Source organism: Tubulanus polymorphus, chromosome 5 (assembly GCF_964204645.1).
Source record: "Tubulanus polymorphus chromosome 5, tnTubPoly1.2, whole genome shotgun sequence".
Classification (NCBI taxonomy): Eukaryota; Metazoa; Nemertea; class Palaeonemertea; order Tubulaniformes; family Tubulanidae; genus Tubulanus; species Tubulanus polymorphus.
In genome coordinates, this window is record NC_134029.1 from 21,761,273 (window position 1) to 21,993,995 (window position 232,723).

Genomic DNA, 232,723 nt, shown 5'->3' on the forward strand with positions numbered 1-232,723 from the left:
CCGGTTCGCGTCATTGTCTATCATTTATCAGTCCGTCAACTTTCGATCGATGTATGAAATTTAATCATGAAACTAATTTAATTAGATTTCTCATTTTACTGATGGATTGAGTAAAATAAGAAGAATATCTTCGTGTACTTCAGGATACTTGTAATAAGATGAACCATATATGAAATCGTGAATTTATCCTCGTAACTGACCTACGCGCTCTTGCGACTGGGAGCGACACGATTGTTTCAGGAATCTGGGATTGGAACTCACAATGGTAATACGATGCGTGTTGAAATAATTTTTTTCTGAAGCATTCGTAAAATTACTTATCGGAAATTTTATCTCGTCCATTCGTATTCATATTGCTTCGACCATTAAGACCAGAAGTCATGACTACTAATAGCCTATCAATAATGGAATGGAACCGGTCAGTGGGGGTAGAAATCACAGAAAAGCAAGAAGCGAGTTTTTATGCCCACTTCTACCTTGTAATCGCCAGGAATTCGAAAATTCTGCATCGCAAGGCCAACCTGCGCCCAAATTTAGATTTTTTACGATGAAGAAGAATTCAATCACTTAAGTGAGATCAGAAATTCCAATCGTAAGATCCGAAGAAATATTATGTAACTGACAATTCGCTACTAATCAACAGATTGCTAAGATATTCAAGAGATTGCTTAGTTCGTTCACCAAAAGAATTAAAACAAAAAATTTTGTACGTACGTTCTATGATTTTTCATTTATTCATATGATCCATAACAATAACCTTTATATTGTTGTCTTGCCGCAATTGATGACTAGAAACTATACAATAACAGATTATATCCAAACTATCTCTCGCTATGCACCTCAAACTACGACTCAGACACCCAGTTCCACAGCTGTGTGATCAATTTGATTACTGACAAAATTGATTGAAATAGATTCAGAAAATTGAAAATGCAAACTATTTATGGACTTTCTAACAGTGTATGGAACTGGCTCTGCAAATCAAAGAATTCTTAACGATCTGGCAATAAGACTTTGCAGTTCATTATATTGCGATTGTCAGTCTATAATAACGTTATTTAAGACATCAAGTATTTCATGGCACTGTATTTATAATCATAGTATCCATAGAGACAAAAGCTTACGCAGCTCGAGAAAGGTAACAATTACATAATAAACCTTATTAAACATAAGGAAGCATCATTAATAACATTTACTACTAAATTTAGTAAGCCTTAATTATTCAGTTTCTATACAATAACATCAAATATTTACATATTCCAGTTTTCTGTTGAGCTTATATATACTTTTATACACACATGTACAGAGAAAGAGATCACATGAAATTTCGTGAAATTAAACACCTCGATGTATCCTGTTCCATTTAGATTTCTTTTTCATATTGATTCTAAATTTCAGATATTAACCATACACAATAATTTAAAAGATTTATAATCTCACGTAAGTACAAATATTTTTGTTCTACTTATCCACAGTTTTCACAGTTATCAAATAGTTCCTGTGGATGATCATGGTAAATGGAATAATATTCCAATTCTAAGTTTTCCAATGAAAAATTTCTTTTTACAAAATATTTTTTTCAGTTCAGTTCGAACATGGTCTTTTTTTGTATTTCCAAACACATAAACTGAAGAGTGAGATGATGCATTACATCTGACCGGTGTACGTCTAGCCACATTTTGGCTTAAAAAACAACATTTATCTATAGTATATATTATAACGATAATGAATATTTCACATAGAGCCTCTATATCACAGTACCCTCCGCATAAAATGGTTTTTTCGCTGTATCCCATTTTCTACTGAGAAGACTCTTCGCGCATGAAGAGGAACCACTGGCAAAGAAATGCAGCTTTGCATTACTAGGAAATCTGTTGGAAGTCGCTATAAGATGGAGAATGTTTAGTGTCTTTATAACAAGCCTTACACACTGGAACTGGCCTCTGTGAATAGTGCCCTGGCAATGGTATATGTCGTGCGATACATCTTGTACAAAATACATTGCCACATCTCCAACAATGGTACTGAAATAGAGCGATCAGAATTAAAAATTAATTTTCAACAGTTCCAAGTACATTTACCAACATTAATGTGTACAAAAGATCCGAAGAAATGTAAAGATTTGTAGAGCAGCCGTGTGGAATCAGTAAAGCGTAAAGACAGTACTTAATAGGTTATTTACCCAACGAAGTTAAAAGCTTGTACCGGGTATCGCAAAGAAACTAGTTAACCTATAAAGTACTATCTGTCTCTAAGGTTTACTGATTCAACATAAGCGTAGCTCACCTTTACAGAACCATCAAAAATAAATTCAAAATTGACTTAAGCCACAAAAGTTCTCATTACCTTTTTACTGAAACTATCAAATGGAGACGTACAGCTACATTGTCGAACGTTTCTGAATGACTTCCAGTTGACGGCGACGGAATTGATCTCCGACATAATCTGCTCAACGGATGTATGATCGCTGCTGTTACTGCTGAAACTCGATATCAAACACGTCGAGTTCGAATCGTCGTTCGCCGATTTCGACATTTGCGAACCGTTCTCGTCGAATCCGGATTCGCAATCGCTCAGTCGTATCGCGTTCACATTGTCTATAATCCCGTCGATTATATTATGTCCGTTTTCTAACTTGTCATCGACGGTTTTATTGTCGACGATCGTAGCACCTTGAAAAGCACTGAGGGTATACAGCGACTCCGACGACACTAGTCCTTCTAACTTTCTTTCGATTGTTTCGTCGGATTTTCCTAACACCTTACACAATCCAGTAATTCTCTGAAAACAGTTCAAATAACCATTAGTTCCTTGAATTGAAGCATTACGTTCTTTAATTTTTCAATTTACCAAACCGAAAAGTGACAAACCTTTTCTAATAACTTGATGTGATCTTCCATTGAACTGGAATGATCTTTCAACGCGGAGACGACATCACTCACATTCTCTCTGGGATGAACCCCGCTCTCAAAACGATTGTACATTCCTCTCCAAAACCTGCAAAATTATATAAACATTTTCTTCGAAATCCAAGAAGAAGAATACATGTACAGAACGTGTTTCCCCAAAACTAACTTACTTGAATGTTTGTGGACTACTGTTTGGTTTAAGTACTGAGTGTGTGATTTCGCATTCTTTCTTGTACAGAGGGTTGATATAATCTCCGAGGTTTTTAGCCATGTAACCCCATAATGAGTACGTTCTTTCAGCGAGTCTACACGAATATCACACCGTTTATGTATAAAATCACTGAGATTCGAATTTGCACCGAAAGAGTCGAAGATGTTGACTTACCTGAGATCAAGCCTGTCCTTTTCACAATTACCAATGAAGGTGCCAAATTGGCAAGAGTACACATGGTCATGTATTGTAAGTAGATATCTGTCGTTGAATTGGAATGCACACGGAAACTGCTCTTTTAACTGCCAAACACATTCGAGGAACTGAGTAAAAACCGGTGATACTTCTTTCGGATCGACTGTCTCCAGCAGTCCACAACGATCGGTAAATTTGTGTCCGAACGAGAGCCATTCTTTTTCGATCAATATCTGAATCGAGATGGATGATATTTTTCAAGTATGGTATGGACCCTGTAATGCTATAACGATGTTATCATGTGTTCTTTAAAGTACTCGGCATACCTGAAAGCCCTGGATAGTCCGGTAATATGGATCTAAGATAAGGCTTGAAACGGAACAAGTCTGAGCTGTTCGATCCCATCCGTCCGAACAATGAACCAATACACTTATACCTCGTTCCACAGCCTGCGAATTATATAACATTTACATCGATGAATCTTAAAAATCTTTTTCACAAACCACTTTAAACTACTTAAACTTGTCAGTTACTCGTTAAAACACCAAACGCTTTAAGATTCAAGAAGCTTTCCAATACGCTCTCCCAATACGCTCTCCCAATACGCTCTCCCAATACGCTCTCAATACGATCTCAAGCGTATTTGACTTACATCGGCTATGAAAACCGACGTGTCCATTAGTGCCTTGATGTGTTTCAGCCAGCTACTGTTCTCTAAACCAGATAGGAATGCGCTGCTCGAGGGATTCTTTAATTCGCACACTGAAAAGTAAGTTAGCAAAAAGAGTAATGAATCGATCTCGATGGAGGGGCAATCTCTCCGGTTAAGTAGCCGGGTAGTTTCACTGCTTACCATCGACCACCTTTTGTAGACTACTCCTCATCACGTGTATATTCTCGATACCGAGAAACTGGAATTTTATGTCCGAATAAAAGCTTTCGTTTTCGTAGCCCTTTCCCGCCGCTTTATTAGCCATCGCGTTGATCTGATAGGAGAATAGAACATTCATCATTATTCAAACGACTAAACACGCATCGATTACCCGAAAACTACCATCGTAAATACAAGACTTATCGATCATAATTATGATAATTGATACCATCTTACCTTCGGTCGCGTATCCACAACAAACATATATCTCGACGCTTTGTTACTTTTACGAATGGCTTGTAACATTTGTTCATCTTCTACACAGCGAGCGCTGAAACCTGCTAGAGGTTGACTACATCGACATATAGCTGCCTGTAATTACAATTACATATTTCTCATTAAATCTTTCTCGTCAATTCATAATGTGAGGCGCTGAATGAACATGATTTTTGAAATACTTACACCATTACGACTATTCAGGTACGACAGTACCGGCAGTCGTCCACGGCTTCGGAATCTAGAACTACCGATCAGAACTGCTGTGTTTGCCAATGCTGGAACGTACAGGTGTCTCGGGTAAGTGTCACAAATCTGTAAGAACAAAATCAGAAACGAAAAACCATTAGCTATGTGCATGGGCGCCCAGCAAGCCTGTAGCGTGATGAATATGTGGGTGGGTTCATTCGTTGGAACTGAACAGGAGTCTCGGTCCACATCGGGAAAGATGTTGAAAACGTGATGCTGAACGATTCCCGACAATGAAGGTCTTAGTAAATGAACAAATCTAATATGCCAGGTTATATTGTTATAGTTGTAAGTGTAAAGCTAATCCTAATGGATTCATTTCAATTCAAAGTCAAAAACAAAAAAAAGCGATTACACAGAAAGTTTGTAAGCATCTGCCGACGGGGACAAGCGATCAGATGGCAACTGACATGGTTTTCTAAGCTGCGGATGTAGCCCAGACGGGTGTAACGCGGATTAGTCTGTCACTTGGGCTCAGACATTTTGTTGAATTCAATCCGCATCAACCGACTCATATCGACGCGTTCTACTTTGTAATCGTCTGTAAATACTTAACGAAAATCTGCGTTTTATTTCGTGTTCGATGAATCGAACATTCTTAATATCAGGTATTATGGTAAATGCCATCGCGCATAAATACCGTCATTGACATTTTACTTTTTCTCTTTTCCTTTCGCAGAAAACTATTAATCAAAAGCTGCAGCTAAGCCTGTCAAACGCGGGCGCTCGAATCTATATCGGCGTTAAAAAAGAATAATGGCAGGTATAAAGACACGGCGCTGCGGGTATGGATGAAATAAACCCAGGTGGAACGATTCTCACCGCTTGCGAGTGTTTATCAAATTTCATTTCTAATGAACCGGAGAAAGTCTAATGGGACTTGTATTGAATTATATCACAGTCGGGCTGCTGCGGTTTACGCAGTCGATCAATGTCAAATAAATCCCGAAACTGTGAAATTATATTCCATTCCTGCGTTTGGCATTTTTTAACGGGTGTTTCTAATTTCCGGTTAGTCCCACAAGGATCTCTTAAGAATGGTATTTCATCATCTTTAGACAATAAAGCTACATCATTCACAGAATCTACCAACAGGATGAAGGTTGAAGAAATTCAGATGGATAAGCGCTCAAAATATGGCTCTAGCAGGTTGCATGATTATTTGAGCTTTAGATTTTCATGATCTGAGTCCTACTGGTCTTAAGTTGTTAGAACCAAAGTTGAACTAAACTTGAACTAAACAAGTCATGAAGCCTGACCATACAAGTGGCCCTAGAAAATTCTCTCCTTCATATAGCAGAAGTCGTGCGCAAGAGGAAAACGCTCATCAGAACAGAAATAAAGTTATCCAGAAACACTTTTCTGCCCTCTCAGGTAATGCGCAAAAAAAACCATCTGCAATTGATGAGCCACAGAAACGTATTAGCGGTAGTGATTTATATAACGTACAAAGTGTCAATATTTCCTGGTGCATCGCTGATGAAAAGTAATCAGAAGAGCCGCGCCAAGTGTCTCGGGTCATTAACGTAAGTCCGTATTTCATGTCCTCAGGCGCAGATTTATTGACCTAGCATCGAATTCACATTGCGGAAAATGTTTCGATGTGAAAAAATCGAAATCATGAAATCATGAAAATGTATAGAATTTTTGCCTAAAAATGGCACAAAGGGGCTGTTCAAAAATTATATAATGCGTATGGGGATGTGCGGTGTCAAAAAGTTTGTCACAGATTGTCACAAGTGGAGGGTGTGTCTCAACATTTGTTACTTGGAATTTCTCAGCGGAAAAATCTTGAGCAACTTTTTTAAAAGTGAAACTAGGACAGGAGTGAAGTTTGAGCATTATCTAATAACAAATACTGCAAAACTGTAAAACATTAAACATGACATTAACATAACTCTTCAGGAATTGAAAGCTAGTTTCAAACTGGTACCGCGATAAAGATTTTAGAAAAAAATTCGGAAGGGGGATTCAAATTTGTTAATATTATACCTAACGTAATATTGTAGGGGGTGAGCCAAGGGGCATCAGAATTTCCCCAAAATGTGTTACATCATTTTTGAACAGCCCCAAAATGACCAGTATTTATGAATGGAAAAAAAGAGCGCAACAGCGAGCATCATCATACTGCGAGTAAAAACGCCTGATTAATGGAGCCAGCTTACTGCTTCGTGATGCAGCTCGTATATGAACGCTTTCCATAAATCCTGCACAGATTGTTCGTACACTTTTAATCAAAAATACAGTGTCCACTATCCAGGCCATCAACTTCATCTTCCTCTCTTACATCATCTACAGCTCTGGCCGACGACGTACACTTTACGTTGATCAGTTTTTTGTTATCGCAGTCACGCGCCCGAATACTAATCGAGGCTATTTTCGGCGGAATAAAGTTCACGACCCCGGTCGGCCGGGTATCATCGGTTATTTCTACAAATACACCTGCGACGGAAGATGAAATATAAGACTAGTAATGTAAAATCTTATCTCTCTAATACGGTAATCGCCGAGTTCATCGCGCTCAGGAAATGTTTCCATATCGACGACATCGATCCGACAAAACACCCGCAGCAAATAATTTTTCACTGAACAAAATTATCAACAGTTATTGCAGTTCGATTGATGATAATTCATTATCAGCCAAAGGCGTATTATAAGCAATCTTCGCGGAGTTTGAATTCATAAGCCCAGAGTTCATGGTATAACGATCTAGGTTTCTAGTGTTGCCAAAAGCTTTCATCCAAGATGTTTATCGAAATAGGCAGTGTTTGAAATCGATGTTAAATGTTACGCACGCCCTTTCAGAAACTAGTACATATATACCCACTGATTAAGTACTAAACGTAAAATTATGCCCACATAGACCTTAGTATTTCATTTCTATATTCAGTTATCTGGGGCCAGTTGCACAGTCGTGACTCAAGTCCAAAAGTGGTCTTAAATCTTAAGACTGGTCTTAAATTGTTAGATTGGCTGTAGGACTAAGTTGGTCTTTGACTGGTCTTAAGTCTCAGCCATGACTATGCAACCGGCCCCAGATACGTCAATGAAAAATTCAATAGTTTGAAAAGATGCTGAATTATTTAAAGGAGACGTGAAGATTATCATCAATAGTCGACTGGAACACATACACATTGGCCTACACAGCTAGTAGTATGACGGGATGCTTATTCGTATAATTACTGTAATTTCTTATCACAATTTATCAGGCTAGATTCGGTAACTAGAGATGTGCAGCCAGACCGACCGTAACTACGGCGTCAGCGGAAATGATTCAATTAGAAGCAATTATAGAAATGGTCATTCATTGAAGCATTACACATGAGATTAGAGCAGAAGGATATCGGGCGCGTTATCTGCGCGTTACGGGAAAAAAATGATGTGTTCCCGATAAATCGTAGGATTCAAGTCCCCTCGAGCAGCACGTATCGATAATCGATTAAAAATAAGAACCGACGTAGACAAAACTGATATAAATCTTCGTACGAATCGATCGGTGAAAGCTACGAAAACTTCGAAAAATGTTTGAAAGTCGCTGCGGGTAGATTTTATCGACGACCTGTATTCGAAACGACGCGCGCACGCCCGCAAACAGGAAATTTCCCGCGCGATGTTAAACAGCCAGATTTTTGTGTTCGTCCGAATAAATCAGCTACGTTGACATCGGATACGACCGAGGGATATGGTATGTTTAAGATGCTAGTCAGGTATGATAGAAACCGTTATTCAACGATCAGGAAATTGTTTAGACAGTCGTCCGATATGTGAGTGTGTAAAACCGCATCACACGCGACGCATAAATCAATATGCGAATAGAATGCGAAATAAAAAGAAAACCGATCACAAATTGATCAACATCCAAACGCATTCAACTACCAACTATATATATAGGCGCGCTCACACGACGAAATTTAGACCGGTCTAAATTTGGTCCAAGCGTTCACACGGGCAAAAATACCGTTCCAAATTAGACCGGTCTAGTTTAGAACGTAGTCAAAACGCCGTGTGAACGCTCACCAAAATTTGGTCCGGTCTAAATTTGGACCGGACCAGGTAGACCGGTCTAACTAGTTGTCGCGTGAACGCGGCTTACGTATACAGTGATCCTCTACGGACTTGAAGCTTAATTCTATCGAAGTCAACTTTCTACGGCTTCTAGAGTTCAGCTGTTTTTCTTGACATATCTCGTAAACCGGTCATTAATCGAAGGTTAGCGGTACACATCGTTGAACACAGGTCCGAGATTGCGGCGATGCTGGACACATATCGCTCGGGATGAAATATGGTCTTTTGATTGCGCCAATTTTCCGGGCTACTTCTTCGGCGATATATCGCGACGTTTATCGATTGTGAAAACTTTCCGTTGACGCTAACGACGACGACTTGATTAGGTTAACTGAATCTTGCAGGAGACGATAAAATAAAAATTCGAGCACCGTCAGAAAAAAATTCATAACAGGGACGGAGTTTACTAATTGACAGCGTAACAGACGGTAACATGTCACACAAATACACCGTCTGCCAATCAAACGTTTCGAGCGAGAAAACAATTCACAAATTCTTTCTCGAAGTGCGTTGTATAACACTCGATGGCTGCATATAGTTCCTTCATTATTTTCCACCAGAAAAGAGGCGTAGTTCAGATGTCAAAGCTAATATAAGGTGTAACATGTTCGTGCAGTCCGTTCAGGCTACCGAGGACTTGTAAAAATGCCGGTATTCAACTGTCTAACCAGGGAATAGTGTTAGTCACACAACACCAATGGAATTAACGTTGAAAGTATTTCACGAGGGAAATTCTATGCAATTGCGTTCGGCGAGTGTGGTTGGTCACCGAAGCCAGGCACGTCGGTAGAATTAGCTCTATTTCGGTACTTTGAGCTAATGGTCGTGTACTATCCTCTATTGAATATGAATGAGCGATGAGCGGGCAGTGAAAATCGAATCTGAACAGAACGATCCCGAGGGGGACTACGGGTGGATAGTGCGTATCATCATATCCTAGTAGAATACATTAACCCTGATTGCACATTCTATTTGATTCTATTCTATTCTATTCTATTCTATTTGACCAAAAATGTCGGTCCAGACCCGAGCAAAATTTTAGCACAGGTCAAATTATTCTGTGTGAATGATAATTGGTTCTGGAAGTGAATCACCTCACTTGCCACAGCATCATTTACGTGCGAAGACGCTCTCTAATAATGCACCGGCCAAATTTGACACGGGGGTCTGGTCAAGGCCAACGTGTTTCCACGCGATCACGGCTATTACCTCATAATCTTTATTGATTTGTGTTTGAACCCAGTTTCCGTCGGGTAAACCCATACGCAGGTATTCGGTCTGTAGATCGAAGAACGACCAGCCGCAATCTTTCGTCAACGACGGATCGGGGTGTGTGTAGTGATAGGCGTAAAGCTCTCCGAGACTCGCTGCAAATTAAAACAATAGAAGATACAGTAAATATGATCAATATCAGCGTGATGTTATCGATGATATATCGACTTGATAATGATCAAGCATACAGGTAAATGTACAGGAAATTCGGCCTAGTAGATTATAAGCATTATATGGCAGATTCAGGGTCAAAAGAAGGGTCCACTGAAGAAATTTAGGGTCTTTGTCCATCCACGCATGGCCATGATTTCATCGCTCACATACACAGTTATGTGTTTCGCGCTATTTTCTATTTGTTCAAGCTTAATCATGTTTTTCAGTCTGGAATTTTTGCAAATGGAATCTTTAGGGGACTCTGATGTCCAAGCATAGGGGTGTCCTGATCTTCATAGACACCCCCCCTGGATCCGCATCTGATAAGCATATATACCACCGCATATTGGACCTGGCGTTGAACATACACCAGTAATAATTTGATATACATTAAGATGCAGGTTGATTCAATACTCGTTGAACAAGAATTCAATAAAAGAGCTTCTTGTAAGAACAGTAATCTGGTAATCAGGAATTCTATATACTGTAATTGGAATAGTAGAAGGGTTACGACAAAGAACTACCCGGGGTGGCGTGGATACTATTCAATTCTACGAATAATAATTACATTTCCGATAATCCGAGGTAATTCAATACTTTTGCTTCTCGTACATACGACGTACCTGGTTGCGATAACTTCAGAAGTGACATATAGATGTCGTGGCAGTCGCGTTCGCGAGGTATAACGAACGACACCGATAGGAATGTCTTGCAGCGTATTTGAAGCGGTGATCCGGACGTCGTGATGGGAAGCTTCTCCACCGATGATATATGCATATGAAGAACCTGAAATTAGAGAAATGTGGAGAAATGAGTTTTCGGAGATTTACAAGACCGAGGTGTTCGATACAAACATGAAAAAAGTCAGTGAAATATACAGTGAAATAAAGAATGTACCCCATATGAAAAAAGATCGAACCATGTTCTAATTTGATTCACAGAAATGAAGATACATTTCATTTACAATTTTCGTAAAAAGACCTTCTCATTGTTCCCAGACTTGTAATGTTCGTTTCAAGATAAGTCACGTTTTTTGCAGGCTTTTTTGAAATGGCACTGGTGAGGCAACGACATCGCGCTGTGATGGCTCTCAATTCTGGCATCCTATGGGGTTCTTTATCAGTCCTATTTACCTGTAGTTCATATAGGACAAACCATAGGACAAATCACTTCCTAAAAGCGGACCTACTTCAGATTTTGGGTGGTTCGTCGTAACCCCTCCCACGCTACAGGCCACGGAATTGTGAGAAAACAATAATGTCTACTATGTGACAGAGCTAGCGCTAAACCATCGACTGAATTGACAGACATGTCCGATAATCATACACCAGTCACGTATAACAGTATCAACAATCATACAGAATTACTCAACGCAGATATGATACCTCTCTATTCGGCGTATTTCATGAAAATTGCCGCAAGGAAAATAATCGCGTATATCATTTCAGTCGCAGCTTTTATCTCTAAATACCGAGGAGAGAGGCTAGTACTAAATACTGAATACGTGACCCATGAAACAAAACCATGAACAGAAAACCTAATATAAGGGAGTGTGCAAGAAGTATGGATTTAGGTGACCGGATTAGCAAATTTTCCCATGATACTACCACTTGTGTTCAAGCCATAATCACATTTTACCCCCAAACACTCTCTTGTCACTATTAGTAACGTTCACCCGATCGCTAGGTTAGTCCGTTCAAATTTGACCGGTACTCGAAACAAACCAATTTCAAATGGACTAAATCAATGCTGTACACACATTTTAAAATCTGCAGTTATCGCTGGTTTAGTTAGAAAATTTGGCCTCCCTTCATGGAATCGACGCATTAACCGATTGATCTATCAATTACAGCAGGTCGAGTTGATCACAGATACTGACAGTAATCAGTATTAATAGAAAATAATGATGATGCAGTTTAGTCAAACTTTGCGTCATCAAGTTATCAATAATACTAGTAAACGCAGTCGGTGATGATAGTCGAGGGAAACGTATTTAGATTGATGAGGGTGACTCGCATTCAGCGAACCGGTCAATTAACCCAACTAGTGACAGTGCAGTAATACCCCTGAGAAGTCACACACAGACCAAAGATTACAGTTCTACATCGAAGCATCGCGTTCTACAGGATTCTTCATAAATGCAGTTACACGTAAACGATTTGGCCCGGGCCAAATTGGCACGGATCAGGCCCGCGTCAAATTTGGTCCGTGCCTAATCAGAGAGCGCTTTCACACGTAAACCACTCACTTGATGCTAAACAATGCTTAAGCAAACTGAAGACGTTATCAGAACCAGTTGCAATTCACACGTAATGATTAAACCCGTGCTTAACTTTGGCTATACTGTAGCCGCGATCACACAAGCATTTTCGGCCCGGGCCAAATTTGGCCCAGAACAACTGTTCACATGGGTGCCAAATGGGCCCGAGCCTGATCGGTGCCAAATGGGCCCGAGCCTGATCTTCTCCGTGTGATCGCGGCTTGTAAGACTGCCAGACCGGGCACCAAATCTTTAGTTTGTAGGTACCGGTAAGATTAGATTCTTCTGGCTGATAGCCGATGATCATAGAAACCAGGGAGGTAGATCTCCCTGTAGAAACGAACCATCGATTGACTACGCAGCCGACTCCTCCCCAACCCTATAACATTATTGCAATTAGTCTGATGAAAAAATTCCGGCATATGATATCAACTTTGCGTTCGGGAGCCGAAAATTCTTCACCACAGCAATAACTACAGTAGTATCGTATATCACTCATCGGGTGCTGCAATAATTTCCGAGCCTTCAGGGGCAACAAGAGACGAAGTTCAATACGCAATATCAAAAAGTCAGATAAGACGATGTATAATGTTAGCTTACATCTATACGCTCCGCTCCGGGACAAACCATCGATGATTAGGAAATCTGCTTATCTTCGCGGCAAAAGCAATCATAACTAACTTCAATGATACTCACTCGCCGCGAGTGCGATATATCGATTCGATATCCCGAATTTATACCCCGTTCCCCGTCGGCGGAAAAATTCGTTTCGATAGGGGCCGCCGAGGACGGTGTAATACGAACGAGAATGGTCACTTATAGCGAAGAGGCTCTCGGCCGAGTGGTTATTACCTCCGGTCGCGACGATATGTGAAATGCAAATGAACTACTTTAGCGAATAGAAGGATGAGGACGGAGGGTTCGCGAGTTGACCAGTCGAGGAACACTCGACCAAATGTATCGATAAAGAGCAATGATGATGAAGATGACGATGACGATGATGATGATCGCCTCGAGGAGACTGATAGCTGTCGACATAAAACAATATCAACAGCGAAGTTATTTCCTATAAGAATCAGATGCAGTCCAGTGAGTGTCTCGTAGGGATAAATTGCGTTCCATTTCAAGTGGTGGCAACGACACACCGATGTAATCGACATTCTGTGAAAGCAACAATGATAAATTATGTATTCGCGTCCGTACATTCGAGGAGAATGAGTCGAAAGAAACTTGATAGACCTTTATTTTTTTTGTCCGATAGACATTCAGGAATTCGGTGAGCGATTCAGCATTATTAAAGATGGCCGCTAGAATAACGTAGTTGTAAAAAGCATGATTGACTCTATTAGCTTTACTGCTCGTCTTGGTCATAGTTATGCTCATAGCTCTCCCATTATCAAAGTTTATCTGGATAACGCTATATCATTACCATCATTGCCACCACCGTAATTAACCCTTTCAGTGCTGACTAATCAATCCCCTATAGTGCTGGAGATAATTTGAAAATTTTAAAAAATTCCACTCTAGTGTGTTGAATAACGGGAATACCACTATAGTGCGTCTACACCGCGGCGCGGTGTATTGTTAGTTACTAGTATTTCACTATGTTTGACAGGTGCTGCCATCTTTCAATAGAGATAAAAACTAATTACTAATTACATCAATACACTGCAGTGCGGTGTACTAGCAAAATACATCACCGATTCATACACCGCACTGCGGTGTAGACGCACTGAAAGGGTTAAGCCACACTAAATAAGATATAACTGAATCTTAGTTGTCACAATATTTTGGTACGTAGAATAAACCATTGGTTCAAGTCCAAAACTTTCTGACTGTTTTTTTCAGTCCGAATGTTGCATTTTTCTACCGTCTGCCGAAATGTGTCATCATTCGCAGTAGCATTGACTATAAATCTAACTTCTTCGATCGAAATATTGTTGATTCATTCACGGATGAAAACGAAAATTGTCAGTACTCGTGAGGCGATAAATCAAAAGATTTCATTACCTCGCGAGTATCAGTAAGGCGCACACAGTGATGAGTGACAGACGGACGCCAGTCAAGCATAAAACACTAAAGTAGAATAGCGTTACATACCTGCTGCAAATTCTTACACGGAAAAACAATTACCATTTTGCGTAAGACCAGGTGATACCATCCCAAAAACATCATCAACCGTCGCTTAAAAAAGGTTCCGCTAATCTTGGGGGAAGCAGTCGAAAGAGATTTTTGGGAATAGTTTTTTCTCTCAAGCTTGTGGTCGCCGCCGTATTTTTAAGAAGCCTTATTGTGCTCTCGCGTGTACACGCTGAATTAGCAGAATCATCGCCGAAAGCGCTTTGCATAAAAACAATAGATCCATTAGTCCCTGAGCATGACATCAGCAAGAAATATATAAAAGGCTTCATAAACTTCAATAACCGCAAATATGACGAGCGCCATGTCGAAAAAGGTCAACTAAACAACAGGAAACCAAATAAGAGTCAGCCTCGGCTAAAAATGGACATGTTCAATTTCCACTCGGGTGAATACAAATTAGATAATGATGCAGGCCAACTAGATTACCTATAGAACCCACACAAAATTGCAGCTGGGATTGTCTCTCTCGTCTTCCAATGTCTCTACTAGAACCAACAACGATTTCGCGGGTAAGAGATTTCCCGCCGCTATATTTGCAGCGAGTCGTCTTTATCTGTACGAAATTTACATCATCAACGCCAGAGGACTTCAAACGGAAACATCAAAGACCGTCTTTATAGCTGGTCGACATTGTTTTCCGAGTTAGTTATCGGTTCCTCGCCCCGTTCAAACAATCTCGAGATGCCACCCGACGACAAACATGGAAAAAACCAATTAAGCAAATGCACTAATGAAATCATTAATCAACCGTAGATGACAAAACATGATAGAAAATTAGTAAGAAATTTGCTACGAAAACAACTGCATCAAAACTTCTATTCAGCGAGTAATCAGGTTTCTCCTGCGTTTCTCTCGACATCACAAACATCCGTTGCTGAAGATTTCAGAATTTGGCAGCCGGAAAAACTGTTTGATCGAAACCGATTGATAGAATTAAGAGGACGGCGACGAGAAATTGAATTTTCATTTATCGCTCGTATCGATTTCCTTTTTCGGGTTGTCGTTTAATATTAGATGAAACAATGCTTCGTCGTTTGAGAGAATTCCAGCGCGTCAATTTCTACGTTTCGTTTGCCGTTTCTACGACTGCGACGCGCGCAGCGTATCAATTCCGATTAGAGCGAGTTGTTTAATATTCCTTCTAAGACGTTGTTGGAATGATTAAATCTCGTGTAAACTGACGCGCGCTTCGAAGTGTAATACACGATTTAAACAACGCTGATGAAACACAAGTGAATAAAACCGTCGGGAAATGTATAGGCCTAAATGAGGGTTGAATACATAAGAATCATTCAATTGACTGCTGGGTGTGTCAGACTATAGGATAATCCTGAATTTCATTTCCATTCGAGATATGTTTAACGTCATTCAGATCTCGGTTTCCCGAGACTAACCCTATTGAGTTTGTACACTAAGCCCCACGCACACGATGCAGGGAGACAGGGAAACAAGGAATCAAACATGTTTGATCTCGGAAACATTGTTTCCCGAAACCGTGTTTCTCATTTCTCATAAATGAGATACTTCCCTGCTTGGACTTATGCAGCCAGCAGTACTTGAACCTCAGCACCGTCACTCAGCACTGATAGTAAATTCAACAGCACCACGCCTTATCCGACTGAGCTACAGGGGCTGCAAACATTCAATTATGTATCGAAATCTGAATGGAATCGGTTAAAACAATACTATAACTCACTCAACGTTGTCTCTATGCTCATCAAATATGTATCCCATATTCATCAGCCCGCATTGAACGTGCGACACATTCATGTGAAGCGAATCACTCTCAATGCCATCGTAGCTAAATCATTGAAATGACGATGATTCCCTCAGCGGTAAACGCTAACTTTCCACGCCAATCAGTAAAATGATTTTACTCAGCAAACCTGAACAGAACCGGATGATTGAAACTGGACTTTTTAGAAATTTCAAATACGTGACTGCGTATAATCGAAACAAGTCTCCCCCCGGGAAAAACAGCGACGTGACAATAATATTCTAAACATCGCCTGCTTTCATTATCGGAGCTCTCCGCCGATGACTGTCACTCAAACCAGCTGAAATACAAGTCAATGTGTCCTATCGACGAAAACCATGGAAAAAATCATCTCATCAATCAACGTTATTTCCAAAGTAGCTTTCAAAGATATCCTGGTAGAACATGGAGAAAAAAGCTTACATAGCTTAAGACATGCTAACCAATTCGGCAAGTATATAAAAAACTGAACATTGCTCAGGTTCTTCGTCGCCAGCAAAAATTCTCGCATGCTTTAATAACTGGACCTTTAACCTAGTTTTAATACATATAATATCAACCCTTGTGCATCTACACCGCAGTGCGATGTATAAATTGGTGATGGACTTTGCTAACACACCATACTGAAGTTTATGAATTTTATTTTCAATTAATTATAATCTCTTTTGAAATATAGCCCTGGTCAAACATTGTGTTATATCAGGAACTAACAATACACCGCACTACAGTGAAGATATGTCCATTACACAAAGCACTGGGAAGGAATTTTCAAATCATCTCCAACACTGGCTACTAACTGATCTGCAATGAAAGGGTTAAATGAAAATGGAATTCCATTCATAAATCTTTCAATGGATAAAACTACTGGGCCTATATATTTACCGATAGTTGTGACTACCGTGTTCAAAAACAGGTTGCCCGTTACCAATTCTGTGAAAAAGACAGCTAAAATAACATTTTGCCTGAAACGATGAAGTATGGATTTTCGGTAGTTCAAACAAGTCCCCTTGCCCCTGTGTACGCCTGTTACACGGACATCATCCGAGCTGAGCTTACAAAGCAATTTCATCATAACTTTTCATGCCATTCCTCGAATACTTCACAGCTGATTGGCGGAAAAGGATGAACACCCAACGAGCGATGACGATGAAATAATAGAAAACCAATAAATAACTGACACGAAAGAAACGAGACGATAATTGCTGGCATCATTTCTTACACGTTTTATCTATAACGAGCCAGGTAGAAAAGAACATATCGATGACGCGCGTGCATGTGTGGGATATTATTATTGTTCGATGCAATATGTTCAGAAAGAAATCAATCGGAACAGCAACAGTCGGACCTGAAATAACACATCGTGTGGCGCCGTGAATAAAAAAATAATCGAATAATTTTTGTCATAGATTCTCATACGTGCAACATTCATACAAGACCTCGACTGTGATCTTTAGAATATGATATGTTTGACCACGCCTTAAACTATAAATATGTAAGTATCAAGTAACGCCATCAGATCTGCCTACGAATTAAAATGGGCTGCCAAATTTTTGCGGATAAGATTTTCACAAAGCCGATGGTATCGATGTTCAGTTCACGCATTGATGATTTTGACATCATCTCTTCAGTAATGATCCGTAGCGTGTAACATAACCGCGCTGAACGGCTGAATGGCCACGACTGTCAAACTGTGGTAAAATTGATGGTATGTCGCGTATTATAATATTCCCACTACTGGCAAACCGGCAAACTTGGACTTTTTATAGAATTTGACCCGCTGATCTTTGCTACTACAGCGGAACCTCGTTATAACGACCTCAGATAAAACGATTTACCGATTATTACAAACATAGAATTTCATCCCAAGTAGGACAGTTTTGATAATTTCATACTGGATATTAAAGAAATATCAAAGATCATTAATGAACTATTGGTCACTACAAACATTTCCTGGTGTCCTGAAGTTCGTTGTAACAAGGTTCCGCTGTATATAGAACTATCAGTTACAACAAAAAATCATTAAGACTAGAATTTTTGGTTATATGAAACAGATTTTCTGGTGTCCTGAAGTTCGTTGTAACGAGGTTCCACTGTATATAGAACTATCAGTTATAACAAAAAATCATAAAGACTAGAATTTTTGGTTATAAGAAACAGATTTTCTGGTGTCCTGAAGTTCGTTGTAATGAGGTTCCACTGGCACTGTGTAATAACATTCCTCTTATCCCACTTATTCTGAAGGTTACACAGATCATGCAAACAACTCAACATTTCTCAGTGTTTAACAATTTTTCAATCAGACCCACAACCTTTCCGTTCTCAGACAGAGGCACGTTTGGAAATATTTGCCACGACAGCTTTAGCAAACTCATAATTTCAATGAGAATAGAACATAATCCACGTTGAGACAACAAAACATTTGAAACTTGTGCACACGAAACACTGACATTTTAAATCGATGGGAAAAATGATTAATCTGCGCGACTGCTAATTAAAGCAGCCGAAGGCTCTTAATTCAAATTAAAGAACGGAGAATTAATATAATAAGTTGAAATATGAGAATGAGGAATATGATACGTCCGCAAACGGCAATTTTGGTTCCATTCGCTAAAATTTCCAATCAGTTTTTTCTGAGAACGCTCATCCACGAAATCAACAAAACGTGATTGAAAATTGAAAACAGCGGAGACCTTCATTAACAACAGCTAATCGTATATCGTCGATGCATAATTTCTATTTAAATCTTGGTTCTCGGGATCGATTCACTCGACTGCATCTTACTGCTTATTAACACGACTATCAGCTATAAATTCTATCATCTACGTCGGTGTATAGGCCTACGTTCACTAACTAATATAAACTCCCGCCAACGAGAACTTGAATTTTAATTTCCTGCCGAATTTTGCCGTATTTCCGGATTAATAACGCGGCGCGGTGTCGACTGGAATATCGTCGGTTGAACAATCCCGACGCTCTTTTCATATACGCAAGAGATTTTGAGCAAACAATATCCGGTCGAAGGTTCGGATCCCGATGTCTTCATTCTTAAGAAGACTCGAAAAAGAGCAGTTAATGAAACTTTTTTAAACTGAACTGAAGAGTTCATTAACACTTATTCGAAGCGATGAATCTAGTTTCAATTCGAGTACATGTTATACTCTTCCTTCATTACATGTAAAAAATGAAGATATATATCGGAAAATAACAGTGAAAAGATTTAATAAATTCCAAATGTACTCGATATTTGTGTCAGGCTTGTTTAAACAACATTATTAGTTATCGGTATTAAGTATCAATATTCATACATAGGCCAATATATGCCGTAGCCTTAAGCGGCAGACGCATTCTAGACGAAGCCAGATTGAACCGAAAGAAAATCGATATTTAACTTTTTTCATTCGTTTACCGTTTTTTAAACAGTTCCGTCGTCGTCGTTGGGTGTGCCGGTGATTTGTTCGGAGCCGTTTCAGTTTTAACGGAGCTATTAAGTATTAATGAAGGCGGAAATAACACAATAGCCACGAGCGAGAGAGAGAGAGCGGTATCGACAACTTGCGTTGGAAGAAGTAGTGAAAATGAACCAAGGCGTCGTAGAGGGACTCGTGCAGATAAGAAAATGAGCAGAGAAAATGACAAATTGTTTCTGTTACGAATTCGGATAAGAACCATTTCGTACATAGATGAAATACTCGGAAGAAGCTTAATAAATGCCCAGAGGTATTCGTTATTACTTAATTTCCTCGAGAGAATGCTAACCAAGTACATAGCGATCTATCGAATTCACCTTACAGCCATTTTATCATCGGAGTTTACTGGAACTATTATACAAGGAGGGAATAAGCTGCACTGATCATCGTGAAACTCTATCACATTCATGTCCGTCATTAATGTTTGACCAGTTTTCCACTTACCTCCTGGTATCAAGTAACACAGCAACAGCGGCGTACGGAAAGATGAGATTATAAAGCTCGAAAAAGACCGCTCAAAGGGCCATTTCGAGCTAGTCTCTCGGGGATGTTAAAAATTCTCTTACGATAAATCTTTAGGCTTCGCAGACATGCATATGATAGAAACTTGCAGCATTTATACTAAACATAGAGATATAAGCTGTAGTTTATACATCGATGCACTGAATTTCCTTAATTTCCTTTTCGGCGACTTTCAATTCCTTCGTGAATTCCTCGATCAATCGAACTTCTATCACTTATATGTGACTGTGTATATTTACGAATCAATCGGTTCGATAACTTACGGTACACAAGTCTATTATCCAATTGACACGGTGTGTGTACATACAGGAGGCAGTTCGACCTGTTTTATGTTCAAATTTGACTCCAGGGCCCAGTTTCACAAAAAAGTGAAACTCAAATTTTTGGTGTAATTGCCATTGGTTACTTCATTTCTTCAATGAGGACAACAATTCAAACTTAACCGTTTAAGCCTTAAACTTGTTCGTGAAACTGCACCCAGGAATGAACTATTTTACTCTCAATTCATATCTATAAGAGGCCTAACTGTAGATTCGTATAGAATTGTTTGAGGCCTTTTTGTAATTACTTTGAGTACTGATTTTTTCAAGAAAAAAATGGAAGGGCGAAAAAATAATTATTTTGCAATAAGCATTTTAATATGGAAGGAACCAGGAAAGAAAGAAAAAGATTTTAAAAATATTTGAACATTTTCCCAGGACTCAGGACTGCAGAAAAAAATAAAAAAGAGTGAAAAATCAAGACACGCCTAAAAATTTGGGGGGGGGGGGGAAGATTGTGACGAAAACAAGGACTGAAAAACCAGTGTTTCTAATTTGATGGTTTTTGCAAATCCATTCTTCAAGTAATAAAAAAAGCTGTAGAGTGCGCCTCATGAGCGAGTTTAGTCATTGACTCGTTGATTAGAACAGCAACGACAACCTGCTAACTGAGAGCCACTAAATTGAATTCGTCCTGAAGCAAATTAAACCACATGCCAGCCAAATATAGCGAACTCTTGGTGCGAAAGATGACGCTAAGGTAATTTTAAACCAGATGGAATAAGGAACAGCCCGCAGCAGGTTGCCTGATGACTGCTATATTTAGAATATATAGACTATCACGCTAAGGGCAATAATATGGATAGTGTTATTGTATTTCTGATAAGTCGTTGAAAATGTGGTAAATTCTGTATTCATATCCTGGATATATCGAGGATTCTGCACACCGAATTAATCAATGACTCCATGGAATAACGCCAATAGAGAGTTTGAAATGAGAGAGAAGAAAATATAATCCAGCTTAACCAAACTCTTACAGCTCTAATTACCATTAACAAGATAGGAGTCGTCTACGTAAGTCTGTGACTGTGTCAGGTGCCCACCAAATCATCAATATGGGAACCTAAGCCTCTTATCACTAGCGTTGCCCACAAATAGCGCTAAAGCACCTTCGGCAAATTAGATCGGAGAGGTTTTTGGAATTAATAGTTAAGACGGTTATTGAATCTTTATAGACCTTTTTCTGATTGACTTTAAAGCCACGATCGCACGAGTGTTTTTGGCCACCCCTTCATGCAGATACCGAATGCGCCCGTGCCTGTTTGGCCCATGCCTAATTTTGGCCCGACCAAAACATCAGATCAGACTTGAGCTGAATATTAGCCTAGGCAAATTATTGCATATGAATTGCAACTAGTTCCAGATGTAACACTTCATTTTGTCACAGCATTGTTTAGTGGTGTACGTGAGTGGTTTACATGTAAATGCGCTAACTGTAATTGAGCACGGGCCAAATTTGACTCTGATCGGGACCAATTTGATCTGGGACAAATTGACTCTATGTGATCATCGCTTGAGACTCACATTTGAATGTTTTCTATAAACTACATATGTATTCAGCAGTGTAGATGACGTGATCGAACGGTCGGTAATTGAGTGTCAATCGATCGATCGCGCGATCAGAAATATTTCCGATTGCCGCGGCGGAATTTTCAGCTACATCGACCTCGCGGGATGCCTATCGCTAAAAAACGTCCCAAACGTCGTAAAATTATGATTTCGATCGACGTCAGAAACAAATCAAACGCGTAATTGAGGCGAATATCGAGGGACTGCGCGCGCAGGCAGGCAGCATCAGACTGTTTGTGTTAACCCCGATGGATTATTAAACTTCTATAAAAATCTGACGATTGATCTTATTTCGATGGTTAAAAGCTCGAAGATTCGAATAATGACTGATGATTGAACGGGGCCAGCCGGGGAGCAAGAATTATTGCTGATCTCTTGATTTCCCCAAGTATTTAGAACAGCGAAGAACAAGACAGAATTGATCATCGATATATCATCTGTTGAGAATACCAAGTGTTGTAAGTGTCTAAGTAGAAATGTATTCCAATACACAACTAGAATACCATTTTTTCGAAACACCAGTAAATATACATGACAATCTGCACTTCTATTCCAATGAATTGAACGCATTTAGTTTTAGTTGCCGTTGGAGAAATTACGCGCAATATACGGTCTGAATAAGGAAATATTTCTGAAAATCTCCATTATGGGATAAAATCTAATAATTCCCCACAACTGACTGAGACAACTTCACTGAGATAAATGGGAAAGTCGCAGAATACCACGGATGTTGCCCAGGTATGTTATAGGGTATGGCGGCCATTTTGAAAGAGAGACTACCTGTCATTTTAAGTGTGTAGAGCGCTAATGAGAAATTAACCTGGCACCTTGGCAGCCATTTTGGGAAAGCCAGAAACCAAATTTTCAATAGGTCTAATAATCCATGGACCTACCATATCAAACCTACTAACTTTTAAGAAAATCATACACATTTTGTAGTGTCTAGAGCATTAACAAAAAAATTCAAAATAGCCACAATGGCGGCAACATTGGAAGAGCGAGAAAACATTGGAAGAGCGAGAAACAGGTGTAGTAGTCACCTACCCCATTACACCTACCATGTTTAGAAGAAATCACACGTAATTTGAAGTGTTAATTTAGAGTGCTAACGAAAACTGCATGATGCACAATGCAACGTGAACGGCACAACACCGGAGTGACATAACTCATGCAACAATCCATATCAGGCTACGAAAATAAACCTGATCGATACCAATATACATAATACCATATATTCTCACAATCAGATCACAAATATCAATCTATACCGGTATAAACCGATATATACCGCATCCCGGGCTAGATTGACAGTCGTGAACCATGAATGGTAAGGAGCCCTAATGGTACCCTAATTTGAAATCAACACGAAAAAACTCCTTCAAAAGATCTTTATTCCTCGATCATTTTTTGGTGTTTTTTTTAAGTTGAAATGTTGATGTTATTTGTTGAAGAATGCTTCAAAGACGTTCAGTTTTGTCTGTTCAGTAAAATCTCTTAATGTATCGACGGGTGCCATTAGTAGCTATCACCATTTGATGAGATGATAGGACAACGACGGGAGTTCGTTTAATGTCAATGATTCACGGTAAATTTGCGATAATCACCTCGCGCGCACTCACGAGGCTCTAGAGAGTGAACTACAAACGAATTTCACCGATGTTTAATTGCGTCGGTTCAACGCGATTTTAACGCGAACTCCTTTTTTTTGCGAGAAGACGATTGATCAGGAAACCGATCCACTTAACAACAACACCTCCGTGGTGAATTGATTGAAAATCACTGAACTGAAATACTGGAAACGTGACCAGAAGTACTCTTATTCGCAGTTTCAAGGGTAACCCACACTGATTCTTTCCACAAATATATCGTTATGATTCAATCATGGCATCATTGAAATCATTGAACTGCAAGTCTAAAATGTTTTTCTCCTGCCCCGGGTCAGGAATCGATTTTGGCCGCATCCCAGTGTCCTGAGGGCACGAGCTTTTTGTTGGGATACAAAAACTATCCAGACAGGATACAACGAATTTCTGAGCTCAACATTCGAAGATGTTCTAGCAAAAATTCTGCCCTGTGTTTTCTCGATTAGAAACTAAATTCAAAGTCAAACTCACTCAGGCTCGTATATCAGAGTTGCAGGTAGGCCTACTGTAAAAACGATAATCTGTTAACCCAGTGTCTATGATATATATAAAATTACACAGACACTGAATTAACAGCATTATCGTTTTTACGGTACCTACAACTCTGATACGAGCCCCTGGGCAGAGGGGGGATAGGTACTAGATATTCTCTAAACTCTCTAGTGCATAAATCAAGCCTTACTAGTTCTAAATGCTCTATTTTTTCGCAAATTTTTTTCGCCAGAATTTCACCCGCCCGGAATAAAACGGAATACGTACCCATGTTTCTTTCTTGCCAGCGATATCGACGAATATAAGATGCGTTGCGGTAAGATATAACGTTCCGATCGACGGTTTCTTCGTATTAAAACGCTCCAACAGCCGAACATTCTCCACCTGAAAGTATCAAACAACGACGGACCATTAACTCAGTGAGAAAATCATACGCTACTAACTGAGAAACTGCATAACGCTTAGGTCACTATTTCACAGTATAGAAATTGAGTGTGGAGGGAAAAGGGGTGGAATAGATGGAATAGATTTGTCCTTCACTTCTTTGTTTATACACCAGGCCCTTCACTCCTTCAGTTAGACGGTAGGACACGTGCTTGTTGCCAGATTTACAAAAATGACACTTTTACTATAAATCTTATCATTATCGTAGACATTCCCCTTTTTTGCAGGACAGATAAACCATGTACACCCCTATTCATGGAATTATGTATAGAAGACTTGCACATCGATACTTCTTATAGCATATTCATAAGTGATTGTCCTCCTGGTCCTAAATGATTTCTAAGCTATGCCCTATGACACAGTTGAAACATTACCCTTTATAAAAAAAATCAGTCTATACTAAAATCCCTTTTTCTATGATTTCTAGGATCTCCAGTACATCTAATTTGCTGCCCCTTTTTTCTGCGATTTCGCAGATGTGCCCTGCTTGGTAAAGTGAGTGAAGAGCCCGGGGTTTATTCTTTTGAAATCGAGGGACCCCCAAAACTAGCCATTCCTTTAGAATGGCAAAAGATCAGCTTAGTCCATTTGAATATTTCTCTAAATCTCATTTCATTGTTTTATCACTAATCGTTTACAAATCCACAGCAAATCTGAATTTAAAAGTTGATTATATAGATTTTTCTGCATTTCTTTTATACCCGGAGTCACTAGTCTAGAGAAGAGCGCCGCAAGAAGAGCGTCGCGAGCATCGCCGTATAGTTTTTTGACATGGATATCTCATGACGCGCGGGCAACACGAGTGTCTTTAGTATCAAACATCATCATCAATTGATTGGTGTCTGAAAGATCCATTTGATCTTAAATCAATACATGTACACGTGGCGCGGCCCCTACTGATTACTGTTACTGGCTAAATCAAACCTATTCCGAATAAGAATAGGCAAGGTCAAACTCGGAGACTGTGTACTTGCGTCGCCGGATATCTTTCAATCGAAACTTCTGATCGGCGAATACGTAGGCCGACCTATGATAGATCAACTGGCGCTCTTCGATATACGCGGAATCGCGCTAGAAAATCAATTCGATATCACGCCTCATTTTTAATTCGATATCACGCCGAATATTTAAACTCGTCTTCAGCAAATACCGATATTCACAAGAATAAATCAATTCTAGTTCGCGCGCTCAAAGAAGTTTTTTGAAAGCTCATTTCGCCAAGATTCACCGCTAATGGGGTAGATGAAAAGCGGTGATTGGCAAATACGCGACGTTTTGAAACGCATCGATCCAGGAACGCACGAGCGGTTGATGAAATGTACACAACATCAACGTCGGCTCCAGTTAACACAAAAAAAGCACCTCCGAGGGGAAAATCAACGGTGAATACTCGAGCACAAGCCCTCGATCATATCTTCAATTATAAATTGAAGCGGATCTGATCAGTCATTCTCGCCGGTGATTCTTTCAATGATTGATCTCGACGAGATATTTCTTAAGGGTCGGCGCGGGTTAATGTTGGCGAATTCATCGACAAGACCTGCGCCAAACACATGCCCTTTAAACGTTTAAGCTCCGTTTCTAATTTCGAGCAGCAGAAAAAGGATCCATAATTCGACGCAGGAATTCAGTATTCCCAGAAATGGTACGAAATGTTCAGTTTTTCAAAAATTCTCCATAAATCTTTCCCAAGGATATTCACCTGAAAACAATTCATAGTTCTAGCCAGCCATGCTGCTGTAGTCTTGTTTACAAGAATAGCCTGTAAATCAATTATTCATCTAATAAAATGCAGCCGTATTCAGTTTCAAGAAAACAAATCTTCTGAAGAACTTCTCAAAAGTAACATTTACGCACTATTTGAATTTATCGTTTATTCACGCCAAGTTGTCAGTAATTGGTAAACTCTGATTTGTCCAGCCACGTGTGTCTGTATGTTTTTGTGCTTCATACTAGTTTTCTTGATTAGTTGGATTCGAAATGAAGTTCTCCGTTGATTTGCGACGCGAGGAGTTGATTAATTTCGGCTCGACCGTTCTCCCGAGAGAGATCAGGCAACTAATTTACCGCAATTCAACGCAGACGCTTATTATTCCGCCATTTTAGATTTCAATGAAATTAATTCGGGTTTCGCTAATTAACGGCTGGAAAGAAAGTTCAAACGGACCAGCTGAAAATTCATTTCGATAAGATGAAGGGAAACTTTAGCAGCGATATTGAAAAGACCTTAAAGCATCGAAGACGAATTCTGATATTTCACATGCAAGGAAATTTTCCCTCCAACGATTTCTTTGATTTCGGAGCAATAAAATCAAACCTATTACTCCAAGCTTTGATATTGCTCCGTTTAAATATGTTGTTAAAGCGCCATGCACATTCTTACCAGATAATTTTGCTTTACACGCGAAATTTTCTACAAATTCAAAAACAGAGATTACCATTAATCAAAATAAATCTTCAAGAATTATTGGCCATTTGAAAATAGCTAATTAGCTTCATCAGTTTCGGTTAACAAAAGCAAAAGGCTAAAACACACGGAGAATTTGATTTCTATGTTTGTAATGGGTTTACTTTGTTAGAAATAAGATGTAACAAAATTCATCGTGATTCTTATACTTAAATAAGAATTTGTTCGAGAAATCTTCTAATTGAAGGACGTATATAGTGGTGAATTGAAAGGCAATGACAATATATTAGTCATATGGACAACATTATATATTAATGGATGCAAGCAGTGCGTCAGCGATGAGTCGGTTATTAGATTATGCACTGCAAACAGTACCTCAGGCTGTTTCTCTACAACACTGGAACGTGTCCCAGAGAAATCTTGACGCGATAGTTTAGATATGACACATCACTGAGGATTAACTGGCACGATACCAGTTGAATTACAGGTTAAACAAATAGTAGTGGTACTTCTGTAACGTGTCTACGATCGAAAGGAAAAAATATGTTCCTTTAAAACACGGGTTTGACAAATAAAATATGTTCCTTTAAAACACGGGTTTGACAAATAAAATATGTTCCTTTAAAACACGGGTTTGACAAATACTTCTGTAAGGTATCTATGAGAGAAAAATTAATATTTTAGAAAATTAGATTTTGAGGCTTAAAAATGAAGCAGTTTCCCAGTGAAAGTAAAGTTTTCTGAAAGTGAAAATATCGAAATTTGAATAAAGAGTTTAAAGCAAGCACGAACAAAACAGCTATCGAGGTACATACCACTAGAGTTCCATCGGGTAAACTTTCTAAATCCTGTAAATTCCCCATATTCTAAATCCCTAAAACAATTCTAGGTCTTTCGCACTATAAATAACCATAACTACTACATCCACGCGTCGAAAGCGACCTTTTTCAATGCACATGCACAAATCATTCATGAACTACGGCTGGATATGTCACTTCGCAACAAAAGTATTACAGAAAATCGCCTAATCAATACGATAACACGAATACATAGATTTTCCATTCATAACGAATCAGTAACGATGGAACGCATCATAAACAGCCAGTGGTTATTATAACACAGCCGTCGTCTGCTGCTGTTAAACCCTCACTGAGCAGACAACGTACTAGCTCTACCCATAATCCTCTCTGCTCAGTCGTTAACCAATACAGACGCAGCTTTTGACGGATAGCGTGAAACTTCAGTCAGACAGTCACCAGTTACAGAGTTTACTAATCTCCCAAACGTCAAATGTTGATAGTTTATAACGGATTAAATCGGAAATTGCATCAATTGATTAGAGACCAGATGATAGCTTAAATATGTGAAATATCAATGGATTTAAATGTTGACAATTGGTAACTGATCAAATCGGAAATTGTGCTTGACAGCTTATATCTCAATTTTTAGCTAGTCTACGGTACTAGCATTGAGTAGGCTACAGTGTAGATAGGCCTACCTGAAATATCGAAGAATTTAAAGTGACAACTAATCAACTAATTTGAGTTTATATAGTTGAACATTCTTTATTGTAGATATCTATTTGAACTGGTTGATATGATACCAAATATCTTCAATTCTTATTTTGGACGATATGTTGAACTTAAGCAAGGAGGGGCTTTTTATACTGAATCAACATTGGAAGCTACAAAACATAATTTTCATTTTTCCATCATATTCAACCTTTATTCTCACCCTGCCTTTTTAGTCAATCCTTGATAAGACTATAATATCACCTTTCTATGTTCACTAGTATTATTAGATCTAGAGGAAGGTGGGCCAAACTGTGGTGACAGTGAGAAATTTTCATTTGAAAATTGACAAACAGGCAATCTTTATGTCGCCATAAAAAAACTATACCAGCGACAGTTACAACACTATTACGATAACATAAATAACATTAACATAATAATCAGGGATAGGGGCCTATTAAATTTTGGGTTAGGACAGGAGCGTCGGAGGATATAGAGGCTTGGGGTAAGTCAGATTTAGGGTCTGTATTAGTTAAGGCTAGGGTTAGGTTAAGGTTAAGGGCTATATATATAGTTGAAATAGTGACAGGATTAAAACGAGCCTCAGTCGATGGTGCCGGTGGTCCAGTTGGAAGACGCTGCACTAGAGGGTCAGGGATCGATATGCTGGCCCGAGTTTGAATACCACGCTATCCACTCTTAACCCTTTCCTTCATTACTCTATATCCATTTTTAGAAATGATTGTACAATTGTTCTGTTTTGGAAGGATAGCTGTCTGTTATGTCACAGTTTTTCAGTCAGACTTTTTTATAACAATTTAGTCTTCATTTTTTCATTTTCGATTCGTAGATGCGAAGAAGAAGCCGAAGATGGACACTTCTTGAGTCCTGACATATGCAATAACAACAAATAAACGATACTGAATACATACCTTTGGGGTCCTTATGTGCTCCATAGTGAATTGACAAATTATATCGTGCCAGGGAATGCGCTCAAGATCTCAAAATCTTTGATTTTCCAATTCTTTTTTTTCCGAAACGTCAAATATGTTTACTTCCGGGTTAATGGCGGCTATATTTGGTCGAATTTAATCAATATTTTATCACATATAACGACGTTTTTCTCTTGAAAAAAATTTTTAATGCAATTATCAACATTGATTTTTATTTATTAATAAAGTTGCAAAATAAAACTAAAAATATAATTTTTGTAGTTGAAATAGAAGGAGCAACAATAAATAAGTATTTTGACTAGCAAATATTATGCAGGATGTACTAAGTACCGAAACGGACCGTTAACAGTGTAATCCGGTTTTTCCTAGGAGATAAAAGGAATGATTTGCAGAACATTTAAGACCACTGGGCGTATCGACGTGTTGAATGAAAATCCATTTAAGCCGAAAAAGTAAAACAAACTTCAAACAGATTTAGTACAAATGGTTCCTTTATTCATCCAGTTCACATACATACAGAATGGCAACATAGATATACATGGGCATACAAGATAGATTTTCCGTCAATAAATGCTTCAACACCTTGTAACCCAGCTCTTAAGTGACAGCACAAACCAAGCAGAAAACTGAATACATATCTTATAGTATTACTTCAATTCACACAACACATCATCTAAAAGTTACTATTACAATTAAGCAATTTTGCATTCCAGTCGAATTGAGTTAGTGCTAACCAAATTATTCTCAGACGTATTCAGGATCTTTCAAATAAAATATTCTGCTCATTCAGACGAAAGACATACTATAAATTACAAAAATATATACATGAACATTGTCTTAGGTCATCAGAAGCGATGATGTTGTGATTTTGTTGATAGATGAGTACGCCAGATCTACTCGCGATTAATTTTGTTCAGAAACACGAACTGACGACCATCTATTTTTTCTTCTTTGGTCGACCTCGTAAATCTGGAGTTCCATCGGCTTTTCGCTTCTGTGGTCCCTGAAAACCAAAAAATGAGTTTAACTCAAATGGAAATGATCTCGCGTCTGATTCCAGTCACACTTGCTTAAATCGGATCAGTTTAATACAGATTTGTATCTAATCCAGATTTCATGTACAGTCCACCTATGCATAATTATAATGTTCAATATATGATGTTTTGTTCGGATTTCTCATAAACTGGATGAATTCCATTGGTCCCAAACATTCCGAATTAAACAGGTTCTACTGTGCAAAGACACATTTAAACCTTCTAATTATTTCCTAATTATTTGTCGCTACAGGAATCAAGGACTGTGCACTCACCTTTTGTGAATTGGCAGTGCCTTTAGCTTTTCCTCCCTTTCGCCTTTCAGCTTTTTCTTTCTCTTCAAGTTCCATGTTTTCTCTTTCAATCAACGTGATTAATGTATTACAGCGACGTTGTAACTCCTACAATCATCAAACACACATGCATTTTTTAAATCCTGCGCTAAAAATCGAAAACATTGTTCAAATAATGAATGAATATTTACCATGGCAGTTCTCGATTTGATGAACCAATCGAATCTGAATTGTGGAGCTTGTCTGACGGCGGATCTCAACTCGTCGTAGACGTTTTCCTTGTCGAAGCCGAGTTTATGTAGCATACAAACGAGAAAACGATCTTCTTCCTCCGTGTAGTTCTTACCCTTATTCGTACCGTACTGAATGCGTAGTTGATGGAATGGTGCTCGGTATCTGGCCATCTGCGAGCGAAAATTAACGAATCGAGAATAGAAAATTCATCCCAATTAAAAATCCAATATCACTTTATTACCACATCGTTTTCACAACCAACCGGAGGTAAATGGAAATGGGATGACAGTAAATCAGAACACCGACTAACCTTAGCGTCTAATGCTTTCTTGATTCCAGCTCGTCTTTGAATTTTAGCTTCTCCCCTTTCTATTTGAGCCATTATTCTCTCAATATCTTGTAACTCATTGCAGCGATCCCAGAACACACTGGCGTACTCCATTACCTACAGAAACACATAGAAACACATCGACATGTTTTGCGAATAGTGTTTTTATTCTATTAATTCTACACAGCTAAATCAATTCGTTTTACCTCTTCCGGTGTTTTGCCTTCGACATCGCGCGATATAGCGTCCAGATCATCTCGACCATATTTCTCATTCGCTTTGATAAACTGATTGAAATCTCGTTTGGACCAATTAGTAAATCCCTACACGACAAAATAAACACATGAGCTTTCATCACAACATTCTTCATTTCAAAATTCATGAACTTGACTTTCAGTTCAAGAAATCTAACATTTCTCTATGTATGATTAATAGATTTCCACATTCAATAATAAACCGGTACAAACCTCTTTCAGAAGTTCCTCCTTCTCATTTTGTTCTTCTTCACCTAGTACTTCAGAATCATCGATCCTTTTCTGTTCCTCTTTTCTCACTTTATCTGCCTCGGAACCAAGTTCAGGGTTACGCGGAACCTGCAAGTTTAGCACACAGATCAGATGAACAGAATCAAAAGTACTGAAGCTGATATAAAGTTAAGTGAAAGATTCTATCATCACTGGGTAATCTTCTTCATGCTACTCACCTTGTAACCGATCGTTTTCCTGTAGAAATAAATCTCTTTATCGAGGATTTCAAACAATCTCGGCGGATAGAATTGAAAATCTTGTACATTCGGCTGCTTCGGTGGACGTGGCGCCTAAGACAGAGAGAAACATTATACGAACTGCAATCGACAGATAAATGGTCAAAATATTCGCCAAATTTACCTTCGGAGCTTTAGGTTCGCTAACTCGCAACGCTTCTCGGAAATATGCGTCGACCGCGTAGTTAGCTTTACGTTCTCGTTTCGGCGGTTCGATCCAGTGTGTGACGCTTAGTTTCTGTTTATCTCTGTAATCCTGACCTTCAAATTTATAAACGCTGTCCGTAGGCGTGTCCAACGTGAATTTCTGCAACGAGCTTTCGCCGAGCTCCTCGAGCTTCTTTTTGTCTTCCTCAGTCTACACAAAACAACAAATACATATAAATTCAAAATTCTTTGTAATGCCGTCAGTATTTTCTCGATTGCGAAACGAATAAAGAACTTACGCGCATTTTTCCTCTGTTCAAAATCTCGTCGATACTCTCATCGGTGATCATGCTGTCTTTAGCGGCAAACACGTGATCGGCGCCGTGTCTGATCATCTGTAGAACGTCGTCTTTCCCGAGTCTTTGATTCTGGTCGACCAAACGACCTGAACAGCAGGAAAACAACGAAAAATACGTGAAAAGGAATCTACGATGACTGAAAACTTTTTTGTGCCACCGTTTGAGGACTTATTGAGATTCAATTTTTTTTTACCTTGTTGAATGACAATATTGTCTAATCGTAACTTCATCTCTGCACGTTCTACAATCCGTTCCTCCACGGTATGTTCAGTTATAAAACGGAAAACCCTGACGACTTTCTTTTGACCGATACGATGAGCTCGATCCTGAATGAATAAAGCCATAAATTGATAAGCAATCATTTTCACAAGTCTATCAAACAAATCTGATTTCACAGTGACTTCCAACCTAGGCGTATAACTGTTCTTCAATAGAACAGTTTTTTAAAAACGGCTCATAAAATCAAGTCAAATGCATGTGTTGGTTTTTCAATTCACACCGAACTTGAAAACAAATTTCCCAATATCTCCGAAGACCTACCTGAGCTTGAAGATCAACCTGCGGGTTCCAGTCAGAATCGAACAAGATAACGATGTCAGCGGTGGCGAGATTGATACCCAAACCACCGGCGCGCGTACTCAACATGAAAATGAACTTATTACTACCCGGACGATTATACTCATCGATCGACTTCTGTCGTTCCTCGTGCGGCGTTTGTCCGTCGAGTCGACAATAGTCGTACTCCTTCCAGAAACAATAATCTTCCAAAATATCGAGAACGCGAGTCATTTGACTGAATATCAACACACGAGATCCTAAAAAGCATATGGATGAAAAATAGGTGATGCACACATAACCCAGATTGCGGTAAGGTTTCTGAAAGCAGTTGTAACAAGTACATACCATCGGCTTGTAGTTTAGGCAATAATTTGTCTAACAAAACCATTTTACCGCAGTTATCAACCAGATGTTTATCAGTAGTGTACGGAGGACCGGGTTCTGCACCGTCGAACAGATACGGATGATTACAGCACTTTCTGAGCTGCATAAGAATGTTGAGTAGTCGCATTTTGTCCGAGCGTCCAGCACCGTTTACGACATCGATATCTTTCATCAAAATCTTGGTGTACCTATTGTAAATAAAAATTTTCAATTTTCATTAATATTTTGCTTTATTTCGCTTTGAAAATGCGACATCTCTGAATCAATTCTTACCATTCTCTCTGCATTTGACTCAAACCGACGTAAACCTTAAGTTCCTGCTTCGGTTTTAAAGCTTTCTCGACCTCGGATTTCAAACGTCGCAACAAGAAAGGACGCAACACTTCGTGAAGCCTCGATACGAGGTCTTTATCGCCGAGACACGTGCTCGTGTTGAACCACGAGTCGAAATCGTCGGAACTGTTGAAAACGTCGGGCAATAAGAAATTCAACAAAGCCCACAGTTCGTGTAAGTTGTTCTGCAGCGGAGTACCGGTTAGTAGCAATCGATGAGACGACTTGAATTCACGCACAATATCTGACAGCTGAAATAGTGAAGTAGTCAATTAAGTTCCTTATGCATTTGAACTTACAGGTTTAGGGGTTGTAGTATTATTTAGTAGATACCCACCTTTGATTTCTCGTTCTTGATACGATGGGCTTCATCAATGACCAAATATCTCCAATTAAATTTCTTGAAGACTGCCTTTTCACGAATACACATTTCGTAAGATGTAATTAATACGTCCCATTCTCCTGGCATGAGTGTATCTCGGATGAATTCAGCCTGAAATAAAAGACATATAGGTGAATCAAAATGAACGATTTTGAATCCTGGGTCCCTTCAGATCAGTCATTCATCAGTCAGAGTATAAGGGGAGTTATCAAGGCATTGCGAAGAACATTTAAATTAAAATAACTAAATATAACTAAAAGGGAACTAAATATAGAAATATGAATCTTAACGACATTTGTACTGACCCTTGTAGCAGCATCTCCGATGAGACAAACCGCTCTTAGCGATGGACACCATCTTTTGAATTCAGCGACCCAATTATACAACGTCGATTTAGGTACAATTACCAGATGAGGCGATGGTACATTACGATAGTGTTTCATGTAACCGAGCAGAGAAATCGTCTGCAACGTTTTACCTAAACCCTGCAAAATATTAAAACACAAACGTTTGACAAATAACCACATGAACTTTTACCAGAGGTCTGAAAAACAATTCAATTCAGCACAAAAAGTTTTAGAAGTTAGTAAGTAGGAAAACAAAACTTACCATTTCATCAGCCAAAATACCATTGATACCATGTTCGTAAAGTGAGATCATCCAATTTAGACCACGGACCTGATAATCTCTCATTTTACCAGATTTAATATCTGAAAATCAGACAAAAATGATTTGATGAAAATATTATTTCTAAATTCCCAAGTTTTTCCCAATTTCCCTGTTCAGTGGGAACCATGTCAAACAATAAACATGACAAAACAGTATCTTACAAGATGGCGATTCTTCAAATCTGATTTGAATTTGAGCCGCTTTCTTCGATTCGGATAAAAGTTCTTCGTCTTCTTCCTGTTCGGTGCGACGATGACGATGGCTGAATTAAGACCGAGACAATTTCATTGACCGGTGATAAGGAGTTCAGTCACGTGAGCTCATACGAGCTGCAACGGGTCTACTGTCCTACATAATTTTGAGCAACTTCAAACATTTATGTACAGTGTACACATGGAGAAGTGGCCGATTTTGGAACCCTGACCTTTGGATGCAATACAATGTTCTAAAGCAATAGAACGACATCGAAATAATCATTATTTGTAACTTACTCTCCCGCTGATAAAAGTTTTGCTTTGTCATTCATCTTCGGTGGTCCTTTCACCTTTGTTTTCATTTTAAGCGGGCTCGTAGGCGTCTTTTTATTCAGATTCGCTCCTGTGCTCATGAAATGAGCGAATAGCTCTGTTTGTTGCAATAAAAAGTCGAATCGTTTCGACCGATCTTCATTCTGAAAATCAAAGATAAAGTTTGTGAACTTTCAAATGTGTTCGTCACAAATACATACGAAATGACACAATCATCAAATTCAGAGAATTGATTCCATTTGTGAGATAACTTACGAGTTCAGCTTCATAAGACTCAGTATCCTGTTTGCCAGGAGATTTTCCGGGAGGGTGTTTGAGAATAAGTGTGGGAGCTTCAGATACCACTTCAGGTGCCGGCTATAACGAAGGAAAGAACATTTTCTTTTTTTAATTTGTATGGAATAATGTTCATCCTTATTACACGTCAGAGGGCTAACCAAATGTAGTAAGATGACCTAAATGAATACATTTTGTTCCATTCTTCTTGCCTGTTTTTATAAAAAACGATATGTCCGAGTTTTTTCACTTTTTTTTCAAAAACTTTGTTTTAATTTTTATATTAATCTAATTTTTCAGCAAAACTGATGTTCGACCCGAATTGTGCCTGCTTACTAGTCTTTTCAGTCCACTCCAATAGTCAAATATTCAGCAACGGATTATAAACAGACTAACCCGGCAAAAATCACAGATTTTAAACTGTTAAATATGATAAAATACGAACCGATTCTTCCTCCATAGGCTCCTCTTTATTCGATTCGTTATCTGAGTTCGACATACTGGTGGTTTAACGGTGATATCACTAATTATCAATCATTAAAATCACTTTAAACAAGAGAGAAAGAAAACAACAGCATTCGCGCAAATTTTATTTTCGGTTGCCACTAAACTTCGGAAGTGGTTTTAGTCCGCGACCGCGGCCGTATTTTAGATAATTCCCCGGAAATGGTTCAACCTATGGCAAGCGTTTATTATGGTTTTTGTTATAGTTACGTCAAACAATTTTGTTAAATTCCAAAATTTGTCACTTGCTCATTCGTTCGTCCTGCGCAAAAAGCTTAAAGATGGTGTGCGTTCCGTGTATTGTCGTGCCCTTCTTACTGTGGGTATTTCACAAGTTCATTAGACCATATCTACCAAGTTTCCTGACCCCATGGAAAAAAACTGACGCAGTAACGGCGGGCCAAAGTCAAGAAACAACAACAACGAATGAGCATAATAATTCCAAAAATGAAAAATCAGAGGTGTGTAATGTATATGTCGTTCGGTTCACTTTTGGATCATCCACCTATACCGGGTTTTTATGGCCTCCCGTCAACGCAAACCCTGCTCGCCCTTCCGTCCTCGGACTTTGTTAGGAGGCAACCATTCAAACCCTGGCAAGCGAGGATGCTATTTAGATAAAAATCGATTCAAGATCCTTTACCATTGTTGTTCTTTTATGTTTGTAACAGATGAATGGTCATATCTCAAATGGGACAACAAATAAAGAAGAGATAACAGTGTCAGATAAAAAGACCGATTAGTGGCTTTGTGACATGTGGGATGCAAAAGGCGGATGATGTGATACTAAACGTGCCGCAATGATGCACAGTATTGATATAATAAGAGCACCACAACTTCAGGATTTCAATTGGATGATTCATTGTGTAGTTCATGAAAGTGATTTAAGAGAAAGTGCAATAATGATAAATTTTGTAGTTTTGGCAGCTGTTACATTTGATAAAACTAAGGGGTTAATTATGATTGAATTATATCATCGACAAATTTTCAAGTACCGGTAATGCTAAAAGAAATTGATACCTTGTTTCTCATTAAGTTGACCCGGCCAGCTGCATATCTACCCTGTACATAGCTTATAAAATCTTGATCAAGCTAACCATAACAGATCCTGTAGCTATAGAAATGAACTGATAACAAATGACCTGGCCGATGAGGAGAAACAAGGTTCCATTATATTTTAGCCTGAACTTTCTGTTCAATGCACAGTTTGGTGAAAATATTTATTGCATGTTTTTATGATAAAAATTTTTTTCAATTGAAATTTTGTTTCTTTTAATTCGTTTATGTCTTGACCAACCTCGTTAAAAATTGCAATAACAAAGAGCAGAGCATGTCTTGAATTTTATGCAGAAATGAAAAAATCTTTATGTTGTAAATTTCAGTCAATACACTTGAAATATATTGTTATAACTTTCCAGTTCCGTTCAGTTTATTTAAAGGAAATTCCTGTAGCTCATCGTTGCAACTCTAGTTGATTAAGACTAATCAAATCTTTGTCAAAATTTTGATGGACTATGCATAAAAAACCGAAGTAAAAGGCAAAGAAAACTACATTTTCCAATGTGAAACCTATGATTTTATTGATCACCAATCACCAGAGGTCATCTGTTTAATATTATCCATATGATCGCGTCTATCTTTAGTAACGACCCCGGCTTCGCCTTGCTTACGAATACGCCGGGCTAGTTGACGGTGTTGCTGTTTTTTGCTTTGACTTTTCACGCGGGCTTTAATCACCTCGGGCGCTACGCTCGTTTTCGACGTGGCCGAACTAAAAGCGCCGGTTTGTTGCTGTTTCAACAGATACCAGTTCGTCTGATCGATCGCGTCCTCGTTCCTGAATGGACGATAGTTCTGATTTAAAGCGCTAAGATCGTCGATATCGTCCGCCTCGACTAATGCAGGAATTGTCTCTTCATCGTTATTATCGGTATATTTTAACAACGAGTCACTATCAACACCGGTTTCATTGTTCGTAATTAGTTCAAATTTCTGGTCTGAATCTTCCACATCGATATCTGCTTCATCGACCTGTTCCTCTTCTGATGCACCTCCTTCTGCCCCATCATCACTATCATCATCTTCATTTCCTTCGTCTGTATCATTTCCCGGACCGTGTAAATCATTCGTCATCTGAAAAATTAGTTTTTTTAATGTTACCCGCATCGTGTATCATTGAAGAAAAACTCCATGATACAAAGTTGAACTAAGCACAGCAGTTGTAATAATATGATATAACTGCTTTTAGGAAATAGATCTCTTGAAAACCGCTCATAGCATTTGGGTCAAAACATTGAAATCCTTAGGAAATAGGGATCATTCATCCATTATGTACGCATTAGGGGAGAGGGGAGGGGTAAGTGCAATTGCGTACTGTAATACTTAATCTATATGAAAAAATGGCCAATTTTGCGTACAGGGGGGAAGGGGGTGGTAGAAAAAATCATATTTCATGCATACGTAATAAATGACTGATCCTTCAGTATAACTTAATAGTACTCAGGGTTTTTTCTTCCATTGAATTGGACAGTCATTTTGTCTTAAGTACCATACTGGTATTTCACTCATTTATTATATGTGGCTGCATTCCTACAATTACTAAACTAACCTCATCAAAATCCTCCTGCTCTTTTTTAGTGAATCCGCTTGCGGAGATATCGACATCAAGACGACCTTCTCGACTAGATTTGAAAATGAAATGATCGAATTGTCAGTAGATGAGGATATTTACATTATGTTTTATGATTATCTAGTTTCCGTACTCACTGGACATCGCTGAACTTCGGAAATAGTTTGCTTTCATAATGAAACCGTCTGGCGAAAAACTCGACAATACAGTTCACATCACGTTCGAAATACCTGAAGATAAAGCATATCTGAGATTATCAACAGAGTCAACAAAGCAATTTCATATCATACGGCAGCATATTCCTACCATTGCGCATTTGGATGACTTATAGAAACCATTTGCGGAAAATCGATCATAGTCACACTTCCAGCATCGTCAACCATCAGATTGAATTCATTAAAATCACCATGTATAACTCCTACATTTCCTAATCTAATGATAATTTCCATCAATTCATTGTATGTTGCTCCTGGGTCTTTGATTTCTTGAACTTGGCACCTATGATTATTTACAACATTAATAGCACATCCCATTTCTACAAGTCGTATGAATTTATCAATGAACAAATTAATTCAAGTCGAATCAACTGAGATCTTCACTTACATTGGAAATGAATTCAGTAACTCCATAACTACCGCATGTCTGTTAAAGTCAATTGGTTTAGGCACCGGAAATCCGCTGTCATATAACGCCTGAAAATTGAGATATTAAACATTTCATTATTCTCCCATTTCATAACCTAGGAATATATTCTATAAAGAAACTAAACGCAACAATTTTTGTATAGATAACATACTTTCATGTAGGCAAATTCCTTTGTCGCTGACAATCGAGACAGATACAACCAAGACGTGGATTTACGGTTTTTGTGATAGTCTCTTTTCTCTTTCAGTTTGCGAAACGACGTTCTGCCTAATCTGTGTAACTTCAAAGCGAATTGTTCTCCATCTTCATTCGCCACGATGTATAAATCGGATTCTTTTCCGACTCCTATTTGGTTGCCGACAGAAGCGACAACATTTCTGACAGCTAGAGCTTTTAGCGCTAGATAATCGTATCCAGCATTCGTCAATCGATAGCCATCAGCTGTTAAAACAAGACAATAATTCAAAAGCCTTGTAAATAGAAAGAGAAAAGGAATTTAGAATCAATTTGAAATTGCTATACCTCTTCGTCCAGCTCTTTCATAGGCAACAAGTTTATGTTTTGTCAGTTCTTTCAAGATTTTATGACAACCACCATGCTTCAGTCCGGCAATAGCAGCTAAAAGAGGACCAGGCACCAATTCATGATTTTTCATGCCCATTTCCACCTAAAAGAATAAGATCAAAATAGAAATTCATGGTTACTATACATCGAAAAAATCTAGGGTTCGAACCTGGTTTAGTAATATGGGCCATTATCAGTCAACATTAACCACCGCGAAGCGCACGGTCGCAATCTTTGAACCCGATTTGATAAGAGATCGGATGTATAAATCAATCTATAATTACCGCTGTGAGAACGCGAAAGTCCTCCTTCGAGAGATATCGGAGCAGGGAAACGTTTAGCTTGCCCATTGTAGAGTAAATCCTTATGAACGCTACTGTATCAGAGATAAAACGGAAAGCATTTCCTGGTAGTAGAAAAAGGGAGATGTTGCTGAAACTAAATTCAAACAACGGATTTGGACTAATTTTGGCCCAAAATGACAATTAATTTAGATAATTCGTATCATTTTTTATTATCTTATACAATTTGGGTAATAAATTGAAATACTAACATCGCTATTTATTTCTTCGTTCCATATATCGAAAATGTTCGTTTCGTTTTTCCATTTTCCCGGAAGATGGCGCCTTAATCGATAGCAGACCGCAGCAATTTAGCCGAATGTTTTTGTTTATTTTTTGACACGCTTTTTTTCTTGATTATCCCAAAATAAGATCAGATGTGAAGACGGGGCTTTGGTGGTACATATAAGAAATCCGTGTATAGGAACGTGACTCGAACAGGCGATGAAATTCCCGATTTTTCGCGTTTGTCTCTCCAGGGGACGCGACACTGACGCCACCTGGGTTTGACCCCTTCAACAAAGGGCTTGTGAAATATTCAAGATGGCGTGTATCCCCCAGCAATTCCGAGGATCGCGGAGGCCATTTTAAGGACGTAGAATTATGGGGCACAAGGACTACTGCTGTGTGCCTGGTTGTGGAAATAGGAGGGATGAAAAAGCAGGGTTTTCATTCTACTCAATACCCCTGAAACCACATGAGAGACATAAATCCTGGCTGGGAGCTATTGGTAAAGGTTTTGATTGGGTACCCACTGCCCACACACGGATATGCAGTCTACATTTTGTGGGCGGTAAGAAAAATAACGATCCGGACAGTCCTTCGTACATTCCTACGCTACACCTGGATTTACCTGTAACCGAAGATGAAACCCGTCGTCGACGACGGCGACCACCTGTTTCCGCGAGTCTCATCGCTAACATTCGCCGCGACGTCGAGGGTAACATTTACACGTCGACGAGAACGATTCCTTCGACGCCGGACGTGATGAAAGCTAAAACCGTCAGATCTCTTCTGTACAACGACGTCGTTCACATGGAAAACGGATTTCAAAACCAACAACAACCGCAACCGGATCAGGTCGTCGCGGTAACGCCGAAACCGGCGGAATCCGGATCGTTTTCGTCGTTTATTCGTTCGTTGAGTAAAGAAAATACGTTGAATTTAATGAAACAAAGTTACGTGAAAATCGGAGCCGAAACGAACACAACGCCACCTAGCGCTACAGTATCCGTCAATCCGGAATCAAAACCTAATTTCCAAGATGTGAGTTAACTGTACCGAAAACCTGCAATCAGTTGCTCAAAAATTGGTTAAAGTTTGATTAAAGTACCATGGTAGTTAGTTACCTAATCGTTGGTGGTATTTATCTACTACATGTAGGCCTATTTAACTTTTGCCAACTTTTAAGTAACTGACCTCTGTTTGTTGTAAGTCGCCGAAATTGCCTGTCAATCTTTACAATTACCTGTTGTCATACGTTTTACAGAAGAGTGTATTTGGATCAGGTTCGATGTGGAAGGATAGTAACCATAGTAACAAATTACTGAAGAACCTAGCTCGCTTGTGGAATGACCAGACTTTTGCCGATGTTGTGATAAATGTTGGTTTTGAAACATTCCATGTAAGTTTTGAATTCTCAGTTTATTCCGTAATTAGGCCTATATTTCCCATAGAAAAATGGTTCTTGAAATGCAATTAGTAATGATATGATTTAAATATTATTTCAGGCACATCGCATTGTTGTCGCCGCAGCCAGTCCTTTCATGGCTAGTTTACTGTCAAATGTTCCGTTACAAGATAAGTGTAAGTACTTCATTTAACCCTTTCAGTGCGTCTACACCGTAGTGCGGTGTATGAATTGGTGATTTATTTTGCTAGTACACTGCACTGCGGTGTATCGATGTAATAACTAATTAGTAATTATCTCTATTGAAAGATGGCAACACCTGTCAAACATAGTGAAATATTGATAACTGATGATACACAGCACCGCAGTGTAGACGCACTATAGTGGTATTCCGGTTATTCAACATACTAGGGTGGAATTTTTTCAAAATTTTCTAATCTCCAACACTATGAGGTATTATTGAGTCAGCACTGAAAGGGTTAAAGCCATCATTGAAATGATTTCAGGCTAGCTGAAAATTTCAGACAGGTCTCATTTTGATGTCTAAGATTATGTTTTTGTTTTCAGGCGTGAGCATTGAACTTCCGTGCGACCCTCGAGCGATGAAAGAAATCCTCAATTTCATGTACACGGGAACTCTAACACTGAAAGACGAGACGGTGTATCCGATACTGTACTCGGCTCAGATGCTGAACGTCGAGAAAGTGCGATACATGTGCGAAAAATACGTCGATATTAACAAACTGCCGAATCCGGAAAAAGGCGAACACGAAAATGACACCGATATGGCGGAGGCGTACGAAAATGACAACAGCGTAAATAGCGACGAGAACGACGAGTGGAATAACGGACCAAAAATCGAATCGTGTTTCACATTGACGAACGGAGATTCAAAAACTGAAAACAATTTCGAATCCAGTTCGCAGACGAAACGTCGCAAACGAAAAGCCGAAGTGACGATGAAACTACAGCCGAAACTACGCGTAATCGCCGAGGATGGCCTAGACGAGGCGGTCACGGTGAAAGAGGAACCGGATTGGGAATGGGATGACGCGCCGGAAGAAGATCCTCCGATGGTGCCCCCAGATATCGATGTCAAAACCGAAAACGCGCAAATCGATACGATTGATGAGATTAGACGAGAAGTCGACGAGGAACTCGTCGCGGAATCGTCGTCGAAAAAGAGCCGCAAACGAAAGTCGAAACCGTTCCGAGCTGCGTGCGTCGAAACCGTCAAACTCGAAGAACCGAAACCCGAAGAGATGAAAGATTTATTAGGTTTGTTCGGAGGCGGTGATTCGGAGGTACAGAATACCGACGTCGGCGAGTTTATCAATAAATTACTGAACGTACACGACATAGTATCGCCTTCTGATCTCAATCTACCTGAAGATACTCACGACGGACTCGGGTTCATGGGCGAAGGAATCTTAGCTCCGTACAGTTCGAAAAGCGTCAAATCGAAGAAAAATCCCGACGAAGTGAAAAAACAACAACAGGGACCGTTTTCGCGTATTTGCGCCGTTTGTTTCTGGCGTTTTCCGTCGGACGAGACCGCCGAAAAGCATATACGCAAAAATCACCCGGAAGTGAGCGAGGCCGAAATTCTGAGCAAAATCAAAGAAATGCGAATGCTGAACGCTAAACAGGATAATAGGAACTCGTCGAAGAATCAAAACGCGAACGCGAAGTCATCCGACGCGAAACAGAAAACGTCTGAGATTCTGCCCGACGATATCATGATATCTCGACAGTTCATCTCGAGTAACGATCGCACGGTGAGTAGTGACGGAATCAAACAAAAGGCGGCTCTAGCGTACGTGTGTTGTCATTGCGATTCGAAGCACGAGTCACTACCCCTGTGTTTGGAGCACGTTCGCGATTGCCCGGTTCGTCAAACCGGGAAATCGCCGCGCGAACCGGCGCCGCCGGCGAAGATCGCGCAGCAGAGCGCCGCGAATCTGTACGGCGAATCGGCGAAGTTAGATTCGCTGGATCGCGTGGAACGCGACGAACGCGGTCGCATTCTGTATCACTGCGACGAGTGTCAGTACAAAACAACGCAGAAATATTACCTACCATTCCATCGTTATTATAAACATAGCATACCACTACCGGACGGTATCGACGTCTACGAGTGCGAAGTCTGTCATAAAAAACACCCGAGCGCCGGCGCGCTACGCGATCACATGCTTTATCACAGCACGTCGAAGGATCATCAGTTCGTTTGTAGTTTATGTAAAGAAGTATTCAAAACCGTAACGTCGCTTCGCGATCACACGCGTCGCAGTCATCACCTCACAAACTCGGATACGCCGAAAAAGGAGAAACAGTATTATCAGTGTGACTATCCGAATTGCATTTATCGCACGCGCTATAAGAATAAGCTGTACACGCATTCCGTGCGACATTCGGGGGCGCAGCCCGAGTGGTTGAAACCGAAACCAGAGCCCGACCAAGACGGCACGCTTTATATCGACGAACTCGACGATATGAACAGTAGCGCATTATCGAATCAGGACGAAGGGAATACTAGCGCGGCCGCCGCTGGCGCGTCGGTTCAAGATGATCCGAACTCGAGTGATTTATCTTCGCACGAGGTAGCAACCGGTACGTCGGATATCGTGTCCAAACAATCGGAAATTCCTGAATAGATTTAATAGATATGCAAGGTAGTAATTCATAGTGTGTTCTTTTCCTACATACCGGTATTTTAGCGGTCACAGGCGGTTTTTTGTACTTCAGAAATGATTTGTTTCGATGTTTTTGATGTACAATCAATTAGTAAAACCATGAATATTCAGTGATTATTGTAATACGTACATTCAGCTGGACTGAGGCATGTATTTCAGTTTTATTTCTAGGTAACCAATCATAAAATTTTCTAGAACCGTGGACTCAAAACCAAAGTTATATAGCCTTAAAGATAAAACCTAGCTACGTTGGAACCTTATTACAACGAACTTGAGGGGACCAGAAAACCTGTTCATTATAACCGATAGTTTGTTATATCCAGTATGGAGTTATTAAAATTGGCCTATTTGAAATGAAAATCTAGGTTTGTGATAACCGATGAATCAGTTATAACAAGGCTGCCCTGGATTATTACCCCCAAACCTGGATATGTGACAATCCAGAAAATGTTATTGTACTGCTGCCACCAAGGTTTTGTACTGGTGGCCTGCAAGATCAATAGCGAATGACGAATTCAATTTTAGTGAAAAAATGCCGTGAATTGCATTGTAAAAATATCGTAAATAATGTACATATTATTGTCTAAGTAAACAATAATACCATAATGATTTGAATGAACAAAATGATGCATTTTACAGCGTAGTGATCAGGATTTTACTAATTAATCATATACGCTTTATTTACAATATGACATACTTAAATGTGCTACATACCGTAATGTCATACTCTACTATATGATAGACTACGTTAATTGTTGTTTGTATTATCATTATCATCAATGGATTAATAATCAAACCATAAAACTGTAAATACGATGTAGACGTTTGATAATAATAATGATGAATATCTGCGCATGTTATTTGTTTAAAGTTGTATAAATTTCTACGTAGATCATGAATATTGATATTCCACTAAAGAAATTATGAATGAATATATACGTTATTGATTACTTCAAACTATTCCACATATCTACTAGCCCGATCAGTAGCTGGTGTATATTTCGAATCTATCTTTTTCACCCTCGCCCGATGTAAAATATGTTTTTATCAAATTTAGATGTTCTATGAAAAAGTTTATATGCATATCACATTATGCGTGTGTAAGTATGTGTATTAAAACGGCTACAAATCAGTGTCACAATTTCTTCACATATTAAGTTGCTGTGATCAGATAGAAAGATAGATAAATCGTGCACGTATTCTCACTATAGTTACTGATAGGTTTCGATGATATTTCAATGATATTTTCCTATGATATCTATGATATTTTACTGGCGTAAAATTAGCTGCACATTTAACTATTATCATTTCATCTTCTCATTCAATAAATCATGTATGTAAATAGAAACACGTATAATGGTTGTTGTATTCGTTATTGGATGATGGCTGGTTTTCTCTACTGGAGTCAAATTCACGGACGGAGGACTTTGAGTTTCTTGTCGTTGGTTCTGATGTGATCATTGGTTGCTAAGGTCATTGTTGCCTGGAGGCATTTCACTGAAAATTCTCGCGTACCAGAGGAAATAACTGTACAATACAATACGATACAGTACAATACAATACAGCAGTATATCACTCCCTAACCAAGTATTGGTATGTATAGGATACCATATTTCATATTCAAAAATTATTGCGAGTAAGGTGCTGCTATGATATTGCTGTGGCAGATGGATGAACTATGTCAGCTGAAAAATGGCTGGCTGTGTCAGCTGCAATAGCCAGCTGCACCAGTATGCTGTTATTACAGCATTGACTTGCATATATTGAACCTCGCTGTTAGGCTACTGCACAGTGTGACCCAGCGATGGGTTTGCGGTGACAGTCATGGAAACTAAGGACAATACAGATGTACGACAAAGAAAGAAGACTGATGCAACACCATCAACATCGGGTTAGTGAACTAAATACTGTGCAATACTGCTTTACATTCACTCACTACTGTTGCAGTCAGTAATAGCAGTAGATTATGCTAGTATTAGCTTCACATTCGCGAAGGATTTCAATGCCAGCATGTAGCATTGTTTTTTTTATGTTACAATTGTATAAAAATGCATGCAGAAGTTTATTTATCATGATTTGTGATACATAGGCGCAGAAGGTGAGCAACGAATTCAGGAATTGATGGCTACATAATCATTGCAGTCTTCATATTTCAGCCGAAGCCTTGGCCAATCAAATCAGTATTTCTATAAAATCTAGTATAAAAGATTCCCTGCAATGTAACCTGCAGAAATTTCGTGAATGGTCTTATTTTGTGAAAGATACGTTGAAGTCCAGTAAGTTGGATACCTTTAGAGGCTTACAACGGTGAACGTGTTATATCGAGCAATGACAGCTTTGCCCCATTTGTGGAGTTGTCATATAGACTAGAATTGTGTTTTTGTGAATGGTGGATTTGGGAACATCCCTAACTCTGCATAACCCTGGTAAAGATATCGGTAAACCATGGCGCAACATTTTTCCTTACCCATGCTTTTATCCTTCTATCAGTTTTGTGTGTTAAGTAACCTTATCCATCAGCGGAGGTTGGACAGTACCATGACATAATAGGAAGTAGTTTGATTCGAATGTTTTTCAATATTTCATTTCATAAACCTTGTGAGACATAGGGTACAAACTGAACTTTTGAAACCCCTGTTGGAATCGGCTGTTACGTAGGGCCTAGTTGAGGTTAATAAAGGCATTTTAATGCTCACTTTCTCTCAGGTAATGATTAGTATCGTAGACCTATTTACCTCTGTTCAGTGATTTATATCTGAAAATGAGTTAAACTGCAGTTTCTCTAACGGAGATTTCTATTAAATCATTGCCAGTACCCCAGTACTGGTAAGGTACCTCATTCTATTTAGATCAAGGTGTTGATAGGATGCTTGTACTCTTAGGGTAGGGTATCTACCATTAAACCATCAATTCTAAACTTAAATTGTGAGACAAACTACAAAACGAACAATTATATACTATACATGTAACTTAAATTTGCAAGTGTAAAGCAAATTGATATACATCCATACATTGTAACTTATGTATTGCAAGTGTATCAATATACATCCAAACAGTTAATATACATGTTAGTACTGTAACTTATTTGAATTTTTTAAGGATATTAGAATGTTGTTTTATCTAGTTCTGATTGGTGTTCTATGTTTGTTTGTGCATCATGCTGCTCCATGGACATTACTCCATCGGTCCTTAGAGTGTTCCAAGCCTAGAGATTCTCCCCCTGTTTTATCAAACTCTAAACATGTATTTCGTAAGAAAGGTAGGCAAAAAACCGCGTGGATTCAAATCTATTTCTCTGACTTAGTCGATATAAAACCCTTGTAATACTATCATATTTCAATCTGGATTTTTTGAATGATTTATAGATGGAATGTCAATTATCATTCTATCCACCGATCTCGGGCTGGAATTCGTAGTGTCGTTAATCATACACTTATTTGCACATTTCAGTTATTCCGTGTCAAGATATTATGTTTATTTAAGATATAGATACACCTTAGCATTTATTTATACCAACTAGTATATTACTTAGAATGTGTACATAAAGCAGGATACTTTTATTGTAACATTAGCAGCAACAACAGTAGTAGATTAGTAGAAACTAGGCTATGGAAGATGCCTAATTCTTTGCTTTCATCTTTATTTCATATTTACCTATCAAATGGTGAGGCTTTTTTCATGATATTTGTATGATTTCATGCGATATTTGCTCGTATATTTCTTGAACTATTTGGATTCAGAGATTTCGAAAATTGACGATCTGAACGCATTTAAACATCAGCCTTTCTGTATAAGCATATGGAGCGTAAATGCAGTTTTCACAAACCGTAAAGCACATTTTCTATATGAAACAGGGGCTACACAAATTTACAGATTATTAGTATATTGTCATTCATGTGAATAATAGATTTCGTTTTACCGAATAAAATGCCATCAATTGGGTTGAATTTCAAGTACAGTTTTTTGCGTACATATTGATTAAACTATGAATTTCGATTTTAGGAGGAGAATCCACCGGAATATTTGGGCGTAAATTCGCGAGTACCAGTCGATTTGTAGTATCCAGTAAAGTATGGATGAACACGATACCGACTCGAGACTGCGACGTACTCCTGACATTCCCGGCGAAAACCGACGACCAAACTCTGATGTGGGTCCTCGCGCGCTTGCGCAGTCGTACACCGGAACTAGAGGTACACGTACGTCACCATAGTAACACTGGAGTTTATGGATTTTATATGACGTCATCATACGAAAAGTAAGAAAAATTTCTATAAAACATCGTTTATTGAATTTAAAACTGTCGGTGAATTGAGTCAATGAGATCATTTATTTAGAATAGTTCGAACATGAATCAAATGTCAAATTACTTGATTAGAGATTTCTATTGCTTATTCAATATATAATTCTGTCTTGTACCTATTGACCTTTATCAGACTAATGAGAGTTGAATTCAGATATTTCTTCATGAACAGCAGCAGATCCAGGGGGACATATGAGACTCGTACAAGTCCATCAAATTATTTTGACAGTGCCCTTTTCTACTTTGTTGACAAAAATAATTGATACATTTCTGTGCAGTAGTGACCCTGATATTGCCTTTGTGCCCTTTTGGGATGTGACAAGCTTTGAACACTGACCCCTCAGTGCAGGAGTACACATGATATCAATTGCCTTTTTGGACATCAAAATGCCCTTTTGGGACTTGAAAAGTTCTTCAAAATTGACCCCTCTGTTTAGGAGTACACATGATATCAATTGCCTTTTTGGATATCGAAATGCCCTTTTGGGATGTGACTAGTCCTTCAAAATTGGCACCTGGATGCGCCTGATGAATCGGTTAATACTCAAAAAGTTTTAATTTGTCCTGCTTTTTGTGCAGTCTGCTGAAAGGTGCTGAGGAAATCAACTTGAAGAAAGAACTAAAAATGGAATACGGCGGCGGAATGAAAGATTTCGAATATGATGACAAAGAATATTATAAATATATCGAAGAGGAAAGATTATTCTTCACGAGTCAAGAACGTCAGAGTATCGTTAAACATATGATGCATAATCTCAGAGCTATACAAGGTGATGAATTGAATAAAGTGCATTTCATCGAAGGACAAGCCATCAGTAAGTTAGAAATATGATTTTTTTCAGATTCATTTCGACTAGTTTTTTAATCACTCTAGTTTAAAAATATGAATTTTATTTTGTGTAGAGACTATGTAATTCTAATTTATATGGAATTCATTATTTCAGTACAGTTGAAAATATAGTTTTCAAAATATCCAGGGTAGCTTTTTACCATAATCTGCACATTGTACCGGCAGATATTCATACGCATGAATATATTCATGTGAGCTTTTTTTTTTGGTGATAGTTAGGAGTCCCTCGAGCGCTACGTCGAATGAATACGAAATGAATCACAGATCCTTCTGTTGTTTATGGACAAATTTCACATCGCATGATTATATAGATGCATATAGCAGATTGTTTTGAAATACCGCTATACAATTAATGCTGCTGTTTTATTACACAGTACCGGCGGCAGGTTCCGCCCGCGCTATATGCGAGTGATCGTGTCACAGACGTTGAAACAATGGATGATCGTTCCAGTTGTTAATCAGCGCGCCGTTGCCAACAACAGCCCGCTGATAGTAATCCCACAAAAATTAATTCGCTTTTGCGATCTTGATGGGGAACTACCAACGCTCCTGCGGCAAGCAAGGATCCGCCAGGTTCGCTAGTAGTTGCTTGGTCTTTCGCGGTCTATTTCTATATTTCAATGAAAACTGTATAGACTTTTCTCTTAAATAGATCAAATATTATGAAAACTGCACCGATATCTAAGTAGAAAAATGAATTTAAAGTATATTTGTTGGGTCATATCATAATGTATGGATTCGGGAGCCTAAAAATTCAATTTGAAGTTCATTGGAAATGAACTGATTTTGACAACGAAAGGATTTAGGATTTAGGATTTTATTTACACTCCAACCATTTCTATGGTACATGGAGGGAGACTTATACAAAGTATACAATATTTACAATTAACAGAAAGGAAGACTGAGTATTCGTCACGCAATCTGGCGGGAAAACCTGGCGTTGCACCTCCTCATTGATACTGGAAATTTTATGTCCAAAAAACAATATCGGTATTAGATTTCCTCTTGAATTATGTGACAGTGACAGTTTACGAGCCTGACATTGATGGCTACAATTTCAACGCAGAATTATGCCCACAGTGAAGTGGCAAAACTGTCATTCCAAGTATGATGGTTGCTACTCGGATATTATGAAATTCATGTTTTGAGATTCGTGGGTTAAAGCTCCATATAAACGTTTGGCGTAGTGTGGAATTGTCGCAATAAATCCAATATTGTAGTTTCTACGATATTAAGTTCTGATATACTGACGGACGTAATATATTCCTATATATTAATTCATACTGCATATGATCGACTATATGTGATGGAGATTTAATCTCAATCGCATTACATACGCATACCAGTTAAATCAATTGAGTAAAGTGTTTATGTTAACCTGTTACTCCCTGAACCACGATTATGGCAGACGTTTCTAATTTAAATTTGTCGAGATCAGTTGAATTAACATACGTACATGCGGATATTAATTGCGATTTAATTAGAATCCAACGGCAATTCTAAAATGTTTTAGTCTAATGTCAAGTTCAATAATTATGTTTTTTTAGGGTTGCGCTATAATATGCAAATGAATCATAATTATTATTATTCAAAACGTTTGAAAATAATGAATTTCTGAAAATTCTATTATGATATATTTTCTAAATTACTTAATTGGATATTTCAGTTCCTTTTTTGGAATCACGTAAAATCATCTCACGAGTTCTTCCTCTTCACAACAGTGAAGACCTTACCAAGCTGAAGAGGACCTGGGTGCAAGCGTTTTTCAAAAGACAACCTCTAGGTACGTTTGCATCAATAGACTCTGCGTTTTCCATTCATTCATACTTTCTTATGGAAGCGCTTTATCAACCAACAAGTTGTAGCTGTTTCAAGTTTCATTTAGCTACTAATTCGTGTTGACTGATGTATTTTTATCTACACTGAACGATACACAGCTGAATAGTACTGAACTCCTTCGCGTAAAACCGAAGAACAAGATATTTTCTCAAATGTTTATATAGAAAATGTTCATTTTCCCGTATCTCCCTGAATTTCATCTTGTTTCATATAGTGATGGTTTTAGTTTCTTATGTTGTACATTTTTAGACAAAATCTGTGATTATTTCGGAGTAAAGATAGGCTTGTATTTCGCATACTTGGGACACTACACGAAAGCTTTAATTCTGCCGGCGTTTTTAGGAGTCATGATGTGGTTTTCCACTGGAAAAGATCAGGTAAAAAGAGAAGTACTTCTGCTTAAATTCTGGAGAAAATATTGCGACGGCTTATTTATACAGAAATTCAACCATCTCCATTCATTCAGGAAATAGACGACTTGTGTTTTATGTTGTTTGCGTTGTTCAATATTGGTTGGGCAACGTTGTATTTAGAGCACTGGAAAAGACAGAGTTCTGCCGTCGCCTATCGTTGGGGCACGTTAGACCGAGATCCAGACCTTCTCGTTGAACCAAGACCCTTATTCAAGGTTAGTTCTAACAAATGTTAGAAGATTTTCTTAAATCATATTTCTCGGTGCTAGTGAAATTATTAATTAGTAATTAGCAATTCTGTTAAAAATGGAAATTAATGTGTAAGTGTCATACGTTATATTTGCCAATAACCAGTTATCAACATTTTTCGTGCATTCGTATACCGTATGTGAACAGTGCCATGTGTTACGCTCACCAGACTTTCCTATCATTGTCGTAATGCTGCCGTCGTTCTGCTGAGAGTCCTATTTAGAGAGTCAAATGAAGACCAGACGACGGCGTAATGAATCATAATTGATTTTTGATAGACAGCAATGAATGATTTATCTGCATTGATTGCATGAGATGCTGATATTCGTTAATCTCTATGGTCACTCATGTCCGATATGATATATTGTTATATCGTTTAATGTCACCCAAGATGTCACCATTTCATAAGCTTACAACTATCAATACCCCGGTATATGTCAGCTGAGCTAACACAAATTCTTTGATTCAGCCAGTCTAATTTATATGATCATTTGTTTGCGTGATATGTTCACACTACTCTTACGTCGCCATTTTCAATGAATCAATCATCTTCACATCTTGTATTCCATTTTAGGGTCAGTTGAAGGTTAGTCCTGTATCCGGTCGCCAGGAGCCATATTACCCGCCGTGGAAACGAAATCTTTTCCGCTACCTAGTCAGCATGCCGATCATCATCATTTGTCTCATGATCGTGTTTGCTTCCATGTTACTTATCTTCCAAGTAGATGGATACGTCACGCAGAAGGTGAAAGCCGGTGAACTGTGGAAGATTGCGAAGTTTGGCCCGAAGATTCTGCTCGCAATTACAATCGGCATTTTAGATGATATTTACAAGAAGATCGCATTCTGGCTCAATGATAAGGGTGATTATTTGAAATGTTTGATTATTTCAAGAAGAATCAATTTGTATCGCATTTCGTGAAACTTTTTTGCTTTTTCCAGAGAATTACCGTGAAGATAGCTCTTACGAAAATCATCTTATCATCAAACTAGTCCTTGTAAGTGGAATCAAACGCAGTACTTATTTGGGCATCTATAATATACGTAATTGACAAATGTTGCGACATGTTTCTCATATTTTTAGTTTCAGTTTGTGAATTCATTCCTTTCGTTGTTCTACATTGCATTTTACCTCAAAGACATGAATCGCCTTAGAGAGGTAAAGTAGTAATTAAATTTGTAACAAAATTAATGCAACCTTTAGTTTAGAATTCGTTACATCGTTTTTCAAAGGCTCTTGTAAATTCAATCTTAGCCTCAATTACCTAATATCGACATATCGCGATATTGTATCATTACCTCTTTTCTAGCAATTAGCAGCTTTGCTGATTACGCGGCAAGTGATAGGAAATATTAAAGAGGCGCTAGTTCCGTATATAATCGAGAAAGTAAAACTCTTCCAAGTAGGTTATAAAATGACTGCAAATATGAGTCCAGACACGCTCGATCGAGAAGCTAAAGAGATCTTACTGAAGAAACAAGCCGAGCGAAAAGGTAAACCAGCCATTTTCAACATAACATTAAAGATATGTGAATGTTAAATCCCACACAATAATTAAAAGACTAAAAAGTTTATCAAAATATAGAAATATTTCGGGTGGTTCCTATCACCCTCCTTCAGTCTAAGATGATATGTCGAATAAATACACAGTATATAGATATGAAATCAGAAACAAATTTATTTATTTGACATATTTCTGTATTTTGATTAACTTTTTAGTCATTCAATTATTGCGGAATTTTACATTCATTGTTTCCATGGATATTGTAATCTACTAATTCATTCAAGGCATATGTATAGAGATTTTTTTGTTTGCAGTATTTGTAAAATAGTAGTAGCTATTCCCATGATTGAAAAATGCGATAATCTTTTATTTTGTGTACCGGTACATGTATTGGTGAAGGGTAATACCTCCTAGGATACACGGAATGTACTGAATTCTGAATTGGTTAATGTTTTAAGCTTTGTTTTATAAAGGTCTCATAAAGGAAGGCATACAAGAGACCTGCGATGCGGTCGTAGCTTCTGGACTTCAAGATGTCAATAAAGAAAAGGTACACCTGAATGCAGCACATAGTGGACCTACGCTAACCCAAGCTGAGGTTGAAGCTGCCATGAAACCTGTAAGTTTCAATACGTAAGATATATCCTTCTCATGAAATTAAACTGAAATACATAGTAATAATGATATTAGATAAGTCTTATATAGCGCAGGTATCCTATAAAAACAGTTCAGATGCGCTCCACTAGTTAATATTGTCTGAATAGAAGTGTCTTTAGATGAGTCTTGAACTGCTCCGGAGAAAACGATTCAAAATCGGTGAAACTATGCGAGTACATGTGATTAATAACCATATCGTTCTGTATCTATTTATAGTACGAAGATACATTTGAAGATTACCTCGAGATGTTTATTCAGTTTGGTTATGTGACACTTTTTTCGTGTGCTTTCCCGATGGCTGCTCTTTGCGCATTGACTAATAACATTATAGAAATACGTAGTGATGCATTTAAGCTTTGTATGACCTCACAGAGACCGTTTGGTCAGCGTGTTGCTGACATTGGGGTTTGGCAGGTAGGATGGTGTACTTAGTCGCAAGAACCGTTCTTCTTTATTTTTGTATACATACATCTTTTAAAGCCATATCTTTTATTTCTTCAGGATGCATTAGAGTTGATGGGTGTGATAGCTGTGATTGTAAACAGCGCTCTGATCGGTATGTCAGGGCCTGTCCACCGAATGTTCCCCAATATGGGACCAACAGAAACTGTTGTCTTCATAGTAGTCTTAGAGGTATGTGATACAACTTTAAAGGGTTCATTTCTTTTTGTGCATTACCCTGGTATTACGATAGCTAAGAAAGGTTCTGAATATTCTTCCGTATTTCAGCACTTGGTCTTGGCAATGAAGTGTGGAATAGCATACGCAATTCCAGACATTCCTCATTGGGTCGAACAAGAAATGGCTAAGTGGGAGTTTAGGAGAAGAGAAGCGTTTAAGGTATAGTATCCCAAAAAGTAGTCTCAGTTTTGTTGATTTTATTTTTATGTTGTATGATAGGTACATACTACGCTGCTTGTAATTTTTCTATTTTAGCGAATCCAGAAGAAAAACAGTGATCGCAGTCAATCACATTCCAGGAACAACCAGTCATCTAACCATTCCCGTACTAACACTGTTCCATTAGATGAATGTGCACGGCCAGTTGGAACTTCCTAGAGTTAAATAACATATTATATATAAAAAAATACATATAAATATCTTAATATATTTTTATTGATGCATCAAATATTCTGTGGCAGTGTGGGTCTGTGAAGGGGCTTAATCAAAATTTGTCATTACGCAAATGTATTTTGTTATGTATGTTAATTTTGCACTTATTTATGCTGATGTTAAATGTGTTTATTTTGGTGACTTTTTAAACCAACTCTGTGTTATTTCTCAAGTTATGTGTTGTATTTTGGAATCACCTGCCGTATATACTGGTGTATTGTTGGCTGTCGATACATTGAATATTTGGCCCAGGAATATCATGCCTTGTTGACATGCCATGCGACTCAAATGTATTTTCTAGGCAACTCTTAAGCAGTAATTGTTCACATTTATTTTAGTGCAGGGGGACTTGAACTATCTAAGTTGTCAAGTATTTCTTTCATAAGGAAGGATATTTCCTGATACACTTATCCCGGTATTCTACATAAGTTGAAATACATACCTAGAAATGATATTTTACATCATTGGAAATATGATAATACTTGTGGTGACATTAGCAATTTCATCTTCATGAATATTCGGCAGTCTTTTTACATGCCTGTACATCCCATGCTGTGCATCCCATCTTTATCCTACCCATTAGGCAAAATTGATGGACTAAGAATCTGAAACTGCTAACACCATTTCGGTGCAATGCTTCATTGATCTTGGTCTCTCACATGAATTATTTTTTGAAATGATTTTCTTGTGTGTTTTCTCCATACTGTTAGTCAAATGTGCTTTGCATTGGTGATAGCAATAATTACGGTAGCTGAGATTTTGTGTAGAATGGTTATTCTAACAAGGCTGTATACATATGTTTATATTGCTGATATTTCACCCATTTTATGTTATCTTTTTCTTTTGCTTTGTTGACCATCTGTACAATTTTTAGGTTATTTGCTACATTGATATGTTTGCCTTTATGTGATGATCCTAGATCTAAATAGTGATAATAATTTGTATACCGGTATGCATGGTTGAAATTTCATAAAATATATGTGTGTATGTTGTCTGTACATTGTACCCATCTCATGAAGTCTTTCAGTTTGATTCTAGATTATTTTTAAACATTGATGTATTCAATTCTTGCCTTTCGTACAATATGTATTGCACAGTGATGGCTCTGAATCTTTCACAGTGAGAGTATTTTTGATTGTGCCATTGTGATTGAAGCTTAGTTAGATTGTTGTGCCAACGACTGTAGTTTTGAACCATCAAAGTAGTTTGTTGCTCAGAATGTGTCCCTTAATTCACCAGACTAATTACATTTTGTATCATTGCTCATTTTTTCAAATCACATGGTGGATAAGATAAATGATGATATGTACTAGTGAATAGAATTTGAACCGATCAGATTGAAGTGATGTCAGTTAGGTAGTTGTCTGAAACCGATTGTATTTTTTTCTACTCTAAAGAGATTTCTATTTTTACATTTTTCTTGTGCTCATAAAATGTTGCTTGCACGGAGTTGTATCTGCATATAAGTGTTTCGCTCATGAAGGAAATGTAATTATACAGGCAAGTTTAGCTCCTTGTAGCGAAGTACATTGGTTTTGAGGTTCTCATTTACTTCTTTCATGAGTATTATTTTATCCAAGATTTACTGTTTGATGGATTATATGTATATACATATTATAATTGTTTACTAATAATCCATGTTATCTTTCCTAATAATCACGTATGGTAACTACTTTAATAGTGGAGTTTTATCCTATTGAGGTAAACTTCCATTTCATTGAACTATGATAATTTTCAGCTATTCTGTTGTATGTGAGACTCTGTGAAGGTCATTATATTTTACCTACATCTCTTTGAATGTCGAATGGTGACATCGTTTATCAAATCTCTTTGCAGAAAAAAGTCTTAGTGCAATAAAATGAAATCTCTATCAGACTGCGATCTCCTATAAAAATCTGCGTTATATATACTTCTCTAACTATACAATCTTGTTATTAGTATTTTCATCTTGTTGATTATTTTGGTGAAGCTTTTTCATTGTCCATTACTCTCCTCTACAAAACGAATAAATTATGAATCTTTTTAATTTACACACATAGCTTTTGGGATGTTTCTTTTTTGCTGTTCTTGGCAATTTTTTTCATTATGAGACTTGGCGACAGGTTATCAATTCGTCGTCGTTGCAGATACCAAAGCACTAACAATTCAATGCTCCTCAACAACAGAAGAATGACGATCCAATCTCGCCTTGGAATTCATGCTGTGGAACGATCGTTCTGACGAGCCTCTAGGGGGAAAAGAATAACGAGGTTGCTAGGTATCTTGTGTTTCGTTGATAGTTATTACTTCTACAAAGATCATTTTTGAAATTTCGACTTATAACCTCGAATTAATTAGACTTTATGTATCGAAATTTCAACTAAGAAAAACTAATACCATATGGCCACAATGCTCTTCCGTCGAGACAGTAAAAATTTAAAGAATAAAAACATAGCAAAATGTACATTGATTCGTATAATATACACTATTGGCCAGGCACTCAGTGCACTAAGCCGCGGGAGCTGCAACGATTCGCGCACGTTTTATTTTCTGCGTCTCTTCTCAGTCCCAAATCATTTCTAGCCACGATTCAAGACAAACAACAAAGAACGAGCTTTATTTTTTGGAACATAACTTCAGACTCAATGACACCAGTAAAACTGGTATTGTCATAAATAGAAGTTCAAATCATGCTAATACAAACAAACATCAATAGTAATAGCACTTTATATCATCTTTCAGAATCTCCAGACTCATTGAAACCGGTTTCATCACAAATAAGAGGTTTAAATCATGCTCAATACAAATGAACAACATTACCGAAAAACTAAGAATTGAACTAAGTTTTAGTTTGTTTGCACGAAATCGTTTTAACCCAAAAATTTATCATTTTACGCTTTACGCTAATATATATTGGATAACGTCCTAACTCCGCGTTATACTATAAGGTTCAAGTTCAAGTTCAAGTTCAAATTTATTTCACAGAAAGCATGACAGGCTATTTACACAGGTTGAGAGAAAAACAAACAATAAAATTTACAATTTTTAAAAAAGGGATTTGCGGTGAAACTGATTTCATCTACCGTAAGGTGCTGCTGCTATGCTCATCGTTAGCGGAATTTTCATACACTAAGATGAATCTAACCTTGGCACGTAGCTTGATATTAGTGTATGAAAAATCCGCTAGCGATAAGTATAGCGGCAGCACCTTACGGTAGGTGAAATCAGTGTCCCGCAATCCCTGTGTTCCGTTCACCCCAGTACTTTTGGTATTATTGTTGGTCTGAGCTCTGATACTTGACGGTTTATGCGATGTCTATCATTGTTTCTTAAGTTGGAAACTTAGCTGGTGAGTTCAACTAACTTTAAATCAGATAACGTTAATCTTTTGACTTCATGCTTAGAAATTCAAATCTTTTTTATTGACTGCTTTAAAAGTTAACAAAAATTTGAATAAAAGTATCAGCATATGCAGTGTCAATAGGACAACACAAAATGTAATTGCAATTAAAACAGTTTTCATTATAAAGTGAGTGAATACTGTCTAATATGATTATATTTTTCCTTTCTAGAATGAAAAGTCCAAAAAAAGGGCCGTGGCAACTACTGCATATGGTGTCCTGTCATCTACAATGGACATCGGGAATGGATATTATGATTGATGGGTCAACTTTAATTTGAACAGTAACAAATTGGATAATCAACCAAAAGTCACAGCAAAAAAAGAACAAAGGGAGAAGACATCCGTGTATAGTTACTAGCATTGATTTTAACGGATAAGATTTTATTGTTACTTACTATGGATAGTAGAAGAGAAGATGCTAGTAGTACGAGTAGTTCTGATGATCGATTTATAATCGATGGTATAGACTACATGCAACAAGGAAGAGTTAGTCCAAAAAATGGTGAAAATATTGAAAAAACTGACTGTACAAATGGTGTATATTATTTCGAGACTGATCACTGCGCTCTTCAAGGAAACAAGGATTATCAAAAACTCTTGAAAACTCTAGCGATTTTAGAATCGCAGCGGATCAAAGCGTTGACCGATTTGGAGAAATTGATGGACAGCGAGGAAGCCGCGTTGAAAGAGCCGTTGGTATTCGTACAAAGACTGCAAAACAAAGAGGATTTAGGTTTGCCGAAACCTCTTTTCATTCCAGAAATACCAAAAATTGCGTGGGATGAATACACGTATTGCGCTGCAGAGTTTAATATGAGTTTAAGCGGAGTGAAAACTCGCGGAAAACGCGTTAATCTTGACAATTTGAAACCGACAGCGTCAAATTCTATTTCAAATGATTCTTCTATCGCTGAGAAAGTTCGCGGTCGCGTGAAAGTTGGAGATAAATCGGATACTTTTAATAAGCTATGGACGGTTGATGAACAAAAACAATTGGAAGACTTATTAGTTCAGTATCCACCTGAAGCAGTCGAAGTGAACCGGTATAAGAAAATTGCTAACGCTCTGGGTAATAGGACCACTCAGCAGGTCGCAAGTCGAATTCAGAAATACTTCGTGAAACTTCATAATGCCGGTCTTCCAATACCCGGGCGACTTCCCAGTAAATTAACTATATTGCATAATACTGCGAAGACCACTCACAAACATCAAAAGCATAATCGTTTTTATTGGAAACCATCAACGTTCATGCAATCATACGATCCTCCTGTTTATATGTCCGATGATGATTGCGTTGGGGACGAGGATGATGATAACGATGATGATAGATTTGATGAATCATTTTCTCATATTAAGCCGGCAGTGGTTCTCGATTCGCGGCAAGAAAACGCATCAGTGTCGGACGATGAAAGCATACCCGTCGAACTGCGTGCATCCGACGAATATACAGAAATAATGCGACTGAAAAAATTGAAAAGAAAGAAAATACGCACGGAAACAAGTTCCAATTCACAGCAACTACAGCACATTGGTTACAAATGCGATCGTTGCGATTCTGAACCAATAATCGGTATACGGTGGACTTGCACGGATTGTCCTTCGGGTTCAACTGTTGACTTGTGTGAAGAATGTATCCACAGTTCATTTGAAACAGTCTCGCACCACGCAACTCATCGCTTCAAAGCTGTACATAGACCGACACCAGCACTCGCCATCGACATGGATTATACTAAACTGACTCCGAGTGGATACGATTATTTGGACCCGAACTATATGCCTGCTTGTGAGACTGAACATTGATCGCGCCGCATAATCTTGTGTTACGTCGAATCCTCAGTAGTTCAAGTCGCTCCGATTACTGTTTCAAATGGAGTAGATCAAACAACTTCAACAAATTGAAAGAAATTTTGATATACAAATGTTTTTGAATTTATTCTTTCAAGTAAACCAATTAATCCCATATAAATGGAACAACTAGGAATAAATAAAACGATTTAATTTTGACGAAAGGTTTAAAATATCTATTGCTATCAAAATAGTTTTTGTTCCTAAAAATGGTTTTTGGATAGAAAAAATTAAAAGCAAATACTCTAGAAGTGTTGGACTTTATTAAGTACATTGTATAGAGGACCGGTATACAGAAGCCTAGAAAAAGTAGGCTGGCCGCGACTTAGTCTTGTTCATCAAAATAAATAAATACACAAACATAAAGTAAAGTATTATAATACTATTTGGATAGATACACCAAGCCACAAAAATACACCTAAAATTGTACCTTATAAAATATACGAATCAAAATACAGTAGAACTCGCTTAATTCAGATGACTATGGACTTCACCCAGATTTCTCCGAAAATCACATGGTGAAAGTAAAATCAGAATTATGAATAATAAAGTTTACATAATTCCAGGTTAAATCGGACCAAATATTTCATCTGAAATTAATCGAAAATCTGGATAAAAAATCCAAATTGAGCGAGTTCTACTGTACGCATCATGGAAGACTAACAATTTCATACACATGGTAATAAGTACATAAACATGTAATGCGATATTTTTCCAGGCTTTTTGACTGAAACAAGTTGATAAACCACTTGATTTGTGTTGTAGTAATTGAAAAAATATACAATCTCCAGTCTAATCTTTTTTATTTTTTTTTTCACATGTGGAATCTAATAATTCATTGAATCGGGACTGATATTAAAAATGCAAATCACGCAAGTTTAGGGAGATTTCTAAGGTCTAAGAAAACAAGTAAATCATGATTTTCTAGCAAGAAATAGGATTGTGGATACTTAACATTACAAAGAAGAAAACACGATTGCCATGATATCACACATAATCAATATAAATAACACATCTTAAAATAATCAATTTTTCAACACTAAGAATTATACTATGAAAATAAGATCCCTTTTATCCAATTACAGTAATAATTGTAGAGCTTATAACAATTCTTTTATGCATCACGTCAAATAAACACTAGATATTTGGCTAGTGGATCGTAGTCAGTTGATCGAGCATCTAACTACGAAGATTTGTGCTTAGGGTTATAAAATCTAAAATGCGCTAACCCTGGTCTCAACTCTTGTCGAGTCACATCTTGGATTTCATCTGTTCCTCATACTGAGACGGAGAATAGCCAAATATAGAATTTTATTTAGCTGAATCAATAGATATGTCCCAAATATTGTACTTAAATGATATGACATTATTCTTGCATTAGAATATTAAATTAAAACAATATTAACTGTGTCTACTAATTTATCAATGAATTTTGAGGAAGACTGTTGACAATATTATAGAAATACGGACCACAAGGCAAAGAAAAATAATTTTGCTCTAAGGGCCTGAATAAGCATTCCCAGTATACTCCGATATCAGTGATTTATTATTTTGGTGGCAAAGAGAGTACGGCCCTATATCGGGGGGGGGGGGGGGTCTAATTTTGTTTAGTTCCAAGACAAAATACAGATGTACTGCTGTCTGTCAGAAAAAAACCTGGCATTAGACGGGGTGGCAGTATATCGGGGGTTGACTGTAACAGAATAGTTGTGTTGATCATGTTAAAACTTATAAAGAATCGTCTGCATTTGCATCGGTTATGTTTTGTGGTACATGGCGAGGGCGCCGATAACCAGCACGAACGATATACAGAAATAGGTGTTGAGCTGTAAGTTGAATATGATCATGGAGAGAATCGTCGTGACGACCATCGCCGTTGAAATCAAAAACAAGCGAGTGATATTGCTGGCGTGTTTCATTATTGCTGACATTATCAAACCGGCGAATGTCTGAAAATTAGAAATAAACATTTACACTAAGTTTCAAGATGACAGATCTTTTCATACTGCATATAATTGTGGTAGAGGAGCTGTGTTAACCTGGTGACAAGTCAGTTAACATGAAGACTGGTAGTACTTCAGTAAACTTGAAGAATACAAGCTATCGCTACTAGTGCATCATCTCAACTCATTTATCTAATAAAGCTACGAGGCACTATAGCGCAACCTCGTTATAACGAACTCGGATACTATGATTCATCGGATAAAACAAATATAGAATTTCGTCCCAAGTAAAACAATCTAATTAATTTCATACTGGATAGAACGAACTATCGGTTATAACGAACATATTTTCTAGTCCCGTGAAGTTTGTTGTAACGAGGTTCCACTGTAGAAGCAAAAACTTGTACTTTCAATAAAAAGCAAATTGAAGTTTTGCCATTATTACTACTTCGATGAGAGTGTTTACTTTATACACACTAACCTGACTTATCACAATCGCCCACGTATAAATAGAGAATCCTTTTATCAGATTAAACGAACCATCTGAAAAACATTGAATTAAATCATCAGACGTATGAAATTGATTCAATAAACAACAGTGACACGAACAGTGTGCGTTTACTTACCCTCGGATGATACTACACCAATAAACCACGACGACCCATTCAGCAGTATACCAAAACTATATAATAATGCATTCTGAATATGTATTGACATCTGAAAATGGGAGAACATAACATCAGGACAAGATGATAAAAATATATAAATACCTGTAATTTTTTCAAATCAAATTACACGTCATAGGTGACAATGGTTCTTTGGCTCAGGCTCGAATCTGTTGTCACTGATGTATGCATCAGATGCATGAGACAACTCTGAAATTCCCATTGCATTTTAGATATGATGTATCTAGGGCCAACGGCTAAATTTTGTCAGGACAACTTCACAACTAGTCCCTCATTCTAACATTGCACCAAAGTTTCATCAAGATCAATCCACTATTAACGAAGCTAAGTAGCTGAAAGACACACATGCAGACAGTACGAAAATAAGGGTCTCGTAACAGAAGCCGGAGAACCAAAAATACTGTTAGTCTAACTGAGAATCGTAACAGACTTACCTGATAATGACGCTTCAGGACATATTCACAATAAACTCCCGACATTCCAGATATAAAGCAGTAACCACTTATCATTATTAATCCCTGAAGTGTTATATGTACGACACCGGCTGATGAAGTTAGCGGTTTCGCTTGTAAACCACCATAACTGGAAAAGTACGAAACAAGTCAATAATCGTACATTCAGATGTTAAATAAAACAGACAGATAATACTGGTATGCAAGACAGTTACCTATTACAGATTCCAGCTACAGCCAAAATTCCTAACGATACCCATTGTATCGGTGAAATAGGTCTAAAATACACAAAATAATGGCTTACGTAAGCTACAAGTCTACAAAACTTTTTAAATCCATTGCAAATAACAATTTACATTTACCAGGTAGAATTTATTTCATGTTCAACTAACCTTTTTATGATTAATCTGTACAAAAAAGCAGTTGACAGGATCTTAAAATTACCGAGCACCTACAAAGTGGTAAAATGACATTTGATGATATCAACTGGAAAAGGTGAGCTATGACGATGAACGGGTCATTTTCCCCCATTTACATTCCCATGATATAAGACAAAATGTTACAATTTATTCATTTTAATTCAAATTATATATCCAAATTCCCTATCTTTCAGATTTTTGGCAAAATTTGAACGTAATTGTGGCACGGCCAAAGTTTGGTCTTTTCTTACATACGTGGCTCTAAATGAACGTATGCTTGCGTAAAGGGGGGGTGGATGGGGTAGTGTGTGCCGTTAGAAAATCAGAATTTCACGCGCACGTAATAAATGAATGGTGCCTTAGCAGGTTACCTGATACGTTGCGGGATCCATTTGAGTTTGCATGTGGATACCGAGGTTATTGTTGATCAGGTACAAAACAGCGGGAACAGAAAAAGGCAACGCGTAACGTAAGGTTGGCATCGTAAAGCCGTGTGCTTTAGCCTCTGGAATGAACATGCATATGGAGAGCATCAGCTGAAATAAGAAATAAACTTATATAAATTCTATTAACATGATTCGTATATTTCTGCATTCATAGACTGAATAAGAAACACGAGGATCGATTGTAATTGCACGATAAAAATCATTTGTCAGCGGCTGGCTATACTTGATCTAAATTGACACATGTTTGATATTTCAGGCTAGATACACTGCTTGTTACAGTACTACTTCATGAAATGTGAAAACGAAAATTTTTCAAACCGTAAAAATCTTGATACTAACCTTCGAAAATTCTGTTAATAAAACTTGTGACGCTGAACTGAAAGGTATTTTTCCATCGACTTCGCACAAATGTACAAGTATCGTATACGAGCCATATAGAATTACCCTGGAAATAAATTCAGCGAGTTTTTTGAAGCATTTTCTTTAGTAGTGGACAGAATCAGCGGGGAATTTCAGAATCGTATTTTCTATATCTTACCCGACAAGTAACAGTAGTTTCCATACTAATGGACTGAATGGTTTCACTGGTTCTTTGATGAGTTCATTTTGACCTTTCTCCACATCATCTGGCTGCAGAAAAATATATTTTCTAATGATCATCATATAACACGGGCACTATCAATCTACAGCCAATCTAACACTGACAAAAATCTCACAATCTACGATTTTCAGGGTTCAATATTTCTAAATCTACATGTATTTGTAAATCCAGTACCGGTACTGGTTTATCCAACACTGCCTGGGTTGAACTATCTGAGTGCCAATCTATATGATCGGCAAAATTATTAAGAACCAAAGCATCATTTAAAATCTGCTATCATGCTTGATTAGGCGCAGATTTTGCTGCGATTGTGTTATGAATCATTTTATTAAATATTGTGCACGATTAACAATGGAGTGGTCTAAAAGCAACTAAATCAATACTACAAGGTTCAATCAATACTCCTCGATAGACCAGCCTTGATAGAGAGCCAGGGCACGAGCCAACAGCTGGTATCTATTGACGACAGCTGCGCTGGGGGTTATTACAGCAACAGCTGGTGACAATGGTCAGTACACAAACATCCCGTTTAACTCTTGATGATCATGTCTGATTATCCCATCGCAAATTATCTTCGAAGATCAACTAATGTCGATTCGTTTTTCTTTTCATTAGAAATGATAGTAATCAACTGTTGTCCCTGGTTGCATGATAAAACAACCAGTAACTGTACATGCTGATGAGTATCTTGTGGTCCGATTACGATAATAATTGTGGATAAAATACCCCAATCAGTCGCTTGCCGCTTCGGGCTGTTTGGGCGATTGTTTGAATGAAGCGGAATTGAAATTTCCCAAAAAATTCTGTAAATTCGACCGCTGATCACGCAACTTAATCTGTACTTCAAAATCAAACCCCCTGTTTCGCTCCCGGCAGGTGTAATCGGTTTGTAAGGGAAGCCAAATCAAACGAAATCTACCAATCAAAAAAGCAAGAGGGTCAATCCCTAATCTAAGATATGAAAAAATATCACTATTAAGTAAAAGTGATTACAGATTACAGAACTATTATGATTTAAATAAAAATGATGTTGTTAATAAAATCAACAGGGTTATCATGATTAGGAAAGTAACATAAAATTCAATTTGTTCATGCACAGCAATAGAATGCAATATAAATACCGGGTATAGAGACAGATTTGAATGCTAACTCAGGCATCCAGTTGATATGGTTTTGATTACTTCGTTGTTGAGATCATGCAGATACAACATAACAGGAACAATTATCTTGCATCGAATACGGATTGAAAACTTATGAAACTCAGCGAAAGAATAGAAATCATAGCAAAGCGAAGCCTGAATGCGAAGATACACAAATTTACCTGTACTTTCGTTTCCATAATCCGCGAAAGACTGTAGCTGTAACCAGTAAACAGAGTTTAGACAACTTTTGATCGACGACACAAAAGCTGAACGTCTGCTCCTTACAGCACGGTTAGTATTAAAGCATCGATGTGGCATTTCAACGATCAATATAAGCCTACATATGCGACCGACTGGTCACATCAGATATATGCAACCGCACACCGCAGTTTAAACAATAACAGTTGCACATGTCACAAAAATATAAAATGCGTTGAATTTTATCTTACACTTCATAATTTAGTGTACGAGTACAATGACCTATTGTCAGTGTTCTAATGAATGACAATTACACTGATTGGGGGTAGGCAACAGGTTCTGATGACAAGGTATTAACATTAAAAGTAGAAAATCTACGGACAAAATTTGTTTAGTTGAACTCATTGTATGAGTTGTTTGTTCAGTTTTTTTTTAATCTGTGGTTATTTTTCAGCGGACGATACGAGATCGCTTGGATCTACGTATGAAATCATAAATGTATGTGCGCGATCACTGCTGGTAGAAAAAAATCTTACCATAAAAGAAATCTGAGATCTCTTTTGAATCATGGCGCACATGTGTTACAGCAACGGGTGACAGCTTTTCAGCTATGTAGTATAATGAATATACTGCCTGATGTAATATAGAATATCTGCCCGATTTTAATAAAATGCTATTAGGTTAGGTGCTTTCCAAATGAGCAGAAAAATATGTCAGTACATGGAGATATTTGCAAGGGAAATAAATCGGCTTATGCACTGGCTTTTGAAATTGGGTTAAGATCATAAACCTCCGGGCTTTTTAACCACAGTAACATGAACATACTAATGTAGAAATTACTACAAATGATCCCTAGGACCACGTACAATTCAGAGGCGGACCGAGGGGGTAAATGTGGGGGTCTAGATATTGCCCCTAGAATTTTGAGGTCCTTTATAAATTCCATCTTTGAGAATTCTGGACTGAATATCTTCTGAAGAAAAATCAAAATTCAGCTCGAACATTTGGAAAAATATGATATACATGATAGTGTAAGCTTGGAGTAATAAGGCACTCAATATCTTGATAACTCAATAAGTGGACACCCCTTTCCTTTGACCCAGGATCCATCCGCCAATGACAATTACTAAGTCTATTAGCTAGGCTACAAATTTGAGTCAAAAGCAGGAAATAGTAAAAGCCTTGCTTGGTAGAACTAGACAGATAATACTAACCTAAATTTTTCAGACATTTTGAATAAAGTTGTCTCGAGCTGCCTTTGTAGCCAGGAAAGTATCTTCTAAAATCACTAACTGAAAGAAATATTTGAGAATAAACATCAAAATTGAAATAGCAGATTTAGATTCTGTTAGACTAGGTGGCCTATAAAATTTTATCAATGGTATTTTGTGACCTTTTCAATAAAATTCTATAAAAAACTACACCGCAGGCCAGTTGAGTTACGTAAACGGACTAATTTCACAATCCGTAAACACAGTCTCTAGGGCCTTGTTTTATAGACTGGTTTTTAACTTTAACCCGGGGGCTAACTCATTCATTTTCAGTTGAGTTAACCCCTGGGTAGGGTTTTTGACACCAGAGTCTATAAAACTGTGCCCTTTTTTGCCTTGTGTTGTGGGGTGGCTTCACTAAACTTTAGCTAGTCTAGTACCTAGCCGTTGTTCCTGAAACAACGTTGTACGGAACCGTAACAACGACTGGTATTCAGACTAAACTTTAGCTCGAGTCTTCTCTGTCTCGTCTAGGCCTCTCCCCTCCCCCTCACTCTAGCCATTTTTGGTGTAAAACGCTGCTCGATATAACATGAGGAACGCATAACAACGACTGCTACAAAATATATATGGTGTTTATTTTACCTTTTTCTCCATCAAAATGTCAAAATGATCTGTGCACGAAGTTGTCAAGTTTTACAATCTTTGTTGCTCCGTAAGCGACTACTGTATCGTGGCGCCACCAACTAAGTACCGGTATGGCTGACATTATATCCATGACGGGAGAGACCTTTGGTTCCAATAGCGGGTTGCTCCGATTTGTTCTTATGCCGAGCTTGTCCGCAGCCTGAGCGAGATACATCGGATAACAAACAATGGGAATGCACCCAGTATTCCTGCAAGTAGATAGCATCCCCAGTACATTAATTTAATACTGAATTGAACACTGAATTTAAAATTTAAACTTGCTGGATGAGTGCAAACCACTGACACGGGTTGAGCTCATGGGCATGGACCGGGCACCAACTCCTAGAAATGATAAACCTTTTCTGTAGCCGTAAGAATTCTACATCTATCGTTCCTTTCGTGTGAATCCGGTTTGAATATATAGGTTGAATAAGTTGGCTCTGTGAAGAGCTAATCGAATCTAGCGTCCAGTCCAGGTTCACTCTCGATCAATTCATGACAATCTGTTTTCACATTTTACCATTTCCATTCATCAAATGCAATTCCGTCTCAAACTACTTTGAAGACTTTGCCAAACGACTTCAAATTTCGCTTTAGAAATGGGTAAGACATAATCAAATTCGACGATTTGTTGTAAAGTTTCATCGACCTATAGCAACAGCGGCCCTTTGGAGTCAAAAGAGCTAGAACCTTGTACGGTATCACATGCCAAACGGATGAATATTGAAAATTTTCAGAGGTGATTGCTATTCAAAAAAATATTCAATTAAGCGTCTGCTAAAATCCAAATGTCAAATTAAGACTGTAGGTATTGGCATAGATATACCACATGCCAAATTTCAGATAGGATCAGAATTGTAGGACATTTTTGCATATGGACATTGTTTGTGTGAGTTGTGATAAATCTAACAAAGTTACTTATGTAAATTCCTATTAGACCTTTTCATTAACAATCACTAATGCCATATGTAGAGAGAATCCCACAATGATAGGGAAAAAGTCCGAAAGTGTAACTTTGAGATAGTAGTTTATTCAACGTTTAGACTATATCCTTATAGTCATCTTCAGGAATAAAAATGCCATATGTAGCATTTTCAAATTTGATGGCCCATTGTTAGAAGAAAGTGCAAAAGAAACAACAGGCGTGGTGTTACTGGTGTTACTGGAACTGTGTGAATAACAAGCCTCACGTAGTCACAGTCTGTTCACTTTCCAGTTATAAAGGGCGGTTCATTAAACATTGATGGTATGTGTTACAAACAACGAGTAGAAATTACAGCTCAGAGCAGCATAGAACAACGGGAACCTTAAATAGTGAACAAGGTTCTAAAGACTGGGAATGTTATATACTTTAAAGTAGTTACAATTGGATTATTCAGAGAACATAATTTAAAGGTAAAAGGTTCTTAAAGGGAATGAAATAGTCTTGATGCATCAGAAATATTATTTTGAAAATCTATTTTGTTTTTCGATTAACTTTTATAGCATAGAATATAGATTTCCAAACTTTAATCAGTTTGGGTTCATAGTTTTGCACATTTTTGGACCCGGTTGAACAACAGGCCTTTAGCTGTGTTACACTTGTCTTAGCCATTACATCATTTCTTTGTAATGATGTCCTAGAATATAACTTCGGGGAGGGCAGAGAAACCCAAAAAGGACATGTCTAAAGGATATATGTAGCAATGATATTTGCAGAAAGGGCACTTTTCCAAATTTCTGGGGGGGGGGGGCAATGCTCCGTGTAAATGAAAATAAATTTCTTTCTCTATTTCTTATAAAAATGTTATAAAAATTATATTTTTGCAAAAATATCTAATCGGTAGAAATTCAACCTGTTAATTTCACCACTAAAATTATATAAACCTTTCATCTTTGATTCGGCTTTTTCAAACAATTCAATATTTTATTCTCAATAAGTTTCAAAACAACAAATACAACAAATTGAGGATTGATTATTCAATTATTTCAATTAATCAAATTCCATCTGAATGTTCACATTAAGTGAATTATTGAATAAAAAAAAATTTGGCACGTGTTATCTATCAACTTCTCTAGCACAGTCCCATATTCATTGAAAATAGAAAAGAGACCGGCGGCATAGCAGTAGCGGCGTCGGTAACTTGGCAACACCCATCAAAGTCAGGCTAATGATTAAATGATGAGGTATACGTATGGTTAGTATTGATTTCCTTGAGACACGGTGTAAGCCACTTTAGACCGAACACGGTGTCCCGGAATCATATACCGGTGAGTTTCATTAATGATTGATTTGACTCCACGATCCCGACGATTCACTGGGGTAATTATTCTATTAAGATTCATACGCATGATCGGTTATGGTTTTATTAGGCGTATGTAAGGGAATTTTTTGCGGCGATATATCGCGCGCGCTCTGCTACTTCACAGGTCTAAGTATTGTATGCAATATTGATAGTATGCATTGATTTATGATTGTGATCTGAAGATGTCTATAACACGATTCCTCAACTGGTTTTCTATAGGGCTACTAACCGTCTCTGAATTACTACATTACAAATACGATGTTCCGAATTTAACATCAAATTTTCATGTTTCAGAATATTTATTGTACGTACTGAAAGTCAAAGTGAAAATCATTTGATTTAGGCTATAGTTTTTTCTCTTTGCGTTTGCCTTTCTGTTTTCTATAAAAAATTGATAGGTATATTTCATTCTCTCTTGTATCTACTTCTTATTCTGTGATTTAATCATTTATGATTTTTTTTCAAAAAATAATTCCAATGGTATATAATTCTATAATTCGATATAATATATTTAATGCCATTTGTCTTACGGTTTGTAGGTTGCCATTATTCAAATAAAATGTGCTTTTGATATTGGTTGAAGTGAAAAACTATCAAGGTAGGATACTTCTTCCTTATTCAACTAATATTTAAGCATTTATTCATTCCTGGGTAGGCCTATTTATTAGTAATATTATGTGCCTTATTTCTTTATCACTTCCACTTGTTTTCATAACCCACCTTTCGAATTTTTGGAAAGTCAAGCGCCATTGGAATATTTAGGTTAAAGGATGTTTTATAAAAAGAAACATCAGAACGGTCTGTTTAACATCAAGTTGATCGGACTGATTGATTTTTGAGCCAATATGTATTGATTTCTATCGTTTCTATTGATGAATCAGATTTCTATCGATTCTATTGATGAATCAGAGTTGGGGGTAAAAAACATACAAATCAGCAATTATACTACTATAGGATGAATTCCAACTTGATTAAGAAACATTTCATACAGAAAAAATGAACTAATTTCTCTGCCTTGGAAATATTGTACCAGTAAACAGATATTTGGCAAGATTAGGATTAAGATTTTCAATTTGATTGAAATTCATGTTTAACATCAACAGTAGTCTGAATCTGCAGCCCTTACGCTGCCATCCATAACTCAGTGCAATTGGGGCAACCGAAAAGTGCGCCAAAACGGATATGCCAACATATATATTTTCAACAAGAGAAACTAATTTTATAGAAAGTTTCAGACAAAACCATGTACAGAAACATGAAATAAAATATTTTTATGGCACCCTCATAAAGAACAAAATATGGAAGGTACCCTTAAGCACCTTCTTCAGAAAGGAAACTAAATATCAAAACTATAAGAGGCTGTCTGTGATTAGACCTAAGGCTTTCTTTGATGGTAAATAATGATACGCATTATGTTGGTATCCTTTTCTCTGCAGCAAAGTATTGCATATTGCACAATTGCAGGATTATTTACCTAGTAAATGTTTGAATACAGTTTTGACTCACATGCAGAAAATTCAGAAAAACTTGGCTAAGTGAGTGTAGTGATATCTGTTTGTCGGTGTCGTCATGACAACCCGATAATTACCGGTACTTGTACTTGTCGACAAAAGTAAAAGTGGAGTTTTTAATCAATAGTTTGACATGAAAAACATGATTGGAGCTGTTTATATATATATAGAAATGATATTTCTACTTGCCTGAAGGATGAACCTTGCTGTTAGATATATGAAAAAGATCCCCCTAAAAAAATGAGAATATTTTGATCAAAACCTATTTATTAAAACTTTTGACTTTCTTTTAGTATTGACATACTAAAGGAATGTCAAGAATATCAAATAAGGAATATCAAGTTTTATGATTAATCTTGAAGATTTCAAGTGGAATGGTGATGTTTATGTGTATAGAGTTGTTCTATATACTGATAGTATTGTAAAAGTCAACCTGTCACCAACAAGATTTTCCGCGATAACAACAGCTTTTCATGTGTACTGAGAATTATACATCAAAAATAGAATTCGTTAGAAATCAATATCAGTAAAAAAATCTGTTCATTAAGAGATATCTAATTCTATCAGGCTAAATGGATATTCGATATAAGAAAAGTGTTTCATAGCAATGATTTTTTGGTTAAATGGATATGATATAAGAAAATTATTTCATAGCAATGATTTTGTTTTGTTGAGTATTTAAGAAAATCTAAAAAACAGGCCTGCTTTTGTTTTTGAAGACATTTACATATGAGTGGACGCCTATAAATCTGAGTTTAAGATAACAATGAATATTGGTTTCAGCGAACATGTCCCTGTTCAGTAAAGCAATCATCATGATATGATTTATTTCCCAATGGCGCGTGAATTTTATTGGTTGCTTGTATTCAATATTGATGTTTTCATTAATTGCGCATTCATTTCCCGATGAGAGAAGGAAATTGCTGTTAGACATACGGTTTCGTCTTGGAAATTGACTAAAAATGTCATCCATGACTTCTTCGCGCTGGAATCTCATAAAAAACTGACTTCTTTTGAATAATTTCAGGATGAAGATGAATCTATCGGTGCTATCGTATTGTCTCATTGCGGTAGTTTGCTCGTTAAGCGAAGCCGCTGTCATTGTTGATATGGTGGACTCCAGCATCACTGTCAAAGAAGGGGCACAATTTTCGATTAAGATAAGAAAAACTGGTATTCCCGCTGCAGATGTTTTCGTAGTTGTTGAGGTATGCTTAAAACTAATCAGTATACCAACAATTTTATTCATCGTGTGATTTATACTTACGGTATTGATTTTTTTTACGTGATATTTTTCTTCAGTTGACGGGCCCGCAAAATACGAGTGATTTCGTCAGTAATAGTCAGCCCCATGTTTTCAAGAAAGGCGACACGACTACGGAAGTGTCTTTGACGTTGACCACAACCGATGATACCGTGCCGGAAAAAGCAGAAACTTTCTTGTTTCAATTGCGCGTAACGTTAGGTCCAGCGATTGTCGGTAATGTACCGACCGTACCGGTCACCATACAGGCTAATGATGATGCATTTGGTGTATTTGGTTTTGATGTGGTCAGTGTTTCTTGTCCAGTTTCCTTAGATTCTACAATTTGAATGTTTCGGAAAAATCCAGTTATTAGAGTTAATATTTTTAGGTTTCACCTGTTGTGGTAACTGAACCACAAAATATGAACCAGGCACCAGTTTCATTGGCTATAAAACGATCTGGCGGACAGTTCGGGAAGGTCATCTTAAATTTCCAGGTAAATCCTTGTTTACGACCAAATAAACTATCTCTTCCAATTCTAAATCGTCATTTCGGAAAAGTATTTGAAAATCTGTTTATTGATTAGATGAATGCATTATCGTTTTGTAGGTTACACGGATATCTGGAGACACAGGGCCAGTGACTGATGATATCGCACCAGTATCCGGCACTATCATATTCACCGAACTAGAAAAACAGAAGAGTCTTGATCTCAATATTCAACCAGATTTAGTAAGTGAATTCATACTATAGCAACATTCACACGAGATCCTGGGCTTCTGAAGTACCATACTTGTGTGGTGCTGAATTTGCCAGAATACCGCACTTACAGAGCGAGTTGTGTTCACCATGATTTGGCCTGCTTTAGTTATGCCGATATTGAGGGTGATTTCAAGATGGCGTTTCCATCATCGTTTTCTTGTGTATATTTCAAATCCATTCTTAACCATTCTTAACCAAATGGCAATTTGAATTACCAATTTGATGTTACATTTGTACAACTGTAAATGTAGCTAATGTGAGTGAAATATATTGTTAAAATTGAGCGTCAAATCATGTGAATACAACCGCCCATATATCTTCATTCTTTTTAGTGGCTTCTCATGTTAAAAATGTTGGGTGCGGATTCAGTTTCCACACTTAGTAAGTCCGGTAATTCAGTACGGTACTGAATAAATAGGCGTTGAATAATGCAGCCGTATGATTGCTCAGTACCATACTGAAGTAGTCGTGGGGACGCCGCTTATGACAAACACCGCTAGTATATGGTCAATAGTGAACGTGACAATGTTTGGATATTTTTTTTCAGATACCCGAAGGAAATGAAACTTATTCGGTGAACCTTTCTCTAGCTACTCAAGGTGCAAGAATCGATAAGCCATCAGCGGAAATTATCATACTATTTAATGACGCTCCAATTCATCTGGGCAAGGTGTGTAGATTTGCATGAAAATATTAAAGAAATCGGTCTAAGGTGTTTGAAAACTTGTCAGGCCTTTATTATTTTACTATTCATTTTCAGGATGTGTACATCGTCAATGAAGCCCAGACCGGTACAGTGCCGGTGAATGTTTTAGTTTATCGAGGTCTGGCGGCGGACACAATTACTCCGATAGGACCGGCTAAAGATGTCGCCACCGTTAATTACTTCGTACTCTCGGGTTCGGCGGTGTATGGTCAAGATTTCGTCGCGTCGAACGGAACCGTGCGTTTCGATCCCGGAATCCGCGAACAAGTCATCCAAGTTTATATACAACCCGACGCGATACCCGAAAACACGGAAAAGTTCAGCGTCGTCTTAGCGAACACGATCGGCGACGTAGTTCTAGTTTCTCCGAACGAGACGACGATCATGATCAACCCGAACGACGATCATAACGGAGTGATCATGCTGAAGTCGTCTCAGAGAGCGCCACCTGTTGTTCGCGTGAATGAGGATATTACATCAGTCGTGAGACCATTTACGGTCGAACGGAAAGGCGGCGTATTCGGAAATGTTACCGTTAAATGGCAGCTTACTGCTGCGTCTACCGTCTCCATCACTGATTTTACCCCGCTTAACGGCGTCGTGACATTCCTACAAGGAGAGAGAGAGAAAGTTATAACGTTGAACGTCATGCAGGACGTGTTACCCGAGGCGGCCGAACTGTTTACATTCTCGTTGTTGAATATGAGCGTAACGGGCGGCGCTCGCGTTGAACATCCGTTTCACGGTAGTTTGATCATCGAGGATAGCGACGCTATGTACGGCGTCATTGAATTCGGACCTAACAATCAACAAAAACTCTCAACTGTAAGTACCGAGTAGCTGATATCTTAGTCGATTTATTAACTATTTCATTTGATGGAGTCTTTTCTTCTCTTGAAATTATCATCAAATTATTACCTATACGATCATGTAGCTTGAAATTCTTTCTATCTTATTTGTAGCAATCGAAATTAAGGAAAATAGAAGTTTCTTTCCAAAGAACTGGAGGACTCAACGGCGAAGTTGAAGCAAATATTTCGGTATCGTATACCTCGACATCGGCTAATAAGATTTCCATCCAAGGTCAGTGGCAACATTTCTAATTTGATAGCATGTATATGTATGTACCAGTTCAATTTCGTTGCTTAACTTCTACAAAATGATGAATTTGATTTTCAGATATTCTGTTAAATGGATATAACGACACTATCGTATTTGCGAATGGTATTTCACAGCGGACGGTTGTCATGCAGATTAAGTCATCTGCCTTCCTCAGTCTGAATTCCTATTTCACCATGAAGATCCTCTCAGTCCGACTCCTAACATGTATGTATTTTCTTCAAAATCCCTTGAATCGTCTATCTACGCGGTATTTTGTGTTAACACGTGAATATTTCTGCCCTTTCAGCTGTTTCCTTGGGTCCATATAATAGCCCTATGGTTGGCTCAGTTTCATCGGTTACGATCAATGTAACTGCTGCTGATGCAAATGGCGAAATTGGATTCGAAAGCACGAAAGATATCGTAGTTGATGAACCAACAACAGGACCTTTATCGGTAAGAAATTATTCTAATTATCAATCGTTATATTTAACTAGTAAATTTGAAAAGATTTCCTTGGAATTATAAAGCTAGCTTCGAGATTCAAGAAGCCCGGTTTATATTAAACATGTTGTCACTTATGTTGTCACTTCAAAGTATTTTGAATTTTAAAATGGAATCAATTTACAGTTGAAACTTAAGATAGTTAGAGCTGGTACTAATGGAGACTCGATTGTCTATTGGACAATGGTACCAACAGGATCAAATTCTCAATATGTGACTGCTCAAGATACGGGAGCCACATCTGGATCGGTAACATTAATTTCTAGTAAGTGAATGAAGATAACTTATCACCTTCGGATTCTCATAATGAGTTTATCTTATAAGTTCATCATAATTGCACTTTTGAACAGGTAATCATGAAGCATTCATCGATGTTGCCATTATGCCGGACAACGTTCCGGAAACGAATGAAGAGATTTACATTACTTTGACGTCTGCTGAACCATCGGCCGTGCAAAAACTGAGAGTCGGTGCGACGCAAGTTAAAATCATCATCCGCGAGAACGATAACCCAGGAGGAATCTTTCAATTCAGTCCAGCTATGCAAAACACGTACAGCGTTCAGGTTCGTAGTGATGTATTTCTTATTTCTCTGAGAAACCGTTTCCTGCTGACTCAAGGATGCCTTTAATGTGGCTGGACCCTTCACAACGTCTGGAAAAATTGCTTTTTCCTGAAGAAATTTTTAGAAACGAAAATTAAATCCACATAGGCACTGAAAAGGCCAGAAGAGTCCTTTGCCCTGAATTTTTGTACAATTTTAAAATTTGTAATGATTGTGCCAATGCCTTGCGCCTGCAGTGTGTTCACCTTTGCAAATCAAGTGCCTGTTCCAATTTTCAGGTCCAACCCTTTGAAAATTCCAAAATACGCCCTCGTGTCTTTTTTATCTATCATCAATCTACCCATCGTTATATTTCATAGGAGGGTCAGACGCCGATTTTTATAAGCGTCGTTCGAACCGGAGGTTCGCTGGTCACTCGTTCGGTCCTGTACGGAATGACACCGGATGGAAGTAAAGATTTCTACGGTGCGAAAGACGTGCTGGTTTTCAAACCGGGCGAAACTGAAAAGAACGGAACCATCTTATCGGTTGAAGACCAGATTCCAGAGGTCAGTCATTCGGTCATGTTTTGATATTGTGTGACATCATTATTACAGTGCATAAAACTTGGATTTATTTCTAATTACTTTTACCGTTGAATATTTCAGTTAGCGGAAAATTTCTCACTTATTCTCCAACCCTATGGAAGTACACCAGGCACTGTTGGAGCTCGTAACAAAATAAACATCACCATTCAACCGAGTAATGATCCTAATGGTATACTGGAGTTTGATCCTCAAGTTACTTCAATTTCAATAGGTATTTAATACATTTGAATCTTATGTGCCAATAACTGGTGACTAAAGGGTTAAGCGAACATGGTTTTCCTGGATTTAATTTTTCCAGCTGAAAGTAAAGGACAACAAATAGCTGTAGCTGAAGTTCCAGTGGTTCGCGGCGGCGGAACGTTCGGCCAAGTAACGGCGCAATGGGCCTTGTCCAATCAGAATACAAACGACCTAACTCCTGTTACTGGATCAGCCCTTTTTCAAGATAAACAAAAGACCGCTTTGATTACCATACAAAGTGTCCCAGATCAGGTAAAAATAATCAAACAAGAATGATTTTGTCTGACTTATATGTACCCGGTACTGTTTGTTAAAAGTTTTAAGCTTGTCTATGTTAAAGTTTATTTTGTTGTTTAGTCTTCAAAACTACGAGTTAAGGTTTGTAAAATACTTTTTGAAACTATGGTAAAGGTTTGATCATAGTAGGCTACTGGCAATAACTTTACGATAACATGACATTGATTCTGGATGTAGGCTACTTCAGTTTTGGGATTTTGTTTCTTTCTCCCTTGGGAAGTAGTGATAGCAAACAATCTTGATTGCATTTAGCATGATTCAATTAATAGATCATAGGTCTTACATTTCTCTTTCTATGTTATTTTAGATACCAGAACCTGATAAAGTACATGTATTAACACTAACTGCAGCGACTGGAGGTGCAAAAGTCGGAGTCAGGAAAACAATTCAAATAATCATTCGCCAAAACGATGACGCGATATCTTTCAAAGGTAAGTTTTATTCCCTAACAATTTAATTGTGCCGTGTCCATGAGAAATTCTTAATCGAATAGCTGTATTAAATTTGCAGAACCTTTTAACATCGATACTGCTGAACCCAGTATCGCGAGTTTGACAATCATGCGTAAAGGCAATGCTTCGACGACGGCCTCGGTTAGCTATCAAACGGTTGATGGATCGGCGAATTCCACGACTCTCGATTACACGCCGATTGTTAAAAGCACTGTCACGTTCGCTGCCGGTGAAACCGAGAAGGTAATCAACGTGACGATCCTCGACGATGGATTACCCGAAGCACGCGAATCGTTTTACGTCGATCTTTCGGAACCGACCGGCGACGTCGTATTGTTCGGAGTTCGACGCGCGACCGTCACGATTCTACCGAACGACGTATCGGCGGGAATATTCAAATTCGCTCCTCCGCTGTCGGTGACAACTCAAGAAGGAAAACCAGCAACTTTTAAGTAAGCATTCATTTCTCTTTCCTCTATAACATGGTCGTTTCATCTAAAGCATGTTGATTTTCATTTTCTTTCAGCATTCTACGCGAGGGTGGAAAGTTTGGCGCTGTCGCGATTGCTTATTCAATTTGTGACAACAACTCGATTCCACTAAAACCGGACAACGTGGACTTCGTATCGGTTTCTGGATCGGTCACGTTTCTGCAGGGCGAAGACTTGAAAACATTAAATCTGATTCCGGCTGCAGACGGCATACCGGAATTTCAAGAAAATTTTCGAATTAAGCTTGATAACATTACGGGTAAGAATATTCAAATTTAACGTTTTACATAATTTATGCAGAGAATGTTGAAATGATGTTTCGCTTCTGTAAATATTGCGTTTTAGTCGTTAATGAAACCGACCAAACATTAGCAGTGTTGAATACGAAAGATCTGATCGCTGAAATTATTGTCACGCAAAACGACGATCCAAATGGTGTGATCGGATTCCAAACGCAATCTCGCGAACTTTCAATCGCCGAAGATTACTACCCGGGCGAACAGACGAGTTCGGTTGCAAACTTCACTGTCGAGCGAGCTATGGGGCTGTATGGGTCCGTGCAAGCTGTATGGATGATATTCTCCGATAAAGGATCAAATCTTCCAAACATCTATGACCTTCTGTTCTTATGTTCGCCGGCGCCGGCTTTGCAACCTACTCCGGCTAAAGCACGTCCGAGTACGGGCACTGTTGTGTTGGATTTCAATGGATCACAAGGTAAGCAATCTTTAAAATCAAATGCTCGTCCATCAATGTACATGAACAATAATATTCCATGTGCATGTGCATCATATGCAATAGATTTGTCAATATGTAACTTTGGGAATGAAGTTCCTGAGTCTTTGAACGGTTCTCTTTGGTTTAGGTGCATTTTGTACACTAGCTGCTGAAGCTCAGCCTCCGTCTACTGATGTCATAAATGGGTTCTCTATCAGTGTTTGGATACAGCCAACTCTCACTACCAAAGGATACGTCGTCGCGAAAGTTGACGCTAATGACAGATTATACTTCGGCATCAAAGTTATGACAACAGCAACTCAGTTGATTGTTACGTATATGTACTCAGTTTCTGGGAATCAGGTATTTCAACATGTGACTTTTGATACAGATGAATTGGTATGCATAAGATAAGCATCTTGATCGAATTGTCATTTCAAATTTTGCAGAATATTCAGACAACAGCACTGACTGCTACTGAAAGTATTGTTGATGGGGCATGGCATAATATTATATTGACTGTTGGTGGTGGTGTCGGTACTATGTATCTAGATGGCCGGAAAATAAGCAGCAGGTAATATTGACAAAAGTTACCACACATGAACAATAAAAATGGATTAAATAGTGTTTTTATCATGGCAAATATTTCCATTTCAGCAATCTTGGTGTTTTCACCGTGCAGTATGGTAGTGGCAAGTTTTATGTGGGAGCTTCGTCGCCCAACGATACCGAGAAGTTTGTTGGTCTGATGCAAGATCTTCTGTTCTTCAGTCGAAAACTTGAAGCTGGGTCAGTCATGAGCAAAACAACAGATTATTCTCTTCTGTATCTTGACTTAATTTCTTAAAAATGTTGTTTTATTTGTTTGCAGGGAAATAGCTGAAGTTTACTCGATGCCCAGTCGTAAGGATCTAGTTGCGACATCGGGTTACGTTACCTTTGACAAACAAGTCAGCAAACGATACATCTCGACGTCGTCTGTGCAGGATACCGAGGAGGAGAATGACGAGGTTTTCTCGGTTCGACTGATATCCGCTAAAGGCGGGGCTAGGATCTCTAAGGTTAATTATGCCGGCATACTGAAAAGTGAGTACTTGATAATAACTTTAAACAATCTTTAAAGAAATTGTTTGAAAATGTAGAATTTTCTTGAAATCTAGTACTGAAAAGTGACAATGCGAATGGATTGTTCGGATTCAATGGTTTGTGTTCGCCGGCTGTATCAACTACGGAAGCGGATACTCTAATGTGTACTGTCGTTAGAACTCGAGGTAACCACGATACGGTGACAGTTACCTGGATGATTACTCTATCGAATCAGATAGATGTCGCTGCTGAGACTGACTTTGTTAATAATACGGGAACTATCACATTTTTACCCGGAGAAAGACAGAAGGTAAGTTTCTTTCTTAATTGATCGATTTTCATGGTTCCTCCTGTACCGGAAAATTGGGAAAAACTTTGAAATTTTGAAATAATTTTCCCAGTTTGGAAATACTTGGGAATTAGAAATTTTCCTTTAATGCAGGAAATATTTGGGAAATTGATTTAAATTTCAGGCATAGCATTTGCCAAGGCTAACTTTCTTCAGCAATTTCTCTTGAAAATCATTTCCATTTAGGAAAACTGAAAAATTAGCCATACTTGGGAAAAACTTGGGAAAAATTGTGATTTGTGTAACTGTAGGAACTACGGATTATGATAAAATAGTTTTGCGATATAAATCGACATTTGCCTGTACCTTTATGCATATATACATAAATTCTTGATAGCTAGAATTGTCCTCTTTGATTTCAGACATTCGACATAAAAGTTTTTAATGATAATATTCCTGAAGTCGTTGAGAAATTCGACGTTGTGTTGAAATCTGCGTTATCGGCTGACCAAAAAATCGGTTCTACAAACACCAGTGGTGCGAGCATCGATCCCGCAAAACAGATCACCCAAATTACGATTGCCGAAAATGATTTTCCATATGGATTGCTTCAGTTTAGTGAGAACACTACGGCCCCGGTACCAGGATCAGTTATTCAGCCTATCGATAAACAACCTCAGGTTCGTTGAATTAAAATTTGATTAAGTTGTCGGTAGTTGTTGTCAAAATGCTATTTTAGTGATAGATTTGAAGTGACAAGCATATTTCAGACCAGACTAGTAACTACTCTTTTAAGAGTAGTAACTACTCTTTTGAGAGGTCAAATACTCCCAAAAACATCAAAATACTCCGAATCCGAATGACTTCCAGTTCATTTTCAATTAAACTACTCATTTTGATGTTACAGTGCTCTCAATTTGATGGAAACTATAATTAAATATTTCAGGTAGCAGGTCTGATATTTGATTTGTACATGAATAATGTTGTACATATATTGCACATGTTTCTAGAACTGATTCTGACTACAGTAATTGAATGTTTCTGTTGTAGATAAGAGTAGCTGAAGAAACTGGTTTTGTAAAACTCATGATCGTTCGGTCGCAAGGTTTACGCAATATCGTCACTATTGAATGGAGAACTGTAGACGGCACGGCAAAAAGTTCCGGAAATAATCCTGATTTCAAGGTTAGTGGTAGATGCTCCAACTCGTACTTGCAAATGCAAAAGAGTATATATTCTGAATACTAATGGGATACATATGAGTTGCCTTTTGCTTCTATCAAAATTAAAATTTGGTTTGCTACTATTACATGCATGCCAACAATCACACCAATCATTACCTTTTGATCGATACAAATTGAAATAAAACATATTTTCTATGAAATCTGTATTATACAAGGTATGACGATTGACACTGGTCTCCTTTACATCGTGTTACAACATTTTGTTTGACGTTCCTTACGTAATCAAAGTATAGTCACAACACTGTATTTTACAATTTCAAACCTTGACACCCACGGTCTACGATAAACATTCTGTTCACTCTACATTTTCATATTCGGATTATTAGAGGCAGGTAAGACAATACATAACGCTTGTACGTAGGTAATTTCTAGCGCTCTAGACAGTTTTAACAGTTCTTTGTGTCCTAGCCTCGAAAAGGAGATTTTTTCTTATTCGGCGACATGAATTTTCTCCCGATTCTCCCCTATGTTTTAGATGATTGTTTTTTCGTCTTGTCTCAAGATGGCGACACTGCGATGAATAGTCGAAATTTACAGTATTTGACGTACGTCAAATGTTTGTAGTTTAACTCGTAATCGTATACTTACTCCTTGTAAAAATATTATTTTATGAAATAACACCTTTTCATATTGAATACCGTAGAATAGTTACACAACCATATAAACCTATAACTGTCCTTTAGAACTGAAACACAAATATCAGGCTCGGATACAAAATACCCACAGAGAAAAAAGATTATGTTGAATAACTTTTCTTCTAATCGATATGTTTGGTAATTTGGAGAATGCATTCCGGATTTGCAGCTAGCTTTTAGGAGAGAAGTGTTAGGCTTGTTATTACCGTCCGTAGATAATGCACATTTTCATCAATTCCAAGTGCTACTTTCTTAAAAGTAAAATTGATTTTGGAGGTTGGCCTAACCGTAATGCAGTTGGGATCAATTTTCCATAATGACGGACTGCTAAATATTGAATAACGCATACGTCTTAAGACTAGCTAGTATATAATTTCACATTCTGTGATGTGGTATGGGCATAGTTCAGAGCCTGTTATTTGTGACTTACTCGGTATGTGTGTTTCTCTGATTACTTTTTTCACAGGGAACTTTTTAGCTTTCTCGCGATCGATCAATACTAGGTTAATTAAAGACCATTCACCGTAGCCGAGAGGGGCTCTAACGTCGTGTACGCTTTCATCCGCACGCGCGAGCGTCCAAGAGAGAACTTTTAACACACGACGACCGTATATTGATCCATCTGAGATAAGCACACCTTCAATCAAAACACTTTCATAATTCACGACCCGTCGCGAAGAAACATTTCGTCGTGATTCAATCCTCTTACCGGTCTTGTCATTGCTTATCCGACCATCAATTTCTATAATTATTTTCCCACACGTACCGTACCGTAGGACATTATGTTGTACCTGTTTTTTATTAATTTGACTAAGGATGGGATATAGCTCTTATCATTGTCAATATATCTAATGAATTGGTGACTGTTCTTAACAATGTTTGATTTTCCATTAATTGAAGCATAGAAAAATGTTTCTATAAATCGTAATTCAAGCAAAGTATATACACAGCGAAATACATTGAGATTACGATAATTCATGCAATAGATTATTATTGATATCTTGAACTCATGCGATGGTTATAATCCTAATAAAAACATGAAAATTCTCGACGCGATTAAACTCTATTTTAGGCTTTGCTTTTTTCACATATGAAGTTATACTTCGACGTGCACAGGTCGTTGACCCAATCGAAACGTTGTTTTTCGCTGAGAAACATGCATTTCATGTTGGCGACGCCGACCGGTTCAAGTTCTTCCTCCCAGTGAGAATAACTCATCTGCTTCAGGTGTAACTGCGACGTCCACATCCATTGTTGCGATTGGCTGACGTAGTTACCGCTGCTCCACCAGCCAACTGCATCCTTTATTCCTGAAAATAGTATATTTCAAGCTTAATGTTGTTGGGGACTTGCTTTACCGAGATTAATCCGATTGGATTGTTCATTTAATCTTGGAGTGATTAGTAATTACTCCAATATTTAACCTTGTGATGGGCTTTGAAGTGAGACCCGCACACTGTCTGTCAGCAGCCAATAGGACTCAAACCCGCTTGTCAATCGGTACCAGATAGTTGTGAATGCCTTATCCCACTGAGATCTATAGGAGCTATTTGAATATGTTCTTATCTTACTTATTATTTTATTCAATTTATCACTATTGCATTCAGAATGCAGTTTAACAGTTCTAGGTTTTGCTCAAACTTTTAAAATAGTGAAAGAAATGAACGTTAAAGTAATTTTGATTCAAACATGTCAGACGGAGTCAAACACGCGGATCTAAGTTTATCAACTTATACTCTTCGCTTTAAGGAATTTTTAAGTAAACGCCTATCATTAAATCTGAATTTTCAGTTAACGGGCTTAATCTGTAATTGAGAATTAAGAATGGGCTGATATCCGATTCGACGGAAATGTCGATTTTCAATCCGTTAAAGGGATTTATCCGATATTGAATCAGTTGTCAATCACGCGGCGACGAGATTTCCAGCCTTGACGGGATTTATGACGGCCGCGGCGTAAAATCCTCGTTTTTCTCGTATCTAAATCCGACTGGTTCGACGATTACTCGGTGCAAAACGTTCCGCTAGAGATTACTCACCGCCGGTCCGTAACGATCGGAACGCTTTGTTCCGACAAACAATTTACGATCAATTCGTACTGCGCGTAGGAGAGAATTTCTCTAAACGTTTATCTCCTTCGGGAATCTGGGCGTATCGATTGTCGATCAGGTCGCGTTTAACGATGAATTAATTCTCGGGACGGTTGAGATCACGGTGTGAGGAGTCGGAATCAGAAATATTCAATCGATATGATTTAACTTTTCGCAGTAAAACATCAATAACATTCATGTTTTAGATGAGCTCTTTGCTCTTCGATTGTTATGTATTCAATCGGCTATGGAAAAAGCCTTCTATTTCGGCCCACCTGAAACGGACCAATTTAGATCGGACCAAATCAATGCTGTGCATTCACACATGACCGTTATCATTGGTCCAGATAACACTGTGACCGGTAATTAGAGTTTCTGTTCACACACACAGAAATGGTCCGTTCTAAAATGTTGGGTCTACTTGAAATTGAAAAATGGAACGGACCAATTTAGAACTGACTTTTCACTAGGCTGAATACTTGGTCCTTTCTCGATTCAAACAGATTAGATTTAGAATGTTCTAGAAAATGTAGAGTTAACGCGGGGCTTTAGTGAAAGTGAGTCATTTCATATCCTTGCAACTTCTTTTACGGAAAGTTTCTCAGACACGACGAGATGTCTCTTGAAATTTCTCGTTGGATCTCGCGGCATGTTTCCAGCGAGCGATCGATCGCGGATGAATTTCTGCTCGTCGTGTTTTCGCTGAACGATGGTAAAACATTTGATAGATAAAAACCGATCCTTTTGATTCGCTTATTCGCTTATCCGATGACAATTTCTTTGACATATAAAACTAGAAGTCGGTATTGGATTTACCGTATAACAGAATTATCTGTTATGCGCTTGATTTTGTTATATGACTCGAGAGATGTCCCGCGCTAGTCAGGTACTGTCACAATCCATTTTCTTATCCGCGCTGTAGCTGTCGCATATACTTGTAATACGACTTGTTCAGGCGATTAGGTGCGTGTTACTTCACTATTTATGAAGTGTTGTCGGTCGAGCAAAAAATCTGGTTTCGCAGCTTCGATTGATAGAAGAACAAGTCCTTCCAGGGATAGCGACGGATCTGATATCGAGGGAAAAAAGTTGATACATCGCTGCTTGCATTGTTCGTAAAAAACCACGATATGAAACATGAAGAAATGGAGTGGCCACTTACTAGGGGGCTGGTTCTATAGTTGACTTAAATCCAAAAAAGAGGTTTTAAATCCTAAGACTCATCTTAAGTTGTTAGATTGGCTATAGAACTAAGATGTATTAGACTGGTCTTAAGTCTAAGCCATGACTGTGCAACCGGACCAAGGAAATCATGGAAAAGTCATGCAATTTTCTCTTCTTTTGAAAAGTCAGGGGAATTTTGAAAAAGCTGAAAATCTGGGGAAAGTTTTGTTGAGACGGTTTTATCACACGTAAAATCAAACAGTTTCTGTCTATGTTTTATGTATTTGACTGCGTTAATTGATTGGATTCTTAGTAGATCAATTCAGAAAAAACAAACCACATGCTCGGGAATAAATCACATGTCAATAAATAAGCAAATCGAATCGAAGAAGTCATCCTAGTTCTGTGCCGTGTTTTCGAATACGTCGTCAGACAAGAAAGTTCAGGCTTGGGCTTTTAACGTAATGATAGCGCCGCGAGCAACATCTATAATGTGCAACTGGATATATTTAGAGATAAACGAATATGACGGCGATGATTGGAAACTGAGAGACCGATGACAAGATAACAACCGTGTGTCTCTAGCTCGGTCACAAAATAATAACTGTGACACAAGCGGCAGTTCGAGTATTCTTCAACGGGGAAAACATGATTCGATGGATAAGATATTTTCCTGCGCTTTAGAGTCGGCTCGCCGATCCAGGGTCGTATATGCAGCGGGTTCACGCAGTTCAAAAACGGACCGCTAATTACGCACAACTCTTTTGTGAGCGGGATTTTTTACGGGATATCCACTGTGTTCATGTTGTTTTCCACCATAAAAGTTTGATTGATAGACTTTGATGAATTCCATTTTCGTTTGATAGTTATAGATCTCAGACACAAGCTAAAGTTCTTGTCTATTCTTAAATGAACCACTCAAAATCCTAAGCCGGGGATGCCCCTGCAGGCAGAATGAACTTGGGAATTGATTGGTTTTGTCTCTTTCACATTAAAAGATTTACAGTTAGTTGTCAAATTCAGACTGATATTTCAATTTATATCACTTTCCTTTTTCTATCAGCGATATTTTCATTGCGGCCGAAGGTGACACTTTATTAGTTATATAACTTACCTGATTTTTGTTTTATAAGGAGGCTGATCAGCTGCTGCTCTCTGTCGGTTTCAACGGCGACCAAATTCGCTTCGACCGCCGAACACAGATCGCGGGCGTGGTGCCACGTCGTGTTGAAATTCGAGAACATGTAACACGACTCCCATCCGGTCAGACTGGTGAACATTTCCGGACACGGGTCGGTCGTTTCGGCCGGCGTATTACACGCGGGCATGTCGTTCATACTACGCGAACTCGTGTCCGTTTTCAACGTGACGATGTTCTCCGGGTAACGGTTCGGTTTGTAGAACGGTTTCGGTTGTTCCGGCGATTCTTTCTCGACGTCTTTCACGAGCGTTTCCATCCGACGGACTCCGCGTAGGACGCGAATCGACAACGATTCCATCGAACGACGAAGTCTCGCCTCCAACCCGTCGAGCGTCGTCACCGGTCGTCTGCCCCACACCTCGTCGTCAGTCGCCCGCGCCGGCTTAAAACAGCTTTCTATGCGCATGAGAACTTTGTCGTACGCGCATTTTTCGGCGTTGAATTTTGTAGCGTTTGCCGCTCGGCCGTCGGTGAGCTTTACGAGCAGCAGTAAAATCCAGGCTAGTGATTTCGCCGTGTGGTCCAACATCGTATATAGTTTTATCCTGGAATGAAAAAGACGACAACTATGAATTGTTTCATTTAAATGCCATAATCTAAAAGGTCTTGTTGTTAGTACAAAATGTTACTAAATAGATGCAAGTCTAATCTCATTTCAATCCATTTGGGTCATTTAGTGGATTTAGAGGGTGTCAATAGGGTTCTGGAGACACCACCCCTTAAATTTGAGGTCCCTTAGAAATTCCATTCTCAGAAATTGCGAATTAAGCTTGAACAATGGAAAAAAATATCACAATTTTCTTGTGGCAATTAACTGTTTAATCATTCTAGAAGTTCTGAAAAAGCATTGTGTTTGTGAGCAACAAAATCAAGGCAAAGCTTGAAAACGGCCCTTAATGTCTGTTGTAGAACCCCCCTATCTTTGACCCTTGTCAAATATCTGCTGTGGAACTTTGAATTGAGCCTTGATCTGCCCCTGATGTCACCAGTTCATCACTACAAATCATCAATGATCTGAAAGACTTACTCGAGCTTATTATCGATATTGACCGAGTTTCTAAGAGGGCTTCACATACTTCACCTTTGCTTAATTGGACAAGGAGAAGGTGTATTATATAATGTATATATCGGATTATCAATAATCATTAGTTCAGATATTTCTCTCCAGATGCTGCGGTATCGACGACAATACGGCGTCTCGCTGAACCGCGACATCGACGCCGCCCCGACAAACTTGCGCAAACATTCAATTACAATATTTATGACGAGTTTCTGGTGATCTAAGAAACGATCGGGAATCAATCGGAAATCGGAGACGAATTTTCATACACATCACGTCTGCTACGAAAATAACCCGATTATCGACCACGATCGCGAGAGAATTCGTTTTTTGATCGCAAGAGAATTCGTTTTTTCATCCACGTATATTTTCAGTTGCGCGCGTGCGAGTTTTGTGCCGTTGATTATTGAAAAGAAGTAATTCAATATCTGAATATTTCTCGGCGATTTTTACAGTGGTTTAGAATTTCATCCGCTGCTAAATTTAAGATCGAGATGTCGTGTGACTACGTCGGACTGAATGGATGTTTATTTCGTCGCGGTATCTCGATAATTCATGCAGCCTTCCACGATGCTCGGGTATGAAAATTCAAAGAGTGATTTCAACTCTTTTTAAAAAAGCCGGTGTAAATGATATCGACCTGCGAACGACGAGCGTCGAATGATCGATGCTGAAGTTTTCCGCGGCTGGATATAAACGAACCACTTGTTTTTCTCGTATTGGGTACAGATTTGCTCGCTTGTTAACGATAATCAGCCCTCATTCAGTCGACGTTCTCTCACAAATATCCGCACAAATCCGGTTTACTATTCATATACAGCTAAATCTAATTTTTCGTCGCCGAACGTCGTCGCGTGAGCAACTGTTGCGAATGATTAGACCCCGCTGTCGGGAAAATTAGATTTCCAATATGGCCGAGATGTCGAAGGGAAATATTTACACAGACGCCAAACGGCATTTTCTAGTTCGTAGAAAATTGTCTCATTGTTACATTCTCTGAAATTAAGCGTAACTCTTTTAAGAACTTTCAGCAGCCAGGGGTGGACGCATGGGAGATGAGAGTGGATCGGGTGGTCTAAGAAACTTTACCAACGTTCCTATTCTGATTTCTTATTTCATAGAATAGATAATGATGGTTTTAAGCCCGGAAATCACTTTTGCATCCATCTTGTTTTCAAAATTCTGGCTCGACTTGAATCCATAGTAGTCTCTATCTATCTATAGTATAGCCACCTCTCCTGGATCCGTTACTGACAGCGCTAACTCAAAATCATCATAACCTTTTCAATTCAATGTCAAATGAGTTTCATAAATTTCGCGTATAGTATAATTTTTGCGGATGTATCCACACACACATGTCGGGATAACGTTCATTTTACTGACGGAAATTGCGAAATTTCCCTCGGGTTTCGACGCGTATTGTATCGTTGTCAATTGTATCGGTGGCTGTCTTTTGTAAGTTGATTTGTTTTATTAATGAAATTGACGCGCGCCGACGTTTTAACGGCGTATTTCAAACCGTTGAAAGAATGAAAGTTTTTCATTTATTTAGAAGCGGCGACTGGAACTGGTGTTGTTATATGTCTGATTGAACTCCTGTGCGCGTTGTTGAAAGATTTATTAGATTGTAACAATGATGGCAGTGTGTAATCTGTATGAAAATCGACATTTCAATTCCGCATTCCTTTTATCGTCTCATCCAGAAGATGTTGACTGTAACTGAAATTTCGTTTGAAATAGAAACACGTCGACAAAAACTATTTTCAGATCTTTAATTTCAGGATACTGTGTAAGATAGTATACCTTGTAAGATAACTAAGATTATCTTATTTTCAAATTTAAGCCATTAGATTTGCATTCCTTAGTAAGTAAACTTAAATCAACTAAATTAACTTATAAGATTAATAAGATTAACATGTTTTTGGAATGGTAAATCCATTTATTTATGCATGAACTATCTTCATCATGATGCCACGTTTAAGATGAAAATTATGTCAATGCAAAAAGTTATAATCATAGTTCAATTTATCTTATATAATTTATTTTAGTATATTCAATAATTTATCTTAGCTCATTCAGATTGAGGGAGAACGGATAAAATTCAGATGTGAATGAAATAAAAGAGTGGTAAAAAAAGTTACACGAACGATTAAAAGTTACTTACTGTCGTAAGAAATTAGAATTCCATAACAACAATGAGCGGTCGTTGTCCAATATTTGAATGTTAATTTGAAACTGAAGACCGACAAGTTCGTTCGACGGTTCGCTAGCTGTTTATTGATTGGCTACGACTCGCGTGTTGTCATCGCTGGCGTTCACGTTTACGCACACCATGATTTGCTACTTTGCGCGTTATAGTTTCAAGATGGTCGCCTAATGAAATCTTCGTATCGATCGCACAACGACCGACGGTGGTTGCATCTCGCGCGCGCGCGTATCGCGGAGGGGGAACTGTGCCGGCGCAGTCACGTGTGACGTTCTTACCGCTCCGCGTCGCGCGTTGATCACAATGATTTATTGTATTATGTAGAAACCCCCTCTCCTCTCGGGATAAACACCGAACTCTCGCGCGCCGCACCGTGCGATCTAGATTATTGATAATTGATAGTACGGCGTCGAAGAAAATGTATCAATCATTTCAGATTGATCCGCTCGATACTAAGATTAGAGCGCGCGACATGAAATTAAAGTTGTCACAGTATCTATAATCACTGTCAATAGAAGAGGTTTTAACTGAGGCATTATAATTACTCCTTTTTAGGTCAATTATCGCAATTAGAATATTCAATATGAAATTCTAATCGTCAGCTTTTAAATACTTTTCTTGCGCGCGTTTAAGCATTAATTAACTTCTGTAATGTTCTAGTGAGTGATCTCGTGAAATATCGCCATCCGTCCCGATGGATATACTTTAGAGACGTGTAAGCCTTCGTTTAAAACATAAATCAGCGAAGTTCACTGATTTGCGAGATTGATAATTTGGTGTCCTGGGATTTTGAATATCCTTCCTATCAGCCGTTTCAGTAAAAATTCATCATCAACTTTTAGATTGCGGTCTGGTCGGATCTTGCGTTTGTTTTGCATTATATAATATTTCTTGAAACATAATATTCCTAGAATATACGATACCGGTATTCCATGAAAGATAAAAGATGAAATGCTTGATTTTACTACACCGTATTTTTCATCGATCCAGGGTCTAATTTTGGAGAATGTTTCACATCCCAAACTTTGTTGTCCAAAATGCAATAATAGGTCACTTCCGCACTGAGGGGTCTATCAAACCATGTACTGCAGCTGTTCTGTGGTGACAATTTTTGTCACTTGTGAAAGGACCTGAACTTGTCACATCCAAAAAGGAACTTTGATGTCCAAAATACAATCTCCCGCACTGATATTCACCAGTTGTTTGTTATAATGATATTTATTTCGCCATGTACATATGCAGTATAAATGATATATAGATTATAAACAATTTACATTCATACGAGGCTGGATGCTTGGAAAGCCAATGGAGGCTGTGTCCCATTGGGATCCAAGTACCCAGAAAAAAAGATCAAAATTTAATGAAATTAGGTAGAATGAGGGTGAAATGGAAACGCGAAATGGGAGTAATCTGTTTGTTGACGAAATGAAAAAGGGTGATCAAAAGATTTGATGGACTTGTACAAGTCCCCCTGAATCCACCCCTGTGATGAAATGAAATTTTTTTTAGTAAAACTGAAGTTTCGTAGCTTAATTCGTTGATTTGCAAATATCTCAACTGATTTAGACCCGAATTGTATGATTACAGAGCGCTGGTAGTCGACTGACTTTCGATCCCAACGAACAATACAAATTCATCCAAGTTAAAATCGTCGATGACTCCATACCTGAAGACGATAAATTTTTCGAGGTAAGTATCATGAATTGGTATGAGTTTTGTCTATTTTTTTGCGCGTTGAAATTCTGCTTTTAAGATTACACCGACTTATATTCACGAAGATTGATTTTTAAATGCTCATTTGCATGTCTTCAGGGTTACCGCAAAACGCGCGCGTGTCTTTTTGTCTTTATAAAAGAATGGTTTTATGAAATGATCTTCACCTCGCAGGCAACCGGAAGGTGCCTGGTATCGTCTGTCAGTACATCGTAAAGAGCTACTTTTCCGTTATCTTTTCCGCCGTTTAAAAATGACATCTAAGCGCGCGGGTCGGTCGTTACATTGTCGTTACATTGTCCGCGGCCGCTTTGAAGAGTTTTTATTTCGATATAAGCCACATTTCCTGAGTCATTATATCCAATCTCAGTTACAAGGGCTTCTTACGAATTACGACCGTATGTCGAACATATACTAGCAAATCTAATCTGCCTCAGGTGAACGTTATATATCAGACGAATCATTAAGAACAACAAAATGCAGGAAATTAATAGAGTTCACTTTTATTAATTAGTTTCTTATGTATCTCGGTATGTTTTATGATGAGAATCTGTCGCACTAAATTAGATATAACGGAACTCGAAGGTAAAACGAGTATCAACGTCGAATAAACTGATTTTTTTTTTCACGTGTTTTTATTTTCGTACAGGTCGAACTTCGTAATCCGACGGGTGGAGCAGCCATCGATGTCGGTTCCAAGATTAGGGTTGTCGTCGAGAATTCGGATAACGCCTATGGAGTATTCCAGTTTGATAACGCTACAACGGCGAATACAATCATCTTCGAACCGCCGCACGGAATTACATCCGCTAAATATGCAGTGAGTGCTACGATGATTGATTTACCAAAATCTCATATTGAATTCTACTTTTATCGTTTTCTTTGACGAATACGAAATCATCGATCGGCGAAATATTGAAAATGAATTTCAGATAAGACGAACTGAGGGCAGGATCGGCAGTTCGGAGGTCACGTGGTCGCTGTCGTATAGTGGAAATAAAGATTTTGTTGCCGATCAAGGAATCGTTGGATTCATAGCCGGTCAGGAGATCGCGTACTTCGACGTTACTGCATTGGCTGATAGCATTCCTGAAAAGAAAGAAGTCTTTACTCTCTCCTTGGCCAATATCACTAAGGTTTGTGCGGGGTTGAATATGATACATTTAGATCGATAATGTCTGTCTGAGGACTATTTTAAGAATGGGAAATTTTTCACCCCAAGCAGGCGGGCCACTGGCCTGGAAAACCTGGAAAATCATCAGGAATCAGATAAATCTTTTTAAAAAATCTAGGAAAACTCGGGGAATTTAGAAATGCTATTGACCACGTGTTTCTTTATCAGTACGTGATTCACTAAAGATTGATAAATTGTGACATTTTAAACCAAGAAATTTTATCTCGATTCACTTACCAATTTAATCAGGGAATTTTCTGATGTAATATGGAAAACTCAGGGATTTTTTAACTGGGGGAAAAGCCAACTTTGCCACTTGATACACTGAATGTGAATGTGTATGATTGTTATTATTAGGGAATACTCGGAGATAATCGTCAGACGTCTGTGTCGATCGCTGCGAACGATGATCCGTACGGAGTTTTCACGATTTCATCGACGAGTAAAATAATAAGTACCACCGAGGGAAATAAAGGTAAGATGAACTAAACTGAAAACTGCGTTCACGAACGACGAGGCGATATTTTTTCCTTTCTGCGTTAGTCGTCGTTCTTCGGAACCTGTCGTCGTGAGATTTCAATCAATACCTGTAAATCGAATGTTTTTAGATGCGATTGTTAATCGTTTTATCAACGCTTAACGCCTCATTTTACTGATGTATATTTAGCGCGATGAAACGATCGATTTGATATGCGAAGCGCGTTCGTATGTTTGAGAGTTTCGGGATCGATTGAATTTTTTTTCTTCAACAATCACGAGTAATTGATGTTCACACTCTGCGTTTTTCCGTAGCATTGAGTTTCGTGTTTAATTTTCCATAAAACGCGAAAGATCAACGACGTTCGGTACTTCACATTTAAAACCGCATTATCGATATTGATTTGCCTAATGGTACCGATGGTGCGAATCAATGGGTTGCAAAATTGACATCAAAACAGTCACCGGTGTTAGATTTAAAAAGGTGCAAATGCGGTGTTCGTCTTACTGTTTGGGTTCACACTATTTTTGGTGATGGATACGATTTAGGTATCGCTAAAGAACAGACTCAAACAAGAAATAAGAATCTCTCGTCTAGAATAATCTGTTTAATGATAGACGATCGGCATTTTGAAATATATGATCGAAAAGTCATATTCAATTTCTGTGCTTTATATTGACGTAAAATGAATTTATTAGATTGATTCAGAACCTCATACTCTACTTTATCGGAGAAATTCCTAATTTCGAGATGTCTGAGACAAAATTTATTGCTTGTGACGTGATATGCATTAACCCTTTCAGTGCTGACTAATCAATACCCTATAGTGCTGGAGATAATTTGAAAATTTTGAAAAATCCACCCTTGTGTGTTGAATAACGGGAATACCACTATAGTGCGTATACACCACGGTGCGGTGTATCTTTAGTTACTAATATTTCACTATGTTTGACAGGTGCTACCATCTTTCAAGAGAGATAATTACTAATTACATCAATACACCGCAGTGCGGTGTACTAGCAAAATCTATCACTGATTTATACACCGCACTGCGGTGTAGAGGCATTGAAAGGGTTAAAGCTTAATAACTCAGACAAATTGGTGAGAATTGTGCCAGACATTGTTTTGATCTAGGCATTTTTCTGACTTAAAGATGACTTTTGGCAAAAGGGTTTTTAACGCGTCACAATTTCTGTAACTAATGTTAACTTTTTGGAATTATTTCAGATGTTTCTGTGATAATCTTTCGTAGTCGAGGATCATTTGGATCTGTAACGGTGAACTACGCGACTGCAGCAGACAACGAATCCTTTTCATTCATCAATCCCAACATCCCTCGTGCCAGGGCTACAATCGACTACACGCCGGTTCAGTCTAGTGTTACATTTTCTGTCGGTCAAACTGAGGCATCGTTCAAAATCGGCATCAAAGATGATTACGATTCCGAAAGCGACGAAGCAATTTATGTCGTTCTGAAATCTGTTATACTCAATCCAATACCACCGATGGATCAAGGTATTACTTCCGATCATGAAAAGTGCAGACAGAATGTTGATAATTTCTTTTCTCTTAGTATGTTATAAATTCTTGAAAGTTGTGAAAACTAAATTCTTCTTGGCTTATTTCTGTACTCATGAACTGATATATTGCATCTGCCATCTACCAGCAAATGGCAGCAGTTAGGTAATTCGAATCCTGTATCATTGCAGTTGCTAACTCTCCGAAACTTGGTGCAACTATGAACACTTACAGTCAGATCATCGTAAAGGGCAATGATAATGGAACTAGTATAATACTACTATCAGCCACGGATGTGACAGTATTCGAGAATCAGACTGGTTCGGTTATCAGCATTATACGTAAAGGTGGAATGTATGGACAGGTAAGTTTATATATGAAATGAATCGAGAGAATAGTGCAAACGTATACTTTTTTCATCAGAATTCCTTTCCTGATACAGGTAACCGTGAAGTTTTCAGTCACACCCGGTCTGGCTCGATACGGAGAGGACTACACCGTCTCATCGACTGATATTGTGTTCGCCAATCAAGAAACTATGAAGCAATTACCGATCAAAATCATCGACGATCCATATCCGGAACTAGCGGAGACATTCACGGTTCAATTGCTCGAACCACTTATCGGAAATGCCATTATGGGAAGTCCAATTAAGGCTACTGTTACGATTGAAGCTTCAGATGATCCTCTTGGAACATTTGGTAAGATATATTTGTGTGAAGTCATATTTGAAAAGAAAAAATGTTTTATTCAAGTAACAGTATGAAAAAATGTATTCAAATTTCGTTGTAGACTTTGCTAAAAGATCTGTAATTGTTGACGAACCTTCAACCGGTCAAAAAACGAATGTCGATATTCAGGTTGTTCGTACAGGAGGAAACTTGGGAGTACCTGCTGTTAGCTGGCAGACGACATATGACGGTATGATGATCAGTGCATCAACTCTCAATTCGTTAAAATCACTCTAAAAGCATATTTTACCTGATAGTTTTCGGTCTTGATTTACAGGTGTACCACCTACAACAGACATCAAGCCAACATCCGGAGTTCTGCATTTTGTTAGCAATGAGACCAGTCTGCCGGTTAAGATCGAGGTGTTGCCTGATACTAAACCAGAGGGAAATCAGGTACAATTGGATTCATTGACATCTTATATACATTTATTAGGACACAAACGTTTAGCAAATTCTTCATTCTTATTCGCATATTTCAGAATATTAACGTCACTTTAGTCAGTGTAACTAATGGTGGACATATCGGACCTAATAACAATTTCATACTGACAATCCGTGCGAATGATAATCCACATGGGACTGTAGAATTCATTGGAGACACATTCACTGTTTATGAATCTGCAAATTCTACCACTCAATACGTCACTGCCAACCGAATGTAAGTCTATCTAACATTCATCGCCATTTATGAATTGGTCATACCACAAAATGACTACTTAAGATTAACAGGATGGTAACAAATCTATATGGTGTTATTTTCAGTGGGGGTACGGTCAGCGATGTCAGAGTATATTACAGCCTACAAGAGATTGATCCTTTGTCTCTTCTTGCTAAAAGTGGACGCACCATGTTATCATACTTTGCCGGACCGATTGAACGCAATGCTACATCTACTGGACAGAAAATTGATATAGTCACTGATCCCTTGAATGCAAGTGTCTCTATTCACAACATTGAAAATCGTATTTACCTTTTACTGTCTCATATGTTTTTAAATGTATTTATCCAATTATAGAGTTGTGGATCTGCTTGTCTTGCGTCGAAATCATGTATGACATTTGAATTGACGGTATCGACTAATTCTTGTCATCTCTACAATAAACTTGATATGGCCACCATAACATCAGGAACAGGAACGCAATACTACACCAAGAAAACTTTAGAGGTTATTTGCAATTTGTTCGAAGGAGAAATTATATCAGGGTTATGGGAGGCAGCATCTTACCTTTACACTTCAGAGCCTTGAACTGAGCCAGAGAACAGAAACTGAATGTCAAAATGAAAACTTTATTTATTTCAGGCTAACTCATTGTATATGGAGCAGGCACAAGCTGGAGTTGATTATGCCCCAGTTAGCAATGGCCAAGCTATCATGAAAGATGGAGAAGATGTGGTTGGTCTACCAATATCAATTTTACAAGACAATATCCCAGAGTTAAATGAACAGCTTATAATCAAACTGGAGAAGGTTGAATTGGTGAACGATACTCAAGGTTCTAAAGAACTGCCGAAATTAGGAAATAAAACTTTGGCATCGGTAGTCATAGCCACCAATGACAATGCTTATGGATTGTTTCGAATATTCAGTAATGACCCTCGTGCCAGTCAAAATGGGAGTCAAGTCGCTGTTGATGAACAGGATAATTTGGCAGTCGAACTCCAGGTTGAAAGGACTGGTACGTATCTATGCAGCGGTACCTAAATATATCCTGAGCTTGAATGCTTTAGAGATTTGCTTTAACCAGAAGACTCGATTTTTGAAATTTGTGATATGATTCCTTACAGGTGGTTCATTGGGAGATGTATCTGTAGATTGGTTTATAGATACCGCTACTAGTACTGCTATTGCTGGAAATGATTACGAAGCCGGTGGAGGGATAACTCTACTTTTTGCTCATGGACAGATTAGGAAAAGTATGCTTTGATAATTTACGAATTTTGGTTTTTGTTTTCAATTTGTCATCATGAAACATCAACTTCTCTTCTATACAGCGATAACAGTTGCAATCCGTGATGATACTCTCCCAGAGAATGATGAATCAGTCATAGTTAAACTCGGTAAACCGACTGGAGGGGCCAGTATCGGGTCTCAGGGTGTTGTTGATGTAATTATCAAAGCTAATGATGATGTTGCCGGCCGAATCGGATTCCAACAGAAATCGATTGTAGTTCATGAAGGTGAGTTTTGCAGTTCAGTTCAGTTTTGATGAATATGAATGATCATCTTTCGGCATATTTGTATTATTATGGATTGTGTATTTCAGGTGAAAAAGTCAATCTTGTTGTTGAACGTTCTTCTCCTGCTCTTGGTAATGTGTCTGTATATTGGATGATAGAAAGAGTGAAAGGTTTGCCTCCTCACCAGAGTTTCCGACAGTCGACCGGCTATTTATTATTTATTCAGGTAATTTCATAGATGATATATCTAAAACCCGCTATATAGAAATTTAAAAAATTTAAACTGAAATTCATTACACAAGAATTGAAAACAAACGACATGAAATTTCAGGGTCTCTCTCTAGAAATCATTGTATTTCATAGATAACTGATAGAGTGAGCCTGCTGTCAGTATCAATTTTGAAATTGTCAATCCAAATTTGAATTTAAGGGGCAGTTGAAAGCTGATTTACAGCTCGAAGTATTGAAGGATAACCTACCAGAAGTGCACGAAGAATACAACATCAGGTTGTGGAATTTGTCGGTATCCGGCATCCGAAGCGAAGGAGTTGCGTCTCTCGATCCTCAACGTTATAACCTCGGATTATCGATCCGCGGTAGTGACGATCCTCACGGAATCATCGGCTTCGCTTTAAGTAGCCAGAAAGTTACGACGGTTGAAGCAAACAAGACGTTAGATTTAACGATCGAAAGAAAGTTCGGAACTATCGGCGCTGTTTTGGTTAATTTTACGGTAAAGCAGGGCAATGTAACAGCGCTGAACTCCGAGCAGGAACTGGCAACCGCCGGTAAAGATTTTCTCGACTACGGAAGCGGCGTGGTTATTCGTGATGGAAGTACATCGGCTACTATGAAGGTTTACATATTAGACGACTCGATTCCTGAAGTGGATGAGGTTTTCATTGTGCAGTTGTTGAATGTATCTTTGATTCAGCCGAAGATATCCCCATTACAGCCCGCATTAGGTAAATAATGTTCAGATTCAGATAACTTGAGAACAAAAAAGTTTGGTGTATAATGCCTTCGTTGATTCATGTATGGTAAGAGTGGTACGTATATGTTGGTGTTGATATTTTGTAGCTTCATCGGGAACGACGGCTGAAATATTGATCAAAGCCAATGATGGGACTAAAGGAGTTGTATTTTTCTCTGCAGAATCAGCTAAGTAAGTGATCATAGTAAGATAAAGTGATATAGTGTATAAATAGGTTTGAATAGATCGTGCTGATTCATCAAATTTTATAGGAAATCGGTGAATGAAACTGCTGGTGAAGTTGTTTTGAGCGTTATAAGAAGTATGGGTACATTTGGTAATGTGTCAGTATATTGCTATGCTCAGCCCGGCTCGGCAACTATTGGTGTAGATTTCATCTTCGATCCGCAGGTAGGGGCTATCAATTTTCTTTTTGTTATTTGTTTGTTATTTATTTGTTTCTGGTAACAATTTACATATAGGTGTATTGTTATTTTAGGATATAGTTTTCGCCCCTGGACAGAGTAAGAGAGATATCACAGTGCAGATTGTTAATGATGGTAAGGCCGAGCCTCCAGAAACATTTGAACTGGTTTTAGCCAGTCCTAAGAATGGTGTTCAGTTAGGCGTGCCAAACAAAGGTAAGCATTTGCACTTCCGCTGATTTTCAATAAACTTTCACTTGGATATTGCTAGGCAAAATTTACCAGTAATATTTGCCTCGATTTTCAGCTGAAGTAACGATTGGTCCTAGCGATGACGCGAGCGGATTTGTATCGTTTTCTATTAGCGACGTCATCTATTTGAATGAACCGTCTGCTACTTCAAGCGTTAATTCACAAGTAGAAATACCCATCTTACGCGGACCTGGTCTTTACGGAAAAATACTGGTTCCATTCAAAATCACTAGAGTTGGTAATACTAAAGAGAATGTGACCGATGTAACACCAACAAGTGGCTTCATTACTATACTTGATTCTCAGGTCCGTGTTATATTCGTATTTTGATTTATTTTATTGAGATAATTTTACGCGTACTACATGAAAATCAATTCATTATCTACAGACAAGTGGATCTCTAATGATACAAGCGTTAGCGGATAATATAGCTGAATTAGATGAGGCGTTTGTGATCGAGCTCAGTAAACCGCAAGGAGGAGCTCAGCTCGGGAAAATCATCCGACGAAGTTTGATCATTCGGCAAAATGATTCACCTTACGGACTTATGCAGATTTATCCGAAATCCTCGAGGTGATATTTAGATCTACAGTACAAGATTCATTTGTTTAAATTTGAAACAAATTGTTAGTTTTCTTTTTATTGTTTTAGTGCAAACACTATTGACGTAGAAGAGGATGTTGGTCGGGTTGAGTACAGGATAGTTCGTCAAGGAGGAACGCGAGGAACGATCAGCGTTAATGTATTCATCGAGGCATCTTCTGCGCAGGCCCCATCCGGGACCACGGTGTTCTTGTCGAAATATCAGAAATTGCCGGCTAAATATCCGGTCGGCTGGTCATCGTTGAAAATTGGCAGCACGACATATGGAGTCTTGTTGAATCGTTATTCTATCGGTTCAATGAATACTCTTATCGGATCAAATGGAGCTGTAACTGGCGCTAAAACAGTAAATAATTCGAACATAGATCAATACTCAATGGTGTATAGATGGCAGGGTGTTTACAGACCAGTACAGGTAAATGACATTTTAGAATTGAGTCTCTTGATCAAATAGCACTTCAATTGGATTCAAATTCTTTTAATTCGTTTTATTAGGCAAGTTCAGTTATTTCTTTGATATGAATATAATATGTTAATATGTGGTCTTCCGTTATTTCTTTGCAGACATTAGAAACTAATGGTGCATCATTTGCGACCTCTTTCAATATTGGTGGCAAGTCTTATTTTTTGGTCATCAATTCGGGAGCTATCGGAAATTATGAGACGAAGTCAAGATTATATGAAATAAATGAAGCTGGGGTTGTGAAAGTGGTGAGTTTTATTTTTGTTGTAAATTGCAAGTTCTGATTTGATCAATGTTCTTAATTATAGATTTATTCTATGTTGTAGATTCAAGATTTCTACACCAGAAATGGACAGAAAGCTACGGTTTTCACGCAAGGCCTCGATCAATTTGCGGTAATCGTGAATTATCAAGACAATTCCGGTGAAACGAACATCAACTCGGAACTTTACAAATGGGAACAAAACGCAGGATCTTTCAGTAGCATGGCAGCTCAGTATATCTCGACGATTGGTGCAAGAGACGTCACTAGTTTCAAAATCAATCAGCAGTTGTACCTTTGCATCGCAAATAACTACGATTCAAAAACGAGATCGTACGAAATTGAGTAAGTAGCCAAATGTTAATGAATACATTTCCTCGCTTAAAACTATTGCGATATGTACGTAATAATTGATTTAATTTTCAGTTCTATTCTGTACAAGTTCAACAGCTCAGCGGGATTATTCGCGATTACGCAGCGTTTCCAAACGAAAGGAGCGACCGCTTTGAGTTCATTCAGTTGGGGAAATGATCGCTATTTGATCATAGCTAATAGTCGCGATAATTTCGGTGACACTAAACAAGATGTTATCGTCTATAAATGGAATTTCGTCTTGAACGCTTTCGTCACCCTTCAAAATATTCCATCAATCAGCACGTCGAGTTTAGACATCTTTCAAATGGATGGAATAGGTATGTGATAAGGAATCATTCGAAATGATTATGGTTTGATTAGTCTGTAGTACTATGACATAATATCTAAATTTCAGTATTTCTAACCGTGGCTTCAAGCAGTGCATCAGCAATACACGAGTGGAATCCCGCTAACTTACAATTCCAGCCAGTCTGGAATGGCTCATCCGCGACTAGTATCTACCCGAACATCATACCGCAGACGAATGGATTTTTGACTACGATGATGATATCCAGTAAAGATCTGAAGAGAACCGATGTTTACATATTCAGTCGACTGAGCAAAAGCGCCGATTTCGTCCCAATGTATGTTAATATCTCATTTGAACATATATCTTCATAAGGTTTCCCTGATCTTTTTTCATTTTCATGTATGGGCACTTTTTTTCTTTAGAAATGTTCTGATGACGTTCCAATCGGGGGAAAGCGAATTGACAACGGCTGTAGCCATAATGAATGACACGCTGCCAGAAGACACGGAAACTTTTATAATCCGACTTCAGAATCCGACCGGCGGTGCAGAGTTAGGGGCTCAAAGCTCAGTTATTACACGAATACTAGTCAACGATAACGCATTTGGTATCGTTGAGTTTGCTCCTGTAAGTTTACAAAGAAACCAGAAATATTCTCTAAAAGTAATAAGTGAATCGAATAAAATCTGTGATTAAGCATCATAGAATTGATAAAGATGTAAATATTTACTAACTATGAGATGTGGTTATTTACAGGACTCATTAGAGGTTCGTGAATCTGAGTCGGTGGGCAAAGACAAAGTATTTGCGATTAGACTTCGCAGGACAGGTGGAGTGGCTGGTAGCGTTATCGTTAAATGGGAATTTGATAACTCAAATGCGCCGACAGATATCCAACCAACATTTGGCAAGGTAATAGATGTAATCTTTAGATAGAAAATATTTTTTCAAATTAGTGGCTTTCCGATGAAAATGCTTATCTTTGAATCTACTGATTTGCAAAATGTAAGAAGTTCATGTTTTTTGTGTAATTTCAAGGTTGAATTCGCACCCGGGTCGCCATTTGCTTCAATTCCTCTGACGATAAAAGATGACAACATCGCTGAAATGGATAAAGCATACAAGATATATCTAAGAAGTATTGTCAATTCGGGAACAGACTTGCCTGGACGTGGAGCCAAAATTGGTATGAATTGTGGAAATACCCGTGGCTGTAGATTTGAGCATAAGTTTAATTAGTCAGTACCAATGAATTAAAGTCACACATTTAGATAAAATGGAATATGTTTTGAATCTGAATTGTATGGTTTGATAAAAAGCACTGGGGGGTGTAGTACTAACTTCTATGGAAAATTGCATTCACGCAGTTATCTCCTTCAAACAGGAATCAACTAATCAATAAACTGCAATTCCCGGGAAATTCATCTTTGTTCCATGATTAACTGCCTACAGGTTATGATTTTCAATATCGGAAATTATTCATATTGGCTTGAGATTATTTCATAGTTGACGCATTGATTATTGATAGGCCGCCTACGCTACTGAATTACCTTTACTGAATGCAAATTTCCTGTTTAATTTGCGGCGTGTTTTTTGGTTCCTTCTCATTCATTCATTCATTCATTCATTAACAGAGCTAGAATTCATGGCTCTGCTGGATTTCATCATGTGGATTATTATGCATCTAGAATTTTCTATATTCATTTATTCCTTTACTAACGTAGGAGGTATTAATCTTATGTTTAGCGATGTGATTTTGTAGCTGTTATAATTGAAATGAAACTGAATTTTGATGAGGTATTTTAGGTGTTTTTGACTAAAGGTTTTTTCCATTTTCCTGATTTCATAGGAGCAAATAATGTCAGTACGCTTATAATACAAGCAAGTGATAACAAGTATGGAGTATTTTCATGGGAGTTGACTGCGATTGAGACTCAGGAACCAACTGCTGCAGACGGAATTGTGAAGTTATTCGTAATCAGAGAACAAGGGGTTCAAGGCAATGTAGTCCTCGAATACATGTAAATTGATTCATCGATAATTTTCAATTAACACTGAAATAGTGTAACGAGTTTATCAAATATAATTTGTTTTCATTCTATATTTTAGGACTACTCCAGATGGTTCGAAACCTGCTGATAGACAAGCGATATCGGGAGCAGATTATACCAGTAAACAAGGCACTGTCACCATTGCTGAAAATACGAGGAAAGCAGCTGTAGATATCTTCATCAAATCTGTAAGCATTCAGAAAAGAAATATATCTTTTCCCAATTTTTCATTTCTATCTGTATTCAATTTGCTGAAACCTATTCAATCCGTTTTGATATGATTTTTCTAAAAGGATGATGTACCGGAAAGAAGTGAAAGTTTCCTCGTTAAAATGAATACCGTCCGTCTGCTGGGAGGGAATACTCCAGCTGTTGGACCGAGCATCAAGAAACCGGGTGATATCGCTACTGTTACCATCATGGAAAATGACGACGCCGCTGGAATTATACAATTCGATATTGCAGAGGTATGAAATATACAATCTTAAATGTTTCAATTTTTTTTGTCAGTAGTTCTCTTTAGATTTTGCCCGCCTTGTCAATGTCTATATATCTATAAACATTATTTTAGAACAAAAATCAAGTAGATACCTATGAAGGTATTGGTATTCTACGACTGAATGTTGCGCGTACTGTCGGCACGTACGGTAATGTTACCGTATCCTGGAGAACGCAAGCCTTGGATATTCCTGCTGCTATGGTCGGTCGTGATTTCATACCCGGATCTGGTAACATTACTTTCATCGAAGGCCAGAAATCGGCAACTATCGATATTCAGATTATAGATGATAGTGAAATTGAAGGATTGGAGGTATGAAAACTAAGGCTGAATCCAAGAACATGTCTATCGCACTTTTGAGCCCAAACGTCTGCTTTTACTTAGTAGCCCACACAAAGTCACTGTTTACAGGCGGGTGGTTTTACAGTCACCTCTACTGCTAGTGTGCACTATCGAAACCAGATGTTTTAAAATGGTCACTTTTCAATAGTAGACTCTTCGAAACAGTTACTATAGAAAACCAACCGAATTGAAAGGAATACTATTTCAGAGTGACTGTTTTGAAATGTATACGACTGGAAAAGTAGCCGATATCGTTAATTGCTTATTGTTCTCAAGTGGCTACTAAGTAAAAGTAGACGTTTGGGCTCAAAAGTGTGATAGACATGTTCTTGGATTCAGCCTTTCGACTTGCTCGGTTTTATGGGCCATTGTAATTATGAACAAGCTTTTTAACGTATATTCTTAACTATGGAACAGTTAGAATGTTATTGAATGTTTTATTCGGAAATTCAGATGTTTGAAGTCATTCTGGACAAATTATCAAACCCTTCGGCCCGAATTGGAACATCGAGTCGTCTGAAAATAGGCATCGTCAAAAATGACTCGCCAAACGGAGAGTTTGGATTCGTAGAGAGTCAGAAAATTGTACGAGAGGGAGGCATTATTAGATTGACAGTCGAACGAACTAAAAGTCTCCAAGGTCGTGTAAATCTTAGATGGTCGTTGAACGTCAATGCGAAACCGGAATTCATGCCTCCTGCTAATGGTGAAATTACATTCAACAACGTAAGTACCGCGCATATATATTCCGTAGTTTCTGAATGAGGTTTTCTATCCATTTTTCTTAAAATTCTCATTTTGTAAACCGACACAATTACCAGTCATTATTGTGTTCTGTATTTTCAGGGAGAGAGGCTTAAATCATTTGATCTTCAAGCAAAAGTTGATTCTACGCTGGAAGGCGCAGAAAACTACACCGTTTCACTCGTGTCCAATGACAACAACGGAGATATATCACCTACAAAATACCAATGCGTCATCACCATTCAAGCGGATGACGGGGCTGCTGGTAAAGCACACATCGTTCCGTCGTACCGGCAAATATTTATGGGCGAACCGTCGGCGTCTTATAACGGAAAGGGTAAAATCCGTTTGACAAGAGGTATTGGAAAGTTTGGAACTGTAACCATCAACTGGCAGATTACCCCTCGTAATACTGGTGCGTTTGTGGTTGAATATGGGACAGTTACGTTCTTGAATCTACAAGCTGAAGTTGATATCGTATTACAGGTATATAGGCTCGAACTAAACTCTGAATTTACACACAATCATTAAGTTATTTGTCCTAAGATATCGATGTGCTGTTGACCAGTTTGTTATACTCTAATATGATAGACGTCTACAAACGATATTTGACGTGGTGTTGATTTTAAGTCAGAAATATTCACTTGACAACTTTATAATTTGTAGAGCCGTGATGATACTATTCCTGAAGGTAAACGTGATTACGTATTGGAGATATCGGGTGGAAGTGGAGAAGTATCTTCTGATGTTACAAAGATCCGTTCCATCATAACTATGGTAGCGAGTGATTTTCCGCATGGTTTGTTCCAGTTTTTGGCCCCCTCAGTCACCACTGCATCTGAAGACAGCCAAAAGGTTAAGCGAAATCACATTATCATATTTCCTTCATCAATTGATGAATGAATCAAACAATATTTTCATAATTCCTTTGCAGATACAAGTCATTGTGAACAGAGATGGTGGAAACCAAGGACAAGTTCGTGTTGGTTACGCGACTGTTGCGGGTACGGCTAAAGATGCTATTGACTATGCTTCAGCTACTGGTACGATTGAATTCCTGAATGGTGAAACTCAGAAAACAATCAGTGTAACTATATTGCAAGATACTTTACCCGAAGGCCCAGAGTACTTCTTCATAAACCTGACTTCAGTTGCACTCACCTCAAAGGTGTAAGTATTTCATAGCATATGTTTGCTGGTTCTACATCCATTCTACTGTCCTAACGCAGATAACTCTTGTAATCTTTTTAGGAATAACAATTATACTAAGGTAGTTGGTGATCTTGGTCTAGACATGCCTCCTATACTCGGACCTGGTAGACAGAAGAAAGTGATAATTGAAAAGAATGACAATGCTGAAGGGACTGTTCAATTCGCTGCAAATGCTATAAACTTCTTAGGTATTTTTGGCTGGTTGATTGTAGTAACATTTTGATCTCTATTTCGTCGTAATTCTCCGATGATACTTATGATTATTGAATCGAATTTCCAGCCAAAGAAGATGAAGGCATGGCGCGTATTCCTTTAGTTCGTACCGGAGGCTCATACGGTACTGTCGGTGTTAGATACAGGAGTAATAACAGAACAGCAACTTCAACTCTGGATTATAAATTACCCGATGGTTCAATCGAATTTGCCGATGGTGTTACCGAAAATACGATCAATGTCACTATTGTAAATGATCTCGAAAGAGAGTTCGGAGAAGAGTTTGAGGTCATTCTTATTTCAATCTATGGTAAGGTAGAATGGAGCTTTGTATTGTGCTTTAAACAGCGAGTCAATTAATCATCCAATTGATTGTCATTCTTTTTATTTTCAATAGGCGGGGCTCAACTTGGAGATCGAACTATGTCACTCGTTACGATAGCTAAGTCTGACTATCCGAATGGCAAATTTGGCTTTGTTAATGATGTGAAAATAGCTATGACAAATCCAGATATTCAAAAGACTCTTACATTGACTGTTGAAAGAACAGAGGGTACACTCGGTGAACAAACTGTAAGTTTATGATCTCTGTGAAAGTCAAATATAGATCATGCTTTGATTTTGCTAAAACATGTAAATATTCATTAATTTGCAATGCTAGGTATTTTGGAGAATCATGGGTTACAACGATCCTAATAGTCAACTATTTGAGACAAATGATGTCAGCACAATGATAAACAATAAAGAAGAAACGACCGGTCAGCTAGCGTGGACAGCTGGAGAACTCGGACAGAAGATCATCACGTTACAAATTAAACCTCACGTTCAGTGGGAAATACAGAAGATATTCTGGATAGAATTATACCGTATATCGGGAGTTCCTGCGACATCCGGTTCTGGTGAAGTGAGCCCGACAAATGGTAAAACAGAACTGACGGTATGTTTTAGATTATTCTATACAGTTTTATTGTATGGTGTCATATTGTGCAAAGTTAACTATGATACTAGATCCTATTTATATATTTCAATCGTTTTTTTTTCAGATACTCAAGTTTGGTGATCCTAATGGCATCATCGGCTTCGACGTCCAGTCTCGGCAAGTTCGAACATTCTCTGAACCGGCCTCGTCTCAGCCATCTCAAATTGATTTCCAACTGTTCAGGAGTAAAGGATTGATAGGAGCCCAACAAGTACGAATAGTCATATTTCACATCATAATCAATTTCATTCAAAATTCGAGTTTTCTGAATTTCTTTTGATTTGATATTCAGATTTACTGGGAGATTAACAGTCCTCCTGGAAGTTCGAATAAAGATGTCAGTCCAACTAGCGGTTTTGTCACTATCGGTGATAAGAAGAGCGTCGGAAACATCAAAGTATTGATTGAACCTGATGATATCCCCGAGTTAGATGAAGCATTCAGCCTAAAACTGCTGAAGATTGTGGGAGGTGCAGAGATTGATCCCCAATTCAATTCATCTCAATTTATCATCCAGTAAGTGATGTTTATATTTCTTGTGTCCAAAATGCTGGATTTAGGAAACAACAGAAAGATTGACTTCGTTTTATCCCATACCGTGAAAAAAACTAATTCAATTCGTGCGTCTTCTCATATCGACCTTTTGAAGTGCATAACTGCAAATGGCGACCATTCTTAGAAATTTTTCCGAATCTTTCATAGAGGTAATATTTCTTTTTAGGTTCAATGATTACCCACACGGTACGGTCGGCGTGCTTTCTAAAAATCAGGCGGTGATCGTACGTAATGATAAGACTCGTGCTGTACGCGTTAACGTGACTAGAAACGCCGGCAGAGTCGGGCGAATACGGGCTACATTCATCGTTAAATATCAACAGGTGAATAAACTTACTACAATCAAACTCGAACTGAAGTCATCGTAGTTTGGGACGATCATTATGTTGATGACTTTGAATTGCAAATACAAATTTGGACTCAAAAATAGTGACGACTTATCTGCAAATTGATGACTTGACTGATGACTTCAGGGTGTTTGACTGCATTTAATCCATCAGTGCCTAAGTTATGTGAAATAGATTTTGTTTGTTGAACTGTGAATATTTTTGTTTCGATTATAGGATAGCACATATACAGCCACCGGTGAAGCGATTTTTGAGGATGGTGACCGATTCAAAACAGCGGTTGTTGATGCACCACGCAATGTGTTTATACCACTCGGAAGTCAGTTCGCTATCACGCTTACTGATGTAACGTATATCGGCGGCCGAGGTAATTAAGTGAAAAATGGACGTATACAGTTTCTAGAAAAATACCATTTTCTGCATTCGGCTTAACTTATTTGCATGATTTTCAGGCCCGGTCACTCAAGCTCCTATTATTGTCGCTAATCAACAAACATGTACAGTAGCTGTACCACAGGCCGCAGCAAATAGTAAAGTTGGTTTTGCTCAACAAGAAGTGAATATCGATGAAGGTGTGTATCAACTTTCAATTAAAATTGACAAATATTTTTTGGAAAATCTCCTTTACATATTGGGTACAATATTGTGACAATTTCTTTTTTTAGCATCAAATACAGCTAGTGTGTCAGTAATAAGGGAAGGATCTTATGGCAGTTTAGAAGTAAGCTGGGCGCATGGATTTCCCCCGAATCAACTGCCATCGGGATTTCAAATGGGATTAATTATCACAGCTCCCGGAATCATCTCTTTCTCTGATGGTGAAAGCGAAAAGAAGATTTCCATAAAGGTAAAGGTTTTCTTCACATTTAAGAAGGAATTCGGGTATTTGTAATTTGAGATTACGGATGCATCTATTCTTCATTACTTAAGGTGCGCCCAAATGTGTCGAGGAAAGAGCTTTTTGCCATCTACATGCCGATACAACCGAGTAAGACACCCGATGGTGGTGCAATGCTATACGTAGGTAAAACAGTGACTAGAATGGAAAGCATGGGGGTCATAAGATTTGCTGCGAATTCCCTGAAACCGAGAATTCAAGAAAACATTGGAGATGTAGGTTATCGTATTCATAGATCGATATTGAAACTGTCATCTTCATTATGAAAACAGAGGTTTGAAGTCTTTGTTCATTTGTGTAGTTGCAGTTAAACGTAGAACGTTTATATGGAAGTGAAGGCACAATTCAAGTTTTGTACTCAACACTGCCCGGAACTGCGAAAGGTGGAGTCGATTATGTTCATGTGACAAATGCTGCCGTGAAGTTAGATCCAGGCGTTACACAAACTACTATCAAAATTCAAGTAAGGCATGGAATGACAGTTGTTTGCTTTAAGATGTATATGGAATATATGTTCCTTTAGTGCAATATATTGTAATTTGCTGTTACTTCGTATATTGTATATTTGATGTACTTACTTATTTTCAGATGAAAAGTGATAGTTTACCTGAAGAAGTGGAATACTTCTTTGTGAACTTGACAACTGTATATCAGTTACCAAACAGTAACCCTACAGGTGAATAATCCTTATATTCGCGAGTATTGTTTTATTAGAGTTTGTCTTTATTGAAAAAATTTGTAAATCTGTAGGTATTACTCCACGAATAAGTAAGCTGAATGCTTTAAGTAATATCAGTGTAGCGATGAACAGTGATCCATACGGCTTGTTGTACATGGAGAAAAATCAACTTCAAGTATCCGAAGGCGAAACTATCAACTTGACACCTCACGTCAAGAGAGGAGGTAAGAATGTGCTCCGAATATGTAAATCCTAATAAGACAATAACCGTGTTTTGACTAATGATATTTAATATGGATGATTTTTGTCAGGTGGTACAAAAGGCGATATTTCTGTGATGATACGCACAGCATTGAAAGGTGAAATAGTACCTAACTACCCGGCCTTACAACCTTCAGCTGACGGCACTGATGTCATGAAACTAAATCAGAACATATTCATCAAAGTAAGTCTTCATTTTATGAAATTTGTACTACTCTTCATGAGTATTATCTGTTATGTAAAATTTTTCATTGAGTATTTCTCAGAATTCAGTTCAACATTGGTTATGCTAATTTCAGGGTGGTACAGTTGCACCTATCGATCCAATTCGACTGCAGATTGTCAAAGATGCGCTGATTGAAGGAAATGAAATTTTCTACGTTTACTTGACTCAACCGACTGGAGGTGCTGTCATATCTGCTGGCAGCAATACCTACAAGGTGAGCGGGCCACCCCTACATAGTGAGGTACTAAAACCATTTTACCGGTACATCGAATATAATGATCTTTATTCTATAGTCTTATGTGGAAGTGATGATAAAAAGAAATGGATTGTGGGGCGGTGAAGTCGGATTCTATCAGACATCATCTGGTTTGACTATAGATGAAGACGGCAAAGGAAATGTGACTGTAACACTAATCAGAAATGCTACATTCGGAGATATTACGGTAAGTTAACATAGACACCAGTCATCAGTGTCGCTTTGATGTAGGCCTAGAACTCGCCTAATTTGGATTTTTCGATCCGGATTTTCATTTAATTTGGGTGAAATATTTGGTCCAATTTAACCTGGAATCATGTAAACTATTATTCATAATTCGGTTTTACTTAATTCGGAAGCAGTACCAAGTCATTCAAATTTAAGTGAGTTCTACATATGATATAATTTTATCTATTATAGGTAGCGTGGCAACTTCGCGAAAAGACTGCAAATGGCTACAAGTTTAATACTGAAGGATTATTAAAAGGACAGTTCAAAATGCTTAGAAGTGATGTCACATGTCCCCAGGGCCAAACATTATGTCGATTTACAATCGAGACAATCAATGATGAGGTAATGATTCATGTATGAAAGCGCATAAATTTTGCACAATTTCACCCTCTTTCATCATACATTTACTATGAACTATTTCAGATTCCCGAGCATCAGTCAGATTTTGAAGTTTTTCTAGAATCGGTTATTCCCCAGAATGCGGCCAGCATAAATCCGAACGCCAATTCTATTCGCATAACTATGCTTCCTAGTGATTATCCCGATGGACTTTTACAATTCTCTTTGAAAACGAGGTCAGTATTTTTTGGAAAATTTTCTTTGCGAAAATGAATAATTATCAACGAAATTTCATGATTCCAATTCACATTGTAGGAGACAGTTTGTGAACATGGATGCAAAAGTTGTCTATTTAATGATAGAAAGACTAAAAGGGGCAAAAGGCAATATTACTGTCAAATATGAAACTCGACAACTGCTATCTACTAGTGTGAAAGTAGCTGGTATAACTATACACGAAGCAGTATCTGGTAGGGATTTCAGGGCTGCTTCTGGAATTATCAATTTCAAACCTCAACAGGTAAATCATATTACCGGTTATCTATTCTATTCAAATCATTGCTTCGTGAAGTCAAAGGGTGTTTAGGTACATTTGTCATTTTACTTTTAGACATCAGCAACGATAAGCATTGTTTTAACCCCGTTCAGCGCTGGTGTGGATACCCTCTATCCAAAAATGTTTCATATCGCTTTGTTCGAAGCAACAAGCGGAGCAAGGTATCAAAAGAGTATCATCAAAAATTCCAGATTATGTTCTGAAACTGATGACTGATGAATATCGGTTATTTGTTGTAGTGTTCATACTGAGTATGGTGTTGCTAATGTGACACTAGTAACAACTGGAGAAGAGGAGGTTTGGACTTTGTACGGAAGATTATCAGAGATCAAGAATCTAGATGATAGTGCCATTGAGAGGTAACATACATTATACACATGTTCTATAGAAATGATGGAAATCTGTATATTTTCAGTTGATAGATTTGTGAATTTTATTTCATGTTTTAAACCTACAGCCTCCTACCTGGCCTGACGAATAGCGTCGCGAAGAAACTCACTGAAAAGAATCTGATGCTGATTGAGGACATTTTGGGCAAAATCGCAGCTGAAGGAGAAAAGAGAGTGTGAGAATCATTCCTTGATAACATAAACCTACATTCAGTCGCATTTTCCTAAAACCTTTAAACATTCTATTTCAGGTTGCCGCACAGCATGCGAGCGTCGATGATGTCTATTTTCTGTTCATTGATGTCGGATCGTAATGATGCAACTAGAGGAAGATATCAATTGGTTCAGTTGTTTGAGAAATGGACATTCACTTATTTGACAGGGAAACCTTGTGAAACGGCAAAACCGTGAGTTTTAGAATGAAAATTTCCTTATGTATAGAAATTTCTAATATGCCCCGGCAACTATTGGAATATTTTGTCTTAGACCTATGATAGATGTTTTCGTTTTTTTTTTTCGGTTACCTTATGATTTGATTTACAGAATTGAGATTGTTGACTGTGGTCGTGTGAAAGCAACATTGGCTTTGTGGTATCCAGAAAATATCAATGGGTTCAAATATAATGCGATGTAAGTACATCTTGGAGTGCAATGACCGCTACAATACATTTAAAGTCTTCACCAACAAAACCTTCGTTGAATTTTTTCAGGTACAAAGCAAATTTCCAGCTACCTAATAATCTGTTATCAACCACAAATTCTGGTGTCAAGAAAGTAAGCTTCCATTGCTGATTGCGTATTAATTCTAAAAAAATGTTCACTTGCTTTAAGATTTTGTGTGATTTCATTTACTTAGTGTGAAGCAGTGCAATTCATAGATTACTATAAAACCGAACAATGGTTCATGCAAGGAAACCAGAAAACACTACTCAGCAACAGAGTAAGTAGTTAAAACATGCTTACCACTGATGATTATATTGAAAGAATGTCCTGGCATGAAATGTTTTGGCATTGAATTTAAAACATGTTATTAGTTTTGCAATGACAAATCAATTGGCATTAGATGTTATAATTAGTATAATTGTAATGATTTAGATTGAAATTTGAATTTTAGGTGATTAGTTTCAACATCAAAGGGAAGGCATCCCATGTGATCAGTTCACCAATCACATACAGAATCTACACAACTGGACTGACCCTTGCTCCAAAAAGATCCCTGTAAGCATATGAGTATTCTATATGTGGCCTTGGCAATACCGAATATCATTTCAAAGGTGGGGCTTATTTTGAAATACCTTTTTTAGGTGCGTATATTCTGGAACCATAGCTAATCAGTGGGAAGTGAAAACCGATATATGTAAAGTTACCAACAATCTTGACCTGGCTCTCGATAATTTTGTCGATTGCTCCTGTCAACATTTGTCTAATTACGCTGTTCAGACACTAAACCCTGGTCTCGATGTCATTGGATATCCACTTTGGTTCAAAATATCTGCATTTATTTGTATGGTAAGTGAATGTTATGATGGAGTCCCATTTCACATGTACGAAACAAGTTTAAATATGCATTTTGCATCGTAATTTACAATTAAAAAAAACAAGGAGATTAATCCATATTTCTTTCCAGGCTTGCATGATTTTAGCAGTGCTAGCTCACCATATCTGTTCAGTATATTCGATGTTTTCTGCCAATCTTCTCATGCATATGGTATTTGCGATATTTGCTACTGAGGTATGTATTCAGACTTCCTTTTCCGAGCTTACAACCTTTCATTTGAACGTTGATTCAAACATTCCGACTGATATCTTCTTCTTTTAGGTGTGTTATGTCATCAATGCGTATGTCAGTCCTTTTGATATCCTCATCACGGAGAAGGGAATGGATAACTATAAATGTATCGTTATGGGTCTGTTCAGCCATTACTTCTTTCTGGCTCAGTTTACTTGGCTTTTCGCTCAGGTAAAGGCTTCACCAAATATCCCATTTTAGGGTCCTAGTCCGGTATTTTTTTGTATTTGTGGTACCGGTATCTGACATATGTATATATTTTTCCTTAAGGCTTTGAATTTTTGGAAAATCTTGGTACTCAACGATGAACACACTGACAGAAAATATATATTGTATATCTTAATTGGATGGGGTAAGTAAACTTTATAAGAAGTTGCGGCGTCAAAAAGTTACTTGAATAGTTGATTAAGTTGTTTTTTATGTCCGCTATTTTAAATATATTTTGTAGGTTTACCAATAATAATTATAGCAATCTTCTACGCAATATCATTCAGCGTTTATAGATATGTCTACTCAGTACCAGTGACTGATATACACATATATGGCAATGTTAATAACAATGGAGTCATGTAAGTATCTTCATCATAGTTCAAGTTTAAAACTGACACTATTTCTTCATTGTTCTCTTGCCTGCTTCGATATTCGAACCATCGGATTTCATGTTCACCTGATAATTCAATTTGTTTGATGTATTTTTCAGATGCTTTATTACGAGCCCCTACGCTGCTCTAGGTGGGCTGATTATCCCGTGTATAATCTGTGTAATGGTGCTGGGCGTAGTGTTCATACAAGCTTACCAGGTAGCCCCACAGTGGCAAGCTTATGACGATATATACAGAGGACGATATAATATTAATGGTGAGTCAATACACTACTGTTACCAAAAAGTTCGGATAATGTAAAGAGAAACCCAAAATGATAACAAAAACTCAAGTCCAAAAATGTTTCCTTGAGCTGGTAGTTTACTCAACGGTTCAACTATTCATCTTCAGGAATACTGGCTCAAGGAAATATTTTTGGACTTTATTTTTCATTATCATTGTGGGTTTATTTTCTTTAGATCATCAGATATTATCATCGCACATGGACATTCTATCATTTTGAATTTCAGAGGTTCGAACATTATTACTGTTTTGGACACTGTTAGTGCTGACCTGGTTATGGGGTGGTTTACATCTTGCCTATAGCCAGTTATGGATGTTAATCCTTTTCTGCATATTTAACATATTGTTGGTAAGTCTTTTCTTAACTGAAAATCAATATTTCACACATTTTCTAAATAGAATGTCAGTATTGTTTAATTGTTTTAATGATTTGTGGTCGCATTTCTTACTGATGTGCAATTATCATTGATCATCTCTTCAGGGTCTTTACGCTCTTGTCATTTACACATTCTTACGGAATCCATGTCTGCCATGCGTGCGTCCGAAAAATTCGAGCTACACATTCCCCGTCGGTTTGAATCAAGATCAACACGTGACGCATTATAACGATCAATCTCCGTCCATAGCTGATAGCCTTAAAGGATCGAAACTGTCTCTTGTACATGATGTAAGTTCATTAAATATGCTGTTATTCAAGTTTTCAGTATATATAAGGCTCAAAATGGGTCCTCAAAATGAACTCTTTTTCACAGTACAAGTAATTTGTAATTAAATTTTTAGGCATTGCGTGTAACTTAGGCTGAATGGAACCAAGGATTTAATTACATTTTGTTAACAGAAATAGTTACCGCTGTTTTCATAGAATGACAATTATTTCATCAAATATAACAGTCATACAATCCAATAGATTTTTCTTAGTATTAAGATGGATTTTGTAAAAGAAAGCTTTTGAGTAATGTTGGATTGTGATTCATTCTAATACTAAAGTTAATTCACACATATGTATAACCCCATTAAACAGTGATAGCCTGATTATGTGCACATTCTATGTTTTGTAACTTGGTAACTTATAGATATGTAATGTCCACTATTGTAAATTTCGTATCTACAAATTAATGATGAATTCTTAGTTCTGTTTAGATTGCAGTATTTATTTCTAGTTCTAGTCATACTACAGATCAAATTCAAGTTAATCTTTCAAACATCTTTATTTCAGTGGGACCAAGATTCGTTGACGCAGGTCGGTCACATGCAAGTGAAACGCGCGCCCGCAATCGACGACAACATATTCTCCATATACGACAACAAGGTGGCGCTAGACGACGAACGCGACGACAAGGATTTCGACGATTTAATATTCGCATTGAAAACGGGAACGCTAACGCCCAGCGAGCTCAGCCATAATATCGATAAGGACTACGATGGACTGCACTCACCATCAGCCACTTTAACCCGCGATCCTTATCTCGGAGAAATGCGTCGGATTTCAATTGCGGACACTCATTTATAAAACGTTCATACGATCATTCGCTGCAATGTCAGATGAATTACACTCCATTATTCGCGTTTTACAGCTTACATGTATGTATATATATATATATATATATATTCATATTTGCATTTTTTGCATTTACTTTGGAATATTTTGAAATCGTGCATTATATTTTCTAATGATTTATATATGATCTTAAACATAAGGCTAAACATAATTGTATTAACCGGCATATACATGTTCATACTTCGATAATGAGGAATTCCAAATAGTATTTAACTTGCTTTATATGTTCATTTCATTATTTAAGATACAGTATATGATAGAGGTTTCTTTTTTTGAATGTGAAGTGTAAATATGATGTTACTGCATTTTCATGCAATTTTCATCGACCATGCAGCAAACCCTCCAGTAAATTGTGCATATTTCCTAAATAGAGCGAGGTAAAAGTTACAAAGTGAATTTTAGAATGGTTTGGTGGGAACTGGGGCATTAGGATGCATGTAACATCTCTCAAAATATGAATATTACAATGGTAATTACCATTTCGAATGCAAATCAAGACAACGTATGGAGGATGCATATCTGTTTTTCATATGGGGCCCCTGTTGAATAACATTGTTCGTTGTTTGAATAATAATTATGAATTTCATAATCTGTAATGGTATTTATTATAGATTGTGGTATTGTTTGATTGTTACGTGGAAGTTTTGTGAAAATACTAGCAACTGAATCTTTAGCCCATAGAGAAAGGTCACAAGTTTGTTGATAGATTAAAAAATGTTAAATAGTCTTTGAAATTTATCCGTCCTTCTAGATTCTACTGCTGAGTTGATTTATTCTAGAAGAATTATTTTCTTCAGTCAAATACTGTGATCGCGTATCTATGATGTTTTTATTGCACTCCACTGTTAGTTAACTGCCTAATACATGTTTAAAATGTTATAGCTATTCGTAAAATCTCATCGAAAATACGTTGATAACCAATGCTTATGTATCATTACATCGATGTTGCTGTTTTGAATGGAACTTTTTTCAATATTAAAGTACGATATTTTAGAGTTTTTAATCAATTCTTTTGACTTTCTTAAATCGTTTCGTGGCACGGACAGTTCGATGCAGAAGCTGAACCCATTTGGAAACGACCGTCAGACAAATAATCCCTATTTGAGTCATTAGGGAAAACCCCGACACTACCATCTCGTGATATCATTCATACGGTTATCACGGATTTTCATAAAAACACTTCTTGATTCAATTAGGGAAGTGTATAATGAGGCCGGGAGACGTAATTAGGCTTTTTTAATTACTGGAGCTGGCTCCGAAATTCTGCCAAAAACTTCATGCCACTCATAATTTGAAAAAAAAACATTTTTTCTTTAATTTTTATACCGATAGAAGCCCCTAGGTGACATTCGAGATAATTCTTTCACAATTTCGACTTAGATTATGTCGAAATTCGACTTAATAAGTCGAAATTGTGAACAAATTATCTCGTATGTCACCTTGGGGCTTCGTACTGGATTAGACGGTTTATACATCATCGTGTAAATTTAGGAAAGTCCATATTAAGAATTTCGTTTCTTGTTAATTCATGGGGACTATTAAAGAGCTGTTTGGTATCATTTCGGGAGGTTAAAAGAATATTACATGCGGCCTTTAAAGTTTAGTGATTAGAGGGATCCGATTAGATGATTGTATTTGTCAACATTTCAACAGCCGGAAAAATGTTTTTCTAAATTGTTGGTTCACTATTATATAAATTATTAAATTCACACAAGAATTGATGACCGATGTCAATAGGTACATTGTACCTATCTTATCCTGAGCAGCGAAGCGTCTTCCCATTTTACCGAGTAAACCTGGGAATTCCGAAATCGTGAATAAGATACTCATTGCAAGGACCATTTTCGTCGCTTTCGACATGCCCTGTTTTTGTGATTTTGGTTCACTTTCTGCTGTAAGAACTTTCCGTTGTGCGGCTTTAACTCGTAGGACAATGAGGAGGGCTATATTCGCCGCGAAAACTAATACATTCGGTATGATAATTCGGAAGATCGGGTCAACGTTACGGTTCATGAGTAGGAAAACACCATCCCGTGAATACGTTGCCTTGAAGTGAGGGCCGAGCGGTGTTTGTGGTTGATATTTTACCCGCATAGTGATTGGGTAGTAGGAACATAATGCCACTGAAAATATACATGCAAAGAAAATGATAAAACTTATATTGCGTCGAACCTTAAAAATGAAAATCATCGTAACTAATCTTTCGCATTGAATGATCACAGTTAAATAGTTGCGGAACATTTGAAATCCGTTGTTAAGCATAGTCATCTATATGTATATGTGAGGAGAAACTCGAGTTGCATCGAAATATTTAATCATATCACCGTACGTCGCGTAGTGAATATAATACCGCACCGGGTCCTGGATGAATTTCGTTATCAAAAATATATTGTCAGCAACAGCGAGGCATTGCAGTAAATAGATGCAGCGGTTTTCAGTTTTCAATTTGATAAATACAATGACAACTATAACGTTTAAACCAACCCCGACTATGATTAGAGGTGGCAAAATGAATCCTTTTACAAACCATTTGTCGGCGTATGATACCCAATGTGGAATTCATCCTCAGTTCTTGATGAAACTATTTCGATCATCACCAAATTGATCGTATATATACCGGCGCCGCAATATACAAGTATTTTCAGTATTGTGTGATTAGAATTTTCTTTTCAAGGAATGTTATGCGAATTGTAGAATATTGACAGGATAATATTCACGACAATAACACCGGCCATACCCAAGTTAAGTTAGATATCTTAAATTCCATATAGAAGTGGTATTCAATCCATATACGCGCAATGCCATCGGAATGATCTCAAAGATTTCTAAAATATATATATTCCAATTTTCAGGTCTACCCCATTAAAGATTCCTAGATCCACTCTTACAGATTCTCTCAGCGGATCGGAGTTGCTGCGGATCGGGTTCAAATCTGGGATCATCAGTCACACTTCGTTGAACCTGGTCCGTTATTAATCACAATTAGAACCAAATATACCTAACAATTACTTCTAGATAGAATTATATTTGATCATAAATGTTATATTTTTATTGTAAATGTCAAATGCAGTCAGGAGAAAGAGACCCGCCGGCCGGCCCGCAATATTCGATTAGTTCACAGAATTGCCGCCAGGGGACCGTACGGTGCTGCCTCCTAGTTCAAGTTTACGTTCTTTTCGCTTTTCCGGTCGTTCTCCACACTTTGATTCAATTCAAATACACGGAATGGCGGATGATTTAAATCGCGTTAGAAATGCCACGATTGCTTTCACATTGCCTATATCATGTCAGATTTGTTTGGGAAAGGTAAAAAAAATAAGTTTTCTGGAAAAAATAGAGCTTTTTTGAATAACCAACTCAGCATCCATTTTGTTTTCTTTCTTAATCTTAATTTTTTACAAACTGGCTCTTGTGTAACAAACATTCATTTTCATATCTTATACGAAATGAATACGTTATATTGTTGTAGGTAAAACAGCCGGTAGTTTGCCCAAATCAACACGTTTTCTGCGAGTCGTGTTTGAAGATCTGGTTGGAGAGGAACAATCAATGTCCGGCCTGTCGAATCGAAATAACTAACGATTCCCCGTACAGAAAGGTCATCGGTGGCTTGAGTAACGATAACGTCGAAAGTTCTAACGACAGCTTCTCAAACGCGGCCGTACGCAGGGCTCGAATTGAGCTCATCGCTCGTGACTATGAGGTAAAATAAGAGTTTCCCTAGAGAAGCCCTAATGATTTGCATAGGGATCTATTTGAAGAAGCGTAAATGAACGATTTTTTAAAGGAATATTTAATTTAAATGTTTTACAACAGGAAGAGATCGATAGGTTACAGTCGAAACTTGAACACGTCGAAAATGAAAATCAATATTTGAAACTAGAACTCAAACGGAAGCCGGCAGATGGAAATATGTGTAACGTTGAATTAGATACTAGTGTTAAAAATAGCAATGTCGTTCTAGCCCTTAATGATAAATTAAAGGCAGCACATGAAGAAAGTGAACTACAGAAAAAGAAGATATCGAAACTAATGCAGGTACGTAATAGGAATTTGTTATTCCGGACCTTGTTTTTGCAGCGAGGACTATAGTTTGTTATTTGATGCAACCTGTCTGTCTGGCTATTGTGGAAACGGTGTTAGTCTCACAGCTGATAGGCAGTGGGTTCGAACCCGAATGAAGCCATGCTATTCGGTCAGTCTCCCCAACTCACTCATCTAACAACTTGTATGTGGATGATACTCCGATTGAAGTGGCTTTCACATTAGCCAGAGCATCAGAAAGAAAACTTTCATATTGACAAATTTTGTTTTTTCTTTTGTAGAGAAATCAATTTTTGACGGATGAAAATATTAATCTTTCACGTGAGAATCAAAGAATACGCATGGAAGTAGCGAGCCGGTCACCGATGAGGTTAGTTATCCGGTTAAACTCACTACAATAGTTGAGAATTCAGTTAAATTGAACAGGAAATTGTTACGTTATTTACTCTTTTCAGATATGGACGATTTACGGTAGCCACGTTACAGACAAAAGTCGAAACTTACGAAAAACAAGTAAAACAATTACAGAAAGCTTTAGAACGCAGCGATACGTACGTGGAACAGCTTCAAAAAGAGCTACAATCGTCATCAGGGAGCGTAGAAACTGTGAACTGTTCAAACGTTAACAAAAGACGCTTATCCGAATCGGAAGACATCACCACCTCGGGTAACTCCGCCAAGAAAAGACTGTTCGATACAACTGAATCTCAAAATCAGCCCGATTCCAACTCTGTGAATAAGCTTTCGAGGAAGGATAATTTCGCGAATGGACTATTAACTCATACCGACTCTAGTCACGGTGCTCCTAGTGTAGACTTACAGGCAGGATGTTCACATTGGCAAAACAATCAAAATGTGAAAAGTGGTTATGTAAGCACTGACTTGGTGCAAACTAAGACTAATTTAAAAGCAAATGATAAAGTAAACGATGTAACAACTGATCGTGTGAGAACTGGTATTAACCCACGTGAACGAGCACCAGTTGAAAATTGTTACGACAATGTTTCGAGTACACAAAAGTAAATTTGTCATGAAACGACCAGTGGAATTACGTGTACCGTTAGTTAAAGTTTTAAATATTAGATTTTCAGGGTTTATATCATTATTTTAGATAAAATTGTACAAGGATTTCTCAAAACATGTTTCAGTAATAAATATTTTCATTTCTTAAAGTTGGTTGTTAACTCTTTGAAACTTGAGTTCGTCTTCTAAGCCATCAAATGAAACTGAAATATTTGCTGAGGACCTACTGCATTACATTCCTCGTTACGAAAAAACCACTTATCTAAGATTACATGATTTTATTTTTATAGAAAATTTCAGGCATATTCATTACAAGACGAGAAAGTTTAATAACGCATCTTTACAGCAAATGGCTACACACACAAATAATAATAATAATAGTTTCCTATTCGCATTTTATGCAAGTTACAGCTGTTCAGATCTAAAAATTACCCAGTCACGAGCGAGACGCAAGCATCGAAAACCATTAATAATTTTTGGCACCTGGATTTAGTCGTTAGTTCCCAGCATGCATCTCTGGCAAGTGACTTCTATAAAAACTGGCTATGAAATAATTTGTTTCATTAACGTACATGTATTTACACGAGTGGTTCTAAAAATACTGATTTTTAAACATCATGTTCAAATCCGGATAACAGTTAAAACGCCGCCTTAACTACTGCGGAACCTCGTTTTAACGAACGTTGAGTAAAACCTTTTTGTGTTTCAACTAACCTACGTATGAATCGCCTGTTAAGGTCAAAATTTCAAGTTTGTCAAATTTACATTAAAGGTTCCACAGTACAGACATGAAGCACGAAGTGCATTTATCAAATTGAATATATCGCTTTATTGTATATAAAAATGTTTTAAGAGATATTTCTGGTAATTTTCAAATCTGACCGCACAAAAAAATTCACACTTTACTTGACATTACTACTACACACAGCTACTATTGCACAAAGCAAAAAGTTTGTACCATAATCTTCACAGATTTTTCTAACGAGACCCATTCATATTGGTGACTTTTAAATTGACTACTTAACAGCCTGCCTATTCTTTAACTCATATATCAGCAGAAATAACGAGATAGCGATGTCTGGTGTATCTCCCGAAATCTTTATTTCCATAATCTCAACGCACAGTTCGTATTCATATCGACAACACTTCAGGGTCCGCTTTTATAGACTGGTATTAGCTTAAACCTGGGGCTAACTCAATTCATTATCAATTGAGTAAGCCCCTGGTTAAAGTTAATACCAATCTATAAAACCAAGCCCAGATTTCCAATCAAAATCTTGATGCTAACTTAAGTGATGTAGAGAGGCTACATGATTTATGAAAATATCACGAATTACATTTATCTGCTCAGATGCATTTCTCACATTCCGTATACATAGAATACATTTAGTTTCCCTCAATTGAGTTTCCGGTGGAATAAATCTCATCTTGAAAGATCTTCAATTTTCCTGAGTCGATGGTAAGTACGGTTGTCATAGTTCTATACACAACGATACAAAAATATCAACTGATTATTAATGTTTCTGCATTCTAAATATACCGACAGATGAGTATGATGATAGAACATATATGATAGAGTGAGAATATAATTCAGTATTCGATGAATAATATGATACGCGAAAAAAAGTTACAAGACAAAGACGGAGACAGACCCGCTAATATTGGCAGGCTTCAGTTCAGGGAAGAATTTACTACAGCAGTTATAAACCACTATAAAAACATTAGAATACAGAGGAGCATAAAAACATTTTAATTCACATCTGCAGAGCCTACTGTAGCCGTTAGGTTTGTTTCAACAATTTTTCAGTTTTTGTGATTATTTAAATCAATCATTAGTTTGTTTTACGAGCAAACAAGGGTTTCTTATTCCATGATTTTTTTTGGATACATCACGACCAACGATAATGAAAACCACCTCTCTCGACTTCAAAAATATTGCAATCCTTGTTGATCATTTGAAAAAATGATCTAGGATTCATCTTAAAACTGTTGTGTTAAATGCGTAGATTTTTCCCTGAATACACGACGCAATGCTAAGAATACTGTCATTTCTCACCAATTCAAAATAAATCTATATCCAATTTCTAATACAATACGTACTTGATGAACGGTTAGTTAAATTCAAAATGAGGAAACTGATACGGTACCGAATTGTTAGTTAAATCTAGTGACTACAAATTAAAGACTTTAAAAGTGACTATAATGGATTGGATAGCATACAATAGCACATACACATACTTCAAATACAAGTCAATGATACTGGCACAAGTGGAGATATGTCGAGATCTACCACTAATACAGCTAAGCTGGTGGCAGGATGAATGAGTCTTGAAGACATGAAACAAGTGGAATAAGCTACAATTTTTTTGCCAAATTCTAAATCCCATATATCTCTCAAACATACTTCAAAATGCTGTAATTTCTTATAATTGAACGGAATAAAAAGCGTAATTCAGATGATGTACTACGTGCATTGGAAATTGGTTAAAACAAACATCCTGCATCATTCTCAATACGTTATCTTTAAGCAAGCTATACTTGTACATATATTTAAAATATAATCATATATAGGAGCAATTACAGGCTGGTAACATAATTGATACATGATGAAAATGACTAAATACACAGTAGCAATAACAGGGTCCCTACAGATCAGTCATTCCTGAATGTACATGGTTTTCAAGGTGTTTATAGGTTAATGTTACTTGTATAAGTCTCAAATGTCGAGGAAGCGTCAGCATTGCATTGCGTTCATATCCTAGTGATTATTACTGTAGACTCCTAAATCAGTACTGTTTATTTCAGTTAACGGATAATTCGATGGTTTTATAAGCAAACTTTTATCCTGTACACTACCTAAAAACTCTGTTTCTAATTTGGTATCCCCAGTCCTAATCGGATATGAAATACTGGCCCCAACTGTACCGATCGGATTTAGGCATTGTCTACTGTACAGCTACGACCCAGGCAAAATTTCTTATTGTCAATTTCTCAAAATTATTATTATCAATGAGTATTTTGCTCAAATTAAAAGAGTTTCATGCACCTTAAACGGCAGTTTTGGTTTAGAAGGAGTTTTTTTAAAGGAATCAAGGAATCATAGGGACCCTGAATAAAGATCATTCAAGAAGAAACAAATAATTGATAATTTCACATCTCGAACTGCACGGAATAAATGAACTAACGCTATAAACTAATGTATGTACATCATGATTTAAAATCTCTTTTGCACGAAGCAAAATATGGCACCAATATGTCCGACCAACTAACTTGTAGATATCATCGCCGATGCTTTTTTTTCGCGAGGAGGTTTTCAATGTTGAATGTTTGTGGCAGTGTAAGTGAAGTCAGTGATATGGTTCTATCAGTCTACATGACGCTGCACTTTTCCCGCGGATCAGCCTGAAAATAAACGATACACACCAACATCAAAATACTGAACGTCATTAATTTATCTAAATAAAAAAATCCAGAACTCTGCAGAAATTTTATCCATTAAACTACCTTTACTACAGATAAAATCCTTTCCAAAGGCAAAATAATTTTTTTAAATCGGGAAAAGCAAGAATTCAATGAAATATCAGTCAGATATATTCAACAAAATTTTTTTTGTTCAATCAGTTATAATAAACTAGTCGATGAATACTGCTAAATTGTAGAAATATAGCCCTAAAACAAAGCAAATAGCAAAGTGAAAGCATTAAAATACAAGATACTTTCTCAGGGCTGCCAACCTCTGAAAATTACTTTCAAGTTAAATAGTTTTCAGGAAGATTCCATTATCAAACTATAGAAAGTGTTAAAATGAATCAGTCATCGATAGGATGATCATCAGTAACAAATTCGTGGAACAAAAATGTAACAAAATACTGAAAATCAGGAACAGTTGACAGCTCTGCTTTTTTCAGTTAGGTGAAACTCATATGATGTTAATTACATTAAGCATGCTCGATACCAGGACTAGGACTAGGGAACCCTTTCAAACAATGAACTAGACATAGACACCACGTGTCATCCCGGTGCCATGGAAAGAAATAACAAAGAAGCAGAAAGAAATATGAAGATGTTAATGTACTTTTTGTACTTTGATTAATGGGTTATTACTGTTCAAAGAATTTTGTTCAAGCCAGTTATAGAGGGTTAAAGCGAATCAAATCTATTCATCGTACGTCTATTCGTTGGACAGTAAAGCAGTCGCTAATTCATCAAACATATATGATCGCAAGCAAAAAATACATGCACGACTCTTCAATGAGCTATGGCTAACTTAGAGAGCATTTTTTCAGGTATCACTTGTGGAATATTCCTTGCCAGACGGAGCTAAATAGTGTTTCATCGGATAGAAATTAATTAAGTACTGTCATTCGAAAATCATCTTTAAGATAAAGATTTCACTACGATTTAGTATGCTCCAAGCTGCCAGAGCTCAGAGACACCCAGTGTATGAGAATGATATAGAAAGCAGCAAGAACACATGATTATCGCACTCAGCTCAGCGTGGTGGTATCAATCAACTGTGTTATAAAACAACTATCGTGTGTATATATATATTTACTTCCTGAGATGGCAAGATTGACTGTGTCATCCTCAGGCCCCCAAGAGATACCTGAAGAGACACAAATAAAATATTATCATCATCAAATTTACATTTACCTCAAAGAGTATTTATCATCAGCTTTTCATCGATTCAGTAATTTCAAGCTTTTCCAGATTTATGAGATATAATTATGGCCCCATTAATCAAACACCATCAATAAATCAACCCAGCATGATTTATCATTAAATTCATCAAATTAGCCCGAGACAGTTTACCCCAAAACAGTGCGTACATGCGATTTGATGTCAATTAGACTTTAGCTCAGTTAAAAATGGGATCGACACAAAATATTGCATTGCGATTTTCACATTATGTGAATTCGTGTTAGGACAACGTCAACAAAATTTCATAATTATCACAGTTCACGATCATATCAACCGCCTGATAGGAGGTTCATTCAGTGGCCGGTATATGAGGTTTATGCATATTAAACCAGTCTCTAACAACTGCGAAAATTTCCCGAAATATGCATGAAATTGGTTATTCGGTAAAGGGGGGAAATATCAAAATATTAGGTAGTTAGCTGTATTAGAAAGCTACAACTGCATTCGAAACAGGAAGAAGGGGTAGGTGATCATGAACACGTGATACGAATGAAAATGAAATTATTGTTGACCTGTTGATGGAATAAATCCTCGTCTCCCACCTCTTGTCCACCGGTTCCTCGTTGTTGAAATGTGTGCAGTATCGATCTGTCTAGATTGCGGTATGCCACTTCCTGAAAAGACAACGTTGTACGTATTTTAGCCGTTTGTTTGAACAAGCGTCGTACGATGAAGTAGTGAATGCAGTATCGACACATTATCATTTGAACTTGATTTGATTTACGAAGCAGAAAAGTTTTGGCTCGAATTTAATTGATATGTAGAAGGAATAGAAGCACTGAAGTACCGCTACCGAACCTTCTGCTACTAAATCCTCACTAGCCACAGTAAGCGGTGAACCTCATTGTCGATTATTGAAATATTTGAGACTTCAAAACGTAAGCTCTACTTTCGATCATCGATCATTTCAAAAGAAGAGTTTTTACTCACTTCTCCTTTAGCGTTGAGTAGAACGGTTTTCATATTGTCACCGGTGAACCATTTCTGTTTCATCACTATATCTGACGGAGGCGCGTGCGATGCACCGGAATCAGCTCCCCAAACCTGAACAAACATGACTTACTATCAACTACACTGTAGTGGATGATGAGGGTTCAGGGAATCCACAATTCCCGAATGATATTTCCCTGATTTAATCATAAAGATATTCTCAGTGGGGGCTGTTTATATTAAGAAGTTGCTTGTGCCACTCATCACCAACAAGAACAACTAGATACCAAAATTCAAATTCCCCGATTTTGAAGAAGAGTTAACATTCCCCGATCCGTAAGAACCCTGAGAAGTTTAAAACTAACCGTGCAGTGTTGACCGGCTTTCAGTACGAGAGATCGATGAAATTTAAAAGTTGTCTCCTGAGTTCCGGCTGTATGTTTCAACTGCCAACCACCGAGCGAATGATCCTGAATTCGTAGAAAACACGCAGAAATACAAACCAAATCTTAATAAACGTCCTATAGAATTACGTCATTACCAAATCTTTCAACACTGACCTTATTTGAGTTGTTGTATAGCTTGACGAATTTCCCTTCCGTGCTGGTATCCGAGATATCGACGTTACCCTTCGCCTGCGCGGATACAGTATAATCACTAGACAGTTTAGAATGAGTGATCGTTCCCGACGTTCCCGGCTCGGCGACTCTCTTACGCTTGATTCCACGAGTCGGCGTCGCTCTCGACGGCGTCGTACGCGAGGGCGACGATTCCGAAGCAGTCGAAAGATTCAATCTGAAAACATGACAAGATCGGTTAAGTTATATTTGAACCAAATTTGATCTTTGCCTATCTTTTGATTCCGGTTCATGTAAAAACAAACATCAATCCGGGAGTTTATTTCTGTTGCCTGACTAATACATCTGAGATTCGTTAAAAATCATCGCTTGTTACAACGTAGAACCAAATACAACAGAACTGGCTGCTATAAATCTTATTCTAAAACTCTTTAGTGCGACTTATCATTAAAATCATAGTCACCTTTCTTCCTCTCCTTCCAACAGTTTTCTGTACGCGGCGATTTCAATATCCAACGAGATTTTGATATCCATCAGAGCGCTGTACTCTCTCATCTGATCCTCGAGCGACTGGCGCAGTTCGTTGATCTCTTGTTTATAAACCTCGATCGTTTTAGCGTGGTCGTCCTGTTCGTGTTGCAGCTGATCTTCCAGTTGTTTGATCCGTTTCGTCAACATATCATTCTACGATATAAACATGATATTGATTTCCCGTAAATAAGCACACGGTTATATTCAAAGTTAATCTTCAAAACTGGTGTCGTTCGATTCACAGAAACTTCTAGAAAATTCGAGATTTACTTACAGTTGATGATAGTTTAGTGACCTCTTGAGTTAATTCGTCGACCAGACGACGAGTATTCTTCAAATCTTCTTGAGCCTTGCTGGCGAGGCTACCCTTCTTATCGGCTAAAACCCTCATTTCGTTCAGCTGTAATCATTAAAACCATCGCGCAAATCGTAATCAGATAAATTATGACGAAGTTTCAACTAACTCCCATTTTAAGTTGTACGATAAGACACTAACCTTTGTTTCAAATAGAGTTTCAATTTCGACTCGATACTGCTCCGAATGTTCTTCCTGTTGCGTGCGAAGTTCTCGCAGCGATTCGGAGAGTTTATTCTCGTATTCGCGTTGGACCGTTTTATCGAATTCCTCGCGCGTTACCTCCAGTCGAGTCTTCGTTTCACTGATATGCTGTATTGTAAAACACAAAAATACTTTTCTCTAGAGGGTGAAATCTCACAAGATCGGCTGTTTTTATTAACAAGCCTCAACATTGTTCAGGTGGACACCATTTTAATTGCTTTTCCGCTGACATGTGCATTGTTTTCCCTGATTTTACCTGCACAGAATCCAATCCATTAACAGTCAAATGCGTTAAACATGTGGAAACTTATTTCCATGACTTTGTTTTCTAACAATATTCCCAGACTTTTCCAATTTCCACCCTCTTAGTCAAAAATTCCCAGGTTCACCTGGGAGTACAGTCGTCTGCGTGAACAGTAATGCCTGGCAAATTTTGCAGTAGATATTCTCAGCCTGGCACATTTTGCAAGATGCCACATTCTAACAATTTGTCCGACAGTTGATCAAAATAATATCTCCAAAAAACTTGTCAAGACATCGTTCTACCCTTAGCTCAATAACTCTGAAATGTGCCCGTACAAAAAAACTTACACTTATGGCAAATAAAGAGAATTACGTACCTGATCGTAGAGCTGAGAATTAAACGTTAACTCTTCTTTCAAACTCTGTACTTTATTCTGCAGATCGACTCTCAACAACGTTTCATCTTCGAGATCTTTTTTACTTTGTTCGAGACGTTTTCCCAGTGCGTCGTAGGCAGTTTTCAAATTCTACAATGACATCGATAAAAAAAACAAAACAAACAACAATAAATGACCTGACAATCCGGCGATGAATTCCTATTTACAGAAAGAACATATTGACAGTTGATCGCGATACCTTGTACTCGGTTTCGAAGTGTTTTCGCTGATTTTCGGCGTCCGTTGCTTTCGCGGTCAGATCTTGTACGCGAGTCTCGGCGCTAAGAAGTTTCTGTTCAAAGTTCGTAGCGTCGCGATCTCTCTTTACGAACCTACAAAATTAACACGAAATTGGAATGCCTTTAAAATGTATTCTTTTCCCACATCTTAGAGTTACTTAAGAAATCAGTTAATCTATGGCCTAACTGCCACTAAGACCATCTTAAATCCATTTAGCGCTAATGTTATATTGTAGGGAGTAGCATTTGGAGCACATTTAGTACTGCGGTCGCTCTGTCAAGTCAAAACCGCTATAAACCATAGGCCTATAAACCCTTCCAAAAATCAGGTAATTATTGCGGTCATCCTTATTACCGAGATGATGTATTTTACCGAGATGAACCGAGATCAACCGAGATGAAATTAAATATAACATATTTATTTATTCCATATCGATTTTAACCATTGAAATCATATTATATCAGTAATAAATGCCTGCTGGGTTCATATTTTACATATTTTGTCGGATATTTTTGGAAAAATAACTTTTAACTTTACCGAGATGAGATCGTCGATCAATCAAATTCAATGAAATTTTATTGCTAACCGAGTATACGTATTTGAAGTCAAAATTTTTTTAAATAAAAAAAATATGTAAAATATGACTCTTAGAAGGTATTTATTACTGATATAACATGATTACAAGTGTTAAAAACGATTAGGAATAAATAAATATGTTATATTTAATTTCATCTCGGTTGATCTCGGTAAAATACGCCATCTCGGTAATAAGGATGACCCTATAAACCCTTCCAAAAATCAGGTAATTATTGTGCAATTCCAGGAATTCCGAGTATCCGGTGGTTAATTCAAGATGCAAGATGAAATTACTACTTACTTGGTATGCCAATCTTCCGCATCAGCTTTGTATTTTCCGACATCGATCTGCATTTTCGCTTTATCCTTCGCCAATTCATCGAGAATGCGTCGAGCGTCGGCCAACTCCGTCTCGTAGATCTTTATCTTATTCGAGATTTCTTTCTCTTTCGTTTCCTCGACGGTTTTGATATTGATGCGCAGCACCTGATTCTCGCTTTCCAACGACCTCACTTTATCGATGTAGTTAGCGAGACGGTCGTTCAGGTTAGCCAACTCGGCTTTCTCTTGAACTCGCGTGATTCTGGTCGGTGAAGGTGACCTGGCTCCCGTTGTGGTCGATGTCACCACGGTTGACTTACGCACGCTTGTTTTAGTCGCCATTCTCGTCGCCGTCTCTGCGTTTGTAGCCGTTAAATCGTCCGCTAATAAATGTTCGACAGCGTGACTCGGAAAACGCCGGTTTTCTACAACAATATGGCGGCGACCAGCGCGCTCTTGTTGACTAATTTCGACGCTTGGTGGCAGCACAGCCTGGTGCGGTACGGAGGAGGTGGAGGAAGTGACTTCGTTCAAGGTCGTGTGGATGCGGAAATAAATAAAATCTTTTTTTCAATTTTTTCCAAAATACAAAATTTTTGCCTCTGCCGCAGCTTTCGGGTACGGGAGGGTAATCTCAAGATGTCGTCATCATACTGGGGTGATTTACCGATTATACCGGATACTGATTCGGGTATCGCAGCCATTGAAAGGGAACAAATGACTAAACCGCGGGCGATGGATGTCGAAGGACCGCGTTTACACCAACCGTCCAGTAGACATTATCCACCTTCCAGCGAGTAAGCAATGCTTTTTTAAGCCTTTAGCAAGAAAGAAATCGGACCCTGACCCTGACATGATACATACTTGAGGCGCCATCGTTTATGGCATTAACTGTCTTTTCTGTTATTTTAACTATTGATTGTTTTTATTCGCATTTTTGCAGATGTTTGCCGCCTGATCAGTTCGCTATCGATCCGATTACAAAGCATACGATTCAACTGATTCAATGCGCGAGAAAACTACGTCAATTAATTCAAATGGCTCTACAGCATTACGAAACCCTGGTTCGTCGTCATATATCAGTCAGTCTAAAGAAAGTCATGTATTTGCGATGACGATTATTAATGTATGTAATTTCTGAACTATTTCAGCGGAATAGTGAAAATGTTGAGTTGATTCAGCAGACGACATTAACGCCAGCACCAAAAATTCCTGAATACACTGGACCGAAACCGAAAAGAATGACTCGCACATTTCCTTTCATTGCTGCGGATGAAACTAGGTAGGCCTAATTAGATCCATTCCTTCAGAAGTGATTGTCATCAAAGTATTTCCTCGTTTTCCATCTTTCGCAGAGTCGTATGTTTTTTTATGACTTGAGATTGAATTTATATTCATTTTGTCTTCTATTTGAATTTTCAGTGATTTTTGTAAAGGAATCGGCACTCCTCCCCCTGAAATCGATGATCTTACTAATAGGCGTTTACTTCGTCGGTCTGTTGCAGCTATCGTCGCTCATGCCGGTTTTGAAAGTAAGTGAACTTACGTAAAAAATATGTGCTCGAACTTAAAAGAAATTTTTACACCGAATTAACTTAAAAATGATTCTTCAATTATGCCTCTTACATCTGAAATGAATTGACTAAGCAATGAAATTGCATACAGATATCATTTATAATATTTCATTTATCATTTACTGCTCGTATATATAGAAACTGAAATTTGCTCCGGAAAAACTTTTAATTGTAAAAATCTCTTATTATAGCTTGTAATGAATCAATGTTGGAGAGTTTAACTGACGTCGGCCACGAATACTACCTGAAATTCATGAGTTTATTACGTCACGCTGTTGATGAAGAAGCTCAGACCGGCGATACAGGCTTTCCTGTGAGTATCTGACCTACAGAAACTTCATTCTATTGACAAATTCTATTGTGGTCTACTATGCCTTTCCAGTGAAAACTTACTGAAGTATTCAAAATCTAAAGCGGTCATTTTCTTTTGAAATGAATGAATTTTAGATTTAACTGCAAATGTATTTTCTTATTTCACAGCTTCTAAATCATTGATTTAAGAAAATGTCAGGAACTCTTCTATCCATTCAAGAAAAAGTTTTGCCTCAATCAAATCGCTACAAAGCCTGTACATTAAAGGCGTAAATTTATGTTGTTTTTCAAATCAGGACGTGATGCAACGTGTTTTCTACGAAATGAAGTTGGGTAAAGTTTCGTGTTTGCACGATTTCTATCAGACGAGAATCATCAACTACCACCGCGTGATGATGAAACAATGCGAAGAACTCGCGGAGGAATACGAACGAATAAAACTACCCGACCATAAGCAAGGACCTGTGTCTCGAGTTATCAGGTATGTCGTTATAGCACCGGGTGTCAATGATCCAATAGTAAAGATTTAGGTTAGATTAAACTGAAAAATGGGTTAATTTTCAGCTTGAAAGAAGAGCCTTTTTCCGATATCCAGTTCCCAGTGACGGATGAAGCTGATGAGAGCAATGAGGATCATTTAGTGGAGCTTCAAGGTTGGTTTTATTGTATTAGATGAATGTGGTATTAGTAGAATCTATAAGCAGAATTTGTTGACTGGGTATCAGATGACTTATGATGAAAATAGATAATCGGTCAAGTTTGATATGTTCCCAGTTTGATTAGCATTATTCTATATAGCCTAGCCCTAGAGTATCTATGTACCTTGTGTAGCTAGGTTAAACTGCTGGGTATTTCTTTAAAAAAGAATGTTCATAATTCCACTGCTGTAGGCCTTGTTAGTTTGGAGGAAGAGCAAACAGGAAACAGTAGTTTACAACAGGACGTCGATACGAAATGGATCAAATCTGAACCAAACGACACCAAGTAAGTGATCGCAATGCTGTCCTCGCTCACATGAATATCGTTGGAGGAAATATCAAATGCTTTTATCACAAGAAAAACAGCAACGAACAACTGGAAACACAATATAATGCTATTTTATTACGTATCATAATATGTTGCTTCGCTTGAATCCGTTTTTCACTTTTTTCATGCATGATTCCAGAAAAAAAATAGATACTGTCTTCTTCAATGTAACTCACTAATGTAACTCAGTCCTGTGAAATTGCAATCTGTTTTAATGCTTTCATGCTTCTGAACTGATAATTGCCAGTGTTCAGTTTGTTACCTTCCCTCACCGTTCACGCGCAGGAAGTGTTTCAATAATTGCGTAACCGCTGTTGCCGCCGCGCTCTTTAATGTCAAATTGTTTCGCGTTAACCGCATGCTTTGTTTTCACAGAGTGAGCACGTTAGATTCGTTTGACGAGAACAGCGAACCTCCCACGCCCTACGACGATATCATTCAACCCTCTTCAACTTTATCCGAAATCATGTCCCCTCCGTCCGTTCCTCCGAGGAAAAAGAAAAAGTAAGATCGGAGCGAGAAGATATTTGACACATTTCACATTTTAAAGCATTTTTCTGGTAGCGTATAAAATCATATGGAAATGACCCAGTTTGAAACTAATAATATGCGAAAAATCTTGAACATATTCACTCACACTAATTATTCGTATTTTTTCAGGCGCACGAGTTGAGCTTGTCTGTATGGATGGTCAGTGCTAAGAGTGATGGTCAATCTTTACTATGTACGACGCTAGTGTGCGCGAAATTGATGAAATCATCTCGTTATGATACGTAGCGATGGAATTCATTTGTCATGAATAAGACAGTTTGCAGTTGAGATAAACCTCATGAATATCCTGTATCAGGATTTCCTGAAAGTACTTCAGGTTAAAATCATTTTAATCCACCGCACATATAGCCACAAGGGTACACAGATACTACATTGATTCTATTGTGCATGTGTATTCAACTATCAACGAAAGTAGAATCTCTGTTTAAGCGTTATACCGGTATATCAATAATCAATTGCCCATCATGCTCGATCTTGCAGTCGATGGAATCTCGGGGCTGTATTTGTGAACTGGTCTGTGCAAATTGAAATGAGTGCTCGTTGTTTGATATTTGAACCTATCACCGGGTGGAATAATATGCAGTATAGTCTCTTTACCGGTTTCCTGTTCTACGTGACGCAGACTCATCTTCGTCTGGTCCAAAGGAGGAAATATTAAGTCCGGACTGTTCGTCGTTAAACGCTGATTACTCAATGAATATTGCGTCTGCGTTCGCATAAGCGGCGGACCGAATTGTTGATTTTTCGAAAATCTATCCCCACTGACCGACAGTAACGCTTTCCCGTCGTCTCCTTTCGATACATTTCTAACGACCGAGCCTCGACAGATTTGTCGCCTGTCGGAAACGTTGACCTTTTTCTTTTTGATCGGTTCAGTTCGTAAACTACCCGGCGCCTCGAGACCGTCGATCCACTGTAAATCTTCGGGCAGACGGGAATTCTCGCGGTTCATGATCGATTTTCGATCTAACACTGAAAATTGTCTATATGCTAGATTACAGTTGTAATTTTTCCTGTCGACCGCAGGGTTTGATGATTCATTCGGCTGCGGTGTCTTTTTCCTCGGTATATTTGTTTGGAAGGTTTTAGAGATGTGAAGCGGTTCGAAATAGACATTACCATTAAAGCCACGCCATGCCTGAAATAGAAGAATTAATGCATGACCGATTTCTGACCATATAATTACTCAATTGTAATGTTTGTTGTACTTCAATTTAAACAACTCGGTAATAGCTAAGACCTGAGATAATTTTTTCTCGGACAGTTACCTTTAGAGGTGGCATTGGAGCTGGTTTTTGTTGAGATATGTAGAAATATTGTGGAGTTGAGAACCCTGAACCACCTTTTACAACAGACGCTTGATCACTCGCTCGTGAAAATAAAGGCCTAGATCCTTGTCTTGAGCCAACTCCAATTCTGAAATCCAATAGTACATTATGTAATATTGTTTTTAGTTGGCTTTTTGAGTCTATTCGGGTTTGTGCAGGGTAGTTTATCATTATAATACATCTTTTTTTAACTTGGATTCAATAACCTTATGCAATAAAGACTGTTTGGCGGTATAGAGTTTCAGTTCAATAAACTACATGTATAACTATAACTATACAGTTACACAAAGAATTGTGCTTAGATGTGTCGAAATACTTTGTGCTGTTGTTGCCTATGGTTGCAATTAAGTTAATGCATTAATGACATGAAGTCTATGGTGATTTAATGATGATTTAGTTTGAACACAAATGACTTCACGATGACAACAAGGCTTCTTTTGTCGGTAAATGAAGTGTGAAGAAAAAAATCAATTGCGTCTGATTGTGTTGCACAAATTGCTAGGAGACACTGTACTGCTTTTATCCTCAGATGATCAACGTCCAAACTATGATAGATTTTACATTAATTCATGGGCTGGTTTTGATGGTTGGTTTTTGTGTATTTTCCCACACAATTAAGAATCCTTTGTGTATTAAACAATATATTTTACTGCTATATTTTCCATGATGTATTGTATAATTAATTCATAATCTTTGGCAGAGTGAATTGTAAATGAAGGTAACATTTTAACTCGTGTAATCAAGTTTTTTTGTAATGTATGAACCAGACTTTGACTGGCTTTTCACCCCAGAATGTTTAACTTTTTTATAAAAAAGAAAAGATTATGGCTGAATTTTTTTAGTAAGGTTTATATTTGCATTTAAGAAATTCCTTAGTTGAATTGATAAGAAATTCTTATGGTATTAACACACAAGTCTTCTTTGATAAAATGGTCAAAATGTTAGTTGAAAATACATCATGAAAATCATACATAATGAAATAATACATATATGAAAAAAAAAATTAATGAAAATAATACATAATGAAAATTTGTACCTTGACTCAAGTACTTGAAGGTCGCGTAATTCTGACCAATCTGTATCTGCCATACTTGCTGGTGTACAGGTTTTTCCTCGAAGACCCGAATACGAATTCACTTCACACGTCGTGCTAACTGAGATTCGATCTTCTGTGATATTATCTACCGTCATACCATCAACGTTCTCATTAGCAACCATTTGAACATGTTTCCCTGATGACAACGGCTTATTGGATGTGCCTTCACTTTTAAGAGGCCGTCCCGCTTTTAACACCGGCGGGCTTTTTGCCAATCTGCCAGATATACTCACTTGAATTACATCATTGTAGCGTTTATGTCCATAATTTTTTCCAGAATCCTCTGCATTTGTTGTATCTAAAACGGTAGCTATAGAAACTTTGTGTAGCTGTTTTTGGTCGGAATTCATAGGTTCAGAGAAGTTTTCGTATTTTTGTTCATTGTCGAGTACTAGATTTTTGTTCTTTTCCTCCTCATTATCGGTTAAATCTTCCCCTTCTCCAACGTCATCGTAAATACCGAGATCTGTCTCATCTACGATTGACGACGATTTTTGGTCTTTCTTCCCAGCAGGGGCTGCGTCTGCTTTTGAGATAATTCGCACCATTTTTCCTATGAAAAGTTTTTGTGTTCATTAGGAAATACCGTAGATACCCAAAATTAATCCGATTAATTATAAGTCATTATTAGTTTTTGGGCATATTTCCGAAACGCTATAAACAGTTCTAAAGCAAAAGCTTAGGTCTAATAACATTGTTGTACAGAGAAGGTGATCTTAATGACACATATTCTAGTCTCGAGCGATGAGACATTTTGGTAACATTTGTTTAATTAATAGAATTTCGCTTGTAGAAATCTTTGTTTTATCTTACCTTATAATGTCATGCACCTGTACAGTGAAACATTTGAATGAATGTATCGAATCCAAGGAATATTATTGTTACATACGTCGTATATTGCTGAACGATTTGTAGACAACGGTTTTCTATTCTATTTCGAACCGTAAATTATTTGACGACGACGGGTTTACATGTGAACTATTGGCACGCTTTTATTGCGCTGTAATTCCTGTTTACATAGAAGCCACAGCCAAATACGAGTTATAGAAGTTTGTTAGAGCATGCAAACAGGTCTTCCGTTTCCATTCAAGCCAGCCAGTATGAGATTATTTAATGAATAGAACTTAAATTTCAAAACTTCATCGGCGTTATCGCTGTTGTTTTATTCGATATGCAATCGTAATTCGTAGTCAGTCGAACAAATCGAAAAAAGTGACAAATGTCAATTCTAAATTATCCGAGACTTTACTGATATGAGGATTTTGATACCGGGCGCAAAGTCAACTTCAGAGTCGTTGCAAAAAGTAATAGATTTTCCACAGACTTCCACATCGCACACTACATACGAATACACATATCTTGTACTTATCCAACTATGTTGACGCCATGTATAAGGACTGTTGAATCAAAGAAATTAACAAATAAAACAAACTGTTTTGATTGTACAATACCCTTCGATCGATATACTTTATTACCTTGTATAACAATGGCAAATATCACAGTTACATGACAAACAAATGTTTACCACATTGTACCATTTTTAAACAAGGTTATTTTCACCAACCGCGACCTGCCGACCACGATATCTCGGATGTTCAGGGGAAAAAAGCCCTATTCCAACTTTGTACTGGAAATCTGTTGTTAGCTACTCTTTCAGCCAGTACAGTACTGAATATTTCCTGTACAACCTCAAAGCCACCCATAATTAAATGGCTTTTTTGATTAAAACATGAAAGTGACCGACACGTTTTACGCCACAACTATACATCATTCATACTTAAAGGTTCATTTCTTTTTTTTATCGATAAGTAAAATATATAGATGAAAATTTGATTGAAGGGTTTGATTATGCCGATTGGATATGAATGTAGATTATTCTGACATGATATGTGGCATTCCTGGGCCAAAAATCGTACACATTAATAAGCTTATTTACTCCTCTTATTGTCGTTTCAGCTTTCGAGCTCGCAGGTATAATTTTGACAGACACAACAAAAGATAAACATAAAAGATAGTGTATGATACGCAATATTGAGACCGATATAGGCTAGTACAGCATTCATAAAATATATAATCGCTAGATAATAGAAGACAGTCAAAAGAATAATCATTGACTTCCATAACCTGAAATTCTGGTTAAATAGACATGAAACAACATAAAATGAAATTTTTGATAAAGACGCACAGAAGTTTAGTCTTATTTGTGTGATGCATCGTACTCAGATATTTGTTGACTAAAGAAAAATATGTTCTCGTATACTCAATTCATTCCGATGAATTTACCGATATCGATGAGTTGGTTTTTTTTTATCACGAACCTAACACCGTAGGACCACAATTATTCAGACTACATATACATTTACAAAGTTACAAACGGGACAAATATATTTTTGATATGTTACATATATATACACGTTTTGATTGACATGATTATACTTTATCAGGATAAAATCGTCGATAAAATCATATATGCGTATTTCATTTCAACAAAGGTAAACAATTTGAGGATGCAAAACAGGCAACGATAAACCAATATTTAAAACCCAACAGGCGATGATTGTTAAGAAACAAAAAATATATACCGGTAATGATATTTGATAATGATTGTACAATTGCTGATAAAAGTTTCTTTTAAGGCTAAATTAGTTAGATCAACCGAAATGATCGTAATTTAAATCATTGCGTTCAAAAATGAACGAGAAGTTAAATCAACTTGGCTTTAAAAATACTTCAGCCCTGTTGACCTTCTTCATTTTTTCTGCTTTTGACAGCTACAAATGAAGGAGGCTTACAGGCTGAAATATTTAAAATACATTATAAACAGTTCATTTCTATAGCGGCCGGGTCTGTTATGGTGAAATTGATCACGATTTAAAAAAAAGTAATGTATAGGGTAGATTGGCAGCCGGCCGGGTCAACATTTAAGCTCAGCAGAGCGGAGAAACAAGGTATCAATTTTTTTTGGCCTTATAACTTCATTTTTTAAGAATAACTGGATCCAGCTGCTGTATGTATACTGATTCTCATTTACATTTATAGAGGAAGGTATTATACCTAGCAATCTCGGTGGGGGAATAAGTGCCAGTACCAGCAAATTCTCTACAAATACATGTATGGTCATCGGGTACTTAAGGTTCAAAAATTCAACACTGGCTTAAGTTTCATTGAATACTTCCTATCAAACTGATTGCGACATCACCTGTAATGAAAATGTAGTACAATGCACTAAGTAAGCGCAACATTTTCAAGCTACATTTTAAGCAAGCATGAAGACAATATAAGCTCACTATTCACCCCTTAATCATGCTGATTTATCCTTAACTTCACTCCACCCATCAAATGTTGGATATTACTACAATCTTGAAATGGAGCTTTTTGTACGTGACAAGTAGTTTGAAACACGGAACAGTAGTTGTCCTGTTTTCCCAAAAGCAGGTAGGTATATTTTAGAAATTGCCGAAGAAGGAATGGCGCAAAATGTCAAGGTGGACATTTCCAGCAAAGCAGCTATGAAGTGAACCAGGGCTTTGTCACTGTATATTCATGCTATCTTATATGTTATTCAATGCATTCCAATAATTCTTCTGGTTACAACCATTTAAAAGGTATACAATGATACCAATTATCTTGCTATCATGAAAATAACAAATTAAAAGGAATTTCCATCATTCATATTCACGTCATATATAGTATATCTTGAGTGGTGCTTTAAGTTGACTTGAAGATTGTGTTTGGAAAAAGCGTTCCTACATTAGTACCACAGATCCACAGCTGAAGGATTTCATATCTAAATCACATAATACCCCGAGATCAAAATGAACAAAGAGGGAATTAGAAATTCAGTAGGGAATGAATGACCTACACAGGTGCTCAATACTAGTTTTTTTTTTTAACATAGCAACGCCACCATGGTACTAATGCAAGAAAACCATAACCAACACACAAAATATAAGTCAAAAATAGTGAAACGTGCAATAAATATTCTTGCTTCATTTGTATGAAGTCCGATACACCATTGTCAAAATGTTCCAAAATTACATTCTACCCAATAATAATCACAGTTTTGGAGACGGGCAAAGCCAAAATTTTACTATTGGTGGAATTTGGGAACATTTTGTGATATGTTTCGTTAATTAAATCACATTACCGTCAGTTCTGTTTCGTTTCAAGATTACTACGATGAAAGAGAAAATCATTTCAGCACAACTTATCGCAATATCAAGTGTTTTCCATCATAAATGCATTCAATTAATAAAGATTATCAATAACTGATAAAATGAGACACGTGAACATAATAGAATAATTTCATGTTTAACTTTTGAATAAACTCTTGGTACATGGTACATAGAATGTACAGAAAACAGTTCCTAGCTCAAACTAGTGTTGGCTCTAACTTAAGATAGAATTTTCAATTTATGAATAAACAAGCTACAATATTAGAAGCCATTGCAGACAGGGCCTTGCTGAAATTAAGAATTCTAGTGAGAATCGTGGTGTAAGTTTTGTCCCCAAGTTAAGCTTGGTTTACCGCACATATCGACAGTTATCAGCACACGAATAAGGGTACCTAGCATTATGATATACTATTAAAACACGAGCATCAGCTTTCGTAATAAATAATTACCACATATTTATAAATATAACAGTCGAATATATTCAAACTTAATACACATGTTTTCAGTTTCGTAAGCGTGACTTGTCATTAAGTGGATATGTATGAATACAGTGAATGAATAAAGTTTGTCGAATCTGAATGTAGAATATGTTACGGGTAAGTACAATTCGTAATAGTACAGTAAACATGGTCTTACTCGGACATGGCCAACTCAGCACTTTTGACGAACTCTGACTTCCTAATGTAATTTCCTATTTTCAAATCAAATTTCTCAAACCAATTTTGCCGGTCGCAGTTTTTCCGAGTAAGGCGCAGTTTACTGTAGTTAGTTTGTTTGTCGTCGAAGTCGATTGAGTTATCATACAAGGGCAGAATCCGCAGGATCCTACAGCCATACCAACCTCCATGTTTGTTTATCCTCGTGCGTAGTGGCAGTTGACTTCAACACTTCGGCACTGAAACAATATTCACATCGCTAGATCATGCATGCTATTGCTGTCCCTTCAGTACAGTGCGCACAGAGTGGAATGAGTCGTACGGGTGGATGAAATGGAAACACGATAAACGCAACCTCTTGAGATGAAATTAGAAAGTGGATGAGCTGGCCTTTTTACGACTCTCTGAAGAAAAATTCAGCAGACTCGAGGACAAATCCAAGGTGAAGACATGAATCGCTGGTGGTAAAAAGGAGACGGTCGTAGTTTAGTCGGTTGAGGTATTCTTCAGAAATCAGACGGATTGGCGCAAGAACAGAATGTGATGAGGAGCTTGGAATGTGAATTCATAAACGAAGTAAAACTGGATATGTAAATAAAAGGTAAACAATAACGGATGTACAAAAATAGAATAAATATCAAGAAAGCTCTATACTGGTATGTACATATTCCTTATACTGGAATCTCGGATAAAACATTCTATAAATGCCCATAACAATTATCCGTTGATTCAAAGTTATTCTTCCGAATTCCAGATGTGGTCAGAAAATGGATGAGAATGAAGTCCTGCACGATGATTCAGTCCTACCAATAGCAGCACACCAAGGTGTATTAACATAAGTAGACAGGACATAGATTTGCAGTAGGAGTGTCATGTCAGGGATAGAGAGAGGGAAAAATAATGTTCAGATATGTCTTTGTGTATGCGTGCAGTATGTGCTACAATAGTGTGTTAAATGATGTTTAAATTTGGATTAACCTAAATAAATTGATATTTTGAGTTAAGTTTTCGGCATACTTTCAGTAGATATTCACACGAGACTGTCTTTGGAACATTGTATTCATTTATATATTTACAACCAGTCTACAATTTATACATATACATGTATATAATATAAATGTACATGTAAATAAGTAAGTTTGGGCCAGGTCAACTGAATGTAATCACTTTCAGCCAAGAACACGGCAACAGCTGCTATCGAAACAATTTTGAGCAACGCATGATTTACCGGGTAAAATCATCGACGCGTTATAAACATTTCGGAATGATCGTCATTTCGACATAATCTCAAGATTCTACCATCCTCGTTCCGGGCTCGCATTGAGAATCGCAATATTGGAAAATATATCATAATCAATGATAGATTTATAGAATATTTGCAATGACTAATGTTAAGTACATCGTATGTTACATGTATATAATATACGTACATCGTTTTATGTTTTGTTCTAAAGCGTTTCGAATATTTCATCTCAGCGATGATCGTGAAAACGGACTAGAAAGTATGCTGAAAATGCATACTACAACACTTTCCACATTGTTGATCATTATTCATTTTTTTTTTTAAACAATTGCCCAAGTATCAAGCTGCCAGTAGATGTCACCTTCACCACCGATTAAATGGAACATCGCTTACGCTTTTTGAGTAGTCGCACAATATTCCTCAATGTCCGAATCGCTCAGATGATCGAGCTCGTGGTCGCTTTCTTCCGTGCTGACTCGGTCAAATCCTTTATGTCGATCGAAGAAGTTTCCGAGATTAATTTTTTTCTTGTTATTTTTGGTATAAGTCTTGTTCATTCGGAATCGACCTGTCATAAGAAAAACCGTTGAGCAATTTATGTTTGATTGGTCAAAGGCGGATCTAGGATTCTTTGAAGGGAGTGGACCTGAAAATTGGAATGGGCACTTAATTTGAAAAGGGCAGATTTGACAATACCTCTCCAACAGAAAGTTAAGGACGAAAAGGGGCTTTTATGGCCTTAATCAGAACCCATTTGGATTTAAATTAGTTGTTTTTCAAAATTTTCTTTGCAAAAAATTTTTTTCACATTCAAATTTTGTGAAGGGGTGGGCCAGTCCATCCAATCCATCCCCCTAAATCCACCCTTGTTGGTGCGATCATTGAACAGCTATCAAACTGTTTCTCACTTTCAATGTAAGTCGAAATACAACATAATTATCGTTAAGATTGCTTCAATACTCACCGCTTTTTCTTAGTCTTACAATAACTGTTATAATGACTATTAAAACGATTGGTACAACTAGCAATGCACCGATGATTAGCGACGAATTGAATTCATCGTCGATTAGTTTCTCCGCCTCAGAATTCTTCTTATCGAGCAGAGTTTCTTCGACTAATGGCGTCTTCTCAACTTCTGCGTCCTGCAGAGGAGCTGAAGAGCCTTTCTTTTGAACGTCTAATGCAACTTTTTCTGAAAGAAGATAATGTCAATCTTCTAAGTCCAACAATTGCTCGGTGATTTCCCTTAAAATTGCTGATATCCGAATCAAGAAACATTCAGACTAACAACAGACACCACATACCAGAATCACTCGGCTGAACTTCTACTTCTTTCAGCTGGAATTTCCAAACTTTATTTGGATCGATCTCCACAACGTAAACCGACCTTTTGTCGTGGCTAACACAAACATCGTGAGGATTGTGAAATCCACCGCTCTGCAATAAACATATTTCACATTTCATTAGAGAACGAGTCCTCTTTGACATACTGTATTGTATCTAAACTCCACTTTTGAAAATTCTCAGAAAAAACGTATATCGTTACCTTATTGCCCGAATTCCACGTTTGATTCAGACGACCCAAGTCGACATCTAAAGTATATCCAGCAACTATTTGCTTTTTACCATAAATAGATGGACCATTCACAGCGTATATTGCACCACCTTATTTCAAACAGATGTAAGCATAGATCAGTTACAATTGTTTATAACATGTAGAAGGGACTTTAAACAAATTTATTCCTATGCAAGTTTCAAAGTCTACAACGCAACGAACCATCCACTGCTATGAATTGATTTCTATAATCAGTCATTAACCAGCACGATAGATAACTTACCAAATCGTTTGCTGTAAGTGACAGCGAACAAGCGACCGCCCCATTCTTTATTCGAATAAGTTCGGATGAATCTTCCGTTGTAGTCGAAGCACTGAATGCGACCGTTTTCGCGATCGGCTACGCACACCTGCCCTCTGTCTTCAAGATTTACAATACTGTGAGGAATGAGGAATGAACCATCCGGAGGATGCTCTATAAATAAAAGATTTCAAGGTGAAAACACCAGATTACTGTAAAATATCAATGGAAAATGAACTAGAGAAGAGTTTTTATAATTGGAAGTTATAAGACTTAAGCATCATTTGTTAATTCTAGGTAAAGCAGTTAAAGATAATTATTTTTCAAAGATTTTTTCAAAAATTAGAATCTTTACGAAGCAGCCAGATTTACCTGTGAGTTGCTGAATAATTGAAGTAAAGTCGTTATACTTGACCCCATAGTCAATATCTAACACCAAAGAGGTGAAATATTTTTAAGACAACATGAAGTGATAAAGAACGAAATCATTCGTGCCAGCAAAATCAGTCTCAAATTCTGAATTTCAATGAATATTTTGATTACTAAACTGATATGAGTGTGATTTTGCAACGGGAAACATCATTAGGAAACGGCATAATTAGGAAACATGGAATCAAATGACAATTATGTTAAAACGATGATATCAAACATAAATCAGTAGGGTGGTCATAGATTCACAAGAAAAACATTCAAACCTAAGCTAGCTGAAGTTAAGTGCTTTGGCGGTTTAAATTTGGTTTGAATATCCCAGTGAATCTAATCATAAGTTAGATAATGAGAATTAAAGATTAAGACAAGCAAACAAAGTTGAAAATTGATACATTAGTGAAATTGAATAATGAATCCATGAACACGCTACACAGTATCTAGGATAAAAAACTATACAGTTCTTTTTTCAGAAACCAATTGCATGTTAGAAATTAAATGGATACCGATGAATTATTCATTCTTATCCGACAAAAAATTACATGCAAAAAACAATCAGTCAATTTGTATATTCGAGATGAGAAGATTTGATTCATGGTTGACACAAATAGCGTGGTACATGCAGTTGTAGAATGAATACACAGAGATACAAAGATAACAAAGAAAACAGAATAGTAAAACATATCTATACCCGCTGTGAATTGAAGTGAAGAATTTCCCCAAGACTTCATAAAACGCCCATTTTTATCAAACTTCATAATTCGAGAGTTGCAATACCTATATAATCACAGAAAAAAAAGTAACATTTCCATGTTAATCATTACCATATTGGTGCTTTCCATAAAACAGAATGTCATAGAATGGTGCAAACTAGAGTCTTATTACCAGTACTAATGCATCAATAAGCATGATTATTTCCAATAAACCATAGTCATGCTTGTTGATATAATTGTTCAACAGATTTTTCAAAAACATTCTTTCGACATGCAGTAAGGCAAACATATACGTACCCATCGGAGACAAAAAATGTACCATCTGACTGCACTGCCACATCAGTGGGCTTACAAAAATGATCAATACCTTCACCAGGTTTAAAAGCTTTGCCCAGTACTAGGGTTGGTTCTTCTTTTCCTTTTGGTATCTTAAAAACCTATAATTGAATAAGACTCGGGTGGTAGATCAAATCAAGCATAAAACATACGATTAAATTGGTCAATAATGTTTTTTCCAACTTAGAAAATCAATAGAATCGAGTCAGTTCCACAGTTGTAAGTCGGATTAAACTCTTGAATGAAAATCAGTTCATTTTCAATGCTTTACTCGGGAACTGTGAAACCAGGTCCTGATTTCAATTTACGAAAAGAGGTACCTACTTGATGAAGGGCAACGTCTGTCAACCAGAGATTATCTTCATTATCGATATGTAATCCATGAGGCATGTAGAATCTGTTTTAAAAAAATTGAACCTCCACGAATAGCACCAAGAAATTATGGATAGACTTCTTCAGAAGCATTCATCAACTTTCACATAGAAAATTACCTGTTCTTTCCGAATTCTTTTACAAAATTACCATTTTTATCCATAACAATAATGGTATTCATTTTCACAGGCTCTTTTTCCATGAATTCATTGTTCTGATTGAATGACCTGAAAATGACCACGAACATGTTACTGATAGTTTTGTAGAAACAACTCTCGCAATAAATACAATACTAGTAGAAAGAAATATTACATTGCATTCCAAACACGTGTTCCTCTGTGGAATATGTAGACATTTTCATGAGAGTCGCAAGCTACACCGGCTACTTGACCTAGTTTCTTGTCATCGGGTAATTTCGGCCAATCAGCAACAAACTCTAAGGCTATAAATAGAAGCAATCAAATTTTCAAAATCTTTCAAATTAAGCAGTCCATCAACCGAAAAATGGTTAATCCATAAATCTGTATTTCCAACTGACCATCCAATTTTATCATTCAACGTAGTTCTATTTGGCGTGTACGTGACCCCAGAGAAGCATCGAAGCATTTAAAATCAAAGCAATCAAATGAATAACAGGGACAATCTGTTGTGTGCAAAGATTCTCATTCTGCGAGGGATAAGCTAAAATTTTTTCAGGGTACAAATCAATCGTCAAAACTCAATCGTTATTTGTTGCTGGACGAATGAAGTCATGCACGCAGAATTCAGAATACAGTTGTGCACAACAATTCACAGCGATGGGGTACCGGCACACCAGCTATCGCGTCAGAGGGCGCCACTAAGATATCAGATGTATTCAAGTGTTAACTAAACAAGATATATCTTCAGGAAAGTTCCTTAGGAACTCCTGGTTTTAAGTTCAGATAGAAATGGTCTCAAATATTGTGTCAGTTGCGAAAATTTATCATACTTTACTTTTACTCAAACTAAATTAGTTCATTTTCAAACAACTCTAATCTAAATTTTTGTTTTGGCCGTCCAATCCAAAAATAAGCCCGATCAAGCATCCAGATGGAATCAGATTAAACTTCAGAGTTCACATGTGGCATGACTTTCATCTGTTACACGTAGAATTTTAGAAATCATTGGTTAATTGAGTAGAAGAAGGAATCCAGCCGACCCGGTGGAATTCCACTTGCTGCAGTTACATTTGCCGGTACCCGATTCATAGATGAACAACACGAAACGTGACAGAAAAATGCAGACAACAAATGTTAACAACAAACTCGACTCACGAGTTACTGGTGCAGACATTGCTGGTCCTCTAGGCAGTAATACATTATCCCGTTGTTGAATTGGCAGCCGTCCCTTTTTAGGCTGAATGCGTGAACTCTTGCGTAAGCTTTGTGAATTGCCACCACCACCACCACCACCACCACTACCACCACCAAACCTAACACCTTCTTTCGATACACGATTCGATGCCGATGAACGCGTCCACTGACCGTCGCTGTCGTCCGAATTCGCGTCGTTATAATTAGCATCGCCGCGACCGTTATAATTCAACATACTCGTATCGAACACGTTCTTCGTACTCGACGGGTAATACGACGGACGACGACTGCGACTTCGCTGATTCGATACGTAATAATAGTCGTCGTTATTGTTCGCGTAGTCGCGGTTACCGTACGGATAGTCGTTGACGGCGTCGTCGTACGTCGAATCGTAATTGGCGCGATTCGTCGAATCGGCGTAACGAGTATTACCTAATGAACTGGTGTCGCGCGCCGGTATGCCGTGTTTAGAATCGTACTCACCGCTTGTAAGCTTCATGTGTTTAACCGGTTGAGTCTCGGGAACGACTGGTTTTCGTTCGGCTTTTTCGACGTCTTCAAGCGTAGTATCGACATCGTCGGGAAAGTGCGCCGTGTATCCTCTGTAGTTGTTACTGTCGCACTGCCAGAACGTCGATGCCGAGTTCGTATTCTTCGTGTAATACATCATATAAAAGTTGCACATCTCGTCGTTATGCGTAGCTCTGTAATAGATGAAATAAACCCCTGTAATTCGTCCGACCAACCAACTATATCTGTACTTGATTTACGATTTTTATAATCAAACTTCCATGCGGTTTGCAGAAGTCTGCTGGGTTTGTAAGGGTTGCCATATAAGCATCAAAATAATTCAAATCAAATCATTCAAACAGGGAAAATCCCTATTTTAAGATCTCGAAAAATGGTCGAAATCCCAGACAAAATTGACTTGCCTATTAAAACAAACAAACATAATATGACAGATAAATATTATCTTCCGCCTTACGAATTTACACTATTTTCAATCTTACCCGATATGTGTCACTCTATTTCTCCCCATAGAATTATAATCACATCTCGCAGCCTGAATAAAAAAAAAACATCATACGGAATAGTAAGTTTCCGGTTAAATGAGCTAAATTTGTGGTGTGAGTGTGTGTTGAATAATTACTCACCAATATATCACCTTGTTTGACCGTAATGTCTTTTTTTACGGGATAAAACGCCTGGAATACAAAGTATAATAACGTATATATGACGATATGATGAATGATGTGACGAACATCTACGGTTAATTTGATAAACACAGTACAGATACGAATGGAAATCATTTATTGAGATTACCTGAGCCCTCTGGGGATCGCCTTTCCCTATTTCTGTCCAATTTTTAGTCGACACACTATACGCATAACCAGTTATTACCTTTCCTGTAAAACGCATAAATTCTCGATGACATAATGTTTTTTTTTTTATTTATCAAATTTCCCACCGGTCATCGTAATCATCGGAAAGGCCACGTTTCTACAATTCGAAGCCGGTAATCATTTCGAAAGATACCTAATGAATGAGCATGAGTTCTGTATCCGAATGGATGGATTTCTTTGTTGTCGTGATATTGACAGCTTACATCGACGGGATACACTGTAAAAACGAACAAAATATATACCGGTAATACAGACATGTTTCTCATTTCATCATTTTCTTAATTGAATATTCGCTTTGATACTAACTTTCTGTATTTGCAGGAATATAAGCAGTTGTTGCAAGCAATAGCGCGATACCAGCTATATTTGGTTGGCGTTCCTTCGTCATGATAACATCGATACCAGTCCTATCCGGCCCTTCGCCTTCTGTTCATAGAAAACCTCAAGTATTCATTTCAAACGATCGCAGAATTCATAACCTGTAATATATATATATATGACCTACGTACCGGTGAAAGCTCTTGCATAATGTACTTGCAATACGAGATATCGAATTCCATTTTTCCCTCCTCCGACTCTAAACCCAACACCTGCAAACGAGAGCGAATGAAGTAAGTGTAGGTATCATTTGAAAATATATGATAGTATTTTAACTGGATAATACATTGGACTCATAATAATTGACATATTCATCTTCCACCTGGGAGATATGAACATTGCATTAAGGAATATATTTATATACTCGGAGGCTAGTGCTACAAATGAATTCTATTGAGCAAATATAAAGCAGTGTAAGATTGTGTCGATGTGTCTCGCGAGGATAATAAGATTCGTCTGCCAAAACGGTAATTGTTTTCCGCGCAGATTTTATCATGCGCTTGTCGCAGCTCGAGAATGAAGTCAACACAAATCCCTTCGTAATGACGTTTCGCAAAGTTGAATGACAAACGCTCGATCGAGCCTACGATACTTATCCGTACGCCTCGAAAATCAAGATAGTCGTCACTTCTAAAACGGCTCGACATTGTAAATATAAATGAATTTTGATAGCTTGAACGATACATAGTCGATCGACAGCTATCTAATAACCTCAAATCATAATATAGTGAATGAATTAGTTGGCTCAGTAATACAGCTGTTGAGCACGGATTGAATCACTAGGATGTAAAGAGCGCCTCACAAACTGTTCGACAAAAATCTATAGTGAATAACACCCTTTAAAATGCGCATTCACCAGATCGATAACCATAGAACTGATCAAAAGGGAGATAAACATTGATTAGCCTAACAGATGTTGCTGACGCTGGTGCAAATAAAATTTCTATATCATTGGATATCCGAACGAGAGACCCGAAAATAGAATAAAAACGGTCGAAAAGTTTTGTAACAAGTGAACTTAATATTGAAATTGATTACGAACACCGGATCGAATGCAGACGTACCTTTCTTCAAATTTAAAGGCGGAGCATCTCTTGCCCAGGCGTACAAGACTTCAGCTCTGTTATAGGGACATATATTTCCGCAACCGCTGAAAACGAGTTAATGATATTCGATTTACTAATAGAAAACATCTGTTCGACGACGACGTTTTCTAATTTATCATAACATACCTTGACGTATGCGGTTGTGAACTGCAGCCGAACAGTAAAACGTGATGCGCCGTGCTCATATTCGCCTTCGGTTCAAATCCAACTGATCGTTTGTTGATAGAACAAATTTACGATTTTTAATTGTGAAATAGAAATACGAATGTAATAGATTACGCAGATATTTGAGCTTACTGATATATCTTTCATCCGATTCACCGAGCATCAGAGACTTTGACGTACATTTGTAAGTTTCCTGCGAAAGAGAAAATCGCACCGGTTTTATAACAATATAGGGTTAAATAATATAATCCACGACTGATAGATATACTCATCAAAACAATTCAAGAGAATAAGTCGAGCAGGAACCTACAGGACTACAGACTTGAAATTTGAGGAGTATTTGAAGGGCTCTGAAGGCATGATCATTGAAATTCGAGGGGCGTTTATAAGATCAACTATAAGCTTCCAAGATAATTATGAATGAAAGCCTAGCCCGATGCATTTTAGCCCACGGTAACTAACTATATTTTTCTAAATAACTATCGAATAAAACACTCATCTACCGTGTAAACAGTAAATGAATGTAGACATCCAACTATTGAATTCAATATGATAGGATTCTATCGTGGGATTTCTTCATTTCTTCATTGCGGCCTCCAATTTTTTAGTCGGTCACTTGCGAGACCGGGTTGCGGTTGGATTGGTATATTGATTCAGTATCTAATCTCATTTATTGCCAGCTTTCACAGCCAACGACTTCTTTAATCCGCGAATATTGATTAGACGTCTAACCCTAAAGAAATGGCGTGCGCACAGTGTCTACATCCATCTCCCCTCACAGCGTATAGCGCGTATATGTATAGAAGGGATGGTTGTCACGACACGAGGATTTCTAGTGTTATCCCATTATTCCTTATTACTTCTTATCATGACAACTCGTATATCAAAAGCTGGATTACTACGATATGATTCTTTGTTCAAGGCGGCCTTTGATGTCGCAAAAGCGATAACTGAACTTCGAAATACATTTCTTTTATGTCGCCATCAATCGTGCGCTAGTCAGAAAATTGAATTACTGTAACCATCGAATATGAGATATGGAACCCTTGAGTAGTAAAACCCTTAAATACACTTAAAACCGTACTAAGAGCGAAAAAGCCATAAAAGGCGACTGGCAAATAATGAATAACATATACTCGGTAAAATAGGCACATAATCACCAGTTAATCCCATTGTAATACATCATATGGAAAAGTTATTATACACAATTTAAGCAGATTAACCAGTTAAAATGCAATCGAGCACATTAAGTATTAGCATAGTATTACTGTTAGTTACCAATCGACACGATTAAAAATTCAACGCCAAAGCCATGTGAACGCAATAAGCTTCATAACACAGTCATCGCTATTCTTCGTAAGCTTGGTATGTCCTTATTTGGATTAGAAACCGGCCTACCTCAGTCGGCACAATACCAGGCATTCTTATGGAGAGCCTCTGTTTCAGGGTCGATGTATCCGTCAGCGAGTTCGGTTTCGCGGGGACAGCATCGCTTCTCGAAGCGGAGGACAGCACAATCAGAATAACGCAAACACAGCTGCCGAACATCATCATCACTGATTTCTTTTCACGACTGAAAAAAAAAACCAAAATGTTTTCGGTAATAGAGGGAAAACCCGAATGAATAAACGACCACGTCATTTAGTGTTAGGTAAATAAATATCTATGAGAAGCTACCGGGGCCTACAGCACTAGGTAGGAAACAGGATATCAAACTAAAAACCTTTACTCAAGCACTCTGTTTATCCACTTAACATTTTTCATATTATACAACGACAATATCGAGATACGATAAAACACACCAATATATTTGTGGTTCTAAAATACCTGTTCTTCAGTAAAGCATTACAAGAACAGAAATTACTGTACAGTCAAACCCCTCATAATTCTGAGATCGGTTTAATCTGAATTCAATCTTATCTGGATAACATTAACGGCCCATTTATAGACTACATTAATGCATGTAGAATATGAAATTCAATCAGGATTTTTAATAAACCAGATGAATTTCATCAGCCCCAATTTATCGGAATTAAACATGTCTACTGTGTATCAGCTGATATGAGCTGAAAAGTATGAACAAAATATATTCATATTTCCACAAAATTTTAGTGAAGACACCATGATTTCCACGATGCTCAGTAATTTCTTGTAATATATCGATAGCTGATATGGAAAAAATGATCAGAAAATCACGCCCTAATGATTCAATCCGGAATTGAATTCACTAAATTATAAAAACAGAGCTACATCTCTGATGCAATGGGAAGAATGCAGCAGTTAGATCAGGGAAAAGGAGACTGAAATTATAAAATATGGTATGGAATAATGTAAAATCAAGCATACCTATGTTCTGCCATCACGTTGAGAATATGCTCAACAGCCAGCTGTTTTACTTAGAACCATTCCGTCCATTTATCATTGATCTCTCTCTCTCTCTCTCTCTCTACCTGCCTAGAAAGAAAAAAGGCTCAAATACAACAATGGTGAACGTAACATATGGCATACGAAAATTAACACTTTATTAACAGCATCAGTATAGTGAGGGAAAAATAGAGGATTATACATTCACAACAATGGACAAGGAAATGAATGAACCTTTTGTGATGCATGTGTCAATTACTATGTTATCAATTATCACCTAATGCCTATCAACAGACTAAATACAATGAAATTGTAGGCACTGTCAGAAATTGTGAATAATGGCAAGCGCATTACTGTGATTTACCAGAGTTTTTGAGATGTTAGGTCATGCGCTCATAGCAAACATGGAATTTCAACGAAAAAGAGTTGACCAGCTACTAAGTAATTTCTCAAGTCAATCGATCAGAAAATCAGGATCAAAAATTCTATTTCTATAGAAATAATGTTACGAATCCTGGGTGAAATGTATTACTATCTAATCAGGGATTCGCTTAGCATTAAATGAACGTACACCTTAATTAATTCAGTGACTCTGCGCTTAAAAACATCTCAAAGAAAAAATATCCGCTGAAGTCCACGCGCAGATGATTAAGGTTTTAGAGGCATTGAAAATGTTACACCTATCATATTGCCACCTATTCAGTTTTAATCGTCCTTTTAATTCACTGCCAATTATCGATTAGAGTAGCATGGACACATAGAACATGATAATTACCCCATCATATGTTTGACATTTCGTGAGCTCGAGAATTATGTCCATACGATAATGGAAATCTTTGACTCCCACATCGAAAACTGGCGCATATTCAATAGATCGAATAAAAACACTTACGTAGCACGAATAATACGAAACCGATCGAGATTTTAAGCGTGTCAAATTTGATAATAATTTCCTATGTAACGTCGACACGAGGCGACCATTCCTGGCTCGCTTCAAATCAATCAATACCATCCAACGATGATGTCATACGCACAGCTAAGCTATAACAACTACGCGCGATGCAAATATAACGCCAAACTCTATGTGACAGTGTAGTAGGTTAGCTGGTACTGTTGCCTGCTGCTGATGATGGAGATAACCCATCACATTACTAGGCAACAGTAGGGAAGGCAGGTTGGCCACTGCGGATATTATTGCATAGTAAAGGCCTAAAGAGAGGCATAATAGATATAACCAATTAGACAACCAATTAAAGGACCATCATATTTAATACCTGTATCATAGTCTACGGAGTGAAATTATTATTATTAGCCATGGTATCTGTACTAAAATTCACGAGCTATCACAATTTTTTTCTTAATATTCTAAAAGTGTTTTTGCTATCTTTTTAGTATTTTTCCTGGGGCAAGATCAATGAACATTTAAATTTGTTCGTCCCATTTCAAGTCTTGTCTGTTCTAGAAATTGTAAATTTGCACTCATCTTGCTAGAATTAAAACCAAAAAAATACTAAAACCCCACACATAGAACCCCATATCAGAAAAAGGGTTTTTTATTCCACGGAAAATAAAAACGTGTGTCTTTATATAAAATCTTATCATTTTTACATTAGGCCTTATCAAATTTCATGCATTCATGTTGTGCAATCATGTTTTGATTCAGCAGTTTTAATAAGACGGGAATTAAAACCGTTTCGGAGGTAGTTTCATTAAGAAGGTGAGCTGAATATCATCACGACACAATTACTACAGAGAATATTTGGTTAAGAAGCCGAAAGTTGTCTCCATGTACGATTTGACGTTTTGGTCAGCATTGTGGCTTTACAATCATTGTCATTTATCAAATGTGACAAGTTCCTATGGTTTGCTTCGTTTTTAAATCAGTTTATAAAGAATATTGAAGCCAGACCAAATTCCACAGAGTCAGAGTGAACAGAAAACTAGTGTCTAGTACGACTACGTGACGCATCTCCTCGACTCGGCTCGACTCGACTCGACTTCTTCCCAGGTCGGCGTTTCGTAAGTCTCCTTTTGCTCTGCTCCGCTCAATACTATTGTTGGATGGAGCCTCTTTTGTTTGGTTTGTTTTAAGGAGAAATGGAGAGAGGAGGAATACATGCGCCGTCAAACTAATTAATCTCTGTAACCTAAATAAACTTACTTATTTACATATAAATCCGATCCAATTTTCAGTACATTGGCATTTGACGTCGTTTAGACAATGTGGCGCCATCTATAGGAAAAAGTAAACTATAGGAGTGCTCCGATGTTTTTATCGTTCTCAAATACTACTAAACCATCCACTATTCATCGCTTCCGAAATAATTTAGTTATAGTGAAGCTGAACAATTTTGTTAAATTATTTTACAAGTAATACACTGGGCAATTTGTATCCAGCATTTCGATTTTGAATTCACATTTTTTCAAGCAGCACAAGTAAGAAGAATTTTCAGAGAAAAAAATTTTAATTAATGCTTCTTTAAATGCTTATAACCTGCTGCTGAAATACTATCCTGAATCCAACACCACAGCCATCAGACAGAGACAGATAATAATTTAATTTTTAGATACATTACGCCCTGCCTACTGCCCACCTCTGCTCTGTCTGGTTTTCTTATAGTTTTCATTTTAAAACTTACATATCTCTATTTTTTGAATTTTCATTGACAGATGTTTGGTAACGACTGCTAACAGGAGAGCTGGAGAGGTGGTCAATTGAAAATAATCATGCCTAAGAAATTCCCCACTGAAAATTCGAAAGCAGCAGCTGCACGTGAGAGGAAACAAGCCAAGAAATCCGAGGAGGCCGATCGACAAAAAAAAGCCGAAGATGACGCGTACTGGGCAGATAACGACAAACACGTAACGCGAAAACAAAACCGAAAAGATGAAAAAGATAAAAAGAAGCAGGAACAACTACAGAAAAAACAAGAATTGAAAAAGTTACACGACGAAGAAATGGAATCCGTTAAGGGCAAAAGTGCACCAGCAGCGACAACGAAAGTGACTAGAGCTCAGGTGGAAGAGTTCCGACGAAAAGAGGCCGAGGCCGCTATGAAGAAGAAACAACAAGCGGAACGGATTGTAAGCGTTGATGATATGCCTCTCGAAGAGAACGTGAATAGATTAACGATTGACGGTAGTGAAGCTCGTAATGTCGATGAAGCTATCACCGTTCTGGGAGATAAGGACCAATCGGGAATTGACCGTCATCCGGAGAAGAGAATGAAAGCCGCCTACACCGCGTTCGAAGAAGAAAATCTGCCGATATTGAAGCAACAGAATCCAAACATGCGATTGTCGCAGTTGAAGCAAATGCTTAAAAAAGATTGGATGAAATCGCCACAAAATCCGATGAATCAGCGTTTGCAGGCTCAGCATTGAAGCTGTATTTGTTTTCCTATTTTTATGTGTAAGAACTGTTTTCTTGTGATCTTTAGATTGTGAAACCTTTTTAAATTGACGGTTGTTATATACTAAAACCCTTAAGCTACATTCCAAAACGATATTTAGAACGGTCTCAATTTGGCCGATTCCAATTTGGAATGGAGCAAGCTTTCACACTTAGCGAAAAGTCTGGTTCACTTTTAATTAGTCTATTCCATTTTAGAAATTGTCAATGCGTTTGAGACCATTCAAATTTGGACCTAAAAGACCGATTTGTTATCTCAAATGTTAGATATATTTTTTTGATACGCGTTTGTTTCTTCTTTTTACATATGTTCAGTAGACTCCTCTCAAGTCAGAACTAATCAACTCGGATATTTGTTGAAAACTTTTTTGTTATGACAGTTTTTATGAAATACATAACATCCAACTAACTCTTGATGTCGGACACATTTTCGGGATCCCAAAAGATCCCACTTCAGCGGAGTCTACTGTTTATTGTTTTATAAAAGTTTTTGTTATTGAGTTATGGAATCGAATTTTGATTTCTCTTTTCAGGATCGCGTTCGCTACTGGTTGCGTTCTTTGCTGGTATGGATGTCCAGAAATCTTCTTGACCCGAATCTGATTATGGAGACGCATTATTTATGAGTGTTCTTGATTTCTAAGCAGAAACTTATTTTGTGTATAATCAAATTTGGTCGAAAAATGATTTAGTTTATAGAAAAAAGTGCATTAATCTTTTTTCATAATGTAATTTCCCCTTGTGCTAAGTTCGATGTTTGTGAATGTAAAACGTGAATATAATAAAAAATACTTTAATAAATAAACCGCATCTTTCAATTTGCGCGCGTCTGATGAACGAGAATAATTGGGATTCGAACCGACTACCCGAAAATGCTGGCTCGAGGATTTCGAGGCGGGTTATTCGGTGTTGTCGACAAACGCGTGTCGTGAATATCGCTGAGAAGACAGTTTACACATTTATGGGTTTAGCAACAAAATTTACTACAAGCGCAAGCAATAAATCAAACAATTATCGAGATTATTGTGATAGTGATCCTTAAGTCAAATAGTAATAAAGCAATCAATAGACAATTAATTTGAATACCTAAAATAACTGTTTTGACGATCATGCATTTTGTTTTTCAATGTGACGATTAAAGCCCAACGCACACGGCAAAAAATTTGTTTCTTCATAGTGTAGCGTCCTCTTAACGTTTTCACTGGAATGACGATCGCATCGAAACTTTGTGGGCTTCAATAAACCTTCAATTTCTTGAACTTTTAGTCTCCATATAGCAGCGCCTAAACAGTGTTCCCAGTCTTTGTTGGATAAGTCTCCAGTGATAATGATTGTCGGCGTGCTTTAAAAAAACTTTATTTTCATCAAAGAAATTCTAGCATGTAAGTTTAGTGATAATGTCAATAATAGTGAAATCATTCTACGAACCGCTACACAAAAATGTGTGAGCGATGATATTTCACGCTACGAAGACACATTTGAAAAATTAGAGTACAGTTCCGTCATTTCGTTTTGCAAAATGTGTCAGAAAAATAGATAAACATGGATTCTAATATGTTTTAGATCCCCTGATTTGAAATAAAAGCGTGTAAAGGCATAAACACACAATTAATTTCTACGATCCATGAACATAACCGCCAGAAAATATGAGTTCGTTCACAGATGGTTGATTGCAACTATTGAATTTGACAATGAAATTATTTCTTCAGTACTTATAGTTCTTATACTATATACAAGGGTTAATTACAATGCCCACTAGAATGTGAAACATATATATTTATACATAATGAATTGACTTATAGCAGTACGTACTAACCAGACGAAACTTGACCAGTTGAAGGTATGTATGAAGCATCTACTCAGCCAAAAATTCAGAATAAAATCAATTTGAAAAGATTTTTTTGTAAAAATGATTAATTCAATAAGCTGAGATAACTGAGATACACTTTTAAACGTGCAGATATTTCCATGTTATTCCACTTTTAATATCATTATATTTTGTAATCGAAAAGGTCACAATATCGACTGGCATGTTATGTTTTGACGGGTAAATTTCATGCTTAAGTTTTGACGGATAAAATATGAATCTTTTACTGATAGAATATAAAAGTTTGGCAGGTAAATTTGATATTGTATTTTTACAGTATATCTATGCCGTAACGCTACTAATTGATAATTTTGTCAGGTACATGATTTCTTGCACTTTTCATTCGTTTTATTTGCGAAAATGTCATTTCTATGGCCAGGCCTGCGCATACAACATCATTAAATAAAGTTGTGTCCGACATTTAAACACGACTTAAGTATAGTCTCAAGAAGCTTCGAGGATGTTAGTGGTTTATTCATTGAAAACGTTACTTTTTAGAATGAGTAAAACGGTACAGATGAGGAATGATAGATTGGATCGCGTCGTTACCTGGACGACAGACGATGTGTCGGACTGGCTCACAGAAAATGATCTCTCACAATACATCGAACTCTTGTGCGCCAAACACAAACTCGACGGAAAATCTTTGCTGACACTGACCGAATCAGACCTGCGTCAGCCACCACTAAATCTTGAAATTGTCGGCGATATAAAAAGACTTATGATCGGTATTTGGAAGTTGCAGAAGCTGAACAGCGAATCGTGTTACCTGTTAATGCCCGATGACAGCTCGTCTGCCAGTGACCGGTCAATGAACGAAGATGAAATCACAAATGATCGACCGGGCATAAAATCGAAAAACCTTGATCCCGAATTATGGAAAACCGCATTGAGTTTTTTATACGCATTTTCGGTGTCTCTTTTGAATGCGTTAATTGTTGTGATAGTTCACAACCGCATACCGGATAGGAACAAGTATCCTCCATTACCTGACATTCTACTAGATAACATACCATACGTTCCCTGGGCATTTAAGACTGCTGAGATTTTCGCGTTCACCCTATCATTAATGTGGTTCTCTATACTGTTTTTCCATAAACACAGGTTTGTAGATATTACCCAATAAATAGATTTATAGGCATATATGTATTAGTCGTGACCATCAATCGCCTTCTGACGAATTAGTAAAGCATTTATCTATTAAGCTGGGCGTAGGTCGGCCTTTCGACTGTCTGCGATTTGATGCGTTCGCGACTCGATTCTCCGACCGCTAACAGCAAAGGCCCGTCGACCTACGCCACCCTTGCGACAGACACAGCGATGCCAGTCCTAACAGATTTTTTTTTCGCGTAGATTCAGTCTAGTTGTAGTCAACGGTCTCCCTGGTAAATGACTTCTTTATTTTTCAGGTTTATTCTAATTCGTCGCATGTTTACATTGAGCGGTACAATGTATCTACTGCGATGCGTAACGATGTTGATAACTTCACTATCCGTACCAGCAGAGCATATACAGTGCGAAATTCGAGTAGGTTATCCTTAATTTATAATTAATTATATTTTGAGAACTCACTCTTAGGAAAAACAAGCCTAAAATTTGTGAGAAGAAAAGAGTCACGATCTTAATAGTCTACGTATATACTGGAAACAAGCGCATCATGTTCTTTTCACTTTATACATTTCAGTCGTATAATTCGTTCATGGATCAACTGAAGAAAGCATTTTTTATACTGAAAGGATTCGGTATGAGTATACACGGAGTTAAAAATTGTGGAGATTATATGTTTAGTGGACATACCGTTATATTGACACTTCTGAACTTCTTCATCGCAGAATGTAAGCACAATTGCAAACGCATTTGGTTCACATTATAATCATAAAATTTTCATTTATTTGGAATTAATTTCATTCAATTTCATGAGCGATATACTGAAGGAAATAACAATCGAAACCTCAAAATTTCAATGTGGTTTCGAATGGAAAGGCCTGTGTGACGGTGGTGCAAACGGGTTGCCTAATTTCAGTGAAATCATTTTCAATTTGAAACAGAAATGTGTACATAGATATACAAGGTTGTTATGGCTTGGACAGAAATGACCAGTTGAGATCCACAGCGAAATATACCAAAGACTGAGCAGCAGAGCACAGACATTCGTATGCTTTATTCAGCAGATTGAGAATTGAATTTGTGTTACAGTATTTCATATATAATATACATGACGTTACAGTAGATTAAACATTTTGGTTGATGGAACACACCAGTATACCAATTGATAGTTAGAGGGGTGTGACAAGGTATTGATAAATTTTTACTTATTAATTTGTTATATATTCATGAAATTAATTTTCAGACTGTCCGTCAGGTTCGATTCTAATACCTATGCTGTCATGGTCACTGAATCTCCTTGGAATGTTCTTCGTACTTGCCGCGCATGAACATTATTCGATCGACTTGTTTATAGCATTCTACATCGCCTCCCGTCTGTTTCTGTACTATCACACGTTTGCCAATAACCGATCGCTGATGCTACACGATCGCTCGCGCGCTAAATTCTGGTTCCCGTTGTTTTCGTATTTCGAATCAAAATGCGACGGTATCGTGCCGAATGAGTACGAGTGGCCATTGCCGTGGCCGAAATCTTTTAAACGACTTTTCTCCAACAAATACGTCCGGAACAAAGATCATAGGTCTCTTTTGCTTGTTCGCATGGATTGAAAGTTGTAAAGGAGGTGCGAGGTCTGGGCCATAGATCTCTGTGTTACCGGCTAAACGACGTCGTGTGACACAAGGCTAAACCAGCGGAAGCTATTGGACAGGCAAGGACGTTTATTCATCTTGAAATATCAGAGCCCTATGTTAAGGGTGGCCCTAGATAGGCTCATAGATCATAGGAACTCCCTACGTGATGTACGTTACACATATATATGATTTGTTTTTAGAATATTTCATCTACAAATCATACCGTAGATATCTATTACAGACGTTGTTTGTGCCATAGTTGTTTTTTTATCGCATACTGTGATTTTTACGTGGTTTTAAAACCAGTTTTTACTCTAAATTCAAATTGATTAATCCTTACCGGCATGCCTGACCTTACCAATATCACAGTTACGGATGTCTTATTTACGTAATGATGCTCATTGTTTTTGTAAGTGTATTTTTATATGGACAGGAATGCCAGAGACTAGGTATATAAACGTGTTGAGTTTTAATGTTTGTAAAAGAAAAAAATGATGATTTTTACGTGTTAACCATCCGTCCAAAAATAAATGTGTCAGTTTTGTCATTTTAAAGTTTTCTATCTTCGGTTCCTCCCAAGATTCGACAGTTTAAAACGAAGTCTTACTGGCAGAAAAACCAGTTTCTTTTACCTAGAAAATCTCATATTTCAAAATTAATGATAACTTCATTGATGTTACGTAAATGGATTTGAATCAAATTTCGTATTCATGTTAAATCAAAGAATACCAACAGAATATTTGTGTGCTTAATTTTAATACAAGAACACGCTGCAGGCCTCAACAAACTGGGGTATTCTGTAGCGAGATAAATACAGGTTTCCTGGAAATTTTGACTGGCAAAATGTGAAAAATTCCACCCGACATAGGTCTATGTCAAAAGTCTATACAGTACTTCTTAAAGCAGTAAACTAATTATCAAAATTTTCTGGGGGACCCCCAGATCCCCCTGCAAGGCCATCGCGCCTCGGCGCTCTCCTAGACTCCCTCCACGTGTAATAAAGTGTCATTTTCATACGAGAAGAAACGCCCTTTCTCCCAGCCTGGATCCGCCCCTGCAGGGGAAACCCGTTATGACGATTTTGGCTTAAAACACGGGTCATCAATCTGCTGAAATGTAATGAGGTTTTGCGACACATCAAGTATAGATACGTATACATATATACGTCAATTCAAATTCAAATACGTCATATGAGGTTTCACAAACTATATTCAGGATTAAACTTCGGGTTAAAACCATTCCGTTGAAGCCATATGGTGAATTTTGAATAAGTAGCTGATTCAACGGAATGGTTTTATATATATATATATATATATATATATATATATATATATATATATATATATATATATATATATATATATATATATATATATATATATATATATATATATATATATATATATATATATATATATATATATTCAGTGATGTATTCATGTATTCGTGGGGCGCAGAGCGGGTGGGGTCGTCTGGCCGTCATTAAATCGGGTTTCAAATCGTGGTGTTTTCGTACGAGAGGCTACGATAAACGTCGACGTTTTCCTCGTCAATTGATCAACAAACTGGCTCGAAAATCGATCGTGAATAAATTCCAAAATATCGATAACTAAGATTTTTTAGTGGATAGCGCGACTGATCCGCACGCGCGGTAGCCAGTCAACAATAGTGTGTTGAAGATACAGACGTTTACTGCGGAGATTGAATTCAAGGCGACCAGGGCATTGATCTCGGAGATTCACGTGTTTTTTTACCATTCCGGAGATTCTGGGTCGAGTACTGCGTACAGATAATGGTGCCAATTAGATTGTTACATAAATAGATACTAAATTTGATTCGATTAATGGCACAAAGCCGGGCGTTAATCCGTATTTTTCGCTTCCGGTCGTGACCGTGCAATCGCGTTATCCGGCGGGCCATTTCAAGAACCTGCTATACCGATTTTTCGGAATTTTTATTTTCATAACATACGATTTTCGAGCTGACTCTCACTGTCTGAGTCATGATAAAAACGCCAACGTTTATCGATGCCAATATCTAATAACAATATGAAAAAGTACACATGTGCCAATTCGAAAATGCATTATTTTCTGGGCACAAAGGTTATCGTAGAGAGGAATTCAAATCGTAATTCTGACATCGTCTTCTTTTCCTCAAAAATCGTTGCAATTTTACATTAAAATCACATTCGATTGCTGTAGCGTAACGCTATAGCAATCGAGGATGTCAGTTATTTGATAAAACAGAACTAAACTATAGAAACTTGCTTATACCAAACACCGAGTAGAAATGTAGCATATCATCTATATATACTAGGTGGTTTAGTACGTCAACATTGTTCTAATTTGCCGACTGCGGTGTTCGGTGGTGGGTGGTGTGGTCTCGGTCACCACGCTATCATACCAGAATGATTACATGTCTTCTAATATGATCAATACATCGACCACGGAAGCTCCCTTTATAATAAGAATCTCATTAAATGCTATTTTCACATTTCTGTTCAGCAAGAAATGGAATTGATCGCATTACACGCGCATAGTCACAGCCGTTACATACCGCTGTCACCACCAGCCCCCTTCCGCGTACTCCGCACAATCAAGTCGCACTACCTTTACGTTCGTTCACATCTAATCGAGTGGTCCGCGGCAGATAATTATTGCATACGCAGATAGGCCGGGCATTCAAACTTGCAATTGACCTCGATAGATACGGAGTTTTTTACCATTCAAGTACGTACGTACGTTATATTTAATATCACGTGACACCCTTTTCCTCAGCATTCGGGCAATCAATAGTGGGGCGTTGTCAGTGGAGTGGTACCAGTATATTATCATTCCATACTTTGGATTACCGATTTAACTCTGGTAAGTCAAACTGTCATTATCCATAGTTATGTTATATTACATGATATCTGTTATGCGATACTCCATGCGATATGGCTATGGAGTACGCCACTATTGACAATCTGATATACCAACTATACTCATGCGACCTGATGTACATTATGGCATGCTGTTTATTTCATACATTTAGCGTATTGAAAATACAGATTGTCCTCCATATTGTGTGTTTAATACATGGGAAAACCAGACATGCGATGCTTCTGATTGGATCGCTAAAAACCGAAATGTTGGCCAGACTCCATCACATCGTTTCGTCAGTACATTTCATATCGAACAGTCAGTATCATCAACACATACATTCCACCTCGTATCCATGAGCAACTATAACTACAGCGCTGGTTTCTTCGTTTCCAAACAGCTTTGAAACCGAATGGGCCCATCAATGGCCTCTTCGGTTATTGGCATTCATATTAAATCACTAATCTATTGTTCGTCCTCATGTGATGCCTCATCCCCTGTCTTCGTTTAGTGTGGAATCATTTATCGTTTGGATAATAAGGAGCCTGATGTTGAAATGAGAACAATATCTAGGTAAACCTGTCAGCTTCGTATATCTACAGAAGACAACTTAACTGAAATGCTTTCGGTATATATACATCGCGTGGAGTATATATGTAGTGTACCTTCGTTTATTGCATTGTATACCTGTTGTACGAGAAATTTTTACAAAAAACGCTGCGAATGTGTAGAATCTCTACTCAGGCGCTCATGATACAGTAAAGCCTAGAAATACCAGCTAAGTCGTTTGACGAGTGGTATTCGTAGTGACTGGCTGAACAAAAATTGATTCGAGTGCTCCTTTCCATATTATATGGTCACTGACGAAATTTTCGGCGAAGGCAGGTAAATTTTCTATATGAACGATATACGAAATTAATTAATTTACACTTGAAAATATCAACATTCGAAATTGGAAAAAAGAAGATATAACGCGAATGTAACAAGGGATAGATGAGATAAGAAATATATACTTCAATTAAAGTGATCAAAAATCAGATCAATGATAACTAGCGATATTTTACATCGGAAGTCAGTTGTAAGGATAGCGTAATGAGGAAAATCTTTCATAATACGTTCGCATAGATGATATTACCATTTTATGAAATAAGCAAAAAAATGTATATTGTAATGTAAATGTATACATTTTATTGCTTGAGTATGGGAGTCGTCGGTGGAGACTTAAAGATATACTGAATTTCGGTTTTGTCAGATCCATGACCTAAAAACTATTGTATTTGTAACGCGAATCGGGTTTAATTCAATACGACACACGATCAGAATACAAGAAAATTCATGAAAAAACACGAAATTGATTTACATGACAAGTATGCACTATATTCTGCGTATATTCACTAATGTGCTGCTAAACTTATCGGAAAGGTATTATGGAAGATCCAACCTGGATTAGACTGACGTGCGACGGATATCGACCAATTCATTGTTAATAATAGATTTGACTTCGGTGCGCAATAAAACATTTATATATGGTACATATGGTACATTAATGGCTCGCCGTTGATGTAAGGTGCGTAGACATATTGTATTTTTCTAATTGAAGGGTTCAGGGACCTTGGAGTCTCCACGCAGGGACAATTTCCATTGGCTGAAATGCTTGAAAATCTGACAATTTTAACACACTGTATCGTGTCAAATGAATAAACCTTGAAACTCATCTCAATAATAATGGCTTTTAGACTAACATTTTGCAATTGAGTGTGCGCGGTTACGCATATTTACTAATATATAGGCTAAATACACGTGCGTGGGCTGTTGAACGCCCCCTGGTGAACAAACGAATAACCGTGATAGTCACTATATCATAGAAAATGTTATGAACCAAAACTTTGCAATTGATTGTGGTAAGAAAATATCTGTAGATACCAACATAGAAAAACTTGACGCCAAAGGACACCATCTTGTGACCGATCGGTCCAATCATAGACTATGAAAAAGTTACAGCATGTGGTCCAATCTGCCTTGTGATGATGGAGCTTTAGTGGATACAAAGATATATAAAACCTCAAAATAATTGATCGAAGCGTTTTCAAAATATGCCCTGAAAACATCTTCCAAAATTAACAACAAACAGTCAGCCATCTTGATTATGATTATGCCAATGGTTCGAGCGATTGAAAGAACGATAATTGAACGCTATAGCCCTGTGGGCTTGAAATTGGTGTTGCTTGAATGTCACATTTTAAAGCATGCATATCAATCACTCGGTTGGCACGGTAGATATAGTTCGATTTATCCAAAAACAACTAAATGGAATCCTGTCATTTTTAGTTAGTCTCAGGAATATATGATTCAAATGCGTTCACATTCTAGACATAAGACGGAGAAAATTTATCATGTCATAAGTTCTGTTTGCATGAAGAATAATTGGTATATTACGTCATACATGCATTGTAGAATTCAAAAGCTAATCATTGGTTCGTTATGTACTTATTTTTTTTAGATCGAAATAAATAATACAGATGAGTAATGATAGATTGGACCGCGTCGTTACCTGGACGACAGACGATGTGTCGGACTGGCTCGCAGAAAATGATCTCTCACAATACATCGAACTCTTGTGCGCCAAACACAAACTCGACGGAAAATCTTTGCTGACACTGACCGAATCAGATCTGCGTCAGCCGCCGCTAAATCTTGAAATCGTCGGTGATATAAAAAGACTTATGATCGGTATTTGGAAGTTGCAGAAGCTGAACAGCGAATCGTGTTACCTGTTAATGCCCGATGACAGCTCGTCTGCCAGTGACCGGTCGAGCAATGGATTTACTGCAAACGAATTTCATGATTTTGACCAAACGGATTCGTCCATTAGAATTATTAATCCTGAAATATGGAAAACCTTATTAAGTTTTTTGTACGCATTCACCATTTCGATGGTGATGAGCTTTATCGTATTTATATCTAATGAACGCATGCCGGATGGTCCTGTGCTTCCGGATATCGTGCTGGACAATCTACCGCGTATGCCATGGGCATTCAAAGCGACTGAAATACTAACCATGATTCTAGCATTCATGTTGCTATCTATATTATTTTTTCATAAACACAGGTTTGTAAACATATTTGAAATTCAAATCGACAATTTCCCCGGTCCCTAGCATGTATTGCATATAGTCGTGATTTGAACTTGACCCAAAATATCTGATGATTTTAATCAAATTTAAAACTTTGTATCTATGAACTGAAGGTACAGGTCGAGGTTACGCTATATATACTTTCTATACATGCAAAAAATGTGTTTGAAATAAATTGAGTTTCTGAATGATTCAGTTGTTAGCTGAGGTCACCTTATGGAGCTCAGTACTATGAATCTTTGACTTGAACTATAACCGGTTTATGAAAGTTTTTTGTGTGTATATTTCAGATTAATTATGCTACGACGTATGTTTTTATTGGGTGGTACAATATATTTACTGCGTGCTGTGACCGTTTTGATCACATCGTTACCCTCTACCGGAAGACACGTGACAGTGCGGTGTGAAGGACACGTACGTTAATTTCGAAATTCGTGAAGCAAAAACACATTCTTAAATTGTAGAACAGTTTGTCTAAAGTCGATATTCCCACTTTGTATAACGATAATTCCTGTCTTGTTCATTGCAGCACTACAGTACCACGGAAAAAATTAAAAAGACATTTATGATGTTGAAAGGATTCGGTATGAGTATCAACGAAGTAGAAAATTGTGGAGATTATATGTTTAGTGGACATACTGTTATATTGACACTGCTGAACTTCTTCATCGCAGAATGTAAGCAACGACATCGTGAGCAATTAGATTATTCAGACTATTCGCGCAGACCGGACATCTTAATCACTTCTCTTCTTTTTCAGACTGTCCATCGGGTTGGCCTTGGCTGTTAGTTCCCACCGTGTCCTGGGTTCTGAATTTGCTCGGGATGTTCTTCATACTGGCCGCCCACGACCATTACTCTATTGACATATTCATAGCATTCTACATCACTACCCGTCTGTTTTTGTACTATCACACGTTTGCCAATAACTTCTCACTGATGCAACGCGATCGCCGACGTACGAGATTTTGGTTCCCGTTGTTTTCGTATTTCGAATCAAAATGCGACGGTATCGTGCCGAATGAGTACGAGTGGCCATTGCCGTGGCCGAAATCTTTTAAACGATTTTTCTCCAACAAATACGTCCGAAACAAAGATCATAGATCTCTCTTACTTGTCTGTATGGATTGATAAAAAGCGATTTGTAATTAGAATTTATTTGCGGTAGGGCCGTCATTACTAGTATGTTGATTTATACAAAAATAATATCGCCACAGGTGATTGGGCTAAGGCCCTCGCTATGTCCACATTCCGCTTTAATTAAGCCGGCGAGTTATCGTCTAAACCGGGGTCCATGATGCGATGATTTTTGAGTATTGCCGGACAAATTTTAGGACACATTTGTCTCGTCTGTAAATACTTACAAAAAAGTGCTAGTCTCCTGGTATAAATGTACAACATAAAATGTTGATTTTTTTCACTCTATAAGTTATAGGTTTTTCATATTTTAATGATAATTGCTGTGTTTAGGAAACTTAGTTTATTTATCCGAAATGACAAAATATATATACGTAGCATAGTTATTTTCTCGAAACTAATTTTTTTTAGAACAAGATTAATTTGTTCTTACCATTGTTGTAGACATATAGATCGCTAAAATGGACTGTGTGCTAAACACAGCCCTACTTATGAAAATGCCCGTCCATTTCACCACTTCATTCGACAGAAAGTTATATTTTTCATACATATATATCCCTATTAGCTCCCACGCAAAAAGTCCACGCGTTACGTTAAACGTTACTTGTTATGTGAAGTAGTTGATTGTCCCGGTTGGATAAACTATGATACTTTACCCCGGGGAACGCTACATTTGACTGTTATTTTGCTGCTGGTTTTTACAGAACGGAAATTCTCGACGAATTGTAGAATTGTAGAATTTCCCTCCCGTCCTCGCCGTGTGAATAGATAGAAACATCGTTTTGCTTGAATATGATATCGACCACTTGCTATAGAGAAATGACCTGTTTATTTAAATCATGACTAAATTTCATCATTTATGAATTTCCACCATGCTTATTTCACTCCCATTTTCTACAACCACCTGTTACAATTCCATGTCTTAAATTCTAACCTATTTTCTGTACTAATAAGGAATGTATTTAAGTGTTATCTAAGGCTAATTATCACGTATTTATCGTCCAAACTTCAGTCCAAATAATTAGTGCCTTTTAGATTAGGGTAGATTAGATTCTGTTATGTTTGACTATAGCTTCTTTATGATCTAATGAACGTTTAATCTGTGCGGATCGAAAATCTCTACATTCCTAAACACACATCGTTACCCCATCCCCAGGCGAGTTATTGATAAAAAGGTTAATATAATAAAAGGTTAATATATATATTTATTGTTATAACGAACGCTTTTATGAATATTAAGATTACTTATATTATACATTGCCATCGCACGTATGGCTGACTCAGAAATTTTAAGTACAGTAGATTTCGCTCAAGTCGGATCTTATGGAGCCGTAAAAATGTTTCCGACTGGAGTGACATCCCAGTTGGATCCGACTTGGGCGGAGTTTACCGTAGAAATTATGCAGAGCTTGAATTTTATAGATTGTTTAACGTCGATGTGATACACAGAAATTATATTCTTTAATACGAAATAGATGAGCATTTCGGCCTACGAGACAACTTAAAAATATAGGATCGTTTCAACAAAGGTTGTTGTTGAAATTATATATTATGCAAAATCGTTGTTTATATGATGTATAAGCTTTCTATGGTCGGAGTTAATCTATTTTATACATGTGATTGCCGATACTCGGAGGAGTAATCAATGATCAAACAACGTCTCATATCGATATAAGGCAGTTTATTTATACATATATGATATATATGGTACATGTACTGGGGTATAATATTATATAAATGTAATTTCTGGGCGCTCCTGTCATAAGTATATAATTTGTATATTTATTATTTTCGATTAAAATATTGTACCGTGCGACCGAACTACGGTCAGCTTAGAAATAAAATGAACGGTTACGATTATTGAATCCTGACTTTTTGATCGACTTTTTCGCACCCGTGCCTTCGGTGGCGGCGTCGTGTGTGTTGGTTATATCTGCGCACGGGAACGCAAATTGCCGCCTTTAATCAACCTTCGTCTCACGACATAAGTGAGTGCCCCGCACAGGACCGAGTTCCACAGCTTGTGAGTTCCTAAGATTTGACCTAGAGTTGACTGAATAAAAATGAAAAATCTCAACTCAAAGTTTACTCTTGCTCCCAACTGTGGAACTGGATCCAGGAGACGAATCTAAAGAATTTCGTTACAAAATATATCGTGGTTGCGTGCGGTCGAGTCTCCGAAACTGCAAATCAAACCATGAACTGAAAGGACGTTTTGATGATAGAGCCCGTCCCACCATAATGGGTCAGTTGCTCAAAAGTTTGTTGGGGTTAACTGCTGACCAACCATGGTACGCGTTTGACCATCGTCCAGTCAACGGGGTGAATTTCTGAAAAGCGTTTTTTTTCTGCGACCTGCTGCAACTCGATTTCACATGAGATTTGAATCATTTGATGTTTTTACGGCCGGTGGCCACAATATACAAATTATGTATCACAAATAATTCCGGAATACAAACTTGACTCGGAAACCAGAGTCTGACTATTTATTGATGGATGAAAAATATACGCCGCGAAGAACAACTTAACGATTTGTAGGGCCCAGCAGTTGCATAGTGGATCTCCGACACCTGATGCATTCCACTTGTGAGTTTCTTAGTTATCTGAGTTTAAATTACTCGAAGTTCATTTCATTCAGGGGTCAAATCTTAACTGTGGAATTGGGTCCGGAACATAATCTATCATTTATTTAGACTTCGATTGAAACCGAATATTCAATAGATTATTTTTAATGAATGTACTTCGGTTTCGATTCAGGCCGCGTGTGCGAGAGTCCCGGTCGGCAGCCGCGGCAGGTGCCGTCGGTCAAAACGAATTAACAACGTAACAATATGAGATCATTAATTGAATTGAAATGAAATGATTATATGGGGATTCGACCTCACTTGTCATCCGGTGACGTATTGCGTAGAACCGTTACAATAAACACGCGTGTGGATTGATTCTATCAACGCGACGGTCGCGTGCGTCCAGGTCCAGTGTCCTCGTCGGACTTCATGAATTTACAAATAACGGCTTTACTTGATTTAAAATCAACATGAACTCAGTTCGTACGTATGCAATATTATACACCGAAATGATCTTTTTTGTAAATATTTAAAAATTCCTCCAGAATTTCTCGCTGTCACTGACGACTGACGACGAATTTTAAAAAAGTAGTAGGCCAAGCCAAAAAAGACATAACACTGAACAGGATTGAGTTTTTTGCACTTTCTCTTCAAATTACCAATTAGATCCGTTGGAGTATTTCACGGCGAAAGATGCCCGAAAATTACTCCGCAACAAGTTTGTTGTAATCATAGGCGATTCTCGTAAGTAGTAATGTCAATTTCCTCCTCGTGATTTAGAATCCTCATTTTCAGGATGCTGGATGGATGATAATGAGTATTTTGTTTTTTATCGGCTGCAGTTCAAAGAGGAAATTACAAAGATCTTGTTTGCTTGCTACAATATGATCGACACATGACAACTTCTGAAGCGAAGAAGAAAGTAAGCAACAAGTTGTGGATTGTTGAAAATTTTAGACAGTGTCTATTATGTCAGTGGCACTAAAGCTCCAATATTGATATATGAATAACATCTTTCGATTAATTTTCGTGGCAAACATTTCCAAAATTTGATGAGAATTCCCAAGCCAAAAATACTCTAATTTTTTGAGTGAATGGAATAAGGTATAAAAGCATAAATTTAGTTGAGCAACCGGACTTCAACTGTTATGTCAACTGTCACCATATTTTCACACCTGCGTGAATAGAATAGAGCTACTATGAAAATTATTTTACTAGTCCAGAAATGGCTATTTTTGATCTTGTGGTCTGAGGTTGAAATTTGAAATTATCAAATCGATAAAAATTGTAAAATAAATCAAGATTTCATGAATGACTGCAACTGACTCAAGATGTTGAAATTTGACTCTTTCGGTGGTTTGTTAGAAATGAACCAGAGAGACTACCATTAGGCTAGTTTCTTTGCAATGGATCGAGTTTAAGTCGCGAATAAATTTTTTCAGGGAGAGCCGACGCATTTGAATGATGAGTTGATCGAAGGAGGTAGATTGCATAATGAAACACACTATCGTGAAGTGAGACAGTATCAAACGTTATATCACCTAGTTCGGTTTTACTTCGTCACTCGATGCTACGGAGAGTACTTCGATACGATACTGAAAGATTTGGAAACCGGTCCCGAACCTGACGTTGTAATCATGAATTCCTGTCTATGGGACATGTCCAGGTTGGTTTCTTGAGTGACATTAGTTTTATAACTCTTTCATTGTTTCTGTATTTTCGTAAAATTTTTGTGTATATTTTGCTATTGGTTACTTCATGTTTTCAATGAGGATAAAAACTCAAACTCAACCGTTTTTGGCTTACACTTACACTTTTTCGTGAATCTGGGCCCTGATGGGATGTTAAGCTTAATTAACAGTTTTGTTAATATTTCATTTTGCATTACCTAGTGGATTTTCTAAAAAGAAAATTAAATAATGTTCATTTAAACTCCTGAAACGGGTTTGATATCTAACAATTTTGTAGGCCTAACTGTCTTTCATTCCTTAATAGTGGTTTTTAAAAACAGAAATATTCATTTTTACTTGTGTGAATAAGGTTAGGCATGATGTAACCTTTTTTTCTACTCGTTTTATGTCGTAGGTATGGACCGAGTTTCATGGGTCGTTATCAAGATAACATCGATCACTTGTTTAACCAAGTGAATAGCGTTTTACCGAAGGATACGCTGTTCATGTGGTTGACGTGTACGCCGATCGGTAGTAAGTCTCGCGGCGGATTTCTGAAGGATCGAATCCAGTGGAAAATGGATACGATGCGACTCGACATACTGGAGGCGAATTTCTTCTCGGCTCAGGCCGCGTTGACGCACGGGTTCGAAGTCGTCGACATGCATCGTTTCATGCGTAATTTCCTGCACCTGCGTTCGCGCGACGACGTACACTGGTTACCGGCGGGTAACAGACGCATAACGAATGAGATCCTGGCGCACGTCGCCAAGTTGTTCGGTTTTCCGGTTCCGAAGCCGGATTTCCAAAAGTACATCAGCCTCGTGCCGGCGCAGGTCGGCTTTCACGCGAAGCATAACAAAGCCGATATCGAATCTATTTCCGATATTGATAATAACAACAATCCGACGTTTTCGAGTTTGATGGGACCGGGACCGTCAGCGCGGCGTAGTCGTTCGATAAGTGTCGGAGACGCACCGATGCGAGCGATGAATTCCAATTACCCGATAGCTCATCCTCAGAACGATTTTACCAACGATATATTTCCCAGCGAAATGAACAATTGCAACAATTACATGCGTACGTTTCAGCAGCAAAACTACAATCACAGATTCGGTTTCGAGAAAGCCAACGCGAGGCACGCTCAACGAAATATGTCGCCTTTTAATCAACCTAGAATGAACAACGGCATGAACTATCAAAGCCCGTTGGGAAACTCTTGTTACGAAAACGGCTTCGACAATTTTAACAATTACGTTTTCACGCCGTGGGCCAATCAACAGCATACGAACATCATGCGTCCGATGCAGCCTCGCCTGAAGCAGTATAATCCCTACCTAAACTGCATTCCTCAACAGATGTACGGGCAAGGTCCCCGACTGCCGGCCAATCGCAATACTGTTTTCAACAATATTTGTAGCTGGTTTTGATTGAACTGGGAACGTTCCATTGAACTGATACTCGATTACGTATTTTATATGTTAACCGCCAGTGAAAGCATTTATTGTTTTTTGTTCCGTTTATAATGTGCCTTATTTCACAATTCAAACGTTATTTTTCATGTTTTTGTGCACTTAGTTAAAAAGCTAAGACAAGCTAAATGTTTTCGACCAACAATTCAATTGGCTTTTATTTGTGTCTATATTTTGTGCGAAAAGTACTGTAAGAAAACTGTGCTTCCTGCTTTGCTAGCGCATAATGATGATTCTAATGCTTAGATCATGGTTCTTACGGGTTTTGGAAAGTGGGAATTTTTTTCCAAGGCCCTTGAAAAGCTATGAATATTTTACACTATAATGCCTAAATGTCTTATTAGAGATTCGATAACAAACTTTATGAAAACACTTTTACAATGGTATTAATGATTGGCATTTATTTGCTTAGAATAGGCTTACCTTGCCTGTTCTAGGTTGGCGATGTATACCTTAGGGATATGGAAATTTTATAGTCTGGGTATGATGCAGAAGTTATGGGAAAATGAAATTGGGAAACCTGTAAAAACCCTGTTTGATATCGTTCATCGACAAGTTATTTTCTAGGTATCATCGGTATTATCTATCATGCTGCTTTGTTCAACTATTAATGATCTGCTTTACTTTCTATTTGTATAATAAGTTTTTCTTTGTAAATATGTTTTCGTACGATTGGTCGGGTCGATATGCATATTGCATAATTAAATATTATGAGGAAGCTCTCTGAAAAAATGCAAAAGCGGCTTCAGGGGATATTTTTATGCCAATTGTGTTCTTGAGTTCGGAAAAAGCTTGTATTGGAAAATTACTGAACTTAATTGTTGTAGATTCAAACCAATTTTTTTGTAACCTGTAGATATATGTGCGTATATTGTGAACAAATATGTTACAGATACGTAGTACGTTGAAAGAGATATCATTTTGTTGTAAGAATTTTAATTTTGCATTTACAGTTACCTATATCAATTTTATCCATTGTTGCCTAAACCAGTATTAACATGATATTGTATGTAATAGAGTGAATCTGAAGAGATTATTTACCAACAGCAGGAGAGTAGACAGTATTGAAACCTGAAAAAAAGCCATAATTATCCGTATAATCCATTGCCTTCCCAGTATTTGGTTAGAAATACCTCCACATATTTTTTACAGAAAGTATTAAGTAGTTTCCCAAGAGTTAGCATTTTAGCTAAACAAGTAGGAAGATCAGATCTTAAAAAATGTGATTGCCAGTATATATTGAGTATTATTGTAGTAGATAAAGTGTATTCTGGGTATGTTTAAATATGTTAGTATTTTTCTATTTTTATCATTATGCAATAATCTCAAATAGATTTAGTGTTGAATTGTTCATCGTTATAACTCAAATATATTGTTTCTGTACAAATATCTATAGCCAATATCCTCGGAAGTTCCTGTACAGTTTATTTTCATAACCCGTTTTATAAACAATTTTCGAAATATATCATAAGTATTTTTCAAGTGAAATTGCACTCATTTTCCTCTTTGGAGTAGAATACCACAACTGTTGATTTATTGTTCCTTCAACCCAATTAGCCCTCATCTTGTGGACATTAAAGGGCAGGCAGCTGGCCATTATTATACGGATTATGACCATGCTGGTGGTTGACTGACACATTCATTGTTTGTAGTAAGCCTATTTAGTGCTACTTTTGGAAAACTTTGTTAAGGCCCTGGTTTGAACTTACGTTTCATAAAAATGTCAATAAGTGCAAGAAAAATGCTACTTGTTGACTGAAAAATGTTTGTGTTGAGTAGTGCATTAACATTAACAATGTCCTGATACATGAATTATGACAAGTGACATGTATTGCTGCCGTGAGATCTGAGGCAAGTGCTAGCTACTGAGTTAAGAGTATTGATTAATATTATCCAATGGTCTAAATATCTTCGAGAATAAAACTTAATTGGCTATGAACTCTTCCTGTGGCATGTGGGTCTATCGCTTTACCGGATGCTAGTACATCGCCGAGAAAATAGTTCTATTTAAAATGGTTTGAAAATCGTTTTTGAAAGCAGATTCCCTTTTAAAAGCAGTTTAATTTGATACAATTATTCATCTAAACGAATTAATGTTGACTGATGAATGAAATTTGATTTCGAAAATATTTGTATTCCTCGCTTGCCACAGTAAAACAGCGAAATGCTGCGAATTCTCAGCCGTTCGGTGCTGCCCCTATGAATAACGATAACGGAATTTCTGCGAACCAAAATCGTAAGAAAAAGAATCGTAAAAAGCCGAATAACAACGGGTTTAATATTTTCAATTAACTCAACAAGTTTTTATTATAATCAATTGACCAAAAGAGAACAATAACTCGATGATTATGTGACAGTTTAAAATAGAGTATAACATACTTTAAAAGAAAGGATACTGCTAAAATCCATATTCACAAAATCGCACATAAATTGTAGACCAAAAATGTATTCTTGCAAGCAAAATATGCTGTTATTTGACTAATCCAGCAAAAGCATATTTACATGCTGCAACAACCAACAAGAAAAATTAAGTGGAGAGTAATTGCTATGATAAATCATAATTCTAAAACTTTTACATAATATATCTATATTGCTATTTGATATGTTAAAATCTGGATAAATTTGTCGCGGAATTAGATTAGTGTTAAACATGTATAAAACAAGTCTAATGTCTATAATCAGAATCAAATACCTTGTATTAACTAGGAATATAACTACCAGGCACAGAATTGCGTGCCTTGCAATTAATAATACCCTCAAAAAGAACTGTAATAGGACTTAATCCAATGCCATGTAGACAGCAATTACTCTGCATAGATATGTTAACATTACATGCAAAATACGAACGATTCATTGTTCTTAACCATGCTACATTATTACACAGCATCTTAGACATTATGTAACTTTTTAACCAAGCTCTCAAAACATGGACAGTTATGTATAGAATATGCCAACAATGATTTACTAATCTGCACCCAATCATAACTAAGTGGCTGTTCGTAATGCTAACACACACTTGATGAATAAAGGTAATAAATGGCAACTACAAGAATGTGATCAAACATCAAAATAACAAGGCAATCCAAAACATGTAGTTAGAATCATCTTTAATGAATGGGCTTCCTGGCACCAAATGAATTCATTATTGACAATGAGTAGTCGTAAATAAAGGCAGCATCTCTATTTCAATCTTCAAATTAAATTCCTTTCAAGAAACGAAGGAAAACTAGTTTTAACAATTCTACAGATTTCGGGCATCAAACATCTAAGTTGTCAGATGCCAATTTAGGAATTTTAGACCCCTCCCCCAATATGATCCAAGCTAAGTGATGGACTTCGAGCTAATGCATCTGATTTATGTGATATTTCTACCAGACTGGAAAATATCAGCCATGTTTAATAATTGTTGATATGGAACACGGCAAAAATCTCACGAGTGTGCTTACGAGGTCTAATAAAAATAGTTTGAAGCATATCGTGAAAATTGAATACTCTTATCACCATTTACAGAAGCCAGTCCCAGCAGTGCAGATCCAATTTTGACTACCTTACCAAAGAAAAAAGGTTCACCAACCCAAATTCGGTGAAAATCCAATTCAGGTTCCCCATATTTACCGGTAACCTTATTTGCAAAATTTACAAAGTCGTTTGAATTTTTTTCTGCTTTTCTTCAAGGGCATTTCACTTTTTTTTTAGTGCCTCACACGAGGGATGATATGAGACCCCTGGATCTGCCGTCATGGTGATGATATTTGAACTAAAGATCAGGGGTCAGTTGCTCAAAACTTTGTTAGAGTTAACCAGTTTATAGTTGACATAGTGACAATTAAAATTCATCGTTACTTTGGTACTTATCGTTAACCAATTTTTGAGCAACTGGCTCCTGTAATTCAGAACATAAATTTAGCTCTGAAATCTTACCGCTACTACATTGGTGATGGCTGAAGTGAGTGAAATTAATCTAATTCACATTCCTTAGTAAATACCTATACAATTTACGTGTATCAATGTATTTACATGAAACACTTATAAACTTTATATTACCGCTATGAACATTAATATACATATATATTTATATATTAGACTGTATATACATGTACATGTATGTAATAAGTATATCTTTTTCAGAATATAAATAAACTATTTCCTATTTACATCTTAATGTAGACTACAAACATCTCTCTTTCATACATTTATATACAGTATTTTCAATCGATATCACCTAAAAATCCTATATGTCTCAATTAAATCCGCTAAGAAACTGTGATATTATCCAAAAATTTCATTTATTTCGACCCATCTTGAACGATGATCATATCATATCACCCCTTGGGGATGTGCCATGAAAACATATGTATTTTTAAAGCTATTTCTCAGCTCGAAGCAGTGATATCGAATTTATTGTATCATACGTTTATTCTGGTTTAAGAATCGCGGTTGAGAGAAATGTGGATTGGTTGGAAAACTCAATTGAAACCTAATTTGAAGAGTTTGAAATATTATGAGACTTGCTTATCACATTTTTACAAATCATGTATCTACATTAGCACAAACGTCACCCAGAAGCATTCATTTATTTTCTGGCCATCTTGGATGGTGTGAAAAAACCCCTTCTTCTGCCTCAAGGTTATCTAACTCAAAGCTCTGATTTGGCCTCTAATATAGACATATAGTCATTTTTTGGTACAAAATAATGTTACACTGACATGTCAATATTGTAACATGTCTTCTTTTTAATATGGTTAGTCTAATCATGGATGTATAAACTAGTTTTTCTGTCCATGGTCTAATGACATGTCATACATGCATGCGTACAAGTTTGAGACAGTTTATGTTAATTATTCTTAATCAACGTTACTACTATAAACTATATACCGTGTGTTTATTTCAATCAACAGATACAATAGAATCTGTGGTTGGATTTAACTTTTATGAACTACTCTAAAACTCAACAAATATCTAGGTACTATACTTATGTAAAAATCAACAAATAAAAATTTCACAAAAAAGGATTGCACAATTTCAGCAAAACATTCACCCAGCCGATCAAGCGTCAGGCAGCCGTTGATATTGAATATCTATTCATATTGCTATCAGATATGTACATATAAGTGGAAGCTACTAAAATTATGATAAATGACGCGATAGTTGTTGGCACACAGGCGGAGATGGTAAAATACCTGGGCGGAGTTATAGCTGTCTATCATTTTCATTATCAAAGTACAAGGTTTTCATTTTTATTGACGTACATGTACAAAGATTATAAAGCTATAGGTTTTTGATATACACAATGAAAGTACAGCTGATCATCACAACACATAAATCTAAAGCTTTTCGAAAAGAACTGATGGTAAAACCGGTTCAACAACAAGACATGATTAGGCTGAATAACTAAGCGATGACTTAAAATCTTTCTTCACAAACTGTGAAGTAAATTAACGCATACGTTAGGATTTTCATAAACACAATGAGACAATAACAAGATGACAATAATGATAATTTTTGTACTAATTTGCAAGTCAATTAGCAACATATAAAAAATTCATATAGTATGATTGAACTTCTTCTGATTTGACGAATGCCTCGACATCGTTTGAAAACTATTTTACCGCGATCTGCATATAACCGTGTATCTATAAAATAGTTACAGTCTGGTCTGACGGCCCGATGTATCGACGAGATTGAAATTACTCGTTTTTTCTTTGAAACATTTCTCGCAGAGGAAATCGTATTCCTCTCGGCCGAAGAACGGACATCGCGACACGCGACACCTGTAGTTAACGAACACATCAGACGCACCCGACCGACGAGGAGACGAACCGCCGATGTGATTTTGAATCGGGATTTCACGAACGACATTTGGCACCTTTTTAGCTGCAGTTGCGCCACTGATGTGCAATTTATCGATCACATGATAATCGACGTTATCGTATTCCGAACGCCTGTTGTAGGCGGGTAATTGCTGCGGGGAACTACTCAAATAATCAGATCGCTGATCAGCAGTGACATAGTGAACCGGAATCGTGACGCCGCCCAATTCCGCCGGTCCGAGTCCTCGAATACGTTGACTAGGGCTACCCGGATACGCCTTACCCTCGTCGTACGACGGTGGAAGAGCGGAAACGCGTTTGACGGTCACGTCCGGCGACGCTGAACCGTTATAAAAGGTCGAGTTCTTCAGTTTTATAGTAGAAGGCATGTTAGCTGACCCGAGGTTATTGAGAACGGGTTCTTCGACCGGCGGATAAAGCCGAGCCTTATCCGACTCACCAGCACCGTAGCTAATAGTTACCAGGTTAGTCTTTGCGTCTTTATGGACAGTTTGCGAATTCTGTAAATTTAGAGCTTCCTGTTTCTGTTTCGCGAAACACGACGAACACAAATACGACGTTTCATCCGTACCGAACATGTTACAACCGGGCGTTATGCACTCGACGGTGATATGCTCTCTCGAGAGACGACGTTGTTCGCAGACTTTCTTCATTTCGATCGCTTTCTTCGTTTTCAGTTCTTTATCGATTTTAAAGCGTTCTTCGGCGGTGTGAAGATAATTACGTATCATCTCCTCCTGATACGGCGTACGTTTCGGATGCATCTTCGCCGCCAGGATGTGATCTTTATCCTTCAACATTTCGATCGTCAACGTCAGCTTCGTCGTCTGCGTCTGAATTCCGCCGAGCGAATTACGCCGCGCGTTATTCAGCGTCACCGGCGTGGCGTCCGTCGCCATGTGGTGCTTCATCGCTTTGCCGATGCCTCCGAGGTTCTTTTTCAACTTTTTGCTCATAGTTTTACCGATACTTCCGAAGCTCGTGGCGACTTTTTGCATCTGTTTTGCCACTTTGCTTTTCTCTTTGCCCTGGCTGTCTTCGCTTTCGCAAGAGCCGCTGCTCGACTTGCATTCGTCGCTGTCGTTAGTGCTGACGCTCTCTTTACTGGTTGTTAGATTATTCAGTTCGTGTTTCGGTATCGGCGCTCGGTATATTTCGACGTACTGCTCGATCAATTTCAGTTTTTCTTCCGCGTTCATCTCGTATTCGTTCACCTTCTCTTCGTCGTATTCGTCCTTTCCCCAAATGAAATCTTTACCGGGGTCGATCGAAAACTGAAGCGGAAGAAGCTTGAACTCCGGATCGACGAGGGGAATAGATGCTGAAAGTAAACAAATCGTCAATTGATAAAACCAAAAATACACATCTAAAACACTTAAACACAAGCCGCAAGCCACATGTTACGCAAGATGGGTACAGAATTTTTCCAGCATGTATATAATATGTAGAATATTAGTAGTTGTCATTGCATCACAAAGCACTTGGCACACCTGATAATGCAATATATGTCAAACCAACATTGTGACAGTTAACAGAAATTTTCAGTTCATCCAAAGTGCCACATACGTTGTATTTCAGTAATTCGGTATTTCCCTAAATTGATCTCTGTAGTACGGGAATTATGCTAGAAATGTCTAGAGATATACTCTCAGCATGAAAATGAAAACAGAAAATCCGTTTGGCATTCGGTGCTGCAAATGACTTCCGGATCGACAGTGAGCGTTTAATGCTTTCAGGACTGATTCAGTGGTAAAGAAAATGGTAATTCACCCGAACCTTACCTTCGGGTTGATATCTGATATCGGAATTCTGTTGCTCCATCGCTACTAACGCAGAAAAGTGTGCGGCATCGTAGGTCAGTACGAGTGGAGATCTTCGACGCAGTTTATGATTCTGACACTCATAAGGCAGGTAAATTCCTCCGAACGGAATAGGCGCCAAGGCTTCACCGTTACAGTCCTTCAAAATCACATCAGCAACAATGATCACCGGTCTACGAAGTACGTGCGCTAACACGAACACGTGAATTTCTTCTAAGCTCTCGTAAAATGCTGGGTTGTCCTCATTTAGGCGCTCCATTGCGCTGAAATAACAAATTTTCAGCATTGTAGAAAATGAACATTGCAAAATAAATGGATCGATTTAGGATATTTCATTAATCGTTATTTCATTTGCATGTATTTTCTTTTCGAGTGATAACTTTCGGAGAACTGAGGTGATTAACTATAATAATAACAGTGACATTCAATCCAATCGAATCTAGTATCCAACTGCAAAATAGAGCGTCTACAGAGACAAAAAGTAGCAGAATAACATATAGTCCGTTCTATTGTGACTCTGTTCATACGAAATGTGCTTCTTGTGAGGAATGGCGTTCATACCGATTCAACCATCTAGGCTAACACATAGTTATATACGGTAGACATACGTGATGTGAGTCGCTCTAAACACAAACTCATACCTCGTTTTTCGCAAAACGAACGAATAGCGTTCATTTGAAAAGGTTTCGACTATTTTCTGGGACACCCTGGTCAGAGTAGAGAGGAAGACGGATATAGTTAACAATTCACATCTCTACGTGAAATGCTTTAATTGAGATTATGAGATGGTTAAGTATTACGTACCCCTTAGTGGCTGCACTGTCGCAGCAACTCGCGCGGCTGCCAGCTCGAGTACGGGGCTTCGTCGACGCTAAACGCAACACACCCTCCCATTCTTTCTCCCATTCCTCCTCGGAGTACACCAAACCAGCCTTAAATACAAATCAACCACAACTAGAATAGCAAAACTCAGATACGAGTCGATAAGCCATGACTAACTGCAAACATTTGATAAAAGATAACAGAAATTGTACGTGGATGAATTGTGCAAATATTTGTTTTATGATAAAAAATAACAGAAATTGTACATGGATGAATTGAAAAGTCAGAGAAGGCGCTAGAAGTTTGAAATCTTGCTGACAGAGTCTTTTACTTCAATACCCTCAGAATTGACTTGAATCCTGAATTTTCTAATAACAAAACAACAAACAAAGATAGTCACCTCTTTGTTGATTTGAGTTTGTTGCCATCGCCATCGTCGATAAAACGGACCGTGAGTATCTCCGCCGACGAGTGCATCGTAAAGCGCTTTTCGTAATGTCAGCCGTCGATCATGAAATCCCCACATTCCTGGAAAAAACGTTCGAAAAATTACCATCGCGTTGAACTGGACTCGAAAAAAAGTTTAGTCGTTGTTTCGAATTTACCTAAAGAAGCAGCGTGTAAGAGACAGTTTCCATCGCCAGTCGTAGCCAGAGGCAATAAACGCTGACAGGCTCCAGTATCAGCCCACCAATTCAAACGACCTTTAAATAGATACAGTACAATCACAAAATTCTAATACACGACATTGATTAACAACTTGTGATGGTCCAGACAGACAATGGCACTGTTCATTGTAGAGAGGATCTTTTACTTGAAAAATTAGCAGAAAGTTTTGATTCCGAGAAAAAAGTGTTTGTTATGGGAGATATTCGTAGTGGAGAGATGTTCGTTAGGGGAGGTATTACTGAACATTAAATAAACGAGGTTACAGCTCAGTATATTTACCAGCTTGTTCCAATGATACCAGTGTGGAGGTTTCGATCAGATCTTTTTCTAAGAAGCCTCGATAATCTTCCGGATATACGGTCAGATCTGGCAGGAGAAATGTATATTCGGGAGTCTCTTCTAAATACGGCGAATGATCCTGACTAGATTCGCGAATATCGCTGAGCACGACATGTCGAGCTCGATCGATTATTGGAACATTGTCCGTCGCTCTAGAAATCCCGCGTTTAAGTTTCTTCGCTGAAAAATTTGAAAAAAAGCTATTTAGCATAAGACAGAAAACAAGAGAGTGCTACATCAAGGGCTAAGCAGGCGCGTTGGAAGCAATATTTTATTGCAGCGGCCAAATGCCGATTTTGGACAGGTTCTAAATATTTCCGCGGCGAATTGACTTAATTTCTTCAAAAACGTGGTATTCAAAGAAAAAAAAACATCGTTCAGTAAATAATTGCCGCGGTTTTCGACGCTGCCGTTACTGCACTTCCAACGCCACTGCTAAGACAGTTCATTCTGACCCGTAGTGTGTCGGAGGGGTTCACTTTTTAATTTGACTTGGACTGTGAGGGAGTATGAAATTTTGAGGCTCAGAGGTGGCCTTGATATAAAGAAAGTCTGAATAAATGAACAAATTTACTGTATATACTGGTACATGCATCATGTAGTAATAGTCGAAGAGGAAGTAACTAAGCTTAATAATCTAAAATCAGAAACGAGCGAGTCCCCTCCTTCCATGCTATGGGCTTATTATTGATAGATAATTCTCAGTTACCAAGATTATTTCAGTAAAACTGCGACACGTAACCGGATAACCTGATAATTTCAGGCCAATGATATTCACCAACACTCGTATAAAATTGTAGATCATTTGAAGTTCAAATAATCTTAACCACTGGACAATTAATTATCAGTTTGATTTGATGAATCCCCCGATGAATATCGTCACTTACTCGGCCCGTCCTCATCGATAATAGCAGTTGATTTCTGAAGTGGAGGTTTGGCAGGAGAGTTTGCTGGTGATGCAGTTCGTCTGATTACTGTGGTTGTAGTCGTAGTTGTTGTAGTCGGTGCGGTTCCTGACGGCATCGTAGAAGCCGCTACGTGAATATTGTAAAACGCTGCGCGCGCCGCGTCTAGATCCCAATTCTTTCCTGAAATGATATACATTATTTTCATGAATTTATTTATGACGCAGAGTTCAGAAACGAATTTTTCCCAGGGGGGCCGCGTGTCCGTGAAAAGATCGCTACGGAGACTTTTATTATAGACGGGACCGATAAAACAATCCGACTACTTAAATAATGAACAAGCGATGGCTATAAATAATCAATGTCGTTCCATAATCACCACACAACTAATCAAATAAGTAACCTCTAAGCTCTAAGCACTAACCGGGGTATCGGGGTGTTCATTACTGAGACCCGGAATCTTCCGTCCCACGGGAAAAAAATCACCTCGCTAATGCTGCTGCGATTAGCATTACAGTACACGCTATCAAATAGTAACCACTATGTAAAGTGTTTTGTATATGAATAAGACTGTCCACTGTCCATCCACATGTTCCTATCTAATATAATACAGTAAACCTCCCCTAACTCTGACAAACTGGGACCAGCAAAATTGATTCGAGGTAAGGATAGAAAATACGTTAGGAAGACAGAAAAATGATTTCGTTTTTGACCGCGTTAGTCAAAAGTCTTGCCCCAGGTTTAGGCTACAGTATGTCCTTTTACAGACATTCAATACAGTCTCAATAATCAATCCACTAACGTATATGTTATCATTATGTTTCCAGTATAAATGATACATTAAAATTCTCATAAACACAAGGTACACCATTACTACAAATCATCACAACTCACCTTCCAATATATCCTTTGCCAGGCCAGGATCGGCATTCGTTTCGGCGATGAACTGCGACAACTTTGAATCCATTTTCCCTCCATAGAGACTATCACCATCCCTACAAATAGATGCATTTTGAAATCATGAAAAACCTCGAACAACCTTTTATTCTTTGCGAAGATTTCATGGAATCGGAGATAAGTTTTAGTTTTTTGATGTTACTTGTCAGGCTGAGAACATTTTAATCAGGAATCTAAAAAGAAACAATTATCACTGCTGAACACCAACGCAACTCTACGTCTCATTCGAGTTGGTGCTCTGAAGAAAATCAAATAAAAACACTACGCAACCGAATATAAGAGTCGTTAGCGAAAGATAGCGAGGCATGAAATAGCAATTACTGTCTCAATGAACAAGAGTGGATTTACGATATTAACAGCAGTTGTATGCGCAAATACAAAATCAACAAAATAACCTTCCGAACAAAACATTTCCCATGATTAATCCTCCTACGACAAATACCGAATTATTATCAGATAGAAAGCAACACTTCGTTGATGGAGACATCCCTTAACGAAGGGATGAAAATAAATGAGAGTCCTGAAATCATTGAAATTATGAATTAAGACGATATGACGCCGATGTTTTACGCATCACGTATCAAACCGTCCAACCGACCGGATATATCCCGAACAAAAAAATCTCAAGTAGAAAGTGTTCAGCAATCCTTATAGCGGTCTGCAAAATCGATACAGCACATTGTACATTTTGCTTCAGCACGCCTACTGCCTATCAATACTATATAGGCAACAGGTGTCATACATACACTGAGTGTGGCGCCGTGTGAGTCAACCCTACAGCAAAGTAAATATGACATGTATCCAGGGTCGTTAACTACCAATAATTGAATTATATATAAACCAATCAGTTGCTGTACGACTAGAATTTAAAACCGTGTAAAAACAAATCGTTAAGTCATCGATATGATTTCAAAGAAATCTTAATGTTATTCTTAACATTAAAGATTACATCGGAAAAGTAGATCGAGTTCCCCTCACCTCTAAGTAGTACAATGAGTAGGAAGAATATCTGAGATTTGAGGTGCGTTTTCTTTATTCCAAATTGAGAGAGAGTCTTAACCTTGCGAAAGTCTTAATCTCACGATAAGACTTTCTCTCAATTTGGAATAAAGAAAACGCGCCCAAGATCTCAGAAAGATTACATCGCGCCGACCTACACAAGACACGCATTGTTTTCTCAGTAAAAATAGGGCCCCTCTTTTCTAATAACATGGATCGTGAACATAAACTGTATTTGATCATTACCTATCAGTGATATCATACGCTTGATTAGTGTGTTGTTTGGTACTGCGTTCACCGCCGTATGGCGAACTATTTCTTTTCAATTTCGGCGACGGCTTATTGTCGGATATCGACAATACTTCGCTTTTGCGTACTTTCGGCGATTGCTGCGGCGCGCGTCGCGGATTTCTCGGCGAATTCTTCGGGGACGAACGCGGCGACGACGATTCGCCCCCGATGCGCAAAAATCTCGATTTATTGCTGCGCGGATTTTTCGGAGAACATTCCAGTTCGCCGATAAACGTTTCAGTTTGAACGAGCCTCTCAGCCGCAGTCTGAACGTTATGTTTCGTCTTCGGACTGTGGGAACCGATTGAATGCGATGAATGGATTTTCAGCTGCGGGCTTTTAGATCCGACTTCAATTTGACCGGCGACATTAGCAGACGACGACGACGCAGCCGTTCCCATTTTTATCCGGTCTTCCTCGGCGTCTGACAGTTTTTTTAATTGATATGATTTCGATGGAAACATCGAATCAGATATTAGTCACGCAACGATACGAACAACAATAGCCTTCTTGAAGAAATATTCTCGAAATAGATTTGTTAAAAACTCGTTGATCCTTGTTTATGAATAATATCCACGAAAGTCATTCCAATAGCTTCACATTTATAAACATCGTATCACGCTTTATTTCAAATATCTCGAAATGAATATCCGGCAATCCCGTCGTCTTGATCTACTCGAATTAGATTCATAAAAACAATCCGCACAAATGAATATCCATTATTCCACATTCAGAAGAGTCCGATTTCACACATAATTTGAAATGATCATTTTTACGAATAACTGCCAATCCTATCAACACGACTCACAAACGACTGATCTAATATTAGGTTTAACAAATCAGTGCAAATGTATGATATACAATACAATTTTGTATGACATAAAATCGGTCGTATTTGTTTGTCCTATTATTAGCATGTACTAGGCCACTGCAGTGCTTAAGAGTATTCAAGTAAACCTCGCGGAATGTTGTCGTCATTCACAGGTATATGTGTGACGTTATTTTCAACAAAATAGAATTTCTATCTATTGTTCAGATGAAATTGTTGGCCTCATTAGTTCGAATAAAGGCCAAGTAAAAGCAAATATTGAAAAGAAAGTTCACCTAAACCAGACCCCGATGGTTCACCTATAAAATTAATGAATGATTAAGGAAAGTCTAATTATCAAAGGGGCCTCAAATGGTGGCTTTAATGATTGTACATCTGTTTTATGATTTATGATGATGTTCTTTATTTATTCATTGAAAACTGGAATCGAATAAAGCAATTTGTCAATTACTGGTGCCTGTCACACGTTGAGCCTTTGATAAATTGCACCAGATCATAGAATAAGTGGCTAATGATTGAACTAAGAGATTGTCAACGAGGCTAATGAGTGAACTGTTAAAATATTACGCAATCGGAAAACTATTTTCCAATAATTTCTTCTCGTCAATTATTGAAGATATTGACAATACTTTGAATAAATACACTGTTGCAGTTACCAGGTACCAGTTAAATTATTCATCATTAACTAGGCCCACTACACTACAGGATCTATAGTAGTTTCAAAGACCCAGTTTACTCCAACCAATATTATTTATAGACCTATTTCATTTGAGTGAACTTTTTGGTGCACCTGAAAATCTTTCATTTAGGCTATACATGTCAATGTTGCAATTTTATTTTACAATACAAAGCAGCTTGCAATCCGACCAACCAGAAAGTATATTAACTTGGTTTCCCAAGTAGGGTAATTTGACAAGCAGCAAGAGAAACGAATGAATCGAATGGATGGTTGGTTCCGGAATTTTCTGCCTCTTCGACTTCTGATCATTTTTTAGTAAAGACATAATCAACTGCATAAATAAATGAGACCGAGTAATAATACCCACCTATAAGTACTACTGCTACGTCGCTCCGATTCTGTATGTATTTATCCGATATTCTTATAATATTTAGACTTTCAAGCGTAGTAGATTCGCAAAAATACCTGCGGCCATCTTGTCGTTCCTTCAGCTTATCATTCCAAACAATCGATATAGATGGCATTAGTTTGTTGGTCATCCCGTCATTGAGTATCGTAAACTCCCGTTACCGGCTCTCACTGACTTGCATCTAGTATTAATCACACCAATATGGCGGCCTCCATGAAAAACTTCAAAATTTTGAAGATACATTGATATTTTTGCGTCGAATACGTATTCAATGTGATGCTGGTGAGTTGTTTGGTATTCATCTTCTACTCCCGGGAGTTCTGGACCTAATTTTAGGCTTAAAAATCGGGCAAAACAGCTTGATACGTCTGAAGTTTAGCCAGGCCGCTGTTCATTTTGACATTTTTACACCACCACGGCACCCACCCGTCCAATCCAAATTGTCTATTTAAATTTAAAATTTATACACCACCACGGCACCCACCCGTCCAATCCAAATTGTCTATTTAAATTTAAAATTTATGCAACGTTTACCAAATGGTAACTTATCATTTCATACATTTACCAAATTATATGCCATCTGTAATCAATAACCTTCTCAAAGCTACAATGTGTAGACATTGATATACCCCTCCCTTAACATTTCGTATCAATTCAATATGCATGCATTAATGACGAATATAGCAACTACTCTGTTTTAGTAAATGCAGTTGAGTAGACAAGTCTGATAGAGGTGGGCTTTAGAGAGCGATCACCATGAGGACACCAAAGCATCAGCCTGCTTGTTCCTCGGAAAAGGATGGTTCTGGTAGAGCGTCCAAACGACCACGATTGGATCCTTTTCAGCAGCTGTCTGTCGGTCTATGTCCGCGCGGTCAAACGTCAAAAACTGACGAAAAATCCTCAAATGATCCCGGTCAGCAGAGCGTTCAGAAAGATTCTGCTAGTTCTAAAGCAACGTTATCCAAATCTGAGATTTGCCGGTCGATAAATCTAAAAAATTTGAAAAGGGAATTCGAATCGGCTATTTACGAACGGTTTAAACGAAAGGATGAAGTCACAAAATCTACGGGAAAACAATCTAGGGACAAGAGTTCGTCGGAGAAAAATCGAACAGCGTCGAAATCAAAATCTCCGAAAAGAAGCAGTCGATACGGAAATATAGCTTCAGTTCGTCGCCGTTTATCAGTGACTCCTAGTAAAGACTTGTCGCGGATGCCGTCTGGAATTAACTCTCAAGAAAGTCCTCGTAAGGACAAGCGATCAAAAGTACAATTTAGCGACGCGTCACCGAAAACCGCGCCAAAAACGCCGCGGAGAAGTAACAGAAATACCCCGTCGAAAAAGGAAACATCAGAGAAACAGCCAGACAACGCGGGTCTTAATCTAGCATCAGAAGAAGGATTGCGTCATCTTCGAGAATTGAGCGAACAGTTACACAGTTTAAACGAGGATAGCGGCGCGCTTACTACAACACTTCATAAGTCCAACAGAAAAAAGGAGAAAACCCCTCGAAAAAGGTACCTAATGAATCATGGTTGTTCCAAATTCTGTTGAAAATAGGCCAGCTTTAACTTTAAGTCTTGGGTTAGTTCAACACCAAAAGTTGAATCAACTCCTGATGCAGTGTCTAAAAATACTATTGCTTGTTGTGGATATTTTTTTGTAGAAAGCCGATCTCCGGTAAAAAACTGTTCAAATTGGCGAGTCCGAGTTTATCGGATAAAAACACGGATGCGGAAGACGATGCCAGTTTCAGAATTATTGATCCCGATCTGGAGCTCGAAACTAATTTAGAGGAATCGGCGCATAAAGCAGGAATGAATGCTACGAACGTGAAGAGTTTGATTAAGGTACATTAGCGACGTAGCCATTGAATAAATAACCGTTAAGATGACTCCTAATCAATAACACTGCTAAAATTCCTTTTATCGTGTAGGAGGTGATAACGAATGAGCACGTGATAGCGATGATGAAAAGCGCGTTAGAAGAGGCAGATCTGGATGAGGAAAACGGTGAGATGAATGCCGAAAAAAAGACATCTCCTCTTAGGAGCGTTCCGTACGAGCCGAAGATGACGAGGGCGAAACTGAAAGAGATTGTCTCTACAGGACAGGTAGGTATTATGTATGTTAAGTTATGACTGTATTTAGAGATGTTTCAAGTCTGATTTTCACATTCAAATATTGATGAATTACAGACGGATCATCCTTGGATGTTGTCACCTATAAAAGTATTCGAAAAGGAACCGCAACCGACTATTTTAGATTTGAAATTCGAAGATGACGACGATGATGAATATAATCCTGATGATGACGATGAGGTAGAAAATTTTAAAAATGAGCTTTCAGTCACGCAAGCTATTCAAATATGTGCAAACACTATTTATGTGTCAAAGCCATGGTTTACTTTTTACCTGGGCAGCTATTTTAGACCATTGTCTTTTATTATAAAAAAATGATCAGGGAACTTACCCGGAAATCAGCGTAAAGTGAGGCAATTTTGTAAAAATGCTAAAAATCATTGAAAAGCCAGTGAAATTTCTTGATAGATCATGTGTATTATCTAACAGTTTTTGTCTATGTTTTACTTATTTGATGCGTAAATGGATCGAGTTCTTAGTCATGGAAAACAATTTACATGACAGAGAAAAAGTCAGAAATTGTTAAATCAAAAGTAGCCACCCTGATGATAAGTTGTTGTATTGTAGTCTGGTGTGGCAAGTGAAGAGGACACTGAAAGTTTTTGTTCACAACCCGCCAGTCTTAGTGAAATAGACTCACCACGGCCACTAACTCCATCGACGCCGACATTTCCCTTTCTTCCGTACGTAGCTGGGGAAAGCAGCACACCGAAAACAACAAGGTCTAAAACTAAGGTGAATGTTTAACCATCATGATCTATACATCTAGAGTAATCAGCTACTGTTGAAAATACTGTTGAATGTATGTTCATTTTATTTTTCTAAAAGGATAAATTACTGATGCGTCCTCCTATAGAGCTTCCTGCACCGTTTGTTGCAAGCAAAAGATTATACGCAAACCAGGTAATTCTAATTGGCATTAAACATATGAGAATTAATGCTGAATTCGTTCGTTGTATAGTTTGATATTAACTCTTTTAAATGTATGACTCAAATTCGTTAAGAGAGTTTCATAAACTTCTACGCTTGATACGCATATCGGTAGCTATAATATGCATAGCGTATTTGGTTTATAAAAGCAGTTCAATCTACTTCACGCCGTATGACTTGGCTTAGAAATTATGTTACGATTCACGTTTACTTCAGAATTGGTCAATCATGGAGTACATGGCAAGTAGCATCACTGTTGTCTTGTATCATCATTCTCACGTCGTCAATTTCTGTAATTCCTATATAATTTAGAAGCGTTATATCTTCTTTGATATTTTGAGGCACTGCATAGATAGGATTTCAGCATTCTTTATGATTGAATGATAATTCAATGATTTGCTAGTAGTAATTACATATCGATGCCATCTTAGCGCCTGCGTATGCATAAAAATCATTAGATTAGTGCAAGCTTTTCACTTCATGTCTATTGTGAAAGTTTGTTGTATTCGACCTTTATTTCGTCATATCCTAATCAAATACATGTAATGATATTGCTGGATTTGGTTTTGCTTACTGCTTGATTTTACATGTATTGAGGTGTTCAACAGTATTAGTATTATTCAAGAGTTTATTGCTTGTACCAAGATTGTAACACAAATGCATTATTTGGTTTAGTAGATTAACAATGTTCTAGTCACGAAAGTTCAAACTCGTAAGGTTTATCCTAATTTACGGATTATTTCGATTTTCAGCGTGAAGATAATGATAACGAAGATACCGGTACTATAGCCCTGAGAACGAGGTCGCGTTTACCGCTGAAGGAAACACGTTTAGAGGATATCGAGTCTCACTTCGTCGCGCCGGATATAACACCGGATATGTACGACACATCGACTTGTTACGACGATGACTGGTCGGACTTTCTAACGAGTTTAATGAAATCTGGTAGATTCTATTCATTGATTTTCCATTGAAAATTTTAGAATTAATACGAATGTTTCTACCTTGAAATATCCTTGAAAAGGTTAAGTAGTTTTTTGAATCTGTATTTTACATTATTTGCTGCAGAGCTTGGACCGCAAGATGGCAATGATACCCTCGACGATGATGCCGATCCAGAGTATAACTTTTTAGCTGACGTTGAAGATGTCGACTGGGAAGATTTTCGAGATGACAGAGCTGTGCGAGTTTCCAGTAAGATAAAAACATTCTGATTTCAAACATTTGCAGTGCCCAGTTCCACAGTTGTGAGTTGCGAGTTTAACTCTGAGTTAAAGTTAGTTCATTTTCAATGAGTTAACTCAGAGTCAAATCTTAACTCAGAACTGTGAGACTGGACCCAGAAAAGTTTATCAAAAAACAATTTCAATTCATGATTAATATGTTTTTATAGAGAAAGAGGTCAATGAATTGTTGGATGAGTTAATTGATGCTTATGAAGCTCAGAATCATGGAAATTTCGCTGATGAAGAACCGACTCCTGTGCAAAATGATATCGTTGATCCAAGTGACTCTCGTAATATGTTCAACTGTCCGCCTCCTTTGAAGTGAGATCATTATTCAGCTTTTCACCGACAATTCAATGATTTATAATACTTCAGTTTTCTGAATGATGTTGTTACGATGTTCTTTCAGTTTCACGCCTTCAGCGCAGAGATACTTGCTGATACCGATTCCTCCTGATCCACCGCCTCCTCCTCCTCCTGTGGAACCCATCTGTCCAAATGTAATACACGTTGCTCCATTAGTACAACAAAATCAAACAGACTGTGATGATAACGGATATACGTTTACCGAATTCGAAGCGTTGAAATTACAGGAACAGCTTCGCCAGGTACGGTGCCTGTAATATCCGTGTCAATCCATTCTGATACAAACGCTCTAACATCCTCGCTGCATAATGTAACAAACACAATTTTATCAACGATATCTTTATTTCTGATCGACAGCACGTTCAGTTATTGTTTCAAGTAAATGTATTGACCCGTGAAGTGAGCGGATATGAAGGCGAATGTCAAACCACTGCCTTGTATTTGGTATGTACAAACTGATAAGTTACTCGGATGATTTTCTCTGCTTTTCTCCTGATCAAGTTTCTCGAAACATCAGAAGTTATGTTATTAAATCAGCGAGTCTGAGGGAAACGCTTATACGTCCTGACTGAATAACATGGTTTATTCGGGGTTCGAACCCAGCACCTCTCGCCCTACCCACCGAGACAGAACAGCTTATCTGAAATATCACCATTTTAATCGGAATAATATTTCTTTTCAGGCCGAAATAGAAAAACTAGAATGTCTTTCAAAACGCATCAATGTTTCTTCATTCTTTGATGTGTACAACTTACCAATGGCTTTAGAAACTGTTCGGCGCATTCCGAACAACAAACGTATATTACCTCCTACGCAAAGAGTTAGAACGCGATCTAAGTTAAGAGGTAACTCACTGCTCATCTTACTTCAAAGCGAACCTCGGTATCCGTTAAAAATCAGTGAAAATTCGATATTCTGGATGCACTGAATATGCCTGTCTCATGATTTTTAGGTGGTGTTAGAATTGATATTTTACCTGAAGAACATGTACATTTTTTTGCGACCCATCGAGCGTGCGTTTACCCTAAACTAATGCCCGTTGTGAAACTTATTTTGCCGGATGTACCCATAAAAACCAAACTATCATTTTTCCCGGCAGAAAACAAGTGAGTCTGATTTTATTTAGAGAATGTTGTTTTTGGATTGGAAGTTTTCTGTGTATTGTCGTTTTGTCAATGAATTTTTCAGCCTGATTGTCCTGGGAATATCACAACTTTCCGAAAAGAGCACGATGAGCGAACAAGCTAAATTCATCCACGAATATTTGATGCCAGTTAAAAGTGAGAAAGATATCAAAAGTCATATTCGGCATATGAAGTGGAAGAAAAATAATCCGATACAGGTAAAAATTTAGTACACTTGATAAATTATTCTGAGTTAATGGGATTCGAACCTTCTGTAATATCTGTATGTGGATTTGGAAGTAAGGATTGAGTATTCTCCACATGACCTTCATTGATTTGAATTTATACTAATTTTCGTTCTGCTAAATCGAAATTTGCGGTTTTTACCGCTAATTTGCGAATATAATTAGAGCGGCAAATGGGATTGCTGCTGACAAACTGTTCTTCATTATTGTGCTGAGGTAATCAGACTGCTCATAACGCCATCCGTCCTGATTGATGAGCCATGTCATTCGTTTAGACTTTGGCTAGTCTTATAGTTATATAGATTTTTTAGAGGACTTTCGGACTACTCCACTTCAAGAGTAGAAATGCTTGCCAACGATCCTCACCCGCTGCCAATAAAGACATCTATCTGTTGGCGTGGACTTAAGCCAAGACGTGGTTTACAGACTATTGTGATATTTCTGATATATCTGATATTTCTATTAGGTTTCAAACAGTCCGTAAATAGTTGATAAAATGCCTTTCATTGTTGATCGATGTTGAATTCGTTTTAAGTTGATCTACGTTTATGCAGTTTATCAACCTTATGCATTAATTTGTACGTAAAGAATTTACAAGATGCAGCATGCGATCAAAATAAAGGGCATTCCAGTTGACTAGCTACTACAAAAACTGAAGTTCACCAGGCCTGCTCTTGGTCTGATTATTACAAACCAGACCAAAGAATCTTTGACTAAGGATTTTTTGATCATCCACTTGCTTAAATATTTCAATTAAGGCCGGACCTAGTTAGTTACCCAATCATTGGTGGTAAGCTTTTGTAATGGGATGGGCTTAAACCAACGTGAAAATATCCGATCGTGAAACTTAACCACAGACAGGTTACTGATTAGACCCGACCCAGATGGATGAAATTGTCTTGAAATCCTGAAACAAAGTGTACAGGTTTTTGTAGCTGATTATTTATTTTCAGGCTTACAAGGATTTCAAACAATTACCGCCGGTTGATCAAAGTTTTCAGATATTTGATCCGAATAAAGTGAAGTTAGCCATCGAATACGATGAGGAAGAATTCCCTCAGTGGATACGGGTAATGATTTCCAACGAAAATGATTTAAATACGAAGAGTTTGAACGTTTGTTTTTTTTTTTTTTTTACTTCGAAAATTTTGACTGCTTTTTCTTCCAGTCGGCGATATCGGTGAAGAAACAGATTCTTAAGTTTGGACGACGGCGCGTCAATCTCCGAACGTCTGCCAAATCAAATAAGTCGAAACAACAAAGCAATAAACCAAATTCATCTAGTCAGGTTAGTGAAAAAAACCCATTCTGTTTTCATTACTCAGTTGCACAGTTTTCTGTTTGAGTTAAACTAACATCTGCCCGTAGTTTAAGAACTGGAACTGCTATAAGCTTAAGTTTTTTCGCTTCATGTCCATAGATAGCTAGATATGTATTTTCTCATTATGTCTGATGAAGCCTTTATATTTACTTTCCGATTTGTTATTATTTCAGAGTCCAACAGTTAGTGAACTGATCAGTCAGACACAGTCTTCAAGAGAATTACCCTCTTCGACTGTTAAAACGTGTGAGATGTCGACTCAGACTGTCAATGAGTGAGTTCTTTATGAAACTTAAATGCTTTGTCTGAGTTCAAAAGTAATGGTTGAATTATTACCAGCGATAACCAAACCCACAAAATAACCAAAATATCACTGAAAATATGTTGTATTGAATTGGTTTTGCCACTATGACTGTCTTAAATGTTAGAACAAAGCATCTATACTCTAATTTATTTGGGGTGGCCAAGGGCCTCCTTAATCCTCCTATTCATCCAAAACTTATGGAATCTTTGTTTAAAAAAAGTATCTGTTCCATAATGTACTCGACATCATTGGTGATTACGTTGATTTTGTTCTAATTTCAGCAATGTACAGGCGCCTCCTCAGCCAACTGCCGAACGGACTATATCTCCAAATATCGAGATTCATCAGGAGAATATGAGTTTAACGCTGATGTCGTCCAGTAACCACGTCATAGATCAACCAAACACTATGGATAGTACGGAGCAGCACGTTGAATCAGGCAATGTCTCTATTACTGATAACGATGTAAACTCCGCTGATATCGAATTCAACAATGTCGTTCGCGACGAAAGTCGTCCGATTAGCGGACAATCATCATCGGTTATAGAACCAAGCGTTGATAGTCGGGTAGACGACCGAGATTTTCTGGATAACGCCGCGTTGTCGGAAAACTTTACGGAAGATCCTGATACGTTATTAGGTCACAGTCGTAAATGCGAAGCAGATTCCTCGAGTAACGATGCCGTAGTCCAGAAATCGTCTCAAACTCTGGTACAGTCACCGCCGGCGCCACCGCCTGTTATGATTGTGAACTCGTCTCCGAATGTTGCGACGAATTTGTCGGGATCGACTTCTTCTGATACGGAGAATCAGGCATCGACTTCTAGTCCCGTAGCGCCATCTACGCCGCAACAACAGCAATGTATTCCAGTCGTTAGCATTTTTGTCACACCGGAAAAGTTCCCGGCTGATTCTACATCCGGTAATACACCGATTCAGAATTCTTCAGATTCTCCCGAATATATGATGCATCTAGTGACTCCGCCCGATAAGAGTAGAGTCACCGTCTCTCTGCAGGGTGTACCTGCGTCTGCTTTAACCACACCGGAATCAACGCCCTCTAAAACCCGACGCATCGTTCCGAAATCTCCCGTCGCCAGTACTGTTCCAACCGTGTCGCCGTTTTTGGATAAAATCGCCAAGAGTCCGAAACGCGCGAATCTTCGCCAGAAAGTGCGCGCGATCGTGCCGAAGGGTTTTCCGTACAGCCTACACGCGGTGTCGCCTACGAAAATGGCGGCCGATAACATAAAATCGAGATTGCGTAAATCGCGACAACGACTCAGTTATAATACGGGTAGTCCTACGAAACACGCATCGGTCCTGCACAAAAGTCAGCCGGTTCCGATCTTACCAAAACCTCTCGGACGCGGTATGCATCTCCTTTCTCAGTCTACTGCTGAAAGTCAGACAAATAGAAAAGGTAAGTTAACTTTAATTCGGCCGGGTGTAAGAACATACACACAAAACTCTTATTCACAACTGGTGAATGGTCATTTGGATTGAATTGTTTTACAGATGATAGCGACAGTGAAAGTGATCACGGAAATGATCATCAAGATGATCATATCGCGGAATTACTAGCGGCTAGTTCAACTATTCGGTAATTATCATAGATGAGCTGCTTGTATTCAATGTAAGATGTATCATGTCCTGTTAGATGTAAAAATTGTGGATTTCTGTACAGAATATCACCGAAAAAGAAGAAGATCGGTCGCAGTCGTCGAGAGGATATCATCAAAGCAATTACAGCTGACGATCTCGTGGACTCTGATCATATGGTATGTACAATAAAAACATGGTTGCATAGTAAAAACACGCTTCGTTAAGACTTTCTAGGATATAGAAGATCTATGATGGTCGTCTTAAGAGTTCCATGTTGTATAATTATATTAAGAGCAGACATAAAACAATATCTCAATTGAAGTGATCTTCTTCTGTGCTTCGTTGAAGGTACAACAAAATTTCAAAAAGCTTCTCTCTCTCTTTTAAAGCGGGATGAACGCGATAAAGCATTCGCCAACGCTTACATGAAGAAAGTTAAAGATACTCTCAAGGACGAAAAAGAAGTTTATGAAAAGTTTCTCGTGTTATTGTCGAAATTCGGTGACAGTTCCGGATCACCGGTGCAAGTAAGTCGCAGGCGCGAATATTCGTCAACTGCGTTAATGCTTTTCTCATTACTTACCGCGTGTTATAATTAGAATTCCCTCGAGGATATCGCCTAGAATGTTTACCTTATTCTGAAATCTTTCATGTTCACATGATTCGAGCAGCTAAAGGTGTCATTTGGTACTTCGACAAAGTACTGGTTATTATCATTTGTTTGATATCGCCTTGTCAAATATTTCAAAAGTGCTTGTAATTAATTAACTGCTAGATCTAAAAAGACATGTGAGCTTACATTGTCGAATAACATGAATCGGATTCCGAAGAAATATACCAAAAAAACCCACTTTTTTAAGGTGATAGAAGAGATGCTTAGGATATTATTTTACTGGTACTTCTGATAACTTTCATAGCACGGAAAATCATTGTATTATCTGAGTAAATGGGACATTATTTCAGGAATCGTCCCGTAATGTTCAAAGAATAAAAAAACGACATCCGTATCAAACACGCGGTACATTTATTCGCACGGATTCAGTTCGTTTCCTCATTTCACATCGGGAATCCATATTTTGTTGAGAATCAGCAGAGATAACTCCTCTTTCTGCGCGTAATTCTTTGACTATTATCTCTCGAATATGCATGACTACCAAAATCTCCTTTAATGTAATATCCACTATCTGTATTAAGCTTTGATTAGCGCGTTTACCTGCTCGGTTTTAAACGTACTTGACGACGTCATCAATTGTTCGTGGTGGCCACTTACCTGGAAAACTCGCGTAATCAGAAAAATCTGGAAAGAATCTGGGAAGTTTTACCAAAAACCTAAGATCTTCACCGCGTGTTTCTTTATCAGTACGTGATTCAATGAAAATTGAATTAATTACATCGTTTTAAACCTAGAAATTTCTCGGATTCACTCGGGGTATTTGTGTAAGTGGTCGCCCTGCGTATGCTTTTGCGCTCATTAGATTTTCTCAAACGCTCGAGGAGTTTGTGATACAATCCTTCAGGGCTTTTGATTTGTAAAGGAAAAACTCGTAAAAAGCTGGTTTTTTTAAGCGAAAGCAGATATTCTTGTTTGTTAGATACAGAATCAATTGTCTTCCGTGTGGCTTTCATCGAAGCCAGTTGAGTTGTTTTTGAACTGGGAGCTTTGAAGTTGATATCGTTGATTCTTGTTCGTTTTGATATACTAGACCTGACCTAGCTGTCAATCGGTAATACAATTGGAGCGTGGAAATGAGCAATAAATAGTATTCGGGAATACCGTAAGTGAACAAGCCCTGAGTACACACCGGTCCAGTCACTCATTGTCCCCCAGATGCCAATGCTAAGAGGCGCATAGTCCACTAGTGGTTAAAAGGCCACGCATATACTTTTCAACTAAAATCGCTGTGATAATGCTTTACCCTGTGTGGTATATTTTAACTGTAACAGCATTCGTGCATGTGAGCTACTTTGTCAAATGGTCCTATTTATGATTCTTTCCCATCTTTTGACGGACCAAAACGGCAGTAAGTTAGAAAATATGGCCAACAATGCGCAATATTCTTTTTTCATTCGTTGGAAATTTCATCATCTCTTCGAAACGTCTGTTGCTGACACTGCCTGTTATTTAGGTTTAGTTGAAGCCTGCTACATACTTTAATCATGATGATGTTTTTGACGCAATAAGTTCTCTTAAGACAGTGTCCTGGGGACACGCGGTTTTTCTTTTATTTCATTTTTTTTAGGCCATTTGCGTGTTTAGAAAAGCGCAGTTAACTATGGCGCAGTTTTCTCTGTGCTTTTGTAAATGGAAAGGAAATTAATGTCCCTAAGATGCTGTTGTAAAAAAATAGAAGTTTCTGGCGTCGCACTAGCGGTTTGGTTAAGCGCGACTAGCGCCAAATGAGACGATACATTTCACTTGATGTGAATAAATAAAGGATTTCTTGTTGTTCGTTCTCGTTTCTGTATTCGACGTGCGGACTTTTGATGATAAATTGTTTCGACGAATTTTTGCCGTGGCTGAAAAGAATGTATAAATGCATATGTATATCGGAGACGTTGCTCGAATTTAGATGCGAGGTTTATTATTCCTTTCATAGGATTCAGACCACAACGCGCTGTTGATTTCGATGCCTATCTTATGTTATTCGATGGATCGCTAAGAAATCTGATTATTTTTCTCTCGGTTTCGTTTGATTCTTAGATTTATACAAATGTATTGTATATATATATATATAAGTTCTCCATCGGAATCAAGCGGTTCGCTCATTGGTAATTCCCTCGGGCAAACCAAGTTGCTTACGGTTCAGCTTTACCTATTTTGAACTTGTTTCATCGTAAACTTTCCACTGTAAGGTTACTTAAAAATCTTTCTACGCTTATTTAGTGACAACCTTCCTGCCCGATTAATTGCCGGCTTAGTCGACCTTGGATTGCAGAAAGCCGCAATCACACGAGTGTTTTCCCCTTGTAACAGATAAGCGTTCACACTGGTACGAAATGGATTCATGCCTGTTCGATATGAGTCAGATTTTACCTGACCAAAAATGGCGTACCAGGCCCATGGCAAATCTTGGCACGGGTCAAATTATATTGACCAGATGCTAAAAAATGATTCTGTAAATGATTCACCTCACTTGCCAAAGTATCGTTTTGATAGCGTTTTAGTATCGAGTGAGTGATTTACGTGTGAATGCGCTCTCTAATTGAGCACGGGCCAAATTTGACTCGCGCCTGAGCTTAATTGTCTCCAAGTGATTGCAACTTAAATGAATATGGTGCATTTAGGCCACTCATTAAGAAGACGCTCAGTGGGTTGAGTATATCAAAGACTCTTAAAGACCATGGTGGCCGGAGAGCTGTCCGAATGAATTTGTTTCGGAAATTTCTACTCTAATATCTGAATGAAGCTTAAGAGTTGCGCTCAGACCACTGATACATTTATCCAGTGTGTATAATGGTGCCTTTGTTCCAGCCTTTGTGTGATTCAAATGAATATTTTATCGAATTACGTCTAAAAGATGATACACGATTTTGCCGACGTTTTCTACATTTTCGAAGAAGAAATGTTTAATATTGCATGCTTCGGCTTCCGAAATGAGACCACGGTTTCGTAATTATCTCGCAGCAAAAAAAAAACATGAAAAATTTCATTGCTTTCTTTCTCCGTCGCATGGATTCAGACGAGCAGATATTTTTCGTTTACCGCCACCGAAGAATTTCTCCCAAGATAAAGAATTTTAAGCGAGAAATTCTTTTTATTTGTTTGTTTTTTCATCGTCGATGTTAAACTGACGTTTTTCATCCGTTGTCGTTTATTCTGAAGCCGAGTTCACGCTACATCATTTAGCCACATTCTGTATAGCCACGATCACGCGAGCTTTTTTGGCCTGTGCCGAGTTTTTTTTTGGCCTGTGCCGAGTTTTTTTTTGGCCTGTGCCGAGTTTTTTTTTTTGGCCTGTGCCGAGTTTTAGCCAAATTTAAGCACGGGTCAAAACGATTGTGTTTGAATTGCAACTGGTTCCGGAGGTGACTCACTTCGCTTTGTTTGAGCATTGTTTAGTATCGAGAGAGTGGTTTACTTGCGAACGCACTTTCTAAAAATAGACGCGGGCAAAATTTAACTCGGGGGTCTGATTCGTGCCAATTTGGCCCGGGTCAAATCGTCTCCGTGTGATCGCCGAGCGTGTGATCCGATAACTAGCCATGACTTCAGATCTCGGAATGAGTTTCGATGATCTACGGATGCTGGTGATCGACAGTGAGTTCATTTTTCACTTGAAAGCCACTCGTGCTTTCAAGATGTTTTTCAGGCTGTTCGAGATTACTTCGAGACATTGTGAATGAGATAGAGAACGCCTGAGGGATATTTCTGAATATCTCACTACGCGACTGATTGCGTCTTCTTTCCGTATAGAAAATACGCGTCTGTCGATTATTGAAAACGTCTGAAATGGGGGTTTTTTTTATACCTGTATCGTAAGTGAATTGTGATGTAATTCGTTTCGAATAGCCGCAAAGAAATCCATCGTTGCCGATGCGCGCCTTGTTCGCGGAATATTTTTCAGCTTCTCGACAACAAGTCGACGCAACAAAACTGGTTTAATCCAGACCACTGATTGAATAAATCCAGTTGATGTGAAATCCAGATCTGGATAAGATTTTCTACATAGATTCAACGCAGTTTCCCCTCGGTGCCGGTTACATTGGGAAAAAATTGACAGTTCTTTTGAATGATATATCCCGGTTTGGAATTATTTGGGAATTACGGTAGATGAATTTTCCTCTATAATCCGGGAAATATTTTGGAAAATTATTTTACACTTTGTGTAGCATTTCCTTAGAGCAACTTTCTTCTGAAATACTTTGAATTTTATTTTAAACTGTGCGAACCATGATTCCAGCTAAATCCGGATTTAATATACTTTAATATCTAGCATATTAAACCCCTATCTATAAACAGGTATTATACAACTCCTGGATGCTGTTTTTGAGCATCAAGGCTTCACCTAATGTTCTCATCCAGGACCTTTCTCACCCCACACATGAACTGAAAAACGACTGCAAATGCCAGACAATGATCAGATCAATTCTTTAAGGATTAATTCAACATCTCGAAGTTTATTGATACTAATATTATATAAGGCATATCAGGTTTAACATAAGTGGGCAATAGTTGAACAATATCGACAGTTTACGAAATAATATTTGATACTGTTACAATATGTTAATAATGACATAATCAATATGTATAACATAATTCACATATTCATGATGAATGGTATATGGAGGTAGAGCGATTAATCGAATGCCATTAGTTCATCCGACAGTGTTAACTTATTCAAAATCAATTTGAAAACCCGGCTTTTCCCGTGGAGGAAGAACTTTGAACGTGATTATACGTGGAAAGTTGCGTTTAAACGGTTCAAATCATTACGACTAGGATATTATTATCATAACAGTATCCTGTCAATCCATTAGCGCGAGTAATTTCGCTGAATTTAAAAGTTAATCTCGGATTTCACAGTTTGGAGTACCGTATCATACGTGTAGTTGTGCAATAGAAAAGTGGAATAATTTGTTATTGTTTAATCTGTAGCGGAAAATTTTCGATATCAATTATAAAACTTTTAGGAGAATGATGAATGAGAAATTGTTAACCACCTGCGGCATGCAGCGCTATTAGATCCTGTATCTTCTCTATACAATCTGTTTTTTATTCAGAGTCCCGACGACTCCTTGATTCCTTCAAAACAGAAAATGCTTTCGAAGGTGCTTGGAACTCCTTTATTTCGAGTAAAATACCTAAAACAAACCTCCATTTGATAAAACCGTATCAATTTTGAAATAAACAATTTGAAATTTTTGTCTTGTTTGTAGTTGTACAGTAGACTACGCCTTAATCAGTGCAGTTGGGACCAGGATTGTTTGTTACCCAATTAGGCGGTTACCAAATTAAAAACTGAGTTTAGATAGACTTGCTTACAAAAACACCAAAAGCAATTTACAGTCAGAATTAGAGTTTAGGTAATGTATAGGATAAAACTTTGCTTACAAACTCGCATGTTTTACCGAGATAAACAGTTCAGCTGAACACTATGTACAGTTCCAATATGAAATTGACTATCAGCTCTTATTAACAGAGTTTTAAAACAAAACATGTTTCACAAATACGATTCATTGCAACAAAATTCATAATACAATCAAGTGACAAAATAAATGCCAAAATGACCATTAGAAATACGTCACGTTGTTCTCTTTCTGGTAACTCCTCGTCACCGTGTGAACGGTCTGATACAGTATCTAGCTATGTCTTATGAAAGCTAACTACATGCTATGAAAAAAATAGTGCGTAAATAGTTTTTCTGGTGACACGGAAATAGCAGGAAAGAAGGCGAGGTAAGTTTTAAAAGAAACCAATCGGTGCCCGGTCTCGTAAATCGATTATGTCATTTGAATCGGACAAGTAATTCGGTACGTACTCATTACCTGACTTGAGGCAACAAGTCACGAGTTGCTCTTCCGGATCTGTGTTCGGTTACTGTCATAGCTGTCATATCGGAAACAAGATTGGTAGTTCGCCGAGTTCAGTGTGCAAGTCATGTGATCTTCATTAGTCAAATACACGCCGCGTGTCATCGCGACGTTTGGAAAAAAAATGTAAGAGAATTCGTTCGCAGAAAACCTGCGGGAAACTTGGCCGGAAATGAATTTGATCGCATGAAAGGATGCAAGAAAATGAGCAAAACTCACCGTTGATGATTTAACTGATTTATCGCGATAGTTTCGAGGTTTTGAAAAAACCCTCAGAATAAACGGTTAAATCATCAGCTCTGCGACCTTGTCTTACTCTTCTCTTTGCCGATGATTTCAGAGAGCAGGGTCAATTGTTCCCGTGGCTGTGTTTGTTAATCCGTCTGCGGTCATCAATATTAATAACAGACGCTGTAAACAGCTTCGGTTAATCTGACCGTAGAGATCTTATTGCCAGTGATTCTTATTTCATGCCCGCGCAGCTGGATGATTTCATCGCCAAAGGCCTTGTATTCCCTTTGGCCTTCATAATCCAGAGCTCGTCGTCAGATGAACTCATATTGTTTTTTGATGTACCCGCTGACGAGTCGCGAAAGCTAATAAATTGAAATTGATGCGCTGATACTTTTCCCCGGGTGCTGTCGAATGTCACATTGCTGATTGAATAAAACACATCGGATTACTGTAGATGGAAAACCGATTAAATTCGCGATAAAACCTCGAGGAAGGTTTAAGAAAAAGATTCTTTTCACTTTTTCATGAACGTACTTATTGGGTCCGATTTAAAGATGCATTTTTTTTTTCATGATGAAGGCGAATATGAAATGATAGAAAAGTTTAGTGCGAAGGCTGGATGATTGCACGGGTTCAAAGACTAATGACTAGATGCTCGAATGTTCGTCGACGTTCATTTCAATGCAGTTTATGAAATAATCGATTTTGAAAACTGATCGAGAACCAGTGGTGAATAAGATTAACAGTCTTATGATCGCGTTCAATTAGCAGTTTACAATCGACAAATGGATACACAGTTGTTTTAATGGAATGCTCATTAAGTTCATTAACTGTTTCGATTGAAGTGTTACTTTTGAGAAAACGTTGAAATATTCATCTCATCTGAGCGCGGTGCTGAATACTACTACCTGTGATCATTGATTACCTGCTTCCCGTCTTATATGGGAACGTCTCGTTACAGTTTGGTGGTTACATATGTATTATTCATAGTTTCCATTGATGATTAGGCCTTTTTTTGCAAAGTTATTTGGAGTACGGAGGGCGAAGTGAAAAACGATGAAAATTTTAAAAATCTTTTATCATTTAAGTATTTTCCACGTAAAACTTCGAAATGACTGCAGAAAAAGTAAAAAAGAAGGATGAATTTGATTCAAACGATGGGAGAAATGAAAAATCACGAGATTGAAAATTGAGGTCAGCAACTTTTACGAGATACTAGATTGAAATCAAGATGGACAAAACTTTTTTTTTCATTGAAAATTGATGATGGGAAGACAAAAGACTAAAAAGGAAAACATTTTTTGCAGAAGTCTAGGAGGTGGATGCGTACTCCAAGTAATGAGAAAAGGCCTAACTAATTGATTAAGTCTGGCTATGTTCAGAGACCATACTGATACGACCGGTCAGTGAACTGAACGATACTCTCGTGTTCTGGGTGACCGACGCCGTAGCGGACATGCGTCGACGTTCGCGCGCGTATTTATAAATCGAAACCAACGTCTGACGAAATTTACGCCCGGACGCGCAATAAAGGTAGAAATTCACGCAGTGATTTACGTAAAGTAGTAACGTCGTCGCCGCTTTCGTTATCTTTACTCGTCGCCGCTGTTCCCGAGTCGTGACGTCGGTTACCATTCGTACGATCATGTAAATACAGTTCGGCGCGGACAGAACTAGAAATATAGTCGTCACGACGAGTAACATCAACGTTAAATGCCAGCTCGACGTCGTGATGTGGTTACGCTGTTTGTTGGACCGACGATTAGTCGTCGCGACGTTCTGCAGGTCGATGTCGTTGTTGGAGTTGGCGTACAGGTTCCTCCTGACGCGCCACGCGACGAACATGTCCTGCACGATGATGATATTGAAAACGAGCAGCATCAAAAACGGCACGAACGAATAAAACACGGCGTCGACGATCGGCCAGACGCGATGGTGGAAATTCGAAAACTCTCTACGCGGTATGCAATACTTTCCGCACGGGTTTACGAGCAATTCCATCGTCCAGAAAAGGTGCATATTGAGACCGACGTCGATGACGGCGAGTAGCAGCAATACTTTCTTAATTCGCGATATCGTGCTGAGTTGGATCGCTCGCAGCGGGCTGTGCACGGCTAGAAACCGGTCGACCGTCATCGCGACGAGTATCCACGTCGCGAAGTCGAACGTCCAATAGTTGACGAACGACATCGTCTTACATCCGGCGTCGCTGACCTGGTTCAAGTCGAAGCCTGTCAGAAAATAGATCCATTTGCGTAGACCGTTGAGATAGAGAACGGCCGTGTCGGCGACTGCTAGTATCGCCATGTAGAAATACGTGCCCGTTTGACGCATCGTTCTCTGACACAGAACGATCAACGAAATCGTGTTTCCGATTGTTCCGATTATTATGATTATCGGTAACCCGTATACGTAGATTTGTCTGAATTCGGGAATATCGGCGATCACCGGGCAGTTAATCGTAGCGTTGCTACGGTTGTCGATACCGTCGTTGCTGTAGACGACCGATGGTTTCCGAGTCGCCGCGTCGCCGCACGAAACGAAAGTCAAGAAACCGAACAATTGTACGACGATATCAATCGGATTCATCGTTCTGATCTAACTGACTGAACCGTCAAATCGCGAAGATCGTTTTACGCGATCGGTTTTAATAACTTTGTCTTAGTAGTTCGTCGTCGATTGTCGAAACGATTGTCGTTTTGTTGTTTTTTCGCCTGTTGCAAACAAGATGAAACGGCGAAGCTGTCGTATTGTGATTTTCGATCATTTTTTTATTCCGTACAGCTGAGATAACGACATTAGGCTATTAGTCATGTAACGAATCCCCGCGTTGACTTAAAGCGCGCACTCACAAATGCCTAATCCGTGAATACAATTCCGCATTACTTCATCTGCCATGGACCGGTAACTATTTCCTGAATACGGTCGTCGCTTGTTTTTACTCGTAGATGAAATTCCATTCAGCGATTGCGATCTCTCGAGAGATGGCTTTTAGTCTGGAAAAGAAGGAAGAAAGACGATCTTTAAAACGAAGTGTCCATCAGACAGCTGATCAGCTGTAATGATCGGTAGAAGTGTTTACAACTCGATTCAGTTTGCTATCGCATGTCAGTCCGATAAAACTTACTGCCTAATCTCCTACGTAAGATATGTGTTCAATTTTAGTTTTTTTTTTAAATTTTTAAAATGAGGCAATAAAACCGTGGACTTTCGAAGTTGTAAGATCTCGGGTGGTATTTTTGATAAGGTTTTGAATAGACAACTTTTTAATCAAAATATTTTGCATGTTACAAAGTATATCAGTACTCAGAAGTGAGGTAGTTCTTTATAGTGGCAGTGTAATTTTACCGCGGTCTTTCAATCCAGAAAAAAATATTCTCCCCTAGTTGAGGTATTGCGCAAATCTTCACTGACCAACAGGTCATAAAATCTCTGAAGTGATTTTAATGTATTTTTCACACTTCCAGATTCTACTTTTCGCCAAATTATCCCTCATTTGTCGGCCGAACGCGATGTAATCAGGCCGGGTATGCGAGGGAAATTTGATTTGTTCATCAGACGCCCGTTATTGATCCCCCTGAAGGTTTGACATGACAAATATGATTAGGACATTGTATTACAGATGTAACTGATGATGCAATCCGACCACGGACTGACTGGAGTCCGCGCTCTCCTACCTGCCAGTGAAGAGAATAGTTTTCTCGCGATCATTATATTCAATGGCCTAATAGCAATTCAAGGTTCCCCCAGTAGCCCTATTTATCCTGCGTAAGCCGGAAGAATTTCTGGCAACTATGAGCCAAGAGAGTAAAACATGATTGGCTGAAGCGGTACGAGACACGGTTAGTGGCACCTCGGAGAGAGATTTAAACTATTCAAACAGCCGATACGTAGAACAGTTGTACGCGACGGCGAAAACTCGTAAAAGATTATTTTGAAGCCGTTAAAAAGTCGGCGATCGCGAGACAGAACGTAGCAGTCAAGATAAAGATTGGTTTTAGTAATTGGAAATATTAATTAGACGAGATTATCTGACGTTTTCACAATCTTGTTTCAGCCATGACCTACTCAACAATTTTTGCTTTATTAATTGGAGTCATTATAAAATCAATTTACACTGCGCAGCAATTATGGAATTATCTATTTAATCGTGTAGGTTGGCACAGCAGCACTTTCCCGGCAATTCTACAAATTCAATTATCGAATGCCTTTAAATGATCAATTAGGTGTTCACGTAAGTTTATTTATAACCAGTCTGTGTGGAAACTGATAAAGATTCACTCAGATATTGAATAACAAAAGTTTATTTCAATTTCCATCAATCTGAATTCCTCAGTTAAGGTTAGATTTCGCCTCTGAAATGTCCAAATTGTGCATATTGACAAATTTGCCCCAGGTCAAACTATTGAACCAGGCCCGAGTCAAATTTGGTCGGCACCTAACTAGAGAGCGCATTCACACGCAAACCACTCTCACCAATTACTAAAATGGTACATCAAAATAATGCTGCTGTGGGCAAGTGATTTTTGATTTTCTAGAACCAGTAAGCATTCGCAAAGAATAATTTGACCTCTTTCAAAATATGGCGCAGGCCTAATCAGAAGATTCTTAATGGGCCATCATTGATCTATCAAGCAGGTACATCAGGGGGGCCTTGAGCATGTGTGAATCATTGGTGCAGGTCTCGCCCAGTGTAGGCTAAATTTGGCCGAGGTTAAAACCCTCTTTGAAATAGGTAGATTTATTCTCGTGCTCTATGCATCATTTCAAAAAGAGTGGATGAGGAAGGTGCCAGAGAAGCCCGGATACTGAATGCAATGCTTAGTTCATTAATAACGTGTTTGTTGTATTCTGTTGTCGCTATATATATACGGCTATGCGGATAAAATTCGTCCCGCGAGATGCATCCATTTCGCCCGTTTATAATCATAAAGAAATATGTATAGGATGAGTAAAAGTGACTGCTGCGTGACTGGAATTCGTCCGCAGGGTGCTGCAGTATCGCATCATTAAACGAACACTGCATACGAATTGATGTCGAAATATGCCGAAATATGCGTGAAAATGCCGTTAACGTCTAAACTTTAATACCGCATTTCATTAACACCCTGACTTTCATCTTTTAAAATGCTCTTACAGCAATTTTTTTTTCGTTACCTAATTCCCCTGAGTGTTTATGATTTCCTTTAGTGATTAAATCGCATATATTCTATAAGAAATTTACTAAAAATCCAGTAAGCCGTATAACCGAACTACCTCTACCTCTGGTGTAATCATACCGCATTGCGATATAATTAATGCGATATAGTTAAAAATTGCGACCGTTCGATATTAAAATTCTCATCTATAAAACTTATATCGCACCTGATATACTGCATCGATAAAACACCCGCGACGAGCTCACCGGTAACATATCATGAAATTGTAATGAGCTTTGATAATACAAAGCACGCTCGTTAATTAAAATGTGCTAATACGAGAAAAATTAAGCTCGCGGGTTAATGTGGCGAACCTTTTTAATTTCTATGAATGAATGCTACGCGTGGTCGGATGACATTTTTCTGGACTCTTTAAAATTCTTCGAAGAATTTCGTTTCATATGTCGTAGTTTTGCTGTGTAAACGACTGGCATGCACGATGTCGTCGTCGTCGTCGTCGGACCTGCGTCGTTTGCGTGTTAATAATTGTCTCGGCGAATGATTCAACATGAAAACATACGACGCGACGAAAACCTCCGTATCGTATCGCCTGCTGGAAAGCATTTATTTTTCGCGAATAATTAAAACGCTATTTTCTTAAGATCGAAATGATTAATCGAAATGTCGTTTGCGTAGATTTTTTTTCGTTCTCGAATCGATACGACGTTAGCGTCCTGAATTAAGTACAAATTGTTATTATCATAGATTAATGGGTCGGCATCGGCGCGAACTTTTACAGCTTTTTGGCAAAAATTGGGTACAAAATATTTAAGGTGTCTCCAAAAATGATGAAATTCTTGTGTTGGTTCAACTCATGGTAGTTCATCAGCCACTCATGGCTTATCATTGCATCAAGCAAATGTATAGGTGAACCAATTGTGACAGTAGCAGAGCGGTCCAAAAGAAGATGCCCAAAAGAAAAAGAACGATTAGGATAACAACTTCGGTATCAAATCATAAGCTAGTTAATTGCACAATCGGCAACAATTAAATCCGTGTTCATGAAATAGATGACGCACACACTGAAAGTTTCGTGAATATTAAAATCCGTAAGTAAGAAAATACTCAAAAAACTTTGTGAAAATAAAAGGGAAGAGAAAGAGATTGAAAGAAAAACGAAAATGGGAGGGGAAAAGACTTCCCACATACGTCTGCTCCGAGAAAGTTCTAATAATGGTGTACAAAATAAAACCTCTACGCGTCGGCCGAATAAAAAAATGCATCCCAGAGGTGGATATTCCGAATTGATAGGACCCCGCGCCTCCAGGAATCTTACCAGAAACCTGTGATCCTAGTCACGTAGGCAAAATGCTGCAGTAACCCAGAATGAGCAGCAACCAGGACATCTCTGTTTTAAATATGCAATTTAACTACCGAATTCTTCGAAATTAAATTCGACGCCGGCTTTGTTAAAAACAAACGAAATACTTTATCCTGTGCCCATGTTACACAACATTAACCTTCAAGGAATAATTAAGGTTATTGTTAATGAATTAGTAATCTTCAAACTTGGATAACACATCTACGGACTGTATATCATCTTGAAAAAAAGTAAGCATATGTTGCTTCTTGACTTTCGACATCTACATTGTGCTTACTATCTCATTCTCTTACCGCTCAATAGAGCTTAATGGACTAATATTAAAAAAAGCCTGTTTGATGAAAGTTTCATCTGTCATTTAGTCGGGTTAAGATGGATGAATTTATCATGAGATCTGAGATAGGAAATGCATGTTTATGCGTTTGCCGCCATCTGGCGCATATACGACTTCCTCTCAAGGGAAAGTGCCGGTCATAATTTGCCTTGTTCCACACGTCACCTGCTGATGACACTTCTACCTGCAAAGCATTTTTGCTCTCATTTACCGTCGGTTATTTTGAGATGATACCATCGAGTTGGTCTGATCGAAATTCCCTGCGTATGTCTGGGAAGTTGATGGAACAGGGCTGTAGCGTGCAGGGCGGGGGTTGAATGAAATATGAATCGTAACACTTACACCTGGCAATATACCAGTAATACAGGTGTATTAAATTTGTACATTAGTGCGCCTCGGTGCAAATCACTTACAGGACATTGATTTGAGGCTTAAGATTTTCAAAATTTCTTCGGGGGAGGGCACCCACACCCTTGAACAGTTTCGACCAAGTCAAAAATGAACCCACCCACATTTATCACGCTGCAGGCGCGTGGAAGGCGCTTCAGTTTTTTTCGATTTTTTGAGAGGACACAAAAACTTGTAAATCGTAGCCATTTGTCAATGAGATATTCATGATTCTTAGTTGAAGCTTTTCATAAGGATCGAAATGATGAAAGCATGATTACCGATAAGCAATGTCTTCAGATTATTCTACCAATACAGTTTAGGAATAGATTTAGCTGGATTGAATGTCGTTGAATCAATTGTCACAGTTCCAGCTGTGATCGATAATTAGTTCGATCTTGTTAGATAGTGTCATTACAGGATAATACCCTCATCAGGCTTAACTGTTAATTTTGAATCGTAGTTAGACGACGAGCACGAGACAGCGCGAGACAGCGTTAGTCTCCGGTCTGTTATTTTAAGATTATGTCGTCGCAGGACCTCCTCACCGATTAATACGATGATGATCCCCTTTTTCGGAGAAAGTTTAACTACTCGACCTTTCTTAATGATGTTTTTTGCATCATGTACACTCAATCAAGAGTGGCCGCTAACCTGGAAATCGGGGATAAGCCAGGGAAATTTTATTTCTTTGAAAGTCACGGAATAGCCTGGGAATTTTGCAAAAATTCTAAGAATCGGAGGGAAAGTCAGGCACCCTGACCACGAATCTGGAAAACACAGGGAAATGATTTTTCTCAGGGAAAACACAGGGAAATTACTTTTGTCTCGCACGCACGTTTTCACCGCGAATGTTTACAATTGTCTACCTGATTATATATCAAGGATCATATGGTAAGTAATACAAAGTTATAGCGCCACTTTCTAACAAATTTATAAAATCACAGCGGAGTTATATCAGACGATAGGCTGCTTGTCTTTAATTTTATATTTGTCATGGTCTCCATATGACGCCCAGCACAGGGAAAACAACTTTTCACAGGGAAAACACAGGGAATTTGCAAGTGGGTGGTTTGTGGTCACCCTGTCAGGGAAATTAGTTAAAATTGCTAGATCATGCGTAGAATCAAACAGTTTCAGTCTATGTCTTATACATTTGACTGCGTTAATTGATAGGATTTTGGCAGATCAAGTAAAAAAGCTAAGTGTCAGAGAATAGTCGGGGAAAACGCAAGTCTAAAGAGGTCGCCCTATCATTTTTCAGGTCTTCAAACGACTGAATTAATTGACATTGTTTCGTATTACTCGAGAAAGTTACACATATTCGATTAAGTCGCATCGGGACGGAGGCCATTTTTATTGACCTATTCGGAATAATAAACGTATACAGTTTGCTCTTATTCGGGCAATAAAACGAGAATTAGATTACCTTAGGTCGATAAAGATCGTCTATTATTGGCCTTCACATTTGCCCCGGAAGCCAAATAATCCCGTACCAACGATAAGCGATGATGCCAATTTTTTTACCGCTATGTCTCGACTCACAACTTAACTTATGTCGTGCCATTTTTCTCATTGTTTCCTTCGTTGCGCCAGTTTCCTCCTAGCATTACCATAATTGCCGACCTAAATGGATACGCCGATGGATATTCCTTACAAATTACCCGACTGTCTCTAACATTAACATTATCGGTTTTGAAGAATTCAATAGATTTTTCGTCGCGATATTTGATAAGCTGTCATTTTACTGTCAGTACTACCTGACTGTACGCATATACCAGTACGAGTACTATATTCGAGTACGACTATTCGGTACGTGGCGGTTTAGTTCAATTTTCTGGTATAGACGATCTGAAATTCTAGTCATGAAGGAAGCGCAATTGGCGGCGTTATTCACGGCGTTAACTGTTTAGATGGCGGCGATAGTAAAGCTACGGTAGAAAATCTGCTCATTCCACAAGAGCATTAACTGCGCTTTAACCCTGTTACATCCTCAAAGCAAATCGCAATATTTGAAGTCTTTTCTTCTAGAGAATTCGCTGCCGATATCAAACTTAATGTAAAAATTATTATTATTATTATTATTATTATTATTATGTTTTATTTCAGACATATGTCCATATAACAAATCTTTTTTTACAAAAATATTATAATGATAAATATACAAAATACATAGCACTGTTTTCATCTAATGATATTTCACCGAGCCGATCAATTTACTTTATGATGCGTGTTATTTTAGTGGTCCTCGTAGAGAGATATTGTTAATTGCTACAGAATCCCAGCGGGCTTAAATTCTAACGCGTTTTGATTATCCGTTTCAGATATTTTATTTTCGTTCTTATCCGAGGAATCAGCGGTTACTTCTGTGAGGATTTATTGCCCTTTTCCGATTAACCGTGGTTCAGTTTTCCCATGCCGTCAAAACCGTTACAATAATGTTTATATATTGATAACTACTATGCATTATGTAAGGGGTTTCTGTGTGAGTCGATGTGCACTACCGCATCATCGATATTGGCATTTGAAAATAACAATCACAACTGTGAACATCGGCATTTATTTTTTGATTAAAAGAATTTCATGACCCTTACTTTCGATTTGCTGAATTTTCATTTGATGAATTTCCGTGTCTTGGAATAAGGAATTTGTATGATTGGATGTGCACTACGTCATCTATATCGGGGCTAGACTGGTTGCCGGTCAATTCAATTTACTTGTCGATATATTCTTTATTGATGCTTTATATTGTATCATATATGTTATTTTTCAAGTTGTCGATAAACTTTCATGTTATATTGTAGGGTACATGGCCACTTAATCAGCTAGTTATAGAATCCGAATATGTTACCAACAGAAATTGTGTAAATTATTGTCACAAATACGACTTTGTTTCATTCATGTTCATCTTTATCCTTATCTAATTGTCCATACTTGGTAAATACATACTTCTGTTACTATTGTTACTGTTAGTATTGTGTAGTTTGCATAGCATCTTGTATTTGCATTACGGTGAATGTTATCGTGACATTGTTTCTTGTATTGGAGCTCCGATACTTGCTCGAATAGACAGTAATTTACATTATACATGGCTGTTTAAACGGCTAAATGACAATCGATTTTCTGAGTAAAAAAAATCTGAACTATTCCTATTATGATGTGTGAAGTTACGTAGGACACTTAATCCTGGAATCGAGTATCGTCTGTTCATAGGAGCAGTTGTTCAGTTATTCGCTGTACCGATTCATGGCTTCTTCTTCCCCGATGAAACTTGTCGGAATAATTAACTAATGATAGCGAGTTTACCTAACATTTAATCCTCGGGATTCTTATCATTTCGATGAAAGCCGATCTTAAACTAATTTCATGTCGGCAGCAGATGATTAAACAGTGCACTTATCAGTGTTATCTAACGCGATGAAATGAGCGAAGAATTGATTCTGACGAAGTTGAAATCGAATTTCTCCGAGTCTAGTCAGTAGCATGTACGCTATGTAAGCAATTCGGCATCGTGACTTTACTTCAAAATGAATAAATAATTTAATTCGATTAAATGAAATTTAATTATCAGGAAGAAGTTGCCCGTATTGCTAATCGGGTTTTATGCGAGCGAGGTCGATATCGGATGTTTAGAAGTATTTGCATGTCGCAAAACGAGCTTGCGTTACCAGTTTGTATGCAAAATGAAAATTGAATCGGCAATCTTTGAACGAGGTCCTTTTTCGCACATTAGTTCCTATTCTATCCATCGAAGGTATATATTATGACTAGAAACAAGTGATAACTTCAATTCGAAATTTTTCGCTTACAGAAAGTGACAGATTTCAATTTTCCACCAGTAGCGAGCAACTAGATATTTTTTCATAAAAAACTTTGTGAAGAATTTTTCTTACCTGAAAAATATGCGAAAAAAATTTTAAGTCCAGTCGTATTCCGGTAGTAAGAGGTGGTGCTGAAACCAGTCGTTTCAGTGTTATAGCGCGTCTCCTTAACAGCACTTCGGGTTCACGTGTGCAAGCCAGTTGTAAGTATCATTAATTGGCCAATCATTGCGTTGTGGGTGTGCGCGAGTGAAAGGAATGACAAGAACGTCTTTATTCGTCGCTGCCGCTGCTGCTGCTGCTCCGCCAAAACCTTGTCGCCATTTCGAATCCATTCGACCATCAAACATTTCGTGCTGTTACTCGCGACGAAGATTTTGCAATTTTTTTTTTTAAATGAAGATTCATTCAGCTCAGCAGCTCAAACAGCGGTACGTCGTTATCTGTTTTACGTGTACCGATAAAGCGTCTTCGTATGCTTACCATCCCTTGCCCCTTATTATGCGTCGCCCGGCTAAAAATTAGGCAAATACAGCAAATGTCATCTAGGACGTCATTAGTTCTGTGATGGGAAAATAGATGCGATTTAAATCGCTGTCTTGGCATCGTGTAGAATATTCTGGCTAAATGATGTATTCGGATATGATATTTGGGCAATGATTTCGGGTTTTGTAGGGACGTATCGATAATTTTAGTGACGGGGAATATATTTGCGAATGCGCCCCGGTGCACTACCTGTAAGTATTGGTTTTTGTGTGTAGGATAAAGTTCATCGATCATTCGGTGAAAAGCTTCGTTTTAGCGTGCTGCGCGCGTTGGGTATTTTTAGGACACCGCAAAGTCAACTTTAATGCAAGTATAATAGACTTAGCGTTAGTATCTTGACTTTACGTCGATCGTTATTGTAAGGTCTAGATTAGACCATACATGCCTTGAAGAGTGTAAATATACCAAAAAAAATATTGATAAAGCCGGTACATTTCAATTTTGTTATAAACAAATATTTTGTGGTTTGTAGTATATACACCTCAATGCGAAGCCCATGAAATTTGGAAAATTGTAGTTTCCCAGTCATTCGTTAAACTTCTGGGCCCGGTTTCATAGACTGAGTATCAAAGTTATCCCTAGGGGTAAATCCTTAATCTGGGTGACAACCACCATAGTTACAATGAGAAACCATGGTTATAACTGACAAATTTTAAAATGTTCCTAGGGACTATTTTTCTTCCACATCTATGAAACCCAGCCCTGGTATTCGGAGTGCTGTGTATGCGCTTGCCGGAGGCGAAATATGATGAAATTTGATGAGAATGACCTTCAGATATACGACCGGGGTATCTAAATTCTCCATAAACTAGATTTCATGCATCACTTTGAAGTTTGTGTCGCTGAACGCAAACGTCGGTTAATGGCAAGATCGAACGTAATGATGAGATTACTGTATACAGCGTATACAAACATACTTTGCGCGGCGAAATTTGAAAATTTGATCGCGAGTAAATTTGTAATGATCGCCGATCACCTCGGTACGGTCTCGCTGATTAATTAGAATCCAGCGACGTCGCGGAGATTTATCTAACTAGTCACGCTGCTGACATGTCTATGTTGACTAAGCTAATAACAAAATGATTGTTGATTTGTTTGTAGAACCATGAACGCTGGGTGTGACAACTAATGAATGTTGAAACTTCCGTTATTAAATGTCCCGTCATAAAACTTATTAGTATTTGCAGATTAGAACAGAACACTTTCCTACTTTCCTTTTAGCCTCGATGTTTGAGTGAATCCATTTTGTTTTGGATAATTTCTAATTTTCGTCTATTGCGTTTCAGGTTTACAACGTTGTATGATCCTGAATTTTCGGTTTCGATTTAATTTCAGTTGTACGCCGATTTACAGTCGCTGCTGAAGAAGTATCCGGACCTGATCGAAGAATTCGCCGGGTTTCTGCTGCCCGAACAGGCCCAGGAGTGCGGCTGTTATTCGACCAATCAACAATTCAGTCAAGCTCGTAGTTTTTTACGGAAACTTGAGGTGCGTATCGCAGGACTGCCAACTGTTACTGATTTTCAGTATTTTGTTACTATTTTGCCGCGAGAAATACTGATTTGCTTTGTTTGATGTGTACAGAAATGTGTAAGATATCACTGAGGTCTAACCATTGATTGCTGAATAATTTGATCATCTTACTGATAACGCTTATCAGAAGTTGACAGCCCTGGTATCATGACGATGAATTTTTTTGATAAGGGAATGAAAAAACATTCGTCCCTGAAGGGTATGCGTAACAATATGCCTAAGTGCTTGTTCTACATTACTATCTAGTTAGAGTTGGTTAGGTTTTCAACCTACTTACTCGCATCACATAGATCCTCAGGGATTTGTTTATCTCAAACAATTCAAGGTTACGCTGTTCTCAGTGATCCGCCAACTCAATTATGTATCAAGGAAAGAAACTAAGGATAAGAAAACAGTTAACTTTTATTAGCATCGGTTCACCATATTGGCATCAAGAGAAACCATCATTTGGAGACTTCTTATTCAATCGGTGTGTACCTTTCCTCTGGAGGCATTATTAGAACGATGCAGCCTGTAATTTTTGATGGCTTTTCCTGAAACTTGATGTGAACATTGGAGATGGTGAGATGTTCACTCATTTTTTTAATGGATGTCGAACCAGCACGATTTAGCTAGTGATTCGTGATGGATTTGCGTGAAACTTGGTCTAAGAGTTGAGACTGGTTTATCTATTCTGGACTTGAACCAATAACTGCTGTTAGAACAATAACCACACTCAAACGTGGTGAACGGATAATAAGATAAAAACCCACTAACTACAGATTAAAAGAATTAAAAGCAAGAATTTATTTATTCAATCTAAAATATAAATAAGTCTTATTTATATTTTAGATTGAATAAATAAATTCTTGCTTTTAATTCTTTTAATCTGTAGATAGTGGGTTTTTATCTTAATAACTGCTGTTTTCTATGCAGTGTGCAATATGTTACCTGACTTCAATTTCTTGTCCTTTGCTATTTGCTTACCCCGGGGACATATACTCGGCATTGCAATATTCTAGTTATATTTTGCGGAAATTCTTCATTTCTGAATTGGTGATCGTTTAACCTATAACCTACCTTTGATGTTTTTTTAAGACATACATTACGCTTCAAATCAAAACTGAAGTCGCCGATATATTGGATAATCTTGCAATATTAGAGAAAATGGCTTAGAACTATTTACTCCTCAAAAATTTGTTACCCGCTGGCCATTCACGTGAGGAATTTTTCATTTATCGCGAGGAAACTAACACCAGTATACAATCCGTTCAATATTTTGCCCCTCGGAAAAAATAAAGTCAGTCAATATCTCGATGATTGCACTTTTTAGCATTTAAAAAGTTCATTTTCTGATCGATTCCTTTTTTCATGAGGTTGGCAATCCCGTATTGCAGGCCTCACAGCGACACTATATTTACTATGTACTATATTTTTTTCGACCTATCACTATATTTACTATATCAATATATTTACTATATTTTTGCAAATTTGTACTATATTTACTATATTTTTTTTTGGGGCGGGCACAAATCTAAAAAAACAGTTCCAAATCTGCTTCTGAGGTAACAATTCCTTGCTTTTACAGGTATATCATGTGGCTTGTATTTAACATCTTACATTTTGTTTCTTTTCATGTGGTTGTGTGACTTTATTGTGAGATATTGCTATGCCGAGGTGACCACACCCGATACCCGTGCATCTCAACCATCTGCAGGACCATAACCTATTAGTTGCACTGGTAATCACTTGTGTGGAACCTACTCAATACAGTCATACGCCACATTGGATGGTTGATATGAGACAGTGGAGTGGACACAAAATCGGTTTGGCTAGTAGCATTATGCCTCCAATCATGCTGAATTGCTCTGATTTTCATTTGGCATCATTCTAAAAAGATACTATATTTTCTCTATATTTTTCCACTGTATTTATATGTTTTTATATATATGTATGTTTTACTACTACTTTTTCAAATTCTGCTGTGAGGCCTGCGTATTGCTATCAGCCAGGACGATAACCAGGAAAATTGCAGAAAACTGGGACTTATAAATGTCTATTGCAGTTACTAAAATCTCAGTTCCTTTCATAAATGAACTTGGTTGCTTTGTTCTGAGAATTATGAATTTTAATTCAGTTTTTCCGTTGGGCAATGTTGTTGATATACAGCACTCAGTCGATTATGGAATTTGGAATTGTACAAGCACATTCGGATGACTTCCTGATGTGTCAGGTCACGTATTACTTAAATCACCATATGTCAGCAAGCCCATACTAAAGTAACTTCCTCCAAGTTTTCTATATAAAGCTATCTAATCTAATCTAATATGCTCTAACGTTAGAAGTTTGTGTTTTACTTTGACCAGGTACGTAGTAGTGATTCCGCGGTGGATGCTGCTTGAGTTCGCGAAAATTGTTCTAATTGGCAGCTGCAGATTTTACGACTCATTGACAGCGTAATATAGCTTCCACCCGTCGTCGATATCGTCGTCGATATCGTCGTCCGTCGAGGGCTAGTTAATGTTGCGTTGGAATGATTCCAGTACGGTACTCATTTCAAGGTTTGCCTCGTCTAGCGTAGCCTAAAGGCTTGCGTAACGTAGCATGTTACATCGTGTAGTTTTCGTGTTGTCCGAACTTCATCAGAGATGAAAAACACGGCGCGTTCTCTCTCTCTCTCGCCCGGTGTTAATTGTAATTTCTCTTGACCGCTGCATTTGTAGTAGTGAACGAATCAGTATCGTGGTATCGTAATTCGCATGCTTGCTTGATTTCATCTTCACTCGCCGATCCCGATCCCGAATCTTTAAAAAGATTATGTAAATGCCTAGATTTCAGTTTCGAGTCATTCATCGTTAATTTCTCTAGAGTTATTTATTACGAATCGGGCGCAATTTTCTAAAATCGTAATTTCGATAGTTTCGAGTAAAAGAAGATCATCAGTTTTACTCTTGAGGATGGATCGCATACTGAAGTTGTCGAGTTGATTGAGCGATTGAATTCCAGGTTTGTTCTAGGTTCTAGACCGTCGAGAGAAAATATCATCACTTTGTCGTAGTGATGCATCTAGATCTATGCAGATTTTGCCAAACCTGCCGTATATACACCAGCTATAGGGGATGGTTTTTATCGTCTATTTACCTGTGTGATACGGTATGGTTGTTGGTTTTTTCTTTATTTTCTGGTACTGGTAAACACTTGCCATGTCTGGGTTGGTTTCAGACAGACTTTAATTGGATAGGTGCAGTAGAACGAGCGTCGGTAAATCTGACGTAAGATCATTTTTTTTCAGCGACGCTTCTCCCTCATCTTCTTCGAGTCGAATGTCTTCGGCTATATATATATACACATATACATATATATATATATATATATATATATATATATATATATATATATATATATATATATATATATATATATATATATATATATATATATATATGGAACCTTGATGAATTAATGCGTCTGTATTTGATGTCAGCAGCGATCTGTATTTTCAGTCTGTGTAAAAGAGCCTGTTTGAGGCTAATGCTTCGTGGGAACAGTCAAAATTGAAGAGATGATACATATTAGTACTTCGTGGTTAATGGGTTTCCTGTACGTTTCCGGGCGAAAATGAATATTTGCCGTTTGATGCTGACGGTTCGAACGGCGGACCAGCTTCCATTTACTCCCAAAGGGGAAAAGTGTCTACTCGTGGTGAGAAATAACCGGCGACAAGCATTTATTGGCATCATTTGTCAGATGAAATCAACGATAAGCTGTTTCTCAATGAATTATTAAGCCATTCCTATTGCACTGTGGATTAGGTATTGTTTATTTAACGTGACGAAAACGCGGACGAGCTAATGTAACTGATTAATTAATAGCTGTAGTCGAGAGTTGTATACGGCACTTCAAGAGAAATAACTATCTGTTCTTCAGTCGGATTCTCACTGCTTTATTAGGTGATTGTACGTACGGTAATCGCGCGACGTATTTCAATTCGCGGCGTTATTCGTCGATCGGACGTTTTTCGAAAATTGGAAATGAAATGATTTTGAAATTGATTTTAACGTCGTACGATTGATTTATCGATTGTAATCGTCGTCCGGCACCGACGAGATGATTCAGGCGTACGATTACACTTTCTCAATTCAAATCATTTTCCTACCAAAACGAACCAAAGATTCGTCGAGATAGAAATAAGTCATGAAATTTGATTAATCATGTCAATCAATATCAGCGTCCTTGTTATTTTCGAGTGCACATTAACTCACACAGTACCCCTTAAATACTCACACAGTACCCCTTAAATATTCACACAGTACCCCTTAAATACTCACACAGTACCCCTTAAATACCCTCACAGTACCCCTTAAATACTCACACAGTACCCCTTAAATACTCACGCAGTACCCCTTAAATACCCTCACAGTACCCCTTAAATACTCACACAGTACCCCTTAAATACTCACGCAGTACCCCTTAAATACTCACGCAGTACCCCTTAAATACCCTCACAGTACCCCTTAAATACCCACACAGTACCCCTTAAATACCCACGCAGTACCCCTTTAATACCCACGCAGTACCCCTTAAATACCCACGCAGTACCCCTTAAATACCCACGCAGTACCCCTTAAATACTCACGCAGTACCCCTTAAATACTCACGCAGTACCCCTTAAATCCTCACGCAGTACCCCTTAAATACTCACGCAGTACCCCTTAAATACTCACGCAGTACCCCTTGAATACTCACGCAGTACCCCTTAAATACTCACGCAGTACCCCTTAAATACTCACGCAGTACCCCTTAAATACCCACGCAGTACCCCTTAAATACCCACGCAGTACCCATTTAATACCCACGCAGTACCCCTTAAATACCCACGCAGTACCCCTTAAATACTCACGCAGTACCCCTTAAATACTCACGCAGTACCCCTTAAATACTCACGCAGTACCCCTTAAATACTCACGCAGTACCCCTTAATACTCACGCAGTACCCCTTAAATACTCACGCAGTACCCCTTAAATACCCTCGCAGTACCCCTTAAATACCCACGCAGTACCCCTTAAATACTCACACAGTACCCCTTAAATACCCACACAGTACCCCTTAAATACCCACACAGTACCCCTTAAATACTCACGCAGTACCCCTTAAATACCCTCACAGTACCCCTTAAATACTCACGCAGTACCCCTTAAATTCAGTAACGTATAAGTAATCAATATGCAACCAACTTTTTTGTGACAGTTGTTACAGCATCTAAAAAATCTCGCCACACTGACCCTGCGCAATATTTGTGATATATATTTTTTTTGAAAGAGTTGTGAAAGTCTTTCGCGCGTTAATGATAAACATTTACACTGAGAGACTAGTGTGGCTTGATCTGCCGCCAATAGCAATGAGAGTCAGTGGAGATAGATTCACACACGTGAAGCCTTAAAGCTGCCAACCAAAAATAGACTTTCCGATGATGTTTGGGCTAAAGATAACAGGCCAGAAAAAATGTCATTCACCGCTGTATTCGGTTCGATACTGAGAAATAAGCTGAAAATTTTTCGAGAACTCGGAATCAGAACAATTTGAGAAAAAAATGAAGGAAAATTCGGGGACCGAGACAAATTTTCTAAAAATACCTAGAAAACTCGCGGTTATTCGTGTATGAGTAAATTGTAACATTTTAAACCAAGGATTTTCATTTCAGCATTTTATCCATTTACCCGCAACAGATTCACTCGGGGAATTTTGTGTTATAAAATAAATTTGAAAAAAAACGGGTCCCGGTAACCATGCGATTTTTTGCCTCTGCTTTGTTCATTACAAATTCACAAACGTTGTGACGACCAGAGGTGAACTGATTATCACTAACCCTCATCGGATACCTCATTCGAAAAATCTGTAGTCGATTTTAGGTTTCAGTTTGGCGCCGGTGAGAATTCAACGCCGCGCGGGAATTTCTCAACGAAGGATTTGCCCGTCTGCTTGCGCTACTACTGTATGATCCTACATCGACTAATTACCGCGAAGTCTTTGGCTGATATTATACCTTCCGGTTATTAATCATCTTCGGCAACCGTCCGCCTTTTTCTTTCTGCGATTGTTAAATTACATCCGTAAATTGCCCATCTTTCGGCTGCTGGTAATGCTGCTACTCGACTAGTTGTTGTTTTTATGATGTTTCATCTATGCTACTACCGGTAGCTATTTTCCATTTTTCGACCGGCAGGTATTCCCGGCTCAATAAGGCAGCAGTTCGTCAGACAAATCTGCTATAAGAGGCTGTAACTAATACATCAACTTTTTTTTTAGTTGAAGACGGTTAATTCTCGGAAGTCGGATTAAGATAGACTACACTTGAGCTATTTGAACACGTTTTTAATCAATTCGCATTCCTGAAATGCGGATTCAGGGGAATTATTGTCTCTAGATGCTATAGCAGATTAGCATGCACTGGCAGGCAGGGGTTTTTTTCTGGTCACAGCATCCGCTTATGTTACACTTAAAGATCTCAATGAAACCTGTAGCTATTGTTGTACGTGTCCTCACCAGAAGAAGAACGATGATTTAACGACGGCCGATTGATTGAAACCTGGTTGTCTTGCGCGTCTCGGTTGTTCAAATGTGGATTTGGCGACGCAGATTCCTGCAATCCCTCTTTTTACAAGTGTAGACACTCGCATTCGCTTTGTAGTATCGACGGGGCTTTTAGAGAACGCTAACAGAGGTCGTCATTTTATGGCTCATTTCGATCGCGGATCAGTGTTGGGATATCCTTTAACTCTATGTCACGTGGTGGCATGTAGATTTTTTCAAATTGGACTCCTTTGATGCCTGTGGTGATTGCATGCGTGAACTGAGAGAAAGATTTGCTGATTCTTATCCCGAGGCATTTAGTTTCAGAGTGACATTCATTCTCATTATATAGTATGAAAGATGATCCATAACTATTTTTAAGGTTTTTTTCTTGTTCGTGACAATGTTACTTCTTTTGATCCCTCCATATTGCCTAGTGCGCAGCCACTGGCACCTATTAGGATCGCTCAGTATCTAGCACGCTAGATATTCGGCGACCAGGTCAGCAGCAAATCGCCATCATGTGTGGCTTACAGTGACTACTCCCATAACTAACAGCCAATCAGCGCTGAGATGCACGATTCACAAAATGGCGGCCTCCTGAAACGGTGCCAACAACAAGAGGCACCACGCCACACTGCGGCCTGGTGACCAGTTGGCGATTGAGGTCGCTGGTGACCAGACGGAGATACATTCTTCTTACATAAAAAATTTCTGACTGAGATGAGATTAAAAGAACGGTTTTAAGTTTTAAGAACGTTTTCTCGTCGTTGCGTCCTGATCGTTGACTTAAGGATTTTTAACGTAGTTACCCTGTGCTTGCGATGCGGAAATTTCAGGGTGCTATATTGTTATTGCGCATGTTGACTAGTGAAGTCATTTTCGCAATGATCTCTGGATCTTACGAGTCTCTGCCTTCCCGTTGTTATTTGTCTATGCGCCGTTTAGTAAATACCTGCTAGCAACATTTTATTTCGAAGTCGATGACAAGAGTGTTTGAGGAATTGTTTCCAATTCAAATGAAGAGTTTTTTTTAAATGCTACTTCATGTTCTACCGACTTGTAAAATATTCAGACATGTCCCTCTTACATTAGCTGTTATGGAATGAAATTAAAGAAAAAATTATATGAAATTCTTATACCGTGTATGTTCGTCTTAGACATATATACTTCTTAATTCAAGACATACTCATATGTGCAGTCTATTTATATCATATGACTGGTTTTTATATATGTATTATAGTTGATCCATGTGCTCTCATCTTGTAGATTAGATACCCTACCGTAAATGTCAGATCCTTTAACCGAGCCATAAACAAAATGGCGGCTTTTTCAACTGCAGAAATAAGGGCTGCGGGTCAAACGGGTTTGCATCCAGTTTACACTGATCCAGCTAGAAGCGACACTGTTATTGAGAGACAATTAAAGCAAAGTTTCTATTCACACCCAGGAAAAAGTTCCATCCTTTTTGGCCAGTCTACAATGGAATGAACGAGACTTTTGGCTCCATTCCATATTGAAACAAACTGAAAGTTGTAAATAATGTAGTGTGAACATGGCTTATGTTAGTTAATTTTTGCATCATTGTGAGTCGTGTCAGTGACTCTCGTAACTGACGACTATCAGCGACTCTTTTTACTACTGATCAAATCTTAATGGAAGGATTAATGATTTCCTTCTGCCGTTGGACAATCATTTCACTTACATCGCTGTCATCTTTCACGATAAATTTTCGCTCGAGCGAAACGTTTTCAAGCCGTCGATGCTTGATCTTAAGTTTTGTAGTTTGTCGCGAATAAAACCATTGATACAGCGAGGCGAGATGTTCGTGGTTGTTTGATTTTTCCCATCGTCGTCGCGGTACACATGCCCTATAGATGATGAAACGCGTTTTTCGTATAATCGCGACCAATTTGCGCGCGATCATACCCGGTTGGAAACCTTTGTTCGTTCCCACAAAGTTTTCTGAAGAAGCTATGTAACGTAGATACTAATGAGTAATCAAAGAACGACCGTAAAAATGACTGCCTGTTACTGCAGTGTCCACCAAATGGACCGTGCCAGCTTTTTATATGTTTGAGATCTGACAAGGAAATATCATAGAAACTTCGCACAATGTCATAAAGATTTTCATGCTTGGCTGTTTTTACATGCTTCCTTTTTAATAAGTTTTTGTGCAGGATTCACATAAAAGGACAAAACAACCGTATAAAAACACTTTTGCACCAGAAAATGGTTCGTATTCTAAGCTGCCAACTGTTCCTATTTTTCTGTGTTTTCCTACTCTTTTGTGCTGATTTGATTTACTTCATGTATACAGAAATGTGAAATATGTTGCTGAAGATCCTATACTGCTAATAACTTATTGATTTGAACATATCCTTTCATGTTTTAATGCAATATTCCTGAAAAAAAAATAACCTTGTAACTGGGAAGCTGCACTTTTCAGAGGTTGTTAGGGTTCACTACGTGTTATTGTTTTCATTGAGAAGCTGCTCTTATTTATCCGTTTTGAATTTCAATATTTGCGGTCTTTGAGGTACCCGAATGGTTACCGCATGGTGACACTTTTGAACAGAATTATACAGATGTTGTCAAATAATTAGAATTGATTTGGTTACCGAATCGCGGCGAAGGAGCGCGAAAAAATGTGTTTTCGTTCTTATGATCAAGATGGGTTTCACTTGTTGCCGGATGCGATGAATGGTGATCAATGTTTTACTGTGTTTGTTCAGTTATTGTAATTATAGGAAATTTGATGCCTTTAATTTCTCTCGTGTTTACATTGCATCCGTAGAACGAAGCCCCAATGGCTTCTTTAGTCACGTTTGATGTGGCCACCTAGCAAGCATGACTGATTTTTATTGTATCTTGAAAAATAACTCTGATAGTCTGAATGTCATGTGCTAGTAGTTAATATGTCACGTGCGAATTCTGTCTCATGAAAAGTTTGACGAGGTCATTGGCTTAGAAATGAGATGCCGGTTTCATTTTGATACGACTGTTGGACTTTTCATCAGTCCACTAATGGAGAGTTGCTGGATTGAATATTTTGGTTTATACATTATGTACCCTAGACTCACCTGCAACACAAAAAAAGGACCTGATCAGAATCAAGATGACAAGATGGCCAACAGGCGGCCATTGTTGTTCAATGAAATAAAGCAATGTTTGCACATTTTTAGTGTCCATTGGAAATTGATCAATTATATGTATCCTATACCCCTCCCCCCCCTCCGGGACAGGTCCATCATCACAACCATTTATAGGATTCAATCATTGTCTTAGGACACATCATCTCGTGTAGAATTGGGGTGTTCAGGCGAGTTAAATTGTACCTGTATGTATATTTTGTAACCGTAATCGATCGCAATGTTCTTACTTGCAACATGTTCTCCGATTGTGACGAGAGATAATGAATTTCCGTATATAAGTTCACCACGGGATGTTGAACAGTGAAATAACATGGTAGTTCCATTTATATACACTACCTAAACAAACTTTGTGTTGAGTTTCAAGGTGATTGGTTTTTTCGGTCAACAGGAGAAGATTGAAATTGTCAGATCGTCACATGAATTTCGTTCCTGAACTCCTAGGGTTCTGCATAAAACTCCTTCTAGGTTTCTATGAAAAAAAATCTGATGGGATTTTTTTTTCTTCATTTTCTCCAAAATCCGACAACGTATCCGAAATTACCATGTTGATTCAAGTGTCGGCGTTTAATGATTGGGAATTGGAGATGTGCCATTTTGATTAGTGGCATTTTTACCAACGTGAACCGTTTCGAAATTACAGAGAGCCAACACGACGATTTGTCACCTGCCGTGAAAGATATTTGAAATCTCTGCTTCATTTACATATTGAGACATTGCGATGAGTGTAATCAACAACTGCAGTCTCAGTGTATAATCATCCATGAATGGAGTTGTGCCCACTCCTCAAGTTCACGACTTATGCCAGTTTGCCCTTTTGCATGCATATTTTTTTCCGCCGATTCAGTTTCATCCTTTACCCACTAACATCTGGGGACAGTTGCACCAGTTTCTATTTCTGCCCCATTATTTGTTATTATTTGTATTCCAAACGTCATTGATGAATCTATAGCTGCGATCATACAAGCATTTTTGGCCCGACAAAAAATGTCAGACCAGACCCGAGTCCAATTTTAGCACAGCTCAAATATTTGCGTTTGAATTGCAACTGGTTCTGGTAGTGTCTCGCTTGGTTATGTTTAAACATTGTTTAGTATCGAGTGAGTGGTTTATGTGTGAACGCGCTCTCTAATTAGGCACGGGCTGAATTTCACTCGAGCCTGATCTGTGCCAATTTGGCCCGGGCCAAATCATCTTGTGATAGCAGCTTATGATTAAGAGAATGTTTGTAATAAAAGTTGCCCAATCTTTTATCTAGAACAAACGCTTTTCCAGCGAAAATGACTATGGTTTTTTAGGATGTAATTTGCCCCTTCTCCTGGTTGATCTTCAGATAATACAGAAGACTGTCAATTTTCTTTATTCAAAGTGCTCAATGTGTTTCTTTGTTTGTGTCTCAACAGGTAATATGTGGCAAAAATACGAACCAGCTACAGAAACTAGTGACTGCGATGTCGAAATGCCAATCCGGTGAACCGGGAACTGAAGAGGAGCTCGCTAAATTGATCAAACCTTTGTTGAAAGGTTACCCGCATTTGCTTGATGAATTCTCTAGCTTCTTCCCTGAGAATAGCCCTCCTAAAAGGTATTCATTTAATTAAATTTCTTTAGTGGTGGAAAAAGCTTGAAATGATTTGTCTCCTGGTTTCCAGATTTTATTCATATTTGATAATCTGTGAAGCCAATATTCGCTTTGAGACTGGATGGTATTTAATTTAAGCGAAAACGTCTTATCTCAAAAATTCAATTCAAGACATTGCCATTAATGAAATAGCAAGTTATGTGTTATATTAAGTACATCAACCCTATCTTCAATATTTTCGACCAGGTTATGTATGTCTGGAAAAAATGAATTGTGTGAGCTTCGTGATTTTCTGATTCACTCAAAGAATTTTGTGTTATAGATGTTTTGTGATATAGTTTAATTTGTGTAAACTGAGTTTGTTCTTTTCTCTTCCAGTTCATTAGATGATTTTGAAGAGGTATCTATCGATAGCGATGAAGAGAATGATGCGATACCTGATGAGTTCGAGGAAATCGCTATCCCGAATACAGAGTTTCACGGTACTGCCAGATGTACTTGTGAATGCCATATCAACGCAAATGAACCGAAGTTGGCTAAGAAGACAGCGCATTGTAGAAACTGCAGTTTAAGGGTATGTTTTATGCATAGGGGCTGAAAAACCTAGAAATTGTGAATCTCTAAACTCGAATGAGCCAACTTTCTTTCTGTTTAAGATGAGGTTGCTCATCCCCCTCCGGCAGTGTTTTCAACGAAATCATCCATTACTATTAGGCGTTTTTACGAAATAGAATCTGATACAGTTTACAAATCCAATTCGATGCTGGAAACCGAAAAGGATTAGTAAATCAAATCATTTTTTGTAAATAGGTCAAACCATTATCAAATTTAGGTCACCACTCGAAAATAATGAAGAAATAAGAAAATGATGGCCTGTGATAGATTTCTTTAGCCTGCGGATTTAGCTGACTAAATTGGCATCACTTTCTTGATAGCTGAGCAAGTTAGTGGTGATCAAGAAATCGATTTACTAAACCATGTCCACGAATGAGTTCATTCACTAAAATCGTGTGCCGTGAACGTGCGACTTGGATCGATTTACACAAAGTCATTATTGTAATTTTCTTCATGAATAGTGAGTGTAGACCACTTATAGATGGCATAACCTGCCATTTCACTTGTCCATCATAGCTACCGTTGGCATAAGAGCACCTGTCCAGGCTGCCGATATTATTCCTAATCCATCCACGAGCCATGATTGAAAATATCAAAAGCGTATTCTTCCGATCATTGAACATGAATAAGTCTAAGCGCATGAATCCTTGTTTTGAAAGAAAGTGCAACTTCACCAAATTAATTGAAAACTGAGGGAGCCATTTAAAAATGTTCATTGTTAACAGTTAAAGGGTTCAGGTATGAATGAGACATTTCACATTGATTGTAGGTGATAGAAGGAGATGTTTATCTGATAACTCGAGGTCGAACTGATTTCTCGCAACCGGTTCAAGTAGTCTATTCGGATAGAGCGCCACCTGGTGGTGTAGACGAAGAACAACTCGAAGCGGCTCACACTCCGAAGCCGGCGTCGACGGAAGAGGAAGACGAAGAAGATTACGAGGATGCTAGTTTCGATGGCGGCGGTCCGTTGAGTCGACACAGTAGTATCGATCAACTTGACAGCGATATTGAAAACCAACCTATCGATCCATAAATCTTATTTACACTATTAGTTGCAGACATTTTGTACGCGGGTGCATCGCGTTATTTAATACAAAAAATCATTGTGATCAAGATATCTTTCTTTTGTTTTATATTTTGTTGTTAATCTTGTAAATACCTAAGAGAAAAAAGAAAAGTATACGAGGAATGGAGAAAAATATTTATCAGTTAGTTTGTGGAATTTCTTTGCTGCCATCTTTACTTTTTGTGATATTGGAGTATGCTGTGAATGTCCACACACTAGAGCGCTGGCTCATTCCCGCCTTAGATAGTCAACCTCCCCTAACTGACCAACTGGGACTGGTAAAATTGGTTCGAGGCAAGCGAAGTCCCAGGTATGGACGAAGGAAAAGATTTAGTCTTTAGTGCATTTAGACTTGAGTTAAAAGTCCGCGTCAGTTGGACATGTCCGAGTAAAGTCTGGTTTACCGACAGGTGGTGCTGTTTACTGTTTCGCTGAAGGCTGCGTTTTCTCCACAGTAATTAGCCTATCCTACTATACTGATCACTAACATCTTATATTTACAAGTAGAAACACTATAATAGTTGTTATATCAATAACTCCAGCTTATGATCATTTGCTTATACTTCTGGGAAAGCTAACATTGCTCTGAAAATCACTGGTCCGATTGATATGATTTGTTTTACGGTCGTCTCTACGAGCGATGGGACTCGTTGGATTTTCTGGTTCGCTCGAACTCCAAGAATTTGCAGTCGTGTTGAATTAGATCGTAGAAGAGAAGATATTTTATAGAAGCTATCCGTATTTGATGGAAAATCAATTGAACGACCGTCTTATC

General features: G+C 37.9%; 22 protein-coding genes across 35 annotated transcripts; 12 read left to right on the forward strand and 10 right to left on the reverse strand.

The window, feature by feature from the left end:
• Positions 1-723: 723 nt before the first annotated feature.
• On the reverse strand, positions 724-29,788 carry LOC141904973 (phosphatidylinositol-3,5-bisphosphate 3-phosphatase MTMR6-like). Of its 2 annotated transcripts, XM_074793636.1 has the most exons (15): positions 29,667-29,788; positions 27,200-27,229; positions 24,640-24,756; positions 10,825-10,987; positions 9,986-10,143; positions 4,649-4,777; positions 4,424-4,558; positions 4,169-4,301; positions 3,968-4,077; positions 3,642-3,764; positions 3,295-3,548; positions 3,080-3,214; positions 2,871-2,997; positions 2,347-2,781; positions 724-2,024 (listed from the first exon to the last, which is right to left on the reverse strand). In XM_074793636.1, exons 1-15 carry the CDS (start codon positions 29,688-29,690, stop codon positions 1,863-1,865), a joined length of 2,235 nt encoding a protein of 744 aa, XP_074649737.1. In that variant the 5' UTR covers positions 29,691-29,788; the 3' UTR covers positions 724-1,862. The 2 variants fall into 2 exon arrangements, with proteins under 2 accessions (XP_074649737.1, XP_074649739.1); XM_074793638.1 differs by lacking the exon at positions 27,200-27,229.
• Positions 29,789-30,160: 372 nt separating this feature from the next.
• LOC141906467 (SWI/SNF-related matrix-associated actin-dependent regulator of chromatin subfamily A member 5-like) lies at positions 30,161-36,567 on the reverse strand. The gene is made up of 20 exons (XM_074795767.1): positions 36,420-36,567; positions 35,954-36,055; positions 35,663-35,841; positions 35,333-35,433; positions 35,112-35,212; positions 34,808-34,987; positions 34,458-34,613; positions 34,061-34,371; positions 33,749-33,975; positions 33,386-33,660; positions 33,039-33,171; positions 32,786-32,931; positions 32,464-32,697; positions 32,280-32,393; positions 32,044-32,169; positions 31,783-31,899; positions 31,559-31,693; positions 31,206-31,418; positions 30,997-31,122; positions 30,161-30,690 (listed from the first exon to the last, which is right to left on the reverse strand). The coding sequence occupies exons 1-20, from the start codon at positions 36,471-36,473 to the stop codon at positions 30,625-30,627; spliced, it is 3,096 nt and encodes a 1,031-aa protein (XP_074651868.1). The 5' UTR covers positions 36,474-36,567; the 3' UTR covers positions 30,161-30,624.
• Positions 36,568-38,039: 1,472 nt separating this feature from the next.
• On the reverse strand, positions 38,040-40,733 carry LOC141906468 (serine/threonine-protein kinase RIO2-like). Its single transcript, XM_074795768.1, has 8 exons — positions 40,601-40,733; positions 40,275-40,419; positions 39,904-40,193; positions 39,711-39,799; positions 39,414-39,605; positions 39,245-39,337; positions 39,087-39,159; positions 38,040-38,611 (listed from the first exon to the last, which is right to left on the reverse strand). Exons 1-8 carry the CDS (start codon positions 40,664-40,666, stop codon positions 38,063-38,065), a joined length of 1,497 nt encoding a protein of 498 aa, XP_074651869.1. The 5' UTR covers positions 40,667-40,733; the 3' UTR covers positions 38,040-38,062.
• A 454-nt stretch (positions 40,734-41,187) lies between these two features.
• LOC141905334 (uncharacterized) lies at positions 41,188-46,266 on the forward strand. The gene is made up of 4 exons (XM_074794174.1): positions 41,188-41,923; positions 42,147-42,281; positions 42,388-42,463; positions 42,855-46,266. Exons 1-4 carry the CDS (start codon positions 41,261-41,263, stop codon positions 44,939-44,941), a joined length of 2,961 nt encoding a protein of 986 aa, XP_074650275.1. The 5' UTR covers positions 41,188-41,260; the 3' UTR covers positions 44,942-46,266.
• Positions 46,267-46,693: 427 nt separating this feature from the next.
• Positions 46,694-57,922, forward strand: LOC141906476 (anoctamin-8-like). Its single transcript, XM_074795781.1, has 15 exons — positions 46,694-46,871; positions 48,983-49,238; positions 49,863-50,098; positions 51,800-51,916; positions 52,222-52,349; positions 52,439-52,600; positions 53,209-53,497; positions 53,577-53,632; positions 53,719-53,793; positions 53,945-54,128; positions 54,613-54,758; positions 55,013-55,210; positions 55,298-55,429; positions 55,526-55,636; positions 55,733-57,922. The coding sequence occupies exons 1-15, from the start codon at positions 46,805-46,807 to the stop codon at positions 55,853-55,855; spliced, it is 2,280 nt and encodes a 759-aa protein (XP_074651882.1). The 5' UTR covers positions 46,694-46,804; the 3' UTR covers positions 55,856-57,922.
• A 1,184-nt stretch (positions 57,923-59,106) lies between these two features.
• LOC141906477 (ZZ-type zinc finger-containing protein 3-like) lies at positions 59,107-61,342 on the forward strand. The gene is made up of 2 exons (XM_074795782.1): positions 59,107-59,237; positions 59,461-61,342. Exon 2 carries the CDS (start codon positions 59,688-59,690, stop codon positions 61,089-61,091), a length of 1,404 nt encoding a protein of 467 aa, XP_074651883.1. The 5' UTR covers positions 59,107-59,237; positions 59,461-59,687; the 3' UTR covers positions 61,092-61,342.
• A 198-nt stretch (positions 61,343-61,540) lies between these two features.
• Positions 61,541-68,971, reverse strand: LOC141906478 (putative UDP-sugar transporter protein SLC35A4). Its single transcript, XM_074795783.1, has 12 exons — positions 68,880-68,971; positions 68,238-68,315; positions 67,005-67,041; positions 65,621-65,712; positions 65,422-65,527; positions 65,008-65,172; positions 64,610-64,668; positions 64,433-64,495; positions 64,200-64,347; positions 63,706-63,796; positions 63,561-63,622; positions 61,541-63,085 (listed from the first exon to the last, which is right to left on the reverse strand). Exons 2-12 carry the CDS (start codon positions 68,252-68,254, stop codon positions 62,894-62,896), a joined length of 1,032 nt encoding a protein of 343 aa, XP_074651884.1. The 5' UTR covers positions 68,255-68,315; positions 68,880-68,971; the 3' UTR covers positions 61,541-62,893.
• Positions 68,972-84,707: 15,736 nt separating this feature from the next.
• On the reverse strand, positions 84,708-88,622 carry LOC141906316 (uncharacterized). The gene is made up of 2 exons (XM_074795563.1): positions 88,007-88,622; positions 84,708-84,949 (listed from the first exon to the last, which is right to left on the reverse strand). Exons 1-2 carry the CDS (start codon positions 88,620-88,622, stop codon positions 84,708-84,710), a joined length of 858 nt encoding a protein of 285 aa, XP_074651664.1.
• Positions 88,623-89,647: 1,025 nt separating this feature from the next.
• LOC141906317 (adhesion G-protein coupled receptor V1-like) lies at positions 89,648-103,167 on the forward strand. The gene is made up of 28 exons (XM_074795564.1): positions 89,648-89,731; positions 92,947-93,048; positions 93,722-93,892; positions 94,005-94,208; positions 94,604-94,721; positions 95,952-96,239; positions 96,434-96,606; positions 96,685-96,943; positions 97,035-97,163; positions 97,251-97,369; positions 97,456-97,634; positions 97,739-97,913; positions 97,992-98,141; positions 98,277-98,652; positions 98,762-98,890; positions 98,969-99,154; positions 99,241-99,380; positions 99,585-100,119; positions 100,235-100,319; positions 100,400-100,538; positions 100,627-100,768; positions 100,860-101,110; positions 101,193-101,377; positions 101,456-101,822; positions 101,972-102,118; positions 102,197-102,477; positions 102,559-102,824; positions 102,902-103,167. The coding sequence occupies exons 1-28, from the start codon at positions 89,648-89,650 to the stop codon at positions 103,165-103,167; spliced, it is 5,646 nt and encodes a 1,881-aa protein (XP_074651665.1).
• A 61-nt stretch (positions 103,168-103,228) lies between these two features.
• Positions 103,229-117,800, forward strand: LOC141906319 (adhesion G-protein coupled receptor V1-like). The gene is made up of 48 exons (XM_074795565.1): positions 103,229-103,423; positions 103,553-103,708; positions 103,835-103,982; positions 104,646-104,817; positions 104,906-105,035; positions 105,141-105,314; positions 105,419-105,658; positions 106,142-106,414; positions 106,535-106,918; positions 107,099-107,287; positions 107,367-107,602; positions 107,684-107,832; positions 107,925-108,167; positions 108,255-108,430; positions 108,519-108,794; positions 108,901-109,047; positions 109,129-109,352; positions 109,558-109,714; positions 109,955-110,105; positions 110,191-110,310; positions 110,404-110,585; positions 110,669-110,851; positions 110,938-111,099; positions 111,225-111,312; positions 111,387-111,539; positions 111,627-111,760; positions 111,876-112,016; positions 112,096-112,245; positions 112,479-112,631; positions 112,713-112,864; positions 112,944-113,148; positions 113,239-113,345; positions 113,424-113,543; positions 113,642-113,749; positions 113,825-113,980; positions 114,117-114,203; positions 114,284-114,347; positions 114,430-114,513; positions 114,688-114,791; positions 114,878-115,082; positions 115,201-115,305; positions 115,393-115,533; positions 115,633-115,714; positions 115,811-115,931; positions 116,063-116,220; positions 116,474-116,595; positions 116,728-116,913; positions 117,463-117,800. The coding sequence occupies exons 1-48, from the start codon at positions 103,229-103,231 to the stop codon at positions 117,754-117,756; spliced, it is 7,887 nt and encodes a 2,628-aa protein (XP_074651666.1). The 3' UTR covers positions 117,757-117,800.
• Positions 117,801-121,019: 3,219 nt separating this feature from the next.
• On the forward strand, positions 121,020-122,934 carry LOC141906030 (ORC ubiquitin ligase 1-like). Its single transcript, XM_074795178.1, has 5 exons — positions 121,020-121,110; positions 121,274-121,507; positions 121,621-121,842; positions 122,130-122,218; positions 122,304-122,934. Exons 1-5 carry the CDS (start codon positions 121,030-121,032, stop codon positions 122,869-122,871), a joined length of 1,194 nt encoding a protein of 397 aa, XP_074651279.1. The 5' UTR covers positions 121,020-121,029; the 3' UTR covers positions 122,872-122,934.
• Positions 122,935-123,106: 172 nt separating this feature from the next.
• LOC141905080 (lamin Dm0-like) lies at positions 123,107-132,421 on the reverse strand. Of its 3 annotated transcripts, XM_074793819.1 has the most exons (12): positions 131,968-132,421; positions 131,050-131,182; positions 130,791-130,940; positions 130,108-130,278; positions 129,886-130,011; positions 129,544-129,764; positions 129,063-129,297; positions 128,868-128,972; positions 128,503-128,616; positions 128,115-128,186; positions 127,427-127,477; positions 123,107-126,273 (listed from the first exon to the last, which is right to left on the reverse strand). In XM_074793819.1, the coding sequence occupies exons 1-12, from the start codon at positions 132,327-132,329 to the stop codon at positions 126,241-126,243; spliced, it is 1,773 nt and encodes a 590-aa protein (XP_074649920.1). In that variant the 5' UTR covers positions 132,330-132,421; the 3' UTR covers positions 123,107-126,240. The 3 variants fall into 3 exon arrangements, with proteins under 3 accessions (XP_074649920.1, XP_074649922.1, XP_074649921.1); XM_074793821.1 differs by lacking the exon at positions 127,427-127,477; XM_074793820.1 differs by lacking the exon at positions 127,427-127,477 and having other exon boundaries at positions 128,085-128,186.
• A 119-nt stretch (positions 132,422-132,540) lies between these two features.
• On the forward strand, positions 132,541-135,698 carry LOC141906195 (STAGA complex 65 subunit gamma-like). The gene is made up of 10 exons (XM_074795435.1): positions 132,541-132,784; positions 132,931-133,051; positions 133,139-133,269; positions 133,410-133,519; positions 133,753-133,874; positions 134,170-134,354; positions 134,438-134,526; positions 134,764-134,857; positions 135,275-135,403; positions 135,560-135,698. The coding sequence occupies exons 1-10, from the start codon at positions 132,627-132,629 to the stop codon at positions 135,570-135,572; spliced, it is 1,152 nt and encodes a 383-aa protein (XP_074651536.1). The 5' UTR covers positions 132,541-132,626; the 3' UTR covers positions 135,573-135,698.
• Positions 135,699-135,902: 204 nt separating this feature from the next.
• Positions 135,903-139,056, reverse strand: LOC141906194 (uncharacterized). The gene is made up of 4 exons (XM_074795433.1): positions 138,689-139,056; positions 137,816-138,428; positions 136,720-136,867; positions 135,903-136,589 (listed from the first exon to the last, which is right to left on the reverse strand). Exons 2-4 carry the CDS (start codon positions 138,421-138,423, stop codon positions 135,903-135,905), a joined length of 1,443 nt encoding a protein of 480 aa, XP_074651534.1. The 5' UTR covers positions 138,424-138,428; positions 138,689-139,056.
• Positions 139,057-139,124: 68 nt separating this feature from the next.
• Positions 139,125-156,608, reverse strand: LOC141906193 (peptidyl-glycine alpha-amidating monooxygenase B-like). 5 transcript variants are annotated; one of them, XM_074795429.1, is made up of 26 exons: positions 156,564-156,608; positions 154,385-154,492; positions 153,437-153,611; positions 152,171-152,231; positions 152,000-152,081; positions 151,832-151,917; positions 150,899-150,979; positions 150,696-150,815; positions 150,523-150,606; positions 150,310-150,392; positions 150,141-150,191; positions 149,997-150,049; positions 149,470-149,690; positions 147,965-148,094; positions 147,772-147,879; positions 147,605-147,677; positions 147,242-147,381; positions 146,923-147,008; positions 146,178-146,234; positions 145,788-145,979; positions 145,496-145,614; positions 145,254-145,386; positions 144,914-145,141; positions 144,343-144,517; positions 142,023-142,049; positions 139,125-141,074 (listed from the first exon to the last, which is right to left on the reverse strand). In XM_074795429.1, the coding sequence occupies exons 2-25, from the start codon at positions 154,396-154,398 to the stop codon at positions 142,025-142,027; spliced, it is 2,577 nt and encodes an 858-aa protein (XP_074651530.1). In that variant the 5' UTR covers positions 154,399-154,492; positions 156,564-156,608; the 3' UTR covers positions 139,125-141,074; positions 142,023-142,024. The 5 variants fall into 5 exon arrangements, with proteins under 5 accessions (XP_074651530.1, XP_074651531.1, XP_074651529.1 ...); XM_074795430.1 differs by lacking the exon at positions 156,564-156,608 and adding an exon at positions 155,295-155,444 and having other exon boundaries at positions 152,006-152,081; XM_074795428.1 differs by lacking the exon at positions 156,564-156,608 and adding an exon at positions 155,295-155,443.
• A 129-nt stretch (positions 156,609-156,737) lies between these two features.
• Positions 156,738-158,584, forward strand: LOC141905705 (coiled-coil domain-containing protein 124-B-like). The gene is made up of 3 exons (XM_074794681.1): positions 156,738-156,838; positions 157,073-157,814; positions 158,348-158,584. Exon 2 carries the CDS (start codon positions 157,130-157,132, stop codon positions 157,784-157,786), a length of 657 nt encoding a protein of 218 aa, XP_074650782.1. The 5' UTR covers positions 156,738-156,838; positions 157,073-157,129; the 3' UTR covers positions 157,787-157,814; positions 158,348-158,584.
• Positions 158,585-160,180: 1,596 nt separating this feature from the next.
• LOC141906320 (sphingomyelin synthase-related protein 1-like) lies at positions 160,181-162,396 on the forward strand. The gene is made up of 4 exons (XM_074795566.1): positions 160,181-160,785; positions 161,091-161,208; positions 161,366-161,516; positions 162,032-162,396. Exons 1-4 carry the CDS (start codon positions 160,181-160,183, stop codon positions 162,394-162,396), a joined length of 1,239 nt encoding a protein of 412 aa, XP_074651667.1.
• Positions 162,397-165,000: 2,604 nt separating this feature from the next.
• On the forward strand, positions 165,001-171,363 carry LOC141905285 (sphingomyelin synthase-related protein 1-like). Of its 3 annotated transcripts, none has more exons than XM_074794114.1 (5): positions 165,001-165,284; positions 167,782-168,390; positions 168,706-168,829; positions 168,945-169,092; positions 169,176-171,363. In XM_074794114.1, the coding sequence occupies exons 2-5, from the start codon at positions 167,801-167,803 to the stop codon at positions 169,544-169,546; spliced, it is 1,233 nt and encodes a 410-aa protein (XP_074650215.1). In that variant the 5' UTR covers positions 165,001-165,284; positions 167,782-167,800; the 3' UTR covers positions 169,547-171,363. The 3 variants fall into 3 exon arrangements, with proteins under 3 accessions (XP_074650215.1, XP_074650216.1, XP_074650218.1); XM_074794115.1 differs by having other exon boundaries at positions 165,001-165,149; XM_074794117.1 differs by lacking the exon at positions 165,001-165,284 and adding an exon at positions 166,145-166,166.
• A 1,151-nt stretch (positions 171,364-172,514) lies between these two features.
• LOC141905501 (PC-esterase domain-containing protein 1B-like) lies at positions 172,515-176,688 on the forward strand. The gene is made up of 5 exons (XM_074794372.1): positions 172,515-172,602; positions 172,786-172,863; positions 172,962-173,041; positions 173,562-173,785; positions 174,205-176,688. Exons 1-5 carry the CDS (start codon positions 172,590-172,592, stop codon positions 175,217-175,219), a joined length of 1,410 nt encoding a protein of 469 aa, XP_074650473.1. The 5' UTR covers positions 172,515-172,589; the 3' UTR covers positions 175,220-176,688.
• Positions 176,689-177,587: 899 nt separating this feature from the next.
• Positions 177,588-189,888, reverse strand: LOC141905575 (OTU domain-containing protein 7B-like). Of its 5 annotated transcripts, none has more exons than XM_074794494.1 (9): positions 189,770-189,888; positions 186,542-186,642; positions 185,630-185,830; positions 184,683-184,922; positions 184,340-184,438; positions 184,135-184,262; positions 183,717-183,844; positions 182,874-183,175; positions 177,588-182,413 (listed from the first exon to the last, which is right to left on the reverse strand). In XM_074794494.1, exons 2-9 carry the CDS (start codon positions 186,612-186,614, stop codon positions 180,906-180,908), a joined length of 2,679 nt encoding a protein of 892 aa, XP_074650595.1. In that variant the 5' UTR covers positions 186,615-186,642; positions 189,770-189,888; the 3' UTR covers positions 177,588-180,905. The 5 variants fall into 5 exon arrangements, with proteins under 5 accessions (XP_074650595.1, XP_074650596.1, XP_074650593.1 ...); XM_074794495.1 differs by lacking the exon at positions 189,770-189,888 and adding an exon at positions 187,047-187,305; XM_074794492.1 differs by lacking the exon at positions 189,770-189,888 and adding an exon at positions 187,000-187,305 and having other exon boundaries at positions 182,874-183,153; positions 183,728-183,844.
• A 117-nt stretch (positions 189,889-190,005) lies between these two features.
• LOC141906062 (GON-4-like protein) lies at positions 190,006-232,064 on the forward strand. The gene is made up of 26 exons (XM_074795225.1): positions 190,006-190,093; positions 190,513-191,331; positions 191,481-191,664; positions 191,751-191,927; positions 192,012-192,134; positions 192,522-192,689; positions 192,783-192,857; positions 193,637-193,829; positions 193,953-194,078; positions 194,278-194,431; positions 194,520-194,718; positions 194,834-194,920; positions 195,159-195,321; positions 195,429-195,582; positions 195,665-195,818; positions 196,799-196,915; positions 197,014-197,133; positions 197,340-197,440; positions 197,752-198,893; positions 198,989-199,073; positions 199,158-199,251; positions 199,465-199,602; positions 218,783-218,935; positions 230,086-230,267; positions 230,643-230,838; positions 231,649-232,064. Exons 2-26 carry the CDS (start codon positions 190,568-190,570, stop codon positions 231,913-231,915), a joined length of 5,316 nt encoding a protein of 1,771 aa, XP_074651326.1. The 5' UTR covers positions 190,006-190,093; positions 190,513-190,567; the 3' UTR covers positions 231,916-232,064.
• LOC141905253 (thyrotropin-releasing hormone receptor-like) lies at positions 207,203-208,429 on the reverse strand. Its single transcript, XM_074794073.1, has one exon. The coding sequence runs from the start codon at positions 208,427-208,429 to the stop codon at positions 207,203-207,205; it is 1,227 nt and encodes a 408-aa protein (XP_074650174.1).
• Positions 232,065-232,723: the final 659 nt, after the last annotated feature.

Coding starts and splice junctions, on each gene's coding strand:
- LOC141906194 (XM_074795433.1), bottom strand. CDS start 138,423: ATGGTGCGAATTATCTCAAAAGCAGACGCAGCCCCTGCTGGGAAGAAA. Junction 136,868..137,815: donor CTTCAAGTACTTGAGTCAAG/GTACAAATTTTC, acceptor ATTGGATTTCAG/AATTGGAGTTGGCTCAAGAC. Junction 136,590..136,719: donor CTCCAATGCCACCTCTAAAG/GTAACTGTCCGA, acceptor CTTCTATTTCAG/GCATGGCGTGGCTTTAATGG.
- LOC141905334 (XM_074794174.1), top strand. CDS start 41,261: ATGGGGCACAAGGACTACTGCTGTGTGCCTGGTTGTGGAAATAGGAGG. Junction 41,924..42,146: donor CAAAACCTAATTTCCAAGAT/GTGAGTTAACTG, acceptor TACGTTTTACAG/AAGAGTGTATTTGGATCAGG. Junction 42,464..42,854: donor TGTTCCGTTACAAGATAAGT/GTAAGTACTTCA, acceptor TTTTGTTTTCAG/GCGTGAGCATTGAACTTCCG.
- LOC141906317 (XM_074795564.1), top strand. CDS start 89,648: ATGTCGTGTGACTACGTCGGACTGAATGGATGTTTATTTCGTCGCGGT. Junction 96,944..97,034: donor TGATCCTCTTGGAACATTTG/GTAAGATATATT, acceptor ATTTCGTTGTAG/ACTTTGCTAAAAGATCTGTA. Junction 99,155..99,240: donor ATCGATTGTAGTTCATGAAG/GTGAGTTTTGCA, acceptor TGTGTATTTCAG/GTGAAAAAGTCAATCTTGTT.
- LOC141906468 (XM_074795768.1), bottom strand. CDS start 40,666: ATGGGCAAGCTAAACGTTTCCCTGCTCCGATATCTCTCGAAGGAGGAC. Junction 40,420..40,600: donor ACTTTCGCGTTCTCACAGCG/GTAATTATAGAT, acceptor TTATTCTTTTAG/GTGGAAATGGGCATGAAAAA. Junction 39,338..39,413: donor AGTCATCCAAATGCGCAATG/GTAGGAATATGC, acceptor CTTTATCTTCAG/GTATTTCGAACGTGATGTGA.
- LOC141905285 (XM_074794114.1), top strand. CDS start 167,801: ATGAGTAATGATAGATTGGACCGCGTCGTTACCTGGACGACAGACGAT. Junction 168,391..168,705: donor TTATTTTTTCATAAACACAG/GTTTGTAAACAT, acceptor TGTATATTTCAG/ATTAATTATGCTACGACGTA. Junction 169,093..169,175: donor GAACTTCTTCATCGCAGAAT/GTAAGCAACGAC, acceptor CTTCTTTTTCAG/ACTGTCCATCGGGTTGGCCT.
- LOC141905501 (XM_074794372.1), top strand. Junction 172,864..172,961: donor TGTAATCATAGGCGATTCTC/GTAAGTAGTAAT, acceptor TATCGGCTGCAG/TTCAAAGAGGAAATTACAAA. Junction 173,042..173,561: donor CTTCTGAAGCGAAGAAGAAA/GTAAGCAACAAG, acceptor AAATTTTTTCAG/GGAGAGCCGACGCATTTGAA.
- LOC141905080 (XM_074793819.1), bottom strand. CDS start 132,329: ATGGCGACTAAAACAAGCGTGCGTAAGTCAACCGTGGTGACATCGACC. Junction 130,279..130,790: donor ATTCTCAGCTCTACGATCAG/GTACGTAATTCT, acceptor TTTACAATACAG/CATATCAGTGAAACGAAGAC. Junction 130,012..130,107: donor AAACTCTATTTGAAACAAAG/GTTAGTGTCTTA, acceptor TAATGATTACAG/CTGAACGAAATGAGGGTTTT.
- LOC141906477 (XM_074795782.1), top strand. CDS start 59,688: ATGGATAGTAGAAGAGAAGATGCTAGTAGTACGAGTAGTTCTGATGAT.
- LOC141904973 (XM_074793636.1), bottom strand. CDS start 29,690: ATGGAGCACATAAGGACCCCAAAG. Junction 4,778..9,985: donor AAATCAATAAAGATTATGAG/GTAATAGCCGTG, acceptor TTGTTCTTACAG/ATTTGTGACACTTACCCGAG. Junction 2,782..2,870: donor ACATCAAGTTATTAGAAAAG/GTTTGTCACTTT, acceptor AACTGTTTTCAG/AGAATTACTGGATTGTGTAA.
- LOC141906316 (XM_074795563.1), bottom strand. CDS start 88,622: ATGTTGGACCACACGGCGAAATCACTAGCCTGGATTTTACTGCTGCTC. Junction 84,950..88,006: donor CCTTATAAAACAAAAATCAG/GTAAGTTATATA, acceptor TACTATTTTCAG/GAATAAAGGATGCAGTTGGC.
- LOC141905705 (XM_074794681.1), top strand. CDS start 157,130: ATGCCTAAGAAATTCCCCACTGAAAATTCGAAAGCAGCAGCTGCACGT.
- LOC141906062 (XM_074795225.1), top strand. CDS start 190,568: ATGAGGACACCAAAGCATCAGCCTGCTTGTTCCTCGGAAAAGGATGGT. Junction 191,332..191,480: donor GAGAAAACCCCTCGAAAAAG/GTACCTAATGAA, acceptor ATTTTTTTGTAG/AAAGCCGATCTCCGGTAAAA. Junction 194,079..194,277: donor CAGAGCTGTGCGAGTTTCCA/GTAAGATAAAAA, acceptor ATGTTTTTATAG/AGAAAGAGGTCAATGAATTG.
- LOC141906319 (XM_074795565.1), top strand. CDS start 103,229: ATGACGTTCCAATCGGGGGAAAGCGAATTGACAACGGCTGTAGCCATA. Junction 107,833..107,924: donor AAATGCTATAAACTTCTTAG/GTATTTTTGGCT, acceptor TCGAATTTCCAG/CCAAAGAAGATGAAGGCATG. Junction 110,586..110,668: donor AAAAGAAGATTTCCATAAAG/GTAAAGGTTTTC, acceptor TCATTACTTAAG/GTGCGCCCAAATGTGTCGAG.
- LOC141906030 (XM_074795178.1), top strand. CDS start 121,030: ATGGCGGATGATTTAAATCGCGTTAGAAATGCCACGATTGCTTTCACA. Junction 121,111..121,273: donor GTCAGATTTGTTTGGGAAAG/GTAAAAAAAATA, acceptor ATATTGTTGTAG/GTAAAACAGCCGGTAGTTTG. Junction 122,219..122,303: donor GCGAGCCGGTCACCGATGAG/GTTAGTTATCCG, acceptor TACTCTTTTCAG/ATATGGACGATTTACGGTAG.
- LOC141905575 (XM_074794491.1), bottom strand. CDS start 187,091: ATGTCTCCATCAACGAAGTGTTGCTTTCTATCTGATAATAATTCGGTA. Junction 184,439..184,682: donor GGTATCATTGGAACAAGCTG/GTAAATATACTG, acceptor ATCTATTTAAAG/GTCGTTTGAATTGGTGGGCT. Junction 184,263..184,339: donor CTTACACGCTGCTTCTTTAG/GTAAATTCGAAA, acceptor CGTTTTTTCCAG/GAATGTGGGGATTTCATGAT.
- LOC141906476 (XM_074795781.1), top strand. CDS start 46,805: ATGGAAACTAAGGACAATACAGATGTACGACAAAGAAAGAAGACTGAT. Junction 51,917..52,221: donor TTTCAAAAGACAACCTCTAG/GTACGTTTGCAT, acceptor GTACATTTTTAG/ACAAAATCTGTGATTATTTC. Junction 52,601..53,208: donor AACCAAGACCCTTATTCAAG/GTTAGTTCTAAC, acceptor ATTCCATTTTAG/GGTCAGTTGAAGGTTAGTCC.
- LOC141906467 (XM_074795767.1), bottom strand. CDS start 36,473: ATGTCGAACTCAGATAACGAATCGAATAAAGAGGAGCCTATGGAGGAA. Junction 34,614..34,807: donor TCGGAGATGCTGCTACAAGG/GTCAGTACAAAT, acceptor CTTTTATTTCAG/GCTGAATTCATCCGAGATAC. Junction 32,932..33,038: donor CAATATTGTCATTCAACAAG/GTAAAAAAAAAT, acceptor CCTGCTGTTCAG/GTCGTTTGGTCGACCAGAAT.
- LOC141906193 (XM_074795429.1), bottom strand. Junction 147,009..147,241: donor ACATTTTTTGTCTCCGATGG/GTACGTATATGT, acceptor GTGATTATATAG/GTATTGCAACTCTCGAATTA. Junction 145,615..145,787: donor CACTTACAGCAAACGATTTG/GTAAGTTATCTA, acceptor GTTTGAAATAAG/GTGGTGCAATATACGCTGTG.
- LOC141906478 (XM_074795783.1), bottom strand. Junction 65,528..65,620: donor AAACTACTGTTACTTGTCGG/GTAAGATATAGA, acceptor ATTTATTTCCAG/GGTAATTCTATATGGCTCGT. Junction 63,797..64,199: donor TCCTGAAGCGTCATTATCAG/GTAAGTCTGTTA, acceptor TCCCATTTTCAG/ATGTCAATACATATTCAGAA.
- LOC141906320 (XM_074795566.1), top strand. CDS start 160,181: ATGAGTAAAACGGTACAGATGAGGAATGATAGATTGGATCGCGTCGTT. Junction 160,786..161,090: donor CTGTTTTTCCATAAACACAG/GTTTGTAGATAT, acceptor TTTATTTTTCAG/GTTTATTCTAATTCGTCGCA. Junction 161,517..162,031: donor GAACTTCTTCATCGCAGAAT/GTAAGCACAATT, acceptor ATTAATTTTCAG/ACTGTCCGTCAGGTTCGATT.
- LOC141906195 (XM_074795435.1), top strand. CDS start 132,627: ATGTCGTCATCATACTGGGGTGATTTACCGATTATACCGGATACTGAT. Junction 133,520..133,752: donor CGCTCATGCCGGTTTTGAAA/GTAAGTGAACTT, acceptor CTCTTATTATAG/CTTGTAATGAATCAATGTTG. Junction 134,858..135,274: donor TCTGAACCAAACGACACCAA/GTAAGTGATCGC, acceptor TTGTTTTCACAG/AGTGAGCACGTTAGATTCGT.
- LOC141905253 (XM_074794073.1), bottom strand. CDS start 208,429: ATGAATCCGATTGATATCGTCGTACAATTGTTCGGTTTCTTGACTTTC.